This window comes from Callorhinchus milii, unplaced genomic scaffold, assembly GCF_018977255.1.
Source record: "Callorhinchus milii isolate IMCB2004 unplaced genomic scaffold, IMCB_Cmil_1.0 Scaffold2, whole genome shotgun sequence".
Taxonomy (NCBI): Eukaryota; Metazoa; Chordata; class Chondrichthyes; order Chimaeriformes; family Callorhinchidae; genus Callorhinchus; species Callorhinchus milii.
In genome coordinates this window covers 48,215,198-48,503,555 of record NW_024704743.1, presented here as the reverse complement: position 1 = coordinate 48,503,555, position 288,358 = coordinate 48,215,198, and the positions used below count along the sequence as shown (strand labels likewise).

The 288,358-nt window shown below is 38.3% G+C and overlaps 1 protein-coding gene across 1 annotated transcript; it reads right to left on the bottom strand.

Moving 5' to 3' along the window:
* Nucleotides 1-77,440: 77,440 nt before the first annotated feature.
* Nucleotides 77,441-222,348, bottom strand: skap2 (src kinase associated phosphoprotein 2). Its single transcript, XM_007900498.2, has 13 exons — nucleotides 222,197-222,348; nucleotides 208,436-208,541; nucleotides 206,387-206,412; nucleotides 201,957-202,055; nucleotides 140,969-141,046; nucleotides 139,078-139,161; nucleotides 137,602-137,726; nucleotides 134,186-134,249; nucleotides 131,611-131,751; nucleotides 110,793-110,879; nucleotides 103,829-103,941; nucleotides 79,353-79,455; nucleotides 77,441-79,079 (listed from the first exon to the last, which is right to left on the bottom strand). Exons 1-12 carry the CDS (start codon nucleotides 222,234-222,236, stop codon nucleotides 79,363-79,365), a joined length of 1,056 nt encoding a protein of 351 aa, XP_007898689.1. The 5' UTR covers nucleotides 222,237-222,348; the 3' UTR covers nucleotides 77,441-79,079; nucleotides 79,353-79,362.
* Nucleotides 222,349-288,358: the final 66,010 nt, after the last annotated feature.

The window sequence follows — 288,358 nt, the reverse complement described above, 5'->3', positions numbered from 1 at the left end:
GATGTGTTATTTGGGAAGGGGCTAATTGCCTGTCTGCCTTGTACAATTTTCCATTCCAACTGTGGGAACCTCATAAGAACTGATTGAAGCAACCCTTAAGTACATGTAGAACATAAGTAGTCGAGCTTCAATACTGAGATACGGAGATAGATTAAAAGTGCTCATTCATCTCAGTGGTGTTTATGTTTGTGGGATGTCACTTGATTTAGATTAGCTGCTGCACTTACCTATTTAAGTCCCTGCACTTCAAAGCAAGTTCAAAATATGAGACCTTTGACCAAACAACTTAACTGACTCTCAAACAATATACCTTATTAATCCACTAGCAACCTTGGCATTTGTAGCTCTGTAGTCCTTCCTTATTCATAAATTGACTTCAGGCACATTTGTAACAGATGCTCGTGGTGAGAGGGCCAAGACACATGATACAAATGTGGGAGAATTTCAAAACTACAATGAACAGAACATTGCCTATTAAGTGCAATGAAGAAGTAATCCCAGATATTTCTCAAATACATTCTCAGTGCCTTTGGTATTATTACTTGAATGCACATAATGGAAACTGAGTAGAAATGGATTAATAAAGATTTTTTTGTTGAGTGGCCAAAAATATTAGAAACCAGGCAAAGTGATTAATGTAGCCTGCTGAACAATGACTATCTTATTTCTTCAGCATTCTGGTGTATAACCCCATCATGAGGGAATTCTTTGCCAGCAAACAGAGTGTAAATTATGTTATTAAGTACAAATGTATTGTGATTTATAATAATAATAATGGTATATAAAGCAATGTACTGACATGATTAACACAGCCAGGAAATTGAGCCATAAAAACTGGATAAAAACTGTTTGTGATATATAAATATTCCAGTCTATATACAGTAACAAGAAGGATTTATCAGGAAAGATGCTGAAGGAAATGTTATATAGATTTGTTTGCTAGGGTGCATCAGTTGCGATTTTTGTGTCCAAATTGTCTTTTACTCTCAATATCATTTTTGAATTAAAACTATTTCAAATAAACATGCAAAAAATATTGCTGTCTGCTTCCCCCTTCCTTCATTCAACTGCAGATGTGATCTACTGGTCAAGCGAATATCCATTCTCTCCTATAATAATAACCCAGGAAGGTTCTGCATAACCCTGGGTTATGCATCACCCAACTCTACCTTTCCTCCTCTACTCTCAACTCCACGACCACCGATGTCCTGACAGCCTGCCTGTCCGACATCGAGTCCTGGACGAGAGACAACTTTCTTCAGCTCAACGTGCGAAAAACCGAGGCCCTCCTGATTGGCTCACGTCAGCGCCTCCGCACCTCAGGCGCTGACACCATCAGCATCCAAGGCTGCACTCTCCACCTCTCAAAGCCAGTCAGGAACCTCGGCGTTTTGTTCGACCCTGAGCTGTCCTTTCTCCCTCACATCCGCACCACAACTGGCACCGCCTTCCATCACCTTCGGAACATCGCCAGACTACGGCATTACCTCACCCCTCACGCTGCTGAAACCCTGGTCCATGCCTTTGTCACCTCAAGGCTGGACTATGGGAACTCTCTCCTCGCCGGCCTTCCCGCCACCTCCCTCCACAAGCTGCAGGTCATTCAGAACTCTGCAGCTCGTGTACTGTCCCGCACCAGGCTTCGGGACCACATCACTCCCACCCTCGCTCGCCTCCACCAGCTCCCCATCCCCCAGAGGATTGATTTCAAGATCCTCATCCTCACCTACAAGGCCATTCACGGCCTTGCTCCCTCCTACCTCTCCGACCTACTATCCCCCTACCTACCTGCCCGTACCCTCCGTTCCTCCGGCTCCGGTCTGCTCCACGTCCCCCGCCCCAACCGCCCTACCATCGGTGGTCGGGCCTTCAGCCTCTCAGCCCCCAGGCTCTGGAACTCCATCCCCCAGTGCCTTCGCCGCCTCCTCCCTTTCCTTCTTCAAGGCCGGTCTCAAAACCTTTCTCTTTGACCGTGCCTTCAGCTCCCTTCTCGACTCTCTTCCCCCTCCTCGCTCCCTCCCTTCCCTCCCCTCACCCTGACCATTTCCCCCCTCCTTGCTCCCTCCCTTCCCTCCCCTCACCCTGACCATTTCCCCCTCCTTGCTCCCTCCCTTCCCTCCCCTCACCCTGACCATTTCCCCCCTGCTCGGGTCATGACCCAACTGTGCAGCGCCTTGGGACGTCCTCCTGACGTGAAAGGCGCTTTATAAATGGAATCTTGTTGTTGTTGTTGTTGCATGGACATGAAAGCGAAGCAATGACTTTAAAGACTCTATGTGCTCAAAGACAGTTGGGGAGCTGGTTGACAAGGTGTGACCAGAGTTAAGGCCACATAACTGGGCCAGCATTGTATTGTTCAGTCGCCCATTGTTTTCACAGGAAAGTTAGGAATTAGTGTATTTTGTCTCTACTATCCCCTTTTGTTGCAAGAACAACAAATTAAATTTATGTAGTGTCTTTCACGTCAGGATGATGTCCCAAGGTGCTGGACAGTGAAGGGTTTGTGCACTATTGCCTCTTGCAGAATCCATCGATATTAGCTTTTAAGGACAACAACAGTCACTAAAATCTGGGATTTACTTATTTTTCTCTCATTTTAAGTCTTTGCCATTCATTTCAAGCTTGATGTATTTCAAATGTTGCAACACAGTAACTTCACATTATGAAGTAGTTTAGTTTCTAAATGGCATTGAAAGCACCTAGTGTAAAATTAATTATGCAGATTTACTTTAGCACTTTTACCCCTCGGCGATTTGAAAATTTCACACATTTGCTTACTGCAATGAAAATATTTTCTGGAAAGTTGGTTAAATGTGAAATGAGCAGAGGATAAAAGAGAGTCAAATGGCTTGCCACTAAATGAGACCTACAGATTAAAATTCTCCTTTTTTATGGCTATATTGAGATGTCTGAGAGTAGAAGTTTTACAATTTGCAATATTTGCAAAAGGATTTATAAACACAGTGCAGCCCCATTACAACATGCTTCCCTGTAACGCAAATTCACTTGAGACATGATTCCACTTTGGACCCCATTAAATGTGCATGTGTGAAGCTAACATGTTTCCTGTGCTGGCTGGTGAAACGTTTTTCACAGTTTTTCTATGAAATGTAGTTACTCTGTATTTTTAGGTGAGCGTAGTATCTATTTATTTTAATCTGGGGAACTCTTGGCCAGGACACCAAGAGAAACTCCCTTCTCTTTTTGAATAGTGCCATGGGATCTTTAATGTTTACCCGTAGAGGCAGATTGGATCTCGGTGTAACATCACAGTAATTCCACCAGCACTGAACTGGAGTGCCATCCTATATATGTGAGTTCAAAGTTCCAAAGTGGGACTTGAATGTACAATCCCTGACTGAGAAGTCAGAGTGTCACCAGCTGAGTCAGGCTGACAACTTTATGCTAACTACTCCCTTCTGTGAAAAGAGGACGGGAGGAGGTGGATATTATTCTTATATTTGTACATAGGAGAGGGTCAGTCCGCGAGAAGTCAAGAAATATTCAGTGCAGTTGAGCTCATGCTTTTAAATGATTTAGGTCACCTTGCGTCCTGTGGCATTTAGTGAGTATGGGGCCATTTGCTTGGTGTACTTTACAGTCAGCTGCAGTCAGGGCAGGGCTCCCGAACAAAAGCTGTGAAGGGTTTAAAAGACCATTAGCATATAAATATAAGAATAACGATCCAAGAATTACTACAATATTACAACAGCTGTAAATGTAAAAAAGTTATCACTGGATTATATCAATAAAAGTAAATGTTCTGTGTTCACAGGACTAATTCCTTTCAATATTAAGGCTTGTAAATTTAAAAAGTTGTCAGATTGCTGTAAAAAGCTGCAGAATGAAATAAATCTCTGTCTCTATCCCAGCAGCATGCCCTCAACTCGTCCTCTGAGAACTACCCTTGCTGCAGCAGTTGCCATTTTAGACCTTTTCTTTCTTTGAGAACTTTTACAGGCAGTAACAAGAGTGCGGCATGAGCCTCACAAACCACTGTAAACTTAGCCACACATCACTGCAATGCCCAGCAGTTGGACTGCATTATCAGAGTGATTTAGGTACGTAGGTGAGAGTGCCGATGCTGAATATAACTTAAGCTAGTGATATATTATAGTGAGGAGTAAGTGAGTTTAGTAATAATAAATTTTTAAAAATCCTTGCATTTGATGTTGTACTTTTTATGTCAGGAGGACATCTCAAAATGCTTTACAGGATTTATTGTATTTTGTAATAACTATGTATAACAACAAAAGCTTGAATTTATATAGTGGCCCTCACATAGGGTAGAGTCTCAAAGCACTTAAATTGTAGTTGAATGCGGTGGACATACAGCAATATCCCACAGACAGCCATGAAATAAACAACTAATGTGATTTGGGAGATTGTTGGCTAGGAGAAACTCCATTTTGTTCTCAAATAGTTCCATGAGGTCTGCAACATTTGCCTGAATATGCAGACTGGTCCTTGGTTTACAAAGGATGTAATGTACTGTAGTGTCAGTCTTGACCAGTGGCAGCCAATCTTTTTGGTTGGCCAACAAAATAAATTTTCTTGTTCGAATACTTCTTGATTTATGCTGAACTAAAAATTGAAAATACACTAGGGTGCCATAGTTTGGCTGGCACTAGCCTAGACGAGGTGAATTCATATCCTTCTGACTCAGAGGCGAGAGTCCTCCCAACCAGGTTCTTACTGTGCAGTGAGAGAGCTGAAATCTACCAGTGAAATAAGAGATTTGCTTTCCTAAGCAGTAATATGAGAGTTATTATGACATTTGTCCTAAAATGTATTAATTTGGATTATCGTAATTAAGAAATACTATCTAGTTTTAGTTGTGGGCTATTATGCATCATGAATCAGATTGATTGCAAAAGACAAGGTTGAATTTGTGAACTGTATATAGAGTAGTATGTGCTAATCACTGGAGAGAAGAATTCTTTATTCAAGGATATCTTGGCTGGATCCTAAATCTCTTGCAGTGATGGGATCCAATGTGAAGAGACCAAATTATTATTTGCAGGTCTGAGGTCACTGAAGACTGATCTTGAATCGCTTTCAAATATTTTTAATAAATAGTAAATTGTTACTTACATGCGTGACTTCCAATCTAGAACAAAGATAGATTTGGAGTAACAATGTGCTTAGTGACTGTGTATATGTACACTTTACCACTATCTTTGTTACAAGAGATAAGAAACTAAGAATTCTTCTCAGTATAATCTCCGATAGGCAGTAAATAATTACAGACTAAGGGGTAGAAATTTCACCTAGGTCTACATTTACTCTATTTATGTAGTGTGTGGAATTTGGCAAATGTTGAAATCAGTCTTAACTTTGAAGTCAGTTTTCTGTAGTTCTTAGAAGGACTTACAGAAAACTGGCCAATAATAATAATAATAATCCTTGCATTTGATATAACACTTGCACATCAAAAGGATACCTCAAAGTGTTTTACAGGATTTGCTGTAAAGTGTATTTTGTAGGCAGAATACGACAACCAATTTGCACAAGGCAATGTCCTACAAACAACCATGAGTACATGACCAATTTTATTTAGAGATTTTTTGGCCTGGGCACTGGAAGAACTTTAGTTAGATGGGATCTTTAAAGTCCACCTGAATAGGCAGACTGCTCCTCTGTTTAATATCTCATACAAATGTCAATGCCTCCAACAATACAGCACACCCTCAGCACTGCATTTAAGTGCTTGATTATCTGACTTTAAAGTCCCGATATTGGGTTTGAACCCATAGCCCTCTGACTCAGAGATGAGTGAGTTACCAGTTATGCTGGACTGACATCAAAAATAAGGTTGCATTTAAGAATTTGCCAAACTTCTGATATTCTGAAATGCTACATAAATGGAGTAAATGTAGACCCAAGTGGAATTTCTATCTCCATATGTTCTGTCAAAATGTTGCATCCATATTTCAATGACCTAATTGAATGCAACATAATTTTTGAATATTTTAGCAATATCCCTACAGTATATTGGAATAGAGAAAACATCCAGGGAAAGAATGCTATCGTTTTGAAAAAAAATTATAAGAAGGTCACCAAGCAACCGTCTAAGTTTAGCATCACAAGTGGCATTCTGTGTACAAACGGAAACACGATGATAATCTTGTTCTTCAACCGGGTGCAGAAATTCTACTGCAGACCTCATTAGATTAAATAACCCAAACAGTAATATAAAAGAACTGGAAGCTATATTCTAGGCAGGTATTTCATTACAGGCTTAGCAAATTAAAACACAAATAGGATTAGAAAAGAATAATGTAACAATCTTCCACCACATTCCCTCGAGCATTTAGCCATAAATTGGGTTTGCATTTAGTTGTGTCTATAGCATGTGAATACAGGTAAAGAGCTGCAGTCTGCAGATAAGACACTCTGGGCTAGTGACCAACATTAACAAAGCTGAGCAGTTATTTTTGAGTGATCTCCTAGTTTAACACTGTGATTTGTTAATTATATCTTATGCATTACAGCATTTGGGCAAAGCACCTACAGGGAACAATATAACAAATAATTTATCAAAAGGTATAAAATTATTTGATTGGAAACATTTTTATTTTGTGAATTTTTAAATGAGTTCATTTTTAATTTTAATAATAGAAATCATTTTTTTTTAAGAATTGGAAATATGTCACAATGTGTCTCTAGAGCTATAAAGCTATTTATTAGGGTTGCATGATTGAAATATTCAATAGCATATCCTGCATTGACAAAGAATTATTTTTGTTAAAAAAACAAATCTATCGGATCCTATGGGAAAAATCTAATTACCTAGGATTAGTGTCTTATAAAATACAATATGTCTCCACACAACAATTGAACAATCCTGAAGGCTTTGTTATAACAGATGTAAAATCCTGCTCATTTTGCTTTGATGAAAATTGATTTTTTTTATAAATTAAATTTCTGATGATTAAATTAATTAGGTTCTTGTCTTGCTTTTAATGCGGTATGGGGAATAGTGAATGGGAGGGAGATTGCTGCACAGAAAATATGGTTCACAGCCCATTGCACACAGTCACAATATGTAGATTAGAATTGGGAGATTACTTACTTCTTTGTCACTGGGTATTATTGTCAGAAGGTTTGGAAGTTAGAAATTCCTGCCTGGAAACAAACCTCCTGAGAAGCATTATCTAAGATGGGGCAGATGACGACACTGATCTTTCCAACAGCACTGTCTTTTGAAGAGAGCGGTCGGTAGAATTCCTCTGTAGAAGATGCTATACACAGACTCTCCCATTCCAGAACTTGTAAAATGATAGTGCTATTGAAAAACATCACAGCATTTATTTCCCATGTTAGATAATGCTGTCAATGTTGGTAACAACCTTATCCAAGGCTTTGCGTGTTCTAGGTTACTACAAGTCACTCAGCAACAAACCCTCCTTGGCAGAATGACCTCCATTAACTCTTTCAACCCTTAATATCAGATCAGCCTTTGTGCTTCTCAAGGGTAATAGCTAAGTTGCATGGGAAGCAATTCAGTGCATTACGTGTATTTTTGTCTGTATTTATGAAAGCTCTCATTACTGTAGTTTTGAAGCTATATGTTTTTTAAATTTAAATATATCTGGTGAAATTTCTGCTTCGCCAAAATGAGGGATATGAGTGTTTGGTAATAAAACATATTTGCATCCTTTTGCTTTTGCAAGGGAGTCTAATTTGAATTCTTTCTTAATGGGGCTCCTTAATAAGGAATCCCATTAAAATTCCCATTGACTTGTAGTGTCTCTGCTCCCAAAACAGATTATGTGGAGCGGAGTTACACGCTTGCACGTTACAGTGCTGCAAGGAGGCCACATTGTCATGACTCAGATTCCATATTAAGAAATTCTGCCTCAATCCTTCCGCTTGCCCCGTCCTTGCCTGTCTTCAGATCACACCTCAAGACCTTCCTCTTCAACTGTGCCTACAGTCACCTCCCCACTCATCCTGACTTGGCATCAAGAACTCCGAGACGTTACCCTGCGTGAAGGATACATTATAAATACAAGTTGTTGTTGTGTAACTATAAAAGTGAGTGACTATTTCCCCTTGTGGGTCCATCATTTATGAGAGGACAAAATATGTCTGAGTTGGCTCCAAGGCAACGGAATTTGGGAATTGAGATAATCCTCTGTAATGGTCTCAGTAACCCGATTTCTAAGACACATAGGTCTGAAGTACTCCAGGCTCTCAAAACACTTCATAAATAGAATGCATCTGTTATTCTTTTTTCTTGTCAATGTTTTGAAAGAACAGGGTGATGCAGGGCTGTTGTTATTAACTATCACCGACAAAGCCATCTCAGACCATTAAATTCATCTCCCTTAACTCCTCCATTCCTCTGCCCAAAACCCAACACATCTCCATCTGCCCCTGGAAAAAAATCTCCCCCCACACCCTCTCCGCTGCCCTCAACTCCTACCACCTTGGGTTTCCTCCCGCAACCACCGATCGAGAGGCATGGTCAATTTTTTTTACCCGGGAAGCAGCATATCTGAAGCACTGGCTTGTTGTAAGCAATCAGTTGGAAGCCGGGCTCTTTGTCTGTAGATACACAGCACCATACAAGTATGATCTGAAATTTGCCAGACAATTGCGATCAACCATTCATTAATATTACAGGATCACCAGCTAATATTACAGGAGTGATCACTGTGGATCGGCAGCTAATACTACTTGCAGTCGAGCATGTATGCTAGGTCAAAAGCTACTTCACTAAAATGCATGAGACTTATGTTCCAGACAGTAGGAGAGCTGCTTTAAAAGGGAACTAGAAAAGAATAGCCAAATGAAACATGGTTCAATTTATTATGCTATTTGGGACATGCATTATTTATTTCCTTGCAGAAGCTGGATTTCATCACTGCTGCACTGGCCGAAATCACAGCTTCCATCAGTCACTGATGTGCTCTGGATTTGGAGTAGAATTTTGTACAGTTGGACCTGCATCATAATTCCTTTCACATTAATTTCGACATGAAATTACTCAAAATATCACATCATGTTATGTGAATAGGTGGGGTTTTAAGATACAGGAGTTGGATCTGGGGAAGTTTCTCTGGGTCTAAAATTCAGTCTTAATTTGGAAGTCATATTTTTAAAAAATTTAAATAAACAAACTGACTTCAAAATTAGACTGAATTTAAGAATTGTCCAAAGTTCACATGCTCTATAATGTTATTAAAGTAATCCAAGCTAGATCCAGATGCAGTTTCTACTCCCCTTCCACCCTTCCCCCCCCACCGGATTTGCAAATATTTAATCCCGATGGTAACAAAATATGCGTCATGCTGAAACCATGCCGACTGACAGAAGTCCATTCCTCTTCAATCTCCTTCCAGGAGCAGTGGAGTGAAGTTCCTGCAGGTGGGTGTAATACATATCATGTTACTGACAGGACTTGACATATCCAGATTGCGTCTCTTGCATATTGGAGGCCAATATGTGATAACTTTTCAAATAACATCCTTCAATAGCCACCTATACCCCGATCTATTTTAAGTAACATCGATTGATCCTTCCAGAGAAAGAAAGTGCGCATTCCATTCCATCTATCTATCTCGGGGATTTCCATGTGTAGATGGGATGCACAGAATTCTTAGTTTAGTTTGGATACTCTTAAGCAATGTGAGACTGCACCTAGAGTATTGTGTGCAGGTTTAGTCTTCTTATTTAAGAAAGAATGTACTCGCCTTGTAGGGAGTATGACGTAGATTCACTCGGTTGGTACCAGGGATGAGGGGGATGAGATGAGGATAGGTTGACCAATTTAGGCCTATATTCTTTAGAATACAGAAGAATGAGAGGTGATCTTATAGAAACCTAAAAGATTATTAAGGGGCATGACAGAATAGATAGTGGGAGACTTTTTACCCTGTTTGGAGAAACTATAACCAGGGGTCACAGTCTTAAAATTAGGGGTAAGCCCTTTCACACTGAGTTGAGGAAAACTTCTTCACTCAGAGGCGAGTGAATTTATGGAATTCTCTACCCCAAAGGGCTGTAGATGCTCATTCCTTGAACATATTCAAGACTGAGATTGATAAATTTCTTGTAGATAAAGGGATTAAGGGATATGGGGATAAGGCGGGCAGGTGGAGTTAGAATAGATCAGCCATGATCTTATTGAATGGCGGGGCAGGCTTGAGGGGCCGAATGGCATACTCCTGCTCCTAATTCATATGTTCTTATGATTGGTTTCCTTCTGCACATGACCAAAAGATGAAATATTTTGTTGTTCAAAGGTTACAAAAAAGATGCATTTTGTATATCATATACCACACCTGTTTGCCAATATTTAGTTGACTAATTACATTTGGAATAAGTTCCATTTCCAAGCACAATCAACACTCTCTCTGTGAATGCTGTGACCACAATTCCTCCTCCGACTGTGTCAAAAACTATCGTTAGTTTAGGACCAAAACACTAACAAACCAGGACTGACAGTTCTTGTCTGCTGCAAGAAGCTTGGAACTGGAGAGCCCGTTGACTTGAGAGACTGTGATGTTGTGATTGTTTGGAGTGAATATCACATTGGCAGGCTACCTTCACTGTAACAAAGTTACACCCTTGAAATGAAGAAATGTTCATTGACTTTTTACATTGTGATGGATTATGGCAGTTTGATTTGTGTCATAGTTTGGTGTTAGATTTCAGATTAAAGCTGCCATCCAAATGTCTCTTTCTGTAAATCAGCACCATGACATCAATCAATGTTTAGTTGCTTGTGGCTGCAATTTGAAATGATCTCTTTAGAACACAAAGGATCCGCAAGAAAAAAGATGCAGTGTTTCATTTTGCCCTTTGCACTGTTCATGAATCACTCCATCGTCATAGGTCTAAAGTAGGAACCAGTGAAGTGTAAACAACATTACTGCCACTGTAGCTATGGCTTAATGTCTTTCTCGCCTTCAAACTCATAGACCTTAATGATAGCAGTGGTTAAAGTTGCAGGATTTGTTTTGGTTTGGCAAAAAGCAATATTTCAGAAATATCAAAAATCAAATGTATACAATATCTTCTAAATATTCCTCAGCCTTCTCATAAAATGCCACAGAGACATTTCAGAAGAAAGTACTTGACTGGTATGAAGCAATTTTTCACTTTGTCATGAATAAGGTATTGTCACAAATTCTACTATAAATATTGCCGCTTTGCTTCTCCGGGGTAAAAGGAATATAAAAAAAGTGGGAAAATATTTGAGAGGGATGAGAGGGAAAGAAATGATATGTATTTATTTAATTTCACTTGTGTACGGCGTGAAACATGATAGATAGTAGCAGATGTGTACCGGGTGAACCTCAGTGGTGTTGAACATACCGGGCCTGGACATGGCTGTGCATTAAAGTAAGGCAAACAAAGATAAATCTATATAAAATACTGCTGAAACACACTGGCCAGAACAACAAGCAGTCCTTTGAATTACTGCTTTGAAAGAAATTAAAGTGCATACGGGATTGTAAAAGGTGCAGGTTCCTGATGCACTAAATACAGAAGAAAATTATAGCATTCAATACAAGGATGGGAAGAATGCAGTTTTATTTCTAATTATTTGAGGGGCTGCAAATATATTTCTAATTCAAGAGCGTTCTTGTGAATATTGAAACACACAATAACTTGTGGATTGCAAGACCCTACCTTACCAGCTTTTTACTCTCTTTTACTTGAGAGGAAGGGGTAAAAAACTGCATCAAAGTAGCCCATCGTGCGAATGATTTTAGTGTAGTGATGAGTGATTTCTATTTTATTTTCTCAAAGACTGCAAGTACAGTGATGCCATTCTTTCTGCCCTAAAATGAACCAGAAAGTTAAATGATAAGTGACTAACACAGTGTGAAATGATTGAAAACTGAGAAGAATTTTGCTACGACAGCATCAATCGCTGCCAGCAGTGGAACTGAAAGCCGGCTCCCAGCAGTTCCCTGCCTCAGTTTTCCATGTCTTGTGAGCTGAAGGACAGCTATAGAAAGCTCCCACAGAGTGAGTGCAATATTGAAATTCAGCCAGCGCTCCTAACACTGTCAGAGCTTCTGTCTCAGCCATTGGTGAATATCATTCACACATTCCCTTTTGAAAGTCCCAGAACAATCTTCTGGATACTGGTTTTCACATTAATAATCTGGACATTAATATTGATACTTGTATCAGCCTGGCCCATTTAGAAGCAGTCTCACCTTTGAATCAGAGGTTGTGGGTCAAGCTCTACATCAGAACTTGGAAACAGATATAAACAATGCTATCACTCCAGTGTAGAGCTGGAGTGTGCTATATTATTGGAGGTGTCGTCCTTTGGATAAGATGTTAAACCAGATCCTGTCCGAGACTCTACTCCGCATGAAGGGCAATATATAAATGCAAATTGTTAGGGTTGTTGTCCAGATGGATGTTAAAGATTCCATTCCACTACTTAAAAGGAGGAAAGAGTTTATCCCTGTGTCCTCAGCAAGAATTCTCCAAATAAAATTGCTTATTCGCTTCATGTTGTTTCTGGGACATTGCTGTGTGCAAATTAGCTGCCGTTTTTGCACGCAAATACATACCATCACACCACTTTGCAGTATATTCTGTAAAGCACTTTGAGATGTCTCAACAACATGATAAGGCTTTAATTGAAATACAAGGATTATCATTATATTCACATTGATAATCTTCTGGGCACTGGCATTCATATTAGCAAGCGTAGAAAAGACAGACAGCTAGAATGTAAGTATGAGCTAAAACCATGGGAGACACTTAGTAAATAATGACTTTGCAATGTGAGATCAATGGCCTCAAGTTCAAAATGTTTATGTGAGATGGACAAACACTTGTCAGTTGGCCAGACCTCTCAGAGTCAGATTTATTCTTCAGAATAGCAAACACCATTTATCTTGTCCGTGTCTGAAGAGAGATAGCACGCAGCTGCAATAATTCAAACAACCCAGCACAACACAGGCTGTCATACTCTTCAGCAGTTGAAATATAATAGTAGCAATTTTTTTTTTACCATTTTGCATCTGGACAGTGGCTTATGGTACACCTAATTATAATAAATATTACTTATGCACTCCTGCATAACAGTACTTAATGGGTCTGTGGGTATAGATTGGCTTCTTCATGTTATCCTGCTGATGGTTTTGCTGCCGCCCATCAGAATTCCACTTCTTCCCTCTCCTCCCACCCCGCCCCACCCCCATATCAAGGGAATTTTCCTGCAGACCTGTTGAAAGAGGACCCACAATCAAGGCATTTTTGTTACAGAAATTTATGGTGACTGGAAATAGATGGGGAATTTCATAATGCGATTCTCCTGTGACTGCTGAGTGAGAAGAGACTACAACTTTCCCTGTGCTGCATTGAAACCCAGCATTATCCTAATGAATGGCTTTCATGACTTCTTTAAGGTCTGCTAGTTCTGTGCTATGTCCAAAGGGAAGTCTGCCAGATTTAATGACTGATCCCCTTGAATTCTACAGCTTGAGGCGGTGGGGTAGTTAAGTTTTGGACAGAGCACATACTGTGATATAAATGATCACTTAGCCAAGAATGCCCACCACTTTGTTATGAAGTTGTAAAAATGTTTACACGTAATGGCATTAAGGGATTTGTTTTAATTCTAAGCTACTTCGCTTTATTTCCTTCATGGAAACATTTTTCATTTTGTTCCTTCTTGAAATCACATTTTTAAATAACCGAACTCAAATGATTGATGCAGAAACAGAAACAGAATTTAGTTCACGTCAGATGGAAAGCATTACAAAAGTTACAGAGAGACCTTACGGAGCAAAAGAAAAGTAGCAAAAGAAAAGTAGAAAAGATGTGCTGCTCATCAAGTGCACAGGGCTGAAATTCAGAATCTCAGAGGAAGAAAGAATTCCAAAGAGATGCAAAGATGACATTTGGCTGTGTTGCTGTGTGGCATGTGTCAGAATACAAATTCTCTGCTATTTGGCTTACTTATGTTAATAACCAATTTGTGCTTCAATTAAAATTATGCATGCAGTGCTCACCATCTGCATGCAAAAGCACAACCCTCCAGTAAAATAGAAATAAAATAACATTACACAATGTGACATTTAGTCTTATTTACAAATATGTTTGGGCAGAGAACTACAATCAATGAAGGAATACAATTATATTTTTTGTGAAACCATAAATGTCAGCACAACACATTTTATGGGCTGCAAACCAATTTGTTGTTCACTCATTGAACAAAGTGTCTGAAAAGTCTTAAAGTACTAAAATTGAGATCATGCATTTTTATCCAATACTAAAAATTTGTCACAATTTATTTCTGTTAGTTTTTTTGAGTCTCAAAGAATTATGAAAAATAAATGTCACCTCTTTGACACAATAATAGTGGGAAAATGCAATTATGTGATATAATTGTGACTGGTGATAATTCTAGTCTCCCCATAGATTGCAGAACCGTCAGAAAGTTAGCACTGAGACCTACACATCCAAAGTCAGAATCAACAGTTCTGCACACCTAAGTTCAGTATCCAGCGGTTAAGTGTCACCCTGTCTAAATTGGTAGCACTCTCACGTCTGCACATCTGGGACTTGGATCTCATAGTTTAGGCTGATACTTGAATGCAATAATCTAAGTGAGTAATAATAATACTATATAATAGTATATAATAATCCTTGCATTCGATATAGTGCCTTATCACATCTTTGAGACATCTCAAAGCCCTTTACAGAATATACTGTAAAATGAATTGACTGTATATTTTGTGGGCGAAACACGGCAGCCAATTGCACACAGCAGGTATCCCACAAACAGTCGTGGATTGAGTGACCAAATTATTTTTAATTATTTTGAAGGATTTATTACCCCTGAAAAAGTGATTTGCCAATCGACTAACAACCGGGTTCTTAATTACTGCGAAATAAAGAGGTGTGTGGAGTAAAGAAACTTGCCCAATATTTCGCTCTGCCAGGAATCTAACCCAGGTACTCTCACTTGCGAGGTGAGTGCTCTAACCACTAAGCTACAGGACTCCTGTTTGGCAAGCTACAGGAGTATCAGTTGGACAAGATCATCCTGAGGAAGAGGAGCTATAGTGTTGACTGTGATTCCACAAATATTACAGCATTGCATTCTGTACAGAGACATGTACAGAACTTTAGTTCCCCTTTTTTGTTTGTAGTGCTTTATTGTCAGAATTACCGTCCATAGAATGAGATGTTAAGCTAAGGTTGGGTCCACCTGTTCAGATGGATGTTAAAGATCTCATGGCTTTATTCAAAAAGATAAGGGATTTTTCCCTTTGTTCTGGTCAGCAATCATGGACCCATGTTAAAAAAAAGTTACTCAGTTCATGGCTGTTAGTGGGAGATTACTGTGCACAAATTTGCTGCTATGTTTGCTTACAAAGACAGATCACTACACATCACAGAAAACTGTGAATATTTATGTTTAAGCAGCGAGTTCTGGTCTGGAAGGAGTTACTGAGCCTCACCGAGCTGAATTAACATGAGTCATTAACCTGGCATCCTTCTCAAAATCATTTTAACTGTGTTTGTTAATTAAACTTTCTCACATGGCTGAGCTTTTAGAACACTGGGGTAAAAATGTAATCTTTCATAACTGTATCGGTAGCACATTGAATCAGTTGTGAAACTTTGCATTTTTGCTCCCTAGTGGTCTTTTCATTTCCAATGGCTTCCCCTTCTCTATTGAAAGTGCTGCCTGTTGTTGGGGTATGTTCCACAGTCACCCTCTGGTACCTTGATCAAGTGATCATTCTTCATGTGTGAGCACAAACTGTAAGTGTCAGCAGGCTCTGCGATTGTGTGCCAACACGGCCGAAAGCCTGGTCATGCAAACACTCAGCTTCCCTAATGGTGACAGTCCCAGGCAAGGATATTTAAAACAGTCAATGGAGAGGAACAGCATTTTAATAAGATGTAATAATGAATTTTATTTCTTTGCCACAATTTCATATTTTAAAAAGTGTCACCCCAGCTTTTAATTGCCATCATCATAACTCATTATTCCCATCATTCAGGTCCCACCTCAAGACGTACAACAGTGCTTTCAGTTATCCTTTTCCTCTCTACCCCCTTTGGCTCCCACCCCGGCTTTAGGACATCTTCCCAACATGAAAGGCAAAGTATAAATGTAAATTGCATTGTATAATATCCTATCACCAAATAAAAAGCAAAAACAGGCTACATAACACCAAAACCAGTGCTAAGCTCCTCTGGATGGTGTTTGCATGTAATGGGCAATTTGAGCTAATGCACTGTAGTTCAATACTTTCTTAAGAGAATTAATGAAAACAGTGCCAAGAGAGATATACTAAGACAAACTCAAACTGAAGGCAATGATCATATGGTTAAAAGAACAAGGGTATTCTAATTCAAATAGATTTTCATCTAAGGATCCCAGTTTGTACACTGATCTTCTCTTGATTTTTACAATAGTTATATTTCCTGACACAGCAATTGTTTTTCATGATATTTCAAGTTATCCCTCAGGGAAACTCTAAGAAATTGGGAGGGGGTTGTGAAATCAATAGCAAAATCTTAATTAAAATTACAAAAGAAGAGAATAATGTGTAAGAGCCATAAACATCCATTACAACAGCCTAGAATATATTTTAGTGAGCATCCTATTTTCAACTTTGTAAATGCTAATCAGTTAATTGCTCATTTAAAAGATTGGATTGAGACTTCATTGTTCAGTATCTATTAAAGACCAGCTATTGTGGAAAACCAATTATAGACTTAACAGGAGTGTATTATATATTGGTAAATCAGTTGGGGAGTGTTATCTGTAGAGAGCAGGATATCAGCCCTATGTAACACATTTGGAAATGAATGAATATTCTAGGGTTTTGTGTGAGTTCTTTAGTCATGAGGAATTACTTACGTAGAACCTATATATGTGAAAAAAACAAAGGGAATCAATGGAGTCTGTGTTAGGGAAGATTTTGGGTGCTCTGTAAAAGGAGTGAACTTGATGGGCTCAGTGATCTTTTCTAGTTCCATGCTTTCTTATACCTTCTTATTCACTAGTTTTAGCTCTGGGTTTGTTGTTAGTGAAAGGGGGAATGGACCGCAATACAAAACTCTCACCATCAAATTATGCAGCGTTTAAAAGGCAATTGAATAAACATTTGGAAGAGGAAGAATATAAAAGAGTACCCAAGGAATGAGCAAGGAATGAGATTATGAGTGAGTTCAAGTGCTCTGAGACGCTACCCTGCGTGGAGGGTGCTATATGAGTACAAGTTGTTCTGTTGTTGTTATAACAGATACCTTCAATGGATTAGCTAGCTAGGGTTATTCTAGGCTGTTTAATGGACGTCGTTTATGGCTCTTGCACATTGGGATCAATGGATCAAATGACCTCTTCCTATGTTGTTATTTCTGTGATTGAATACTGTAATAGGGGATTTGACAAAGAGTAATCTTGTGATTTATTTAATTGAATGAAATGAATTGCGCTGTTTTTATATATATATTAGTAGAAACTGCAACACAACTGAGGAGATCTGGTGACATCAACAGGTATGAGAGTGCTTTATGCATTAATTAATATTCTGGATAAAGGCCAGAACATGAGCTCAGGCTGGTCTTCAGAGTAAAACGATTGGACAATATGCCTCTATGAATTTTCCCATTTCAATTTATATTTTGTGTTACAACCCTTTATTAAATTAATAGATGTAAGGCACCATCATGTCTATAGATGATTTGCCATACAATTTGGTCACATAATAGGAAAGGGGAGCTTTATGAGAACCTATCATTTGTTACCTTAACCAAACTTGGCATGTCCGTTACCCCAAGCCCTGCAGGCTCCACTATCTCCCAGCTGAACAATTTCAAAGTCCTCAACCTCACCTATAAATCACTTAACATCTTAGCACCTCCCTATCTCTCTGGTCTTTTCCTATACTACTGGTTGCCCCCTCTCAATCTCCTACCACTTCACTGTTCTGTTCATTGCCTTTCCTTGGCCAGCTTGTGAGTGTCCTATCTGCACATCATTTGTGGCGGAGCTTTCAGATTTTATGCCCCTAACCTCTGGAAACCTCTAAACCATCCCACCACCATCTCCATCTGTCTTCAAAATCTGTCCCGCTCTTATTTTATTACATTACTTTATTCTATGTATTTATCTGATTCCCTTTTAAATTCAGCTTCGACACCCATTCACGTTCTAATGACCCTGTCTAATAAAATCCTTCAAACTTCTTTTATTGGTTATAATCGTCAATTTATGTCCTCTTTTTACTGACTCACTGATCAGTGGAAATAATCTATTACCTACCCTATCAAAATCATTCACAATTTTGCAAAGCTACATTAGATAGCGTCTTATTCTTCTCAGTCACAACCATAAAAACAACTTTTCAAGATTTGCTGCATAACTATAATTTCTCATTCCTGCTTTTATATTGGTGAATCTCTTCTCTACCCTATCCATAGCTGTGATGCGTTTTCTATAATGGAGTGCAATACTCCAATTGTGGTTTAATCAATTCAACATTACTTCCATGCCTCTCTCTATAAATCCTGGAACTCGATTTTCTTTTTTTGGCTTTGTCCACTGTATTCCCATCTGTTGGCTCATACTTTAAACTAAGGTCCCGTCTGTCTGTGCAGATGGTCATTAAAGAACACAGATACTATTGAAGATGAAAAGGGAGTTTTTCCTGGTGTCCTTGCCACTGAGTCCTTGCCTCCAGAGAAATTGGCCTTTCACCTCATGGCTGTTTGTGGGATCCTTCTGCGTGTTTTTAGGCTGCTGTTTTTCCCAATACGTATACATATACCAAACTAGATAGTAATACTTTTGAAGGGCTTTGCAATATCTTCATGTTATAGGCTCAATGTTAAAAACAAAGGAACTATAGAACCATAGAAATGTATAGCACAGAAGGACTTTCGATTTATCAAGTCTGTGCTTTAAAAAAATCTAACCATTTAGTCTTAATTACCTGCCTTTTCCCCAATACTCCTTCAAATTACTACTTTTTGGATATCTATTTCCATCTTGAATGCTAATACACTGCCTCGACCACTATTTGGGGATATCACTGTTTACACCTTTTAATTCCAAATAACAACCACAACCTCCTCCCCCTCTGGTTCCTATTCTTCTAACCAACTTTCTATTCATGCTGCCACCTTTTCATTGAAACCATGCACCTCAATGTTTTGAAAAACCTCCTGTGCATCTTATCCCATTCTCCCTCTTTAAACAGATCTGTAACATCAGCAACCCCCAGCCTTTCTGCCCATTTATCTGTCGTAGCTTCTTTCTCATATCTTTGAAATTTGATTTCCAGTCAGGTAGCTTTGTTCTCGAATCTTTGCCCCACCTTTTCATTTTTTACATTAAATCTAATAATGTTGTCACTTCTTAAAGTTCTCTGTATTTGCTTCTGGGTCTCTTTGCTACTTCATTCTGTTGAGAATGTACCATTTAGGGTATATTTCCTTCCTCTCAAAATATATTTGAGTTTCTTTACATTGTCTCTTATCTACATACTCTGCCACGAGTTAATGTCCTCCTAATCGCAAAAATCTTCTTCATTCTTCTTCCCAATTAGTATCATCAGCCTGTACAATCTCCATGCACCAGATTACAATAAAATATACTATTATATTCATTTTCATTAATTTGGATTGTCTTGTAAAATATTATACTAATATTCATTCACTAGACTGTGCAGTAAAATGCACTATTACACTAATCTTACTTCATTTGAATTGTGTAATAAAAACGCACTAATACAATTTTTTATTGAATTGGATTGCACAATAAAATGTGCTCTTATACTGATCTTCATTCATTTTAAATGGTATAGTGATATGTGCCATTACACTAATCTGCATTGACTGGATTTTATGGTAAAATGCAGTGTTAGATAGATAAATAAACTTATTGCCACTGCTTGTTAAGAAGTTATTAAAGTTACAAAATAAGACTATATTTTGACTTGACATTTATTTTAATCCCTATTTTTTGACATCCTTCTCTCATTTTATCTTTTGTGTCACAGATATTCCCTTGTTGGAAGAGAGAACTCTGCTTAAAAGTTTCCTTCCATTCCACTTTGTAACTTATTACCAATAGGCTGATATGAATAAATCTATTTCCTTTCCTCTGATATTTCCTCTCTTCCTATGGATGCAGGAGTGGAGAGGTGGCTTGAGTCTCTGCCTGGGACTTACTCCAGATTACCCTGGAGTCCTGTAGCCACTATTTAGAAATCCCAAATCATTTGCACGCCCAATTTAAGAATATAGATGACTTAATTGAATACCAGATATACAAATGATTTGGTTTAACGAATAAATTTCCTTATTACCATTTATATAAAAAAAATTATTTGAGTCTGGATAAACACATAGCCCAATTCACTACATAAGAACATAAGCATTTGTTAGGCGAAAGAAGACCCAGGTCCATCCAGTTCGCCTTCCACCATCCTGGCAGTTGCATGACATGTCATCTACCAGACTATATACTATATCCTGGGATATTATTTCCTAATAGAAATCCATCTAATTTGTTCTTGAATGAGAACTGGCTTCTACAATACAGTGCGAATGTCGACAGCATCCTTTCCTTCTTCGTCCTTCCCTCGCCTCGCTCACAAGGACGTGAAAGGCACTATACAAATGTCATTTGTTGTTGTTGATAGTGGTGGTGGTGATTGGTTATTTGTGAGTATGCAGATGTCTGATTGGTTATGGAGAGGTTTCTGGTTCCCATGCAGTTGGAGGCGACAAAGCTTGAGCTCTGGGAGGTGAGTCTCCTCTTGTGTTTAGTCTGTCCCCTTCACTCTCTGGCACCTCCCTAACTCTCCAACCTCCTCACTCCACCACCCGGTAGTACCTCCGCTTGACTGGCTCTGGCCTCCTGCTTGTCCCTCATGCCCCCTGCTCCACCATTGGAGGAAACGCATTTAGTCACTACGTCCTGAAACTCTGGAACACTCTCCCTCAATCCCTCCACCTTGCCCCCTCTCTCCCCTTTCTCAAGTCTCACCTGAAAACCTTCTTTTTCGACTGTGCTTACCTCCCCCCTACCCCGACTCTGAGTCAGGCTCTGCCACTGTTGTTGTTGTAGTCTGGTTATATGAAGAATTAAGTTAATTGAATAATTTTTGCTGTCAAAATGAGTATTCAATTAACATAATTTCACTGTAAAGAGGGAGAAGATCTGCATTAGCATGAAAGGGGTTGGAATTCTGGTTGCTGAAATTATCATGTCATTGATATACTCCAGTGGTAGGATCTTGGACCCGAAATGTTGACTCACTTTCCTTCCTCCATAGATGCTGCCTGACCTGCTGAATGTTCCCAGGGACTTCTGTTTTTGTTTTTGGATACAAAGTAGTTTCTCTAATAATGTGGATAATGTTGGTAGTTTTTACTGATGACATACCATTTCAGCTGCTTGGGGTGGCCCAATGCAAGTTTAATTCCAGTTTAACTTTAACACCACAGTAAAGGATTCACATCTGACAACTGAAAATGTCAACTTAGGCAATGACTGGGGATGAGGCAATTTAACTTTGACAATACTGCCAATCGACTATCAACTGGGTTCCTACTTGCTGCTAGGTAAACAGAAGCGTGTGGAGTAAGGAAAAGTTGCTTAAGGTTTCGTCCTGCCTCTATAAATCACTGCACTCTATAAATGTGTTTTTTTTCCAATGAAAACATTTTGTTATTAAAAAAAGACTTTTTTTTCTAAATGGAACAATTTCTGAGGAGTCTATGCTATTTGTAATTATTTTTATTTCTGTATGGCTGGTTTTATGATACAATTAAGAGAATAGCTGGTGCTAAATCTTCCTCTTTGTGTTGAGTCCTGATAGTGACCTGTCATGAAAACGCCAACAATACTGTAAATATAAACTAATGTAAAGTGGAGTCCTGTAGCTCAGTAGTTTGAGCACTCGTCTCGCAAGTAGTGACTTAGGTTTGATTACCGGCAGGGCGAAACGTTGGGCAAGTTTACTCCTTACTCTGTTTACCTAGCAATAAGTAGGGACCCAGTCGTTAGTCGATTGGCGGATCGCTTTTCCGGGGATAATAATTTCTTTAAAAAAATGTGGTCACTCAATCCACGATTGTTTGTAGGACACTGCTGTGCTGCTGCATTTTGCCCTCAAAATATACAGTCTATTCACATTACAGTACATTTTGTGAAGCGCTTTGAGACATTTCAAAGAAGCGATAAGGCTCTATATCAAAGGCAAGGATTATTATTATATTCATATTGATCAGAACAAAAAAAACATAAAATCACACCCAAAATATTTTGAATTCATTTCAGTTCAGGTATAGAGCACTACATTTGATGAAATTATTTAAACTCTAGTGTACAAAAAAGACACAATTATTTGACAGTTTGTTTTGTTTATGCATTATATAATTACTGACAAAATAAATCAAGTTATAGTTTATTTAAAAAAAAGTGAAGCTCATTTGGAAAACCATGAATTTTTTCTAAGAATATGATTTAATATCCAGTTATTGTGTCAGTCATTTCTTCCTCTTTGTCTTTCGGGCTTCGTGAAGGATGAGCCCACAATCTCTGCATACTCTGCATTCCCTGTGGCTGGGCTGCTCAGTGATGTCTTTCCCATCTATTAGTAAGCCTAGCTCAACATGTACTTTCTCATTTGAAACATTGCAAGAAGTTAAACTGCAAAGCACATGTGAGATTCCTTCACGTTCAACCCCTTCAATCACTGGCACAGCTCCTGTCTTCAGACTGGAGGGAGGCTACAAAACAAAATCTTGCTGAATATGCCAGCTCCTTTAGAAGCTAATCTAGTTCACTCTGTTCCTATTGACTCTCGCAATGGAATCTCAACTCTTTTTGAGACAAGCCTCTACAATTCCCTTTCTTTCCACTTCTCTCTCTCTTGAGTCTTTCTCTGTATCTCTCCCTGAGTCTCTCTGACATTCTGTTCCTATCTGACTCCCTCTATTATTTTCTCTATCTCTCTGTATATGTTTATCTCTTTCTCTAATTTAACCCTACACTGGACAAAAGTATAAGAACTTATGTTTGTGCATCTAGCAAAAAGGTCCATTGTGCATATAGGTGATAGCTTACTGAGAACACAGCTGCACAGCACGAGTAATGAATGTCCCCTGTATTCTTTTGCGAACATGCACAAATTTAATTCATGAGAGTGGAGCCACCACTCATTTAATCTTTGCTATTGGTGGTTGAGTTTTCCAATTCTATGCCCCTAACGTCTGGAACTCCCCCATCAACCCTTATCTTTGATTCCTCTCTATCTCCAAGTCCCACCTTAAAACTACCCCTTTGATTGTGCATATGGTCATCTCCCCTCCCAGCATTTAGTATTTGCCTCCACATTGCAAAGCAATCAGATGTTATTGCATGTGAAGTGTGCTACTTAACTGCAAGTTATTATTAATTGTTATTGTTGTAGTCTGGACTGCAAGATTAGGCCAGTGTTGATTTTGGAAAAGTGACCAAAGTCTGATTCTCCCATGTAGAAAACTGAATATATAGATTAAAAAGTGCTTGTTGGGAAAACAGCAATGTACATGATGCTTTGTGCCATCAAAAATACCTCAGGTATATACTCCATCAGGGAATAATAATAATCCTTACGTATTGATATAGCACCTTATCATGTATCATGTCTTCGAGATGTCTCAAAGTGCTCCACAGAATATACTGTAAAGTGAATTGACTGTATATTCAGTGGACGATATTTTGTGGGAATGTCATGGATAGTATCATGAGAACTGGACTCTGATGAGGTGTTGTGTTGGAGCTGAGTTTTCATAGGTTGGTGTGACATCTGGGGTTCATTGCAATTCCCTCACACAAAGAAAATCAGCCTCAACAACAAGGTGCTTCAGTGCTCAAAGAACACTGAGAAAGAGAATGTTTGGTTCCCCTGCTTTTCAAAGGCAGTTTTTATATTGTTTTAAAAACAAGGTACAGAAGGGAATTATGAAATGTCTTTTAGATTCATTGGTGGTCAAATTCCAAGGAATATTTCTCACATTGATTGGACTGGAGGCACAGTCACTGACACAGTTTGCAATAGTGAAATCTGAGAAGTGTGCTCCACAGTGCTGGACTCTGGTTTGTGAATTGTGGTATTGGCAGTTGAAGATGAATAATAATAATACTTGCATTTGATATAATGTCTTTCACATTGGAAGCATAATTCAAAGCAGTTTACAGGGGATTATTCTAAAGTGTAGTGACTGTTATTTTGTAGGAAAATAAACTCTCGTGGTTGAACACTCCTCCACTGATTTAGAATGGTGTGAGGGAAGAATGTTTTTTCTATTCCAGCATTAAGCCTACACCATGACAGCAGCAAATAGTGATACAGCATGGAAACAGGCCATTCAGCTCAACTAATAACATCCCAAAATAGCATTTGTAAAGCCACATTGGTTCCTCAAATGCACAGAATAAGGAAATTATAGCATGCTCAGAATCTCAAATGAGGTTGGAACAGCAAGCAGTTGTGTCATGGGAAACCTGAGATAATAATTGAGTCACACAAAATTTAAATGGGTCCTGGCCAATCTCAGAACAAGCAGAAGGTTACAATCCAGAGGAGGCAATTCAGCTTATCTTGTCTGTGATCAATACCTTCATCGTAAACTGGCTGGCCGTTATTCTGGCCTGTTGATAACGTAATATTTTCCAATAAGCACTTCCGCTAGACGGGCATTGATAAAAGTGATTTACAGCGTCGCTACAGAGCATGCATCGGTGGCAATCTCATTGCTGCTCAATAATTATTATTTCAGATACTTGTTCCTGTGCAGCCAAAGCAGTCACTGTAATGTGACTGAGGCTGGCAGGCTGCATGTATGTGGGTGGCTGTCTTTTCTCCAGCTGTGACCAGCTGAATTATAACACCTGTCCCACTTGATGTATTATGATATGCCCAAACCCAAGATGCATGTTGCTACAATTGGTAAATTAATGTCTGCGATCGGAGGCAATTAATAATGATTAGGAGCAAACCGGCAGGGTTAAATCTTTGCATTTAACAAATCGCTTCAGCACTTTTGCTGCACTTGCTATTTGGCCAAGCTGGCTTCATGGAAGCCTGTGAGTTTGGTAACATTTTGGTCTGAGGATCACCAACCTGCGACCCCACCCAACTTCCACTGGTCACCTTTAGATATTTTTGAGCTTCACAAACATTTCAGGCAAAGTTCAACATTATTCATGTAGTCAAATCACCATTAGCAATGTACACTCTGGCTCTTGCCAACCTGCACCTAAACTTCCATACATAAGTGGAACTCTCAGTAGTTTGGCTTGAATACTGTTAAGCAAGGTGTTGAGTTTTTTCATGTGTCAAGACATCCAGCAGACCCCAAACATCCAGCAAATCCTCTCCTTTACTGAAGGTACTGACTGAGGATACCTTATGATTCCACTAAGATAGATAACATCCGTCCGGCTGCCTGCTCCTCTTCACCCCCCACTCCCCCATGTTATGCCTCCTTCAACATCCTCTCCTCCTACCACAGCACCCACCCTACAATCCTTTGCTCCCATCTCTTCCTACCTTTCCCCCACCATCACCTAGCTGAAGCCCACCACCTGCTGCCTTGACCCCCTCCCTACCCAGCATCTGATTACTCAACTCCCCCTCCTCTGCCCACTGCTGACTGACAGTCAACCAGTCCTTCTCCTCAAGCTCTGCCCTAATCCCCCTCCAAACTGCTGTTGTCACTCCGTTCCTTAAAAAACTTACCCTCAATCCCTCCAACCTCACAAACTTCAGACCCATCTCAAACCTGCCCTTCCTGGACAAAGTTTTGGAATGCGTCATTGCAAATCAAATGCTCACACCTCTCCCTGTACTCCCTACTCGAACCCCTCCAGTCCAGTGTTTGCCCTGCCCATAGCACAGAGACAGCGGTCATCAGAGTAACAAATTATATCCTCTTTCTCTGTGACCAGGGCTCCCTCTGCCTCCTCGTTCTCCTGGACCATTCCTTCCTCCACCACCACCTCTCCTCCCTCATCCACCTTAGTAAGACTGCACTCATATGGTTCAAGTCTCACTTAACAAACTGCCAACATCTTGGAAAAGATTTTTCCTTCCGCCCCCGCCTGGTCATCTGCAGGGTACCCCAATCCATCCTTGGCCTCCTTCTTTTCCTCATCTACATGCTCCTCCTTGACGATATCCACAGACACGGGGTCAACTTCCACATGTATGCGAATGACACACAAATCTACTTGTCCTCCTCCAGCTGCGACTCCCAGTCCGCTGATGACCTGTCAGCTTGTTTGACAGACATCAAGGCCTGGAATGAGCACAAATTTCCTACAGCTGAACATCGGCAAGACAGAAGTCATATTTTTTGTCACTATGTCATAAGGCCTCCTACAGTTAATTTGCATGTCATCTCCTCAAAAAGTCTGTGAGGTTGATCAGACAGATTTACCGTTTCTGATCTTGTGTTGGCTGTCTGACATTTGTTAAAATATTTATATAATCTTATCTTTCATTCTCCTTCTGATCTTTCTGAAAATGACTTGCCATTTATTGAGTTGATGGGCCCATTAATGGGTCTGTGGTTGCCAGGTTTGGTCCTGTCACCTGTCTCGAATACAAAAACAATACAATACAAAATTACATTTGTAAAGTGCCTCTTACATCGGGAGGACGTCCCAAGGCGCTGAACAGTCAGGGGTTAGGATCCGAGCCGGGTGGGGATCAGGGAGGGTGGAGGGCAGAGAGAATTGGATGGTGGACAAAGGCATGGTCGAAGAGGAAGGCCTTGAGGCATGCCTTGAAGGAGGCAAGGGAGGGACCGAAGCAAAGGGTGTAGGATGGAGTTCCAGAAGGTGGCTTGCAGGCCTGACCGCCTGAGGCAATGAGGCAGTGGCGGAGTCAGGCAATGTTGAGGAAGTGGGGGAAGGCAGAATGGGTCACAGCACAGACTTGGGGGAGAAAGGACATTTGAGGGTTGAACAAGATGCCTAGGTTCCTGACTGGCTTGGTGAGGTGGAGTGTACATCCGTGGATGCTGAACAACAACATTTACTTGTTTCCAGGTTGTTGGAATTTCACTGGTGGTGATTGACTCCCTCATAATATTGATCAGTGCCCTGTCTCACTAAATACCCTGGAGTACATTTCATCAAACCTGGAGGTCTTGTTGGCTTTCTGCCCCTTGAGCCTATCTAATGTCTCAGCCTCAAAAATATATTTGCTGGATGTTAGATGCTGGATTTTTTATGTCTTCCCTGATTAGAAGCCTCCAAGAAGTAGTTGTTTAATATTTCGCTATTCACACTTCATTATATTTTTTAATCCCCTTAGGGTTTTATTTCTTTCTCTAACTACCCATTTACTATTGTACCAAAAGATTTTTCAGCTTTATGTTTTACATTTGCACTGATGTCCTTTCGAGTACTCCCCTAATCTTTGTTTTTAACTCTTTCAATATAGTTTTTCATTCATCCCAATGTTCATTATCTCCTTTCTCCATGCAAGTTTTTTTTAAAAATCTGCCTTTTTTTCATAATCTCCATCTTTATTTTCCTGTTCTATTTTTGAATCTTTGTATTTCATTTGATCCTGCTGCACATGGCTATGTTCTTGGCTTGCATGTTCTGTATAATGTTTACAAGGATGTCCATTTATTCTAATTTATGCTCGATTAATGCCTCCCAGTAAATGTCACATAGCCCTCATACCTTGAAGTTTACCTATCTACAACAACAACTTGCATTTATAAAGCGCCCTTCACACTGGGCAGTGTCCCAGAGCGCTTAACAATGGTGGAGCCCGATGCCAAGCCCGGGGGAGGGGGAAGGTGACCATAGGCACAGTTGAAGAGGAAGGTCTTCAGGTGCCACCTGAAAATGGGGAAAGAGGGTACAAGGCGAAAGGATTGAGGGAGTCCCATAGCTTCAGGGCGTAGTGGCTGAAGGATGGCTGCTGATGGTGGAGCGGAGGATACGAGGGACAAGGAAGAGGCCGGAGCCAGTAGAGTGAAGGCATGTAGTGCTGTGAGGAGAGAGGATGTTGGAGGGGGGGGCGGGGGTGCCGAGGCGTGGAGGGATTTAAACTAGAGAGAGGATCTTGAAGTCGATCTGTTCTGTGACAGGGAGCCAGTGGCGTTTGGCAAGGACTGGGGTAATCGGAGTGTGGAGTTAAATGCAGATGAGAATGTGGGCAGCGGAGTTTTGGATGAGCTGAATTTTGTGTATACGTGCAGCACAATCTAAAGCCATGTGCCAGAGTTGGTTGCATGCTTGTGCCATTTCCAAAGTCAAATTGAATGTTATTGAACCATGATCACTGTGATCCAGTGAGTTAAGTACTTCTACTTCTTAAATAGTATTTTAAATTGGATGTTTTGGGCATAATTATACCCTGCTTGAATTAATTATATTATAAGTATACTTATGGTAAAAGGATACAAAAATCAAAATGGAGTTAGGAGATCCAAGTGATAAAATTACACCAGCTGCTGTCCCTATTAACAAAACATTTTAGTATGCAGAATTTGGCATATTTCTGAAATACAGCCTTAATTTTAAAGTTTCTTTAAGAACTACAGTAAATTGGCAATAAACTTAAGACTGAATTTGCCAAATTCTGGATGATATGCTATGCTATGTTAATGAAGTAAATGTAGATCCTGGTGGAATTTTGCTACTAATATAGAAACAAATCCTCTTAAAATGAAATTTCCATGATATTTTTAATGTTTTATTATTCAGGGGTTTCACTCTATAAGCATGCCATTTAGTTTGTCTTTATTATTATTAAAAACTAAATCAAAATTTATCTAGCATTATTATTAAAACCCACTAAAATAGATTGCATTTAAATAACTTATCAGAATCTGCATCTTAATTGGATTAACGTGCAAATTCACATCTGCGTTGTTTCAGCAGTATTGCAGTTGTGAAATTGAAATTGCCAAGTACTAATAGACTTTGTTGTTTGTTTTATGCAAGTCAAAAGACCCTGGAGCATTATGGGATTTGGTTTTCCCGTGGTATTCAAGATGTTGCTATGGAGAAAGTAATGCATTGCCCCATTGAGAATGCTTTGTGCAACTCAATGATGAGAAAGTACAATTGGTCTAAGCGAAAATACTGCCAGCTGCTGTCCCTCCTTCTCGCTCTCTTTCACTCAGCTCACACATTAGCTCACACATTCTCTCTCCATCTCTTTCCATGCATCGCAGGTAGTAAAGGAATGCATAGCTGGGAGGAGATTTATTGACATGGTGCTGTGAAGGGAATTCTAGTACTGTAATGTTGCTTATGTGCAGTGCAATATGTGTCTGATTATAGCTGTTTTATTTGATTGAAGCCTTTCTTTGCTGTATGCTTGTATTGATAACCTGCTTCTGTCTTAATAAACTGTGATTTCCTTAAAAATAAGTCGCATTTCAGTTCATTGCGGAAATACAGCTCATCGGACAATACCTGAAGGCATCTTAATAATGTTACGATACCCTATTGGACTGAGCTACAGAGAATATACATGTGTTTGAGGGGGAAAGTGTATGAACTGAACACATCAGTAAGAAGAGTGGTTAAAATATAAAATCATTTGGAATAGAAATATAATCATCTCTAAGCTGTGATCAAATAGCAGTCCGAGATTTCAGGTAGATATGTGGGAAGAAATTACAAGACAAAACAATAATGCAATTGATATCTATATAGTGCCTTTCACAGAACACCTCAAAGAACTTAATATTCCACCTGGGTCTAGATTTGCTCCTTTTTTGTAGCATTTCAGAACATCCAAAATTTGGCAAATTTTTAATTTTGAAATTCAGTTTTAATTTTGAAATTACAAAATCTTGTAAGCTCTTTTCGAAGAAACACACACAACCAACCTGAAAGGTAAAACTCAGTTCATTAATTTACCATATTCTTGATGCTTGAAATGCTAAGCAAATAAAGCAATTCCAAATTCAAGAGGAATTTTTCCCAAGTAGTAGCTCACAATTGAGAAGAAGCAGCCTCTTTCCAACACTCAACCTGCACATTTGTCCTTCAGTCAAGCAGCCTGTCCTTAGTTACAACCTGGAGTACTCCCTCTAGTCTATTATTGTTTAATTATTGGACAAAAGCCTGGGAAATTGAACGCTGACAAAAGGAAGCCACACCTGTCTCTCCTGCAGTTTGTGGTGTGATTACTGTAAAGATTTACGATCCCACATGCTCATCCTCCATGTTAATTGCTAGTGTCAAGCACTAGAAAACTGCTCTGCTGTATATTATTAAAATACCTGAATCAGTCAAACTACCAACTGTGGACTAAATTAACAAAGCAAAACAGCATGGCTTTCAGAAGGGGTTGAAATATTTTGTTGCATATTTGGTTGTAATTCCACGACCAAATGGGTATCCCAGGTTAAGCTGCAGTGTACAAGGTAAAAGCCTTCCATTAGCTTTTTCTTAAATTCAGTTGTTGTTTTGCATATCTCCTTGCTCTTTTTAGGATCCCCTCCCATGCTGTGCACTGTTTGTTAGCTAAGGGAGTTGGAGAGACAACCCGTTCCTGGGTCTCTGCCAGTGCTACTCTAAAACAGTTTAAAAGTTGGATTAAATGACCCAGGATCATTTCCTTCCAATGTTCTGTATCTCCATCTGGGTAATTGCCTTATCTCCAGTTGCCATTTAGACCCTCTAGTGGTTATTCTCTGCTTCTCAGTAAATTTACTGACCTTGGTATAGCACACTTATATTTTGGATTTTCCCATTGCAAGCACACATCTCCAAGCTTACATTTATCAGAATGTGGAATATAACTATATATACTTGAAGACACAAGATTGATGCTTGAGGAGATGCAATTTGTATAGTATAACTCTTCTCAAATCTATGAATAACTGTATACCTCAGCTGTTTTACCACAGTTCTAATGCTTTAAATCTCTTGTTTATAATAAAAAGCCTTAGTGCTTGCTCCTGTCTTAATTTAATAAGTGGTGAATGGTAAATGGCATGATCGGTTGACTAAATATCAGTAATGTCTCCCGTATTTTCGATACTCCTGAATAATCTATACTTTATTCTCTATTCTTGTAAAATCCATTTTGGTATGCCTGTTGTTGTAGTTTGTTGTGTCCTTTAGTTACTTTCTGGAATAAACTCGAGAATAACATCTTTTTACAATAAATATTAAAAATATGAATTTGAAAATCACACAGATATGAAGATTACACATTTGAGTGTCTGAAAACTTGCAGTACAGCAAATGGTTTTGCAAGAAATGTGATCAAAATAAATGATACACCCAGCAATTATAAACACAAAGAAAGTTTCACAGCAAATAGTATCTCATCGCAGAAGAACTTAACCACCATGCAAATATATATCATGTTTATTGGTTAATTTACTTCAAGAAATATGTTAATTTAAAACATAACCCATTCTGGTACATATCAAATTATAAATTATCATTTTCACAAACATCAGCTGAGGTACAATGTCTTTTCAAAGTCTTTTCAAAGCAGTGAAGAACATTGACTGCTCAGAGGGTTAGTGGCAAAACACCCAACTGTAAATAGACAGCACAGTTGATCTTGTAAATGAAAAATTTTAAAACAATAAAAAGGAATCATTATTTTAATTCAGCAAAGGCTTGTGACAGTTGATATCAGTTCTTTCAAGCCACACTTCTCAAACATGCATTTACATTTAAAAAGACATTAAAAACTGCACTGTATCTCAGTGGATCCATTAGTGATAAAATAGCCTACAGAGGTTTGAACAGCCATGGAAAATGTGCGTTGATAATAGGATGCCTGCTGCTACATGCCTTTATGCAAACTTTACATTTATCACAGCAAAAATGTGTCTGTCTGGAGGGTGAGCAGTCAGCACATAAAATGACACAAAACGCACAAGGAGGGAAGAAAAATGTCTAGAACATTCAAATGCTGCAAATGTTTTCCAGGAATAATTTTTCTTCCAATTCACGATAATTGTTTTAACTCTTCATGGACTGTTTTGCATTATTTCAGATATTACGTGCAAAAAGGAAAAACAATTTATAAAATAACACAGACCTGAGCGGGGAGGGGGGAGCAAACAGCAGAAGAATCAGGTGATTCAGTTGGTGTCATAAATCACTCATGCTGCACTCTCACGATATATGAAGTTAGCTGAACCGTGAGATTGCCACACTGACGTGTAAACTCCCGCAGCACTTTTATTTTCTGTTATTTTATATAATACATACCAAGGTTCATAAAGTTTTACTATACTAAATAAATCTAATTAAAAAAAAGATTTTTAACTTGCTGTTGCTGTTCAACAGCAGAATGGAGCAACAGCCAGAGTTTGCTTACCTGGAGCAAGAGTGAATTGCGATGGGAATGGATTGCCAGCCCTTTATTATGATGTCTTTGCTACAGAAATACTAGGTCATTTAAGGCTGAAGTAATAAGGGTGACAGATGTAAACTTGCAGGTTGGAAAAAAATTTGACAGCGGTTTAGGGGATCCTGTATGCTTTATAAGAAATACAATTGGTACTCCAAACTAGCCTATACTAGTGCAGTATAAAAATGATATTTCTAATTATATATTTTCCTCTCTAAGAGAAGAAAATAAAATTGTGAATACGTAATGTATACATTCATTTGAGTTTCATATGGACTCTAATTGTGCTTTCAATAAATAAATGAAAAAATACTTCTTATATTTACTATTGCCCCTTTCACATAGGGAAGACACCTCAAAGGGTTTCACAGGATATACTACAAACTGTAGTGTCTGTATTTTGTAGGCAAATGTAACAGTCGATTTGCACACAACAATGTTCTGCAAACTCAGGGATTGTTGGCCATGACACTGGGAAAAACTCTTCTCTTTTTGAGTAGTGCTAAGAGATCTTTAACGGTTACCTGAACAGGCTGATGGGATCTCCGTTTTAATGTCTCACCCAAAGGATAGCACCTCCAACGATACAGCACTCCCCCAGTGCTACATACAATTGACAACCTAGACTGTACATATATATTTACAGACTTGACCTGTAAAATCAATTAAGTGTTTTCACTGAAAGACAACCCCAACAAAATCAGGCCAGTTATGTGCAACTGCAACCTCTGCAGTGGATTTATATGTATTTGATTTGCATACACATATTTCTCTGCATAGTATATTTATAAAACACACTTCTGAATATATCTGGGTGGATTTAATTTAAAAAATGAATCTGAGATATTGAATCAGGATTAAGACAATATAAATTATGCTTTGAATGGAATTCGAAAGATTTAATGTGAGGAAAGGTCTGATATGTCCTGTTTATAGAGCAATTCAGTCATGGAAGCTGTCAGAATCACTTGGGTCAGAATCACAATATCACATTGTTGTGTATAGGAAACACAATGACAACAGGAAATGCATGGCCGGGCTGGAGACGAAACAAACCATTTTTTGTTCGTATTTTTCCAGAATAACACTTTTTTAAAAAATACTGAAAAATCTCAGAAGGAAATCTAGCATCCAAAATGTTTTAAAAATAAAAAAAATAAAGAAACTGATTTGATAAACACAGTGATGCTTTTTTTCCCACTAGCTGTGTTGTTTATTGGAGTTGTTTGTGCAGTAATTTCTAGCTGGGGAAATTATTCAAAATGTCACTGAAATAAATTAAAATGTTCCTTTTTTCATATGGCTGATTCCAGTGCATTAAAATAAATGCTGCAAGCTCATTTAATTAGAATAGTTAGAACTGTCTCTCCTCCACTTCAGTGGTTCTGCAAATCACACTTTAATTTGTCAAAATCACCCTGTTGTATTCAGTTCATTCCTCATTAGTGAAAAGTCAGCAGAATTTGAATAAATGTTTGTGGCACCGAATGAGCAAACAGACCAAAGTACATTTTAAAGAGACGGTATTGCATTTCAGGGTCCTGCGTTATCATTTATTATCTCCTGACATGTGGTGCATTCAAAGGTGAGGAAGACAGCAGTTCTGTGTCTGTAACTTATTTTTTGGAGGACGGGCGGTTGGCTGAACAGAAATGTCTTCAGCAGATTTTTGCGTGCCTTGATCTATTAAAAAAATATTATCAGTAACGCATAGAGAATTAAAGATCATTTCCCAATCAATCTATTCATCATCTTGTATGTGCCACCTTTTGTACTTAACTAAAGCATATTTATATGTTGTTTGCACAATGTGAAGAGAAGCTGTTCCATTGTGCTTTACTTCACTCTAATTTGTTGTTTACATTCCACAACGTTATAGCACAGTACAAGCTTCCTTTATTTATCACTGGCAGGTATTAATAGTAAATAATAATGGATATTATCACTGACAAGGGGAAACCACAGCACACCTCTGAGCAGCAGGCTGCAGAGAGCCATCATCTAGGTCAGTCTTCCAGTCTCAGAAATGCTGTTAGGATTTGCAGGAATTTAAAGAGGGGATAAAAAAAATAAAGAAAAGACTTTATGGGAAATAAGTGGTCACGTTGTCAAATGGTACCTAATCTTAAATCCAAACACATCTCTATTTTCTACCCTCAAGAAAGCTGGATAACTTAGGTTAAGCAGAGATCAGACATGAGTTTCAAACTATATTAACTGCTAAATGCCTTAAGTATAAAATATTAGATTGCATGTGAGATTATCAAACCCATATTCTTATCTGATCAAAGGAATACAGATCAGAAAAGTGACGAGGCCCCAAACAATAAACTTTTTCTCTCTTTATCAGTTGCTGCTGAAGCTGCGGTGGCTTTTCAGCATTTGTGTGTTCATTTCAAAGCAATGGCGCTGTCCTTGCACAACAAATCCCCTCAAGGACAGCAGTTCCATTATATTTCTCCATTTTGCCACTTCACTGTTTTCCCTGGAAATTGTCTTCATAATGGAGCCCTGGGATATTTCCCCAAACCAATTCTAAAGAAATAGATGTCATATGGCATCAATTGCAAAATTGCATGAAAAATCTGATGACCATAAGTTAATGGCTGTCATCTTTTTCTCTCCTGCTGCCCATTACAAGATGAGGGGCAATGCCCTAGGCAGACTACATGATAAAGATAATAATAATATCCCTTGCATCCAATATAGTACCCTATCACATCACTGAAATGATTCGAAACCTTCACAGGATTTTATATAAGTAATAATTCTTGCATTTGATATAGCCCCTTATCACACCTTTGAGACGTTTCAAAGCGCTTCACAGAATATACTGTAAAGTGAATTGACTATATATTTTATGGGCAAAATGCAGCAGCCAATTGCGCACTGCAGTGTTCCAGAAACAGTCGTGGATTGAGTGACCAAATAATTATTTTTTAAAGGATTATTAAACCCAGAAATGCAATCCGCCAATCCACTAGCAACTGGGCATGTCTTGTACTGTGTGACTCAAAACAGTATTTATGAAATCCTTTGCACAGAACCTTCCAATAACAACATACATTGTTTTATAGAGCTCCAATGGCAAAGTCTTAAAGATTACAGGAATTGAAAATGGTTCCATTAGTTTTATTTTGATCTAAAGTTCAGAGTTAGCTTTTTGATTAAATATCATGGAAAATTTAGTACTGAAGAAGGTCAATCAGTCATCAAGTCTGTGTTTTGAATATAAATCAACAGAGCTGATTTCAGCCAGTTAAAGAAAATCTTGTATTTCCCAATAGTTATAGGTTTAAATTCAAAGTTAGACAATGACAAGGGATTCTCAAATCCAACTAAAAACCTACTGTGAGAATAGAGGAGTATGTGACAGAGGTTTGCCTTTGCACACTCACAATGGGAGTGGTTTCTCTTTAATACTGGGCCCTGTGGAGTGAAGAGTTCACATTTTTCTGGCATGCTATTTGTTTTTGCTTGTTGGATCTTGAGCTCTCCTGACATGTGCAGAGTGGTGAGGCTTGCTTTTATTGATGGAGCCGTGCGAATCATAGCTCATGGTGCCAGCCTCACATACTGCAAATAATTGTACTCGTGTGTTTGCAAGACAAATGATGACATGTTGTGAAAGCAACAGCGAGTCAGACTCCTTTGGATGCACTGGGAGAGCTTCATGATAGTTTTCAAACCCTCTCCTGATATGGAAATGTCAGAAAGAACATCTGTTCGCTGAAACTCAGTCTTTCTCATTGTTTGGAAATGCACATTTGCTGGGAGACCACAAAAGGAGCATTGATGATGCAGTAGCAGGCACACTTTGACTTTCTCCTTAACAGCCGTTACATCACAGGAGAGCCTCCCTACTGCATGAGGTGACCATTTCCAGCCTCTAGATTATCATTAACCTTGAAGAACTGCAATTATTGAGCTGGCAATAGGCGTGTGGGACGTCCTCCCGACGTGAAAGGCGCTCTATAAATGGAATCTTGTTGTTGTTGTTGTGTGATAGAGACTTATGCAATGTTATGTAACAAACTGAGACATGGTCAACCATTTCCTTCATTGCATTTCCTCCAAAGATCTATAATATATCCAAATAAGATTTTAACTGAAATGGTGCACCTGCTATTTCTTTGAGTGAAAAGTAACCATTTCAAAAATATCTATGCATCTATTTGGCATAGAAGCCTAATCTCGAATTAGTTCCACAGGCCATCAAGGTTCATACATTTATCGACCTTCAGAAAATCTGTGTACAGTGTCTGACACAAGAAGAGAGCTGAATTAAAATACAGGGTTGAAATGATATTATCACTGAAACAACCTAAGATTATCACAGTATCTCTGCTAATGTTAATCCAAGATCTTGCTAGGCCATTGCTAGGCTCATCAGTTCCTCCACACCAAATTCACAAGCGACTCCTCTAGTTAACTTATAGCTCTGTTGCAATCTTCTTTAAGTTTTAGCCATTACTCTTAACATTGTGCTTCTAAACTTTTATATTTTATTCAACCTAAACCTCAAGTATATTATCTGATATGCTACGTACAGGTATGGAATCTATATCCTGCATTCTCATTACACTGAAATCCAAGACTCATCACATAATTTCCTACAATATTACTCATTGTTAGTATTTCAAAGCTATGGAATTCCTTACTTTTGATTTCTAATATCGATAACCTTTGCATTTAATACATTGAATTTCATGACAGGAGGACTTCTCAAAGCATTTCACAGGATTTACTGTAAAATGTTGCATTTGTGTAGTTTGCAGGAGAATCCAGCAGACAATGTATGCACAACAATGTTCCACAAACAGCAATGAGGTGAATGACTAATTTTGACCTGAGGGATTATTGGTCAGGACAGCGGAAGAAACTCCTGACTCTTTTTCAATAGTTCCATGGGACCATTAACTACACCAGAACAAACAGACAATTTACAGACATTTAAAACCAAAGCATTTGATTTGATCATTACTTATTGATTCATCTCAATTCCTGCTTTTTGTGACCTTGGTGGGGTGCTGCAGTTTGAGCTTTAACCCTTCACCTATGTTCTCAACAAAGAGGGTGAAATACTGAGATTATGCAGGCAGATTCTATCTGTCAAATACAAGTGTGTAAAAGAAAACAATCCACTTTATATAATGCCTTATCACTTATTCGGACCTCTCAAAGTGCTTCACAGGATATTGTGATTGTGTATATGATTGTGTGTATTTTGTGGGCAAAATGATAATGTTTTGAAATTTCAAAGTAACATTTCTGTGGTCTTGTTATTGCAGTAGACTGCAAAAACGACAATTTGCACTTATTAATAGCACCATTCAGGTTAGCAAAATATCTCAAAGCATTTCACAGAGCCTGAGAAGTGTGGTAGATGGAAGGTGTAGTAGGGAAGAAGCCAAAAGCCCAGTCAAAAAAATAGGTTTTCAGGTAAATTTTCAAAGCAGAGAGGGATTTAGGGAGAGGGTTTCAGAGAGTGGAGACTGCAGCTGAATATTTCTAATTTACCGTCAGCCCCATTAAACGGTGATAAGAGATACAAACTAATTATACATATTGGAACTCCCATTAGCCTGGAGTTAGAGAAGAGGCATATTATTATTTTATTTAAAAAAAAACAGCCTCAGGAGCAAATGAAAATTGTGTTTTAATATTTCAAAAAATTTAAAGAGTTTATTCAGCTTTTTGAAAAATACCAACAAAGGAGACAGAATTAAACAAAAAGAGTGTTAGTCACAAATAATGTTTTATGGTTTGCATTTTGAAAGTACCGTTTTGATTATTCTTTAAACATTCAAATAAATCTGCACCATTTATAAATTCTGTTCTATAGGCAAGAATGCATGTCTCCATTGATTATATGTTTGATGCCATTTGGCAGTATAATATTGATCTGCTCTAGTGTAACGCACTCACAACTGAATTTAATCACTGATATAAACAGGATTAAAGGTAACCACTGAACTTTAAATTAGCAACTAGAAACCACAGACTTGATTTCCCACCACAAAATATACAGTCAATTCACTTTACAGTATATTCTGTGAAGCGCTTTGAGACGTCTCAAAGATGTGATAAGGCACTATATCAAATGCAGCAATAACAAGATTACATTTGTATAGCGCCTTTCACGTCGAGAGGACATCCCAAGGCGTTTATTTTATTTTAAAAAAACAAACAGCCTCAGGAGCAAATGAAAAATGCAAGGATTATTATTAAACACAATTACAGCCTAAAACATGTCTTTAGATATTCAGCAAACAGTTTTTTCTTTTACTGGATTAAAAAAAACGGAAAATTCATACTGAAAAAAGCATGAAATGGTATAAAGTCATGCCCTTGATCTATTTTCTTAATTGAGGCATTTTTAAATGAGCTTGTGAAATGATATAGATGCAATCTGCTTCCATTCCCCTCAGAAACCTCAAACCTTGATGCCAAATAAAAACGTGCGTTGCTTAACTCCATTTGAAATTGACTAATGGTCAAACAAATATCCAGATCCCTACATCACTAATTTCATAGCTGAGTAGCTGTTATTAAAATGTTGCTCTTAGTTTCTGAAGGAACTTAACATTCTCAGCACATTTGATTAACGTAAGCTCCGCTAAGTAAACAAGGACATCAATTTAATTTGTATTCTTGACATGTTTATAACAGAATAATTCTGTACAAAAAAATATTCCTGCATCAAGTGAAGCTTATTTCAGAAAGTTATAGCTTGACTTTACAATAGGAGTTATAATAATCCTTACATTTCATACAGGCCTTATTGCATTATTCAGCCATGTTAAAGTGCTTCACTGGATTTTACTGTGAAATGCAGGGTATTTTGTAGGTAAACAGGCAGCACGTTTGCACAAAACAATGTCCCACAAGCAGCTATGGTGCAAATAACTAATTTTACCTGGGGAATTGTTGGCCAGGACACCAGGAGAAACTCCCTTCTGTTCTCAAATTGTGCCATTGCAATGTTTAGCATCCATCTGAACAGACAGATGGAGCCTTGGGTTAATGTCTCATCCAACAGATTCCTCATTGGACCTCTGACAAAGTGGTGCTCACCCAACATTGTTTTGGAGTGTCAGCCTGGACCATGAATTCAAGGTCCCAACAAGTCAGCCTCAACCCACAAGCTCCTGATTTAGAGGTGAAAGTACTGACACCTAGTTACAACTGTTGCTGGGAAACAAAGAACCAAACTTTTTTAATCAGTGAAGTAGCAAAGCACAATAATTGAAACCATGTGGAAAGCAGGGCCACAGTGGATGAATAAAGTGAGATCAGTTGTTAATTACAGCATAACTGGGTTTAAAATGCTCGTTGGGCTAATTGCCCATGAGGTGCCATTAGCTAAAAAAGGAGCCAATGAAAAAGAGCTACACAATCACCTGAAATCCTTTTAGTGTTTAATTACATAATTTAGAGCGTCTGAACATGGTTCATCCACTGACTAATAGTACTCCCCCTCTTGCATTTTCAACCTGAATATAAACTTGGCTGTTAGATTGAGAGCAATAATAGACTTCTCAAGCAGGGAAGTGCTCTGTTTACCTCAGCTGAGAGAATTTAGGCACAGTTTAGCAGGAGCTAAAGCTTGGGTGCTGCTCATTTTTATGAGGAGATAAGTGCAACAAGCAAATTACAAGGTACTGTCCATGCAGAACCAGTGTTCTACTTCCTGTGGTGCTGCCACCTGCTAAAGAAGACTGCTCAGTTAGATGAAGAAAACAGCCTTTTGCAGCTGCTTGCTGGCCATAACTTCCTTATGTTGTAGCTACCTGTTGATAGACTGGGAGGTTGTGGGAGGAACTCTTTCTCCATTTGAAGTCGATGCCAATGTAGCGTGAATGATCCCTGAAGGGGTTTATTAAATGATTTGAAGCTGCTGGTCTCCAAAGTGTGTCAGTCACTGGAGGCTGGGAGGCTTCATGTTGTGAAAGCTGCTGGTGGTTGGGTTGCTATGGAAATATAAGATCATGATTCTGTGGTATTTTTGTCCAGAGAGAGCCCCAAAGATGAAGTGTGTATGTATCCAAAAGCCCATGTCTTTAGATGTATTGGCTAATCTCATTTCTTTGCTTCCTGAGTGTATCCAACAGTGATCTTTTATGTGGACTAGAGGCACTTATATTAAGATTTAGCAAGAGTATGCTTGCCTGCTGGAATACAACCTCTTAGTGGTTTCTCTTAGTGATTTCAGTATGATCTTGTCCTTTTCATGGTGCAGCAAGTTTTTCTTTTAACTGGTGAGCTTGTTTACATGGAGTCAAATAGGAGCATTTTACTTATTTTCAACCAATGCCACTGTGAATTTACACATTATCTGCTAACTGTAATGAATAACTTCAAGTGGGGAGCTTCAATGGAATATACAACATGGAGACCACGGCAGATGTATATCAGAGTTATGGAAGTGGATGGTGAACAAAACTGCAATTCAGTGCTACTAAATTATCGAAGCCAGCTGAACTGCTCATTAAAGAGTTTGATGCCTGATGTATCCCAACGTCTAAGCTTTAAGACAATTTTGAATAAATTGAAAAAGTGAGGGAGGAAGCAGCAGCTTTGAAATTAGACTGAATTTTAAAAAAGATCACAATTCTGCATGATTTTAAGTTGNTTTTTTTAAGGCTCAACCCAGAAGCATTTGGCCCTCGGAATCTGCTTCCAGCAATAAATGCTGCTCCTTTGGTTTTGTTGTGCAGCACAAGACGTCTGTTGTGCATCACAGACACCAGGCTCCCAAGGTCTAATTTAATGACTTATTGCTACAGATTGTTCATCCTCTGTGTAAGGCTCTGGAGGTTTTACAAATAAGACAATCAGTCATCTCAGGATTATAAAAACACAAAGGTGAATGGAAGCCTTGGTTCAATTCTAGTTTTAATACTGAAGAATAAGTAAGAAATTTGAGCACTATAAAATAATGAACAGTTTGTACCTGAGCAACAGTAATATAGGGAATTGGGGAAACAAATTAAAACAGTAATGGCTTTTACAACCATGCTCATTTTTACATCTTAATACATAGTAGTAATAAATCTGAGCACACTGTACTTGCATGAGCTATTACAACTTAATCATCTTTATCAGCTCTATGAATACCAGAACTGCCTTTATTTGTTGAATAAAATCGAAGAGTGTGATTCCCCCAGCTTGAATTCACGCTAGAATAAGAATGCCTGAACAAGTTCTGTATTAGAATGGCAAAGATGGTTACGTTCAATTAAACAGAATTTTTCAGATGACCACAGAACCCCTGTGAAGCCACATTTATTCAGCGCTGTCCTTTAGTGCAGAATGAAAGTGAAGTGGTTCCATGTAAACTCGACTAAAGTCTGACCTCCAGGTTAATTCCACCATCAAATCATATTGTACATTTGGACCTGGTCCATAGCCTGCCGCTGAAATCAATTACTGCAGAGATGGAGCTGCATTACCCCAAGTAAAGAGAACCTACATCCTCTGGTGTCACCCATGAATTGCTGTGAGTCACTGCATCTTTGCTCTTTTCAGGGTCACAGCACGAGGTCAGGTAAGACTATGGCTGTGACACTGGCCTGCACTGTCTACTGAATAGGTTGCTGCACACTATAGGAAAATGAACTGGCAGACATGAACAATTGCTGAATATTTCATCTTTTCCATTGCAAGAGCAGCTGAATTGAGATGTAGTGCACGCGTTGTGAATCTTAGCACATGGCAGAGCCATTTTCAGGAAAACAAAATCTAGCTTGTTTGGCAAAATCAGATGTGTAAAATACTTTTAGGTGAGAAAATGGAATTGTATCATATGAAGTCACTTAAGGGAATATTCTCCACTTTCAGTTAATTTACCATCCTTTGTAGTGTGATCTTATCATGGGGGCAAAATCCTATATAAAAAAATTATATAGTCAGTCTCTGCCACTGCCACTATGCTCTGAGATGCTACCCTGTGTGAAGGGCGATATATAAATGCAAGTTGTTGTTGTTTATTTCTATTGCCAACACACAGTAATGGCAGTGAGTCAGAAATGAGGGCACAACTTTTAAGATCATCACAGAAAGAATAAAGGGCACATTAGAAACATAACACAGATTGTGTCTGGAATGTGGAATTCTCTGCTACAAACTATAGTTGAAGCAGAATTCACTGATTCTTTGAAAAGGAAATGAGAGAGTTGCTTGAAGAGAAGGAATATTGAAGGATATGGGTAGAAAGCAGGACAGTGGGTTTAGATTAGGGATTGTGTTTAAAAACCAGCACAGATTAAATGGGCCAAATGGTTTTCTGTGTTGCGTTTTTATTTTTGCAATAGATTGAATCAAAGTCGGTAGATTTACCAGTGAAGAATAAGTGTTGTAGTTAATGCTCCGTACACTGCATTCGTTGCCCAGAGCTATAATACTGTGTTTGCTTTTGGTGACTGAACAAGTCAACCAAAGCAGCAGTTACAAGGTGAGGGTGAAAAGTATAAAGTTGATTCAGTAAACGAAAAAGGGAAAAGCACTGTACACGAATAGTCAAAACATGAACTATATTTAAAGAGCCTTCACAGAAAGAAACCAAATTGAAATAATATTCAACGCGTATCAATGATGAATGGAAAACACAATGTGGATAAATGGAGGGAAAATAAAATGAGCAAGTAGAGGATAAAGGTTAAAATAAAGTGAGATAGGAGAGAGCTCCAGATATGTGGTGATGCAAAGAGATGGTCTGTGATTTGGCTGGACCATTTCCATAGGGCTCCCACAGGCCGGGCTCTTTGTTCTTGGTGAGCTCTGTTATTATGGAACTGGCAGCAGAACTCTGGCCTGAAGTGAACAGCAGTGAATAAGAGGCCTGTGAAGTGACTCCACTTTGCCAGTGTAAACACATTTAAACAGAACTGTGTAGATGACTTTGCTCTGGTTTCAATACGAAGGTTCACAGGCTTTTGAGACGAATCCGTTAAACCTTTTCTCACTGAAAGCATGATCTGGTCAGAACCATTTACTGTAGTCAACCTGTCAAAGGAAAGGGCCTGCTTCACTCTTTATGATTTATTTTAATGGATGCTAAAACCTTGGCTTATGTTCCAGCTGTCTGCAGTAAACCAGATTTCCCTTCAAAAACAAACAACATTTAAGTCAGCCATGTTAGTCTGGGATAAATGCACTGACGTTGATGAATTGTGTGCATCTTACTCTCTGCTCAGTCATCCCAAAATTTTAAAGCATCTGGTACCGCTTTCCTGGGCTCTAACATTGACTTGGTGACAGGAAGGCCAAACCCAAATCTGTGCATGGTTTTGAAATAGATATTTGCACTTAAAGTTGGGTCTAACTTTTTAACTTTTGACCTCTAGTTGTGTGGGATTTGGGCAGCCTTGGTTGAACTTTGAGACCATTTGCTGCTGCTTATTCTATTCTTTTGACCTTTTTATTCCTTTTTAATTTCATCCTGTTTTTGCTATGTCTAATGATTTTTGTCATGGGATCTAAATAACAATACTTTAACAGGGTTCCCTCGTCAGATATTTGTTTCATTCAAGTGGGAATTTTGTCTGGTAACTGACTATCTCCTTGGGGGAGGTGGGGCGGAGGTAAACTGGCTCCAAGGTGACATGCCTGGCAATGAAATGTCAGAATTGAGCCAACCCTCTGTGGCCGTCTTGGTAGACCAGTTCCCGAGTAAAGCGGGTCCGCAGTATTCAGGGCAATGCTGATAACAGCACAGCCAGCCTGGCACATTGGCAGGACTTGGAAGGGCAGAGCAGTGACCGGGGACAGGGAATCCTCCCTCTCAGGTCCTGTTCACCCTGCAAGCCAAAGCCATAACATGTAGGGTGTTCCCAGCTGGAAAAGCAGCGGGAAAGCTTGACAGACAGCGATATTAATGGCAAGCTATGTGGTTTTAGCTGATACGACTCCAGGAGTACCCCAATTCACACTCTGGGGTCACCACGCCTTGGCTCTTGCCCACCTACTCCTAATACATTTTAGAATTAGGTAAGCAGGATGGGTCCCTCCAGGGAAAGAGTTTGGACACTTTTAAGCATGGTCATGGGTCTCCGCAGGTGTCAGACACCCAGCTGAGAAACAAAATTGTCTGATAACTGAAAGCTCACGTCTGTGGGGGACTCTGCTCTGAAGTGATCTACCTCTGGAGTGGAGGTCCTATGGATTGATGGAAATTCTAATGGGATTCCTTAATCCATTTAAAAATGCCACAATTTAAAGCAATTAAACATGGAAATTGATTTACAATATAATTAATTGTTCACAAACACGCTGGGAGAGTTGAAATAGTTTGGAGAGCTAGGCAGTTTGGATGAATATTTTCTCCACTGTTTTATTATTTTAGATCTTTTTTAATTCCATTTTATTTCCTATTTGTTTCATCTGATTTAAAATCTATTTGTTCTTGCTTTTCTCTTTAGGTTACTGTAGACCACAATGACATTTACTCATGGAGATGTGAATAACCTGCTGCTGGGTACCTTTTAATGACAGTTACTTGGAAACAGATCAACATGTGGCACAATCTTATTTTCTTTTCTCTCTGTGGAAAAAAATCATTCCTCCATTTAGACTGAACATTGATGTTTATGCATGAGACATTGTAGGCACATTTGCCCACAATACAGTCACACCACTTTACAGTATATCCTGTGAAGCGCTTTGAGATGTCCTTCTGACGTGAAAGACACTAAAGTGAATGTAATAATTATTATTACTGCATTAAAAAATAAACCTCTGATTAAATTGGTCATTAATTTAATTGCTGTTTGTGGGAAAATGTTTTGTGCAAATTGGCTGCTGTGTTTGCCTACAAAGTAGTCACTACACTTCACAGAAAATCATATGAAGCACTTTGATCTTTTAATATTTATAATAATATCTTTGATCTTTCTCCCGGTGTGAAGGATGCTATATCAAATGCAATGTTTATTTAGGATTTTACATTCCATAGGTAGTATTGAGGCATAACTATTGCTGTTCTTCCCTTGCATCTCTTTGTATTTTCTTCCTAAAATGTTGCTGCTGATTTTGTTTTTAACTCATTTTGTTTATTCTTTAATTCTCCAGTTTCATAATTAAATTTGAGTAAGAAGATCATCTTATGTGAAATATTTACATTGGAATTGTTTCCCCAGTTACATTTAATACATCACTGAGCTTCCTGTAAATATGCACAGTGGGAACAGCACATGGTTTCTGATGTGGCAGATGCCATTTGTGGGAAAGAATTTGGAATCTCCAATTCACTTACCATGTAACTGAATGAAATAGTCTTCCTGTTATAATGAAATTACTACCACTTACAGTGAAAATCCGAGCACTGATGTTGCATCAGGCCATAACGTACCAGTGGAACATGTTTTACAAATTGATGAAAAAGAAAAGAAAACACAATTCTGTTTCTAGGTCCAGTCAATCTCAGGGGCACAATCTTTGCAGTGAAGCTCAAGGTCACTTTGAGGTCAGGCTCACAGACTGTTGAAGCACAGTATGTTTGCCTGTACAGAAGACTATTTTTTCCGAGAGGGAGCTTTTTAATGAATATCTGCAGCTCCTGCAGCAGCAGTGAATTTTTTAAAAAAAAAAGTAATGTGGTCAAAAATGTAACATCTCCAAACAGATATGTGGGGAGAAATTTCACCTAAGTCCAGAATTAAACAAACTATTGATTCAGTCTTAACGTTGATGCTGTTTTCCAGCAATTAAAAGAACTTACAAAAAAATCAGCTTCAAAATTAAGATGGTATTTAAGAATTTACCAACTTTTGGATGATCTGAATTGCTAAGCAAATAGAGAAAATCTAGACCCAGCTGGAATATCTACCCCTGATTTCATTATTATCCCATCAAATCTGTTCTAAAACATTGCATTCTTCACCCAGCGTTTCTATTTACAGTAGTAAGGCTCAGGTGCATGCCGCTGAATGCACCTGGCGCACATCCACTTAACACTCCATCGGCAGACCTGGCAGGACTTATCAAATTTTACTGTTCCGCCCTCACCTCCTCTAAATCGTCCTTCTACTCCAAGATAATCTTGGAGGCCGTCCTCCCGATGTGAAAGGCGCTATACAAATGTAATCTTGTTGTCGTTGGAGGCCAAGGACAACCCCAGGCTCCTCTTCTCCATCACCCACCCTCTCGTGACTCACCCATCCTCACCTCCAATGCCACCTGCGAGGAGATACTGCACTTCTTCGAAACCAAAGTCCAGGGGATCCACTCAGCTGCCTCTGCCCTTCTGACCACTACTCCTTCCCCAGACACACCTTTTCTCTGTTCTGACGAAGGGTCGTGGACCCGAAACGTTGACTCCCTTTCCTTTCTCCATAGATGCTGCCTGACCTGCTGAGTTTTCCCAGCTCTCTCTATTTTTGTTTCAGATTCAAGCACCTGCAGTATTTTGTGTTTTGTACACCTTTCCTCTCGCTGGTCTGTCTATTTTGTTGCAATCTGTCCCCACCTTTGTTCTGCAGAATTAGTACCTCTATTCCCCTGCTTTGTTGCAATGCCCCCCTTTATTTTGCATCATTAACATCTATTTAACCCATTATCCCCTGCTCTCTACCCGATTTTCTCCTTTCTCTTCCTTGTCCTGCCTCCCCCTTTTCTGTTAGTCCTTAAAAGCCTCTCCCTCCCAACATGCCCCAGTTCTGTCGAAGGGTCGTGGACCTGAAATGTTGACTCACTTTCCTTTTTCCATAGATGCTGCCTGACCTGCTGAGTGTTCCTAGAGACTTCTGTTTTTGTTTTCAGATTTCCAGCATCTGCAGTATTTTGCGTTTTGTTCATAACAACCAGGCTCAACTACACAAGCTCCCTGCTTGTCAGCCTCCCCAACATTTCTCTACATAGGCTGCAGTTCATCCAGAACTCTGCAGCCCATGTCCTCTCCCACACCAGGCTCCATGACCCTATCACCCCCATCTTTGCCCAACTCCATTGGCTTCCCATCACACAGAGGATACAGTTCAAGATCCTGGTCCTTCCTTATCTTCAAGTCCTCCATGGCCTTGCTGCCCCCTACCTCTGCCTCTCCTAACCTGCTACCAACTTGCCTGCTCCAACTGCTAATCGGGCGCCAGCCTGCTTCACTTCCCCCACCTCTCCCGCCCCACCATTGGCAGCGGACCTTCTGCCACTCTGCCCCCACCCTCTGGAACTCCATCCTGCAGTCCCTCCGCCTCACCCACTCCCTTGCCTCCTTAGAGACCCATCTCACGACCCTCCTCTTCGACCGTGCCTTCGGTCACCCTTCTTTCCCTCCTCTGCCCTCCACCCTCCCCGATCCTGACCCAAAGCTCGAGTCTGAAACATTGATTGTCCATTGACGTGTCTTCCCGACATGAAAGGCGCTTTACAAATGTAATTGTGTTGTAGTTGTTGGTGTAGTACTGAGGACAGGCAGTTAACAGCCTGACTAGCCAACATTTCAAATCACTGGCTTTGGTAGAATTTACTTCCATGAGACAATGTAACAAGGGTTCATAACAGTCCACAAGTACATTGAAGGCACTTCATATTGCTTCATATGCTTTCACATTGGAGGTAATCTGTGTTTGTCAGAGTACAATAATAGATTAATATCTTAAAAGATCATATTTGGGTGGAAAAACAAGTTTGGTTGTTTGGTAAACTGATGCTCCAGCAAACCCCATTAATAGGATGTCACCTTGGATACCTCTGAGTCGGGAAGTCATGTGTTCAAACCTCATGTATTGATCTTATAGTGCAGGTTAACTCCACTGGGAGAGTGCTGTATTGTCTGTCAAAGGTAATATGTTGTCTTTCAGATAAGATGGCAAAATTAGGTCCAGTCTGTCATTTCAGATGGATGTTAAAGATCACATCAAATTATTCAAAATCAGGAGGGGTTTTCCCTGGTGTTCTGGAAAAAAGTTCTCCAGATTGATCATTTATCTCGCAGCCGTTCGTGGGACCTTGTTGCATGGTACACTGCTGTGCGCAATTGGCTGCCGAGTTTCGCCTATAAATATACAGTCAATTCACTTTACAGTGTATTCTGTGAAGCGCTTTGAGACTCGAAGATGTGAAAAGCACTGTATTAAATGCAAGGATTATTATGCAAAATGGCCAATACATTTGCTGCAAAAATAGTCACTTACATTTGACGATAATTAATCAAGTGTGAGATGTTGCTGCATTATTAGGTGCCATGAAAATTTAAATTTCTTCATGGTGTTGGGGTGCTTCTTTCCTAGACCTATTTAAGACTTAAAAAACTGACACCAGCTGACAGGAAAATGATGGAGTGCCAAGCAATCCTGGTTCAACATGGCACCCACCTCTTTAGAACATAATTCAAAAAAAGCCAGAGAGTTGGTAGTTTCTGGAAATAGATTCTTTGGAGTGTTGGAAGAAAATATAATTGAGTCTTAATTTTGCTGTTTTTTTGCTAGTATCCTTCCTGTCCTGAAATCCCAGCCAACACTGAGTGTTTCAGTTGTCCCATTGGTCCAATTGTTTAATTGCCTGAATGATCGACATTCCAGACCCAGGAAGCAACTGATCTCTATTCTCCAGAATAAGTCCAGCTGAAGACCAAGATGCTGTGTACATCACAAGAGANTTTTTTTCCAGCCAGCAGATGGCATTGGTGGATCTCATGGTGGGCTCCAGCAGGCTTCCTTCTCATGCACCTCACGTCATTTTCACACCAATGGAATGTGGGGAGCACTATATGGAGAGGACTATAGAGATTTAAAGACAGCTGTGCTGGCAGGCATGGCCCAACAGGCATGATATATCTTTTCCATTTCCTGTTGCATGTGTGTGAGGGGCTGTTATCTGAATATGTGCCATTTCAGAGCACTTTGACTTCCTCCTGTCATCAATTTGCTGCCATAAACTCCTTTCTATTCTTTGTCACCAGATTGCCTCCTTCCTACCTGATGTTTGTTTGATCTGATTAATAAAACTGCAAAGGCTAAAACCACTTGCATGCAAACACCTAAGTGAAGATAAAGCAGTTCAAATTTCGAATGGCTGAATCACTTTATTGCCAGCACATCAATGAGGACCTGGTATTCTTTTGCCTGTAGCACTAGTGATTACAGGGCCATAGACACATAAAGTGAATCATCTTGCACAACACAATTCCTGAGGGGTTTTTTTTTACTCCTCAGGGGGCTATGCACCTAATGACAAGCCAGTATGAGATTTTTGGAGACATGACCAAAATGTGAGTTTCTTGTTGTGCTTGCAGGGTGGCTTAGTCACTGAATGCACTAATGCAACACAGTCAAATGATATTTCACCGCAGGATAGATTAGAATATGCATCGTCTCCTAGCTCGCAGCTTAATTGAGCACAGTGGAATCAGCTGGTGCTCTTGTCAGTTGAAGAATAATGTGATTTGTCAAAACAAAATGCATTAAACTTTCCACATAGTTTAAAAAAACGTAATTAAACCCTAGAACGTTCAAGTTTTTGAACCTGTGCATTCCTCAAATGTGTTCCTACTGCATCACCATAACTTCATGCTCTGGGAAGATGTTTCTCATATTTATATTTGATTTTACTTCATTGATTGTAGAATCATCAAAGGCTATCAAAGCCAAGTCTCTAACAACAATTGAAAGGAAATTAACTAAATACTTGGAAAGACTATTTGTTCCGAAGTCTCTTCTATTTGGTGTCCGCATTGCTCAGTTAGTAGTAATTCCACCTCTGAGTTAGAAGGTTGTGGGTTCAAGCCCCACATCAGAACATTGAACTCAGTCTAGGCTGATATTCCAACACAAAATTGGGAGCACTGCATTGTTGGAAGTCCCGACTTCAGACAAAATATTAAACTGAGGTCTTGTCTGCTGGTACGGATCCACGTTAAAGATCCTGTGACATTACTTTAAGTTTTTTTCCTCTTGGTACCCTGACCAACAATCTCCCAGATATAATTGAGCATTTCATGACTGTTTCTGGGACATTGCTGTGCACAAATTTAATATATAGTGTAACCTGTGCAGCACTTTGAGACGTCCTCCCAATGTGGAAGGCACTATAATCAAATGCAAGGATTGTTATGAACAATTACAATTGTACACTTGTGTAGAGTCTTTCACCATCCAGACTGGCTTTTAAAACGTGCAATTATTAGGGCTTCAGTATATGTCAGATTTTTGCCGGTTTATTTATCTGGATGAATTGAAGTTTTTTTTGCAGTCCATTGCTGATGGTATAATTGGGAGGCCATATGGAAGAGTTGCTGAGCCTGATCTTGTGACAGAGACAAGGAGAAGGAATAACGTGATTGTTGAAGCATTTCCTGGATAAATGATTGCATCTCTGCTTATCTGAACTCAGACTACTCACACCATTAGCTTCACTAAGTCCTCGGTGTCAGTTACTTGTTAGTTATTATTGTTATTATTATACAGTAATTATTAAACAGTGACTTTTACCCTCCCCCAAGAAACAATTTACAAACATACAAAAAAAAGGTATTAAAGTAGATCATAATTAATTTTAGCTGAATATATTTTTGGTCGGGTGCCTCATAACCTGCATTAGAGTGCACTTGGAATAAAACGGCTTGAGATTTGGGTCTTATTTTATCACCAAAACTCTCTGTTGAGCTGGATAGCACAATTGGGTGCAGATTGGTTTTGCTGACTGTTATTCCAGGAAGCATTTCATGAATGTTTTAAGGATGAAATACTCACAGTTTGTAAGGGTTTGGCAGTATAATTATTGAGCAATAGCAGAAATTGGTGAAATATTTACCCAAACTCAAGTTTTGCTGCATGTTTGATTGTTCTATACTAAACTTTTTGATGGGTGCATTGGTACCTGTTGCAATCTATTTATCCATTCCCTGGTGAGTAATGACACAAAAACGTTATTTTCCTGTGGTCTTGCTACTCTGCTCATTCCCTCTCAGTTTTGCTCCCCACCCTCTCCATCCAGCATCAGTGGACAAGCTTTCAACCACTTTGTCCTTGCTTTGGAACTCTCAATTCTCTCCCACTCATTCTTCCCTCTGCTTCAAAAACCCTTGTAAAAATATACTTTAACTGCATCTTCAGTCATCTCCCTCTAATCTGCTATCTCCCACCCTTGTTGTGTTTCTAATCTGTCTCTGTGAAGTGCTTTGAAATGCTTTCCTGCATCAAAGGCACTACGCAAGTGTTCTTGTTTTTTTTCTCTGGCTACTGTCAGAATACATGAGCTAAATAGGGTTCAAGTTCTTAAATGTTATATCATTTATTACATATTGTTTAAAACTCCATCCCATTGGAAGGGTAAATTTGGCAATAGAAATTTTGCTAATGCCTCAGTTTTATTGTGGGCAAATGCAACAATGGAGTAAGAAAAGTTTCTTGCAAAACTTGACTGCTCATTAGGGATTCTTTTCTGCGTCAAACAAGCCTCTTTGTTCTTTTTCATACTACAAAATAAACAAGGTGGTTATAATATGCAATTTTCTGTCTCAAACTGGGTTTTTCAGGAACCCGATTGTTAGTCAATTGGCGTATCACTTACTGGGGGATAATAATCCCTTTAAAAATAAATAAAAATGATTTGGTCACTCATTCCATGACTGTTTGTGGGACACTGCTGCGCATAATTGGCTGCCGCATTTTGCCCACAAAATACACAGTCACTGCATTTTACAGTATATTCTGTGAAATGCTTTGAGATGTCTTGAAGATGTAATAAGGTGCTATATCAAATGCAAGAATTATTATCATTAAAGCAAGTCCATAACTCTATTTAAAAAGTGACTACATGATACTTGAACAAACAGAATACCAAAGGATATCTGGAGTGATCAGGATAGTAGGATTAGATTAGGTTATTATTCACAAGGATAAAAACGCAAGTACAAACCTGATAGGCTGAAAGGCCTATTTCTGTACTATAATAATCTTTCATTAATAGGGATGCATCTGTGGTAGTACACATGTAGCCCTTGTGAATGCTGAATAAATCCCATTGTATTTACCACTGAACATAACACATTTGCTTACCACATGGAAGAAATTTACTCACCTTCTGACATCTTGAGACGGATACAAATTTCCTGGAATGTGGCCATTATAATGGAGTCAATCTATGTTAAAAATGACATATCAAGTGCAGGACTCTGAAATGTTGAGCCCTTAGAGAAATGGTAACCGTATCAAAAAATTGTACAGGGAAAAAATGCGACACAAACTACAGTTGATAAACAGAACAAGAAAAAAGATGTTCAACAGAGACAATGGGTTACACCAGAGCATCCAGAGAATGACCATAGGATAAAGAAATTTCAGTAAAAAGCAAACCACTTCATGCAATGCATAAATGTTCTGGTCCATTTGCAAATGTGTGCATAAATGCATCACTGTTATTTCTGTACTTTTATGTTTTCGCTTTTTTTTATGTTATTCATTTGGGAACCATGATCTGCAAAACTGATCTCACTAGCGTGTCTCTGAGCTCTTAGCTTACTGCCGAGAGGAGGAGGTGGATTGACTTTCCCTGCTGAGAAAAACATCCATGTTAATAGATAAGCTGCTTTTCTCCACACCTCAACAGCATGTGATTTACAAAACTCTGCTCTTCCCGGCTTTGACTGTGAATTGAAATTTGGCAGAGTCGTACATCAAGGGAAGACTCCAAGATAAAGGGTCTCAGGATAAAGGGACTCAGGGATAAAGTTAACCTGGTAATTAAGTCATTGTAACTACGTATAAGAAAATATATATAAGTCGGGGGAAAGAAAAGAGGAGGTAGAGGTAGCTGGACTCCCAGTGTTATTATTGGGGAGTAAGCCCAATACAAATGTTATACTGCAAGATGATACATGAGCAATCACCCAAGATCTTCCTAACACTTACAGCAAGGAGTTGAGGTTACTGCTGGGTGAACTGTGATCGTATTGCAGCTCTGCCTCACAGGGCTAAGATTATTGTGGCTGATAGCATCTGAGTTACAAAAGCAAAACCTTGCACTTCGATAACATTGGGCCTTTCACAGAGAACGGACACAGTCTGTGACGCCATTAACTACAATAGAGATAAGGGAGAAGTGAGTTAGGATGTCCTAGTCTTGTCTCACAATGAAAGTAAGAAACGCACACAACTGTCTGCGTGTAAAGGGCACTTTGCATGATTTAAGAGCTGGGTCATTCTAATGTGCCACTCTTTCATCTTCTTTAAAAGAGACAAAGTTCAACATTATTATAAAATGACAGCAGCACTGAACTAAGAAATTTGAAAATGTTCGAGACTGGATTGGGCTAATCTTTGTTGTAGTTACTTTACATCCTCTATTTTGAATCTGCAATGTCCCTAACTTCCTTTGTTAAAGTGTGAGGCATAATTGGAATACTCAACATTGTGTGGAAAAACAATGAAAAAGTACAATTTAGTTTTTTCCCTGTTTTATGTAGTTTTACAGTTATCATCATCTATTGAATTTTATACACGTGAACATATCCAGGCTACCGAAACATATCACAGTTTGTGCAGCAGAACTTCACAACTATTTTAATTCAGATTATATTCGATTCGTGGAGTCCTGTAGCTCAGTGGTTAGAGCACTCGCTTTGCAAGCGAGAGACCTGAGTTCAATTCCAGGCAGGGTGAAACCTTGGGCAAGTTTCCTTACTCCACACGCCTAATAATAATCCCTCCAAAACCAAAAACAATAATAAAAATTGGTCATTTTCAATCTACGACTGTTTGTGGGACATTGCTGTGCGCAATTGGCTGCCGCGTTCGCCCACAAATATACAGTCAATTCACTTTACAGTGTGTTCTGTGAAGCGCTTTGGGACATCCTCCCAACGTGAAAAGTGCTATATCAAATGCAAGGATTATTATTTATTATTATATCAGGGATATCTGAAAAATATATCAATCCATAATACATTTCTTTAAAAAAGGAGTGTTTCAACCCGAGTTGCACAGTGAGGTGAAGTCTTAAAGCACCATTCCAGTGCCCTGCAGAACAATGTGTGGACTGAGCAAATCTTATTAAATTGTATTTTAAAAAAACATTATTTGGGACCAATAATCAATTGCTTGTGTCCCATTCAGACTGTGTAATGAGATGGTTTCTGCATCATTGAATCTTCTGTTTTGTTATAACTAATTTACTTGACTTTCTCTGAACAAAGGGACGGTGAAATGACGGAACAGATGCAGATTAACTCAGGAATCCAGATTTAACTCTGCTCCTGGGGCTGACCTTCAGTAAATCCCCTTGTACACTGCTGTAGCTATTGGAGTATAGCAGTGACAAGGTCCACTAGGAAAAATAGAATTTGCATTGTATAGCGTCTATAAATGTTTTTTTTAAAAATTCACAATTGTGATTGTGAATTGCACATTCTGTAGGAAAGCTCTGGCAGCTGTTTTGTACACAGCAAATCCTCACAATAATCCATGAGTTGCCTGACTAATTTACCTGGAGGATTGTTGGCTAGAACATCCTTCACTTTTTTTAAAAGGGTCGTGTCAATCTGAACAGACAAAGAGGATCTTGGTTTAACCTCACATCAGAACAATTCAACAAATTTATATTTCCTGTTCCAAAAGTACTCTTGCACTAACTACTCAGGAGTCCAGATTTATATCTGCTCCCAGCCCTGACCTTCATTAAATCCCCTTGTTCACTGCTATAGCAATTGGTCATTGTCTTGACTGGGAGCTCAAATCCCGATGTGTGGATTGAACCCACAACCTTCTGATTCAGAGATGAGAGTACTACCAACTGAGCCGGAATGACGCCTAGTAATGTGATTACAAGAAGGAAAGAGGATTTATATTTCTTGTTCCAAAAGTGCTCCCTCTGGGGCTGAGGGGAACTCTGTGTATACATAACTAAGTGCAAGGACACAGAGCTCCACTAAACAGTCAAACACTGCCTAACTTTGTATTGTGATGTTATGAAACGGGCAAGACGGCGACTGACTCTTTCCTAATGATCAAAATCTTTAAGGCTGCTCATTGTGCCACTGAAGAACCTCAAGTGCTATCTTTAAAGTGTAAGAGTTTGAAATCGGCTGTAATAAAACCTGATTTGTACTGCACCCGTCCGCATTGATTCCATTACAATCCTTGGAATCTAATCAGTGACCCTAAAACTGGATTTATACTGCGCTTGTAACATTGATTTTATTGCAGAAACCACACTGAGTCGATTCCTACTCTGCAGTGTAAATGGAGCAGAATTCTCCCTCCAACTTGGATTCAGCTATTTCCAGGATGGGCTGTACAGTGTTTCTCTGCAACATTCTTAGCAACCAACAAAAAGAACCACACAGACAGCACAAACAATCTTACTAACTGCACCATTTCACCACTCCCCAACAGGGGCTCACCTTGCTTGAGTTAAGTCAAACCACACAAGTGCAGACATTAGCATATAACAGATTACCCTGCCCCTATCTTCCACACTGACAGCTTTATGAAAATTACCTTTTTTTTGGTCTAAAAGAGCCTAACATCCCCAAGTGATGTGCAAAATCTATTCTAAACTAGCATGAGCGATCTTCATAAGTTATGAAATTATTTGGTCACTTTAATAAAAAGAATCTTCAGGCATCATACCATTTTACATGATTTATTGGCGGAAAAGATGCTTATGGAACAGGCAGGCAAATGTTAAACACTTTTCTGTAAGTTTACTGTATTTTTACAGGATATTTTACAGCATTTTGTTACTACATTTTACAAGAAATTAGACATTAAAGAATGTAGTGAAAGGCATTGAGATTAAGCGATCTGCCAACATGTAATAAACTGGTGAAACAAGTTCAATGATCTGAATGACCTCTCCCATTTCTGTTCTCCAATGTACCTAAGACGATAAAACAGCTCACAGAAAGCATCAGAATCACACCGATCTTTAATGTGGGTCACTCATCCAAGTGGGAACTTATTTGTAAAGACTGATTTGTTTTGCCAGCCACGTTTTCAAATGAGAAATTTGCATCTAAATGAATCAATCCCATTCTCACTTACACTATATGTAGCACCAGATCTCTTTCAGCAACATTGTAAATAGAAATGAAACCTAGTTTTATTTAAAAGCGGTTAGGATCTATGGCAACAGAATTATTAACATATTACCAAATACTTCTCTTTTGACCGTGCCTTCAGCTCCCCTCTCGACTCTACCCCTTCCTTGCTTCCTCCCTTCCCTCCCCTCACCCTGACCATTTCCCCCCTGCTCGGGTCCTGACCCAACTGTACAGCGCCTTGGGACGTCCTCCCGACGTGAAAGGCGCTCTATAAATGGAATCTTGTTGCAGTTGTTGTTCTATGTTAATATACATACCATATATTATACACATACATACAATGTATATATATTATATACACACACATTTATAACTGGAGTTAAAATAAAAGCTATTACATATAAGTAGGTCACCGAATTTAAGATACTGCAGCAATGATCGCAGAGCAGAAAAAACAATCCAGCAACATAAATCTACGTCTGATAATCCTTATTTGCATTCAGGATACAGCACACCCCATTTGTGGGAGTAGACAAGATATTTACTGCTGGACAATATTAATATGTGCTGAATGATTCTCCATAGAGTAGTTTAAGGAAAACATAACTTTCATTATTTGTCATATGAAAAAATAAAGTTATGCGCAATGTGTTTATGCGATCAGCTCAGTTTGTTTGTGATATTCCAAAATGGTTCAAGTGAACAACTGCACTGCTTCATCTTCTGGGAAACAAAGTGCTCACCTGCTGCCAAATTCCCCCATGTTTTAGCCCTAAAGTTGCCCAATTTCAACGATTACCTGCACACACACACATACACACAATGGTCCAGCATTCACCTAAAGCTTTTTCCACTCTTCATGGTGTGCTGCACAAACTGAACGTTAAAAAGGATGTCAACGAGATCAGAAAAGCACCATCTGTGTTGCTTTCTTTTCCCTCTGTACTCTGAATATTAACTTGCTAAATTTATACTGCATTAAGGAATTTGACACACAATAAAAATGTGTGGCGATGTGTTTGCCAATAGGTTTGGAATTCGACCGAGGTGAATCGCCAGAAGGCTGGCCTGTCTATTTAACATGAGCAGCTGGCAGTGTTCTTAGTGGGGCATAGATTTTAGCAAGCAAGGTGAAATATGTAGCCTAACTGTAACATTTGTATTTTTTATGGTAAGTTAGCATCCCTCTTGTCTTGTTAAAATGACAGATTGAATTGGAAAACCATTAATATCTCGGGTTTCAGCAGGATGCTTGAAAGAAAACAGGACATTTCTTTTATACTCAGCAGAGAAACAAACGCAGGCGTAGAAGCAGCCTTCAACACGACATTTTCTCCTGAGCCAAAGCCTGGGAGGCAATAATTCAAGTTAATTTTTAATGAGGGCTGAAAGGATTCACAAGTAAGCTGCCCCCATCCGTCTGTTTGTGTATTACTGTGCCTGTAATGGTGCTGCACATTAAAGGCAGAATTAGCTTGAAAATTACCTCAGTTTAGATCATTCAAAATAAAAGTCTCTTCCTTAAGATGGGTTGTGGCTGTTAGGCTGCTCCAGCGGCTGTTGCGGTTATTTTAAAAACTAAAATGAAAACAGATTTTCACTTCTATTTTTGTTATTGCTGCAGTGGGTGATGTGGTGGCACAGTGATGTCAGTGAGGATGAGGGTTTGATGCTTGTGTATTTGCTGTGAGGGTGACAGGCAGGCGGTTCGGTACGTTCATGGTGCCTGGAATTGAACTGAAAGTGCAAAGTGCTGAGAGTGTGAATTGCAGTGAGAAATCCAATCTTGATCTCCAGGATATGTCTCAAGTCCCCGATGCTGCTAGTCTTGGGATCCCAGGCCTTTTACTCAATGGGGCAGAATCCACGGGTAGCAAGGTGAGGGCAGCAACATCCAATCTCTGGATGTGCACATGTTTCTCTGCATGTATATGCTTCAATTTTCCCTGACCTCTGAGCAGGACTGTTGGGCAGCTCATCTCATTTTCCCTGGCCACGAATAAATGTCGGTCAGTCCATTTGACGATGGCAGTGCTAAATATAAATTTAACATAAGAAATTGAGAGGTAATAAATGAAACGCTGTCGCAAGAAGCTGTGCCAGCATCAGGAAGAGAAAGATGGTTTAATGTTTTATCTGCCTGGCTGCGTGAAGGGTTGTATGTGAAATGATAACTTTCTGTTTCACACGCTTATTGACATAATGCACATTCGCAGCCTTTCTGCTTTTATTTCACATTTCCAGCATCCCCAGTGTTTTGGGTTTATCTCCACATGAAAAGGTGTGTCTGTGTAACAATGGGAACCATTGCCACAGGGTAATTGAGTTAGATATTAGGAAACAGAATGAGAAAAGGCCAGTTTGCCCACAAAACCTGCTCCTCTCAAACAAGTACTCCAAACCTATTTTATCACAGGCATCATTCCACCACTTCTGTCTTCTGTGCTAAAGCATTATGTAGTATGGATACTCCTTGAACTCTAAAAGTAATCAAGCACATTTTCTAGACTGAACACTGGTCTTATTCCTTCTATAGATATCTTTTAATCTCTAGTCTGCTTGAAGCTTTTTAATATTAAATCTAGTTCTGCTTTCCAGATCTAAAACAAAACATCTGCTAACACCTCATCATTTTAAAGATTGGATTGTGTCCCCCTTAATCTTCTTTGTTCCAATGATGGGCTGGCTCATCTCCCATTTCTAGCACTTTACTTTGCAGCACAGAAGAATATTTACTTGTTAAATCAAATAGAGCTTGCGTTATATTTTGATGGATAGGACACAAGCAACAGTGTGTTAACTTCACTATAACATAGGCACCAGCCAGGATTGCTGATAACAAGAGACTACAGTTAAAACACTCCCTAGTAGATGTCATGCTTGGTTTATAATATGGTAATCACAAAGATTATTTTATTCCATTTTCAGACATTGAGTGCTAGAATACTTTGACCAATTGATGTATGTAGCCACCAATAAGGGTAATGGAATAAGGCATTAATGTATGTTACACAATTACTGTTAGTATACTACATACTATCACATGGAAATTAAAATACATCAAGGGAATCCGATATAATGCATTAATCCACAAGATTTATAGAAAGACTTGAAGACAAGCTGTCAAACTTGGAACTAGTCACAATGGCATCGAGAGAGAATTATGCAATTCTCACTAGCACATTTATTCAATAGTTGGCAGCACTAAGCAAGTGGTAAACATTATTCCTTATAACCAATATAGACATTTTTATTCCTTATAATTCTGATAAATCTATAGTAGAGTCTTGGAGGGATGGCAGACTTCTGTGCTGTTTGGATCAAGTGCTACAGGGCGCTACCCTGTGTGAAGGAGCTACATAAATGCAAGATGTTGTTATCATAGGTATCAGTGCTATCTGAGAATGTAACAAATATGGAGTTTAGTGGGCAATAATAGACACTGTATCTATAATTCTGTCTCCAGAGTGAAATTTGAATTTACAATATATTATGTACATTCTTCAGTTTTATTTGCCCCTCATTAAAACCAGAGACGAGCAAACAAGTGTTTTTATTTCTCAGAACAGCTGAATAAAATCAAATTGCTTATCAGTTATGTTCAGCTGGAGAACAATCAACTTATTCGGATAACGATCAGGACTACCACAATAAACACACAAACTTTTCCTTTCCTTTTCCATCCGTCCTTTTTCAGATCCACCTGTTCAATATCAAGCCTGAGCTCCTCTATCCCAGTTCTCAATCTTCATATGACACTTTATCCCACTTTGTTATTTAGCTGGAGCAGAATCAGTTTCTCCCTTCTCTAATCCCACCCCTGCAGATCCAGATGATATGGGGAAATTACATGCAAGGATTATTATTATCGCTGCATCTCACCGGAAACACTACCAAATCACCAACTATCCCTCCTAATGTGAAAAGTGCTACAGGCGCTGTAATTTGTTGTTGTTGTTATTGTTGCCTTGCATGAAACAATATCACTTTATTTTTAATTACACAAAAGGAGAATTGATTTAATTTTATCAAAGTCACCAATCTGGGTGGTTCTATAAACAAAAATTACATTCTGATAGCTGTGAATTTTAAAAAATAATTTTGACACAACCAATGTTTTTTGCACTCCCATAACCTTTAAAGGCAAGGTTACTAATTTAGATTAGATGCAAAAAAACACAGGGTTGAAAATGTTTTGAAATATAAAATAGTGCTTTCTGTAAAGTTTTAGCTGCAAAATTGTGTGAAATCATAGATGAAACGAAGCATGGAAGAAAATATAATTTTCTAAAGAAAAATATACAATTATTTAAGCCTGAATTTAAAATAACTGACCAGATGGCTTTGATTGGAATTCAGACACGGCAGCTGTTAACTATGCTGAGAGGTTTATTACATTGGGGTCTATTATACGCCACATATATACCACGTGGAAACGCCTGTGTACAGAGGGCATTACAGGTGCTCCATTATGTAATTAACAATCAATGAAAAGGATTGGCTGTTAATTACATAATTAAGGGCCCCTGTAATTCCTTGTGTACATGTGCATTTACACAAGGTGCGTAATGCACATAATAGCCCCAGTGTAAGGGTGAATTTACTTTTAAAGGATTTGTGGTGATAAAATTGTTGTGTGCAAATTGCCACATTCGCCTACAAAATACAGTTACTACACTTTACTCTTCATCTTGTGAAGTGTTTTGAGATGTGCTCCCAGCATTAAAGGTACTGCATCAAATGTAAGGGTTATTATTTTCATTACATCGAAGAGTGATGATAATAATAATCCTTGCATTAGTCCATCACAGTTACTGCACATAAGTCATTCGAATGATAAGTCATTCGCAGTTACTGTGCCTACTAATTTATTTGCTAACTTATTTATTAAATTATTAATTTCGCCCACAAAATATACAGTCAATTCAACACTTTACAGTATATTCTATGAAGCGCTTTGAGACGTCTCAAAGACGTGACAAGGCGCTATATCAAATACAAGGATTATTATTTATGTTTTACAAATATTTTATCAACCTGTCATACTTTTATTATACCACAAAACATTTGGGGTAAGTTTTGTATTCATTGAGGCGAGAAATGTCAGTGCTGGTATTGAATGTTTAATTTTAGGAGCTTAGAGTGAGATCCAGTACTCCCAGATCATGTAGCTGCAAAGCGAAGCATCCTCTACTCTTTTCATAGAATCACAGAATTATACAGCACAGAAGGAGGCCATTCTGCCCATGGTGTCCGTGTCAGTTCTTTGAAAAGAGCTACCCAAATCAATCCCATTCCCCCGCTCCCCCCCCTTAGCCCTGCAAACTTGTCCTCCCCAAATAATTATCTACTTCTCTCTGAAAAGTTGTTATCGAATCAGCTTCCACCATCCTTTCAGGCAATGCATTCCAGATCCAAACAACTCACTGTGTGAACAAATATCTCCACATCTCCACTCTGTTTCTTTTAACAACTATTTTAAATCGGTGCCCTCGGGTTACCCACCCACCCGCCAGTGGAAATAGTTTCTCCTTGTTCACTCTATCGAATCCGCTCATAATTTTGAAAACTTCTATTAAGTCTCTCTCTTAACCTTCTCTGCTCCAAGGAGAATAATCCTAGCTTCCCTAGCCTCTCCTGATAACTGAAGTCCCTTATTCCTGGAACCATCCTGGTGAATCATCTTTGCACCCTCTCCAATGCCTTGGCATCCTTCCTAAAGTGTGGTGCCCAGAACTGAATAGAGTACTCTCGCTGAGGCCTAACCAGTGTTTTATAAAGGTCATCATAACTTCCTGACTCTTGTATTCTATGCCCCTATTTATAAAGCCTAGTATCCCGTATGCTTTTTTAACGGCTTCATCTACCTGTCCTGCCACCTTCAAAGATTTACTTATATGAAGCCCCAGGTCTCTCTGTGCCTTCACCCCTTTTAAGATTCTACCATTTAGCTTATATTGCCTTTCCTCATTCTTCCTCCCAAAATGCTTACACTTTGTATTTCTCCACATTAAACTTCATCTGCCACGTGTCTGCCCATTTTACCAGTCTGTCTATTTCCCCTTGCAGTCTGTTACTATCCTCCTCACTGTTTAATACTTTTCCTAGCTTAGTTTCATCTGCAAACTTGAAAATTGTACGCTGTATACCCAAGTCCAGGTCATTTATATAGATCAAAAACAGCAGTGATCCCAATACTGATCCTTGGGGGATACCATTGCACACTTCTCTCCAGTCAATAAAACAACCGTTCACCACCACTCTCTGCTTTCTGTCTTCCAGCCAGTTCTGTTTCCATGCTGCCACTATCCCTTTAATACCGTGGGTTCTATTTTGCTTACAATTCTCTTATGTGGCACTTTATCAAACGTCTTTTGAAAATCCATAAAAAATACATCAACTGCACTACCTTCATCCATCCTCTCTGTTACTTCATCAAAATACTCTTATCGGGTTTGTTAGACATGATTCGCATTTAACAAATCCATGTTGTCTGTCCTTTATTAACCCATATTTTTCTAAGTGAAAATTTATTTTGTCCTGGATTATAGTCTCTAGAAGTTTCCCATTACTGACGTTAGGCTGACTGGCCTGTAGTTCCTGGGTTTATCCTTCTGTCCCTTTTTGTACAGGGGAGTAACATTTGCAACCTTCCAGTCCTCTGGCACCACCCCGGTATCCAAGGAGGATTGAAAGATTGTGGCCAGAGCCTCCATTATTTCCATCCTTACTTCCCCCAGTAACCTAGGATGCATCCCTTCCAGATCGGGTGACTTGACTACCTTGAGCACCGTCAACCTTTTTAGTACCTCCTCTCGGTTTATTCTTATCTTATCCAATTTCTCTACTCTTTTCTCTGATACTGTGACATTGGCTGCATCCTCTTCTTTTGGGAAGACAGATGCAAAGTACTCATTCAATTTGTCAGCCTATTGGCTCAGGTCATAGCTGATCTGTACCTCAACTCCAATTAAGTGCTCTGAGACACTGCCCCATGTGAGGAGTGCTATATAATTGCAAGTTGTTGTTGTCTTGACAATCTGATATTGTACTATAATGCAAAGATCATGTTTTTATTATTATAACTTCTGGCCTCTCTGAGTAAGATTGGAAATTTAGTGTCTATTAATGTCTATTTAAGGGCTTTCTGTTTTGCGGATATATTTGTTCTGAACTGGATTGAAGCTTCCCTAACCTTTGCCCCTTTATTAAAACAGACAAACCAATACAGTGACCAAGCACAATGATAACCCGAGCTGGAAGGTTAATGATCCTAAAACTGAGCTTTTCTTTTCCATAATCAAATAAAATTAAATAAATACAAGCTGTAATTTAATATACAGCAAACTCCCTTTATGAAGCTGATAAAACAAAAATGAGGTCAATTTAGCAGCACATTCAATATTTATCATGTCAAACACGCTTGAGGCAGCCACTTCCCTCCCCTGCTATTTGCCATTCTTGAAGCTAGACTCATGGCTTTCAACTGCTGGCTTTTACAAGTTTAACCTCTTCCCAACATATCCTGTTGTTTTGATTTGGTGCTACATACTCCAGTTGGTTCTGCAGACATAGGCACAAGTTGTGTTGAAGAATCACAGCTGAAATATTTGTTGCTTTCCTTGCTTGTGGATTTCAGTACTTTCCATTCTGAATTTCAGAATTCCAGCATCAGTGGTATCCTATTTTGTTTTGAATCTAAAAGCTGATGTATATTTGGATTTTAATTTTTACTCTGAAACATACTATAGATTTTACAACTCATCACTTTCTGGCATACTTGAAATGATTGAAGTGCATCACAGTAGAATTATAGTTGTAGATATCCGTCCACTTAGCCAAGAACCTATGAAAGTGTTTGCAAAAAATAAAGTTAACACATCCCCAGCATTTGCTGTAGTGGCTGGTATCTTTATGTCACATCCAAGAATGTGATAATCTGCTTAATTTATCCATTTATAATCACTTTTCATATGCTGAGAGGTTCTGATTTTATACTTTTCTTTTCAGCATTGATTGGGTAGTGTTGTATAGTTGACAGGTGGAGAAGAAAACCTAAGAACACACTGTGTCGTGTATCTAACCAGTCAAATGAAGCTGCATCTAGCGCTGCTAAAATCATCTGTCTTCTATCACTATAGCACACAAGAAATACCTTTCATTAAAGTGCTTCCTTGTGCCCACCACTCCCATCTTGCTCTTATTCGCTGAATGATGGGCAAACTCTATTGCAGTTTTCTACCAATGATGGTGTGTAATTGTTTGCTGAGTCTGCTGGGTGATGCACAGGAATAATGTGGGATGACTGTGTGTCTTTGTGGGGAAGGGCCTTGCTGCCCAGTCCCCACCCCCATCATTATTCAGCAGAAACTAGAAGCTCTTACATGAAGATTTGACATGATGAACCCATCTCCCACCACCTCATTGGGTCACATACCAAACAGCAGGAGAATAGACTACCATCATGTTGAAGTGTTTCAGAAAGATAGCTATATTGTGCCCTCATTTATTCATCATTTAAGGAGAATAAATCAACCAAACAAGAATATGTATCCATCGCCATATGTTAAATGACTGATTAATAGGAATTTTAGTAACTAAGTTACAATAACGCTGAATATAACATTTATTTCTCATCTTAAAATATAATTGCTCTCGACAGAGTAAAACATATAATTGCTCTTGACTTTAGTACTTATAGAATATTCCAATATTCTATAAGTATTAAAGTCTTTTTTTTGAACCTCTAAAATTTTGTATACATTACATGCTTCCTAGTAACACTTGGTTTGAGTAATAGCAACAGCATTAATTATACTTCATTTGCCGTCTTTAACAGTATTGACCAAATTTAAGAACAAATGAGAACTGCTTATCAAGCTTGAAGAAAATAATCCATCAGTGGCACAATTTAAATTCTATGCAGTTCACTTATTAATCAAAGTAGCACTTACTATCCTATCTCCATTTCCCATTAACAGTCATTAAGCATCAGTGCTGATTGAAGCAATTTCTTTCTGGCTCACAACCTCATTTCTCCCGGAACCTTCTCCATTGGAAAACAATATTAGAAAGAGAATGTCTGCAAAGCTAGCAAAGTGGGTGGCACTTCTTCTTACCATGACCTTGACATCTTGCACAAAGAACCCAAAAGGTGCCCTAAAACCTTCACAAACCATATACTTTACAACAGTGCTCTCTTTGAGCCTCTAACTATGGGACATTGTGTTCATTTTAGCTTAACCAGCCAGAAACACCACTATATACTCTAGCATTTCCTCATTTAGGACACTTTGAAGTCAAAACAAACACTCTGCAGGTACGGAGATGTATGAACCAATAGTTTGTCAAATTTTGGGGACGATTGGCAGAGCAGTGGAGAAAAAGCAGACACCATGAAACCCCATACTATGGGTTGCTGTCGGTGTTGTGTGTTCACATGAATGATGTGTAGTGCAACGCTGCGTAAAATGTTGCTAATGAGTGAAACAACAGCCAATGTAATTACTGTCCAGGTTTGTCCAAACACTAGGTCAGCCAGCTAATTTACACTCCAACATTCGCTGAACAAACTCAGCCTCAGACAAACAACTACACTATATGTGGGCAATGTCACGTTGCATTACTGGGTCAGTAAATCCAGCTATTCTCAATGAAAAGGAACTTACTGTTGACAGAATTGTTTTTTTTAAAAACACAAATCATTACCTGCATCTAGATTATCTAAAAGGTCGAGTCAAACAAGTTGGTCCAAAAGTTCAAGTTGTTGAATGATTGACCTCTTTTCCTACTTCGCGGCCAAACACAAGGGTGGTTCAGATATAATGGTTTGGACAATAGGGTTGGATGTTTGCTTATGTGAAAGGTAACATGAAAAACTGCAAAGGCTGGAAATGTTAAATAAAAACAGAAAAGGCTGGAAATGCACAGCAGTGGATATATCAGGGGTCTGAAAGAGAAAGCCAAAAGTGAGTTTCAGGTTAACGTCTGCAGAACTACTGAAAGGTCATAACTCGACCATTAACTTGTCTCTCTTTTTTAGATGTTGATTTACCTGCTCTGCATTTTCAGCATTCCAGGGTTCAGAGAGCATTGAAAAACGAGAGTAAAATCTGAGCAGCTCATAATTTAATGGTAACAGATCGTTCTTATCACTTGTAATATTTATAAGCTAATTTTTGGTGTGTTTGTGTGTATGTGGGGTGGTGGTGGGGTGGCTGTGGGGGTGGTTAATCTGGTGGTGCTTTTCAGTGCAGGCGTTAGATGTCAATGGTCACAAGAGAGAACAAGTTCCGAGAGACATAATTGCTTCAGGTTTGTTCAGACACAATCTGCATTTCAGGGCAGGATGACCCCATGTCTTGTACGTAGATCAGGATAAAATCAGATGTGCATTTTATTTTTTTTACATTTTTAATCAGTGAAGGAAGGTTTGAAATTGTTCATGTGAACCAAGCTGAACCTCACCTATGAATTATACATACCCTGTAGTTACAATCCTGTAACAATAATCTTACACAAACTACAAACGCACAGACTTTTCATGATGTTACAAACACAGCTTGGGGTATGCTGTCTCCAGCTCTGGTTACTCTCCCATTTAAAGACGTTACCTTGGAAATGCTTACAAAGTGTTTCATTAATCTGACAAGCGTGCAGTGCATTAAAAGTGAGCACCCGCCCCCAAAAATAAACGTGTGTGACGACTGCTTCCCAGAATAGAGCCCACTGTTTAACACGTATTAAAGGTATTAACACGTATTCTAATTTTACCTGTTAACTATTAGCACAGCTGATCGTCAACACTTTCTGTCAAAGCATTGAACACTGAGGGCCATTTTATCTTGATTCTGATATTCAATGATTTTCCTATAGTAAACATATTGATAATAATTAGCGCATAGTAGCCTTCTATTTACAAGCCTCCATTCATGTTTTTTGTGTGGAAGTACTTAAAGGGCACTTAACCTGTTTAAAGTGACTGTGATGCCAGCGTTGATTTCAACACTCCTCGGCCTGAACATTCATAGGATTGGGCAGAGATGTGGGGCAACGAGATTTTAATACAACTGATTTGTAACCATAATGAGATATCTACCAATTCTGTATATTGTTTCAGAAATTCTAATGTCTCTGGTGGCCTGAAAGCACTAACACTGGAGTTCTCAGTCTTGACTGATATTCAAACTCAGCTATGTTGAGTAAGTGAATTTATGCTTTCTGCTAGGTACCGTGTACTGCTAAAATACATTTTCACGGGAGAGGAAAAGGGAGAGAGTTGAAGACAAAGGGAAAAATTGATAGGGAAGCCAGTCGCACCCAACATAGCACTGTTGTTGGGAATACAGGTCTGCAGCTCTGGATTCAAGATAATACTGTGCTGTAAAGTAAGATGCATGGGGATTGGAAGGAAGCAGAAATGGGAATATAAAATAGTATGAAACAATAAAAAAGAAAATTAGATTGCTATTTTAAAAAATCCATCAATAACTGCAAGAACATTGAGATTCTCAGAGCAATACCAGATTGATTTTTGTTTGAGGTGTTAATAGATGGAATTTCTAACAAGAGAAACAAACAAGGTTTTGATTTAGGATGAGCTTCAATGAGGTTCAGAATCTATATTGATCCAAATGAACTCAATTTGTATCCGAACAGATATTTCCCAAATTTACTGCTGTGGGTATTTCTTTATGTTCCAATGTTGCACACAGGGCACGAGACAAACAGGAATATTTTTTCAAAAATAATTTGGGAAGTACTTACTAAATAATGGACCATTTCCATTATGTGGCCAGCAGATGCCCACAGTGTCTCTCCTGGTAATCCTGGTCTTCAGACAATTAAGATTGTGTAGAATTCAACTTTAATTTTAAAATCGGTTAGAACGATAGAAAGCCGAATTCCAAATTGAAACTGAATTTAAAAAAATTCAAAACTTCTGCATGATCATAACTTTTATGATATTGGTCTTAAGGTTAAGAATATGAGACATTGCAGGCCTCAGATGCCAAGAGGAATAGCAGGTAACCTCCTAAAGCTACTATGGCCCATGTATCACTCAATTATGCTGCATGACCACTCTCTCCATAGTTTTTAGTACAAAGTAGAGCAGTTTAAAAATATCCAGCATCCTCATTAAAGAAAGTTGCAAATATAATCTCAATTAGAATGTGGATTTCCGAGATCTGGAAATCAAGAGCTTTGAAATCTAAGCTTGTTTCAGATTTCAAACGCAACGAAATGCAAATACAAGGAATTCAAATTGAAAGGTTAAATTCTGCACATTGTGTGTGGACTAATCGCCTTCTATACAATAAAAACATGCAATTTAAATGTATTTGTAATCTATTCAAACCACAGCAAAATCATCTGAAGCCCAAACAGAAAGTAAATTTGTCTTCCATCATTTTAATTTTACCTGTATTCACAGGTCATGGGGTTTAGCTGACAGATGGCACTGGCCACTTTCTTACATTAAGAATTAACGGAGCTTTATATATTACAGGCAGAGATTTGGTAAAAGCCTTTCAACCATCAATATCTGGCTCTCTTGACAATCTTCTCCAGCCTACTAATTTGGTTGTAACGGTGAACTCAGTAATTGCATGTTTTAGGCTATAACCATAAAAGCATCAGAGTTCCTTCTGTTCCTTGACAGGGAAGTGTCAGAAAGATGTAAGCGTGGGGACTAGGGGGGAGGGGTCACATGAAACACTGAATGCACTTAAGCGGTTCAGATTGCAATATTACCCTGTTCCCCATTAAACTCAGTGGACTAGCCCAATGTAACAGCAGCAACACACAACCCAGAGCAATGACGTTTGTCCAAACTGTAAAACTGTTCTGCAATTGCAGAAGGCAGTGGAGGTCAGTGACACTATTTGCACAACGCCAAGATTTCAGTGCTCCAGAAGTGAAGGCATGGCACTGATGATCGATCATCAGCTAATGTAGATAAAAACTGTCCGTCCATATTAGTATTTCATTAAAATCATGTGGAGTGGTATAAAATATTACATGCAGAGAAGAACTGTTCATTGTACTATTGCAACACTGAAATGTATGACTTGACATCAGCATCCTGCTCCTTCTAATAGTGACTGGATACAAATCACTGAGTCGACTTTTTTCGAAAAAAAAGTATAGATCAATACACTTTAATTCCGAAGGGAATGAACAGGGGTAGGATTGGCTTTGCTGAACATTCGCATATTTCTGCATCAGAAGGCAGTTGAAAACTAATTATCGTCAATCAAATCCAAGGCAGTCTTTTATGCTGATGAGCTAAGCGTAGTGTATGTGTGGCTGTTCTGAAGCCAACAGTGCAAGGTTTAAAGGTAATACCCAAGCATTTTGCAGATAAGATGTGGAGATTGTCACTCACTTACAATAACTAACATTAGACTTCTGGGTGACAGCATCTATTACACCAAGCAAAACAACCAACTCACTGATTTTAAAAAAAACTAGTCATTTCCATTATATCCCAGTTACAGGCCAATTAGCAATGCCATGCATCTCATTGTGGAGGTCATCTCATGTTTGCTGGCTGTATTCCACACTTTGACACCTTGGGTTAAGAGATCAAATGCATCCCAGCATTGCCACAAGGGCATCACATTATTTATGTTTCTGGAAAATGATTTATTCGCAGCGTTAAGCACCTTTAGAGCTAGCAACCACTACTTGAACCCTCAGTCCAATGAACAGGTCAATAAGCAGGATAGCGGTCTTTTCTTTCTACAGGTGGAGCCACACAACAGTAAACCGTGCATGATTCTGCCAGCGTTGTTCAGTTTGTTAATCTCCGCCCCACCCACCCCACTCTCTTCTCTTCCCCATTTAGTCAGTGCTCAGTATTTCACTGTCACTCTGTTTCTAATTGGTTGGAACAGATTCAGTGCATTGATTTTTTTTATCAGGAGAGAAAAAGGAGCTTGAATTTATTTTCTTTGAAGCATAAATAAAAGATCCTTTTAAATAGTATTTCATAATGCCCAATTAATGTTGCTGTGGACAACAGTTTACTGTGACGTTTATTATTCAAATGATGATTAGCTTTGGGGAATGGAAAAATCACAATTGCCAGATTTGGAATATATTATGAAATAGTACGAAAGGAATCCTAAAGTTACAAAATTATACTGTAATCAAAACATTATTCCTTTGGCAAATTGAGAAAAATATTCAAGAATTTTGCAGATGCACATTTACACAGACACCTAATTAGCTTGAATTATCTAAGCATACAGAGGTTAATATAAAGCTTCCATTTAATGTGGCTTCTGCTGTTTTATCCACACACTTATGGATTATTTTTGCTTTCCAGATATAATCTGAATCACAATTCTAATTTAGTTGAAATAGGCTTACATTGCAAGATTTTTTGTTCTCTGATTGCAAGTAAGAAAACATTTTTTGAAAGGTTAAATGTGGGGGGAAAAAGTACAACCATAACACATAGAAGTCTGGATCCAGATGTAAGATTACAATGGAATAATGGAATATCTTTGGTAAAGACGTACATAATAGGAGTAAAGGACTTAATCAATATTTAAGGCATAAACATACATTAAATTATCCATTTTCCCACAAAATATTTTCTCAAAAGTAGTGTGCTATTTTATAAATCAGTGTTGTGATCAAATAATGCTTATAAACATGGATGGCTGCACACCAAAGAAAATTCCACAATTCTCAATTTACAATAATTGGAAATCTAAACATTGATGCAGAAAGCTCACCTGCTATTTCAATAGTTTAATTATTATTAGAGCTTACAGACTCAGAATTTCCAACTATAAAAACTTCGGATTCCAATTTGGGAGTTGGAGCAGCCATGTGTACAGAGGAAAAACAGGTGCCTTTAAATATGCAGTTAACAAGCAATAAAAGATTATTGGTGTTTCTGCATGTTACATTGGTTAATAACATAATAAAATGCATTGGTAACACCCTCTTGTCTCTATTTGTTTGTGCTTCACAGTAATATCCTATGAAGCACTTTGAGACGCCTCAATGATGTGTTAAGGTGCTATATCAAAAGCAAGGACTATTATTATTATGAGGTGTTAACACATGGTTAGCCCAACTTGCAAATTTGATGTCCCTCCCCTGCTAAAATCATATCTGAGGGCAGGCTGGTGGCACAGGGGATTATGAATTAAGACTGCACCATGATACACAGTGAAGATGGTTGGGGGTGGGGAGAGAGAAGGCTCTGAATGCCTTTCCCCACAATGAGCAAAGAAGAGGAAAATCAACACATCAACCCGGGTGCCTCTTAATGGGCTATTTGGGGGCATCACAGACAAACCCAGTTGTGTTTAGGATGGCTTGTTTGAGACCCATTTTCCCAGACAGGAACCCTGGTTGACCTTTCCTTTTCCTAGCTCAGGGGTACTGAGGCCCATTCCAATATCCCCAATTGTCATCACTCCACCCTATGAGGTCAGGAAAGTTAATCATATACTTAAACCTTGCAATATTTCTGGTCTGTGTGGCTCAGCACACTGGGTGGTGCATTTAACCATTTTAACAGCCATGAGCAACTGTAGCTGGAGAAATAAAGTAAAACTGAGAATTTTTAAAGACATATTTGAGCATTTGCAAGTGATGCATACCGCTTTCATTTTTAAAAAAAAAAATTCAGCCCAGGATTAAAACAAAATAAATTATGTATAAAAATCACTTTAAGGAATGGTGGGAGTAGCTGTTGATTAAATGAACCATAGTTATGAACATGCAGCATTCAAGTCTGATGTCGACAGATGTTGCTCCTACATCAATAAAAGAGGTGAGTTCATATCAATTCAGCAACCACCTCAAAAATGTCATTAGATTTGCAATAGATGACTTTTTGCTGCTAAAACCACAGCTACTCGTCGCTTCAGTGATCTGTAGATGTCCACTGGGGTAAAACAACAAAATTGTAGCTGATAACACCACTTTTTCTTGTTACATAAACAAGGAACTAGAAAGGACTATTTGCCTGACTCCTTCCAGACCATGTATTTGATTTCCTGGAGGAAAATGCTGCTAAATTTCTCCATGACCTCCAAAGCCAGTCTAATCATCGTGCTTTTCAAACATTTAGATGTGATAAGGCACAATTATCAGATGCAAGTATTATTATTCTAAACAAAACTCCACAGTCCTGATGTATTACTTATAAATTAAATTAGGCACATGGGAAAATCGATTGGATTGATTTTATCAGTTGACTGCATTTTTTAAAATTGCACTTAATATGTAATTAAATAAACAGTCTAATCCACTAACTGCTTATATCCTACAATTTGTGTGTTTGTGGTCTCGTTTGCTGCTTTCAAATGTATTGTATCCACTCTAAAGTTTGTTGTGATTGCACCTACGGATTTGAAAGCTGCCATTAAAAATAATGATCGCTACTTAAAAGTATACTTAATGCTAAAAGCCCAAACAAAATATACCTATGTACATTTATACAAAAACGCCATTTAGATCATTTCCCCCCCCAGGAAACCAGATTAAATTTGCAACATCACCAAAGTAGTTTGCTTAGCCTATTTCTGTTTTGTACCACCATAGTACCAACTTACACGTTACTCCTGTGTCATGCATCATCCAGAGTTTGCATTTAAAAATCGGAAAGTAGACTGATTCTCTTCTTTGTCCTCCTGTGAAACTGCTCAATGTAATGATTGCACCTACGGCTGAAATAAAACTTAGAAAGCTGACTATTCTAGTTATAAAGATGGACATGTGTAAAAGATTTATTTCTTGACTGCAAGTACTGATGAATCTTTTAGCAAAACTAATGTCTTGAGGAAATCTTTTCTCCTTCTCCAAGCTGCCAAATGCAGCCTATTTATAGGTCCCTTAGTGCTCCAGGGTTTGGCATAAAAAAGTAATACATCTAGATGCCACGATGAAAATTGTGGGATGGACTCTCCCATCCAAGACCTTTTAGTAGATGGCACGAGATTGCCTCACTCTGTTTACCTCCCCAAAAGACAAGGGACAGATGTTTAACATCACACCATTAATCCCCAGCCCAGGAAGATGTGACAGCAAAAAAACCCAACAGAATGAGCCCTTTGCCTCCACTCAATGTATGTGTTGCAATTTACTGCTGTTATACAGAACAGGGTCAAGCCATTATAAACTTGGCAATTGCCTGTACAGCTGGAAAACAATGTGCATGATAAGCTGAAATCCAATACCTCATAGCACTAATTAAACAGATTCCCACCAGGAAAAGCATAAATTACCACATTAAAAGTTTTTTTTTGCATCCTCATGCAAATTTTTACAGTTGTGCTCGGTAGCTTCTTCTTTCTCTCATTTCCACAAAATACTCCTGTTTGCACCACCCAACCCTTCATTTTCCTATGCTTTATTAGCAGCATCATTTGCTTTAAAGCTTCATCTAAGTATGAATTCTTTCCACGTAAGGAGAATCTTCTCCAGCCTTCTCAGACACAGTCCACTGCTCCCTGCAGGAGGACTGAAGTATCATTAACTACCACAGACACTCCAGGCAGAAGTTGAGGCTCCAGTGTCTAAAACTCTTCCTGTCTCCTATCAAAATTCATATCCTGTCACAGTTCTAGGAGCAGAAAGGCTTCTCATTATGGCATCATTCCCTCTTGGAAGAAACACTGATTGCTGCACTGGTGGCTTCTGAAGGCAAGGATGTAATTTAGCAAAATAATGTACCATGCTGATTAATTTAATGTAGCCCATGACTAATTATGGTAATTCATTACATCTACAATTAGGCTAAGTAATTTATTGCACTGCAGTCTCATAAAGCACAGGATTTATATCGAGTTTTGAATGTCACCCAAAGGACATTTCCGTACCTTGTCTTTACTGAAGCGGAATCAGCCTGCCAGCTGAGACGAGCAAAACCCATTCCAACTGCACTATGTTTATACTGTGAGCAGAATGTAGGTATGATGAGATTTTTGCTGTTAATATCTTGCTTTATTCAATTGCACCTCTGTGATTACTTGGTGTACAGTTTCCATTTTTCCCTGCAAACGCACATGAATTCCAGTTAATGTAAGCATCTGAGACCCGAACCACTGAAGTGCAATACAATTCTGGATCATTTCTAAAAATTTCCTCCTTGCCTTTGGAGATGAAAAAAAAGTGCTACTGTAATAAATTACATCGGATGCCAATAGTGCCCAATAGATCTCAAGTAGTCTTGCCCCCACCTCCCCCTTCCCACTATCCTACATTTATTGTGACGAATATTCCTGAAAGTTAAAAAAATTGCAAACAGGGGCTGTTTTGAAATACAGCTCCTGATGTACCCTGCAGCAGGGTTAATTCCTGCAATGGTGCACTTCTGAGACCAATTTGTTCAGCTGATCACCATCCTTTTGACATCCCTGCAAATGTTACCCTTCTTTTTCAATCAAATACACAGCAGGGTGTGCCATCTGTCTGGCAAAGACTTCGCTCCTGCTCCCAACACCATTTTGCACTGATAATTTCATTGCAATAGCAAAGGTTGGCATTTCCTTGAAATCTGTTGTTAATACTGCTCTTCAGCTGCAAATACACCCTCTCCTTCTCAAGCTTATCCTCCTCACCTCATGTACTGCTGTTTGGAGAAGCCCCCTGAAGAACGAACAGATGATCAGCACCGCGAGTCACAACCACAGGGATCCAACGTATTACTTTGTGTGCTGCAGACTACAGATGAACATTTGACTCAATTCTTGGAAACAACCTCTCTTTGTTTAGGAGAATTCTAATCTATATACAGTACAGAATTTTCAAATCTGCAGCAATTTCGTCTGTATTAATAGTAATGAAATAATAACTACATGTTAGTATTCATGACACTGTCATTCAAATTATCCCCAGAACATTTATTGGCATTGTACTTCTCTGTAGACACTATTGTCAGATTCATTAAAGAAAGATATATTGTGGTATAGAAACCATTGCAGTTCTTTACTACATCACATCCTATTCAATTGGTTCTTAATATATTGTTCCATTACCAGGCCCATAAAAAGGGAAAAAGAAACCCAGGAAAAATACCTATTACCTATCATGTTTGACCCGCTCTGAATTTCAGATTTAAAATAAAGCTATTTTAATCTGAAAAATCCAAAATTCAATAAATCTAATGAAATTCTGGATTGCTCTAGATGCTTCCTTAATAAGATGACACAATGATCATTGAGACACAAAATATTTCTATATTATAGATTTGCCATATTATAGATTTACAAATTAGAACAGTCCTATAGTAAATAAAGTGTGACAGTTTTGCTATTTTATTTTATTCTCCCATTACAATTTAACATTTTCTAAAATCTTCCAAATGAAATACATTAAGAGACTGACTGACAATGTCTCGATAGCAAAATATAAGATAACTACTGCACCAATATTAAGGTAAGTTACCTTAGAATGCACAGCTTCCTTTGGAGCAAAGTGGTGATAACCTTTATCAAACTGATCAGAGATCTTCTTCAATTATAGTTTTATAAAAATTGAAAAATCAAAACTAGGATGATTGTGGAAAACAACATTTTATTTTTGGGGGAGCCGATATCTCTTATATATTCTACAAGTTTTTATTTGTGTATAACAGCTTCCCTTGCATTTTTGCTTTGCAAATATTTTAATTCATTCTGCGAATGCATAATTGGGTTCAGTTTATCTGATTTGATAGAGCTTTCTTGCCATAATCCTCATGACATATCAGCAGGCGTAACTCAAAAATTAAATTGAAATCTTTTTAAAATCAAAAAAATTCTTACCATAATATAACTTTCTGATAGAAAATAAATAAATAGATCAAGATGGAAGCAATTTATCTAGAACAAATAGGAAATTAAATTACTTTGACAAAAATGTCTAAACTCAAGAGTGCATACCAGTCTAATAAATATGATCACATCAAATTGTGCTGAGAATTAAGCGTACTGCTGATTTATCTTTACTGAGCCATTCAGAAATTGGTGGAATAAGATTCAGAATTGGAAAAGAAAACAGAACCTTCTGCCACATGTAGAGTCAATGTTTAACTTTCTTGGTGCATCACATCTTTATTACATAATGTACATTTCCATTAAACAGAAAATGACTGAACCATTCTAGTTTCATAACTAAATGCTGCTTATAAAATTATACCCAGTGCTAGTTAGTAATTGTTTGTAGCATGTACTTTATGGAGAGGCATTAAAATCACAAAATAATAAATGATGTGCGATTTGTATAAACAAGACTCATTCCCTGAAAATTGTAACTGTTGGCAGTGATGAATTAAGAGGAAAAATACAATTAAAATGTCTTAATAAGCCTGGCACTGTTTTATTCTTTGTTAACCCCTTCAATAACACCAGAAACCTAGACTTCTCTTTGAACACAATTGTCTCCAGGAAACCATAATTCTTGATTTCTCTTTGATCTTCTAAGCTTTATTATCTGTTACATTTTTCATATGTGTGATACTCTGCATGATAAATATATTTAACATTGTATTATACAGATAATTCTAAAGTCAATTAACCAAGGGAATTAAATAAAACTAGGAATTTTAAAAAAACTTGTGAAATAGTGAAATGACTGTTTAATATATAAACATTACAAACTTTTTTTTAGGTGTTAGTAACAATGTGCATCTTCTGTAGAATGATTAATTTTACTGGATCTGGTTCTATCAATACCTAATATTACTGCTTCTGTAATTGCTTTGAACAGGATATTCCTCACAAGTTATAGCAAGAACACTCAAACAGATGTGCAGAACTGCATTATGTGTGGCATTAATTATCATCCATAGAAAACAAGTGCAATCAGTCAGTTGTAAAACATAGAGGTACTTCAATACAAGTATTTTATTTGGGAATCATGTTAAACAAAGCAGATTTTAAAACAAACATTTGCTAATTCTGAGTTTAACAATATTCAACAGCAAAAGTTAAAAGCAATTGCCAACTTACACAAGTATGGTCAAAGCAAAACTTTATGATAGCAAAATATTTTGAATAGAATTACAATTTGGCATTATTGTATTTGTAAAGAATACAAGCATACAAATAAAACCTTTGCAAGAAAATAGTTCATCCTCTTTAAATTTTGAGATTAACAGGCCATATGGTATTGTAATCATTTACTTCACCTTGTTGTGTTCAATTACTACAATCAACATACCAGTTTCCAAATTAATCATAACACAGTAATTTCATTAGTTACACAGCAGGCATTTAAATTATTAGCATAACAACAGTTTGCACACAATTAAACTTTATTTGAACCTTAAAATCTGCAGACTGGAACATTAGAACAAGATTCAATAAAGTAGAACAGACAAGACAGAAAACAGTGCTTACAGTTACTTCTAGACAGACTGGGAAGGGGAAAATACACAGTAGTCACACCTTACATTTTAAAGTTTTTAAAAAAAATACAATTAATTAAGTTATAATGACAAGTCTTAGAAACCAGTGCAAACATATTAGCTACATATTTAGCAAAGATGTCATTATACCAAACCAGTGTGAAATCCCTGGGAGCTATAGTTCATAATGCTGCATAAGCAGAGAAAAATAAAAATAATGTATCAGTGAAATGATGAAAGATAATTACAATAACGAGGAAATAATTTAATTAAACACTTAACTGCTTCTCGATTTCACATCTGTGGCAAGAGGATAGATTATATTGTTAATAAGATGATGTTATCTTTGTTATAAAATAAATTGCGGAGCTGAAGCACCATAGTGGTGGATGAGAACTCCCTCTCCTGGCCAAGGATAGTCATGCCTTGCCCTGCCTTTAATCCATTTTTTAATTTTTTTTCTCTTGTACACACAAGCCCTCATTATAGGTGGGTGGGTTCTAGTGTGTGTGACAGTGGGGGGGAGGGGGGTTGGTAGAAAAAAAGAAGAAAACAGTTATGAAGCAATAGAAAACTACTGCCATCTAGTGTTTTCTTACAGTATACTGTAGTAAATCTACAGTATACTGTAAAAATTTGGCCGAATCCTTTCTCTGGAAAACAAATTGGATCGATATGAAATAAATAAGCCACAGACCATATTCTAATAATAATTTATTCGTCTATGACGTTCATAAACATTTTTGCGAAGTAAATGTTTTTTTCCAAATGGGAACATGAATCGCTACACAAAATTACAGGATTAGATAAAATATGCTATAATACCGGATTTATTTCTCACACACCTGATTACTTTGTGTAATTTTGATAAACATTCCAAAACATTAAATTATTTTGTGGCATGTTTTTACTCTAATTTCAACTGTACAGCGCCTTGGGACGTCCTCCCGACGTGAAAGGCGCTCAATAAATGGAATCTTGTTGTTGTTGTTGTGTAATATGTGAGTCAAGTACAGTATAATACCATTCTCCTTTTGTACTCTTGTGGGAATGTTTTGCTAATGGGAAATAAACAATGTACCATGAGATCTAAAGAGTAATTCCACAAGTTACTGAAAATTAGAAAAAAAAGCAAGCAATCAGCATCTACACCAGTGTTCATTTTATGTAACATGTTTCTCCTTTATGTTGTACATTTTTAGTATCCCAAAGGAATATACTAGTCTGAATGTATTGCTGCAAGAGTGGAAAGAAGAGTTAGTTTCTTGTAAAAGTAGGTCAATCTGATGCAATCTGTGTGGTACAGATAGAGTATTTCTTCATGAAGATATTTTTCAGAAATATTTGACAGGTGAAATATCCTCATTTAGCCACACTGAGTAAAAGAAGTGCATTAAATCAATAAAATGCAGAAACAGACCCCATATCAGTTCTTTTTCTCATTCAGTAAATTATTCCTTGGGAAATATTTTGACAGTTCACAACATGAAGATTCAGAAGTCTGCCTCCAAAACATATAACCCTCCCCAGAAACAATACATCTTAGAACTACAGGATGAATCCCTGACAAGAATGTTTGCTATATAAATGATACTGGAATAAAGTACTTATGGTCTATTATACTCAGATTCAATTAAAATGTACTTACCCAGGCCTTCTCAAATGTCGTACATCTCCATTAGGTACACTTTAGGCACCAAGCCAATAGTTCCCTTCATTTCTCCTACCCACCACCCCAATGAATTATATTCCTAAAATATGAACAAAAATATACACATCAGTATAACAGTATTTAAAATAAGTTTAGCAATGACAGCCCTGTTTAAACTACAATAAAGTTAAACTGCTCAACCCCAAAATAAACTTTTGACGTTGAAAGTTTGACCATTTTAATTACTACATCTAAACACTGCAGGGATCCATTACATAAAACTTGAAGAGTATTAAAATGCACTAATAAGCACAATGTAAAATTTGACAGCACTTAGTTTCATTCACCTGTATGTTTAAAATCTATCAGACACAAAAATGTAACGAAAACATTTCTAATGTTACAGCGATTATCATTTTGAGGTTTTCAATAGTAGAAAGTTGCAATGAAATTAAAATAAATACAATTTAATGAGAACAGAATAAAACCACCATTGTTCAGTATTCAAAGGCATTGTCAAATTCTGCTTCATGATAAAGCAAATACCAGCAGAGGTTTAAAATTGACAGAATTCTGCCGCAACAGACAAGAGCAGCACAAGAGTGCAGTCAGTGGAGAGTTCATTCAATCTGAGCAACAAAGCAAAACTCCTGGCCAGCATACAAGACAGAAATAATTGAAATGCTTTATGAAAATTCAACATGCATCATAACATCAGGGATTGGATTACAATTTAATGTAAAATTTGTTGAAAACCCATCGCTCACAGTGATTGACTGTTTTTTTACAAAAACAATTCATTAGCACGAGAAGAGGTAACAAATCCTGGAAATCACCACAATGTGAAGGCATTTTATCTCTATGTGCATTTCAGGCATCACATGACCAATACAAAAAATCTGCATTACATTTATGGCACAAATCTTTTAATATATCAAAGGTGAAATTAAAAAAAAGGATTCTGAGACTCTGAATGATAATATTTAACCATTTAAATTTTCTTTGATAGCTTGAAATAAAATGTTTTGCAATAAAGCAGATTATTTTGTTACAGCTGAACTGTAACCTTATTTTGAAATATGATACTGCAGTGTGGTGCTATTTAGCCATTCTAAACAAATTTGAAATAAGTGACAAAATTAGGTACAAGTCTTACTTGTATTCTTGTGCAAAATTCACTTAAACAGAACTTCTGGTGATAAAGGTACTGACATGATGCACAATTAGGTCCATCTGGTTTCCTGAACATCACACAATATTCTCAATACCAATATGGTTGAACTAGTAATCAAAAGCAGACTTCACAATTCAAAACTACCCAGTTTCAACTCATCAGAACTGTTTTATTTCATGGTTAATTGATAAAATGTTTAATTTTTTACACTACAAAAAAATGCACAGTAAATTACCATACAGCAACTACTACATCAGTGGTCTTAATGTAGTACGGGCTAAGGGAATGGGAGCAAATAATAAGCAGAAGTTCACATATTCACACCTTTGGAACTGAAAGTAGGCACAAAACCAAAAGGAGAGCATTTTGTGTATTAACAAAAATGACTCAAAAATGTCACTTTCAGCAAATCCTGCTTAACATCCCTCTAACATAAGATATTGAAATTTAAATAAGCACTTTACAGACCAAAATGTTGTGGAATTGCTGTTCAACAGAGGAGATTGCTCTGGCTGTTTGTATTATATGCAAATTAATTTCTATATCTGGCAAAATTACACATGTGTAATTTAACCCTAACACTGAAAATATTCATCAAATAAAGATATTCATGACAAAGAGTATTTTCAAGATAGCTTAAATTTCAGAAGCTGAAAATGATTTATAAGTCATGACATGGCATTAAAAGTTATTGATCCTGGAATTCTCAAGTGTTGACTTTATTTATTTAATTTACTAAATTAAAACTAACATTGATTTGTGTTAATTTCAATGTGAATTAATTTCAAAATGTGTTTCACCTTATCAATGTGGCAATTTGGAAATGATCAACATTTACTCTTTAGAATCTTTACCCTTCCTGAAAACACAAAAAACAGCAATATACAACACAATATACAACACAAAATGAGCAATAAGAAAAATCTGAAATCCCTGCCGTTTTCTATTCAAAGAGGTTGCAGATTTCAGAGGGTTACATTTTGCCAGTGAAAGAATAGGGGTATGGAGGTAAACATAAAATTCCAAAGGTTCTTGTTCTCCAGCATCTCGTAGGCTAATTACTGTGTTCTGACAGCCCTAAAGCAGGATATTCAGGCAGAATGAAGCATTGCAAATTATCCCATTCAACCTTCTGCTTTATCATTACCATTCAAGGCATGAGCCCTAAGAGCAAAATAAATCCCAATTAAGCCAATTAAAATCTGCATTTAAAATTTTTAAAATGCACAAGTGTACAAATATATTCTACTATGCATAATGTTACACAGTCTGTGATTGTAGTTCTGTACCGATTTGGCATTAGCACATCTTAAAAAGACAAAACCACAGTCTGTGTCTTTTTAGTTAAATTGAACTTTTTCAGAAAAGATATATGTAGTTTCTATAAATATCAGTGTAAATATTGAAAACAAAATACCTAAGAATCAATCTAGGCAGAAGTTAGCTGACTTATGTCGTGTTCATTTAACTTTATAATGTTGCAAACAAAATAAGAGGCAATGCTGATAAAAATTAAATAAGTATTTAAAGCCCCAAAATATTACACAAGGAATGCTACTTAAAAATAAATCCTTGTTTATTTTGAACCCATAAGTCTTTATGATGGAACACTGATTTTTATCCCAAAAATGAAATTGTATAATATTAATATGCTTCTAATGGTTAATATGCTCAGAAGCATAATTTTCTCATTCAGACTTCCCATCTCATGATCAGTGCTCACAGCAGAATACATTTCTGAAAGAAATGTTGATCAAATCACTTCCAAATATGTAGATCTAAGATTATTATAACATGTACACATTAAAATTTGTCAAACTGACAAAAAGCTAAAATGTTTTGCTCCATTCCTCTGTCCCCATTCTCCTACAGCCCAAATAAACATTAGAACAGAGGAAAGCCTTTTCTGGAGACTTACTTGTGGAAGAGGAATATTGCAGTTAATTAGAGACAAATCTACAGGTTCTTGGGGATGTTGGTTATTGGTTCCACTTGCGAGAATTTAAAAACAGATTGTGATGGAGGGTGTGGAACAAGTCAAGTCATTATGTTTCCTACACCTATGTAAACCAAAAAATATTTTACTGGTCTCTGTATAATGTTCTGTCAAAAGTGCATAGCCTGGGTCTAGTCTCCAGACAGCATGCAGCAACTCAGGTATGTGTGAGTAAGCCATCTGGTATCCCTCAATGCATAAAACCCTTCATGTCAGAATATAGCACAAACACACATACATGCATATATGATTGCACATGGAAGGGAAAAGATTTAATTAACCACGTTCAGAAAATAAAGAACCCATTAATAACCAGAAACAACTTCAGTTATTTTATAAGATATATCAGTTTATAGCATATTAAAATGGTTTTCTATTAATCATTTAATATATAAAATGGAATTGTACAATTACCTTGGTTACTACTGGCAAAGAGTCTTGTTGTTAACATCTGACAAGGCTTAGGTAATTACTGCTACAAAGCTGTTTTCACTCATGTAGTAATTTCAGACAGCCAAGGCTGCAGTGCGATTCCAGTATAAAAGCACAAGCAACATAATCTAGAGAAATAAAATAACTGCATGTTGAACTAGCTGCAGGGCAGAAGATGTACTGCTTCCAGAGGAATTCACCTTTCTTACAAAAATAATTGCAAAACAAAATGATGGCAAACAGAGTGGCTGTCTGTCTTTTTTAAAAAAGCACACGCACCACATGGTGGTTTTGACACATTCTGTTATTAAGTAGGTTATATATTGTGACTTTTATAATCCATTATCGTTGATAAACAGTGGACTAAAATATCTTAATTGAGATTCATAGTTAGATTCATATTTAAATTACAGATTTCATTCTTTGGTACACTAAACAATATCTAGGTATCATATTTTAGACAAATGTCAATGCAAACATGAAGTTTTATCATGCATGATGATAACTATGATAATAAAGTGGTTTCCATAGCCAGTGGCACTGCATCTGTATTTTACTGATGCCCTGAAACTTATCTGGGACCACAAGTACAAAACTGAAATCCATTGTTTATGGCTAAAAAACACTTGAACATCAATACAAAATATCTTAAAATCTCACTCCAGTCTACAGACCATGGCTGATGTGGAACTAAATTGTGAATTCACTCTTTATTATTTAATACTGTAAATGTACAGTTCATTGAATAAGTAAAGCTCAATGACTCTATTTGAGGAAAAAAAAGTTTAATAGTCTGGTGGTGTTAAAAGTTGGAATGACAATCTGTTTGTGCAATACAGTTTCATGTTAACAGAGTGCAAATCAATCCAGCATCACCAAGGTTTTACAGCCTGCCCCTTGACCGACAACAGGCATGAAAATACGGGTAAGATTTTGACATACAAGTCCTCTTTCTGTTAAGCATTGTCTGAAAAGATAATTTCTTTCAAAGCAACAATTCCCCAAAACAATTACAGATTAAATACTGACAAACTGAAATGAAGTTTCTTAGTGACATTTTTATAATTTTTATTATTCAAAGAGAAGATATTGCAATTTGAAGCCATTTGACTAATACCTATAATATCCTAGAGGTGATATTTGAAAGTAGATCATATCCCATCACAATGAACAGGTACTTCTACGTGATACTATAAACTTTAAGGCCCCTTGAGTATTATTGGTGTGGAGTATAACCAATTGTGGAATGCCATCTTTCACAATCAGTAACTTAATCAACCATAGAAGTGAAATCATGGGTGTCCTGTGAAATAGAAAGGTTCGGTTTATTGGTTTTTTTTGGTTGGGGGTGGGGTAGTGAGGAGGAGGCCATTTTGGGGAAAAGGGAACAAAGAGAATTTTGAAATAAAGAATAGATATTGCTTCTATAATTAAAGGGCTGAGAAAAGTTAGCACTGCTATTGTAGTTTTTCCACAATGATATTATAAAATAAAAGTTATTCTATTTTGTAGAGTGCGACCAGTTAACCAGTACCCCACGTTGCTAAGATGGCACATGATGGCTAAGATGGCTAAGTGTATACTGGTCCCACAATAGATCTATCAGACAATTTGGAGGGGCAATTTAATTACAGTATATGAATAACTGACATGCTGAAATAAATCCGTCATCTGATAGCAGTCCAATCATAGGTCAGTAACTTGATTTTAGTTATCGGTATAAACGATAATTACATTCAAGAACTATACTTACATAAAAACAAATTCACGTTTGACAAACATTTATTTCCCTCTACCTGTTACCTAATACATTATATTAGTTCAGTGAATAATTTTAACCATATGGGACATTGACATTCATAGGGAAATGTCTAAAACCTTTGGATGAAAAACGATTACAAACAAATTTAAACTGAAAGAGGTTGAAGTACCAAATGGATATTCTGACATACCTGACATATTCCAGAGGCTCAAAAAATCTTCATACAAACAAAATAAAATTAATTGTTCACTTCTATCTTAACATCTTTGATTTCACACTAATATCTTTAAAACTTTAATTTTGTGGATATATGAGACTTGAGAAATACTAGGGACATTGTCTCTGCAAAACATTTTTCCTTTAAAAGATTTACTATTTGCCCCATTAACTTAATGATTTAGCTGTTTTTGTAGAAATAAATTAATACAAAGCCTTCAACCTGCTCCAGATGGTAGAAATGTAAACAGATTTAAGGGAACAAATAGAACACATTGAAAAATACACACAAATGTAAGTATGCAGTTCTGACAATCAAAATGGGAAGTCTGAACAGACTTCACATTCAAAGATTGAAGCATCAACAATAATAACTTGCATTTTTATAGCCCCTTCATATGAGGTAGTGTCTTAGAGCATGAGGGCGAAAATGAATCCCAGACAATATTCATAATTCATTCTAGTTCAAGAATACATTCTGAAACAATTTGATATGAGAGGATTTCTGTAGCAAAACTAAAAGGCGCAAGAAGCAGAAATGTTGCATAACCTAATGAGGGTGGACCAACATTTTGGCTGCTGTGGGCTGGATTCCCTATTTGAGAAAGTCTGCTGGTGTATTAGCAATATTTTGTGTTTTCCTTTCAGAAACATAACATAATTTATGGAGTCCTGTAGCTTAGTGGTTAGAGCACTTGCCTCGCACGTGAGAGGATCTGGGTTTGATTCCCAGCAGGGCGAAACGTTGGACAAGTTTCCTTATTCCACATGCCTCTGTTCACCTAGCAGTAAGTAGGAACCCGATTGTTAGTCAGTTGGCAGATTGCTTTTCCGGGGACAATAATCCTTTCAAAAAATAAAATAATAACAATAATAAATAATAATGATAATTTGGTCACTTAATCCATGACTGTTTGTGGGACACTGCCTTGCAGAATTATTTCCAGTCTCCGCACTGCGTCCTCCCAACCACCAACTCCTGCCTCTGCCCTGCGAGGAAGTTCACCAGGGAGGGAGAGAAGGAGCAGAAGTTGGAATGGTGGAAATGGTCTCGGGCTGGATAAAATCACCAGCTGGGCTGAATGTGGCCCACAGTCTGCTAGTTGAACCACGCTTACCTCATGCGTCCAATGTTACCTTAGTGTAGTTATTTTTTTTAAAAAAACTCCATTTAATTTAACCTAGGAGATTTTCCTCTAAATTGTATCTTTTTTTCACAAGCTAAGAGACTGTCTGCATGTCAAATTTTAACTTTTAATTCTCAAATACTTTTGAAAGCTGCAGTGACTTTTTGCTAAATACAGCAGAGATTATTTCACAGCTGATTTTCTGCTATAATTGGGACTGGTCTCATTGTAGATAAAGAGTAGATAGACATGGGCTAAATACAAATGCGCTACAGCATTAATTAAAAGGTTCCATCAGTAGTGATACTGTCATTGTGGTACTTCACTCTCTCTACCAGTACTTGTTCTTTGCCCCTCTCTACTCTGCCTTTCTCTCCTCTCTCCCTTTATCTGAGTCTCTCTATCGCTGAGTTTCCCTACCTTTCTTTATTTTCTATCTCCTTCTGAGCCAACCCTGCAGGGTATAAAATACTGTACATTAATTTTACGCTGTTGGGGAAAACTGTGTTGTGCGCATTTGAGTGGTTGCTTAGATGTTTAAACACACACATACGAGCACAATTTCACAATTGTTTATAACCCTATGCTTACATTTTGGAATCCAATGGACAACTGACAAGTGCGGCTCAGTGGGGGAGGTGTTTTACTGCACTTTTCCCTAAACTATGTTTCAATAGAGGCTACATTTAAAAAAAAATTAAAATACAAAATTTTCTTTCTTAAACAAATGAAACTGTTTACTGTACGTAAGCTTTAAGCACACTCTACCTTTAATGGTATATTGTGACATAATCCAACTTTAAAGTCTCTTACAGAAGTACATTCAAAAATCTAAAATGTGGGTAAACCCCAGTGAGATCACTGTAAGCACCAGTGGAGAGGATTCTCAACCTGTTGCTCCAGACGTTGCCATTTTGACTTCCCACATTCCAGCTATGCTAAACAAAAGTAGACTTCTACATCACCTTCCAGGTTGCCTCCAACATGATTTTCATGTATCACACATATGTAGCACAGGTAGCGACATTGGCAGTGACTTAATTATTTGGAGATTGGCCCTTTTTAATGCAGGGAGCTGGCCTGTGAATGGGAAGCTGTGTGTGCATGTACAGTGAATGCAGAAGTGCTGATCTACAATCTCACCTCCTTAAGGCTGGATGGGATTTTACGGACTCCCAGCTAGCATCTTATAGCAGGGTTCCATTGCTTTGGTACAGTTTTTATTGGAAGAAGCTAATCAATGCCATATCAAATGCAAGGATTATCATTATTAATAAACACTCCTCAATGCCATGCAGCCAAATATCTCTAATAATAGTTTTAATTCACAAGATCAGATTGAACGAAGAAGGCCATTCCTCAAGAAATCCCACCCTACATCCTCCCATTACAACATTGAGCTATGCTTTTTTTTAATAAGTCCATTGTCCTGGCTTCAACCACCCTTCCTCGAACCTGTTCCAGTAATTTAGAATCATAGAATTATGCAGCACAGAAGGAGGCCATTCGGCCCATTGTGTCTGTGCCGGCGCTTTGAAAAGAGCTATCCAATTCAATCCTACTCCCCCGCTCTCTCCCCATAGCCCTGCAAACTTGTCCTCCCCATATAAATATTTATTACCCTAAAAGCACACTCTTTTAAAGAAAAAATGTCCTGGTATTTGTCCTGAAACATGCCAAAATACCTTTGAAAGTGGGCACTTTTAGCTTGGGGCACATTCATTAAAACTTGGATGCATCATTAAATCCCAAAGTAATTTTGATATCTTCCTTCAAGTTTACTCACCTGCCTTAAAGGTAGTGACTCAGATTGTTGCAGCACCAGCAGTCTTCCTCCATCCAACTATTAATAATAATAATCCTTGAATTTTATATAACACTATATCACGTTGTTGTAACATTTCAAAGTGCTTCACAGATATACTGTAAAATGTTTTTGAATCTATATTTTGACGGCGAAATGTCCCCACAGCCATGGAATGAACAACCAATTTTATTTGCGTGATTGTTGGCCAGGACACTGGGAGAAACTCCCTTCTCTTTTTGAATAATATCATGGGATATTTAACGTCCACCTCAACAGGTAGATGGGACCTTGGTTTAACGTCTCATCTGAAGGACGGCATCTACAACAATGCAACACACCCTCAGAATTGCATTGTAGTGTCATCTTAGACTATGTGGTTCCATGTCCCGATGTGGGGCTTGAATCTACAACCTTCTGACTCTAGAAGCGAGAGAGCTACCACTGAGCCAGGCTGACATACAGTAACTATTCTGAATGAGTGCAAAAACAGATAGGTATTGCTGGCTGCTACACAGTGAGGATAGGCATATCATAGCCCAATCCATTCTGTCCTAATCTGACATCCACAGAATTTTCAAAATGTGTCACTCAACAGCAATCAGAAAGCGGAACTCTAGAGCTATTTGCAATCACTCCCTCAGGAAGGGGAGAGGAGAGCAAGAGGTAATGGGTGATAGGCACAGTCTACTAGCCTATGTTCAGAGAATACAAAAATGAGTTGCAGAAAGCCAAGAAATTAGAAGTCCCTGAAGTATATCCCATAGCTTTTCCAACTAGGTTCACTCTAACTATCAGGGCAATGGTTTGCATATTCTATTTTAAGTTAAAATGCACAGCAGTCACAAATAGTGACCAGATTGTAAGGCCTATAAACCAACAAAGTTGTGAGTAAGGCAAGCAGGTTGATGCTACAAGAGGGAAAAGAAAAATGTTACAGTATGACATTGCACTTAAGAATAAACTATTTTGTAGTATCTTAAGTAAATAAGACCCTGACAGTCAATAAACCAATGTCAACAAACAAAGATGTTGATAAATTTCCAGCAAAATCTTGTACAGGTATCACATTGGTTGAGGAATATTCAACAACAACAACAAAAAATACTTATATAGTGCCTTTCATGTTGGGAGGACCTCCCAAGGTGCTGAATATCCCATTTTACACCCAAGCTGGGGGTTGGGATCAGGAGGGCTGGAGGGCAGGGGTAGGAGGCTGATCGAAGGCACAGTCGAAGAGACGGGCCCTGAACGAGACAAGGGAGGGGCGAGGCAAAGGGACTTTGGGATGGAGGTCCAAAGGGTGGGGGCAGAGATCATACAATCATAGAATTGTACAGCACAAAAAGAGGCCATTTGGCCCATCAAGTTTGTGCTGGCTCTTTGAATAGAGCAATTAATGTCAAACCCACTCCCCAGCCCTTTCCCCATAACCCTGCAAACCCGTGCTCCTCAAATATCCATCCACCGCGTTTTTAAAAGTAGTTATTGAATCGGCCTCGACCACCCTTTCACGGAGCTTGGTTCGGGAGAGGACACGACCTACAGAGTTCTTCATAATCTGTAGTTTGTGGAGGGAAGAGTTGGTAAGAACGACAAGCAGGGAGTTGGCATAATCGATCCTGAATGTGATGGATGTGATAAATGCACGGATGAGGGTCTTGGTGGCCTGAGGAGAGAGGCAGTGGCGGAGCTGGGTGATGTTGTAGTGATGAATATTCATCATATTTTTCTAATTCACTCAAGATAAGTCAAGTATTCCTTAACTCTTAAAACACTAATCTTAAAGTACATTTTTAATTTTAATACTAAAACTAATTAATCCAAACTTATTTCAGTCAAAATTTTTAAATTACTGTAAATACTGTACTGGATAACAATTCTGGATCTACTTGAAACACAAATAACTATTTCTACTGTTAAGCCATTTTACCAATTTCCTCTATATCAAAGAAATGTTCACACATTAAGCAAAGTTGCTCAATAGAATTTTCTAGGTGGACAAACGGTCTTAACATTGGACAATTAATTTACTGAAGCAGCGTGAACTATGTTAACCTGTGGCATGACATTTCATGGTGTATGGGTTTACGTGCTCAACTCTGAGGAAATTGCATAATAATTTTATAATCTGTGGTGATTGTGATACTTAGCAGTCAACTCCAGACTTCTACCAAAAGTAATTTATGATTTGTGAAACACTGGGCTAAATATTTGGGCAGCCTTTTATCATTGCCCAGAGATAAAGTAATAACCAAAGTCTATTGGGTACATACATGTAAGGATGGAAACCTACAATGTAAGGTATTGAAGAATTATGAAACTAGCTAAATTCATCTTTCTAAAACAACATTAAATAAGATTTAAGTCAAGTAAAAATGGGTTATAAGTAGTGCCAAATTGCAAATAGCATTTTAAAAAAAGGTCAATAAAGTCACCACTCATAGACACAAGGTTAATTTCTATGCACAGGAACCCACTCGAGTATAGTAAATATATTTCAGTTTTGTCTTGTAGGTCAAGAGAACAGCGGCTCAATTACATTTTCTTCTCATTTAAATTACTACAAATGTGTGCCTATTACTACACAGTTATCACTCTCACACTGCTATTAACTCTTATCTTACTACTTTCATTCTTCAAAGTATAGTACTTTCCTGGCATCAAAATCAAGTATCTATGAGACATAATATATAGATATTACTCTATATTATTGGTGTAAATATCTTTATTACAGCAAGGAAACATCAATCAGTTGGTAAGACAGTTTTCTTCAGTACAATACTCAGCTCACCAATATGTCTGTAGGTAAAAACATTTATATTACAGTACATTAAAAGTGACTGATTCAGTGCTTTTAAAAGTGATTTATTGTTTGCACAGAAAGATTGTGCCTGGGATAACCATTTCACTAGCCTACAGTACTCAAATACATTTTTCATCATAGAATATGTTGATAACTACCCCCAACTACTTCACCAAAGAACGGCAGCTTATCAATACAAGCATGTCAATACAAGGGAGATCATCTATAACATTGTCTTATTAATGATATTTGCGGAACTACTTGGAACATTTAAACATCTTATTCCTGAACATGGTTTAACCGTGGTTCTTTAGTCATTACATAGTTAACAGCAATCCGATTTATTGGCAAGAAGGACCATAGGTTAAAATGCAAAAATGCACAGACACATAAAAGCAATGAGTACATAAATCAGAGGCTTTCGAGTAAAAGAGGCATTTGATAATTGTAGCAAATGGAAAACAAGAAAGAATAAAAGGGTATGAGTTGTAAATCTAAAAAATAACCACCACAACAGGAGCCTGGTTTTGTTGATAGCAACGTCAGCAAAATACTTTCTGTGGTTACAAAAAGTAAAATTATGACAGATTTCAAATATGTGCCTGTACAAAACAATTTGTTCTTAAAAAAATTAAAACATCTCTATTCAGTCTGCTTGTCCACCTGTTAATGAATACTTTGAAATTGGAGATGATAGATTGATTAAGATTAACTCATTTGTATATCATGTAGGTGAGAAAAGTTCAGAAAATGTAAACCACAGTGACCTATTTGGTGGAAATAAAATGTGTTAACTCTTAAGCACTATTGTCCATCATAGTGGTAAAATACACAAATATTTGAAAATATTTATTATTTAATGAATCTTCGTAATATGTACAGAATTTAAAATACAAAAACAAAAGCCAAACCAATTATATAGAAACAAAGCATGAATTAAATACAAATGTTGCTACCTATAGAAGAGTATAGAAATATTTCAAACTCTAAGCAATATTTTACACAATAGGTTCTGTCGGGGTACGGAGAATGGGGAAAGAGGGAAAATGTTGCCTATGACAGGAAGGCCAGGGTTGAAGAGTGAATATGTGGATATGGCTGAATGTTCTGGAGTTTGATAATGTATGGGGTTCCACAAAGATCTTTTCTCCAGGAAACAGATTGGGATGAAAGAATGGACTAAATGTTTTTCTGGTTCAATGCTTCATAGTATTAAAATATTGGAAAGTGTGTTCTCTGGAGTCCAACTAAAACAAAGTATTGTTCCTGGATACGTGGCAATTAGTTCAGAGGAATGGGACTAAACTTTTTTGTCCTCTTAAAAATTCATTATCATTAGTGACCTAAACATTCTGAGAAGTCATGCAGCAGAACTTGTAATTGTGCAAAAATATCTAGATAGTGTACTTAGAATCTTTAGCTACAAAGTAAATGATTACTTATCATCTTAAGACTATCAGACCCATATACGAAGGAATATAAATTGCGGAACAATTTGTTGACATTCTAAAGCAAATGGAATTATTTGAGGAAGATGCTATTAAAATGATAAGAGGAATCTACAGACAGACTAATCTGTGATCAGTGAGATTTGCTGTGTTTTTAAAAATCTATTTCTGTGTACCTGCTTTTTTATTTCATTGTTTTTCCTCATAAAAATATATTGTTGGCTATAGTCTGCCAGGCCCAATCATGCCTAAGGGGAGAGGCAAAATAATTTTTTGAGAAAAATGTATGAAAAGAATCTGCTGCAGAAGCATAAATTCCAAGCTGGACAATCACAAAGAGAAGTGGAATTTTCTTTTTGTCATAGTGTAAATTTATATGAATGGTTTTTCAATCAGTAAGATCTAAAACAGACTGAAATTTTGAAGATGAATAATCATATAAAGTTCCTCAGACTGTAGATATCATTTTCTAAGTGTTATAATTACCGGGAAAATGGAGGAGTCAGTCTTTGATTCTTTTATATTCAGTATGAAGCAAACATTATCTTCATTACAATTACTGTATCTACATTAGACTATTCAGAATAATCTTACCTTCACATACAACTTAAAATAATTATTTTGTTTCACAGATAGCCTGTGTCTTACAAAACTGAAATGCTTAATGGTTAGAAAATTAAAAGGAAAGAGCAAGAAAAATACACACAAACTGAGAGGCACTTCCCTTTTCAACCACACGATGGTGTACTTGGATGCACAAAAGGTTTGATCTTGTACCAGTTTACTTGAATGCTGTGCAGGTGCAACGTGCTATATTTTTTGCTGGTGCTCATAGGGACCAACAAAGAAAATGACACCAGACAGAAAGCAAGATCAATACTGCCATAGACTTTTATATAAATCCAAGTTGTTGTTGTTGTTATTTTATCTATTAAACAAAGCTTTAGCAAACAGAGCTAAACAATAATTTCCCACATAAACTAAGACCCTTACTGTAAAATGCTTAAGTATTGTATTGTTTGGTTACCATACAACTGATCCTACAGGCATTTCATAAGTCATCTTGTATATGGTGTAGTGGAGCAGAAATTAATTTAGAAATGACATACATGAAATGCCAACATAGAATTGCAGTGCTGTTCAGCTCACTCTTGCTTCTGCTGATAAAGCTGCACTGTTTGCAGTGGCATCTTTGTACTAGTGTAAATCAAGTTAATTTTCTAATGCAAACAGCCAAAATTAGACTGTTGATACAAGCACTGAAAGCTTAGAACCACAATTCTGAATTGGTTCGATACCAGTGTATTCTTACTGTAAAGTCCATGGATCAGCAGCTGTACAAAAACCTCTGAATGATCAGTATCCTTGATGTTTGTGTCATGATCATAAATAATCAATCTTTTTGCACATATAGAAGTGAACTAGGCTTAGGATTTATCTTCCCAGCTAACCCTGCTGTGTAGTACAGTGTACATGGAGTGACTGAGACCTAGAGCTATTTAAAATGAAGCATCTGCAATTTCCAGTCTGGAGCCTATACAAAAATATTCAAATATAAATTAAAAAATCGAAGTTCACTACGTTTGAGTTTGTGATACAAATTCATGAAGTACAGTACTGTATTCTTGAGAAGGCTCTCATTCACACACATTGTCATCCTTTTTGCTGGCATTTACAACGTCTGCATTCTGTTACTCAGAGACAGGAGGCAATATCTGGATTTTGTAAAAGAGTGGCCCTATAACATAATTTTGTGAATGGGATTTTCCTATGGGCTATGTCAGAAATTTCAATGCAAACTCGACGCTATTTATGACGAAAACAACAGAATAGAGCCAGAAACTAGTCATTCTTCAACAGAACCTTGACCCAGCAGCTGCTAAAGCCATGAGCCACCGTTTCTCATCTATACACAAGTATTTACGATCTGTTCTCTGAAAACAGACAAAATTCATTGGCAGCTACTAAATTTAAACCAAGTGAGATCTGTTTTCAGTACCTTTTGGTTTGATACTTGAAAGACAGTGTTCAAAAAGTGATTGGTAACTTCAATAATTAGCTGCAAAAATACTCAATTTAATTAGTAACCAAAAGTACTTTGGGAAAATGATCTAAATAAGATATGACATTTCAATAGATATTGAATTATTCAAATCTGATTTTACTTTTGAAAATTACAGTTCATTACATGATATGAATGTTTTATACGTGAAAGGTGCTATATAAATGTAAATTTGTATTGTATTGTTGTGCTGTATTATATACAATATTGTGTTTTTATTAGGAAGTTTTGATTGAAGATCGATTTACCCCCTAAATTAAATTGGCAATTATTTGATTTATGGTACGATTGTAACATTTGAGGTGACATGTTTAAAGTTTCTTTATTGAGACAGAGGCGTTCAAAATTATAAAAAGGTAGAAAATGGTAAGGTGGACAGGCGGTTTCCACTTTTTGCTGAGTCCAAAATGAGGGGGAAAAGATACAACACGTTGCATTGATGTAGTGCCCTTCACGCTGGGTAACATTTCGGAGCACTTAATGGTGGCGGAGCCTGATGCCGAGCCGCGGGAAGAGGTGACAGTAAGGACGATGGAAGAATTGAGCAAATCGATGGCATTCAAGATTCAATGTAGCGAAATGCAAAGTGCTTCACATGGGAACAACATCCAGGAAGGGACTATTATTTAAATGGAAAGAAAATAATCTGTACAGAAAATGAAAAGGACCTGGGGGTTCTAATTGACAATGAGTTGAAGCTATCGCAAAAGTGCTCGATAGTAGTCAGTAAGGCAAACCAGATGCTGGGTTGTTTTAAAAGGGCAATATTGAGCAGAAAAAGTGTGGTGATTCTACCACTTTATAAATCACTGGTGTGACCATACTTGGAATACTGTGTGCAGTTCTGGTCACCGCTATATAAAAGGTATATTGCAGCGATTCACAGGATATAGAGGAGGGCAACCAAAATGAAGGAGGGGATGGTGGAACCGCACTACGAGGAGCGATTAGGTAAACTGGGCATATTCAAACTGGAGAAGGGAAGGTTGAGGGGCGATATGATTTCGGACTTTAAGATTCTAAAGGGACTGTATGATGTAGACCATGATAAGCTGTTTGATCTTGTACTGAATAGTAGAACCCGAGGACACAGTCTGCAATTGAAGGGGGGTAATTCAGAAACACTGCTTCAGTGAGTGAGTAGTAAACAATGGAACAGCATCCCTAGGGAAATTGTGGAAGTATAAAATGTGGATTCTTTCAAGAACAAATTAGATTTCTGTTAGAAAATAATATCTCAGGATATAAGATATAGTTTGGGACACGACATGTTAAGCGACTGCCAGGATTGTGGAAGGCGAACTAGATAGACCAAGGTCTTCTTTCGCCGAGCAAATTCTTATGTTCTTACGTTTTTATGAAAAGAGGAAGGTTTCTAGGCGTGATCTGTAAAAGGGGAAGGAGTGGGCAAGGCAGAGTGAATGAGGGAGAAACTTCCAAAGATTCAGCATAGTGACTAAAAGCTAGCCAGAAATAGATCTGAAAGGGAGGTCAATAATAATCTTTATGATTCATATGTAATTTTCGTACCACCATCAACCCAGGCTCCACTAGCTCCCTATTACAGAACAGACTGATTTCAAGATCCTCACACTCGTGTATAAATCATTTCATGCCTGGCACCTCCTTATCTCTCTGACCTGCTTACACCCACTCCACCACCGGTTGCCTTCGCTGAGCTGATTCCAGCCTCCTGCATGTTCCCTCCGCTCCACCAATGGCGGTACGTGCTTTTAGCCATTAGGCCTCAAACTTGCTGCCTCAAACCCTTCATCGTGGGGTAGAAACCGGAGGGCAAAAGATGACCAAAAGCGCAGTCAATGAGAAAAATCCTGAGACGGACCTTGAAAGAGGTGAGGCAGGAAGAGAGTTGAAGGGACTCCAGGTTGGAGTTCCAGAGAGTGAGGGTAGATGGACTGAAAGCCTGACTGCTGATGGTGGGGCAGGGGGGGCATGTAGTAGGCCAGTGCCTGGTGAGCATATTCATTGCCAAACCCATAGAATAAAGAGAATTTGCTCCTGGCACCGACTGCTGGCAGTAGAGAGAAAATTTTCAGCCTCCCTGGTCAACCAGTTTTCTTAGTTTTCAGGTAAGCCAAAACAAAAATGTCTATGCAGTGAGCCTATACTCACTTGTCAGATTTCACCCTCCTCCGTCAACAAAAGTTGAGTCAAAATATATAAATCAAGCAATCACAACCTATTCTGCAAGGGCTTCATATTAGAAAAATTGCTAATGTTCTGGGGAATTAGATAAGGAGGGTGCGCCCCTCCAGGGAGAGTGCGGGCATTCTATACCAACACAGGGAAAATTCCATATATAAATGGCATACATATATGGAACTCTCACTCTGATTTGGATACCCTTAAACATGGTGATGGCTTTCTGGATGTGGTCAAACACCTGGCTGACCAAACAAACGTAGCAGGCAAGTTCTCCAGCCCATATAAAAGAAGCTATTACATACATCTCCGTGTTCTTGGCAGAGGTCCACAAAAGCAACTGTTCCCCACCTTCTTAAATATAAGCTCCAACCTGAAGCTAGCCAAGAATATAAACAGACTCAAAGGACCCCCTGATCCTGGCTAGCATCTGGGTTAAAACCGGCTTCACAGTTCAACGATTTGAAAATACTTGGATATTGCTTCATGACTCTGGTGGAAAGGTTGCAGTAAATAAACTTCACCTTTGAAGAACAGCTGCAGATTACCAGTACATTACTGTGCGAGTCTGATGGCATCACTAAAATGATGAAAAAGCTGTAAAGCTACTATTAAAGCTGCTACAGTGGAGTCCTGTAGCTCAGTGGTTAGAGCACTCGTCTCGCAAGCGAGAGACTTGGGTTCTATTCCCGGCAGGGCGAAATGTTGGGCAAGTTTCGTTACTCCACACGCCTCTGCTTGCCCAGCAGTAAGTAGGAACCTGGTTGTTAGTCGATTGACGGATTGCTTTTTTGGGATAATAATCCCTAAAAAACAATGATAATTTGGTCACTCAATCCACGACTGTTTGTGGGACAATTTGCTATGCGCAATTGGCTGCCGCGTTTGCCCACAAATAATTCACTTTATGGTATAGTCTGTGAAGCACTTTGAGATGTCTAGAAGATGTGAAAAGCCCTATATCAAATGTAAGGATTATTATTATCACTTTTTTAAAAATGTTTGTAGTCATTTTTTGGAACAAGCTTGTATCTGTGTATTTGGATAACAACTTGGCTACACTTCGTTACTAATATATCCATGTTGTGTACTTTGGTAGTAAAGCCATAATTTACTCTACTTTTATTGAGCCAATAATATAACAATGTAACAAGTTGAATGTCCATCTAACAAAGAGATTTTATTATATATGTATCATTTGATATTATTTTGATAACATTTATATACAGTGGAGCCCTATTATAACCCCATGTTTGGGATCCATAAAATCACAACCCATGCTATAGTGAGGTATGATAGTGGGTTGTCTGCAATAGCCTGACATGCTTCCTCTATGCCGGCCAGTTTCTGTGCTTTAAGAAAAATAACCAACTTCTAGGTCAGCCGGTGATCACCAATGTCAAATCCTGCTTACTGCGCATATGCAAAGCAGGAAGTGATGTTGTCGATGGCTGGATGACCCAGAAGTTGGCAATTTATTTTAGGCAAAAAGTGGCCTGCTTCTGAGTCATTAAGTTAATGCCAATGTCATTCCTACTTAAGCAAGGATGTGATTGTCTGCGCTTGCTGAAAGATACTGGGGTAGATATACACTTAACCAGAATATCAGAGAGCAACTAAACAAGTAAAAATAAAACAAATAGATTTTTAACTCTTAATGTTTAAAGTATTTCTTTACACAACTAGAGATCTTTTAATGAATGACTGGAACAGATTACCAGGAAGTGTTTGAGAACACTCAATTCAGAAAGTTTGAGGCTGTTATGAGAGGACAACATGATGGGTATTTTAGAAGAATGAGACCAAATTGGGTAAAGCTAGTGGGTCTGAGTTGATTACATTAGGTAAAGCTGCTAGCAAATGGGATGGCCTTTTCACAAGGTTCCTCACAGAAAGAAGCACCAGTACCAACTATAGAGATACTTGCACTAATTTATGAATAAATGCAGAAACGTGATGTTACATGTTGCCTTGTTTAGTGGTTGTGTGACCAAGAAATTGTAAAATCCTACCTCAAAATAATAATTCTCAAAATAAAATAATAACCGGCAGCCAATTGCACACAGCAATGTCCAACAAACAGTCGTGATTGAGTGACCAATTTATTTATTTATTTTTGAAGAAATTATTACTCCCAGAAAAACGATACGCCACTTGACTAACAACTGGATTCCTACTTACTGCTAGATAAACAGAGCCATGTGGAGCAAGGAAACTTCCCCAACATTTCGTCCTGCCGGGAATTGAACCCAGGTTTCTCGCTTGTGAGGCGAGTGCTCTAACAACTGAGCTACAGGACTCTACAGAAATAGACAAGTATATGAAAGTGCATTGGGATTGGAAGAATAATTTGCTCTGACCACTGGTGGTCTCGATGGGCCGAATGGCTTCCTTCTCCATTGTAAATTTCTATGATTTTATGTGAACTGAAATATGATAAAGCACATGAAAAAATCAAGGTAAAATATTTTAATAGTCACATTTTCATGAGAAGTCTCGGAAAAAATCGAATCTCGGCAAAAAATATCATGAACATAACTATTCAACTTTATGTACAGCAAGCATTGGTAGTTGAACCAATAATCATATTTGTGAACAATTGCTGTTCTGATAAATATTTGCATTGATCTGATGCAGTCTCCATGTAGAATCCATCTCCATGTTAAAAGTGTTGTACATTTTAACTCTGAGATAAGAAATAGATGATTTTATCTGGGAAACATCACAAAAAATAATCTGCAAAAGATGGTATGGGATTCAATGAGTTTTGCAATGGGTGTAGTATTACTGCAACTGATATATGGTCAATGCCAGATTCTCTTTACTGGAGTGACATCCTAGACTATGCCTCAATTCTGAAGTGCAGTTTGAACCGACAATTTTCTAACCCAGAGGCAAGAAATTTGCCAACTGTGCCAAAATTGAGAAGCATGGAACAAAGTAAACATTCATGAGGCCATAAGGTGCTTTTAAAAAAGTCGTTTAGCTCATTATTGGTCCTGACTGTTTCAGACTGTACTTTTACATGAACATGTTCTTGGGTTCCTGTAACTACTTCAAAGGAGCACAATTACAGAATGTTCTCTTCATGTGAGCATCAAGGGCAATGTGCTTGTGTTAGAACAATATCCGAGGTTGCGATTCATGGTATAAGTTCCAAGTTAAGTGGTGCAAGCGATTTGCTTTACTCTGGTCTGCTCACTCCCTCTCCAATACAAAAAGGAGGTGAGTAACACACTTCCTGCAGCATCACTGGGAATTGAAAATCTCGTAATACACAGAATTTTAAATAGAGACAGGTAACAAGCTGGTGTGGTCATATTATATAGTTAACAACCAAGGTCAACATCTGTAATTCAAATGTTACTCAGTTCATCTTCATCCTCTATGGAAACAATTTCTGCTTTCAAACAATTGCCCGCATGTTAGAAACATTAATCCATAATCTGACAACAGTTCAAGGGCCAAAGAATTCTGCACAATTTCAGTCAACGTTTGAAACAAAAAAAAATTTAAATGTAGGGACTATTTACTAACTTGTGCCAACTTCTGACAATGCATCACTGGGTGCAATGTACAGATAATTCTAGAGCAGCCAGATCTAGTAAAATAATGCAACCATGAAGTTGGAAACGAGGGTCCACAAGCTCTTTGAGTTCCTGGTTACTTATTCCAGATGTCCACTAGGTGAATGATTTCCAATATCCTGTTACTGATGGTCAATAATTTACACAGAAATGTTCACTATTTTACTTCTATAAACTTCAGTGAAATATTGGTTATTTTCATCTCGCATCACAAAGCTAAAATACATTTTAGTCAGAAATATGAAGTGGAAGTTTTATTACTACAGTATGAATATTCTAATTTATTTTATGCAAGTCATAGCATGCATTGAAATAATGAAAGAATAACCATAAAATACCATACCAAATTTTGGGGGTAATTTCTCACTGACTAGAAACCTTTCAAGGCAAGTGTGTAAGTTTCACCCAACTAATATAAGGTAATGTGAGTGCTTGCAACAGCATTAGCACCGATGGAGCATTAACAGTGATTTTACAATTGCATAGTTGTATTCAATCTGCTTCACAAATGGCCAATTTCTATTCTCAGCCATGGAATACAATATACAAATGGGAAGGAGGTTAAAATAATGAGCATAGTGGTGAATGGTACCAATTATTGTTGGAGAAAATTATGTTTAGCCCAGATGTTAAGCTTTATTGTGAGAAGACCCATGATCATGTCAGCAAAATAATTTCCAAATACAGTTTATGATTTGTGATTTTTAGGCCTTGGGTTGTCTTAATAATTAATTGTGTTTGTAGAATACAAAACTAAACAGAAGGGTAAAATAAATTGATTTAAGCAATTCTACGAATAGCAAATAATAGATGGAACACTTTTAAAGTGATACAATATTTTGAGGGCACTACATATCACCACAAGTATACAGAGGAATCTCTACTGTACCAAATCAACATTTTCACATTAGCCAACCCAAGTGATATTCCCAATTTATGGCGAATATTGTGCTGTGATCCCATCTTGCTTTGAGCTGACATTGTCAAAATTAATTGTCTGTAGGACCTTTAATCAGCAGAGAGGAGATTAAATAAATAATCCTTGTATTTGAAATAGTGCCTTTCACATCAGGAGGACATCTCAAAATGCTTCACAGAATATACTGTACAGTGTTGCCACTCGTTATGCTGTAGGCAAATGTGGATTCAAACCCGAATCACAAAAAGGTAATGCATTTAATTTGCAGTTAAAATGCACTATTGCAAACACAGGGCTCAATAAAGTAGTTATTTTCAACTGTTTTTTGCAATGTTTTAGTCAGATTTATCAAAAAGAGGCTGTCCACAATAGGGTTATAAGAGAATTGAGAAAATCAGATCTTAAATGTAATATTTGTAACATGATTCTTGCCAGTAACCAGACGTGCAACACACTGATCAATCTAATTCTGGAGTGGGGCTGCTGTAACGTACTTCTAGTTACCAGGAGAAGTCACCATGTGTAAGTCCCATTAAAATACAGTACATTTTAGGCATCCAAGATTTCATAGTACATTTTCTATGTGGGTTCCTTTAGTCCTGATTCTTAACTGTAGTTCGTGTTATAGTTATGTTTTAAATAGTAAAATAATTAATCCTCCTCAAAGGTAATGCCCTGTTGGTGAAAGCACAGTTGATCCAAAATTTGTCAACTTGCACCCTTATCCACATTAAGCTTCACATGCCCAACATTCTTGATAGACTCCAGTGTCTTCCAGTTTTCACATATCCACAATCCTCACTTTCACATATAAATCTCTGCATGTCTTCCCTATCTTTGTGACCTTCTTCTGCTTTGCTCTCCTGCTTGCTCTGCTCGGCAAAGTCGAGTCTGCTGTTCGTTCCTCGCTCCCTCCAAATCAGCATCAGTAGCCGACTGAACCTTCTGCCATTATGTCTTTTCAAATTGGAGCTCCCGCCCTAAGCCTAGCACTCTGTCTCCTCATACCTGAAACTTACTCCTTAGACTCCTCCGCTTTGCCCCTTTCTATCAATCTTTAAAAGCTTCCTAAAAATCTCTCTTTTATTGAATGTATGCTTTGGAACTCTACCCTACGTGATAAGCGCTACTTAAATAAAATACAAATTTACATTTATATAGCCTTTCATGTCAGGAGGATGTTCCAAAGTACTTGCAAGTTGTTCAGTGTTGTATTACTGTTAAGAGTGATCGTTCACTTCTGTCTCCTTAACAACATTTAAAATCTGAGTGCTGGTTAGCTATGCAGAACTCTTCTCCATCCCAGTTTTAACAATTCTGATGAAGTATAAATTCACTTCCTGCTCTGAATCATTCGATTGCTGGAAGTGTAAAAAGGAGTACACAACTCAAGGTCAAAGTTAGACAGCACATCTTCCATGTGTGACAGCAGCAAGAGAACTGGAGGGAAATAAGTAAATTCAGTAATAACTAACAACCTCAAGCAAATGCTTAGAGTCACTGACAAGATTACACTGGACTGCTCAAAAGAAAAAAAGCTTACCTCATGAGATTTGTTGCAACTGTTTAGGCATTGCACACAAGGAGAAAAAAGAATGACAACATATTTCACTTAAGAGAAAGACCTAGATAATTCATCCTTGTAAAGATAGGAAAATACATGTCTGACAGTGAGTTATGTCTCTAATTCAATGAAGCAGTTCTCATGAGGTCATAATCCGTAAAAGTAATTTATAAACATCAGTGGAAACTGTACTAAGATTGAAGTATTTCCTCAACAAAAGAAACCTGGAAATATTTGTGGTTACTTTAAATATGCAGGGACCCAGTACCACATAGATACAACAGCAATGAATTAACCTTGATTATTTCAGCATTCTGTAAACAATATACTGTATTTTGTTGAAAAGCTGGAAAGTGAATGCCAAGTAAAACAATTAATCCTATTAGTTTAAAAAAAGATATCATGCATCATATAAAGGAAGTTATTACACATTCTGCATATATACAACATTCATTTTAAATGGGATGGATGGAATTTTTTTTCTGATTGATTTTAGTCATATAATAGATAACTTCCACTTTTTTTGGGGTACAAAACTTGGATAACCTCTGGGTTGTCAGGTTACCACTTCCTGTGCGTTGTGCATGCATGCTATATTCAGGAAGCAACATTAATGTCACTTCCTGGATGTTATGCATACGTGTTATGTGCGGGATGCACTGGTTAGCTGCAGTGTGGAGAAAGTGACATCAGTGATGACCTAACAACCCAGAAGTTGACCATTTGCATCATATATAAATAAAAATTATAATTTATGTGTGTCAGGTTACGGGACATTCCAAAAAATAAGCCTAATTACAAGCTAAATTAACTGTAATAAATGACATGTTAGGAACAGTAAGACATTTCAACACCACTATCATTTAAATGATGAGAGTTTCTCTGTGTACTGTACCAGTTCTGCCATTGAGTGACATGAAATATTTTTTGTAGCTTTGACCAGGAAGCAATGGATGTCCTCTAAGACCGGAGTTTAATACTATATTCAGGGTAATGGTTTTCAATTGAACTGCTTTATTCGCTTTTCAAGGGAGATGAAAGGAGACGTGCAGATTGAACACTGAATCACCCCACACAATTGAAAAACATTACTAGTCAGTGAAAATAATTTGCATGAATTTCAAATAATGTTTGGGCATGCAGCCATCCCTCAAACCCTTTCAAGTGTAAGGAACCTGAGGTTAACCGCAGCTTGGAAAGATCCCAACCATTCACTTGCTGCGCAAAACCTAATGTTTAGTTAGTTTCTAAGCAGCAGCAGACCTGCTCAAAAATCATACTAATTGTTCAATCATGTGAATCCCCTAAGAAATTTACAAATGCAAGACGTTCTCAAAAGTGTATTTCAAGTGTATTGATATAAATTATTGAAAATAAAATTCATTGTGGTTAAGAACTAAAAACAACTCTTACCTTGCTAACCACATAGATAGCGTCACCACGTTTAAAAGAAAGTTCATCTGCTTGATCCCCTGAGCAATCCCACAATCCTTGGTAGTAATTTGCATGGTCAGTTGCTTTCTCTCCTTTGAAGATAAACAAAATTCAAACAAAACAATCTTACTTTTGCTTCAGGAAATATTTTTCTTGAATTCCTAAATAGTATGTGGAAAGTGAAAATAGGTAGAAGGTAGTCAGAAAGCCAGAAGAAAGAGTTTTTTATCAATGCATATATGTACTGGCTGTTGGGTATGACATTCAGTGTTTAGTAGGTTAGGTGATCATATTCTTCAGGTAGCTGATAATAAAAGTGGTAACTGCATTGTTTTCTCATGTCCCTCTTATTAAGGAAAGTTCAGTTTAAATTTTTTGATATACATTTCATTGTATAATAATAAATTAATAAAGCTATAATAAGTCTCGCAGGCTTTAGTAGTTTCAGTTGCAGTACACTAAACAATTTTGTGTTACTTTCATTAAGATGGTGGAAGAGAGTTTACAATAAGCGGCTTAGGAGTGCATAGAGGGTGGCAAATAAATTATTTTAACAGCTCAGTGCCCTGGCAATACACAAATAAATACAAAGAATTAGAAACTTATGTTTCTAGTGATGCTACTTCAGTGCCAGCAAGGTGGTGCTACAGTATTTTAGTTTTGTGGAGAATTTCTTTGAGGAGGTACAGGGTAATAAATGGTGGCAACAAGATACAAGGCAGTAATTAGATCAATGGTTTTGATGACATCACGTGGCACAAGAATGAAACTGGAGCTCTTTCGAGCCGAGTGTCATTGACCTCTGGCTAGTTTCACACTGGGCAATATCTTTGCCACTTCAATCTTTACCAATTGAAGGAACCAATATGTTTACTTTTGCTCCTACTTTGATTTTAATTTTGAAATCCTGAGACTTTAGAACTCACTTGTTCTTTTGCTAAACGCTTTGATAAAAATGATTAAAACTTCAGTAGTTTTATTTATTGCTAAAATAACTCTACTCTTGCATGATTGGCAATACTATTTCAATTTAATATTCTTTCCCTGTTTAAGAATTACTGTGGCTTGAACTATGTAATTTGGTACTTCAGTAGTAAAACATTAGTAGCACTATTCGCTGCTCTGTTACATAAAAATATATTTTATATGAACGTAAGACTGGTTAAAGTTCAGTTAGGAAGTACTACAATGAAAGACTTCAGACATTAACTGTAATGTTCATTCATTTTGAATTCACTTACACAGAAGGCTTGTGGTTTGTAACCCGACATTCAGGCAATTAGCTGATTGATGACTTGTTTAGCAAAAGCATTCTTTGTCTTTTATAGCTGGACTAACCCAGCCTCAAAGGGCTCCATTTTCTTTTTTACTTGCATGGCTTTCATCCAAGCATTTGTGAGTGGCGTACCAATTTCAAGCCTTATTAAACATGGCGTTTTTGTTTTTGAATCTTAATGTTACAATGACCAAGTTCTAGGGCAACATCCCATGTCAGTGGGGTTATGATGATGCACTTCATTAAAACTTCATCCTAATAGGTTTAATAATGGCAATGCTATCATAGACCAAAGCTTTCTGGGGGTATAGGTTCTGCTCTCGCAGAGTGAAACAAATTCCCTGTAATGCTACTGAGCAAGCACTAATTACAAGGTTATGTCAGATCAACTTTGGCAGCTTGGTTCACAATCTGACATTTGATACCCAAGACAGTAGGTCAAGTTTGTTACTCAAACACAACATATGTCACAGCTATACATCTTTAGCATGTTGAGTCATTTCTGCATGTCTCAAAAATGAGAGGATCAGTTAACATTATCATGTGACCTCAGGATGGCTTTTTTTTGCTACTAAACAAAGGAATTGGGTGCCATGAAATTGAGGTCATCTGTAAGTTTGTTTTAAAAAGGACACAGGCATTAAAATTCACTGTTTGGAAATGGTGCTGTCATGTTGAACTTATAATAATAATTATAATAATCCTTGCATTAAATATGTGCCTTTCACATCGGGAGGAATCTCAAAGTTCTTCACAGGATTTACTCTAAAGTGTAGTGACTATTTTGTAGGCATACACTTAAAATACACACTTGCCTTTTTCAAAAATAACAACTGTTTTTGAAATAGATTGTTCCAGAATGAGTAAAAATTCCTAAATGCTTTCCCGCAGAATTTCTTGCAATAATAATACTTGTATTTGATATAGAGATGTGGCTTATCATATCGTTGAGATGTCTTAGAGGACTCCACAGGATTTTACTGTGGAGAGAACAGTAGATGAAGATGAACACGGTAGCCAATTTGCGCATAGCAGTGCCCAACAAAGAGTCATGAAGTTAGTGAAGCAAGTGACGCAATTTCATTTGCGGATTGTTGGCCAGGACATTAGGAGAAATTTCCTTTTCTTTTCGAAGAATGCCATGGTATCTTTCACATCCACCGGAATCTCTACCTGGACATCCTAACTGAATACAGGTTATCTTAAATTGCATTTACACAATAGCTGTAAACCTAAATTTGGTTTAAATTTAATCAATCATATCCAAAAAAGTGAAGTAAAATGTGGACTAATATATTCCAACAAGTCTAATCAGAGTAAAAACTCCCATTTCCCTGTGCCACTTTGAAAATAAAATACATCAACCAAATGGGAATTAGGTTGGTTAAATGGTCTCAGATATATCCAAGTACTACTTCAGCCCTGAAGGGTTTGCCACTGTAATTTGACACAGCACAAATGCTTCAGGTATCAAATTCTGTTCAGAACAGATCTCTGGTCAATCTGATAAAGTATATACTAGAGATTAATGAATGTACAGTGTCTCCACTGATGCAAATTTAATCAGAATACTTGAAATATTCAGCTTAGTAAAACTGATACACATATTCTTCAATGGTCCAGCGCCTTGGGACGTCCTCCCGACGTGAAAGGCGCTATAAAAATGTTATCTTGTTGTTTTGCTTTATTTCTAATCTGAAAAAATCCATGAAGAATATTTCCCTTATAACAAGATTAAAATGGACTGGTATATAAAAGTTAGTATATTATATATACACTAACTGTAAAATGACTAAAGTTGTACTGATAAATAAAAGATAGTTTTTGATTGTTTGTTACCATTAAAACTAACTTTTTAATTTTTGGAGTAAAATTTCTCTCCTCAAGATACTAATTCCCTGTTATGTTCGCCAGGTGCTGATCCTTCACACCTCAGTCTTCTGGCTATTCATTATATGAAGTAAGGCAGTTAAGTCTTAGCAGGTCCTTCTGTAATCACAGCAGAGTCCAATCCTGTTCTCCTTGGTGTCCACACACATCCAGTAAGGAATCATTAGAATAGAGATAGAACGAGAGACCGAGTTTCAAAAAAATAACAAAGGCAATGGGAAAACTTATATTTGAGATTGGAGAGGACAGAATTATATGCAATAAATGCACCACTGAGACATGGCTGGGGTTCCCTGACATGGATGTTCTGAATCTCAACCATGCTAATAGGGAGTTAAAGGACATATACTATGCCATTGAGGGAAGGGAAAGCCAGGGGGATTCTGGAGGTCGCTTGCAAAGATATGTGACAGCCTGTACTTAGGGGTTAGAGCACTCGCCTTGCAAGTGAGAGACCTGGGTTCGATTCCTGGCAGGGTGAAACGTTGGGCAAGCTTCCTTACACCACACGCCTCTGTTTACCTAGCAGTAAGTAGGAACCTGGTTGTTAATCGATTGTCAATCTCTTTTCCGGGGGTAATAATTCCTTAAAAAATATAATAATCATAAATTGGTCATTCAATCCACGACTGTTTGTGGAATACCACTGTGTCCAATTGGCTGCCCACAAAATAGACAGTCAATTTACTTTACAGTATATTCTGTGAAGCGCTTTGAGATGTCTCGAAGACATGATAAGGTGCTATATCAAATGCAAGGATTAATATTATATGGTGCATTATAAACAGAGTGAATTTCACATCGAGAGGACATCTTAAAGCATTTCACACAACTGACCTGAGAGCCTGAACCATGGGGGAGGGAGAAGAAGATAGCAGAGTCAAAGAAAGAAGTCTTAAGACAAGTTTGAAAGGGAGAAGCAAGGAAGAGGAACTCCAGAATGGTTTCAGAGAGGGGATATAATGGCTGAAAGCTCACCTAGCAATCACAAAAGGAGGACTATTTAAACCCTCTTTCCATCTCCGATTTAATTTGTAAGTTTGAAAAGAACATTCATCGAAACTGGTTCAGTAGTTTATCATCAAAACGACTGTTACGATTCTAAAATTTGTTTTCTCTTTTAAAATAAATAACCTTTGCTCCTCTATCAAAATATAGCTAATTTTCAGAACGGCAGTAAGTTTGTGGTGATGCAGACAACATTGAAAATAGCACTTTTTTAACATCTATCATGCATCTTATTTCACTGATCTCTAACCAAAGCTTCAGTATTTTATATAAACAAAAGCTTCTTCTCCAGAGAGCAGAGTAAGGTTGAAAATATCTAGCATTCTTCACTAAGGTTAGAAGTTCATTTAAGAGAATCATAGCAAGAAAGAAATACCCTCGTTAACATTTATTCTCTACTTGGCAACCAAATTTCTTGTGTTACAAAGTTAAGTGTCTGTTTGAGGGCAAAGGTCATGAGGGAACAGCAGCAACACTACGTTTGCTTGTACAGAATATCATGTCAACATTTTGAGAGTTTTAGGGGAGAACAGGTAATCGTGGAATGCATGTACCGTACAGAAAAATATAGATGGACAATCTTTTGACTAAAAGTACTAACATCCAACATTAGGATGCTAAATAAGAGTATCACAGAGTTTCTGCTTATCCTCATTGCTGTCATTAGATGACCCAATGACCACTTCCTTTATGAAAAGCTCATGTGCAAGACAAAATCTAACAGCAACCTGCTTGAAACTTCCTCTGTGGGCTTTCCTGAAACTAGGCTTCTGTTTCCTCTCCATATGCTGTAATAGGAAAAGATCTGAAAAGCAACTTCCTGAGCACATGCTCCCTGTCCACCCATTCTTTGTTTGACAGCACTAAGGGAATGATGTATTTGGTGTACATGATGAGGAAGGTGACCCAGACTGCATTTCCTCACAGGACACATTAAAGATACAATAGCAAAGCCTGCTCTACTTGACACTTGGCTGAAGGGAGGTGTAAAGTCCTGATAAGAAGCAGATCTGCCCCACTTTGTGTCTCAGAATTGTCTTATCGAATTCAATGTCCTTGAGTTGGTGATGCATCATGTTTTCAAACCTACAGGCAATGAAACAAAACTGTGCAAGGTCACAGTTCTGTAGTTTGACTGAGCATGTGTAGTCACTCCAGTTGATCTGATAATTAGTGCACAGGCGTTGGTGCCAAAAATGCAGCAGATAAGAATATATTCTGTTCAACGTAGGCATGTCCTGTTATGATTTTTATCCTGCTGTCACTGGCATTTCTAGCTACTAGTCTTCATTTGCTTTCTACGCTAATCATACACAATGAAGATATGCATGGCCAACATTTAAACAGGCTGCAGATCAATTAGCAGTCTTAAGTTTATCGGATTTTTATCAAAGCAGACAGAGCAGTAGGTCGATCATCAAAGCCTGTGTCAAGCTGACCTTTTCAGAGACATCTGCATTGCCTATTCCCTCGGTAACTTTTGGTCCCTTGTCAGGCTCTGAATGGCAGAAGTCTGTTTCACCAAACCACAAAGTATACACAGATGTCTATATTACAACCTTAAGGGTGTGACAGCAACTCTGTATTACATCTACAAACTGTCCTTCAGTGCTGACACTTCCCCAATGATGATCTGCTAATTTATTCACTTAAATCTCTTTTGTACAGGAATAAAAGCTAATTGAGTCATTACAAACTAATTCAGGAAGAACTAAATTGGTTTATTTTATAAATCCTTCTCAAGTGACCACCACATACATTAATCAATACTTATGGGCTTTGTTGCTGCCACACAAGTACATAAAACTGGACAAAAACCAGACTGGTCCCCTGTCTTACCACAGGGGTCTTGTGGAAAATAATGAAAAGAGGAGGGTTGCTTTAAAATGAAGTCTTACTCAACAGAGACTTAACTGCACTATGATTTTTTGTAAAAAGCAAAATAAACTGATTTCCAGTTGAGTTACAACCAAATAGAACAACTGCTTAAAAACACTAGACCCCTAATAAAACTTTTACTGTCCACTAACTTTGGTAAACAGGATATGCACAGCTTAATTATGAAAAATACCTGAACCAAAATGTTTACACTGTTACATCTCCAACCCATAGGTTAGTAATAAAACCTTTTTAAATTCATGAAAGTAAAGTGTTTGAAACATTTAAGCCATTGAAAAAATGCCTTCGATTTTGTCAAGGTTATCTTATCAAAGGACTCCTCTATCGCGAAGGGAATGGATCAAACCACAGCTTTGTATTTTCTATTCAACAACAGACATCATATGGAACAGATCACGTGAAGAGGAAAACAAATAATTTGGGTAACGCAATTTAAAAAAAAAAGAAAGATAGGTATTAAAATTGTTTAAATATGCGATAAATTCAGAATATTCTTGTGTTGAGTCAGTCTTCAATCTGCTGTTGTAGTAAAATGGGATTTAGTATCCTTCCCAGTTCTAAAGGCCAACAATCCCTGCACTCCAAATTAATTAAAAAGTTCAGTACCAGTAAGTGGTAAATTATGTTGAAATACTGTATGGGGATCAGGAAGGATACAGATTAATCCACCAACATAAGTGACAAGAAACAGACACACCCCATGGGGAGCAACTTGGCTGACTTCACCATGCCCATTCCACTGATGAAATGGAGTTTTGAAATGTAAACATTTTGAAATTAATTTGAAATATCCAACTAGAACACACCTGGGAACAAGTATCAGAATTATCCCCTTTTTTAATGTATACAAAACATAATGAATAATCGTACCCATCAAACTGCCACTGTTATGTTGGCTCATCTTTTCAACTTCAATAGATGATGATGCTATAGGAACTGAGGAATTCTCTTCTTCTTCTAGAAAACATTGAAAAAAAACCCATTAGTATCATTGTATAGGGTTAGAAAATGTAAGTTATCACAAAATATTCTAATATAATCCTCTAAACAACAACAAAATGCTCATGCAGGAATTCTGCACAATAAATATTTTCTGTATGGGGGAGGTAGTGACACACATTGTATGAAATTCAGCATGGTGCATTCTCCAGATGAATTATAAAAATGATGCACTATTTATGAGAAATTAAATCAACAGCCCATTATTCACTGCCCCAGTGTAATCATAACCTACCATTTGCAAGGTATACTATAGATGACTATTGTTGGAACAGGTGCAAATATTAACTATAAGTTCTAAATATTAAAGACCATTGTATCTGATCAAAGCTCTTTCCAATGTTATCTTTCACAGCTAACTATTGAGGTGAATCAAGTTTTATTTGCAACAATAAAATACAAACCTAGAATATAAGGAACAAGAGACTGCCATTTAGCCCATCAAGCCTGCTCCACCAAAAGCTATTCCACGAAACACATACAACAAGCTGCCCTAATCTCTCCCCAACATAACCCACTCCCTACCGTAACTGTAGTTTAGCTTCCCCAGCATCCCTTATCTAGTTTATGTTGTACAGATTGTTGCAAACCTATAGAAATAATCCAACTGAAATTTTTGAATATCTACTAATAAATCAATAATTCAAATCAGCTTTATTTTATTATCCCTCAGGTAAATGCCCATGAAATAATATACAGTACTTCATGCAAAAATGTAGGTAGCAGAAACCATTTTTCTCTTCCAAGCATTTAACCATTAAACGGGGATCTCCAAATGCTGCAAACTATAAAGGGGTCACAAATAGCTTTTATTTAACCTTTTGTGTACAATTTCCTGAATCATTAAGTGATCCACTGGTGTTTATGTTTATGTACAGGACAGATGCATGCGAACCAAATTAGGAACCCATTTTCATAACACTTACAACAACCCCACAAGGCCACCTGTGAACTATTTATGGAAATGGTCTTTGTGATTGGGAGGTATTTTCAAATAATTAGGCTAAGGGTCATACGTAAAGAGTTTTTTTTAATTTTCTGAATTAAAGGCAGTTTATTTCAAAAAGAGTGAAGATCAAACTGCTTTTAAACCCCTTGTACTACAGTTGCATGCTTTACAACACTTCCTTTATTACAATAAATTGCAGTTTAAAAAAAAAGGCACAAAGCTTTTGGAATTTACATGCATTAGTCTTTGATTAACTGGTATGTTACGTGTGTTCTACTTACTTTCTAAATGTAATGCTTGTACTTCTTTGGTAGCAATAGAATTGCATGTATTTTGTATCCATGGTTAAAACATCTGGGACAAGAGGACACACACACTTTGAAGAGGAAAAGTGAGCAGAGTTCAGGTTTAATTATTTTATACACAGTGGTGACTGTATATGGAATAGACTATGCAAGGAGGCAATAAAGGCTGAGTGTGTCAACAAATTTGAGGGGGAATTAGACAGTAATTTGACTAAGAATTAATTTAAGTGGTAAGATAGATATTCTTCTTTTATAGCTTGATCAATTTCAACACAATTTCAGGTGGATGTCAATTATGAACTAATTAATATAAACTAATATAAACTAAGTCTGGCAGCATTTTAGGGTGGAATCGGGAACATGCTGAAGTTCACTAAGTATAGGAGAATCTGGTCCAATCTTGGACATTTTTTGGTAAATAAGAATCAGGTTCCTGCGTCCAGGATTATTGGGGTGAATTGCAAGTACTTAGTTACATTATATCATAAAATATTTTTAAATTAATGATTGCATTATATATTCAAGTAGATTAGACTGCTATCTATCTCATTTAGATGTTGGAGACACTGTAATGGCCTTTTTAAAAAAAAGAAAAATGCAACCATAATACAGAGATTCTCTTGTGTTGAAAACATTGTAGGCATTGGTTAGGACTGACAGTATGATTTATAAAAACAGTACAATGAATACATATTGTCATCAGCACACACCTCTTTTGACCATTTTATATGATAACATCAATCAATTATGTCTTAGTCTGGCTGACTGACAGGCTGTCATCTTTGTGATTAATTAAGTTCAGTTGGGAGATGACGCTGACATTTGATAAGTTGTTCTGAGCATTTTAACCACAGTAAACAAAAACAACTCAGCTATGCTGCAAAAACCTTCAAACCACACAGATGGTTGTAAACATTTATTATGTGGTTTCCATAGCAATGATAAATCAGACTGGTTCTGGCAAATAAACAGCTTGTATTTACACACTATTCAGCTACTATCAAACCATTCAAACATTGGTTTATCATTCTAATCACATACCTTAGAAGTCGCAAAAATGTGACTCATCTTTGATCAACAATACATATGAACTCCACTACTTTACACATATTAAAACATTCATTTCAACTTGAATAATTAGTTAGTGCACACAAATTGATGTTTTCTGACCTTAAAAAACTGACAAATAATCATATTTAGAAATAACATGTATTTAGAAATAGTGCCTTATCACACTGAAATGACTCAAAACCCTTCTCAGGTAATTATTGGCAAGTGTAGTGACTATGGCAGCCATTTTGCACACAGGAAAACACAACAACTATTAGATGAATGATCAACTTTAGGTGGAGGATTGTTGGCCAGGACACTGGGAGAAACCCATTTGTCTTTTCAAATAGTGACACGGGATCTTTAAAGCACCTGAAGATTAGGCAAATGGAACCCTGGTGTAAAATCTCTTGTGAGGGACAGCACATCTGCCAACACTGCACTGAAGTATCAACCTACATTATGTGCCCAAGTCCCAATGTGAAGCTTGAACCCACAACGTCCTGATGTTTAGACAAGAGTGCTCCTAAATGAGCAAAGCTGACACATAGGACATGAATACATTAAATGCTTTAAGTAATGCAGATGTTATGAAAAACAAAGTAACTTTAGATAGTGAACTGAAAAGATAATAGGATTTCTATAATGAATGCAGAATTCTCACATATTTAGTGTAGTTAATTCAACCCCTGACTGCACCATTGATGTTTTGCAGTACCTCCAGTAAGAAACTGTTACTATTATTTTATCAACAGATCCAACATGTTTATTTATATATGTAATCTACAATCCTCAAAACAACTTGCACTTAAATATATATAATAAACACCTCAAAGGAATGTTATTCTCAATTAAACAGTGACAAAATAGGAGAAAAAGTCTTTGTCAGGATAGCAGATCTTGAACACTTCAAGCATCACTTCAAAGTGGCAACAGCATTTACATAGTAGCAGGTCTGCTTCTCTCTTCCTTCAATACAGTGAGATACTTCAATACCTGTCCTAGGGAAACCAGTTGGTAAGGAAAAAAACATTTAAGAAGTTTTACTTGACAATATCCAAATATGAACAATTTTGTGCTGTGGGCTTGATACAAATGAGAAGTGGAATTGAATTGAGAATGCTTGACTGGAAACGAAAGTCAAGGTCAATACCTTCTGTTCAAAGTACTTAACAACAACATATATTTAGATAGCACCCTATACATAAGATAACATAGGATTCAAAAAGAGTTTCTCCCCATATTCTGGCCAACAATCCCCCAGATAAAATTGGTCATTTAATTAATGGCTGTTTCAGTGCTCCAGGACACTACCCCACACGATGGGCACTATATCAATGTAAATTGTTTTCTGTGTGCAAAAAGAACATTTATGTTTGCCTACAAAACAATACATAATCACTACACTTTACAATAAATCCTGAAGCACACTGAGATGTCCTCCCAATGCGAAAAGCACCAATGCAGAGATTATTATCATCCTTACATTTAGCACATTTCTGTCATCCACTTCTCCAGCTGCTTGACGACCACATTACTATACAATGCATTGCCATTGTGGATCCTACTGCCTACTGAGGACTGGCAGCTTTTAGATGGAACTCAAGGAAAGTAACGCTCCTTCATTTACTATATCAACATTCATTACATTTTTACTAATTTTATTCTGTAAAGTGTCAAGAATACAGCAGAGAGTTCAACATTCACACTAACTGGACCTGGTGTAAATATTAAAACAGTGCGGGTAATGGCCATCCCACACCGATTTCTGATTCTCATGTAAAATATAACAATAACTTGTATTTATATAGCGCCCCATACGCAGGGTAGCGTCCCAAAGCGCTTGATAATGGTGGAGCACAACAAGGAGTTGGAGGGGAGGAGGAAGTGACCATAGGCACAGTCAAAGAGGAAGATCTTCAGGTGCGATCTGAAGATGGGGAACGAAGGGGCAAGGTGGAGGGATAGAGCAAGAATTAATGTAGTCTAATGTACTGTCACCATCTTTTACTCAACCAGAAACATTGCGAAACATGCAGTATTCTATAATTCACAAAACAAGGTGCACTGAACAACAAATACCTGTACAGGACAGAAGTATAATCAAGAATTGACTAATATGTGGATAGACAGGAACACTGTTCCCAACACCATAATAACTTCCAACATTTATTTGATGTTGACATGTTGATAGTTGAAGGTAAGAAGTCACTGCTCCCAATTGCTTCATATGCAGGCTTTTCTTTTGTAATGCTTGCACTGGTTTCTTATGGGAAATTTTGTTCTCCAGCATTTCTTTTTCTGGCATGCTAATCCTCATCATATCAATGGTAAGCTATGTGATTTTAGCTGGTAGACTCCAGCAGTAACCCAATGTACACTCTGGGATCCCCAAGCCTTGGCTCTTGCGCCTAATACTTTCTGGAATTAGGTAACCAGGATGCGTCCCTCCAGGGGGAGAGTGTGCATTCCATTCCATCAATCTATCTCTGGGATTTCCATGTGTAGGAAATGTGTAAATGTTTAAATGTGTACTATTTCTCAGTTTGGTTTGGATACTCTTAAGCATGGTGATGAAGGTTTCCGCATGTGTTGGACAACCGGCTGATCCAAAAAAACCTATTCCTCATAGGTTGAGGAGTACCTTCACTGTGAACTGGATATGGAAAATGTCCCTAATGCTCTCTACTCATTTCCTGATTATAATAATGAACAGACATCAGGTGCATATTTATGCTTTTTGAAGCTCTACGTTACCAACGACAATAAGCTGAAGTTTGTGTGTACCAGCAGCATTCGAACATGCAAGCATGGTCAGGTACTGGTTTTATAGGCAATATAGGTACATTTGCCTCGTGGTTACCATAGTACGGGTTGACAGACATTTCCAAAATATATTAGTTTAATTTTCATTAAACATATGTAAAGTCATATTTTCTTCAGAAAACATCCAGGTTCTCTTTAGGTTCTCTTTAGATTCCTGGCAGGGTGAAACCTTGGGTAAGTTTCCTTGCTCCACATGTCTGATAATAATCCCTCAAAAAAAACCAATAATAAATTGGTCACTCAATCCACGACTGTTTGTGGGACACTGCTGTGTGCAATTGGCTGCCTTGTTTCTCCACAAATATATAGTCAATTCACTTTACAGTCTATTCTGTGAAGCGCTTTGAGACGTTTAGAAGACGTGATAAAGCGCTATATCAAATGCAAGGATTATTATTATTACTACTATTATTTAGTTGATTTGATAACCAACAAATATTCTCATTGTTTCTCCCCTCGCAATACCATTGATCTGGTGCCATTGTGTTTTTTGAAGCATCGTAGTCATTCTAACTATAAATTTCCATTATGTGCCTTCTCCATTATTACAAATAAGATGGAACTCCTGTAGCACTAAATTACAGAAACAATTAATGAATGACATTATCCATTTGAAGGAACCCGGATCTGATATTACCATCATATAGGATGGCCCCACATCACTGTCCAATTCTTCATTAAATTTTCACAGTTTTTTTTTGCTTTCTTAATGTTGTAGATAGGTCGGGGACTGATACTGAAGTCTGAAGCAAGTTTTCTTGCTGGCTCACAATTTCCAGACTTTGTATTATGATGAGCTTTTCATCAATTGTAAGCACAATCCTTTTCCTATTGTAAGTTTATTTTCATTTCCATAGCTAGTAATATACTGTAATACTAAACAGCAATAAACTGTTTTACTGAACTTACAATGACCTTCTACAGTGTTGTGTTTTACTGCGATCAATTACGTTGAAGCTTAATTAGAATGCACAAGCGTGAACAATCTAAACATTGGTAGCAATGTGCTTACATGAAAAAGTCGCCAGTGAAATGTACTTGGATTACTGTTAATTCTTTCCACGTGAAACACGTGTAATGTGTTTCGAAAGGTTAATTTATGTGAAAAGCATCATAGAAATTTAGGTTGTTGCTGTCAGCTTTACCTTTAATATCATTACAAATAATCAAAGACAGGGTGGTACAACTGTTTTGAGTGGCGAGGGCTGGATTCCACATTTGAGAAACGTCCCCGAGCCGCACAAACAATATTTTTGTTTTTCCTTTCCAGAAACATAAAAGAATCAATCAGAAATCCTATGTTTTAAATTATGTGACTGTATTACTTAATAATGATCATCTCAAATGTATATATATATATGCATCATTTTTTAATGTATTAAAGTCAAAATACAAAATATTAACTCAGCATATGGAGACCCCTACAGAGAACGCTCAACAATACCAAAACAGATAAATCCATTATTGCAAAATTATCTCTTAACTCCTTCAACACAGTATCTTGCCCATAAAAAAGGCACTGAGGTTTTCCATTACTTTCAAAAACAAGCAATCCACTTACCACTTACCACATACACACAGGAATCCTCTATTTCCATATCTACCTTGTGTTTCCTACTGAGACTCATAGTTCTGTAGTTTTAGAATTGCAAAATACTCCTGCTGCTGCGTCTCACCAGATTGCACGAGGCAGCGTGGAACGTGACGGGTAGGGGCGGGGATAGATACAACAACAACAACAACTTGGATTTATATAGTGCCCTCCATGCCGGACCTATCTCAGAGCGCTTCGCAGTAATGGATCCTAGGGCTGAGCTAGGGGGAGGGGGAGGAAGGTGACCAAAAAAAAGGTTTTCAGCAGAGACCGGAAAATTGGAAGAAGCGAAGGGAGTGAGGAAGGGAGTTCCAGAGCCTCAGGGCGTAGTGGATGAAGGCACGGGCACCGAGGGTGGAGCAGAGGACTCGGGGGACAAGGAGGAGGCCAGATCCAGAGGAACGAAGGCAACGGCTACTGTTGTGAGGAGAGAGGAGGTCAGTGAGGTGGAAAAATAGAGTTGGGTGTCGTCCTCATACATGTGAAAGTGTTCCCCATATCTGCGGATGATATCCCCAAGACGGGATGTCCTTCCCGCTCTGCTCCTTTCCTCGTTGCCTCATGGAGCACGACCAGAGAGGCGCAGGTGGGAGGGAAAATGGTGAAGTCCAAAATGGTTTGCGGGCCGGATAAAATCATCCACGTCTCGCGGGCCGCTTGTTAGATCACGCTGATCTAAGATATGTACTCATTGAGGTAGCAGTACTAGGGTCAGATTCAGCATATTCAATACTGAGATTTTGTTTTGAAACATTAAATAATACTCTAGTACTCAACCAGGCCGCAGTCAATATAAAATACTGTATGCATCTAATTTTTCCTCCGGACGTGAAAGGCGCTTTATAAATATAATTTTGTTGTTGTAGAAAAAATGGGTATTAAGAAATGTAATTCTTTCAGTTGTTCATAGAAGGATGTAAAATATATTTCAGGTGAAAGAATGAAAGACCTATAATGTTGCGTAGTGTAGCTGGTTTGGGATAGCAATCATCAGGACGTTATTGTTCGGTTACTGTTTTGGAATGTGCGTAATTATAATCGAGGCAGTTGAATGTGGTTGAAAATTAACTAAGAGATGAATCCAGTGAATTAAGATCTGGATAGAATGTCACCATGAAGGGAAGGAAAATTAAGTCATGGACAATCTAGCAAGAATGAGGGCTGGATACGTTATAGGGCCCACTTAAACTGTTCTCATTCATAAGAACATGTCTCAATGTAGAACAGGATGTTATTTAAACAGGATTTTCTATAGTATACTGTGCGAGCATTTTTTTGTGCAATTATAATTATAAACAACTTTTATAAATCAGTCCATTCACACATCAAAACTAAAATATAAACAGAGGTACATTTTTTCCTCATTTAAATTATTTATGTATTTAGTGTTTAGTGTTAATTTAATGTCAAGGTCTACTTTAAGGGACTGTTCGCCAAAGAAATGTAAAAGATTAGACACAAAGAAGATCATCAAACACAAAACTAAAATTCTACGATGGTATTCAAGGTCAGAAAAGGGCCACATTAAATCATGTTTTCTAGATTTGCCATCCATAGGAAAGTTTGAGACGTTGATGAAATTAAGTTATAAGACGTTTTGGTGTCAGTGCTGAGCTGTGGTAATTACCAAGAAGTTTGCTAGGAGTCCTGATTCTTGCTACTCCTGTAGCCCTTCCTGCTACTGACCTCAAACCTGAGCGTGTCAGATGTCTAATGACCATAAGTGGGGTGGGGCGGGGATGGTTTATAAAGGAAGGTAAGTGGAGTCTCTTTGTGTCTGAGCTGGTACGCAGGTGATTTGCCTGGCAATTCAATATTGGAATTGAGTCAGTCCTCTGTGACCGACTCGGTAGTTTGGTTCTTGAACTAGATTGGTCTACAGTGTTGGTCACACACCAGCCAGCTTTGCTCGTATAACTTGGTTGGCCAACCAGCCTTTGAGGGTTTCAGATCGTTTCCACTCTACTGTTAACTCTGCAAGCCTAATCACATAGTGTGGTCCTAGCTAGACAAACAGTGTCAAGCTTGCCGAAAAGTGGCATGAGTTGCCATTGTTTAAGGCTCATCTGCTTTGAGATGGAGCTATGGATTGTGATAACAATTGATAATTGGCACATTTCAAGATAAGGGAGAATACAGCACACAGAATAACCATCCAGGTCTCCCGTCATTCCAATGAAAATTGCATTAGGGTTGAACATGTCACATAATATTCCTCATGTATTTCTCATATGTTGAATTTATATTTCCTGAGGCTGTTTTGATTTAATAGGCATACCTGACAGATAGGCAAATCTGGCTTAACTAATCATTTTGATAGCTGAAGGTAGCTATCAGAGTTGGGAGGAGATGGAAAAATTAGCCACTGAGCAGCTTTGCAGGGAAGTGCACCTCAGGTAAAAATCCTGATCTGGTTTGGATACTCAAGACAAATAAGCTTTCTGAAATACAGGCTCACAAATAAAGAATAGCCAATTGTGGCAATACCCATGGAACTACAGTATATCCCACTATGAGTCACTGCCTCATGAAATATAGCTTGCAATCTGTTTACAACAACAAATTACATTTGTGTAGCACCCTTCATGTCGGAAAGATGTCCCAGGCAGTTGGACAGTCAGCTGGGATTTGGGGTAGGGAGGGGTGGAGGGCAGGTGGGTGAGGGTTGGAGGGTGGCCGAAGGCACAATCGTAGCGGAAGGTCTTAAGACGGGACTTGAAGAAGGCAAGAGAGGGGGTGAGACTGAGTGATTGCAGGGTAGAGTTCCAGAGTGTAGGGCAGAGATGCTGAATGCCTGACCACCAATGGTGGGGCGGAAAGTGCAGGGCATCTGAAGAAGCCCAGTGTCCGCCGAGTGGAGGGAGCAGACAGGCTGATATGGGGTTAGGTGATCGGAGAGGTAGGGCGGAGTAAGATGGTGCAGGGCTTTGAAGGTGAGAACGAGGGTTTTATACTCGATTCTCTGAAGGATGGAGAGCCAGGCAAGAATGGGCAAGAACGGGGGGGTATTGGTTCGCGGAGCCTGATGCGGGAGAGGACATGAGCTGCATAGTTTTTAATAATTTGCAGCTTGTAGAGGGAAGAGTTGAAAAGTCTAGTGAACAGGCAGTTGGTGTAGTCAAGCCGGGATGTAATGAAAGTGTGGATCAGTGTCTCAGGGGCCTGTGGTGAGAGGCAGTGGTGGAGGCGGGCAATGTTGCGGAGGTGGGGAAAGGTTGAATGGGTCATGGCACGAATGTGTGTTTGAAGGATAGCTGGCGGTCAAAAAGGACACCGAGGTTTCAGATTGGTGAGGTGAAGAGTGCAGTGTCATGAATGAATGGTGATAGTGTCAGCAGGTGAGATGAGGAGGCGCTGCCGGGAGCCAAGCAGGAAGGCCTTTGTCTTGCCAACATTGAACTGGAGGCATTTGGCTCTCGTGCAGGACTTGATGTCAGACAGAAAGTTTACCAGGATGTCAACGGTTTATAATTAGAAATAGATTTAACAATTTTCAACATAAAGGCAGTGTACATTCACTTTTTCAACAAAAAGCACATCCGATTTCTTTTCTCTATAACAAATAAGTGAAATTTCATTTTAACAGGTGCAAGTACCTCTTCAATTCATCAACATTACAAATAGTTCCCACTCATTTTAATAAGTATAATATGATTGCTCATAGAAACTGCAGTGTGCCAAGCAAGCATTCCAATGTGGTCACATCAGTGCAAACATCTTAATTAGATAATCATAATTCACACATTGAACATTGATAGCCCTCAAATTATGACAAATGACTTGTCACAATATACATTTATTGCTTTGCATCAGGTCAAAGACAACTTGTTCAAATATCTCTAGTAATAAAATAATGATCACATTATTAAAATTTATGACTGGGTTCTGGAATTCACAACACTGCAGCCATTGCAGCAATAACCAAAAGAGAAACCAGTTGTTTCAGTACAACTGTGTCTTAAAGAGGAAACACAATGCAGTTCTTGGCTCCATTCCACCTCGATGGTCTGGCATCCAGATGCTTCTCCACAACCCACAACTGCTCTAAGAATACTTAAACAACTGACATTCTGCACAGTCTGCCTTGATGATGTGGTGACAAAGAGCTCAGCGTTAGCAGGAACCCTGTGGGTAGCTTTTAAAAGATTGAATGACAGACTTTCTTTGCGGACTGTAGCAGATGTCACCAAACCACGTGGAAAACAAAGAAATGTGTATGTTAAGATGAATTGCGACGGCATTAATGATTTCTTGAACATAGCAGAGGTTATTCATGGAACACGCAGGAGTAATTTTCATGGCACAAACATAGAATGCAATTGAAAAGTTAAGGGGACAACCAAAAGTGATGAAGTGCAGCTCAAGTTATTTGTGCACATCATCAAAACCTTTTTTTATTGCTTTCACCTCCATCTTATAATGGTACACCTACAATACCTAATTTTTAAGTCTATTTTGGTGCAAACAGCAACCATGTCTACCTATCTAGGAAATGCTTTTAGATGAATCGAGGTACTATGAAGTGCAATATAGTTACTCTTTCTGTCCAATGAGGAACGACATGATGAACAACAAACTAAATGAATGGCCTTGCGCAATTCTGTCATCATACTAAATTTGTATCTGATTAGATTATACCTTAGAATGCAATGGAAGTTCTCTTTACATAACAGAAGAGCTTACAACAGAAATAGTTTGGTATTAGTTCTTGCAGCTGGGGAATCCATCAAGTGTATATTGCACAGTTCACTCGGCTTGTCTACAAGTTGGGGAAAGTCCAGGCAAGGGGGGGAGGTGGGTGGAATCGGGTGAGAAATCATGTTACTAGTTTGTATGGGTGGGCTGAACACTCAGTCAACCAGCAACAGAATGTGTTGTTCTCTATCTTTGTAGGCAGTACTAAAGATGTACATAGTATATTGTGTTGTCATTGAAGTCATAGCTGCCACCAGCATAATGCTTTTAAGGAAGCAAAGGACATTCATCCCATCTTAATGGAACTTTTCAGAAAGAAGACCAGAGACCTAACTTGAGGCAACAGCACTACTACTAATAATAATCCTTGCTTTTGATATAGCGCCTTATCACGTCTTTGAGACGTCTCAAAGCGCTTCACAAAATATACTGTAAAGTGAATTGACTGTATGTTTCGTGGTCGAAAGGCGGAAGCCAATTGTGCACAGCAGTGTCCCACAAACAGTCGTGGATTGAGTGTCCAAATTATTATTTTTTTAAGGGATTTATTACCCCCAGAAAAGCGATCCGCCAATCGACTAACAATTGGGTTCCTATTTACTGCTAGGTAAACAGAGGCATGTGGAGTAAGGAAAAGGAAGCCGGATAAATTGGACAAAACGCCCAGCCCCGATTCATCTGTATTTTCACCAATATACCAGTTAATTCAGACAAAAGTTTGTTAATCCAGACAAAACCCTCGCTGGTCTCCGATGCAACAACTCACTCTATGTCTTGAGCCGCTCCATTCAGTCAGGAGCGGTCCTGGGATGGAGATGGGAGGAATCTAATTGAGATTGATTTGACAGTGGACTCCAGCCATTCACAAGTGGCTCTGGGCTGTCAATGAGTGAGGAGGTGGAAGAACGGTGAAGAAACAAGGGAGTAGACAAATAGCAGTTGATTGACATATGGAACCGCTTGTGAATGTGTGGAAAGCCCATCAATCACAAGCCTCTCCAAGCTGTCAATCACCTCGGAGCCACTGCTAATTGGCCCCCTTACTGTTCAATGGGAACAGTAATGGGAGGGAGGAGGTGCTGCCGTCGCTCCTCTCTGGGTGGGAAGAGATAGGAGAAGTTCAGTTAAGCCGGACAAATGTGACCGGCTTAAGCAGCTTCCACTGTATTTGAAAAGAGAAAGGAGTTCTCTCGGGTCCAATTCCCACAGCTGGACAAAGCGGTTGTTATATTAACCTACAAAATACAGTCACTACACTTTATAGTAAATCCTGTGAAGTGGTTTGAGAAGTCTTTCTGACTATATAAATTGCAATGATTAATATTGTAATGCAATATACTTTACTGATAAATTAAGTAGGCTATGTGCTGAAAACTCTTACTATGTCAAAGCAGGAAGTATCCTGTTTAACGCTCTATTTATGCTGATGCATGAATGCCAGACTAATTCTGAAACTGATCACAACCTAAACTCAAATGCACCATAATCCACCTGAATTGAGACCATTAGTGTAAACCAGATCCACCTCAGGGCCTAATTTCATGCCTGACAGATTTGGATACAAATAGTTTAACCTTGGAATAGACTGCGAATCAGCCTTGTTCTAATGAATGAATTTCCCTCCCCCCGTTATGCCCACCACATCCTTTTCCCTATCATAGTTGTCATATGTTGCCCTCTCTCATGTGTACTCCTGGTGTAATTTAGTTAATAGCAGCATGGTGGTACAACACACTACAGTGTTTATGCATGACCCAGAGTAGTATGAAATTGGTTTGAATCTGCACTCCACTAAGCTTCCAATTTCAATTGCACTGAGATAGGAACGTTTCTGTAGGTCTGAAATATTGTCTTAAAATTTAAGATTATGCAAAATAGTGTTAAATTCAGTCTTAATTTGGAAGTCAGTTTTCTATATTCTACAAAATTAATTGTGGAAAATCAGCTTCAAATTAAAACTGAATTTAAGAGTATTCCAAAAATCTACACAATCTTATATAAGACAATGATTTTAAAGGTTAAGGCCACAGAAATTTTGGATTTCTGGTAGTTCCCCATTCCTTATTTTAAGTTAGTTATATTTATGTATTAATTGCAGTTTTAAAACCAGAAACTAATGGAAAATTTAATGGAACTTTGTAGCTCAATCAATTTTTCCATGTATTAACAGAAAAAAAATGGTGACATATTAAATGAGGCTAATGTTGACTTCACTATGCACTTGCAGCATAAACTCTTTTTGAAGAGTTACAGTTCAACAGAAATGAATGAGAAATTAATCTATTGAACTGTTGCAACCAAGAGGCAGGACCATTGCAACATTACAGACTGTGCAAATACAGGAGAAACCTGTAGCACATCTGGTTACTAACCAGCAATGTCATGATGCTCTCATGCAGAAAGTCAGCTGAGAACTCTTACTTGATGTCCTACACTGCTCATGCTATTCACTTGATTCACTGGACCCTTCTCTACTCCCTAACTACCGCCTCATCTCCAACCTCCCCTTCCTCTCCAAGGTCCTGGAACGAGTTGTTGCTTCTCAGATTCGCTCCTTCTTCTCTCGCCACTCCCTTCTTGAACCCCTCCAATCGGGCTTCCGTGCCGCCCACAGCACAGAAACAAAGTGTCAAAGTGACAAATGACATTCTGTCCATCTGCGACCAGGGGTCCCTCTGCCTCCTTGACATCTCTGCTGCTTTCGACACCGTCGACCACTCTATCCTCTCACCTCAACCGCCACGGCGCTGTTCTTGATTGGTTCAGATCGTACCTCTCACTCCGGCCTGCTTCACGCCTCCCGTCTTGCTCACCCCACTATTGGTGGGCGGTCCTTCCGCCACTCTGCACACACCCTCTGGAACTCCATCCACAGTCCCTCCATCTTGCCCCCTCCCTCGCCACCTTCAAGACCCTCCTCTTTGATTGTGCTTTCAACCTCCGTGCTTCCCCCCTGCCCTCCACCCTCCCACCCCGACCCCCAATTCGGGTCCGTAACTCTGTCTGTCCAGCACCTTGGGACGTCCTCCCGACTTGAAAGGAGCGATACAAATGTAATTTTGTTATTATGGTTGTTGATGCACAGCTTAACTTCCTCGGAATATTCTCAAGACATACAACATAGTTTAGGTTGTGTATTGTTGCACTGTGCCAAAAGCTTCTATTGTCGTGATGCCCAACACAAGGATTATTACCATATTACTAGTGCTATTCTTGCGCTAATGAGATTTTGATGTCACAAAATACTAATAATGTCCATTATCTACTTGCTTTATAAGTGGAGCAGCACTATTTATAACACGATTCCCCTATATTTGCAGGGTTGAAGAGTAAATTGTAGCTGTGTTAAAGGTTAGCTATGCACTGCTGTAAATAGACATAACCTACCGGGGATTTTGTAATTTGGACCCCATGCTCCAGGTTAACATGAAGATTGGCTGTTTAGCAAGATATCCGAGGTCTAATTTAACTCGCACCTCTGGGAAGGAGGAGGAATAAAATTTGCAATAATAAATGTAAATGTTTCTCCTGCAATACTATTGTTTTCTTTGAAATGCAGTTTCAACACCTTTTCCAATTTCCAAACTGCATTGGGGAAACCTGATACTTTCAAACTTGGATAAACTCAATCAGGCCCAAATTTATATAATAATAATAATAATAATAATCCTTGCATTTGATATAGCGCTTTTCACGTCGGGAGGACGTCCCAAAGCGCTTCACAGAACACACTGTAAAGTGAATTGACTGTATATTTGTGGGCGAATGTGGCAGCCAATTGCGCACAGCAATGTCCCACAAACAGTCGTAGATTGAAAATGACCAATTTAATTATTGTTTTTGGTTTTTTGGAGGGATTATTATTAGGCGTGTGGAGTAAGGAAACTTGCCCAAGGTTTCGCCCTGCCTGGAATTGAACTCAGGTCTCTCACTTGCAAAGCGAGTGCTCTAACCACTGAGCTACAGGACTCCATATATTGTATCCTCATAAGAAACTCCCAACATGATAACCACAGAGTCCTCTTAATATCTCACTAGAAACAACAAAGTTTCCAACCCACTATTTTACATTGAAAAATAACTGAACTGTTCTACTATTCAAAGTTTATTTCAAGGTAGAAAAGTGTGATCCAGGTGCACTGCAGGGAGGTTTGGAATATGGGTCTGTTATTTCCAGCACATTACATATGTACTTTATTGCTTAAAATGCAGAACATTGTGTCCAGAATATGAATTGCCCAGATGTACTGAAAGTAGCCCTATCCCCAGACACTGTTCTCACTGCCAACTTCCTGAAACTGGGTCATGCATTCATCTTCCAGCGTACGGCTTTCTACTGGAGGTTAGTGGGATTGTGACTTTCCTAAACCTCATGTGTAAAACCATAATCTCACTAAGATGCAGTTGAAAGCAGAGATCCACAAGGTGGAAGATGAATGTGTGACCTGGCTTCAGGGCACAGTCATTCTGAACAGTGTGTCTCCCTCACAAATGTTTGTGTAATTTGTATTCAGTATTCATGGAAGCTCAGTTTAGATTGCAAGTTAGACATTCATGTCACATTAAGTATTGCTTACACTCATGTTTTGGCAAGTTCTACCCAAATTAATGAGTGTACCTTTTAGTTTTCCAAATGAATTAAATCCCAAGGTAAAAATGTAGTTTCGGCATAAACCACCATTTGGAGTTTGTATGCATTCTCCATGTTCTCACAGAACACCAGATCAAAGATCAAAACCAATAATTACAATTTTTTTCTTTTCTTGTACTTTGGGGTGTCATAGATTGAAGTGCAATGCTGCTTTCGACTACAGAATGGGTTATCCTGGAGAGCACCAATACCATTTTGTGTCAAGGATTAATTTATTAAAACCAGGAAATGGCGCAGTTCCACTAATCTCCCCAACCCCCAACAGCCCCCACCCTTTTGCACGTCTCTTTAATGCAGCAAATATTTTGGAAATGACAAAGGCTGCTGTTTTGACTTTGCACTGATATCAAGGCCACTGCTCCAATTCTATTCTGAAGCCAAATTGTCATAGACTAGAACACTGACCTTTTCACTTGGATTCAAGTAGCAAGAATCAGCATACAGGAGTGGAAAGGTTATTACTGTTCAATTGTAGCTGGTAAATATACCAAAGTGGAATGCCTGATAGTGTACCTGAATCACAAAAACTGTATTTTCCCTCATTTAAACATTCCGATTTTTTCTCTTCCAGACCTGCTCGGCAAGTAACCGATAGTTTAACTCAGGCATTTGTAAGAATAATACTTTTATGATTAGAAAAGGACATTTCTGGTCAGATTTTCCACAGTGTTTCATAGAATGACACAGAATGTAGAAATGTGCTTTATCTCATTATTCTCAATGTGTGCAAATACTGTATATGCATCATGACTTGCTAGGTTATCCCAATAATTTGTGATAAAATTTCCTCACATCATTTGCTAATCTTAATCGTAAGTTTCCACTGGAATGTTTACTTACCTATATCCATTTATATAACAGTCTCCAACTATTGTAAATGTAATAAAAAGACATTTAAATATTTTCAGGACAATATTCAGCACAAAATTTGTATTAGTGGTGAGATTCATGCTAGCTTAGAGGCTAATACGGTTAACAATAATAAGAGCTGAGCATGAAAACATCCTAGTTTTTTTCTGCCCAGAGCTATCAAACTGAACTTCAAGTGTTTAATTGTTCTTTACATAGTTCAAATGGTTACTGAATATGAATGTCGCTTATAATGAGGAATTTTACATTGTGACAAAATTGGATCTATAGTAATTGAAAATCTTTAATGAATTTCTCCTGATTTATTTTAGCTTACTGTGTATATTTGAAAACAATTTAATTATTCCTAAAATGCAGTTCATTTAAATGAACTGCTTAATTTTCAAACTGTTGCATAAGATTTAAGGTAGAATTACACTTATTTTCATATTGTGCATAATTTAGGGCAGCCTTTCTTCATTAAAGATGCATGGATGGTTTAAATCCCCTATAAAATAGTAAATATTTTGAGCAAAGCTAACCGAGGGAGGGATATTTTTTAGAAAAACACACAAAAGTCTTTAATCTTAGAAATTTGGAACATGTAGTTTAGGAAAGAGCAGGAGATTTGGAATGGTTGAATTTAGGAAGGAATTGGAAGGGAGGGGTTGAAAGGGGAGACAAAGGAAACTGTTTCTAGGGGTCATAAAGATAAGATAGCTAGCAGCAGATCTAAAAGAAAATTTAGGAAAACATATTTATGAAAAAGTGGTGAAAACAAGCAACTCACTGCCAGAAACTAGTGGAAGCAAAAAAAACAGCAACATATTTAAAGGTGCATGACGCAGAAGAAAATAGAGAGGTATAGTTGAGGGGAATAGGAGGGATGGAGACCTATGTGGTGTATAAACTCCAGCGTAGACTGTTTGGGCTGAATGGTCTGTTTCCATCCTGTATCATTCTAAGTAATTTTAAGTAAGTAGTTTTGATTTAAGTATTTTGCTCTCAATGTAATATTCTTTTTTAATTTAACTTTGCATCTGATTTGACACCAAAAAAATCTCCCCTAATTTTTAAATAATTTGGGTGATATCTTTCTTGTTGATACATATCTGATTTCCATCACTAGGATCATGATGTTCTGGTCAATTACAAGCAATTCATTTTCTTCTCAGTTTTTATGAAGATTTGGCTCGGAAGAGAAATATCTGAAGACTGCAGAATTGGATAATGAGAACAATTCTTACATTGCAGCACCTCCTCCCCCCAATTGCCATTATCATTGGACGGGAAGGGGACAAATTAGCAGCCACTCACAAGTGTCTCAGCTGTCAATCAATCACGATATCCCACCCTTGTTCTACTCTGTTCCTCTGCCCCCCTCACTGATTGACAGCTCAACTCCAGCTGCTCTGAATGGCTGGAGTCCGCTGTCAATCGCATGTAGACTCCTCCCATCTATATCCAGGAACCCCCCCCGTGGTTGAATAGACACAAAGAAGGCGCGAATGAGTACATTCAGCGATGACCAGGGTGGCATTTTGCCCAGAGTTATCGAATCTTAAGCCGAATCAACCAGGATATTTAAAACAGGTAATAATACAAATGAATCAGGGGCGGGTGATTTGTTCTATTTACCTGAAGTTTGGGGTTAATCGGCGTCCGGCAAAAGAGGATTCTACTGGATTTATTTAAAAGGTTTGACCCATTTTTCCTATTCTCTGAAAGGGAATTCGATAGAGAAACTAGAAAAACTATCAGATTGTTAAAGTAGATATAAGAGAGTTCGATGACTGAAGGAAAATTGTCAGAAATTAAGGCAGGAATCATTAACCAACATTCTCCACACCCTTGCCCCCATCACCTCCCGCACCCCCCTCCTACTCACACAAGCTCCCTGGTAATCCAGCCACCTTCGCTTTCTTAAATTGTAGATTGTGCCGCTGAACACATCTGGCTTAAATCCAACGGTCCACTGCAAGATTTGGCTGGACCACACTGAAATCTAATGCTCTGCTCACACCTCAGCAAAATCGTCCTTCTTTTACAGTATCAACCTGGAGGTCAAGGACAATCCAAGGCTTCTTTTCTCCACCACCAATCACCTCCTTCGCCCATCTTCCCATGCTCAACAACATCCTCTCTTCCAATTCGAAATGTGAGGAAATAACAAATTTAAGAGGATCCACTCTGCTGCCTCTGCCCCTACCACCCCACCCTTTTCTTTTCTCTTTTATATGTTCCCTTTCAGTGATGTCATTTGCAAACATGAGGTCAACTTCCACATGTTTGCGGATGAACCCAAATCTACTTCTCCTCCTCTAGCGCAGGACTGCTTGCCTCCACCTCTGCCCTTTCACACACTTCCGACCATACCACGTATCGAACACAACTAAAATCCCTATCAATGTATGGATCGCCTCCCGCCTCGATTTTTCCAATGTCCTCCTCGTCAGCCTCCCCAGCTCCACCATTCATAAAATCCAACTGATTCACAATTCTGTGTTTCCATCAGTACCAGGCGCCACACCTCCATCACCCAAATCTTTGCCAGGTTCCATTGGCTCCCTATTGCAGAATGGCAAGGTCCTCACGCTTGCATACAAATCATTTCATGCCCTGGCACATCCCTACTACTCCAACTTGCTTACAACAAGAAATTACATGTATAGCTCACTTCACGTCGGAAAGACCCCATTCCTCTACCTGTTCGCTTTGCTCAGCCTCCGTTACAGCCTTCTGCATGCCCCTTATTCCCTCCACCTTTCAGGAACTCTTCCCCAGGATTCTGGAACCCTCTGCCTCAATCCCTCCACCTTGTTCCCTCGCCCGTCCTCAGATCGCACCTGAAGACCTTCCTCTTCGACTTTAAGGTCATCTCTCCTCTCTCAATGGCTCAGCGTAAACTCTGCCACTGTTAAGCGCACCGAGACCTATCCTCCATGAAGGGTGTATATAAATGCAAGTTGCTGTTATGTTACTTAAGAAAAGATTCATTACCGAATCGATGGTTATTTCTCAGGTTTCAAAATTACTTTTTTTATATAAAAAATAAATAGGATTTTGCTATACAATATTCAGTGATGTGAGCTAAAACTGAGATATATTATGTACAATTATATGAAATACATATTGAATCTATTTTCCATCTATGTGCCTGCAAAACCCTAAAACAATAACTGCAGTTTGTCCCCTACTGATCATATCACCAAGCTAGATGAATCAATCCAAGTGTACCTTTTTATTGTAGACCAGAAATCATTGCAAAAGTGACTACCCACTTTCTCAGGAGCAGAAAAAACATGGGGGTTGTAGGGAGAATTATAATAAGAATAATGAATGAAGCAAGAAAACCTGCAATATACTCTTAACAAACAGATGTGTGCTCTTCAGAAGAAAGTACACTGGATTAAATGACCAGTCATAAAAAAACAGATAATTCTTTAAGCAACAAAACACAAAATTCTAAAAAGTTTAAATTTAAACAGAAAACCAGGACAAAACATTTAACTAAAATAAATAAGATACTCTAACCCCAAATAAATATTCCTTATACTGTTTTGCTTTCAGATCAGCGTGCTGTAAATTTAAGTTCTTTCAGTTATGGGTTAATTAGCTCTTGGAATTGCCATTACCTTCTGCAATACTGATATGTGCTTCTTGTAAACATAAAATGTGATAAATAATGCACACAAATCGTATATTTTCACATTTGTTAAACTACATATAATTTTATTTACATCAATATCAACGGATTTAAAAAGACCAACCTGGAAGCTCTTCATAAATATCATCGTCTATTGGTTCTTGGTTGGTTTGGAACGTTTTAACATTTGTGTCCACACTTGTATCTACATCATCATACGTTTCTTCATCATCATCATCTACTGGGATCATACCAGATTCTCTGTCTATTTATAAAAACAAAGCAGAATGTCAAACATACTTGATATGATATTTTAAGCAAAAAAGTTAAAAATATAAATCAATTCAGCTCAGTGCTTAGCATATTCTAATTTTGGGATAAGGGTAGTAGTGGCAGAAGTCCATGAAGAAATATGTTTGGTGCTCCTGTTTGAATATTTCATGCTATGGTAGAAATCAACAAATTTGATGAGAAAACAACAACTTGTAGAAGGAAACATAGGGAAGAAACAGAAACATTTTCTTCAGAACTTTCCTTAGGATATTCTTCACTACAAAACAATAATGCAGAGACCCAAGCATTGAGCTTCAATGGTATCTTGTCTCTTTTTGTAACCCCGATGTGCAAATGAATTAATTGGCTGAGGTTTATATATTTGATAGAATGTTGTTCAATTTACTTTACTTTGGTCAGAAGTGTAGAACAACAATTTTTTGTTTTGCCAACAAAATATACAGTCAGTTCACTTTACGGGACATTCTGTGAAGCGCTTTGAGATGTATTGAAGACTTGATAAGGCGCTATATCAAATGCAAGGATGATTATTAGATAACAACACATTAGATTTGTATAGCGCCTTTCACATCGGGAGACCGTCCCAAGGTGCTGGGCAGTTAGGGATTTGGAATTCAAAGTACTAGCTTCTAAACATGGAAGCATGTGTGGCAGCTGCAGTGAATGGGGCCACAGAGCAATCGTGTTATAACTGAATAAACGTTGATGATGTGTGCTTGTAATGTGGATATTCCCATTAGAAATATATTCCGTATTGTCAGTCTTTACAGCAAGAGGAAATTCATTCATCCTGTAAATTTCAAACAATCAAACAAAGTGATAGTAAAGTAAAAATAATCCTTGTTTGATAATAGCATCATTCATGTCAAGAAGACATGCTTCACAGGATTTACTTTAAGGTGGAAGGACTGTATTTTTGTGAAGGTATTTTATGTCTTCTTTAAAATTATTTTTGTTACACTCAATAACATGATCAGATGTTGTTTGATTTTTCGTTAATGCCACTAATTTTAAAATTGTTAGTAAACTGGCCCATTCCAAGATGGGTATTAGGGAAGAGGGTATCTGTGGAAATGAAGGAGGGTCTTTATGACAAGGTAAAGTATACTTTGCGAATGAATATCTGTCTCTGCGTGTCTTTCTATCCCTCATTTCTTGTCTCAGTTCCTCTCTTGGCCTATCCCACCTCCCCTCCTTGCTCTCACTGTGTTTTTGTATCCATCTTTCTATCTGCCTCTCTCGTCAGTCTTTTCGTGTCTTTGTCTAACCCGCTTTGCTGCAAATTGTCTCAAACATTTGTTTTTTCCCCAACAAATCTCTTCACTCAAACTCTTATCATTATTATACTGAGTCAGTCACGCTCCGAATATCCCCAATATATTTCTTGTGTGTGATACTCACTGTATCTTGCCTTCTAGCTCTCTCTACTTCCCACTATCACTCAATTTGTCATCTGCTCCTCTTTTTTCTCTCTCCTTTCCCTCATATTTGTTCCCTCTCTCTCCCTTCCCCAGTGCCCTACTTCCCTTCCAATCTCCTTCACTTTCTTCTTCTCCCCTCTTTCTTCCCTTTTACACATACACACATGAACTTCCTCTCATTCTTCTCCCTCGCTCTGTTCTCTCACGCTTCATCTTCTTCATGGTATCCACTTGGCACCTTCCACAGGCATGACATCCAATTTGTGCTGAAAACTACTTTCTGCACACATTCAGAAGCAAGAGTCTGTGAGTTGGGGAGCAAAAGGTCCTTATGGTGCAGTTGCTTTTGTCATTTTTCATCATTGGCAAACATCAAGGGTAAAGAGAGCCATGAGGGGTCTCAACTGAAGTGGTAAGAAAGGTCACTAAACAGCAGGACCAGGCCTAGGATTTGTGTTTCCTTGGGGCTTTGAAGACTAATTTAGTTCATGCAAATTTAGTTTTCAGTCTGTTACTGCAGATCGTTAAGCCTTGGAATGGTTTAAAATCTGGAAGCAAGATACTGTACATTTCTTGTATCAATCATTACAGTGGAAATGCGTGACGGCTGACTTTTAGACTTAGCCAAAGCAAAGGGTTGGCCAGGCGGGTGTTTGATTGACAAGAGTTCTTTGAGGGTTCTCCAGAAAATTCTGGGCTAGAATTCTATTGGGTCTAAACCCTTACAAAATAGGTTCTGGTATTGTAATTGCCATCCAAAGAGGGAGAAATCTGAAAAATGGATGTGGCCTCCACTGAAATTATATATAAAGATGCTAAAATATATTTCTTTTTGAAAGCAGTTCCAAAATGGCCATATTCAGCCAGATTAACCCTCCATTAGAAAATCTTTCCATTTAACATTTAGAATAGCAAACTGGAGTTGCTAACTTCACCACGTGAAACGCTTAAATATTCAGCTTTCACATCTAATTTAACATTTACCTTTCAATACAAATTGAAGCTGTTCAACCCATTCTTCAGCTTCTTGTGGAGTAGCTGCAGCAAACTGAAAAGTTAATAATAAAAAAATGAACAGTAGTAGAGATCTGAAATACCTGTTGTCTCGGAAATTTGTGTTTCACATCTTCAGCTGTTCTTTTCCGTGCAAGGATGGTATGTATGGTTAATTTAGACAAATTTACGTAATTGAAGCAATGGATGACAGAGTTGAAATTCTGAACAGCAGCTGGCAACTGTGTGAAATCTGCTGCTCTTCATCAATGTCAAGTATGAAACTGATGAACAAAATTTACCCTTGGCAATTAAGAAACATTGGTGATTTCCTTTAAACTGTTTTTACAACCCTCCAAAAACGTCATTGTCACAATCAGCCACTCAACATGACAACTTAATGAACTGGCTTTCAACAGAGATCTTAAATGTAAGAACTTATTACTCTAACAGTCTATATCATTACTGACTGATTGAAATATTCCATTAAATTTCTTGTCTACATTGGTTGTCACTTACTTGCAATGTAAAGGATTTGGTACTGTTCTGTTAAACATGCCACAAATAATTAGCGAAAAGTGTGTTGGTCTATCGGCCATAATGATTCTATACTTTGGTACGCAACTGTTCAAAATATTTCTCTTCAGGAAACTGTTTGATAAGAATACAATGAATATTAAACGTGACATTTCCCAAAGTCCCACTGCTTACTACCAGTTGAATACAATGGATCCCAGGGTTATTTGAAACTTGACCACCTTTCCTAGCAGAAGCACGTTACTTGACACCACTGATTCAGGTTTGTGGAAGCTAGCACTCACACAGAAGCCTAATACAGTATTTGGCAACTCAATAAACAAATTCAAATTGAGGATTGTGAAAATATCACAACTTGTTAAATACTAGTATAAATACTTAAACTGAATTCTATTTGAATAACAGAAAACAGCGACATTTTCCCTTGCAAAATGTGGGCAACCGTGAACAGTAATAATAATAATAATCCTTGCATTTGATATAGCGCTTTTCACGTCGGGAGGACGTCCCAAAGCGCTTCACAGAACACACTGTAAAGTGAATTGACTGTATATTTGTGGGCGAACGCGGCAGCCAATTGCGCACAGCAATGTCCCACAAACAGTCGTAGATTGAATATGACCAATTTAATATTGTTTTTGGTTTTTGGAGGGATTATTATCAGGCATGTGGAGTAAGGAAACTTGCCCAAGGTTTCGCCCTCTGCCTGGAATTGAACTCAGGTCTGTCACTTGCAGAGCGAGTGCTCTAACCACTGAGCTACAGGACTCCATTAAAATCAACCCCCAAATTACAAGAGATTGTACTGTTAGTTTTGTATAGTTGCCTCTCCTCTCATGTAAGGACATAGATTGGGAGAACTCTCATAAAATATCATGGAACAACTATTAAACAGCAACTTGTGATACATTTATAGTTCTAAAGATGTGCAGTATTCCAGTAATTTATCACAAAGGTCATTCTTTATATGAGTTAATGTCAATGCGCATGTCACAATTTCTGGTGATAGAACAACAGAAATTTATTACACAGTAGGAGGCTATTCAGCCCATTTTATTGCATCAGTTTTTACTCTTCCAAGAAGCCATCCTTCCTAATGCTTCCACGTTCCCTGTAATACTCATCCTATGCATATGCTTGTCCAATTATTTTTAAATACAAAACACAGCTGGCAGATCAATCCATACTCTGACAACACTCTGGAAGAAGTTCTTCTGAGCCTCTCCTTTTACTCCCTTAGATACTCATAGTTTCATGCCCTCTTATCCTCATATCACGTACCAGTGAAAGGAATTTTGCATGATTAATTCTCTCAAATGCTTTACAATCTTAAACACCACTGTCACATCACCTCTAAACTTTCTCTGCTTCAATCCTCACATCTCTAACCTTTCCGCAGAGCTATATCTTTGTGAAGCTGTGCTATTGTAATATATTTTCTATCATGTGCCACTGACAACTGAGCACAATATTACAGATTTGGCCTAACCAAACTAATATATCATCAGATCTTTCTTTTATATTCAATGACTCAATGATTCAATGTATACTATTGGCCTACCGCCATTCTGCCCCCACCCTCTGGAACTCCATCCCGCAGTCCCTCCCCCTCGCCTCCTCCCTCGCCACCTTCAAGACCCATCTCAAGATACTCCAGTTCGACCGTGCTTCAAACCTGACAGAATTCTGTCACTCAGAATATAGGTCCGCTCAATATCCCTTCTCCCAAAATGCACCTAATCACATTTTTTTATTTTGAACATTTTTCTACAAATTTCCCAGTTACATTTTGTGTTCGTATGCCTCTTTCTTGCTCTTTATATTTTGTTTAATTTCCTTATTTATTCACTGTGTCCCTACTATCCTGACTACTTTTTTTTTACTTTTGGTATGTATTTTACCGATTCCACCTTAAAAATAACCCATTGGCAATCTGCTGTCATAACTGACTTTTCTACTCAGTTTATCTGTGCCAACTCATATCATTCTCATACCAGGAACCCTGCTTGTTCTTCTCCCACTCCCCCGCACCACCACCACTCACTTCGCTATAAAAAAGCAAACGTTCTGTCTTGTATGAGATTGCCTAATTGAATACTAACTAATGAATCAGGGCATTGTCTGCCTCAGTAACACATTATCCATACATTTATACAATGAGGCATATCAGAAGAGCACTAAACATAATTTTTTTTATTAATGTGAAGTATTTTAATATTTCAATCACACTTTTGAAATTAATTTTGCTATAAAAATCAGATGAACAAAAAGGAAGCAAGACATAGATGAAGCAAAATCGAGTCTGAACTCATATTGTTGAAGACGTAATGGATTTGCTTCATGTTGACAACAACAACAAAATTACATTTATAGAACGCCTTTCACGTCGGGAGGACGTCCCAAGGCGCTGAACAGTCAGGTGTCAGGACCCGAGCCTGGGGAGGGGTGGTGTAGGGGTGAGGGAAGGCAGAGAGGTGGGAGGGCGACCGAAAGCACGATCGAAGAGAAGGGTCTTGAAACCGGCTTTGAAGGAGGCAAGGGAGGAAGCGAGGGGAAGGGACCGTGGGATGGAGTTCCAGAGTGTGGGGGCAGAGAGGCTGAAAGCCCATCCACTGATGGTAGGGCGGGTTGGGCGGGAGACATGGAGCAGGCCGGAGCCCACTGAACAGAGGGAGCGGGCAGGTTGGTAGGGAATCGAGGGAGCGAGCAAAGTTCCTTAGAACAATTCCCAATAAGATGTAGGGCTTTATGTAAACTTGAATTAACCTGAATTTGGTAATGTGTGTCTCATTTGACAGCTACAACTAGTGATGAAGGAAGTGGTTCATATTTTGCTGACCAAGACAAAAAGTGCACATGTAAAGTCAAACCTGATAAAGTCGTTTCTCAGGCGCACAGAGTTCAAAACAGCAATCTTTCTTTCCATCTTTCCGGAGGCTGTTTATCAGCTGCACTATGTATCCGTCTATGGCAAATTCACCTTTCTGCTGTTTATCTGTAGAGGTAGAGGCATATTTATCTGTTTTAATATATCAAATCAATTGGAAGGGAAAACAACAATAGAAAATGAAAGACCAGATTCAAACTTCCAATTAGCACTTTTATTGCATTTTAAAGAAATATAGATTTGCACAGGAGTGAATGTTACATGTCTTGCACATCCCAGTTTCTAAAGTAATCTAATCCACATATGAAAAAATGATTGGCTCGATGGGTCTCTGGCCAAAAGATTAAAATATCTTGCACAGTACTGCCTCAAGAGTCAATGTCATCCCTTTAATAGATCTACCTGATAGACAATTTCAAGGCTTATATCACCGAAAAAGCAGACACTACCGTTGTAACACTTTTTTTTAACCAGATCAAGCCTTCCACAACCCTTCAACCAGCATAACGTAAAGGCCTATGATAAAAGAAAGGCATATGGTACCACCACTGTCAGACCAGGAGATGGGTTTCGAAACAAATGTCTAACATACACAGTAATAAGGAGTTGTGAAATAGTGTTTATAATCCCAACGAATAACACTAACATAATTCATTTGTGATGTAAGCCCATTTGTGGATTATAAAGAGATATCCAAAGTTATTTCGTTGTTTTTATGATACTTTTTGATATTAAGAAATAAAACTTGAACACTAACACTACAGTAAGGGTTTTTTCTGCAAAATGTGATTCATCTCAACACCACAAAAACAATGAAGACCAGATGTAATGGGGGTTCAACAGGTTTTGGTGTCAGCCTGGCCCAATTGGTATTCTCAGCTTTGAATTAGAAAGTTGTGGGTTCAAGTCCCAAGTCAGGACTTTAAAACTCGTCATCTAGGCTGACACTCAATGCAGTGCTGGGGAGGTGCCATTCTTTGAATTAAATGTTAAAACCGAGATCCTGTTTGCCAGTTTAGGTGGACATTAAATCCCCCAAACAAAAAAATGTTCATTCACATCCCAAATGTTATTGGGACATTGCAGTGCGCAAATTGGCTGTCATTTGCTTATAAAATACAGTTGCTACACTTTACAGTAAATCTTGTGAAGTGCTTTAACACATCTCAATATGAAAAGTGCTATATCAGGAACACCGATTATTATTAATATAAGGGAGAAGAAAATAGAGATATAATGAGATGAGATTCACTTTTAAAGAATTGATGTTCAAGCCCCTTCAGTCGCTCCGCGACGATACCCGTGTAAATACCGTGGCTCTAAATAAATGCAAGTTGTTGTTGCACTAACTTTGTTTGATGAATTTCACTGCTCTGAGGAGTTGAGATTTTGAAAAGCAACAAACAGCATAGTAATTAGCGCAACTTATTTATATTTTGCAGTGGAGCAAAACAGTTACCTTTTTCAGTTCCATAGTAATAGAAAACATTATTGCTAAGTGCACACCAACGTTTCTGCCATTCAGATCCAAAGAAGCTGTGATCTGCAATAAAAACAGGGTATAATTTATACCACACAAAAAAAAACTACCTGGATAAAGTCCTAAAATATGTATAGTTCAGAAATATTTTTACATTGAAATGCAATGTAATTGAAGAAAAATCATCATAAAAATGCAACCAGGTAGGAGAAACACTATGTACAATCTTATTCCCAATTGATAGTGAAGCAAATTCAATATAAATTTATAGGTACATTGCATACAAATAATGAATTAATGTAAAAGTGCGAACATAAAAAAGCATGAAAAGAGCAAAGACCATTCAGTCAATTAGGCTCACCCCACGCAGAGCTACTCAAATCGACTGATTACACACCTCACCTTATCATTTTATATCCTGGAGGGAAGAGATATTTTATAGATACTCAGTGAACAACAACAACAACAAAATGACATTTATAGAGCGTCTTTCACATCGGAAGGACATCCCAAGGCGCTGAACATCCAAAGACATTCAGAACTCTAAAGAGAAATCAAACCAATGCAGGATATTCATCCATTAACACATTTCCCAAAATAGGTACTTAATCTGTTCTCTTTCTTTGATGCTATTAATCAAGACTTTCCAAAAAGAGCATGTTTAGCTCTGGGAACCTCTGCATTATAATGTGCTCTAAGCTCCAGAATCATCCTATTGCACCCAGCTAATATTTGAATGAACTAACGAAGATCAAATTTATACATAATACTCCAAACATCACCAAACCAGTGATCTATATGAGATTAATTTATTTTCCTTAAACAACTTCAAGATGCAATGTAGGTATTTGTTTAGCTTTAGTGACAAGAGCTTCTGGACACAGTTTGCCAATAACACCCAAACATCTTTTTCTTTTTGCTAGTAAAGGACATATGGTGAATATATTTACTGGGGTAAAGTTTACAATGTTTTAAGTCCGTCATTGTATTAATGTGTGTCTAGCACTGTTAACTTACACTGGAATAATTCGCTACTATGTGGCAATGTTTCTTACCCAAAAAATGAATGCTCCCTAAAGATCTGGAATGCTGCCTATTTTTAATTCCTGAAGCAAAGGTGAATGCAATTGTAAACTATAGCCTGTAGAATAGATTTTATTGGTTATTATATATTTTCCAGTTTGTTTTAGCAAGAAGGGACACAATCTTTCCTCTCATCGCCAAACATGAACAATAGGTGGAGAGATCCCTTTAAGAGACAATAACAATCAATTAACAACTAACGTAGACTACTACAGGAAATATAAACGGCCCCAGGGAAAGGAGCACTCGCTGTGATTATTGGCGTAGGTTTGAATAAATCCAGTAATACATCAGCACATTGAATACTTATTACATAATACACCAGAAGGTTAGACCAATGTTTCTTGCTACAATATCCATTACCTTGGCCCTAATTAATTCAGATATTCCTCATGCCCACACTGACTCTTAGTATTTATATAAAATCTGCTATTGTATATGTCAAAAGATACACCATAAAATAGTGTTCAAGGAAGTGGCAAGTAAAATTAAAATAATAAACACCACAACATGAAGTTAAATATTCTGCTGACCAGACAACGCAAATGTAATTTTAGTTTGAATTGCAAAATAGCAGATACCCAGTCCTCACTTCACACTATCCTCTTCATCTCCAACTCTACAACCAAAGTTCTTCTATTAAAATATCCGCACTACAGTAAAGATATGCAGTACTTTGGGCTTGTATAATGATCTACAATAAATACAAGTTGCGCATATCTTGATGGTTTTGTTGCACCAATACTTTGCGAGAAATGCTGTTCAAGACAATATATTCTGTTCTTACCTTTCCGCCGCTTTTCCAAATATCCAGTTTTCAGGACCTGGGGTAGTTCCTGTGCAGGTATTGGAGGGGCTCGCTGAACTAAACAAGAAAAAATGCACATTGTAAGAAAACTGCTGTACCCTTCATACATGCATTGTGTTTTTACCATTATACATCTGCTACCTGCGTGAAGTTTTTACACCAATCGTATTGCTCACCTCCTAACTCATAAAGGCGGTCTCCCACCCTTCATTACTCCCGAGCTTATCCTTGAATCACGGGAAATGACGTCTTTATCTGTCGACGCATGGATACTTGCCGGCCGGCTATATTGAATCGCGGGAAACATAGTCTTCATATCTCGATGAATGCACATAGGAACCTCATTTTCTGCAATTGAATGAGATTCCAACGTATGCCGGTAAGTGGCATGCGATGACGGGTGAAGCACTGAATGTAGTCTCAGCTAGTCACTACATGTGCACTTCCTGGCTGCAGTGCCAAACTACCGCAAGTACATTTACCGGCTGGATTAAATTAAGCATGTACAGTATAGATTATTGATTAAATCGGATTTTCTACAACTTCTACATTTTGCCTGCAACTCGGACTTTGCATAATTCATATTAAATATTATGGTCCCAACTGATACGACTTATGTGAGTACAGGTATTAGCCAATCCATGGAAACAAGAACTTGCTTGAAGAATCAGATTTGAAATGGAACAGCGGATAGGTCATCTCTGCTTTCTCTAAATTGTCCTTTTATTACACTTTTTTCTCTCAATTGTATTTTCCCCTTCAATTTAGTGCTTAGGGCACCTGTTCTTCAGTATATTTTGCACGTTTCCTATATAGTTTAGTAATGTCTCTGGACTAGTCACTTTGAATCTTAGATTAGGCTCACTGGAACACTATATAAATCATAAAAATACAGAAGATAATCAAAATGGACTAACAATACGGACAGATATAACATTATCCAGAAAGCCAGTGAAAATTGACGCTTACTATATCAATTATACTGTTAACATTTTAACATTGCAACAGTCATGCAGAACATTTACTGAATCTTGTTACAGTATTAATTTATTTTATGAAATGTGACATTGTACATCTAATAAAACTTCAAAATTAAGAAATTTTTGATACTGTCATAGCAGATTCTGGACTTCAGCACTTCAAACACAATCTAGTGAATTCTGCTTGGATACAGAAGTAAAGTGAAGGTGATTTAAGATATCACTATTAAACATTCCATTCTGACAGAGCTATACTAAAATGTTCAAAACTATTAGAACTTTTAGAAATAAATAAGCAATTGCTCTTCAATTTTCATATCAGATGTTGTTTAAATTGATTTGAAATGCTATTTGTTATTTCACTGTAAACGACTGATGTTATTGCTTTATTGACTAAGTACAGATGATATGACAAATCCACTTAAATATGTCAGACACACTGAATCATGAGGTAAAACATTACTTATTTTATAGTATTTGGTTAGTGATCACCTTTCAGATGTACTTTGCAGATTTACCAGCTGCAAAAAATGATCTTTAATGAAAATACAAGTCTATTTTCAATATTATTTAAGTACACTCAATTTCTGAATATGAAAGATTCTTCAAATTATCTGCTGTGCTGCTGATAAACTGAATTCAGACTACGTGGTGACTGTTGTAGACACAGTTTGAACAAGGATACATTTTAAAAAATGAACAGAATTTGATTATTGTTCAGTTAGTTGGATCAATCAATGTTTAATGACTTCTTTAAATAAAATGAAATAGTCATTAAAAATAGCATTTATTTAAAAAAAGTCTATTAGAAACTATTAGAACTACTTCCACCAGAAAGATAATCACGTAAAACAACAGATTAAAATGTCCTTGTTTTATTAATGAAAAATGAAAATTTAGTATTTTGGTTGTCTCTAACAAAAGTAAAAACAAAAAAAGCCTAAAATAAGTTCATTTATATTATACAGAACTGTAGCAGCAGCATCAGCTGTGATTGAGATGTGAAATCATGCTGTTGAGGTGGCCCAAAGCCATAAGAACATGAGGACAAAGCAGGCAAGAAGCAAACACCCAATGGGTCTGCAGGTCTCACTGCAGATTGGCATCAGTTCTGTTGTTCTGTTTGTCTCAAGCAAAGCTATTAGAAATATTTCTCAAACAATTAGTTTCCCACAGAAGCGAATAGATTCAGATACAAACCGGATAAAATTATCCAGCATAATGTCTCACATATTTAAAGTAACAGAATTTCAATCTAGAATTGCCACTTGGCCAATTTTTGGCCGACATTCACAATGTCTGTTGAGATAAAGAAGGCCCTTCGACTCATTTGATCTCCTTCTAGAATACCCAACTTACCATCCTCCATCACAGCATCAAGCTGTTGCTTAAATAAGTCCAGCATTCTGTCCTCAACCACCCTCTTGGCCCATTCCAGTCATTAATTACCTCCTGGGTAAAGAAATAATTCCTGCTATCCGTCCCGAAACAACCCCTTGTTACCCTGAACCTATGCCTCTTGTTATCTTGCTTGGGTGGGGGAGGGGGGGCAGGTAAGCGGGGCCTCCTTGGAGCTGAACTGGCTCCAGATGATATTCTTGGCAATGGATTGTCGGAAAGCCAGCCCTCTGTGGCGGTTTTAGTAGTCCACTTCCTGAGCCAGTGGGTCCGGAGCCTTCCAAAGGCACTGCTGACGACAGCACAGCCAACCTGGCTCATTGACAGAACTTGAAGGGCAGACCAATCACTGGGGACAGGCAATCATCTTTTTTTTCATAGAATGTTATGGCACAGAAGGAGGCCATTTGGCCCATCGAGTCTGTGCCGGCTCTTTGACAGAGCAAGTCACTTTCACTAACCCCAATCACCAGCTTTCTCCCCATAACCCTTCAAACCCGTCTTCCCCAGATACCTATCCAGTTCTCTCTTGAAAGCTGTTATCGAATCGGACTTCACTACCCTTTCAGGCAGATCATTCCAAATTCGAACAACTCGCTGAGTGAAAACATTTCTTCTAACCTTCCCTTTGCTTCTTTTGGTAAATATCTTGAGACTGTGACCACGGGTCACAGACACACCTACCAGCGGAAACAGCTTTTCCTTATCTAGCCTGTCGAAACCTTTCATGATCTTGAAGACCTCTATCAGGTCCCCGCGTAACCTTCTCTGCTCTAATGGGAAAAGTCCTAACTTCTCCAGCCTGTCCTCATAACTAAGGTTCACCATTCCTGGTATCATTCTCGTGAATCTCCTCTGCACCCTTTCCAGTGCCTTAATGTCCTTCCTGAAGTAAGGTGCCCAGAACTGGACGCAGTACTCCAGCTGAGGCCTAACCAGTATTTTGTATAGATTAACAATAACCTCCCTACTCTTATACTCTATGCCCCTACTAATAAAGCTCAGTACACCAAATGCCTTTTTTTACTGCCTTATCTACTTGCTCCGCTACTTTTACTGATTCGCTTACTTGAACACCCAGATCTCTCTGTACGTTCACCGCCCCTTAAGATTGAGCTACCAAGTCTATATTGCCTCCTATCATTTTTCCTACCTAAGTGTATCATCTCACACTTATCCACATTGAAATCCATCTGCCACATGTCAGCCCATTCCACCATGCTGTGTATGACTGCTTGCAGTTGGTTACAGTCCTCCTCACTATTTACTACCCTACCTAACTTTGTATCATCTGCAAACTTGGAAATAGTGCTCTCTATGCCCAAGTCCAGATCATTAATATATATTAGAAAGAGCAGTGGTCCCAATACCGATCCCTGGGGGACACCGCTGCACACCTCCTTCCATTTCGAGAAACACCCATTAACCACCACCCTCTGCTTTCTGTCACTCAGCCAGTTCTTAATCCAAACTGCCACTGTCCCCTTAATACCGTGGGCCTCTAATTTTTGGATTAATCTCTTATGCGGTACTGTGTCAAAAGCCTTTTTGAAATCCATGTAAATAACATCCACCGCATTTCCCTCATCAACCCTCGCAGTCACCTCTTCAAAAAATTCTATTAGATTTGTTAGGCAAGATTTGCCTTTAACAAATCCATGTTGGCTGTCTCTAATTACCTCATGTTCCTCTAAGTAGAGATTTATTCTTTCCCGAATTATGGTCTCCAGTAGTTTTCCTATTACCGAAGTTAGATTGGCCTGTAATTTCCGGGTTTGTCTTTCTACCCCTTTTTGTAGAGGGGGGTAACATTAGCCACTCTCCAGTCTCTTGGCACCACGCCTGTGTCCAATGAAGATTGAAATATATTGGCCAAAGCCTCCGCTATTTGAACCCGTATCTCCCACAGCAACCGTGGGTGAAATCCATCTGGTGCTGGTGACTTATCAATTTTGAGCCCAGTCAATCTTTTCAGAACTTCATCTCTGTCTATAGTAATCTGATCTATTTCCTCTACCCTCTCATCCAATACTGAGGGATTTGGGGCATCCATTTCCGTTGTGGAGACAGATGCAAAGTACTTGTTCAGTACATCAGCTATGCCCTCTGCCTCCACAACAAGATTGCCGTCACTCTCTTTGATTGGCCCCACCCTACCTTTAACTAACCTTTTTTCCTTTATGTGCTTGTAAAATATTTTAGGATTCCCCTTTATGTTACCCGCTAACCTCTTCTCATGCAATCTTTTAGCCTGTCTTATCACTCTTTTAAGATCACTCACTCAGCAACTGTTAACCCTGCAAGCCAAAGCCCTAATGGGTTGGGTGGTTTGGATAATCTTAAGCATGGTGAGGGTTTTCTGCATATGTCAGACAACTGCTGACCAAAAATATTTTGGGGGGGTTACTTTCTCATTCCCAGTTTAAGAATATTGCAGAAAGCTTCCCGATGCTTGTACGGCTAGGACCACCCTATCTGTTAAGAGACTTTGACTTACTTACAGGGTTAATGGAAGCTGAGTGAGAAGAATCCACACCCTCATCTGCCTCTCCAAATCCTACCATGTTATAAATCACTGGTGTGATCGCACTTGGAATACTGTGTGTAGTTCTGGTCACTGCTACATAAAAAGGATATTGCAGAAATTGAGAGGATACAGAGGAAGGCAACCCAAATGATTGAGGGGATGGAGGGAATGGACTATGAGGAGCGATTAGGTAAACTAGGCATCTTCACACTGGAGAAAGTTGAAGGGTGATACGATTATGGGCTTTAAGATTCTGAAGGGACTAGATAATGAAGACCATGATAAGCTGTTTTATCTTGTACTGAACAGTAGAATCAGAGGACACGGCTTGCGATTGAAGGGGAGTAAATTCAGAACAAATCTGTGGGAACACCATTTCAATGAGTGTGTAGTAAACTTTTGGAACAGGTTCCCTCTGGAGACGGTGGAAGCAGAAAATGCTGCTTGTTTCAAGAACAAATTAGATAGATTTCTGCTAGAAAATAATATCTCAGGATACAGTGTATAATTTGGGACACAACATGTCAAGCAACTGCCAGGATGTTGAAAGGCGAACTAGATGGACCTTGACCTTCTTTCGCCAAGCAAATTCTTATGTTCTTATGTTCTAAAACAGAATGAAGACTTTTGTTCCCCTTGTAAGTAGTTAGGTCTTAACAGCAAATCATTAATATGAATGCTGAACACTTCAGACCATAGAGTTCAGGGTCCAGCAGTCAGGTTACATAAATACTGCACATGTTCTATCATCTTTGTGTTAAGTAGCAGGGAAGTAATCAATATTTGCAAGCGTTGCCAAATCCCCAATAAAACCAGTTGTTCAATGAAAGAAGTGTTTGCTCAATCTGCACAGTTAATCCCTCTTCATCTAACTGAGCCCCTTATTTATTCCAACCTGTTGTAAACCTTGCTAGAGAAGATTAGCTCATCTCCCCAAACTAAACATGCTCTGACAATTTAAACACCACAGAATTGTCAGGGGATCCTTTTCAAATATCAGCTTTTTCTTGCGAGTCAGTGCTACACACTCTGGAAATCAAGTCTCATGGTCATCTGACTAATAACCTTATATCCCTGCATAGATAAATAATAAAATTAGGTCAATCCTTCTTTGCTACTTGCATTGCAAATAGTAATTTTTGTTTTAGAATATAAATCCCACCCCCCACCATAAAAAAAGTAAATTTTAATTGAATATCCAAGGTTTCTACTTTGCACCTATTTACACATTCACCAATTCTTCATTAGAGTATACCAGTTTTCTGCAATCTCCAATATGAAACATTTCATCCACATTGAGATATGATCAGCCTACGTTTTCAATATTCCTATTGGGCGTAGGTTTGTTTATAACCTTCAGAAGAAATCTTTTAGAAAGGAACTGCAAAGATCATATTATCACACTATGGCTGAGAGAGCCACGACAAAAGCAACTGAGATAGAAAGTTAAAGACACAGAGAGAGAAACAGTCAAAGGAGTTAGATAAAGTGTCAGAAAGAGAGAGAGGACTAACCGGCAGTGTGGTATTGTATACATTATAGTGTAAGAATATTTGGTTAGCGCTACAGCCAATTTGTATTTTGTAAATCCATTTATCTGCAGTTTCTTATCCACAATGGGGTTGTCTCAATTAGTGATAATCGATTCTATTATGTTTATAAATGTGCATTCCCATTTGTGGTCTTGCATTACATCAGTGTAGAATAACTGCAATTAGTTCCAATTCTGCCTCTCTGAAACTTTAAAGAAAAAGTTTCAAAAATAATTCAGCTGTCCATTGTACTTTCATTATTTGAAGAGTTGATTGTACCATCAGCTCTTTTCATTAAAAATCTCAGTCAAGAAGCTGGTAATGCACAAATTTGAGTGTGTTCTATGTTCTATCATCAGCAGCAACGCAAAAAAAAGCTATCTATTCTCATCGTGTTACAAATGTAGTCAAGTAGTTCCAGAAAGAATCAGGGCACAATAATAATAATCCTTGCATTTGATATAGCGCCTTATTATATCTTCGAGATATCTCAAAGCACTTCACAAAACATACTGTAAACTGAATGTACTGTATATTTTGTGGGCAAAACATTTCTCCTTAATGGAAAATAGTCAAAACTAGAGGTATTAACTCGAACCTAAGTGTCTGATCAATTTGAGCTATATTGATGATCAGGTGGTAAAGTTCATGCCCAATTTGAAACTGAGCAACACATAATAAAGTCCAATGTTTATAATTTCCAAACCATACCAAGTTAGTTCATCACAAATTGGGTAACCATAAGGACATGATAGAGTCCCTGGGCTGAAGATTCATCCAGGTATCCTGTGTTTGATCGCTTATCCAGTAACTGCTACTGGAAAGTGTACGTGTGCGAGTATCAGGTGAAGAAGACAGGATCAGGTTTAACTGTGATCCACCCTGTGGCAAATAACCTGATAATCTCACTGTCAGGATCACATATGAAGAATAGCCTTTTGCCAATATCTGTGAGCAAGATTGGAGTGCAGCAGTACCAAAGTATTTCCTGAGGTTTTTAAAATAACCTGTCATCTCTCTGAATGATGAAGCATTGACTTGCATGTGGAGTACAAAATTATTTTCCTAAAAAGGTCAGCATTAATTATTTCTATATCAATGAAACACAGCTTAGATGCAGAATAAAGTTCCCTCTGCTTAAACAATGTCTCTTACACTAGACCTTAGATCTTTAGTTAATTATATTTTTCTGAGAGGAGAATTTCATCAGTCTTTCCTGGAAACAAACTCAATTATGAAATTTGTGAATTGCTGACCCCAAGCACCAAATTGTATTCTTACATCAACAGCGCGTCACAAAACAATCAATGACGATTCTATAGTGGAACTATACAACCAGAAGATGCACCTGTACACAATTTATCTTTATGGGGGGAGGGAAGAGAAGAGATTAATAAATAATTTCTAAATACAACAAAACTCACATAAGTCATATCGATTGCCACCACAACGAATATAACTTACGCCAATTTCGAGTTGCAGGCAAACAATATAAATTGTTAAGCCAATTTAATCAATAATCTGCACTGCACATGCGTAATTCAATAGAGCCGGTAAGTGTCGAGTCGGTAGTTTGTCACTGCAGCCAGTAAGTGTGCATACGGTGAGAGCTCAAGACTACATTTTCCACAATTCAATGCGGTTCCACCCATCCCTGCATGCGCTCTCACTGGCAAGCAATGGAATCTCAGGCAATTAAGTTCTTCTGCGCATGCATCAACAGATCAAGCCTATGTTTCCCGTGATTCAATGCAGCCGGCCGTTATGTGCACACGCATCAATGGGTTAAGACATAATTTTCCATGATTCAAAGCAATCAGTAAGTATGAGCGTTAGGGGAGCAGCATTATGAGTTAGGAATGATTAATAATAGTGCAAAGAAATCTAAGTGTTTTTTATAGGAAACTGAACAGGACTCAGGTGAATGTAAGATTTAGGCAATTATAAGATTTATTTACAGCATATATTTATCTATGAGAAAGTTTTTCTAATAGTTTTACAGATTTATCACAAAAAGTCTAGGTGCTGTTAACAACAACGAATTACATTTGAATAGCGCCTTTGATGTCAGGAGGAAGTCCCAAGGTGCTGAACTTAAAGCAATCAACTTAAACCAACACTCTACGTGCAATGTTCTTTCACATTGAGTTGGACGCTGTGGTTTAAGCAAAAAGCATTAATATATTTAAAAGGAAACTTGATGCATATATGAGGGAGAAAGGAATAGAAATATAGGATTGGCTGCTGCGTTTCGACCACACAATATACAGTTAATTCACTTTACAGTATATTCTGTGAAGTGCTTTGAGATGTTTAGAAGCCGTGATAAGGTGTTGAATCAAATGCAAGGACTATTATTATATTATATTCTGTGAAGCGCTTTGAGACGTCTCGAAGATGTGATAAAGAGTTATATCAAATGCAAGGATTATTGTTATTATAAGAGAAGGGAAGAGGAGGCCTGGAGGCTTGTATGGAGTATAAATAACCATTACGCACTAGTTGATCCGAATGGTTTGTTTCCATGCCATAACACTCTATGTAATGTTCTGTATTTCTGGGATTTGAGAGTTGCAAATGTTCCATAATAAATATTGTCAAGCACTAAGGCAAAATGTTGTGCCCCTAAAATCACCCTGGTTGAGATCAAGTAACTCAAAATAGACCAGGGATCGAATCTGAGCCTTGTGATAAATGACTCAATACATCACCACTTAACCTCTTTAAATTAAACAGAATTATAATACAAAGCAACCCACAAGCAAAGTACATCAGCTTGTCTGAAAACTAAGTGTGGGGAATACTTAATGTAGATGGATAGATGGAGTTGTTCAGATTACATCATGAGATATAGTGACCAAAATTCTTGGCAGTGAGTTCCATCATTCTGAGGTTGGATGCAGTATCATCTGGGAGAAAAAAAAACAGAAAACAAGCCAAGAGAAGATTGCATTTTCAAGTGAGTGGGGCTGGTAGGGAAAATAAATGTAGCCAGGATTCACAATTCAAGGAAAAGATAGTACTGGTTAGGTAGCACCAAAACTACGCTAATTACAAGTGACAGCAGTGGCCTGTCTAATTGAGAAGACAACATGACCAAGTGCCCTGAGAGACTTGATCGACAGATGCTAAAATAAGGGAAAAAAACATGTTTACAGTTTACATTACTAGGGAGTATCAATTATTTTGTTTGTGTTTTTTGTAGTAATGATAGAAAAAAGGAACTAGATATTAATTTCTCAAGTGATGTAGATGTCCAGTATTCAATAAAATGAAAGCAACAAACAGAAGTCGCTGGGAACACTCAACAGGTCAGGCAGCATCTATGGAAAAAGAGAAGTGAGTCAACGTTCGTCCGTTCTGACAAAGGGTTGTGGACCCGAAACGCTGACTCATTTTCCTTTCTCCATAGATGCTGCCTGACCTGCTAAGTGTTACCAGCGACTTCTGTTTTTGTTTTCATATTTCCAGCATCTGCAATATTTTGCGTTTTGTTCAATAAAATGAAGTTTGCAATTCAAAGTTTCCAGTGCTTATTTTGTAAGCAACCATTTTTGATGAAGTGATTCTTTATACAATGCAGAAAGTTCAGGCCAATTAGATTCTATTAACTGAGAAGTGATTTTTAATTACAATTCTCTGAGCACAAGCTTCAGCAGCAAGAGTAGAAAGTCAATGGCTTGTTTGTTGCAGATTGTATATGCTCACACATGCTCTGAGTCAATAGTTGCAAGGAAGAGAAAGAGAAAATTACTTATGTGCACTTCATAAAGAGCTATCCAAGACAAGCAGCATTTATTTTCTCCAAGAATCCTAGAGAGTACAGTGGTATAGGATGCGAGCATATAAATACAGTATAAAGCAGAATTGGTGTGGAGTAGAACTAATCCCTTGGAATATACAATCGCAGGAGTGAAAAAGTAACAGGCCCCATTTTCTAAGTTCCCAGCAGAGATGGATTCAACTTGCAGGAACCTTTGCTCTTCCATGACAGTACATAACCCTGGAAATCTGTAAAATTGAGGGGGCCCATTTAACATTTAATTAGAAATATTTTAAAACATTAATTGTGAAGAAATAAGTGTATAGCATCATAGAATATTGCAGCAGAGAAAGAGGCCATTCAGCCTCTCATACCTGTGACGGCTCTTTGGAAGAGCTGCCCAATCAGTCCCACTTCCCTGCTCTTTCCCCATACTTCTGGAATTTTTTCCTTTTCAAGAACCTATCCAATTTCCTTTTGAAAGGTATTACTGAATCTGTTTCTACCACCCTTTCAGGCAGTACATTCCAGACTGTAACAACTCTCCATATAAAAAAAATTCTTATTTCCCTTTGACTCTTTTGCCAATTACCTTGAATCTATGTCCCCTGGTTACCGACTCACCTGCCAGTGGAAATGGTTTCTCCCTATCTACTCTATCAAAACCGCTAGTAATTTTGAACATCTCTATTAAATCTCCCCTTAACCTTCTTTGCTCTAAGGAGAACAATCCCAGCTTCCCTAGTCTCTCTATATAATTAAATCATCCCTGATACTATTCTGGTGAGTCTCCTTAAAACACAAATATTTAAAATACAAATATTCACTTATTGCTTGAAGTAGGACTCTGAATACATAGATACTGCTACATTGTCTCTGTGATTAAAGAAGGGAAGTATTCCAAAAGTATCCTATTCTCAAAACCCCAAAAGGCAGGAGGTCACAAAGGAGCAATTCCAAAAGCTCAAATCACTGGCAAACAACTCATGTAATCTTCAAGACATCAGTTTAGAGATGGTTGTTCACACACTATTAACAAAGAAAATTTTGACTCAAGAACCAACTTCCAAATAGACTTGATCAATATGAATGTATTTTTCTTCCCCCTTCTTGCAACAGTAGTAATTGAAATGATTTTTGCACAGTCAATCCAGTTTCTATTTTGTACAAGTCTACAGTAAAAAATATTAATTGGAAAACAATAACAACAAATTTACATGTATATAGCGCACATCACATCAGGAGGACATTCCAAAACAGTTGACAGCCCTGGCTGGGCACCTGGGATGGGGCAATTGATGAGCATTAGTTATAGTCACTGCAAGTATAGTCAGCATACCAAATGTATCTGTAACTCAAGTACTTTTCTGAGGTTAGATTACAGTAGATCTACATTGAATCTGTGCCATTTGTGGTCCAAACAGTACAATTTACTTTTATATAGCGCTCTTTGCATTGGGATTCTGGCCCAAAGCGATTGACAATTCTGGCTGGGCATCTGAGCTGGGGTAATTGATGAGCTGCAAGGATGGCTGTCATACCAAATGTACCTGTTGCTCTGTGTACCTAGACGCTGAGCGTGGGAGATAAGGTGTGGGTGTGGAGGGAAAAGTTGGCAGAAAGCACGGTCAAAGATGTAAGTTTTGAGCCATAAAAGGGTCTTCTCCTTGACCAAGGGGAGGGAGGAAGCAAGTTGATGGGATCTGGGAATGGAGTTCCAGAGACCAGTTGCCAAGTGGTCTGGGAGTCTGATACAATTAGTGCAAAAATACGAAGAAAATGTTTCATTTCCCAGCGAGATTGTCCCTTTTCTTGATCACAAAATTCATCATCAGCAATATGGAGTCATGTATACCCCTGGGGATCTTTATAACGAGATACCCTCCCCATTCAAAAAAATATATGCAGTCTTTTATATTGTTAAGGCAAGCTTGTATATGCTGCATCTAGTTTCCACAGGAAACTACTAGCTCTACTCTTTTGGACCTTTTGCTAGCTAATCCCCATTGAAGAATATCACTTCACCCTATTGTTTATATGCAGCCTTGTCGGCATCAAATCCAGGAAACAAGTTATCACTGTGAAGGATGTAGCTGTGCTCTGAAAAGCAATCTGCCAATCGACTAACAACTGGGTTCCTAATTACTGCGAAGTGAACAGAGGTGTGTGGAGTAAGGAAACGTGCCTAACGTTTCACCCTGTCCTGGAATTGAACCCAGGTCCTCTCGTTTGTGAGGCACGTGTTCTAACCAATACTCTACAGGATTCCACTGCTAATGCCATAACATATGGTACTTCTAAATACACCATAAAACTAGAGAACGGATACTAAACGGTATCCACTCTAATTTCACACTACTGATATTTCAAAATTGGTTGTTTAACTTTCAAATCTTAAGGATTGCTATCATTGTACTTACCCAAAGATATTCTTCACAATAAACCACAAGTGTAAATACTTGCTATTTTTAGTCCAGTTATTTATTGAAAAAATACTGTCCTTTTTTTAATATAGCCAAAGTACAATTTTCATTTTTGACCGCCTTTCACATCAGGAGGATATTTGAAGTATAATTCAAAGAGCTTGAAATATAATGTGTGGCTCAGTTTCCCACTTCCTAAGAGAAATCAAATTTATTTACAATTTTTAAAAAATATTAATTTAATAAAGCACATAGAATTAAGGCACATTATTGCATTTGTAGAAAAATAGGTGAAATTCAGTAAAAGGATAACTTAGTAGAAAAATAGTTATCATGTGATGTAAGTGGGATCTCCTTGGAGCTAGCGATGAGAACTCCATTCCCAAACTGCAAGAATAGAGTCTAACCTCTATGGTCATCTCAGTTGTCCAGTTGCTGACCTACACAGGTCCACAGTACTTCATGGTATTGCTGATGCAGATCAGCCAGTCTAACCTATCGACAGGACTTGGAGGGGATGATCTGTCACTGGGCCAAAGAATCATCCCACTCAGCTTCTGCAAGCCAAGGCCCTAAGTCAGGGTTTCCCAAACTAGGGTTAAAGTCTCCATGATATAGGCATCTTAAAATGAGGACTCCACACAATAAATCCGTAAAACAATAACTTGCATTTGTATTGCGTTACACATTGAGAGGACATAGAAATTGAGCACCTTACTTTAACTGCAAAGAATATTTGAAAATAGTTAAAGAAAATAAATAAAAAATAATGCCTACAGTGGAAAGCCTATGCATCTCTGCACAGATATCACACATACTCTGGGTACTGCAGGCCTGAAGAGTAAGAATGACTTCACTCCTCTCACCTGCCATTTGCACCATGTGACCCAATTGGTTAGATTTGTGCAACTAACAGTGGCTACACAGAACGCGTGTGTTGTGATTGGTCCACAGAAAGGAAGTGCTGTGATTGGGCCACAGAAAGAAAGTACTGTGATTGGTCCATGAGGAGCTAGTGCTGTGATTCGTCCATAGGGAGCAAGTGCTATGAATAGTCCACAAGGAGTAAGGGCTTGAGCTGCTGTCCACGGTTTGCACCAGTTGCAGCCTTGAGTACCCCCACCGGCACCTCAAGCCCCCTCCCGCCAGGGTCCCAGGCCTCACCAACTGGCGCCTAACACTTTCCAGAATGATATTGGGAAATTTACATATGTGGGTGGCATATATATGTGGAACTGTTTGGTTTGGATACTCTAAAGCATGGTGGTGGGTTTCCACATGTGTCAGACACCTAGCTGACCAAATAACAAGTTAGCAATCCATGGGCTTTCCTATACAAAATTTCAGAGATGTACAGGTTTTCCTCTACAGTGCTTCAGTACTATTTTCAACTGGTCCAAACAGTATTTTGTAATTTATACACACGTTATTTCATGGCAGGTTTTACTTTCTGATAGATTCAACTTAAGTAAAGTACTGCAGTGCGCACTACACAATTGTACTAATTATAAAACCCAATCCCCAATGTTTGAGGAGTTTCGCACTGCTAAACTGGAGCAAAGTGACCATCTGTGTGAAGTTATTCTACCATCAGGTCTGATCATTGCTTAGGAAATGCTTTTCTAAAGGGGGAAATCTGGTTCAGACATATCTTGCTTATTGTAACTACTTTGTGTGGCCCTTAGTGAGAAATAAGTAGGACAATGTTGACAATTACCTTCAATACCAGAGAGACCTGGTTGCATTCCAGATTTAAAAGTACAGCAAGTGTTTTGCATACCAGATTTAAAACAAATTGTAATGTTCTATTTTTTCCAACCTTTATTCTCACTGACCTTTTAGAATGCATACAGCAGCATCTTACTTTAACATTGTGCACATAGTGGATACAGCGTAGACCATAACCTCCAATAGTATTTTCATAAAAAATAACTTCTATGTTTGCCGACAAATATACAGTCACTGCTCTTCACAGTAAAATCCTGTGAAGCACTATGAAATGTCTCCATGACATGATATGGCAAGCATTAGTACTAAAGCTTGATACAGCATTAAGAGCTGCTCTATGTTCCCCAAGTCAACTAATTTCTTACTTTAAAGTTTAATTCAAAGAAGAACATTTCATTGAAAACTATTTTAATTTCGAAAATGAGCGTCTGGATTAGGTAACAGCATTCTTGCTTCAGGGAATCCAGGTTGTGGGCTGAAGCCTCACACCAGGACTTGAACTCGTAAATACTGAAAGGAGTGCTGTACTGTCAGAAATGCCAAACCTTTTAACACTATAAAGCTCCCAAATATTTCAAGAATGATATGCTGCCCTGCATATCAGAGGAGGCTCTGCTTGGGACCCCTGTTGGCACACTTGGCACAGGTAGATATATTTTCTGAAATGATGGTGACTGTTATTCTGAACTTTCCTCGGAAAGGGTTTCTATTCCTTAGTAGTTTCAAGTGAACCTGGTTCGAAAGCATGGAGGTGGATATGAGATAGGATTTGATTGTGATACCTTCCACAAATAGCCTGCTTTCATTCACTATCATAAATGGAATCTTGTTATATCATGGTCCACCCATGAAAAAAAGCCAGTTTGGTCATTCTTTTGAGAGGTAACTAGGGAGCATGAGAGAAACTGAGAAAACCATAAGGCTGTAAACCCTGATGGCATTCTCTCTGCATACTGCTGGTAGAACATAAAAATATTTAGAATATTGGTATCGATATTTTATTTTTAACTAAAGATTATTCCCAAATAATTATATTTCTTACTGTCCATATAAAAATTGTAGGTTTGAAAACTTGGATTTAACAATATGAACCATTGAATACAAATGATTAAGAATATATTTGTATTAAATGGTTCAGGACAGATCTGAAAACAAACCTGACCTGGCAAGATGAATTCTGTGCAACATTGTGAAAATCCAATGTTCCACTTTGCATTTGTAAACAAATGTTACTTATAAATGTTCACGCCTTCAGGTCATATGCCCCTAACCTCTGGAAATCTCTTCATCTACCACTTTGCCTTACTTCCTCTCTTTTCTGTTTCTTCACTAACTCCCTGCTTGTCGGCCTTCCGAACTCTTCCTTCCACAAACTGCAGATCATCCACAACTCTGCACCTTGTGTCCTCTCCCTCACTAGGCTCCGTGATCCTCTCACCACCCCCACCCTGCTCCATTGGCTCCCCATCCCCCAGAAGATAGCATTGAAAATCCTTCTCCTCTCCTTTAAAATCCTCCACGGCCTTGCTCCTCCCTACCTCTGTGACCTGCTAACTCCACATCGACCTATCTTCAAAGATATCCAGCCTGCTACATGTGCCTCGTCTGACCTGCCCCACCATCAGAGGTCGGGCCTTCAGCCTTTCTGCCCCCATCCTTCGGAACTCCATCCCATAGTCCCTTCACCTCACTACCTTCCTTGCCTCCTTCAAGGCCCATCTCAAGACCCTCTCTTCGGTCACCCTCATACTCTCCCTGCCCTCCACCACTCCTGATCCCAATTCAGGTGCAAATCACTGTCCAGCACTTTGGGACATCCTCAAGACATGAAAGACGCTATACAAATGTTATTTATTGTTATTATTGTTTAAGTCCAACGCACACTCTGGGGACCTCAAGCCTTCGTTCTTGTCAACCTATGCCTAATATTCTCCAGAATTAGGTAAACGGGATGCATCTCTCCAGTGTGTATTCCATTCTAGACACAGGGAAATTTCCATACATAAGTGTCAGTCTAGTTTAGATAATCTACGCATGATGATAAGTTTCTGCATGTATCAGACATTTGGCTGATTTTTTTTTGATATTTAGTAATTGAAATAAAATATCAATTGAAATCTTCATCATATATTAAAAAATAACTCAGGGGAATACAAATGATGAAAAATATTCATATTGCTCCTATGTCTACTTCAACAACAACAACAAAATTACATTTGTATAGCGTCTTCCACATCGGGAGGACGTCTCAAGTCGCTGGACAATCAGTGTTTCGGACTTTAGTTCAGACAAAGTAAAGTATTTTACTTCTTTCATAAAATAGCAAGTTTAAAATACATGCACTAACATGCACAAAAGAATTTGTGATGATCAAAAGTCTTCAGAATTTTTAACTGGCTTGACGGGAACGGCTTCAGATGGTATTTCTTAAGTGTGAACAAAGATTGACATTAAAGATAAAGAATTTTTGTAGTTCAAACATTGAAGATTTTTTTTAGATGGGGAAAGCAGGCCATTCAGATTATAGATTTGATGGATGCTGATGCAGTTAGTCAGGATGCACTAGATGTTTTATGTACTGTGAAGGCAATGCTTCATGTTTATGCCCAATCTTTATTGCTAGAAGCAATCAGTTATCACTTCCAGCAGTGAAACAAATATGATCTCAAAATCTACATTTAATACTCTGGAACAGCAACTCGGTATACCACGTGCAATGCTTTGCTAACAGGTATTGTACACTAGCTGTGTTTTTAAAAAATATTTTCAGAGATACAAATGCAACAATTTTTATCTCTGTCAAATTTCCCCCTCCCCTCAGGTATTTTGACTAATATTTATGCTCAAATCTCAACACTGAGTGTTACCAGATTATTCGACTGTGGGGGTGCATCACAACCAAGCTCTTTCAAAACCTTCATCTGATGTTCACACATACACATTCCAGCAGGTCTCTGGATAGTGATCAGGACTGGGATCACTAGCCTTTAGGAATCCCACCATTACACAGAAGCCTGAAGCCAAATGTAGCAAGCCAACTGCTGAGATCAGAGAATTCAGCACAAACCCAAGAACCTCCTATCTGTATGGCTGAGTTCTGCATCAGCCAATGCTTTTAACATCCTTAAGCTATTTTGCTTACTTAAGAACACAATATAAACTGGCCACTCGAAACCATCTTTTACCTGAGTTAATTCGTATTCACTGTAAATCCGCAGCACAGTTCAAATTGAAGCAGTGTGTATTTTTATTCCGTTGTATGAATAAGTAACTTATTCAAACAACGGAATAAAAATGCACACTGTTTCTTTCCAGAGGTGAGGTCCAAGGTTGCAAAATCAATTTAAATTAAAATGTCTATGAAATTGCTTACAAAGTTAAAGTGGACACAAATGTCAGATCGGTAATTATATAATTCTCAGTACATAAAACCGATTGGAGGCAATGCCTAATACAGAAAAAGCATGTTTCTGGTGTGAATAATAAAACGCGAACCAATTTTAAATATTTTTTAAATATTAGGTTGTTTTGGAAACTTTTTTAAAAAAGAAAAACAACTAAAGTACAGGATAGTTTTTAAAAGTTAAAAATAAAAAAATTCCACCTTGAGTTGGTAAATTCTTCACATGCTTGAGGCACTGTTTGCCAGAGGCTCTATAAATTAGCTTTTTTTAATAATATATTCTTGCTTTAAACTAAAATGCAAAGACCAAACTTAACAACAACATGCATTTATATAGTGCCCTTCACATGAGGGTAGTGTCTCAGAGTGCTTAAACTCCAATGTCAAATTAGAATTAAGTTTCCCACGTCCTGAAACCAGTGACTTTGCTTTAAACTTTACCCCATACTAGTAAAAATGTTCAACTCTAATTCCTGTTGGTCTCATTGTCTGATAGCTGGAGCTCACATCCTGGTTCAGGGAACAGAAATACATGAAACGTAAACCAAATGCAGTGTAGGTCACTAAATCAGAAACTGATCTCCCAGAAAGTACAAGGAAAGGAGAAGAAAACAAACCCACACTTGATTTAAATGTATTCTTTTAAGAAAGGAACAGTTTATTTGCTCAAGTTTTTACAGATCAATTCTTATTATGAAGATTGGAAGTAAAATCTGCCATTTAATGGATTGTATCTGAAAGTTTAAATGCCAACATTTTGTAATTTGAATACAAAAATGTCACTCTTCATTGCATGACCTGGATTTAAACCAATTTTGCTTTGCAGACATGAAGTAACAAACATTACTGGATCATCAAATCATCAAACTCTCACTGGTCTTACTGCAGCAAAATTTTATGTGGCTCCAATGATGACCGTTCCCACTTGAGTAGTGCTTTTATATTTCAGAAGCACTATGCCTCAAGCTCTCAGTGGTGTGGCTGCCGTGCTGTTTCTAATGGCTGGAGAAGCCCCGTACAGACCAGGAAGCAAAAAAAACATGCTCGCCTCCGTCTTCACCTTCAGCACTCACCCTGTTGATTTGCCCCTGGGAGCTTAAAATCAACTTCTATTGTCAACCTGTTTCTCAGTTGAATTCCTTCTGTCCCCTTCCCCCAACCACCACCTGCAATAAACTCTGTGTGAAAGACAAAATCATATATATACATGGCCGAAATGGAAGTTTTATCATATCTTTTAAATATTATAAAGGAAACTCGAATGTTTCACAATATTAACATCCCGACTACAGTGCTTCATATTTCTTGTGGACTGTCAAGTTCCAAATGAATGTAAACAAGTAACTGAGGGCTTTCTATAAATTTTATAAAGAAAAACGCTCACAATATCGCAATGAAACACCGAATAACTTAACTACAGGTTACACGGTACAATACAATACTTCATTAAACCCACATAAGTGAAGGAATAAGGTGCTTCATAATTTTCTAACCCTTGCAATAAACATGTATGTTGCAAATTATGAACAGACTGCTCTAACAGGAACCCCATGCTGTGCACCAGCTGCTACACTGAGCACTTCACCTTCATTGATTATAGTCACTGTACAATACACAACCATTTCAAATTATCTGATTACTATGGCCCACTAGTCATACACAAAATTTATCCTGAAGGATTGAACCATTTTGCAGAAAACCATTTCAACATATACAATGCTGTTCAATTAATGGCGTCAAGATTTCAGTACAGTCAGATTGAGTGATTCAGCCATTATAACTGTATTCTGCTGTTCATCCACATGGTAGCAGTGCAAGTCTAAACAAGCAACTCCTGTGGGAATGACAATACACAAATGCATGCATAAACCAGCTGTTTCATCTCATACATATGCAAATATTCCAGCACCACACAATAATAGCTACTGTATGTCATAAACGCACTGGGTGTAAAGACTAAGTGGACTACAACTGATGCATTTGTGCAAGGGATTAATGAATAGATAAGAAACTCTTTTTAATATACCGGAATGCTATGAGTTCATAAAAAGCTCCTTTTTGATAATCCTTCCAATTATTAGGTATTAATGACAATACTAATACAACACTAAGTCAGTTTTCACAATTTATCTGTATCCTCCTACAAACTGAATACTGCCCAAAAATGATTTTAGTTATAAAACAAAGTATAGTACCTGTACAATTTGTATCATAACCACTTGTTCAAATAGATGTTTTAATATATTGAATGTCCTATGAATTCTACAGATGTTAAATGGGATACTTCAAACTTTACAAGTTAAAACAATCTTTAAAGAAAACACAAGCTTCAGAGGCAAAGATATTTCTTTCATTATACAATTTATTCTACTGTATCCCAGAGGACTTTATAGTCACTTGTTTAGGCCATCTGGGTGACATGCCTTTTTTCTTGCTACATATTGTGGATATCTGATATAACTGCAGCTCAGATTCTGTGGAGGGTACCCATAAAACATTATTCTTACTTATGTAGATGTCATGGTGAATGGGCTTTAGACAGGAACACAGTGCTCAATTACATCATTTTTCCATCATTCTTAGCTGAAAATTATGTCATGGCAATGCAGTTAGCTGTGCATCTCTTAACTGAGAGATAAAACAGCTGGGAAGCATTCACAGTAATTAATGTAGTTACAGCTAGAAGGATTTTTAAGCTATGTTCGCAGTAGGCAGCATGCACCACATAGGATCTTTAAGGGATTATGTTGTGGACAGGTATTCTACAAGATCAGGAAATAACATATTAAATTGATTTTTCACATCAGTCTTCACAAATGAAGACTTTAGTCAAATTTCTGATCCAGTCAAGCTTGGGAATCAAACAAGATCAGATGCCATTAAAGCAGATATTCTGAAGAAACTCAGCCCTAAGATTTATGATAAAGCACCTGAATCATATGGGATATTCCCTAGGATATTCAAGGAAATCAGCGGAGAAATAGGTAGTGCTCTTACTATGCTCAGGGAGTGCATAAATTTAGGAGCTGTACTTCAGAACTAGAGGATAGCAAATATTATTCTGATACTCAAAAACTGTGAGAGACATAAATCTGGGAATTATTAGTCTTATTTTAAACTAACACCCAAAGTAAGGAAATTGCTGGAAGAAATTATACATAACACTATTACAGCTCAGCCAAAGAATACATAAGCATTAAGATTAGTCAGTATGGATTTACAATAGGTATGCCTCACTGATCAGTTGGAATGCTTTGAGGAGGTAACAGACCAGGATAACTATACAATGGATAACATTTACTTGGACTTTCAGAAACCATTTGATATAAAGATAAGAAAGTATTTCAAAGAATGTCAAGGTTCATAGATTTAATAGTAAATTAGTAAAACAAATTTCAAATTGGTTTAGCAACAGGAAGTAGCTGGCACAACTAGCCTAAAATGGTGGTACCTTAGCCACCATTCTTGTCATCACTTTTAAAGCCCTCCACTGCCGTGCTCCTCCCAACTACCACCATACCAACCTGTTTGTTCCCTCCACCCGGTATGTCCCCACCCTGCTGGCTCTACCATTGACAGTTGGGCCTTCAGCTTTTCTGCCCCCGCACTCTAGGGCTTAATCTTGGAACCCCTCCACCTCGCTCCCTACCCTGCCTCCTTCAAGGTCCATCTCAAGACCTTACTCTATGACCGTGCCTTCAGCCACCCTCGCACCCACACTACCCTCCACCCCTCTTGATTCCAACCCCTAGCTTGGGTGCAACCCTCGACTGTCCAGAGCCTTCCAATATCCTTCTGACGTGAAAGGTGCTATATAAATGTAATTTGATGTTGTTAATGTTAGCCACAAGGGCCAATTACTCTAATCCCAATTTCCTACTCTTTCTCTATTGTTTTACATTCTTCCTCTACAAATAATTTCTCATTTTTCTATTAAGATAGTGTTTATAGGTTTAGCTCCTTAACAGCTACTTGTACCAAAGCAATCCAAATTCTAATAGTTCTCTGCATGAAAAGTTTTTCCTTAAACTGCTAACTGCTCTGAGATGCTGCCCTGCATGAAGGGCATCTATAAATGCAAGTTTTTCTTAGTTCATTCTAAACTTTGAGTGACAAATTTAATTGAGTTTATGCCCCATTTTACTAATTTACCAAGAATAATATTACTATCCTCTCAAAACTTTTCGAAGGTAAAAAGTTGGGTTGCAAACAGATGGACAAGCAACACTTAAGAAATAATTTTGAGGTGGGTCTTGAAGGTGGCGAGGGAGGGGGCGAGGGGGAGGGATTGCAGGATGGAGTTCTAGAGGATGAGTGCAGAGTGGCAGAAGGCCCTCCTGCCGAGGCGGGGGACGGGAAGCAGGCCAGAGCCCGCTGAGCGGAGGGAGCGAACAGGATGGTAAGGGATTAGGAGGTCGGAGAGGTAGGGTGGAGCAAAACGATAGAGGGCTTTGAAGGTGAGGACCAGGATCTTGAACTGTATTCTCTGTGTGATGGGAAGCCAGTGGAGTTGGGCAAGGATGGGGGTGATAGGGTCATGGAGCCTAGTGCAGGAGGGGACACGGGCTGCAGAGTTCTTGATGATCTGCAGCCTGTGGAGGGAGGAGTTGGGGAGGCCGACAAGCAGTGAGTTTGCATAGTCGAGCCTTGAAGTAATGAAGGCGTGCATGAGGGTTTTGGCAGCCTGCGGTATGAGACAGTGTCGGAGCCAGGCGACGTTGCGGGGGAAAATTCACATAGATATTTCCTTCCAGTTAACACTGTTTTTTCCAACCAGCTCCATTCCACAGTGGAAGGGATTATGAGTCCTACAACTGTACTTCTTCAGTTTACTTAGAACTGCCAATCATTCAAGAACTACAAATCACAACTGGCCTTTCATTATGAGTTGTAATAAAATAACCTCCATGCTCATGAAGTAATGAAACTAGATTTGATGCGAGAACCTCTGTGTAATGCAAAGAATATACTCATTTTAAAATATCTAATGTAACTATGAAATTTTAATGTACCTTTTAAGTCTTCAGTACTTTCAATATGAAACATTTTAATATTTATTTTAATGGAATTAGTCAGTTCTGCTTACAGTACAACTCTAACGGTTCTTAATTTTCATTTTTCATATCGAGTCTGTACAAAGGACCTGGCTGAAAAACTATAAAGCATACATCCATTTTCAAATGTTTATTGTAATGCTTTAATGACTCCATTGATGCCCAGCACTTCTATTTCTCTGATTAGAAATATTACCTACTGCTACTGTGTGGAACTTAAATTACTATTTTACAGATTCTGCTTTCTAAAGCTTAGAATGTAATTCCAGCAGCTGTTTCCTTTTTAAGTCCTAAAGTAACAAAGACAAGTCTATAAAACTAGTCAGAGCCTGAGGTGACACAGTTTCAAACAAAATAGGGAAGAGACCACTTGGAAACGGGACCCTCAATAGTGCCCCAGAAAATTTGCATAATACTGTAATCTAATTGACCTTTTCCTGTCTATCACTAGAGTTTAGTATTAACCAAATCAGCGATCAAGAATAATCAGCAGTTGCTCGAGACGAATTGGCAATTTAAATCTTTTTTGATGATTTTAACATCCATTCAATACTTTCACCAAAATATATTATGTCAGTTACTTGAAAATATTACTCATGTGAGGATATTTCTCGCGTAGCATAGGCTGACACTCCAATATTACGTAGATTTTCTGGGGAGCTGGGGAAGGAAGGTATTGTATTGTTGGAGGTGCCATCCTTCAGACATGAGACTGGGATCCCATCTGGTTATTCAAGTGAATGTTAAACATTCCATGGCACCAGTCGAAAGAGAAGGCAGTTTCTCTTGGTCTCCGAGCCAACAATCTCCTAAATAAAATGTTTTGTGGGACAGTGCTGAGTGCAAATGGGCTTCTAAGTTCCTCACAAATACAGTCATTACACTTTACAGTATATCCCGTGAATTGCTTTGAGGCACTGTATCACAGGTTCTCAAACTAAGCAGCACATGCGCCAGGGGAGGCAACAGTTGCATACATCCCAACAGTGCAGGTTTTGCAAGACTGGTCCCACTTCCCAGCCAAGTTGCTCCCCCAATAACTAAACCCCGCAACAATGTGTCCCGCTGCAACCAAACCCCAAATACTCCGCCCACCGATAAGGTAGAACTGATGGATATTATACTGACATAATCTTTAATCGTTTGTCGTTATGATTATGTTATTTCCACGATTGGTTGTGAGACATTGCTGTGTGCAATTGGATGCCGCGTTTCGCTCACAAAATTTATAGTCAATTCACTTTACAGTATATTCTGTGAAGCACTTTGAGACGTCTCGAAGATGCGATAAGGTGCTATATCAAATGCAAGGATTATTATTATGATTTCCTAAAATGTTTGTGCAGTTTTATTTTAGCTACTGCAATTTGTACTCTTTTTTGAACAGAACTGTGAGATAACAGGAAAGGTGCTTTATGAAATAAAATTAGGACTTTTGACACTCATACTGTTATAACTATATTGATCCCTTTTAATTTATTACTCGCATTTTTTCAAAGTAGAGGTTTTTCAGTTCTTTGTGTTATCTTAGTGAACTATGGGGAGCAATAGATTTTTTCCTTAGTTTAGGGTGGCTCACTGTAACAAAGTTTGAGAAGCCCTGGTCTATACAGACTAACGAGGGAAAAAAAACATATGGTGCTGACCCATAGCCAGAAAACAGTGTTTGTCCTTAGCAATATAGACCAAGCAATAAACTGGCATTTACAAATCCAACATAAATTTCTTTACTGCTTCAATATAGATATGTGAAGCAAGAAGATGAAGTCAGAATTACAGCTGTACATTAGTACACCAGAAGGCTTGAGTTTTGAAAGGAGGATGGGATGCAAGTTTCAATCGAATTCCTGAAAAAGTTTTTTGGGGGTCAGCTGGGTGTCTGACATGTGGAAACCCATCACCATGCTTAAGAGTTTCCATCCCACCCACACACGGAAATCCTGAGATAGATTGTTGGAATGGAATGTGCACTCTCTTCCTGGAAGGATGCACCCTGCTTACCTAATTCCAGAAAGTATTAGGCACAGGTTGGCATGAGTAAGAGTTTGGGGACACCAAAGTGTACGTTGGGGTACTGCTAGAGTCGAACCAGCTAAAAACCAATAAGCTTGCCATTGATATCGCTGCCTGGCAAGCTTTCCCAATGCTTATCCAGCAAAGACTTCCCTATCCGTTAGGGCTTTGGCTTGCAGGTCGAACAGGAGCAACATTAGATTAAATTAGTCATTTATAAGACTCGTGGTGACTCTTTTTTTATTTTTTGCAATGAATCATTTATGAAACCATAACTATCATAAACAAACCTTTAAAGAACCTGCTATAAGTTTACACACTTTATATAGTTTCTACCTCCATCTTTAGTTTTATAAATGTCTCTTTTTCCTTCTATTGGGGCATGGTTCCATGAGTACCAGTACAATGAGTGCCTGATCAGTTGCCATTTCCATTGCATTATTGGAAAAAAGAGGAGTTTCTCCCAGTGTCCTGGCCAACAATCCCCCAGATAAAATTGGGCATTCATTTTGCGGCTCTTTGTAGGACATTGCTGTGCCCAAATTAGCTCCTACATCACCATATAAAATAGTCACAATAGTTTACAGTAAATCCCGTACTTTGAGACGTCCTCCTCACATAAAAGGTACTATATCAAATGCAAGAATTAATATTATAGTACAATATTTAATCCAAGATTTTAATTAAATTCAGTAGCAAAGACAATGGATTGTTGCACATTACTTTTGGTCAGATAATTGTTCTGAAACATAGGTATTGTGTCTATATGTATTTGTATTAGGCTGACAAATTCTGTGTGTTTACCAAGTTATTATTAAAGCAATTATATGCTGTTTTGTTTGCACCAGTACGTACGTACTCAGCAGTCTCAAAGGGGAGTTAAAACTAGCCAAAGCAACACAAAGGTAGATTTTATCATTGTGTAGCAAGTGTCAGACCTCAAATAACACACTAAAATATGGTCAGTAAAATACATCAGCGCAAATGGAAACAGCAGTAATGACTTGCCCTGCCATATCCAAAACCATGTAGAAAGACCAAACACAAATGCTACCCAAATAGTGTTACTGTACAATATAAAAATGCCATAACCAGGAAGAACTACTCTCAGTAGAAAGAGGTTATTATAGTATGCCTATGCAATACATTTTTTCAAATTGAATAAATTTCAAAACATATCAATTTTCAGGTCATTTTCCAGAACTTTACTGAACATTGCTTCTTGTCACAATATGTAGAAAGCATTACATTTTTGCTAATACATACACATATGCTTGAACTCAATTCCAAACATGATTATAATCACAAATGTTATAGTACATTCTTCAACCAATATGGAATACAAACCTTAAATCTAACAGTACTAAAAAGCATCCATTGCTGCTACAATGACAGCAAACCTTTTGTGGACAATGAGTATAAGTGGCCCTAACATCTATTTCAAATTTTCAAATCAAATATATATTTCAATAAGACATCACCCATATGCCTTGATTGCTTTTAGTTTAATAGAACAGTTATATGAAACATTCAATCATATATCTTTAGAGTTCTGTGTTTTAAAACAGTATTTCACAATAAAATGTAATCTGAATCAGTATTTTACCAGTTTTTATTAATCCAGTATATTGGATTTTAGGATTTTTAAATATGTCAATATTGTAATTCAGTGATAGATTAAATAAGCGTATTATAGATTAGTGCAAGCTTCTTTTCATTATATTAACAAATAAAGAGATAAAATGATTTATTAGCAGGTTTTCTTCCACATGGTATTGTACTATATGCAAAAGTAATTTCCTCTTAAAACTACAACACCTTACTGTACTCCTCAATATGTCCCTAGAGGCTACAGAATACTGTAATTTTTCACATATACTGGAAACTGTCCGGTTCAATGGGTGCACTATCGCCTCTGAGTCAGAAGGTTATGGATTCAAGCCCTACTTTGGACTTTTAACTCAGTCAGGCTGAAATTCCACTACTATGCTGGGGGAATATTGCATTGTTGGAGGTGTCGTCTTTTAGATGAGACATTAAACCAAGTTTCCTTCCACCTGTTCAGATGGACGTTAAAGATCCCATAGCACTATTCAAAAAGAGAAAGAAGTCTTTCCCGGTGTTCTGACCAACAATCCCCAATTAAAATTGATCATTCATATCTTGGCTGTTTGTGGGGACACTGCTATGTGCAAGTTGGTTACCAAATTTGCCTACATAGTACAGAAACAACACTTTACAGTGAATTCTGTGACGTGATATGAGAAGTGATATGAGACGTGAAAGGCACTGTATCAAATGTAATATACTTTCTAGCACTGGGATTCCCTATCATTGCCATACTTGTTTTGCAATTGTTATTGTTTTGTTCTGAAACCTGCACGAATACAAACACAGATCCCAGCATCGACTATATAAGCTTACAGATGACATCATCACACGTACACATGTGTCTTCTTTCGCCTAGCAAATTCTTATGTTCTTATTATATAAGTTGGGACACGGCATTTCAGGCGAACTAGATGGACCTTGGTCATCTTTTGCCTAGCAAATGCTTATCTTCTTATGTCTGTGTTGGGACCCACATGAACTGAAACCCATGACTGCAAATCACGATGTGAAATGTAGAAGTAATAAGAGTGGTGCCTGATTACCAGTATGTCCACTTTTCTGACACTCTTGCAGATTTTGCAATGGAAAGTAAACAAAACAAGATCAGTCAACACATATAGCAAAGTGACAGCATAAATACAGCATATTTGATTATGTCCTAATGTTTACGTCTGAGGACACATATTTGGATGACTATCAAATCCTGCCATCCGAATATGCTACTAACAGCAACAACCAAATACCGTGAAAAAAACATTTTATTTTCCCAGACCTTATGGATCTCTTAAATATAATAATACTTCCATTTAGTACATTGACAAATCTCAAAAGGCCTCACAGAAGGAGTTGCTCTTATAAAATAAATATAGTGATTGTTAAGTAGACAAATACAACTAATTTAAAGTGTTGTTGTAACATGCACCTAGAGTCCAAGATCGTGAACACCCATTCATATATCAAGGGCTTGGGATTTGGAATCCGCTTTAATTGCCATGCAGAGAATTAAGCAGCTGCTACTCATCTCATCCAACTTGTGGAACCATCCCTCAAAGGGTAGTACTGAGTGTCTGAGCTGTGAGCATGAAAATGGTGGTAACACTATCACATATTTTACAACAAAATGGAATCGAGTCAATCCTCTATAGCAGTCTTGGTAGACAGTTCCTGAGCTAGTTTGCAGTATTCCAGGGCACTGCTCACGAATAGACCAACCAGCCTGGTTTGTCCTTAAGACATGGAAGGGCATGGATTCTTCCCACTCACCTATTGTTAACCCTGCAAAACAAAGCCGTAACGGGTAGGGTGGTTCTAGCTGGATAAGCAGCAAGAAGCTTGTCACACAATGCTTTCAATGGCGAGCTATGCTGGCTTAGCTGATTAACTCCAGGAGTACCCCCAACACACTCTCTGGTGTCCTTAAGCTTTAGCTCTTGCCTCACTGTGCCTAATATCTCCAGAATTAGGCAAACGGGATGTGCCCTGCTGGGTATAATAATAATAATAATCCTTGCATTTGATATAGCGCTTTTCACGTCGGGAGGATGTCCCATAGCGCTTCACAGAACACACTGTAAAATGAGTTGACTGTATATTTGTGGGCGAACGCGGCAGCCAATTGCGCACAGCAATGTCCCACAATCAGTTGTAGATTGAAAATCACCAATTTATTATTGTTTTTGGTTTTGGAGGGATTATTATTAGGCTCTGTGTGGAGTAAGGAAACTTGCCCAAGGTTTCGCCCTCTGCCTGGAATTGAACTCAGGTCTCTCGCTTGCAAAGCGAGTGCTCTAACCACTGAGCTACAGGACTCCATATTAGAGCACACATTCTATTCCAAACACTGGAATTTTCACGTGTAGGTTGCATGCCTGGAACTCAGTTTGATTTGCATGGTGTTGGGTTTCTGCATGTATCAGACACTTGGCTGATCAAACAAAACAGAAAGGAGAGAATCAAAATGTATTTTTTCTTTAGTAAAATCAGAGGAAGAAGAAATATTGGCAAAGATATCAAGAGAAACTCTTTGGATGACACCCAACTCTATCTCTCTGCCTCCATCCTCAACTCCAGGACTACTGGCATCCTGACCGACTGCTTGTCCGACATCAAGTCCTGGACAAGGGACAACTATCTCCAGCTTAACATCAGCAAGACCGAGGCCCTCCTGATTGGCTCGTGCCAGCGCCTCCGCACCTCAGGCGCTGGCAGCATCAGCCTCCACGGCTGCACACTCAACCTCACTAAGCCAGTCAGGAACCTGGGAGTCTTGTTTGACCCTGAACTGTCTTTGCTCCCCCACATTCCTATCACCACCTCCGCAACATTCCCACACTCTGCCACTGCCTCACCCCTCAGGCTACCGAAACCTTCACCCACGTATTCGTCACATCAAGGCTCGATTACGGCAACGCCCTCCTCATCGGCCTTCCCAACTCTTCCCTTCACAAGCTGCAGATCATCCAAAACTCTGCAGCTCGTGTATTCTCGCGCACCAGGCTCCGTGACCCCATCAATCCAACCCTCGCCCGACTCCACTGGTTCTCCATCCCCCAGAGGATGGAGTTCAAGATCCTCGTCCTAACTTTCAAGGCCATCCATGGCCTTGCCCCCTCCTACCTCTCTGACCTGCTGACTCCCTACCGACCTGCCCGTTCCCTCCATTCAGCTGGCTCCAGTCTGCTCCATGTCTCCCGCCCAACCTGCCCTAATAATAATAATCCTTGCATTTGATGTAGTGTTTTTCACGTCTTCTAGACGTCTCAAAGTGCTTCACAGAAGAGACTGTAAAGTGAATTGACTGTATATTTGTGGGCGAAATGCGGCAGCCAAATGCGCACAGCAAATGCCCTACCATCGGTGGCTGGGCTTTCAGCCTCCCTACCCCCACACTCTGGAACTCCATCCCCCGGTCCCTTCGCCTTGTTTCCTCCCTTGCCTCCTTCAAGACTGGTCTCAAGAGCCTTCTCTTCAATTGTGGCTTTGGTCGCCCTCCCACCTCTCTGCCTTCCCTCACCCCTACACCACCCCTTCCCCATGCTTGGGTCCCGACACCTGACTGTTCAGTGCTTTGGGATGTCCTCCTGACATGAAAGGCGCTCTATAAATGTAATTTTGTTGTTGTTGGTCTTCAAAGTCTGTGAGAGGATACTGAAGCAAATTACACACTAAGTTTTTTTCCATTGTCTTCTTTCATACATTCAGGCTTTCAAAAGTTTCCTGTCAGCAACTTTGAATGGCCTGCTTACTATTTATTGCAGCTCAAGAAGCTTGGTTAGGGCTCGAGATACATCTTGGGCTGCATTTTTTCACAATTAGATGATTCTGGCAGCATCTTAGTGCGAGCTTAGTAGAATCCATAAAAATACACTGCAAGGCAACCTGACAATATACATTGTATATTCATGCTGTAAATTCCATTCTTTAGCCTAGTTGACAGCTCAGTCATTGGCAGGAATTTAGGGTTAACAATGAGGTCAAAAGTGTGAGCACCCAAACCAGAAATTGACCTTTGTTGTAAAACCTAAATACCTTCATAATAAACGGCTCTGATTAATGCATCTCAAAATTGCTGCAGAATAATTGCTTTTAGGAACAAAGGTAGGCAATTTTTCCTCTGTATGAAGTCTATTCCTTTTCCCGCCTTTGTTTTATTCTGTATTCCTTATTATAATTGTTGAATGCTTCAATTGACTCTATATGTATGGCTTTCTGATGCATTCTGCAATATACTTGGAAATTATATAATTTTTTTCCTCCTTCAATTTTCACCCTCACCTCCTTCACTCATAAAGCTATCCTTTCACTCTGGTATGCTTCTTTGGGTACGAGTTACTCTCCTATATCTTGGCCATCATTCATGTATAAGCCTTGTCAGTGAGTTTTCGCAGGCTGTTCAATAATAAAGGGATTACAGGTGAACTTGATTCTGTTCTCACCCAACATCCCCACCCACCTACCAACACACACGCGTTTCCAATAAGCATATCTGGAACGGCAAAATATCATGCAGGTCCCCCAGTACTTTCGAACAACTGTACACATGTGATGCATGAAGTTATGTTTTGGAGGAAGATAAGATTTTGTTGAAACCTGACACATTGGCCTGTGAGTCAGTTATCAAGCCTTGTGGTTGTTTTAAATACAAACCTGACTTACAGCTTTCTGACACAGGGGTTAATTAATCTCTGCATCAGTTTTGTACCATGCAAGGCACTTCATCCATTGGTAATAAAGAATTCTGACGATCAATCAATGAAGTACAATAGAAATAGAAGTAAATCGGCTGAATATTTATTTAAAACTAGCAACTATCTTACCTTCGGTGGGTGGGGATGGTGGGGGGATGAGAACAATTTTATTATCCTTGAATTGAAAAAGTAGGGCCTCCAAAGCAGTTGGCTAGCAGTCAGGGACTTACTGCCAAATTTCCTCTGGCTCAACACTTAGTTGTAGCCTGGCAATGAAAGATCGGAATCAAGTCATTCCTCTGTGGTGGTCTTGACAGTCCGGTTCCTGCCAGGTAACACTGCTGATGGCAGTTCAGCCTAGTCAGTCAGATTAGTTATTTCTTCCCATGCAGCACTTGTTACAAGCCAAAACTTTAACAGGCAGTCCATGATCAAAACACATTGCCTGCCTCTGCCTCTATCTGACACTGAATGCTCATCCATGTTTTTGTCATCTCCTATCTTAATTTCTCAAATTTCTCAACTGCTCTCCCCAGTTCCACCATCCATAAAGGCCAGCTACAACAACAACATTACATTTATAGAGTGCCTTTCACGTCGGGAGGATGTCCCAAAAGCGCTGTACAGTCAGATGTCGGGGACCGAGCATGGGGGAGCGGTGGTGTAGGGGTGAGGGAAGGCAGAGAGGTGGGAGGGAGACCAAAGGCACACTAGAAGAGAAGGATCTTGAGACCGGCCTTAAAGGATGCAAGGGAGGAAGTGAGGCGAAGGGACCATGGGATGGAGTTCCAGAGTGTGGGGGCAGAGAGGCTGAAAGCCCGGCCACCAATGGTAGGGTGGGTCGGATGGGAGACATGGAGCAGACCAGAGCCTGATGAATGGAGGGAGGAGGCAGGTTGGTAGGGAGTCAGCAGGTCAGAGAGGTAGGAGGGGGCCAGGCCATGGATGGCTTTAAAGGTGAGGATGAGGATCTTGAACTCGATCCTCTGGGGGATGGGGAGCCAGTGGAGTCGGGCGAGGGTGGGAGTGATGGGGTCACGGAGTCTGGTGCTTGAGAGTACCCGAGCTGCAGAGTTTTGGATGATCTGCAGCTTGTGAAAGGAAGAGTTGGGAAGCCGATGAGGAGGGCGTTTCCGTAATCGAGACTTGATGTGACGAATGCACGGGTGAGGGTTTCGGCAGCCTGAGGGGTGAGGCAGTGGCGGAGTCTGGCAATGTTGCGGAGGTGGTGGTAGGCAGTGCCCGGTCATGGCGCGGATGTGGGGGAGAAAGGACAGTTCAGAGTCAAACAAGATACCCAGGTTTCTGACTGGCTTAGTGAGATTGAGTGTTCAGCCATGGAGGCTGATGCTATCAGCGCCTGAGGTGCGGAGGCGCTGGAGCGAGCCAATCAGGAGGGCCTCGGTCGTGCTGATGTTGATTTGGAGAAAGTTGGCCCTCATCCAGGACTTGATGTTGGACAGGACCTCAGTAATCCTGAGTTCAGGATGGAGGCAGAGAGGTAGAGTTGGGTGTCATCCGCACACATGTGGAAATTTACCGCATGTCTGCGGATGACGTCACCAAGGGGGAGCATGTAAAGGGTGAAGAGGAGGGGACTAAGGACAGAGCCCTGAGGAACACCGCACGAGATAGTGCGGGGGCTAATACAAAACTCTGCCGCCTCTGTTATCACCCGTACAAAACTCCACACTGCCATCACTTCAATCCTCATCAAGCTCCACGTCTCAGAATAGATTGATTTCAAGGTCTTCACCCTCACGCATGAAATCCTTCCTGCCCTAACATTTCCTGACTGCTTGGATCTGTTCATACTCCACTCCTCTGCCCACCCCCTACACTCAACTAAGACAGACATGCCACAAGTCTCCTGTGCCCTCTGCATCATCATCATTATAAGGTGGTCCAGGTGGGGAAGCAGTGGAACCTTGTTCGGATTGTCAAACTGCTCAGGTAACTCCAGCAGTACTCCAATGCACTTGTTGGGTTTGCATCCCAAAGCTCAACGCTTGCCAACCTGTGCTTCACCAATTGCCAACCTCTGCCTAAACTTGCTGGGATTAGGTAAAACAGGGTGTGGCCCTCTGGCAAGAGAGTCAAATGGAAACCATACATATGTAGAAGTCTTAGCAATTTGTTTTGGAGCCTGTGAAGGATTCTGATGGTGTGTTCAAAAAAAAGATTGTTCTATCTGCCAGTAATATAGAAAACATAGTGCTCAGAGCACCATTATACTGGTAATAAAATTCAGCCACGGATTTCCTTTCACAAAATTTTGCCTGTGATTTCTGAAAAAGAATGCTATTGAACATGTTATATGAACCTAAGTGGGTAAATGACAGGTTATACTACAAAGCAAGAAAAGTATAATAATAATGATCCTTGCATTTGATATAGTGACTTATCACATCTTCGAAATATCTCAAAGTGTTTTGCAGAATATACTGTAAATTGGATTGATTGTGTATTTTGTGGGCGAAACAATCATAGTAATAGGCTTTGCACGCTCATCACCCCTGTCCTTGCTAAGCTCCAATGCCTTCCAGTCTCCCTGCAGACAAATTTCAAGGTCTTCATCTAATAAACAGCTCCATCTTCCTCCTCCTCTCTCTGACCTTCTCCTATTCCACTTCTCTGCTTGCCCTCCCCACTCAGCTAACTGAGGCTTGCTGTCCATTCCCTGCCCTCCTCACACCACCATTGGAGCTTTCCGATTCTATATCACTAACCACTGGAACTTCCTTCCGCTACCCCTCCACCTCTCTATTTGTACTTTGCTTTGACCACACCTTTAGGCACTTCTTCCCCTATCTTGGTGTCCAACCCCATCAGTGTAAAGCTTTCCAAGATGTTGGAAGTGAAGTGAAGGGTGCTGTACAAATTTATAACAAATACATTAAATCACATAAATTATAAATCACATACAAGACATTTATAACAACTTGCTCCTAATGAAAACAACAAACTGAATAAGGAGAACCTGCAAACACAGCAAACTGGTTCTTACAATTTCAAATAGTCCAAAAACCTCTCTTTCAAATACTCCAAGAGTTCATTCTTTCAACAGTTGAATGGGTAAATATAGATTTTACAGTGTGGTATTCAACAATACAGACAAAGGGAGTCCCAGTTTTAATTCCAGGCTTATTCAGAGTGAGCTGGGCTCAGCAGTGGAACTGTTACAAATAGGATCAATGTCCTGAGCTAAAGCAAATTGGCAGGTGTATTTCTGACTGCTAGCCAGCAGTGCCTTCTGGAAGTACGCATGTAGCCACTGACATTCACTGTCCAGGCTCACACAGATACAGATAAGCACTTGAGCAAAGCAACATTGGCTACTGTTATTTGGGGACCATTTCTCCATTTTACTACAGAAACAAATAGCCAATCGGAAATCTTGCTCTTTACAGTTCTTTCATATTTTGCATATCTAGTAAAATAATCAACATTTTGTTTTGTTACTATCATTTGAGGCTATAAGAAGATCCCATATGAATTAAAGTCACAGTAAAGCATTTGAGAATATGGAAATGCTTACTTTCTTTCACTATGAAGCCCTTAAAAAGATTGTAATAAAATATGCAAACAAAAAATTTGCATCTAATGTTGAAACATCTCAAAGTGCTGCAAAGAAGTTGTTGGCAACTATAGTGACCAGTTTATGCAAATTGAGTTGTTTTATTTGATTCACTAGTTGATGTTTTAGTAAATGACGTCTCACATTTGGTTTAATTATCCAACACTTAATAAAAAATATTGGAAATGCCAGTTTCATGGGCACATAGTGCAAAAAATATATCTTACCTATTAAATTTCAAAATAGATACTTCAGTCCAAAAATAAAAAATGTAATTTATGACAAACTGTCATTGCCAATCTCTATGATAAAGGTGACAGCATTTTACTTTGTTAAAGATGTAGAAATGTATCACTACATACTCCACAATACTCAGTTATTGCTGAGTTTTGTTTACAACTCATTCTCTCAGCAAAATAACAACCCTCGACTTTATCAGCAGCAAGATATCAAGCTTACACCATCTGTCAACTGACTCAGATTCAGCAAAAGTGATCCTATAGTTTTAGTTGTAATTGCGTTTAATGCTGCACTAATTATTTCAATAGGGAATAATTTCTTACAGTCAAACTGGACTCATTTTATAAACTGGAAGCTCTTCGGCTTTAAATTGGCAGGTCTCATCCTTCATTTCTCCTAAGCGCCATGCCAAAGGGGAATAAGTATATGGTCGCTTTGTGACCAAATGTCATGTGCTGGGTAGAAACATTGATCCTGGCTATTAATCACTCTGCAAGCCCTCCCAGTAATCAAAGGGCACAGCTGCAATGATATATGACCAATGTCAGCAGAGAAAGCCCTTTACAAGGCTGCATGCCTACCAGCTGATGGCCAGTATGTTCCACAGCACACACAATAGCAAGCCCAAAGTGCCCAGGCTAATTAATCATCACCTCTAACTGTTCTTACAATCATTAAACACCTTTATTGGCTGAATCATCTGTGGATGTTCACCTCCTAATTACTCAGGTCTGAAAGCCAAGGACTCTCACCTGTACACAAACTATTTCCTTATACCTGCTGCAAACCCAGCATGCTCCCTATACTTTCCACAGGAAGGATGCTGACCCAGCAATGAACCCACAGCTGGGAGAAAATTGGATACTCAGTGACTGATCTTGGTGTCTATTCATATCATCTGATCAAGACAGGATTAATAATCTAAAATCCTGGCTAAAATTCAATAACGTCAATATACATTAAAGACTAAAGACTTGCAATACGTCTATCTCCTTTCAAGATGCATTGTTCCCAGATAATGGAAATTGCACTTCCCAGAAATTATTGCAACTCACAAGAAGATGCTAATACTGCTCTGATCTAATGCAGAAATACAGTACTGTATACCAACAGAGTGTGTCTAATTAAAGCAGACTTGACAAACATGCATATGACTAGCTCCAGCAGTAGTAGCCATCAATATTTGAAATATCCTGAAAGAAATACACATCACAACTCTGTATATTATAATTTTGTTCTGTCAGTCAGCACACAATGAATTTATTAAATTTAATAGAACTATTGTGCAGTATATATTAACACCATACTGCATATGCTACAGATACAACAATTTGCATTTATACATTCCCCTCATATAACATATTTAAAATTTTATATTCATATATATCACCCTTCGCTTAATATCTTGGAGTGTCAGGGTTGGATGCTGAGCAAGAAAGTAGAGAAAGGGGAAGGGTCTATTGGTACGGTAGAAGAGGTCAATTTTCGGGTGAGATTTAAAGATAAAGATGGGGCGAGACGGAGAGATTGAGGGAGGAAGTACCAGAGACTAGGGGCATAGTAACTGAAGTTACAGCCACTGTGATCGGAGAATGCGCTAGTTTAGCGAATGGGGCAGGAAGAGGAGTCGGGTATAAGCAGGTCAAAGAAGCACGGAGGTTCTATGGCATGAAACGATTTGTATGTGAGAGTGAGGATTTTGAAATTGATTCTTTCGGAGCCATGGAGCCAGTGGAGCCTGATGGGGTGAGCGTATGGAGTTCGGTGCTGGTGAGACATGAACGGCAGAGTTTTGTATCAGATGGAACTTGTGGATGGTGCAATTGTGGGGAGACCAATGGCGAAGCATATTTATACACACTGCACCAATGGTATAAGTGCAGAATAAAACTGCTAAATTTGTTTAATAATCTATTGACAATTTGGCATTGGTAGTGAGTCTTCTCTGTACCAGTATACTAGTACTGCACACAGCTCTGGTAGTTGTGACATAAGGGAGCTTTCCAAAACGTCAGGCAGTGCAGAGGACAGAAACAAAGATGTTAGAGGAATCAGCTATGAGCAACGCAAACACTGAAAATGCCACCAGCAGTTAAAAGGTGATCAGTTTTGCCGGATTTCAGACAGATCGAAAAAGCAGTACAAGAGCAGCTGCTCAGGGCATTCTCAGAAAAGTAGTCAATGCTAATTATCACATAAGTTCAATAAAGAAACATCACAATGTCATCTGCAAGGTAGAAAGGCAAAAACTGTACGACATGGCGGAAAATAGCAGAACACACGTTTCAAACTTGTGGTTTGCAACTGAAATTGCATTTTTAAAAAAACGATTCCCAAAGTTTGGCACAGCCCATTGCAGACATTTTGCTTTTCAGCCTTTTTCAGCCACAAAGTGACCCTAAAGCAAAACTAGAGGCAAGATTGTAACTTCCAGTCTGTGAATGCTGCATTTTGAAACCCAATATTTTAAATAAATTATTACTAGTGACCTATGCAAGGTTAGAATAACTTATTTTGACTTACAGTCAAACATCCTTGAGTTACAGGCTTAGTTTTGTTGATACTAGTCTTACATTTTAACTGTAAATATTCAGTAAATGATCAATATTTACCTAAAACATTTTCCATCTTTGCTGATTGACACTTCTTTAATGTGTGCATATTCAGTTTCCTCTCTATTATGCATCAACTCACATTCATCTAGATCAAAATTAATCTGCTACTCCTATCATCTGATTAACAACCTGCATTTATATAGAGCTGTTTACATAGAATAACACTGGAGAGCTTTATAGTGACAAGAGTTATGGGGAGGTGATAATAGGCACATTAGAAGAAATTTTAAGGCAATACTGTAGTTCAAGACAGATATAGAGAGAACAAGACAGAAGGGGTAGAGGGAAGGAGTTCCAGAAGTTGGGTGTGTAGAATCTAAAAGCTTAGCAGATAGGTAAGGGATGTGCAGCAAGCCCAAGTTAGCCAAGGGGAGGAGATGTGGAGATGATTTGGATAGGAGGAGATTGGAGAGATAGGGGAAGTGCAGGGGCGCAAAGACATTTATAAGTGAGGATTTTTCAATCGATCCACTGAGAGACAGGGAGACAATGGAGTCTGGTGAGGACTCAGGTGATGGATATATGGAGTTTATTGTGGATAGGATGTGGAAAGTGGAGTTTTAGATAAGGTAGACCTTATGGATGGTGGAGCTTTGGAGACCAGCAAAGAATGATTTGGAAAGTCCAGGCAGTAGCTAAAGGTGTAGAACCTTTAATTATCTGAAATATTAAACTTATTGGGGACACGCAGGATCCTAACATACTAGTTTACCAAAATTGGTTGCATGGTTCCCTGAACCTATCTCCATACAATCAAACCCAAACATTATACAGCAATAATAATAATCTTGCATTTGATATAGCGCCTTATCACATCTTTCACAGAATGGTAACTGTAAAGTGAACTGACTGTATATTTTTGTGGGCAAAACGTGGCAACCAATTGCGCACAGCAGTTCCCACAAACGGTTGTGGATTGATGTGACCAATTTATTATTTTTTTGAAGGAATTATTACCCCTGGAAAAGGGATCCACCAATCAACTAACTACCGGGTTCCTACTTACTGCTAGGTAAACAGAGGCATGTGGAGTAAGGAAACTTGCCTAAGGTTTTGTCCTACGGGAAGCAAACCCAGGTCTCTCGCTTGTGAGCCGAGTGCTCTAACCACTGATATTAAGTAGTTAATATACAGTGGTATATTAAGTAATTAAATCTGCACAATATTGTGAGTAAATAGAAGAGCCTAAACATACATGAAAAGATTTCATAATTGTTGATGATGCTGGTAGATAGTTCACCATCACTGTACAAAAAAAACTTTTTCAATTGCTCAAGCATTCTGGCATCTAATTTATGGCTTCTATCCAGTAACAATAAATTGCTTAACCAATAAAATATATTACTGTACTTCAATTTTTATTGGCCATGTAACGATTGCTATAGAACACAACAAACCACAACTGAACTTAGATTAAATACATCTCATATTATTGGACCAGACTTTTTCTTCTTTTTCTTGACCCCAAAAGAGTTTTATGAAAACAGTTTCATGTTTGGATCCTATGAAAACATGTGAATATAGTTTTTATATAAGTTTGTCATTCAAAATTTATCAATTGTGATGGATAATTTATATCCAAGAAATCAGGAGCCATCTTGTAATAGAAATTATATGAGAAATAGGAGGGAAGAAATTCATGTGGAAATACCCAGCAATGCTCTGATTTGCCAAGTAAATTGAGCCTACCCAGCAGAAATGCAATAAATATCAGATATACAAAAGAAAGATTTTAGACGTATTAGGCTCTCAAATCACAACTGTATCAATCTTACATTATATACTTTGGATATGAATTACTTGTCTCCGGGACAGGTAGCAATAAATTTGTACTTGTCCTAGGATGATTTTGCCCCTCCTCGACAGCCAGATGGATTGCTGTTTGGATGCCTGACCATGCATTCAATTTACTACTTAGAAAAGTACACTTACAAAAACGAAAGCTACATTTACACAACATAGCTTTCATTAATTTCCTTGTGTTCAAATTTCACAGCAAAAGGCTTGTGTCTTACACCACACAATAAAGAAGATGAATTAAGCCATTACTGATACCTTCAGAATTTTGTGCTTTATCACTATGGTTTAGAGAAATGTTTCTGTCACATAGTTTTTAAAGTCTATTCAGCTGAAAACCTTCAACTTCTTGACAGACTACTTGTACCTTTCCTTCCTTCTTCATCCTGCTCATTCCCTTCTTTCCAATATGATAGATTGTGACTCACGTATATACAATGATCAGATCTGGGGAAAGACTTGAGTGAGCAGAGTTTTGATCCGACTTTTGGTCAGATGATAGCTTAAGTGTGAAATTATTTTAATACATAACTTGACTGCAATGCTTACATCCAAATAATAAACATCAGTTTAAACCCCTTAAGATAAACAAAAACAAACGTTTTGATTTTATATCAAGTAGCATACGGCTTTATTTAAAAATAATCAAGGAAACTTGATACAATTAATTGGCTGTATTCCTTGGATTGATATTTTTGTCTAAAGTAATGTTTTACACCTCTTTGGCCTGGATGTATCCATTATAAATGATTTGAGTTTGCTAAAATGTCTCAGAGCAAAACAGAACATATAAAACTAGCAATTAAATTTATGCTAAGCAGTTTGCACCAGTTATCGACTAGAGGATTGTTAAACATGGTGAGCTAAGATTGCAATGTGAGTGTTAGCACTTTGAGACAGAACTGTTAATGCCATGAGTGGAACTTTGGGGCATTTTACATTAGAATACATTAGAATATACAGCAGAGAAACAGGCCATTCAGCCCAACTGGTCTATGCCGGTGTTTATTATCCACATGAGCCTCTTCCTGCTCTTCCTCAACTAAGCCTTCAAGCATAACCTTCTATTTCTTTCTCACTTATGTACCTATCAAGCTTTCCCTTAAATACATCTATGCTATTTGCCTCAACAACTCCTTGTGATAGCATGTTCCACATTCCCACTACTCTCTGTGTGAAGAAATTTCTTCTAACTTCCCTATTTGATCTATTTGTGACTATTATATATTGATGGCCCCTATTTTTGGTCTCCCCCACAAGTGGAAACATCTTCCCTATGTCTACCCTATCAAAACCTTTCATCATTTTGAAGACCTCTATTAGGTCACCCCTTACCCTCCTCTTTTCAAGAGAAAAGAGTCCAAGCATGTTCAGCCTTTCCTGATAGGTATAACCTCTCAGTTCTGGGATCATTCTTGTGAATCTCCTCTGCACCCTCTCCGGTGCCTCTACATCCCTTCTATAATGTGGGGACCAGAACTGCACACAAGTGTGGTCTAACCAAGGTTCTATAGAAGTTTACCATAACTTGCCTGTTTTTCATTTCTATCCCTCTAGAAATGAACCCTAATGCCTGGTTTGCTTTTTTATGGCCTTATTAACCGGCGTTGCTATGTTTAGTGAATTGTGTATGTTTATGTTTTTATTTTCCAGTATGTATGTGACATTTTTCAGGATGTATTTTGTATCCTATTAGAGGACCGAAGTCCAATCACAAACACCCATTAATTCAGCAAATGCACATTTACACTGCACAGTTTATACTTCAAAGGAATATTTCATTCAATTTGGATAAAGATAATTTGAACTTCGACAGCGACTTGTATTTATATGGTACGATTTACGTGAGTAGTGTCTTGGAGTGTTTAGAAAAACTTGTTCATGAACTTTGCCTCAACTGAATAAGGATGTTTGTATTTCAGCAAATAAGTCATGCACACTTGATTATCCAACTTCAAACGTTTTCAGGTATAGTCCAAAACAGGTCTTAAGTTGTCACAAAATTGTGCAGCACTTAGATGTTGAGATTAAAAAGTTCATTGTTTGGCAGTCAACTGAAACCATTGCTGTCACCCAGTCAGTGCTGATGTGGCCGCAAAAGTTGCATGTTCCATTTACTAACTGCATTGACGTCAGCAATTTTCACAAGCATTAGAGATGAGGAAATTTACATCCTCTAGCAATATCCAGTAGGTAATGTGAACTCTAACACAGAAACAAGGTTGTAGTTTAAAAACTAACATACATGTCTTTTGAAATGGGAGACAGATGAAGCACAATCGTATTTTCTGTATATTTTCTATTTTCAACACACCACATCATAATGCATGTGAAAAAGTAAGATTTCTGTAGCAGAATTAAATGATCTATAAAGAAAACTAGAATATAATACAATTAAAAGTCCACTTGCTCTGAAGAATGTTTGTATGTAATGCCACTTTTTCAATACAGGATTGTAATTTACAACAGCTTCAAATTCAAGAGCAGGATCGTAAAGCAAATACAGCAACACTGCCTTCGGAGGCACTGATACCCACAAGGTACCCAGTCACTCCACTTTACAGTACACACCAAAAAGCACTTTGTGACGTCCTCCCGGACTTAAAGGTGCTGTACCAAGTGTAAGAATTATTATTATTATTATAACCATCCAAAGAGATGTTTTTCACCAGTACGTCAAGATACAACAAGGTCAGCATAGACAAGGAATACTCACCTCCAGCATCATCAGCCACCACTCTTTTGGCTAATAACAGGCCCCACCTGTAGAAGAAGCCAGTGATGCACATTCCCTATCATTAGCATGTACAGACTTTCCACAGACGAGAAAACACATTAGGCAGTGGGCAGAAATGCAGGACTTTCCAAAAACTGGGAGTTTAATCAATTATTTGTTTTGGCCACTCTAGAAACCATTCTACAATAAGCAAATTCTTTCTATCCAAATGCCCACTCTTGGTTACATTGAGAGAGTGTAAAAAAAATCCAATAAGGAGTTTTTTTTCAAAAGAGGCCTATGTAGCCTCTTTCCTCAATGTATAAGACTTCACTTGTAAAATGAATGTTCAACTCTGATCAAAATAGGCATAGGAATAATTGGAGCAAATAAAATAAATGTAAAATCCAAATTTAGTGGTTCAATCCAAAAAGCACTACTTCTTGTACTGGATACTTATATAATGCATCTAGACCTTCTCCCAGACAAAAAATGCTAAATAAAAGGCAATCCAGTCATTAAAAATCAGCTAACATGCCACATCCTTTTTTCTCTTTATCCTATTCAGTCCCCTCCAAAGAGCTCTAGACAGAATGAGAACGGCTGTAAAACAATAAACATCCCTTTTCCTGCCAGATTTCTGGCGAGAGCTATAAAAGCCCAGACTACCTACTTTTCTCCTGAAACTCTGTTCAGTCACACCCTCCTTTACTGCCCACGTTGTAAATACTTTCCTATTCAATCAAAAAGTTTAATGGCTGCATGCTGTCATTTTAAAAATGCAACTGGAAATGATATAAGCTACTTATATGGTATATGGATCAAAGAAATATGAAGCATTTTACCTAATCAACTATACACAAATATTAAATGTTGCTTCATTTGATTCATACATTCTTGTTTGGAATTCAAAATAACTCTGATGAAACCTAGAACTTTTTTTGTCTATCAGTTAACAATAAAGTGCTATTGTGCTTTTACAATGGAAAACCTTTGGTGGCAATATAAATCCGTGTGTTGTTCAAATGCAGTTGCTAAGTGAACATGTCTCCTTTATAATCAAAATGGCCACACTCAGCAGCTCTGCTGGGTTAAAGGCAAGAAGCAAATTCCACCAGCCACAAACTTAGAAACAATCTTGAATTATTTGTTGCTGACCGCTAGCTGAACCCTATCCTGATGAGCACTGTCACCATTAGCTTTTCTGTGTGCATTCAATCAACCAATTGCAATACCAGTATGGTTCCGTTCAAGCCACGAGGAATGGATTCAGGAGCATAATGAAGCAGAATTTCTGTACAATAACATGCAAATGTTGATTATTTTTTCATTCATTTATTCTATGTGTTTTTTTTAAAAAAGGACCTTCCGCTGTGCTGTCGTACTCTCAATATGAAGCACTGTTGGAGCCCATAAACTGCGATAAAAAGGCAAAGCAGTTGATGTTGTAATAAAAATGTTAACTGCAACTGTATAGTTGCATGTTCCTCACCTCATTGTACCTTTCCCTCCCAACTGATTAATGTGTCTGGGGGTTCTAGGAACAACACTGGGGCCTGTAAAATTTATCATTTGATAGACATTTGCCGCTTTATTTTCCATAGCAGTATGTATATGCTTTTCTATAATGTAAAGGATTATACAAACTACAATCAGTGCTGCTGCACATTATGAAGCCTTATTTTCCAACATTCCTCTTTTTCACAACAGGACAGTTTAAACCAGATTTTTAGTGCAGTTTAAAAAGTCTCAAAATTTGATAAATCGTTTTTGCCCTTCAATTTTAAAACTTCTGCTTATGCCTGCCTGCAATTCTCCATAGAACGTGCCCTAGACCTCAGCTGAGTTGTTGGCAACAAGCAGAGAGGGGAGACATAGAGCAAATAAATTAGAGAATGATCCCAGCCTTTTTTGATGGGCTTTGTAGATAGTTACAGAGTACTGCAAGAGGTCTGGATTGTTTGCCAACCTGTCCTCAATTACAAATAGTATTTGTGCTTGGGGGAGTATATGTGCTTGGGGGATAAGAAAGGAAGGAATAAGAAAGGCAACTGCCATCATTGATAAGTACTTCCTCAGAGCTCCTCCCAGGCATTGGATAATTGTTTTGCGTGGTAGTGGTGGGGGGGTGGAAGAATTTTTTTGTACAGGCTCTTCCATGGAGAAACTATTTCAAACAGCTTCAAGAAGTAAATGTGCCGGTATGTTGTCACATAAGGATATTTCTTTCAGTTTACTGACTATGAAGAAACATCCCTTTGTCCTTGTACAGATCAATTATGGATGAGTCTCCTAGTTTTAATTTCAAGCCTCTGCTGAGTTTACCAGCAAACAGTTTCTGATTCTGCCAGGTAGATGTGAAGAATTCCCTCAGGCATAAAAAGGCACACCAGCATGTAGAAAGATTTCTTCCGATCAGCACTTGGTGGTAGCATGTTCAAAACTTTTTGGGCTGGGTTCTAATTTCCATGATAATGTTTTATAAATAGTAAAAAAAACAATACATAAGATTTGTTACCATATCAACCTACATCAGAATATTCCATGATGATGAAATGCCTCACAAGCATTTGTTTTTACCTCAAGGTCTCAAAAATATTTGCAGCCTTAGTGTATATGAAATATGCTATCCTGCACCATAAAAATAAGGGAGACCTAAAATTCAAAGTTAATATAGTTTTAATGAGAAATGTAAGTTTTAAATAAATATTTTGATTGTTTATAATGTCTGACTCAAAACACTGAAGTAGTTTTAAACGTTCTGTACGGTTTATCACGTCCTCCCGACGTGAAGGGCGCTCTATAAATGGAATCTTGTTGTTGTTGTTGTATCTTGTAAAACTAATATAAGCAAATATGAGTGTTACATCGGCTACTGCAAACCAGGGGCAAGCAAACCTGCCATTCGCATACTTGTTTTGCTTTATTTAGGTTAATGGGTGGTTTGTCTTACCTAGTTCATTCTTTTTTCTTGATCAATATATACAGTGTACTAGAAGATGGCTCATTTGCAGAGTTCTGAGACATGGAACACCACACAGAGCAACAGGAAAACCACAAGCACAGGAGACGTTGGAGAAAAGGGACACAATCCTATGAAGCATTTTCCTCCTTCTGCCCTATGTTGCCCAAAAAAAACAATATTTTTCCCACAAGGATCCATGCCCTCTGTCCAAGTGATTTTAGTTTGGCAGAGAACTGCTGTCCTCTCAAAGACAGCAGATGTTTCTGTTTGACTGCTAGAATGGTTTGAAGCTACTCATAAATCAGCTAACACAGGATACTCAAGAGATGGCAGCAACCGAGCATGTGCTGGTTGTGGAGAATCAAGCCTGGATTCTGCAGAACTAGCAGCTGGTCAGTCTCAACCACGAAAGGTGCAGATAAATCAATAAATGGTGAAACAAGCAATCTCACATGCATTGGAGAAATACATCAAAGAACAGAACAGCCTCACTCCAGATTTATCAAAAAGCCACTCCTTTATTGCATGCAGATGAAAGCTTCACTCCCATTATCTCCAGCTAAAATCTCAGGCTACCTAACCCCCTTTTCAAACTAAGTGGAAGGTAATGTTGTAGCTGCCTGGGTTGACACCAAAAACTTTTCATCTGGCACAAGTGAAAGGCAGCTGAGGGAACATCTGTGAAAGTATCGCTTAAGTTTTAACCATTGTACTTAAATGCTGACTTTGATTTTATGCATATTTGCGTACATGTTTTATGCAAATGAACATCCTTTCATATGTACATGCAACAAAAAAATTAACTTTTTTAAACACAAATTCAATCTTTTTTTTAAAAAGTGCTAATTTTCCTTCTGTCCATTTATACGCATTGGACTTCAGGCAGAAGTGGAAGCAGGGCTACAAAATCAGTAAAAAAAAATTCTGGTAATGTGCATGTATGACGTTGGTATGCATATATGTGAAAGATTTCCAGGGATACAATTTGCAACCTTTAGTAATAATAATAAATAATCCTTGCATTTGATATAGGGCCTTATCACATCGTTGAGAGTCTCAAAGCGCTTCACAAGATATACTCTGAAGTGGGTTGACTGTATATTTTGTGGGTGAAACGAGTCAGGCAAGTGCGCACAGCAGTGTCCCACAAACAGTTGTGGATTGAGTAACCAAATTATTATTACTTTAAGGGATTATTACTCCCGGGAAAGTGATCAGCCAATCGACTAACAACATAAAGGATCCAATTTTAAGATGGCATTAACAGGAAGTCAGGTAGTAGGTTTGTGGGCACGTGAATAAACATCAGACGTGCACCGTCCAAATTAATTTTTGATAGTTGTAGCAAACATTTTTACTTTTATGCAGTGCAAAGAACAAGATGAATGAATAATAACACTTGCATTTGATAAAACACGATCACACTGAAGTGTCTCAAAGAATTTCATAGAGTTTTTCTGTAAAGTGTAGTGACTATTTATAGGTGAATGTGGCAGACAATTGGCACACAGCAATGTCCCACAGACAGCAATGATGTCCAATTATCTGCACTGTTTGCTTGCATGTTATGGGAATGGTCACAAGTATGCAGTTAATTGGCTCTTTACTGTATTGAGATCACTGGCACCAAAGAAACAGTTCTGTATGAAAAATGGGCATGAGTTGGAAAGAAAACGGTAAGAAAATGTTTTGCGTAAACATTTGGTATATGGTAAATTCACCAGATCAGAAGTCCGCCAGAACAGATCAGTAACGTGGAAATGAATGGCTCCGGTTACTAGATATACACATAAGGGGGGAAGAGACCAGAAGGATACATGTGGGAGTAAAGAGACTGTGGGAGGATGGAGACTCATGTGGAGTATAAATGCTTGGCCTCTGCTGCAAATTCTATGAAAATCTGTGAAATTTCCAAACCAGGCTATTTATCTAAAACTGAGGGTGGGGTTTGCACCAGTCTAGCCAGAGGTAACTCCAGGGAAAAAGCTGCAAAGAATAAGAAAGTTACAACAGGGTCTGCAGCCTTTCATCCCATTAAACTTATGTTCAGCGCTTTGGGACGTCCTCCCAACATGAAAGGCGCTCTATAAATGTAATTTTGTTGTTGTTGTTGGTACAACCTCTTCCTCTGGAGCTTACTACTCTAAACCCCTCTTTGTTGCTCTTTCCCTGTATTCTTTTGCATTTTTCCTCTTCAAATGTCTATAATAATTCCTTTTTAAATTTAGCATCAATAAACTGTCTGAATGCAAAGTATTCTATTTTCTGATAATTCACCCGTTCCACATGAAAGTCGATCTATAAATGTAAAATTGTTACTTTGGTGTTGCCATGTAAATATTGGTTATCGCATTTTCCTACAAAATACATAATCACTACACTTTACAGCAAATCCCGTGAACCACTTTGAGATTGACGAGAAAGCCACTAGAGCAAATACAAAGATTATTATTATAACCAGTTTTATCTGGGGGATTCTTAGCAAGGACACCAGGAGAAATTCTCTTCTCCTTTCGTATAGTCAGAGGAATCTTTTCCATGGGATCAGAATTTTTCCACACAAATTTGTCATACCCTCTAATTAGCAAACAAAAATTGTTCCCTCCATGATGATTTTCAAATTATTAATTCAGATAGCAGCACCAAACTGAACAATGAAGCTGGGATAGAGGGAGCTACAGTATTGATCAGAGGGAGATTTAACTCCAAGGGTGTTCTGCACTGTGGAGGGTCAGTATTAACAAGTTGATTTCCACTGGATGTTTGGTAGAACAATTAGGTCGGTAGCTGAAAAAGCCCATCCAGTTATTGAAATATGGAAAATTTGCATTAGGTGTGGAAAGACTCTGTGTAAAGTTCTTGTGTAGCAGCTTCTCAATTGAGGGATGCAATTTTAAACCCATGGCTTGAAATTGCTTGTGGTGAGGACCTCTGGGGGTTATAATCCTCACATTGGTGTTGCACCTTTCACGTCGGGAAGATGTCCCAAGGAGCTTCACAGGATATTCTGTAAAGTGCATTGACAGTTGTGCTTTGTGGGCAGGCTGCTGTTGTAATTACAAATTACAGATGTGATTTGTTATTGTTGTATCAAAGAATGGAGAATTGGGAAAAGCCCAGTGTACTTTGAGTTCAAAATATGCTTTCCTCTGGACCAGTGGTGGCCAATCTTTTTGGTCTGCCAACCAAATAATTTTTTCCTTCTTGAATATTTCTTGATTTATGGCCACACCATGAATATCATTACTCAGTAGCTACTGGAAACAAAATATTGACGTAACAGACTTACCTAGATTAGTGACAAATATTTGGTGGGACACTTCCTGACCAAAAATGGGCTGACCACCACTGCTCTAGACTGTGCCAGTGACACGAGAATAACTTTGAGCTCCCAGATAAAGGTTTTGAGAAAGGCATTTATTCGTTGGAGCCAAATTCTTCACAACTCAAACCTAAGACCATTCTTGCCCACTACTGTACTTATTCTTATATCTACAATTATTCTGCCTTTAGAAAGTTAAGAGTTGCGACAGGCAGATCCTTGGCAAGCTTCCTTGAAGAGGGATTGATATAATTGCACAAGGTAATATGAACATGTACAACACAAGGGAAGGGGTTTCATTAGCAAAAGTAGAGAAAAATATTTGGGTATAACTAATCATCGTTCACTCAAACCTTCCAGTCAATGCGTTCGGCTATCAAAAAAGCTAATATGAGGCACTCTCAGTGGGTAAAGATACTGCACAGTGTACACCCGACTAGGCATTAAGACATATAGAAAGTCAAAGGTTCAAAATGCAGGCTATACAGTAACCCTCATCCTCAGATGGGAAAATTTGATAAAATCTGGCCAGGATTAGATTTCGAGTTTATAGGGATGGGAACACACAACTACTACGTGGGATATGATAGTTTCTTTCCTACTGAGGTGAATATTGTCTGTAATGGACAGTTGACCAGGATGCATTAATTAAAATACCTTTTGGCATCAAACAATCAGAGTGGAGCAAGAGCCCTTAATACTTCAAAATGCACATGGTTTGAGAAAGGAACAGACTTGGGAAGGGGAGAAACCTTTCTTCTTCCATACTTTCTTAGATTCTTAACTAAAGAAACTAACAAAATCCAATAATGTGTTCCAGAAAGCTGACTTATTTGACTTCCATTTAAAAAAGATAACTACTAAGATGCTGTTGAAAAATAAAAAATACAATCAATTAATCTGGTCATGGCGTAATGTGCTAATTTGACACATATTTGACACATTTACCACTAAAATGGATTTCACGTTTTTGAAAAAAATACAAGAACTCTAGGAGGCAAAATATTTTCAATGAATTGTTGGAAAATAAATTACAAAAAATATGCAGCTACAAATGAGCATATTTATAAAGGCTTCAAAAAGCCTCTCCTACAGTTTTGAGAATGACCTTTAACAGGTTCAATTTTCCTTGTGTTGCAATACAAAAGAGAAAACTAAAAGGCAAAAATACATTTTACTACATATCAGATATATTTGATTTTAAAAAATACTGCTTACTCTTTAAACACCTCAAATTATACGTTTTCAAAATTAAATTATTTTCAGTAAATATTTTGGGCACTAGTCATTGTCTGCTTCTGTACTCTTATCGGTTGAAACTTAATCAGATCTAAGTTGGCTTTTGGCTGTGAAATTAAAAAGAACCATACAGCACATGTCATTTTCTATTGTTTAGTTATTTTCACTCATCCATCACAAGGCCAGTTTATCATTCTGCAAGCTGACAGCAATACTAAATTTCAGCTCTTGAACAGTAGGAATATCTCAGTACAAAGGTCAGAGAGTAAATCAGGCACAGTCATGGACTGATGCCCACCTTTCCAAAAGTAATAACTTTTAAACTACAGTTAACATCATATAGCTAAATTTTTCTTTCATCCAGAATACTGCTGTCAAATGGATATCTTTTCCATCTTCCTGATTCTAATTTCCAAATGAGTATAAGAAAAGTGACATTGGAATATAAAATCCTATGCACAACTTGCATGTTACAAAGATCTTTATGATCTGCTTGTCAGCATTATGATTTGTATATCTGCACAAGTGATTTTTTGTACCTATGGTACAGAAGTGATGAGTGCTGTACAACCTTTGCACCAGCGCAAACTACAAAAAGTCATTTTTGCATATAAAAAATATCTTGCACAAACGTAAACATGTTTATGTCATGACTTACAATTAAATTTTGCAGCTCAGAAAAATCTGGTTAAAGCACAATTTATGCAACAGATTTTATAGTGTATGGGAAATTATGAGAAGTTAGAACTAACTATCAATAATCTAATGCCACTGTACTCCTGGTGGTGGAGGGGTTTCCAAATCGAGCCAGTAGAGAAGACACTCAATTCTGATATTTTCTTATACCACCAAACCAAAATCCCTAAATTACATTTGTACAGCGCCTTTCACGTCGGGAGGACGTCCCAAGGCGCTGAACAATCAGTGTTTCGGATCCGAGCTGGGGGTTGGGATTGAGGAGGGTGGAGGGCCGTGGGGAAAGGAAGGTGATCGAAAGCACGGTCAAAGAGGATGGCCTTGAGATGGGTCTTGAAGGAGGCAAGGGAGTGGGTGAGGTTGAGGGACTGCGGGATGGAGTTCCAGAGGGTGGGGGCAAAATGGCAGAGGGCTCGCCACCCAATGGTGGGGCGGGCGAGTTGGGGACGTGAAGCAGGCCGGAGCCCGCTGAGCGGAGGGAGCGGGCAGAATAGTAGGGGGTTAGGAGGTCACATAGGTAGTAAGGAGAAAGACCATGGAGAACTTTCAAGGTGAGAACCAGGATCTTGAACTGTAACCTCTGCGTGATGGGAGTCGGGCAAGGATGGGGGTGATAGGGTCATGGAGAGGACGCAGGCTGCAGAGTTCTGGATGATCTGCAGCCTATGGAGGCAGGAGGTTGTGAGGCCAAAAAGCAAGGAGTTTGCATAGTCAAGCCTCGATTTTATGAATGTGTGTATGAGGGTTTTGGTGGCCTACGATGTGAGACAGTGGCGGAGCCGGGCGACGTTGCAGAGGTGGGAGAAGGCAGAGCGAGTCATGGCGCAGATGTGGGATAGAAAGGATAGTTGAAGGTCAAACAAGATTTCAAGGTTCCGGACCGGCTTAGTAAGGTGGAGTGTGCATTCACGAATGGTGACGCTGTCAGCGCCTGAGGTGAGGCGGCGCTGACGGGAGCCAATCAGGAGAGCCTCGGTCTTGTTGACATTGAACTGTAGAAAGTTATCTCTCATCCAGGACTTGATGTCTGACAGACATTCTGTCGGGACAGCAGTGGTCCTGGAGTCAAGGGCGGAGGCAGAGAGATAGAGTTGGGTGTCATCCGCATACATGTGGAAGTTGACCCCATGTCTGTGGATGATGTCACCAAGAGGGAGCAAATAGATATTGAAGAGGAGGGGATCAAGGACAGAGACCTGAGGATTGCCACACGAGACGGTGCGGAGGATAGAGGAGAAACCGTTTGTGGAGATGAAGTGGAGGCGGTGTGAGAGGTACGATCTGGACCATTCAAGGACAGAACACTGATATTACACTTGTACACTTAATTACACTTGCAGCAATTCACCACCAAACATGTAGTATAAATGTGTTAGTGATGGTTTTAAATATCAACTCGAAAGAAAGCACAACTCAAGCCGTTACCTGCATCTTGACCACTTAGTTTAAATATTCAGTTCCATTTCCAATACGTCTGACAATAAATCAACCCATGCCCACCTGGAAAGCATCCAGGCTTGGGCTGAAACCTGACAGATACATTTGTGCCACAAAAGAGCCAAGTGATAATTATCTACAACAAAGGAGAAAGCAGTCACTTCTACAACAAAAACACTAAGAACTTGAATTTATATAGCACCCTTCACGGGGGTAGTGTCTCAGAGCGCTTATTTCAATGGCATAACCATCGCCAAGATCCCCACAATCAACAACCTGGAACGAAAAACTGACAAGAAACTTAACTGGGCCAGTCGTATAAACACTGTGGCGGCACAAGCAGTTTAGCGGCCAATTACTTTCTAAACGGCGTCTCACCTCCTAACTTCTCAAAGCTGCTCTACCATCTTCAGGGCTAAAGTCAGAAATGTGAATAGAATACTCACTGCTCACTTGTATGGATAAAGCTAAACCAAAACCTGAGAAGCTCCAGGAGAATGCAGTTCACTTTGTTTGGCACCCTGGCCACTCAAGTCAATATTCATTCTCTCTCTCACATTGTGGCTGCAGTATGTACTTCTAAAGAATGCACTGCAGCAACTCACCAATCCTGCTTCGCCATCACTTACCAGCCCTTACCAGTGCTATCAAGGGAATACTACCACTTCAAAGTTCCTCTCCAAGTCACTCACCATCCAGCCTAGGACATACATCACCGTTCCTTCGTCATCAATGGGACAAAATCCTAGAACTCTGTATCCAACACCATCATGGGTGCACCATCATCAAGAGGACTGCACCTATTTTCTCAAGGCAACCAGGGATGGATAAAAAGTAAATACTGACCCTATCAGTAGCCCCCAGGTCCCATTACTCTGATATAGGTTTGTTTTATGAGTACCTTTAATTAATTCTATGATACATGACAATTATTAATTCTTCAGAATGAATTGTAGTTTTATCAAAAATCAATAGCTGGCTACTAAAAAATTCTACAGTTGGTGTACTATTATTAAGTATTATTATTATTATTATTAAGAAATTGTATAGTTGGTGTACATAAACTGCAATCTTGAATATCATTGACAACACAGAAACAGCTATTACCAAAACCGCAAACAACCCAACCTTGAAAAAAACTCTTAGATACTTAAAAAGTGAAATGTACTGCTAAACCACCAATATCAGGAAATTTCATTCAATGAAATTTATAATGGGGGTTCAGGTAAGGAAGATAAACAGTCATGTTCTACTGTCAATATAAGACATCAACTGGACTTCAATAAGATTAAACTCTTGTAATCACTCCCAGATACCCATTATTTTCTATTTATTATTACAGAAAGAACAGACAATAATAAGTCAGAGTATTGATCATTCTTACAACAATATTGTTTATCATGATAATTATGCACATTGTCAATAATTTTGTCCACACACAAATTCTGCCCATCAGTACTGACATCAATGAAAGTCTGCAATCGGATTTTAAGTGTAGGGAAATGCTTCCTGAAAGCAACAAACACCTAAATGACAGTGAATTCAGTGGTTTGTTTTTAAGACATTGCTTTTCAAAGAAAAAGAATAGCAGAATTGTACAGTATCAACATTTATTGATAACCAATGATCCTCCGGTGAAGAATGTGCTTAGTTATCTTGTTCTGTGCAAGCTACACAATGATCCATTAATCAGCTCAAAATTATGAAGTCCACGTTATAAGGTTTATCTTTCACGAAAAGCCTATTCATAAGGATGATTAGTGTTTACTTGTTAAACAACAATGATTGTCTGCGGCATGAATTAGGTTAAAATAAAGATATTCAACTTGCAATCAGAATCATGAACTGAAACTATTTATATTTTAGCAAAATTACAAATAAACTGACAAACAAAACAAAAACAACAAATTGCATTTATATAGTGCCTTTAACATTGGAACAAATTTATATAGTCCCAAGGAGCTGGAAAGATGAAAGAAAACAAAAAAAATGCACACATCAATAAGTTTAAAAACAATCGAATTCTGACTCAAAGTCAATTTGTCTCTGTTCTTTAGTATAATAGAAGAGCACACCTATTTTGCATTTGGTATTAGCTACTAGACATGGTTATAGAATCTCCATTCGTTTTCCTGACAAAGCTGTGGCAATTCCAAGCAGTAATTGAAATTCCATTAATCTGACGTACTCAGATCCAATACAGAAAAATCAAAACCTCATCCAGCGCTTTATCTGCTCACAATAACCTACCAGTGAACTCTGCCTGTTAGCATGGAGCAAGTTATGATTTCACTATCAATCAGGTTCGCAGCCAGCCAAAAGGCAGATTGGTAATGGTAGGCCTGGCATTTATTTTTTAGGCTTTGTCAGTTTCTGTAGGGGAGCATGGGCCTGGGGAGTCCATGCATTACCCTCCTTTGCTGTGATTTAATTGCTGCCAGCAATCAAGAAGAAGCACCACTGAAGTGTGTGTGAATTACATTAGAAGATATAACGGATGTTTCTTTCCTACAGTACCTAATAAACCATAAAGAAACCCAAACACATATGGCTTGAGGGAATAACTAGAAAATTAGGTGGTCATTTGGGAATTGAGTGAACTTTTGAACTAGAGAGACTCAGACAGAGATTGAAAGAGAAAAGCAGACACAGAAATAAAAAGGACTAAATGGGTGTAAGTTTTTTGACCTTCACAGTACCTAGAAAATTACATCAATATTATGAAAAATCATCCAATGTATTTGAAATTTATAATTTATCAAATCAGTGATATTTTCTCTGAATGCTAACTAATATTAAGGGGCAAAGGGACAGACATTATAATTTGATTTGTATAAAGCTCTTTGTGTGACCTGAACCTAATTGAGCTATTAATATACACTTGGAATATACCTGAAGGGAGGAACTAGGTGGCGCCCTTTACAAAGAGAGTAATTCTCGATGTACAAATACTATTCACATCTAGCCCACGGAGAGATGAAAAAAATCACTATTCTCTTATTAATAGAATACGTAGGGGAGTACCTACACCACACATATGACACAATATTTGTAAGGCAGCGGTACTATATTAATTTTCCTTGTCAGGGATGACAACACATTGAATTGGGGCATTCTGCTTCAAGATGGGTTGCCTCTTTAGTAGTTATAACCCTGTTAAGAGAACGACTGATAATCTAAGTGGCATACTTGGTCCACAGTAAAAGAACATCCACGATCAACCGTTTGATTGTACCTTTAAATTGCAGAGATTTGAACAGATGTCCTGATGCTGAAGAGTGGTGTTCTGTGCTTGAGATGGAGACTCTTCATTGCCAGGAAATGGGAATGCATTATATTTGTCGCCTACCAGCATTATAGTTGACCCAGACATGTTCAAACCCAGCCACAAAACATAAAGTTACAAAAACATGTTTCTATGGCAACCAGACAGTCAGAAACTGAACAGAAATAAGACTATTTTTAACAGGTGGGACCTTTAATTGTATCAATAATTTGACAATAAGAGAGCATAATGATAACTGCAAATAATAAGTTAAATGTTGCTGCCTTGTTGTAGTTAGCTAAGTGATAAGTATTATTAAACATCTTACCTATACTGTATATAAACAGTGTAAGCCGGTTTGTATACCCAGATTAGTAAAATAAAACTGTGGTGCAATGATTTGGAGCACAGCCAACACAAACTCAAAAGCAGTAAATGCAGTAATCTGCTTCAATATACATATATTCTCTATTTNAAAAAAACACTTTTTTGGGTTTAACACGGGAAACTAAAATGGCTGACTTCCAGGTTATTAGGTTGTCACCTACTTCATTTCCGAAGTGATGTTGACTTGAAATAAACTGGAAATCATCTATTTTAATATGAAGGGCCAGTGACCACATGGCATGCAAGCAGGCTGGCAGTATTAATGCAAAATGAACAGGTTCCAAGTGCAATCATGTTATAATTGCATCGTATGTATAAGTACCTGTTTCAGGGATCCCTATTAAGAGCACCATGTTTTGTGGAACTGGGCATACAGATTTGGAAATTCCTCTCAGCTTTTTTAACATGGAATTCTTTTAGATTTTTCTTTTCTTTCAAGGAAAAAAACAAGTTAGATCACAACAGTGGTGAAAGAAAAAGTTAAATTAATGAAGAAAAATATTTTATTTCCTTAATTTAAAGAAAACAAATAAAAATAACCTTAAAACTGAGGTGGCTCCAAAGTGACATATTTGGCAATGGAATAGTGTAATCACATCAGTCCTCTGTTGCTGTCTCAGGAGTCCAACACCTGAGTCAGTCAGGTCTGCCTACTCCAAGGCACTTATGATCATGGACCACCAAGCTCACTTGTCAGTAGGACTCGGAAGAACAGATCAGAGACTGAGTGACGGTATTCCTTCCACTCGGCTCCTGTAAACCCTGCAAACTAAAGCTCTCATGGATAGGATGGTCCTAACTGAGCAAGTAGTGGTAACATGCCAGGATTCACACTGGTAAACTGCATGGTTTAACTGTTTAAACTCCAGCTGTGGAGTTAGCTAGTTAAGTCCAGCAGTTTTGGCCTTTATCTCAAGGAGGCTGGAATACAAACTTGAGGCAATGATGATTCAGTTGTACAGAGTCTTGGTCAGACCCCTTCTGGAGTACTGTGTTCAATTTTGGGCACTACTCCTCAGTAAAGATATATTGGCGCTGAAGGGGTACAGCCCAGATTCACCAGAATGATACTACGGCTTAAAGGGTTAAATTATGATCGCAAGTTTCATAAACTTGGCTTGTATTTCTGAGTTTAGACGATTGAAGGGTAATCTAATTGAGGAGTTTTAAAATGATAAAGGTTTTGATTCGGTAGATACAGAGAAACTACGTCCTCTGAGAGGGTCAATCTTATTGGGGCATAATCTTAAAATTAAGAGCTAGGCCATTTAGGAGTGAAATCAGGAGGCAGTTTTTCATCCAAAGGGTAGTGGAAATCTGGAACTCTCCCCTCCACCCCAAAAAAAGGCTGTGGATGCTGGATCAATTGAAATTTTCAAGACTGAGGTCAATAGATTTTTGTTAGGTAAGGGTATCAAGGGCTATGGAGTAAAAGCAGGTAAATGGAGTTGAGGTACAGTCAGCCATGATCTAGTAGAATGTCGGAACAGGCTTGAGGGGCTGACTGGCCTACACCTGTTCTGATGTTCCTGTGTAAGCAGTACCCCCAATGTACTCTGTGATCCACAAGTCTTGGCTCTTGCCAACCTGTGACTAACTCTCCGGGATTAGGTAAGAAAGATGCATGCACCTTATATGGTGCAGACCACATATATGTGAAAGATGGTTTGTAGATTCTTAAGAATTCAGCCACCACACATGTGGTGGATACAAAATTCTGCCACATTTCCTTACAACAAAATTTACATACTTGATATTATTATAATGCACTTCAAGATATTTTGAAATATAAAGTGATATGCACATTCTTTTTTTCCATTGTTTTTTTCTATTAAAACAGTAAACTATCAATGATAATCAATAGTTTAATGTTGGCAGTGCTGACAAAAAAAAGGTCAGTCAAGAAACATTTTTAATATGTGGTTCTTGCTTTTTGAGAAGGCATTAACATTTGATATTTCAGTTTAAAGGCAATATAAAATTGAACTCAACTATTCTCAGTTTACCTGAATTTAAACTGTTGAAATCAATTTACATCACCAATTACATCAATGACCTCGTTCATTAGTAGAATTATTGTAATTACGTGGGTAATTCAAGATCTTTCATACAAAAACGTCATTAGATAATCATTGACTGATGGAGTGAAAATGGAAAAATATTGGCTGCACAAAGGCATAACTGATCTGACAAAACCAACTTTAAAAGCATATTTTATCATTAATCAATTATGTTACTCATCTCCCTTTACAGTCATATCCTAGTGACTTTTTTTTAATAAATTGCTCAGGTGGTAGCCTAACTCAGTTGGTTGCATTCTCACCTCTGAATCAGAAGATTACGAGTTCAAGCCACACTTTGAGGCAATGAGCTCATACATTAGGCTAACACTCGAAAAGAGAAATCGATTTTTTCCTTGGGTCCTGGCCAGTTCTGGTCAAGGTGACAAATTACATTCTGTCCATCTGTGACCAGGGTTCTCATCCTCCTTAACCTCTCTGCTGCCTTTGACGCTGTGGACCACTCTATCCTTGTCCTCTCACCTCAAGCTTTAAGGTTCTGTCCTTGAATGGTTCAGATCCTATCTCTCAAACCGGCTCCACTTTGTCTCCATAAACGGCTTCTCCTCTAGCGCCCGCATCGTCTCAAGTGGTGTTCCTCAGGGCTCTGTCCTCGGTCCTCTCCTCTTCAACCTGTACATGCTCCCTCTTGGTGACATCATCCGCAGACATGAGGTCAACTTCCAACATGTATGTGGAATGACACCCAACTCTATTTCTCTGCCTCCAACCTCGACTCCAGGACCACTGATTTCCTGACAGACTGTCTGTCAGACATCAAGTCCTGGATGAGAGTAAACTTTCTACAGTTGAACATCAGCAAGACCAAGGCTTTCCTGATTGGCTCACACCAGCGCCAGGCTCCAAGACCCCATCACACCCACCCTTTCCCGGTTCTACTGGCTCCCCATCCCTCAGAGGATCGAGTTCAAAAATTCTTGTCCTCAACTTCAAGGTCATCCATGGCCTTGCCCCGTCCTACCTCTCCAACCTGCTAACCCCTTATCAACTTGTCCGCTCCCTCTGCTCAGCATGTTCCCTGCCCGGTCCGCCCCACCATCGGCGGTCAGGCCTTCAGCCTCTCTGCCCCACCCTCTGGAACTCCATCCAACATTCCCTTTGCCTCACTCCCTCCCTTGCCTCCTTCAAGTTATACCTCAAGACCCTCCTCTTCGACCATGACTTTGGCCGCCCTCCTACCCTCTCTGCTCTCCACCTTCCCTGATCCCAACCCCTTCCCCCCGTTCAGGTCCTAATCCCTGACTGTTCAGCACCTTGGGACATCCTCCTGACATGAAAGGCGCTTTACAAATGTAATTTTGTATTGTGTTACAACTTTCAGCGTTTTAAGTTTTATGCATAACATAATTTTACAAAGTAACATTAAGCAGAAACTAGGCACTGATAGATCAGTTTGAAATTATGCTGAGCACTCATGTTGTCTGGGTGTCGTTCAAGTACTAATTACAAAATTGTGGTAATATACTAATGCACTTCAGAGGAGAAGGCAAAATTGCAGCAACCAAACCACGTGAGTGCTTCAGAATGATACATTTAAATGATTTACCCACTTCTGTACCAAAATGAATTAGGCAAAAAACAGGTGGCATAACATTGGGCCATTGTACTTCTGACATTATTGAATTGCTCAAAACATCACACTTTAAGAGGTAGGAGTTTGTAGATCCAGTTTCAATGGATGCAACTTTAAACCATTAGCAATCTATATTTTGTTGTTGAAAAGTTCACTGGATCAACCAAAATGCATCTGTACTAATATGTATGCCATTTCTTAATGAAGTATGTAATCCTGATAAATGTATAAACTTGGAAACTATTACAGGACTTTTTTTAATTGAACATTCAAGACCACCCTTGGTTGTACTCAATTATGGATTAATATGTTTTATTTATAATTTAAATGTAATTGCTACAGTTTCTGGACGCTGTACCCATTTAATTTGCAGTACAAAGTGACAAGTAACTTTCAAAATACATATAGAATTTCTAGGCTGTAACTTTAGTTCAAAGTTCATTTTTAAAATAAATTCCAGTCAAGATTGCATTTTGGCTAAGATTGAGTAAATAATGCAATGTAAAGATGAAAGCGTAAACTGTGCTAAGCTTCTACAAGGAGACAGTAATCTAGGTGAGTTTCTGCTAAAAGTAAACATTGTTTAATAAGAGTAGATACCCTTAGTCAGCAGTAGGTATGGACAGATAGATACAGTATTTCATTATACAATGCTGATTGGGAAGTACAAATTCTTCTCCAAATCCATTTCAGGAAAGTAAACAGATTTTGAAATATACTTCCCTCAAATCAATTTTACTGGAAACTTCTCTTGTTGTGCACAACATTCGTACATTTAAAAATATTTTATGCAGAAGTTCTGTGGAACTTCTTTATTAAAAGAGTTAATGAATATTTCCTGGTTTTATTTATTTAAAAGCAACAACAAATCAAGAACCAATTTTTTGTGGAAAATAACCTACTGCTGGACAACTCCAGCACTGCAGTAGCAAATGAATCAATGCGGTCTTAACATCGTTTTTTTTTTACTTTCTATCAATCACTTGTCCCCAATTCATATTCTAATTATTCAGGATACACTGAACATATGTTAAAGGGGTTTTAATAGCAGTTTGGGTTAGTTTTATTCCATTTTCCAGTTTACTTAATCTGCGACATTTGCAATGAATGTGTTTAGCACCAATACAAAGGAAATGTAATTTGTTTGTGTGTAAATCTTCGACAAAACTTGGATTGTAACTCAGCCAACTCATAAAACATTATTATATAAGAAATCTGAATTGTGTGACATTGAAAACAACCCTGCAATTCAGAAACATCTGTTATTTCAACGGTAAAGCATTCTTGGACCCCTTTCACCTACAGAGTCACCATCCTCCAGAATAAACAGGTTTATTCTAGAGGATGGTGACTCTGTAGGTTTAACCAGAATAAATATGGTTAAAGATTAAAGAAAGTGATTCTTGATCAAGACCTAATTCTAAAGTGATGTCAATCATCCTGAACATATTTTATTAATGGAAAATAGAATAGTTTTTAAAATGAGTTGCAAGTTACAGTATATGTATTCAGTAGCAGTGTAGAATCTGTTTGTCTCATATACAAAAGTACAACTTTTCTAATAGTATCACCATGACTGCTATATTCACAGTGCTTTCAAACAGTGAGAACAACCTTATACCAAGATATTGCATATTGCATCAAAACTGGTATATCAACTACGTACATGGTATTAGACATACATGGTACATATAAATGTACACACTAGTATGAATAAAAGTACCATCTGAGCACAATATCTTGCTGCACACCTTTTTAAAAAAAAATCTTGCTTGTACACACAATGAATACCACTAGAGAGAGCTCTTCAATTCCTCATAACGCTTTCAAAAATTCATTTCAGCTTCTCACTTGAAGTCTATCTGCTTATCTCATCTTCTGGAGGATCAAATTTCATTGTTTCAATAACACTGGCTAAGATAAACAATATCACATACCATCAGGGGAAGCTTCATCCTGGTTATCGAAACGTTCAGATGTCATTGAAATGGTATCTGCCAAAGGTTCTTCATAGTTGTCTGAATCATCTGATGCCTCTAGCAAATAATTAAACATTTAAATACAGTTAACATTCTGTGTTTATATGCTCAGGAGAATTATTAAATTTTAACAAAGTTTAATTGAGTAGAATGCAATAATATTCATTTGTATAAAAGATTTCCTTAGAGCCAGCTAAATAAGGAGTCAAGAGCAATGCACACACATTTCCTTTGAAGTGTTAGTAAGCAGCAGATAGTGATCCAAAAAGCTATTAAATGATATCTCAATCATTTAAAGGTAAAGACAAGCAGAAAGAAACAGAATGCACATTTATTAAAAGTTTATCAATGACCGTAGAAATATCAGGTATTTACTTCAAAGTTATTTTTTCACTTGTCAGTTCTGTAAAGACAAGGCATCTAAAATTTTTGTAAAATAAATGCATTCTGAAACAGAACAGATTACTTCAAAACCTTGTGGAGAAGCTTGATAAAGCGTTCATTTGAAATGTATAAGTAAGTTGTGAAATAGATTCTGAGGTAGCTTTCAAATAAAATCTCACTTTCAATTATTTCCTAACCACAATTCAGGAATTAATAAAAGATGAAATAAGAACAGGCCTCTCAACAATCAAGCCCACTTCTTTAGAAACCACTCAAAACTTACCCTGTTATGCATTTTACTCAAACTCCTAAATCTCAAAGAGAAACTTCCATAAGATTCTTCCTCATTGTCAAAAGTAACAAGAAAGTGTTCCATCCCCATGGCCTCTATACAACATTGCTTCCCTCTGCTGAACCCCACCCCACATCATCAAACTAGGGCTCATCAGCATAAAAATTACACCAAATCCCTTGTGATATTGAGAAGTTGGTTTCCCAAAGTCTGTGAATATCCCTATAAGCTCCAATATGATCCCAATAAGATATTAATCCAGCTAGATTTTGAAAGTTGAATTGCTTTTAATAATACAGTGGAAGTCGCTTTAGCTGGACGCCAGGTAAATTGGACAGAATGTCTGGGCCCAGTTCATTTATATTCTGATCAGTTTTAAACATGTCGGTTAATTTGTACAACAATCTGGTTAATACGGACAAAATGTCGCACTGTTTGCTGTGAGGCCACAGAGGAACGGGGAAGAAACAAGGGAGGAAATGGGAGGGTCAAATCACAATTGATTGACAGCTGGAGTCATTTGTGAATGGGTGGCTCCAAGGCTGTCAATCATCTCAGAGCCGCCGGTAACAGACAAGCGAATATCACTGGAGAAGATTGTAAAAGTGGGTGAGGAGAAGATTGTGAAGGAATTTGAAGATGTGGACAAGAATACTGAAGTCAGTCCACCTTGCTACAAAGTTTGTTTACATCACAGTATGCTGGGAGCACAAATTTTCTTGTCTGGGCATCAAAAAAGTGAGTTTTTTATTTGTGCGCAGAAGGTAGTCATGTGATCAGCAATCCGCATATCCAATCTTGAGAAAGATATCAAAAAGGATGAAGTTGCCTATGTAGTTTCTTATGAAGAATTAAAAAGATAATTCAAAATATGGAATATACAGTATATAGAAAGTAAGCATAATTCCTGTGTCATTCATGTTCACATGCCTGCAAAGCAGGCAAGTGCATTTTAGGATTTATCTTTTGGCAGGTACTTGGAATTTATGATTTCAGAGCAATAGCGCTTATAGAAAACTGATTATCCAATTGTTACATTTATAGTAAGACTTAATTTGCTATTTAAAACAGATGTAACCTTAAACAAAACTAGATTGCTTATTGGCAAGCATTGCTTTCTATTCGTTTTATTACAAATAGCAACTGAAATAGCATAAAGTGGATATCAGATTGCAGCAGGCAAACAAATCAAAGAGGCTGACTCATTTTTTAATACAGAAACCACCCAACAAAAGCAATCACATTAACCGTCTTGACAGACAACTTTAAAAAATCCTGATGATGTAAACACACAATATTCTATGTTAAAGATGCATTTTGAAGAGTCAGGAGTGGACATTGAGTTACATTAAACTGTTTTATGTTGGTGCAGTAAAATATGTCATCACTTTGTACCACGTGGAGCTGTTAAACCCTTGGCTCACTACTCCAGCCAAATATCTGTCAAAGCAGCCCATGTCAGCATTGCAGTTGCAATGCTTACAGCTAATAAAACTATTAATCAATCCAGTTTTATAGTGTAACATTTTTTCCAGAAACAATGGTTATGTAATGTGTTATAATAATGGTTTGACTTTATTAATCATAAATTACATGGGTTAGCTAGCTGCCACCTGCTCACTATATTTGTTGAAATGTGCTAGATTTTACAGAAATATTTTATTGAATTACTTTCTTCACCATGTAACTGTAAAAGCTATAAATGCATATGTCCAAATGAAGCCTATTACAGCTTGTATCACTTTACTTTGAACACTTGTCTAATGTTACCAATTACGGTATTATTTTAAAGTCGACAAATTTGAGAATCAATCAATTTTACAAAATATCAGGTTCAGAAATTTTCTTTTTTAAAATAATCAAATTAATTTTAACCTCGAGTCACGACTATTCTTTAATTTGTACAATGTATGACATCCAAAGTATTTGAGGGATTACCACACTAGTAGTGGAGCCAAATGTAAATCAGCCCTTAATGAAAGCAATTTGTTTCTTAAACAGACAAATGAACAAAGGATAAAATTAGTTGATAGTTGCGTCAAGACAAAAGTGAAGAGGTTGCTAATGTTTGAGTTTAAGTTTCAAGTATGATTTAAAAATGCTCCAATTATGTGTATTTTTGCATTCAGTCTTATTGAATGCAGCAAATACAACTATATTTAAGGTATCACTTAATCAATCTGGTTGGCTGGACTTCAGAATTACTACACTCTGCCATTACCCTTCTCAAGACCAAGAGCCACAGATATTAGTTACTCAGGGTAAATCTGTTCACAGCTGGTAGGTAACAAACCTCTCTCCCTAAGTTTCACACAAGCTCTTGTTGACCTCAAGCTTTGACCCTCCTACCAACGGCCACAGCCTACCAGGTCATGACCTCTTCAAGTGGTATCTTGGGAGAAAAGTCAACTCAGCTGTAACAGGTCAACAGAACCTATTGTACTATTTTGGTAGGTACAATCAATTTCCTGCCTTCAATTTGGAGGATTTTGTTTTAAAGGAAATATATACTAACTTCATCTTTAAAAAATGAATATTTTCCATTACTGTAATTCATACCAGAAATTACTCTTTAAACTTCTCACTAAAAGAACAGAGTGAGGCAAATATCATTACTTGTAAGGAGATAAACAAGAAAATTGTGCTGAGCACCTGAAGTTACCACGTAAATTTCAGTCTGATAAAATCTATTTGAAAATACAGATTGAAAACGCGTTCATTGTACTGATATAAACAGTGCAATTCTCAAATCATAGCTAAATACTGCTCATGAAACTCTTAATTCAGAAAAATATTATTACTAAAAAATTCATGGTACAATTTCTATTGTCTCTATATATACAGAAAGCTCTACACACTCTGAATCTTCACAAATAGAGAATTAGTCATGTGTCCAAGACCTCCTCTTTCTGTTTTGCATAAAGCTATGCTATTTATAAAAGCAAGGCAGTCATTGTAAAAGGCTTCTACAATTGGTTGCAACTACCATCGTCAGAAACCACCTCTTGATTTGAATACTTAGAATTTGCATTGGCTGAGATTTGACCAGCAGAGGGAGCCATCTCCCATCTTAGCCGGTTTTGATACTGGTGCCAAGTTTATAAAAGAAACAGAACTAATGAGCCAAAACTACTGATAACTCCGCTTTCATACACCATTTCAGAATCTTTCATTACGAATACAAATCTTTTAAGGGAGCTATTATTAAATCTGGGAAAATGTTGTACATTTAATGATCTATAACTAGATTATATAAACTTTTGTGTTACAGGAGGATTTCCCCTCCCCCACTACCACCATTTTTTATCCCTTGGGCCGAACATTACATACAGTAAGTAGGTGGATGACGGGCTTCTACCAATACCAAATTGAACCTAGACTGAGGAGTTGCAGAAGAGTAGTTTGGGATATTCTTCATTTGGGTTTCTTTCCTTCCTTTCATAAAAGCACCACCATTCCTTTAGTTACCACAGCTACATAAGATAAGATCCAACCTAGATTTTGTTACTTGGTCCTTCAACATTGTTGTGATTTCATAATTCTAAATTTGGGATGAATTATTCAGCATCTTCCCAATGAAACGGTGTGATTTGAGATTTGTAAAATTAGTTTAACAAATGTCTTAATTAAATGATAAGTATATATTGAGCAAATTATTCACAACTTCTGCAATAAAATATGAATCAGCAAAATTTATAATAACTCGACTTACCTTTCTCCTGAAATTCTTGAGGATAACTGGAAAAGAAAGTTCAAATTATTCCATTTGCAAATGCAATCAAATAATGTGTCAATTTGCATAAGTACTCTGTTTGTCTAACAAATGTGGTTTGCCGTAATGTCTGTCTTAAGCCAAAATACAAACTATTAATACTAAATTCCCCACTGAGCGTTCTGTCAGTAGAACAAGTGCTTCAAAGAAAAATGTAAAATTAATCAAAGGCTAATGGAAGCCTAGGTTTTATGATTAGGGGTATAGACAATAAAACCAGAGATGTTATTCACCTGCATAAATCGTTAGGTGCACTTCAGTTAGAGAATTGTGTCCAGTTTCGGCCACCCAGCTTTAGAAAGGATTTCAGGCCACAGAGAGGGTACAGAGGAGATTTACAGGGATAATCTATGAACAGAAACTATAGGAACTGGGCCTATTTTCATTGGAACAGAGAAGATTCAAATGAGGTCTGATAGAAGTCATTAAAATTATGAGGGGTTTTGAGGGGTCTATAGTGAGAAATTATTTCCACTGGTTGATGATTTGGTGAATAGAAGGGATTATTGGGAAGCGAAAACTTGCACTTTTATTTCTAAATAAAGGTTCAAGACCCAAGAGTCGGTTCATCTGATGATTTTATTAAGACAGCGTACATAAGTCATACAGCGTAAGGTACACACTTACCCACATGGCACCCATTGGGAGGCGAGGAGTTAAACCACACCTGCATGTTCCTGACCCCCAAGTACACACGCACATGTGCCCTCTCTACTTTTATAGCTTTTCTTAAAACACGCCCGTTTGTGCTGTTTCTTTCTCTGCAACTATCACTCTGCAACTAATAACCCTAACCTTTATCCTACCTCTTCCTTACAATCTCTAATTATCTAAAACTAATTTCATTCAGTCATGCAGTTAGTTATGTCTACTATCAGTTCTTAAATCCTATGTCAGCAAAACTCTAAGTCTGCACTTGCACTAAGCTGTTCAGCTTATGATATACAGTGAAAGCCGCTTAAACCGGATTTGACACCTTCCATCTCCATTTCCATTCCCTCCCTCGTTTTTTTCCCGTTCCTCCGCCCCCCTCACTGATTGACTGCCCGGAGCAGCTCGTAAATGGATCGAGTCTGAATGAAGCTACTCGAGACTGAATCGCACAAAAGGCACAAGTCAGTTGATGCAGAAGCGACCATCAGCGTGGCATTTTGTCCAGATAAACTGATTTTTTTGTCCAAAATTAACCGGCATATTTATAACAGGTAAAAATACAAATGAATCAGGGCCAAGCATCTTCTCCGATTTACCCGCCATCCGAGGTAAACCAGCATCTGGTTTAAGTGACTTCCGTTGTATGTGTGTATATGTATGTATATATATCTATATAATAAATATCTATATGAATTGTGCAATATCCTCTCCAATTGAAGATAATTAGCAAAGGAGGAAGATTGGAAGATTTTTTTTAAAACACAAGGATCATTGGCATGTGGAATGCTCTGCCAGGTGTGGTGGTCAAAGCAGAATCCAGATTAGATACAGTACAGTACAGTAGATAGATATCTAAAAGGGGTAATTTGCAGAGCAATGGGGAAAAGGCTGATAAATAGGACTGAATAAATTACTCTTTCAAAGCACCTGCATAGACATGATGTGCCAAATGGCCTTCTTTGGGTTGTAAAATTCTACAGCTCTCTGATAAATTTTAGTTTACAATTTATGAATCTGTACAATTCTGAAAAAAATATTGATCCATGTTTATATCAGGCAAATATATACACAGAGCATGCAACCTTTTTCTCTCATTTGATCATCATAAATAAATTGCTTGACAAGTTCCAAATCTAGAAATATATATATGTGTACAGATCCTTAGCAGTCAAACCAAAACGATTTTGAAATGAGATTTAGAATCAGATTTTGCACTGTATTTGATTTTAATTGTGAACCTGATGTTCAGATTTCTTGTTCAAAATACTATTTCACTTCACTGTTTTAACCAAGTAATAAAAAGCAAATACTTTTGATCTTCAAAAACTTTCTTACCTTGCTTTGACATCCTTTAGCTTTTTCAAAAGTGCATCTTTCTTCTCTTTTGCCTTCTTGGACAGGTTCTCTCCCTTTAATACCTCAAGTGCAAATGTTTCAAGATCTACAAAGGAAGCAGGAAAGTTAATAGCAAGTTTCAACTGTGAAAAAAATAAGAGAATTAAATTGTGAAAACAGATCTGAGTTTGTGACAATTCATAATGTCTGATTTGCTAAGAAATTTCCATGGGAAAGTCAGCTTTCAGATTCTCACAGAAGCAAAAAGAAGTTGACACACTGAACATCTTCAGAGTACTTCCATTTACACTGAATTAGAGTATTGTATATCCAGGTTAGACAGTAAAGCAAACGACACAATCGCTCAAAGAAGCTCAAAAGTTTTTTGGCAAAATCGGTTTGGTTTTGTTGGACATACTAAACTCAACTACAAGTTGAATGCATCAAGATGAGCTTTTCATTGCTGAACTGGAGTACATCACTGTGACGAGTCAGGATTATTGTGACCCATCAATCAGGCAAATGGTTGTTTTTGTTCTTTCGATCAAAGCAATGTAATTAGTCTGCCTAGCCAGATAGGTTACTCAGTTTCGCATCCTACTTTGAAAATGAATAGTAAATTAGCATTGAATACCTGGAGACTGATGCACTTGGAGATGTACTATACATGCTAATTTCATTAATGTGCACAATCTATTGACCAAGTCTGACACAGAACTTTTAATTCTAATATAGAAAACTTGCAAAATGAAAGAGATCCTTTGTGCAATTAACATTACATATTTTTATAATACAATCTTTGTTTAGAGGAGGGGATTAAAATTCTGTTACTATTTCTTAAACATAATTTCTCATTCTCTGTGCTGGTGTGTTCCTGAACTATTGGACAATTTGCAGCCCCATTGTTAGACCAATGGGAATTTCACACCAAAAAGTGAAAAGTTGTAAAGAGCAGGAAAAAAGTATTCTGTGTGCTTTAAAAGCACTTCTCAAGCTAAAGTTAGTAGATATTTGAAAGAACAATTTTAAAAGGCACATTGCAAATTAAAGATTTGATTCTATAAAATATGGTGATTGCATTGTACTTTAAACAATACAAGTCTCGAAGACGTGATAAGGCGCAAGGATTATCATTATTTATTATTATCTCATATCTTCCTTTAGACTTTAAGTGCATTTATTAAGGGTTGGTGAAAACAAGTTCAAAATTGCAAGGAATAAGAATTATGTACACGAGAACTGTTAAACTGTTATAAATGTTGGAAATCCCGCAAATAAAATATAAATGTGATTAAAGATTAATGTAAAAGATAATATCTTAAAGCTTCAATCAATGGGATATCACAACTGCTGTATGCAAACAAAAAACAATTTTCATAAATGTGAGTTTATGAAGTGCATAATTAGTATATTCACTGATTAACACAATGATTGCACCCACCACATTTAAAAATGAAAATAGATGTTTAACAGTAAAGTGGGGGGAATAGTTGTTCTAAGTGTAAGTACAGTACTAGGCTAAGTAAAATACTGTAATTTGTTACATTAACTGTTCTGACAGAGAAGTTTCAATTTCTCACAGTGGCACTAAAGGAAAGTTTGCAGCAGACGAAGTAGATGCTATTCCAACTACTTATTTCCACTCCTTGCTCCTGCATTCCACCTGCATTCCAGTTATACGGAAAAATTAAAAAGGCAACTAAACTTGTACTGTAGCTAAAACACTGCAGTGTGTAATATCTGACTTTAAATCCTAGACTTGACAGAATCTACAATTACATTTACAAAGGAAGGAGTTAGAAGCAGCAGTAATTTGGCAGTCTGAGATGAGTCATCCAGAGAAGAAAAAAGTAACTGGGACAGCCTCTTCCTACATTGCTCAAAGAACAAAGAGTGTTTAATGGCATCAATGGATAATTCACAGCATCGGTCATCCTTCACTCCCAATCAAGGCAACGTAAGTGCGTTTCTTTTTGGGGGGAAGGGTCTCAATAAATCAGCTGTTGTACACTTAAACTTTCTGCAAAGTGTATCCTCTCACTTTTACTCCCTTCACAATTTGGTCCACTCATTTATTTAAATACAAAGTTGGCTGGTACAGTACATAATCTGTTTTGTGGTTAGCACAATAAAGACCATAGCTGAATCTCAAGAGGTATAAAGATTTTAAAAGATCACATTGCAGCATATGGTCTGTATTGTTAATGATTCCATTGTTGTTTTTTGTTGTTAGTAATTCTTTATCCTGAATATTTGTCACAACTGGAGCAATCAGGTGGAAGCAACTTTGTTTTACCAACAATAATCTCGTAACACGAGATGGCAGTGTCAAAGGTCATTCTCTGCCGACTAATTATGGTATAATCTATTCATTTCATGCTTTTAAAAGAGGCTGTTGAATGAAATCTCTAGGAATTTAAGTTCTATTTCAAATGGAAATTGTAGCAATCATAATGCTTAGCTAAAAATGTATAAAAGTGAAACCTGAATTAGATTTAAGAAGGGATTATAGCCTGTGCCAAACTTGTGTTACTGTCCTATTTCAAACTACCTGTATAACTAAATAATGGTTTAGTTGCAATGCCTCAGCGAACCCAGTTTATCAGGATTTCCAGATGAATTCACAGTAAATATATATTACACACTTAAAATCAAACACAAAACTCATCCCAATAAAGTATATTTTTTCCTTCACTCACAAGGCTTGCAAAGGGTCTTTCATATTATTCCACCAACCTCATCTGCGAAATACCTGAAAGTGGCAATTAGTAGATGTCCTGTGTAATAATAAAGGAAACAGTCCAAAAATTATAAATCCTACAATTGGTAATTTGGACAAAGCATCTTTCAATGTATGAACTAGAGTGACATAGACAGCACTACTTTCTTCAAATTGAGTAACACCATGAAATCTATTTTGATTGAAGGTGCTGTTTAGTGAATTGGAGCACCAAAGTACTACACTATAAACTAGTAAAAGTGGGTTTGTGCTCATAATCTTACACATTCAATTCTCACACATTTTCTTATTCATGTCACCCATCACCATGCTTGTGAGTTTCAAACCAGACAGCTACGCAAGTAGAAGCCACCAATACATTGAAATTACCCAGCGTCTGGAATGCGCACTCTCTTCCTGGAAGACACACCCTCCTTACCTAGTTCCGGAAAGCCAAAGGGTTGGGGTACTGCTGGAGTTTGAACAGCTAAAACTGCATAGCTTGCCTTTGAAAAACAGTCTGGCAAGGTTCCTGTCTGTCTCGGACCATCCTGCCCTTTAGGGCATTGACTTGCAAGTTAACAGATGTCAAGTGGGAAGAACTCCAAGATTCCATAGCCAGGCATGTGACCTTGGAGCCCGCCGAGCCCCACGGAGACCCAGTTACCTCCCACAAAGAGGATAGGCGCATGTTCTTATGCGGAGGTGCTAAGTGAATATCGAGTCAGAAGCAGAAAAAAAATCTGAACAAGAACCAGCATTCATAAAAACCTCTAAAAGATTGTACTGAATGGCGCCAACTGCCTTTGGATTTCGATCTGATTTTGATCAAGTTTTCACCTTGCTCAGGTAATGTACTGCAAATAACTTTGAATCATTATAAATCACTGGCATTTGTATTCAATATTATAAATTGAATACAAATGCCAGGAGACTACATTGATCCACTTTTATATCAAGTCTGTATTGGCAACAACTCCATTTGGATTGCCCCCAATCACAGAAAAAGAACTGGGACTTACTATCACCAAATTAAAAGAAGATAGCTCCCTTCAAATTGAGGCATGAAATTATAAATCTGTATTTATATTGGAATAATCCAGTTCTCCAAGGACAAAATGGAAAATTGGGATGAGGGCTTATAAGTATGATGGGTCTACACTTCCACTACCGTTCACTCCTGATAGCTCGACCCTGGTTTAACTCATCATGACCACATATAAGTCATTATGCTGTCAATGTCCCAGCTGCATTTATTTATGTATTTATATATATACGTAAATTCCCTCTCCGGATAACGTGTCACTGAGCTCCTTTCCTTTGGAGTGGCGAGTTATAGTGAGTTTATTGTATATATTACACACCGGTTTTCAGCATTAGTGCAGAGGAAGTGTAAACTGGAGTTTAGTTTTTACCACAGTTTAACATTCACCAAGATCTATCATACCCATTAAAGCAACAGAAAAAGCTCTTATAAAAATCACTCAGGCTATGTATTCATATGGCCTGTTCAGATTGGTTATATGAATGTTCATATTTCAATACAAATTTAGAAAAAAAGACAAATTAAAGATCAAAATTCTTAATTCCCAAAAATAAATCTGATTGAAGTTTTGTTTCAGAAAAATTCGCTCATCCTTGAATTATTTCATCTCAAGGCTCACAACTCAGTAATAGATTTGAATTGATTATTTTATTTGACGCTTACTTTAAAACTCCATCCCGGAGACCCTTCGCCTCCCCCTGCCCTTGCCTTCTTCAATGTCCAACTCAAGAACTTCCTCTTTGATTGTGCCTTCGGTCACTCTCCCAACCCCACCCCTCTTGCCCCTCACCCATCTGGATTTCAACCCCCAGCTCGGGTGCAAATCCTTGAATGTCCAATCCCTTGGGACATCTTCCCAATGTGAAAGGTGCTATGTAAATGTAATTTGTTGTTAATATTTAACTTTTTTTAAAAATTAACAATTTCCATGCATATAAATAATACTATCAATTGGTGAAGAACACAGGATTTCATTATAGAATACTGTGATAGAAGACACTGGTATTTGAGAATGATTTATTGTTCAGTCAATAGACTAATATACACTGTCAACTTATTAAATACTTTAAAAACATTATTTGAATAATAATCTTCAATGCTACTAATCAGATATCTTGGAAGTCAAAACTGTAGTAATATCCATAATTATCCAAGTGCTCAATCTGTATTCTGAGCTCACAAGAATTTCTCTCTTCTGAAGTAAATTATCTAATTTATGCCCTGGGTAGATTTGTGAGAGGTCCCAACATCTTAATATAATAATAATAATCCTTGCATTTGATATAGTGCCTTATCACATCTTTCAGAAGTCCCAAAGCGCTTCACAGAATATACTGTAAAGTGAATCGACTATATTTTGCAGGTGAAACATGGCAGCCAATTGCGCACAGCAGTGTCCCACAAACAGTCATGGATTGAAGTGACCAATTTTATTTATTTATTTTGAAGAAATTCTTACCCCCAGAAAAGTGATTCGACAATCGACTAACAACCACGTTCCTACTTACTGCTAGGTAAACAGAGGCATGTGGAGTAAGGAAACTTGCTCAACGTTTCACCCTGCCGGGAATCTAACCCAGGTCCTCTCACTTGCAAGGTGAGTGGCTCTAACCACTAAGCTACAAGACTCCTATACTTAACTTCTACACTTTAATTTATTTCTCCTACTTAAGCTTTCATGCCTCCCCAGGTAAACTCTTTTGTGTTCTTTCAGTTAACCTACCATTAGCTGAAAGTATAGCGAGAAATCTGCTCCCAGGCTTTTGCTGTTCTGTCATTTTATTGAAGAATAGCTCATCTTGAGATGCTTTCCAGGTTGAATAACCCACTGACTCTCACTCACTGACTAGGCTCTCATGAAAAAAAGTCACATGGTCAAGGTACCAAAAGGCTCTTGGGTGACTATGGAACCACATCAACAAATGTCAGCACTTTTAGGCGAAATGAAATAGTAAGTAAATTACATAGCAGCAAAATGATTCTTCCCTATGACACATTAGAAACAATGATACACACAAGGCAAAACAGAAGGCTATAGGATCAACTAGTGGGCACATAAGCAGTGCCAGTCTCTTATCATTAAATTCAGTTTACCAACCAAATCAACATTAGCAGTATGAGATAGCAAAGAGATAAGATAATATAGAGATACTTTATGTTAGTTAATGATTCTCACTACAAAATGAGAATATTCAGCAACCCATGTGGATACAATGTTTTTGGCAACACAGCAAGGAATAAGCAGCAACATTTAATCAAGACATATGCATACATTTTACAGGCAGCTTTTCTTCCTCTTCATTTCAAAACAAACATGTTTTAGTTTGTAGCATTGTTACTTTTGTGCTCCCGACCGAAATACCAGAATTCTCATTGACTGAATACTTTAAAAAGAAAACCCTTAAAAATTATAATATTCAATAAGAAATGAAAAGCAATATTCAGCTGTATTGTAATGTGTGAGAGGAATGTGACTCAATGACTCGGCTACAACTACTCAACCAATCAAGTTGTGGTCCTAAAGGAGCCTATTGATGCCACAAGACCACAAGAGAATCAGATGAAGGTGGCCCTTTGACCTCACCCTTCTAAAAGCCCAATCATACCATCTTCCTATTTTAGCACCAAGCATTGCTCTGAGACGCCGACCGGTGTGGCGGGCGCTATATAAATCCAAGTTGTTGTTGTTGTTGCTTAAATGAGTCTAGAGTTCTGGCCTCAAGCACTTTTGTTGGTATTCAATTTGAGTAATAAATTGGTGCCTGTCCTGATATTGCTTTTCACAACCATGAACACATCCCCCTTATCCCGCTACCTTGGTGTATTTGAATATTTCTCTGGATTTACTTCCTGATTACCATTTTGCATCTTGCATACCTTCCACTAACCCCATTGTACTTTTGTTCAGTTCTCTCGGATTGGGGGGGGGGTAAGATTTATGAATTTTTGTGCTATCTAGGGTACATTTTTTAGAAATAGTACCCAAGTATAAATTAATCTTGCAATCTAAATTCACACATTGTTGACTCTTAGAAGGAAGAAACAAGAATGAAGTAATTTTAGGTCCAAATACTAATAGCATTTAGAAATGTGAAGTAAATACCACACATCAAGCAGTTGAAGGGCTAATTATTTATGAAGCTGCTGCTGGAGCTGTTCACACTCTTCAGCTGGGTGTGATCACACATTACATCTAAATGTGCTTTTCCTGAGACTTCAGTGCACCATTTCAGAAATAAAAGACATTTACATTAGTGAAGATAAAAAAAAACATGTCTGGAATAAATACTGTAGATAAAAAAAACTTGCTTATTTTGATAAATGGATAACTAAAATGACATGAGGATGACCCAGTGACACCACACATTGGTAAATCAATGTGATAAATGAAGGAGTGCCAGTTCCAGGTTTGTCTCTGCAAAAGTTCATTTGCTGATACCACTTCAGACTTTCTGCAGAACTTAAGTTTTTTAGAGGGAGAGAGAAAAACAAAATGATGGGCAGGTCTTAAGTGCCTGCTATCAATCAGCAGTATTGGCAGAAGGCCTAGAGAAAAACATAGATAGTATGAATAGTAAGCAGTTTTCATCATAATTTGAGAAGCTAAATGTTTAGACTACAGATTGTAATTAGTTGGTCCATTAGTTTACCCTCCTCCTCACCATTTTCGCATAGTGCAGTGTCCTTCTGCTCTACTGCGGGCACACTTCAGATGAGAGCTGAACTAATTTTTGCTGGGAAAAAACACTGAGGGGGGAATGATCTAGGTCATTAATATTATGAGAGGCATAGTTGTAAGCAGGCTATTTGATGCAAGACTGAGAGCAGAACTGGAGGGCATTAGTTTTAAATTAAAAAGATTCCCTCCTCTTTCTCCCCCACCCTCACAGCAGTGAATGTGTAGAGCAGACTCAAGAAAGCATTTGATGTTGAGTCTGTTAATTCATTTCTTTACAAATAGAGTTTTGAGAATTGTGGTCTGCCTCGGGATAAGAAGGTTGTGAGTTCAAGCACCATATCTGGACTTTGAGCTCATATTCTAGGCTGACAATCAGTGCAGTGTTGGGGGCTTCTGCATTGTCGAAGGTGCTATCCTTTGGATAAAATGTTAAACCAAGATCCCGTCTGCCTGGTCAGGTGGATACTAAAGATAATAATAATTCTTGTTTTTATATAGTGCCTTATCATGTATTTGAGGCGTCTCAGAACGCTTCACAGCATACAACTGTAAAGTGAATTGACTGTATATTTTGTGGGTGAAACTCGGCAGCCAATTGCACACAGTGGATTGAGTAACCAATTGTTTTTAAGGAATTATGAAAAGTGATCCGCCAATCGAATAACAACCAGGTTCCTACTTACTGCTAGATAAACAGAGGCTTGTAGAGTAAGGAAACTTGCCCAACATTTCACGCTGCCAGAAATCAAACCCAGGTCTCTCACTTGAGAGATGAATACTCAAACCACTGAGCTATAGGACTCCAATGCATTATCAAAAAGAGAAGGGAGCTTCTTCCAATAACCTGGCCAACAATCCTCCAGATAAAATTGTTGATTCACTTAATGGCTGTCTGTGGAACATGGTTGTCTGTGCAAATTAGCTGTTTCATTAGGCTACAAGAACACTTTACAGTAAAAAAAATCGTGTGAAGCTCATAAAAAGCCTGTGAAATGACTGATTCTTTGAATTGCGAAGCAGGTGGAGAACTGCTGCTTAAACCCTGCCCTACGGTCCCCTATCCCCCAGCTCGGATACAAATCCCTGACTGTCCAGCACCTTGGGATGGCCTCCCGACGTGAAAGGCGCTATAATAATGTAATTTTGTATTGTATTTTGTATAAGTGCACTGAGATGCTACCCAGCATGGAGTGCGCTATATAAGTGCAAGTTGTTGTTGTTGTATTGTATCGTTGAGACAAGTAATTCACTCTCTTGACTAGAGGTTCTGATATCAAGCTCAACACCTGCCATTGCATAATACCATCCTCAATACATTGATCTAAATTTTCAAATATTTTAACATTAAAATAAAATTAAAATTCTTTAGTGCAAGCCTAAAGAAGTTAAAATTAGAAGTTAAAATTGGAAGTTAACTGAAGTTTTTTTTAAAAAAAACTAGCAAAACAAGAGCTTTTTGGTGCATCTGATATATCCTATTTAAAGATCTTTACAGTAAAGCTTGAATCTGTTTTTTACAAAAAAAAGTTAAAATTACTTTGCTGGGCATCACCCAGCATGAGCAACATTCACAAGTTTACTACCGTATGTTTGGCAGAAACACCCTCTAAAAATATAGACGCAAAATCTTTTAAATAATTTGTATTTTCCCTACACTCCATATGATCTGAGTTTACAGGAAATTATCCACAGCTGTCCCAGTGAATCTACACATATTGCACCAAAGTGGTTTCTCTTCAATATAACAACAGCTCTCCTCACTGCAAAGCTTTGAAATCTTGAGTTTATCACAGTTGTCATAAAGATAAACTCTCTGTATGCCACTTTATTTATTCTGACACACTATTCTTCAGCAACTACTGAGATGTACTCAGATCAGCAGCCCTATCCCGCTTGCTCACAAAACGCATATAGGACTAATCTGTTCATTTAAAGCCTGAAACCTTTGTTAAACAACTGGTTGAAAACCATACCTCTTGACAACTGGATAAACAATTAGTTTTGATAGTTTAATTCAGAATTGTATTGTTAGTATTTTGGGAGTAATATTACAATAATAGCTATTCCTGTTGCCTGAGCAGCTATCACTAACGTTAATGATATAGTGGCAGAACTAAACACTTACAAACATACGGTTACAATCCAGTTCTGTCACATATAAAACAGTGAATGTAATCCAATTTATTCTGTTAATAGTAATTAATTACTTGGTCCAACTCTAGTGGTCATGCAAGGACAGCAGTAGTTTAAAAAAAACACTATTATCTTCTCAGAGCAGCCAGGGACAGGCAACAAACACTGGCCTACCATATTTAAACCATATCAAATACAGTTTTGTTTACAAAACAACACTGTTTATTTAAAAAGTTTACAGGAGTAACTTTAAATTCACCAGTTGCCTCTAACTCAACAGTATGAATAGATTTAAATATTTTAAATTAAAATAAAGCCAGAATAATAAAGGAATAAGCAAAATTGTTTTTAAAATGTTGACTTTTATTTAAAATTATGGCCCAATGGGTAAGGACATCATCTACAGTAGCATTTCACCAGAAGATTGCAGATTCAAATCTTGAACAGTGCTATGTTAGCTTTATCTCAGCCAGGCTGTAGTAGGGCAATAAATTAATGCTTGCATTTGATACAGCGCCTTACCACATTGTTGATAAGCTTCAAAGGATATACAGTAAAATGGATTAATTGTGTATTTTGTGGGAGAAATGCAGCAGTCAACTGTGCACAGCAATCAGTTGTGCCAGCAATGTTCCACAAACAGCCATGGAATGAGTGACCAATTTTATTTGGAGAATTGTTGGTCAGGATACCGGGAGAGGGAAACTCCCTTCTTTTTGAAATAGTGACATGGGATCTTTAACATTCACCTGAACAGGCAAATGGGACCTTGGTTTATTGTCTCATCCAAAGGACGGCATCTCCGACAATATAACATTCCTCCGGCACTGCATTGGGGTATCAGCTGAAAACTATCAGCTTAAAACTAAAAATTTACAATTAAAATTCCTGACGTGGGGCTTAAACCCACAATCTTCTGAATCAGGAGGTGAGAGTGCTACTACTGCGTCAGCTGACACACTCGCGCCGCGGTAGCCTAGACATTGAAATTGAAACTAAAATTGGTATCAGTTTCTCTGATTACAGGGAAGCAGAGGGAGAAAGGGGAACAGACTGGGTTCCAGCTCCTGATCATTAAATGATGCCCGATGTGTTCACGTCAAGTAAGTATTCGATCAGGTTGTATTGCCCTTCAGAGGAAAATAGCCTGCTGACACTTATAGTCAGGATTTGGATATGCAGAATGACAACTTGGGCAGAGTACTACCGATACCGGTGGCACTGCACCCCAGGAGCAGGAAAAAAGCAAATGTGATCAAGGGAGGGGGAGAAAACCAAAAAGTCTCCAACAATAATTTACACCCATAAAGCATCTTTCACATTGGGAGAATATCTCATTGCCTTATAAAGTGGAGTCCTGTAGCTCAGTGGTTAGAGCACTCGCTTTGCAAGTGAGAGACCTGAGTTCAATTCCAGGCAGAGGGCGAAACCTTGGGCAAGTTTCCTTACTCCACACAGAGCCTAATAATAATCCCTCCAAAACCCAAAACAATAATTAAATTGGTCATTTTCAATCTACGACTGTTTGTGGGACATTGCTGTGTGCAATTGGCTGCCGCGTTCGCCCACAAATATACAGTCAATTCACTTTACAGTGTATTCTGTGAAGCGCTTTGGGACGTCCTCCCGACATGAAAAGCGCTATATCAAATGCAAGGATTATTATTATTATTATTATTATTATAACTAGGGATGTTCAGGGAACCATGGAGGAGTGTCTGAGATGATGAAGAAGGAGTGGTCAACAGTGTCAGGCAGCAGAGATGGAGGAGGACAAGCAGCCCTGATGACTGACGGAGAGAATTTTGTTTGTGACTTTCACCAGAACTATCTCAATTTGGTCGTACCATCTTTAAACCATATCAAATACAGTTTTGTTTACAAAACAACACTGTTTATTTAAAAAGTTTACAGGAGTAACTTTAAATTCACCAGTTGCCTCTAACTCAACAGTATGAATAGATTTAAATATTTTAAATTAAAATAAAGCCAGAATAATAAAGGAATAAGCAAAATTGTTTTTAAAATGTTGACTTTTATTTAAAATTATGGCCCAATGGGTAAGGACATCATCTACAGTAGCATTTCACCAGAAGATTGCAGATTCAAATCTTGAACAGTGCTATGTTAGCTTTATCTCAGCCAGGCTGTAGTAGGGCAATAAATTAATGCTTGCATTTGATACAGCGCCTTACCACATTGTTGATAAGCTTCAAAGGATATACAGTAAAATGGATTAATTGTGTATTTTGTGGGAGAAATGCAGCAGTCAACTGCGCACAGCAATCAGTTGTGCCAGCAATGTTCCACAAACAGCCATGGAATGAGTGACCAATTTTATTTGGAGAATTGTTGGTCAGGATACCGGGAGAGGGAAACTCCCTTCTTTTTGAAATAGTGACATGGGATCTTTAACATTCACCTGAACAGGCAAATGGGACCTTGGTTTATTGTCTCATCCAAAGGACGGCATCTCCGACAATATAACATTCCTCCGGCACTGCATTGGGGTATCAGCTGAAAACTATCAGCTTAAAACTAAAAATTTACAATTAAAATTCCTGACGTGGGGCTTAAACCCACAATCTTCTGAATCAGGAGGTGAGAGTGCTACTACTGCGTCAGCTGACACACTCGCGCCGCGGTAGCCTAGACATTGAAATTGAAACTAAAATTGGTATCAGTTTCTCTGATTACAGGGAAGCAGAGGGAGAAAGGGGAACAGACTGGGTTCCAGCTCCTGATCATTAAATGATGCCCGATGTGTTCACGTCAAGTAAGTATTCGATCAGGTTGTATTGCCCTTCAGAGGAAAATAGCCTGCTGACACTTATAGTCAGGACTTGGATATGCAGAATGACAACTTGGGCAGAGTACTACCGATACCGGTGGCACTGCACCCCAGGAGCAGGAAAAAAGCAAATGTGATCAAGGGAGGGGGAGAAAACCAAAAAGTCTCCAACAATAATTTACACCCATAAAGCATCTTTCACATTGGGAGAATATCTCATTGCCTTATAAAGTGGAGTCCTGTAGCTCAGTGGTTAGAGCACTCGCTTTGCAAGCGAGAGACCTGAGTTCAATTCCAGGCAGAGGGCGAAACCTTGGGCAAGTTTCCTTACTCCACACAGAGCCTAATAATAATCCCTCCAAAACCCAAAACAATAATTAAATTGGTCATTTTCAATCTACGACTGTTTGTGGGACATTGCTGTGTGCAATTGGCTGCCGCGTTCGCCCACAAATATACAGTCAATTCACTTTACAGTGTATTCTGTGAAGCGCTTTGGGACGTCCTCCCGACATGAAAAGCGCTATATCAAATGCAAGGAATATTATTATTATTATTATTATAACTAGGGATGTTCAGGGAACCATGGAGGAGTGTCTGAGATGATAAAGAAGGAGTGGTCAACAGTGTCAGGCAGCAGAGATGGAGGAGGACAAGCAGCCCTGATGACTGACGGAGAGAATTTTGTTTGTGACTTTCACCAGAACTGTCTCAATTTGGTCGTACCATCACTCCCCGAAGAGATGCAAAGATAATAAACAGGGCTTTGAGCTCAGGCTAAACTTTGTGGCAGTTCCATCGCCCTCCCACTCAGTGCAAGGCATCCAGCTGTGCAACACCAGCCTTCACGCCCCATCGGACGGCAGGCAAAGTTGCGCCCGGAGAGCAAGAAACCCTGCTTGCTACGCTGCTGGTCGTGTGTGTCCAGGGATGTGACTCCGGCTCTGTCAGCCAGTGCAAGTCCGGACGTAGCGGATGGTTTGCACGCAGCAAAACCCCCACAAACAGCCATGGCGTAAGTGACCAATTTTATTTGGGGGGATTGTTGGCCAGAACACTGCGAGAAACACCCTTCCCTTTCCAAGTAGCGCCGCGGGATCTTTAACATCCACCTGAACAGAGAAGACAGGACCTCGGCTTAACGTCTCGTCCAGGATGCCTGAAGCGAGAGGGTGAGGGGAGTGCAAGGAAAAGCCCCTTTTATTTAGAGAAGGCAGAGAGAGAGAGAGGGAGAGAGAGATGGGGCTGGTGCTCTCTCTGTCTAACTTCCTCTTTCTGTTCGCACTGACTGACAGACAAACCAACCACAGCGAAAGTTTCGTATTTGAACAAACACACACACACACACACACAGAGAGAGACGACCAGCGTGTGAAGTGGGATCTGGCCTTTACCTGTGATCAGGCTCCTCACGTCCCCGGGGAGACTCTCCATCTTCAACCCCCCGCCCCCGGGCTCGAGCGTCCCTCACACACACACACAACACACACACCATCCGCCAACCGCCACCCGCCGCGCGTGCGCCTGCGCCGCCCGTGCGGAAGTCAGCGCCGACTCGCGGCGGACGCTCACTGCGGCTGCGCGGTGTCGGACGCGTGCGGCGAGGGAGAGGGAACAGCGGTTGGTTGCCGGCCCTGCCCTCGCACGCTTCTGATTGGATCGCTACTCTCGCTGCTTTCCCCGATTGGTCAGTTCGCGATGGGGTTGCATTCTGGGCGCTGATTGGACGCTTCGATCCACCCCCCCCCCCCGCTCCCTCACCTGTACGTTTCTTATTGGTTGGATTCTGGCTGCCCCAGATTCTGATTGGCTACAACCTGTCTTTGTGGAGCTTCACCTGGTCCTCATCCCCTCCCATCCATGATGAGGTTTCTCTTTGCAATTTTTTCATTGTAATTGCTAAATACCTGGCCACGGAGTGGGAGGATGGAGGGAAGACAAATAATTTGCTGCTAAAAGCATAGAAAAACAAGGGCCGAGGAAAGGCCATTCAGCCCATCAATCCCATTCCATCCATAGTATTCCATCCCAGAGTCCCTCTGACTCGCTCCCCTCGTTCACCTCATTCAAGGTCTGCCTTAAGACCTACCTATTTGACGACACTTTTGGTCATCTTTCCCTTCCCCAACCCCTTGGCTCCCACACCCAGCTGGGTGTCAAGCCAGTAATATTATAATAATATAATAATGATAATAGTAATAATCTTTGCATTTGATATAGCGCTTTTCATGTCTTCTCGACATCTCATAGCGCTACACAGAATATGCTGTAAAGTGAATTGACCGTGTATTTGTGGGTGAAACGCGGCAGCCAATTGGGCACAGCAGTGTCCCACAAACAGTCGTGGATTGAAAATGACCAATTTATTATTGTTTTGTTTTGGAGGGATTATTATTAGGCGTGTGGAATAAGGAAACTTGTCCAAGGTTTCGCCCTGCCTGGAATTGAACCCAGGTGTCTCGCTTGCAAATCGAGTGCTGCTCTAACCACTGAGCTACAGGACTCCATTGAGCGCCTTGGGACATTATCACGAGTGTGAAAGGAGCTATATAAATGTAAATTTGTTTTGTATCCCAAAACCTACCTTAACCCATCATGGATCTCAACCATAATAATAATAAAAATAATCCTTGCATTTGATATAGTGCTTTTTACATCTTCTAGACGTCCCAAAGCGGTTGACAGAATATACTGTAAAGTGAATTGACTGTATATTTGTGGGCGAACGCGTCAGCCAATTGCGCACAGCAGTGTCCCACAAACAGTCATGGATTGAAAATGACCAATTTATTATTGTTTTGTTTTGGAGGGATTATTATTAGGCGTGTGGAGTAAGGAAACTTGCCCAAGGTTTCGCCCTGCCTGGAATTGAACCTAGGTGTCTCGCTTGCAAGGCGAGTGCTCTAACCACTGAGCTACAGGACTCCTTGCATTTGATATAGCGCCTTATCATGTCTTTGAGATGTCTTAAAGCGCTTCACAGAATATACTGTAAAGTGAATTGATTGTATATTTTGTGGATGAAATGTGACAGCCAATTATGCACAGCAGTGTCCCACAAACAGTTGTGGATTGAGTGACCAAATTATTATTTTTTGACCCAGAAAAACGATCCACCAATCGACTAACAGCTGGCTTCCTACTTACTGCTTGGTAAACAGAGACGTGTGGAGTAAGGAAACTTGCCCAACATTTCGTCCTGCCCAGGAATTGAACCTAGGCAATTGAACTTGCAAGGCAAGTGCTCTAACCACTAAGCTACAGGACTCCACAAACCATATAGTTTCCAAGGCAAAAGTTATGCATTTATACTTTGGTTGAAAATCAAGCAAAAGAACATTTTCCAGAACATTTTTCATAGCTGCACCTTCTGACCACCTTCTCTATATTGTGTCCCATGACATGTTTGCTTAATCTCAGTCTGTACCTTATGCAGAGAAAATAAAAAAGTGAACATTGACATATTTTTGGAGCCACATAGGGAGCTTGGGTAATGGTGAAAGAGAGAGTTCTGTAAAATAGAATCACTCTAAAATGTCGTATCTATTTGGTAAATCAAGGTGGAATTCTCTCTAAATCTGCCTTAAACCCAGTCTCAGAAGAACACTAGTGTGATATTTTTATTTTTCACATCAGCCACCTTTTTTTTTATTTTTGTGCTGAATTGTATAACGAGGCCATGCCAATAGGAACTGACCAACCATTTCACTAAGAACCATACACTTATAAGAGAGAGAGAAGAATTTTTTATCCCATCAGTCTGAGCTGAAAACAGGCTAAAATATAATTCTCTATCAGAAAACACCAATCCAAAAAGATTTTGTAAATTGTCTAGAACTCTGTAACTTTTAAGTTTATTTGCTGATCACCAAAGCGAGAAATTAAAGGAGAAGAGCAAAGGTCGCTGGTTATAATAAACCATATGGTTCTGAAGTTTAGTCTCTTCTATAAACAAAGGAATAATTCTCTAAACAGTTAAGTTTCAATCATAGCTTTGGGTCAGTAAACTGTGTTTTCATCCTGAACTGCAAAGGATCATGTCAAAATGTAAATATACAATGATACAACTATTGTTTCAATGCCATATTCACACTACCAATCTTTATTACTAACTGCCTTTACTGTTTTTCAACTTTTTATTTGAAATTCATAAAAATCAAATGTTGTAAACTGTTGCAACAGAAACTCTTGTGACTATTAACATAACAGCGCTTGAGCAGAATTTTCAGAACAGGCTATTTAAAGAATTGAATGAATTCCAATGAAATGACAAAAGTACTTTTTTTTAAAAAAAGCAATAGGATGTGGGTAACCAGAGCTTTACATATGTAAAGCGAATGCAAAGAACACTGGCTGCTAAAGATTTACAAGTAAAAGCTCCAATGGCATCCTTAGCAAATTAGATTATTCATTGCATTGACATGTTTCAGCAACACTTGTTGACTTAAACATATCTGTGTTTGTACAGACATCACAGATGACCCGCTGCACTTTTAGTATAAATATAAATCCACACCCATCAAATAAAACTAGGTGGTGTCAAGTAAATATGTTAAGAATAGCATCTGACAGTTACCTTACACATTCATTGGCAGTACACAAAGGCTTCATTAAAATACAACCCACGCATTTGGCCTAAAGAAAACAGTAAATGAAAACCAATTACAGTATTTCAATGTTTCACATACCTGGACAATCCACAGAATTGACAATTTAATTTGACTAATTTTACAATATCTTTCAATAAAGGCACAATATTAAAATACAGCTTATGTGCTAAGCAACTGCTATTATGCAGTATGTATTAACAAAACTGTACAGTTGAGGACTGGAATGAGTGTTGCATTTTCTTTGTAGCTTTTTAATTAAAGGAATTTGCTGTGGATAAAATAAATAAACATGTAATAATGGACCAATCAACTGGGAATAAGCTTATTAGGCCAAATGCCTTTTTTATTTCTGAAATAAATTGCAGATTGAAGGAGAATTTGCAAATATATGAACATATATGAATTTTATGAAGGATAGGAATTATGAAAGGAGTGATGCCTCAATTGCAATTTGATTACCCCAGTGTTCACCACAGGTAATTACTAAGGCACACAGCCATATATTTGTAACTGAAGAGAGTTTACAATCTTTTTTTTAGCAGAGAGCATTATATAACAATCTACACTTCCAAAAGCTATTGACTTGTTCCCAGCTTTGCAAATAACATTGTATAATTAGAAATTAAATGAATGTTATTATATAGGCAAATGCAGCTGCTAATTTGTGCCAACAATGTCCCATAATCAACAGGATGACAAGCCAATTCATTTGAATTTAGGGGTAAAAAAAATAGATAAGGAGGGAATATAAACCTGGATAACTAGAAAAAAAAACTTCTTCCAAAAAGCAGCAAAGAGGGCCTAGTGTTCTTAGATAATAAGGCAATAAATAACTAAATGCAGAGTGAATGAAAACAACTTGAAAAAATAATACCAAAAATACCAATCAGTTTGAGAAATCTGTGAGGTGAATAGCCTTTAATATAAAGCACATCTTGTGTCTTGGCTGGTTGTACACCTTCAGATGGTCCGATTAATTTTGATTGAGTTACCACTTGAGGATCAGGTCAATGATTTAAAAGTAATTTTCGCCCATAACAATTTCCATCAGGAATATAAATGAAAAATAATATTTTCTTCTCCCCAATCAAATAGCCTGTAAATCTATGATATTCCTAAGAATAAAAGGTGTTTTATAATCTTAACAATCTGTTCACTTGTTAAAGCCCAAACTATAGTTTTATGTGTGCATGTGTGTGTTTGGAAAAGATGAGAGTGTTTCCACTCTCATTCATTATATCCAAATTTGATCTGCAAGACATATTTTTCCATGCTGTCTCTTGAGATAGGATTAAACTAATACCAAAAATACAATTATCAAAATGCCCTGTCTGTTCTTATATTGTTTCTCTATTGCTTTTCAAACTCGTGATTTGTAATTAATAGTGGAAACTGTTTCCCAAAAGAAAATATCAGCCTAAGATGCTGGAACATTAAATTTAAAAAGTAATTTCAAGCAAAATATATCTTGACTCAGGTCTTCCCCCACTACTGAAGTGATACTTACTCATAGAAATATTGACAAATGGTATTACAAAGCATGATCACTTGCTAACCAGACCCATTGTTTTCAATCATTCACATACCACTGGTTAAAATCCAAATATCTTCAGGAAAAGCAGCTATTTGAAGAATTAGAAAAATTATGCAACTGCATATCAAATGTATATATTTCTATCGAATGGATAGCTCCTTCTGGTGCTTTATTTTATCAGTGTCCCGTTGAATCATATTGATTAAAAATATTGCAGATATTAGTTAATTTATTTGGAAATGTACAATGGGGAATAAATAATAACATGAAAGGTTTACCTTGTTGTAGACATTAAGAGGGTATGGGGAAAGTTCACCTCAGCAAACTCTTCTGAAAGGTGACACCTCCAACAATACAGCATACCCCCAGCACTGCATTGAAATGTCAGTCATAATGTGGGGCTTAAACCCACAGCTAGTGAGGGTGTTAACAATTGAGTCACACTGACACCTATTTGCTGGACTGTAACTTTGCAGACATTGATAATGTGAGTTTATGATGGGATTTCTGATTACAAACTCATATCATCACGTTCTGTAAGCTTGTCGATACCATGACTAAAAAGAGAATGGTCTCTTTGAGAAGGTATTGCAGCTGACTGGCAGATTGGCTCTTTCACAGACCATGCAGCAAATGTCATTTGTAGGGTGTAAAACTTAGTAATTTATTGGCTGTCTGCAGTATTGATTATTGGTAAAAGAATCACTTATGTAAACATTGTTCAGCAACGCTTTATGTTAAAGAGTCTTTATCACCATCAGTATCCTTTTATAAAGCTCAGCCAATTGTAAAAAATAACATTCAATATCTTCTTGCTTATTTTTGCTGCCTTTATTTTGCAGCAAAAATAAAACAAAAAATGTTAAAGCTCTTAATAGAAAATTGCTGTCAAATGTAGTGACTATCTATTTGAAGGTAACTGAGACAGCCACATTTGCAAGAAACAAGGTCTATTTGAAATAATTACTGACCCTAACAGTATGAGTGAGTAAAATTAATACTGTACTTATTATCACAGTGGTGTCTTTGACAGCAGCCTAGCCTGCAGTGGTATATTAGGCGAAGGCTTTACTTCCAAATGTTTTCCTCCAACTCTGGAGGCAGTGAGCATAACCTTTCCTTCCATTGCCTTTGCTGGAGTCAGTCATCACTTCTATCTTCATAGCCAGACAGGGTCAGTTACTGTTCTCATTTTGTTGTCTGAATGGACCTCCCTCTCCTCCTCCCACCTTTTCCTTGACAACAGCAAAAAAAGTTGTAATTCAAGACTTTAGAAACCAGTGTATTCTGTCCTGCAGTGTAAATAGGGCACATTCTACAGTTTTGATTTGTTGAATGTATTGTACCTCTGGGGATAGTTAAGGAACAGTAGACAAATTGTGATTAAATTAGATTCTTTTAAAATCTGTCTTTAATTAGGAGTTTGGGACTGAACATCCCCACCCCTCACCCATCTTTAGAAAAATGGTTTCTCATTCATTGGTGAGCAATTTAGCAGCAATTCTTTTGAGAAGAAATTAGTGAAAACAGTTTTTTTGTTGCTGGAATGCCTGATTATAATCCCTCAGGAAAATAAAAACAATAATTGGTCACTTCATACCACGACTGTTTGTGGGACACTGCTGTGTGCAATTGGCTGCTGCATTTCGCCCACAAATGTACAGTCAATTCACTTTACAGTCTATTCTGTGAAGCTAGATGTCTAGAAGATGTGAAAAGCGCTATATCAAATGCAAGGATTATTATTATTATATGTGCAACTCTCAGTCTGACTTGCATAGTCTTAAGCATGGTAATGGATATGCCATGTGTCAGACACCCTGCTGACCAAAACAAAATGTCCTAGTACTGTTGATGAGGTACACTGACTGGTCTGTCCATGGTACTATAGAAATTATACATAATTAGTGTCATACAGTTTTAAGCGCTTTATTAGCTGGCCTTGTTTTTCCATTTGATTGCCTTGCATCTGTAAGTGGAACATTCCTCATAGGAGTGTTCCAGAGGTTGTGGACTATTAACACCTATTTTGATTCAGTTATTGTGAGCTAATATGGTTGCTTCACAGTCATAGTTCAGTACAGAACATTCGGTTCCACTCATTTTGTGATTTGAAAATATTTGTGAAATTTTGTCTCATTGATTTTTCTACTGATATTTTGAGCCTCTTGCTCATTAAAGCACACACAGCCGTCTTCAGTATAAATTTAAATGATCACAAATTTGTTCTGACACATCATCACTTAAGCAGGCCTATGGGAGTTAAATAATCATTACTTTCCAAGTGTTAATGCTAGGTTTGCATATACACTGTGCCCCAAAGTGTCATTTTTCTATGTGTGTACCTTTGGGTTTTTGCCGAACATGATAGCGTTGTACACCTTACTCATAATATATAGTCATTTTAACTCCCTCATTAGGAAGTCAGGTTTCCATCTCTTTTGGGTGATGCATTGGGGTGGTATTGTAACAAGCCTGCCACTTCTGCTGTTACTTGCACTTCTGGTACCAATTGGGAGTGTTCTATAGTTATAGAACTAGGAAGCATAATAACTCAGTGAATATCATCAAGTGTCAATGGCACAGTAATGAGAGATAAATAAGCAGAACAGTACAGTATCTAATTGTTTCCTTCACTATGCTGACGGATGATGAACGTTGAGAGTAGCTCTTTATTGAGATAAGTAACAATGAGGTAAGTAACAATGAAAAGAATCCTGTTCCACAGAATTTACTACATTAAGTGTAGCAATGACAACAGCATGCATTTCTCACACAAAATATACAGTCAATTCACTTTACAGTCTATTCTGTGAAGCACTCTGAGACATCTCAAAGAGTTGATAAGGTGCAATATCAAAAACAAGGATTATTATTATTATTATCTTATCAGTATGAAGTACTGATAAGTTCCATATACTTATTCAGCTATAATTATGGAGTCCTGTAGCTCGCCTCACCTCACAGGGCAAAACGTTGGGCAAGTTTCCTCATTCCACACCCTTCTGTTTACCTAGCAGTGAGAAGAAACTTGGTTGTCAAATGATTGGTGGATTGTTTTTCCAGGGGTAATAATTCCGTCCAAAGAAAAATTATAAATTGGTCACTCAATCCACGACTGTTTGTGGGACACTGTCGTCCGCAAATTGACTGCCATGTTTTACCCACAAAATATACAGGCAATTCACTTTACAGTATATTCTGTGAAGGGCTTTGAGACATCTCGAAGATGATATAAGGTACTATATCAAATGCAAAAAGTATTATTATTATTTTAATCATGCTACCAGTTCAGGTTTTTGTTGAAAAAGTCCAAGATGGCCATATCACTAAGCTTTGGGAATTGAGCCAAATGGGCTTTATCAAGTATTCTCCTCAGATCCATTCCTATGGTTATATAGTTCAAACAAGCTCAATTCGAGTTACCTTCCCACCAAAAAATATTTTTTTTAGACATCATGTTTATTTTGTTGACATTAAAAGGATGAAGATCCGACCAGAATTTTAAACCTTCTGGTCCCAAGTATGGTGTTAAACTATCTGGGATATTCAAAGAGTAAATGTAATTAATATGAAGTGCTATAATAATAATCCTTGCATTTGATATCATGCTTACAATATTGAAATTCTCAAGCTCTCAAATACTATCAATTATAATGACTGTCTATTTGAAGGAGAACGAGACAGCGAATTTGAACACACGATCCCACAATCAACCATAAAGTAAATGATCAACTTATATGGAATGAGCTGGTGAGGACACCAGAATAAATTCCATTCTCTCAGCTTTGTGAGACCATGTGTAATTGAACTGGTGTGAAGACAACTTTTAGAACCAGTTAAAAAGCATCCAGATAGTCAAGACCAGTCACTGTGGACGGAGACTCCTCCCATTCAGTTACTGTTAACCGTGCAAGCCAAAGCTCTGACTTGTATAGCGGTCCTAGCTAGCAAGCAGCAGGAAAACTCACCAGATAGAGCTTTCAGTGACAAGCTATGTGGTTTTAGTTGGTTAGAATCCGGCTCTGGAGTCCCCAAGCCTTGGCTCTTGCCAACCTACACTTCATACGTTCCGGAATTAGGTAAGCAGGATGCGTCACTCCAGGGAGTGAGTGCGTATTCCATTCCAACAATTTTTCTTTGGAATTTTCATGTGCAGGTGGGATGCATGGAAGTCTCAGTTTGGCTTGGATACTCTTAAGCCTGGTGATAGGTATCCGGATGTGTCAGACCCAGCTGACCAAAAAAAGGCAGTCAACAGAACCATATTTAAACTCCGAAAATGACCTTACTGTCCTAACAACTCATTTCCTAAACAATCCAATACAATCAGCATAGATCAGGACACAAATTGCACATATTTGATCTGCTCTCTGATTACTAGATTAGTACCACTTAGGTTCTATCCAGTGAAGTCATGCTAATGCGGGCGCAGGTCCATACAGTGAATTACAACAACAACAACAATAGCAACAAAATTGCATTTATAAAGCGCTTTTCACCTCGGGAGGACGTCCCAAGGTGCTGGACAGACAGAGTTATGGACCCGAGCTGAAGGTTGGGGGTCGGGGAAGGTGGAGGGCAGTGGGGGAAGCAGGGAGATTGAAAGCACAGTCAAAGAGGAGGGTCTTGAGATGGGTCTTGAAGGTAGCAAGGGAGGGGAGAAATTTGGATCATTAATGATCATGTGGTTTACAAAATTTCAAAAGTTTAAAAATACTGTTTGATTTAATTTTGGGGATTGAAAAACCCTCTAATATTGGCTCAGTTTGTGATTTTAAACAGCTTGTATATGCACCAAGAACATATTAAAATGACTTTGTAATATAAACATGAATTTACTGTCCAAAATATTCTGATTATCTGACATTTCCTATTAAATTTAGAATAATGACAATTGGATAAAGTGTCAGAAAATCTTATATTTCTAAAATAACTTAAAGATATAGAAAATTAAGGTTATTCACTTTTGTTGTCTGTGCAAATGGCGTTTTCAACACTGGGTTTTAAAAAATATTTATACTTCAAAGTAATATACATGAGCTGTTTGATATAAATATGAATATTTTACAATTTGTAGTGAAAACGAAGATCATTTTATTTAGTAACAATATTCAACATGTTATTTTCCCTTTCTCCAGAGTAGACAGAGAGCTGCTTAAATTCATAATCAGCAATAAAAATGAACGACACAGTCTTTCCCATTAGAGTTTTGCTTGCCAATTTTACTACTTACTGGGAAACAATCCAATTAATGAATGTAATTTACCATTTCTGTCATGATGGTAGCTAAGTCAGTCTAATCCTCACAAAATAATGGCACAATTTTTTTTTCTGATTATACAGAAGTTAATTTATAAACTATTTACTCTTCTCCATGTCTCTAAAAAATTATTTGTTCAGGGTCCTAAAGGTTATTATTTTAGTTCCATGAGGTTGTGTAAGAAAGCAATGGAAATTATCCTTGGAATAAAAACAATTAATATAGACTCGGGGAATCAAGCAAGCTCAATGTTATTTTTTTGCAATGAATCTAATACCTAAAGCTGATTTCTCCACACGAAAATTGCCAGATTAATTTTAAATCTGTCATCTTAATTTGTCAGTTCCAAATGTGCTATCTTTTTTCAAACATATCTGGGTCAGTAGGTTTCATAGAGTGATACAGCATGAAAACAGGCCATTCAGCCCAATTAGTTCATGCCGAGCCCCCAAAACCCCTTGCTTCCCTCTCCTATTCCCCTCTATTGCCTTCTCCCTAATGTATACATCAACATTTTCACTTAAATATATTGATGCCATTTGGTCTTTTTTTGGTCAGCCGGGTGTCTGACATCATCGTGTTTAAGACTATCCAAACTAGACAGAGTTCCATGCATGAGACCTATAATGACAATTCCTGCGTTTGGAATGGAATGTGCACTCTTTCCCCAGAGGAACACAGCCTGTGTATCTAATTCTGGAAAGTGTGAGGCACAGGTTGACAAGAGCCAAGGTTTGGGCACCCTACAGTGTGCATTGGGGTATTGCTAGAGTTTAAAGAGCTAAAAACTGGTTATTTATTTCAAGCACGGTTCCCATAGTGAGTTCCACATTCTCACCACCCTCTGTGTAAAGAAGTTCCTCCTAAACTCCTGATTAGATGAATGCCTCGTCAATTTTGTACTTGCCTACTTATACTATTTTTGTACTCAATTCCTTTGTAAATAAAGCCAAGGACACTATTTGAACCTTTTATGGCTTTGTCTACCCATGCTACTACTTTGAGAGTCCTGTAAATCTGGATTCTCAGATCCCTTTGTTCCTCTACCCCTCTGAGGTGTTCTGTACATCCAGTGTATTTAAGTTCCCTGGTCCAGGGCAGAAAAACAGTACAGGTATACACACATCTTTTGTATCGCCTACACATATATGGGTGAAAAATGTGACATGTAATATCATCATATCTCATGTCAGATTTTTCACTCATTGTCATCCCTTATGAAGTTATACTGAGGTCCTGACTACCTGTTCTGATGGCCTTTAAAGATCCCATGACACCAGTTAAAAGGAGATTAACCCCTCCAAGTGGTCTCATACCTCATGCCAAATCTGGCAGTGATACTGTTTTGATTGTAGATATAATGTAGCTCTTATGTTGCAGTGAACTGAAACCACTTCTCAGCTATGTAAAATGTGCAGTATGTGGTCTATTAATCACACTTAGATCAGCCATTATTCCTGCCAATAGACTGAAGCCAATGTGATTCACATCACTGTCAACTGTTCCTACAATGGCTCAGTTGATAAACATATTGTTGTAGTGTTGAACTGTGCCATACAGACAAGAATAAGCTATGGGAAATAAAAACAACTATTCTGTGCAGTTGGTGAGTAAAATTGGTCTCAGTACCTTTGACAAGGAAAGGATATATTTAGATAATGTTCTCACATTTGATCACTGCATGTGTGGGATTTAGAAAATAAATCCAGAACAATATTTTCAGCTGCAACAAGCGAGCAGAACAGGAATGTGCAGTTTCAGAGTGGCAAGGTGGAGTTTCAGAACAGATACCAGGTATTTCTTATTTCTTTACCCAGAGAGTAATTAACAATTATAAAAAATTAGCAGGAAGAATGGTTGAGACAAGGACACTGGACTCATTTAAGAAACAATTTTCATGGTGTAATGGGAGAATGGTAGGGTAGGTATTCAAGAAGGATGAGATCCAAAGGACCTTTTTCATGAAAACCTCTCATGATCTGTGAGCCTTATTTATGAGTGTCATTTATCAACAACAACAAATTTACATTTATATAGTAGCTTTCACATCAGTAAGATTTTCCAAGGTGCTGGACAATCCAGTGTTTGACCCAAGCTGGGGTTGGGAGCCGAGGGTGGGTAGGTATAAATTGAGTCATGAGAAACCTTGGAAGTGACAATTCCTTTCTGGATAAACACTATTTAAATAAATTTTCCCATTTGATTTTGCATTCATTGGTTTAAACATAATAAAACCTCACGTGCTAGAATTTTGTCCATATTCTGGATGTCTTCAGTCCTGAGGACGCAGAATAAATGAAGTTCTATTCTGGATGTTAGAGCACAAGATACAACACATGATTGAATTCAGCATCAAATGATGCTTAGTTAGTGGTTAAAATATGTACAATATAACTACTGGAAATGTTAATTATTGACAGTGGACACCAAAAGGTTAAAAAAGATCATCTTAATTCTTTCCAAAAAAGAACAAAAGGTTGAAGCGATATTTAAAGAGCTAGTCAATGCTGCACTTTAATTTATTGCATTATTCCTCAGGTTGCATATATTGTTTTACTAATTGGGAGATATACCAAATGCCCAAGAGTGGCATAACCTTCAGAGCATGGTGTACTGATTGATTAGCTCTATGAAGCCTGCACAAGAATGCATTATAAGGATCGACCACTACGCACTGTCCACCGAGCACTTTGACCAGTAGAGCAGAAAGCAGTAGTGCTATTTTTTTTTGCCACGTAGACTATTTTAAACAAAATCTTCCTGACTAAAGGTTTAAATTTTATCTTAATATTTTTGTTCCCAAATCATAATTGCACTGCATTGTATGAATAATGACACCCAAAGGGTGTTTCTTGAATTAGTGAATTTTGCTAATCTTGTTTATAACACACATCAGTACAAAAGTACTAATTTCCTTCAGATGCCATATTCGATCCACGTAAATAAATATAATTCAGATGACTTCCTGGAAATGATCCAATGCTTGAGCATCTGTAAGCCCAGGGAAAATAGGAGTCACATTCATTCAAGAGGGAAAAAATAAGAAAGAAATGAAAAGCTATAAAGATTTATTTATCCCTGTAACGATAATCCATAATAAATTAGTACATAATGGGGATTCCCTTTTTTCCCATCTCCAGAGTTTCAGACCTGGCAGCATATGGTTTTATGGCCACCAGCAATTCTTCAAGGGTGAGCCTGGAAAGTAAGTGTCAGCAGGCTATTTATCTGTGGAAAGGGTAATGGCCAAGCTTGTGTTATCATGTCTTACCCTGATGTCCACAAGTACACATTTTCCAGCAAAGGTCACTGGTATTTTTTAGTATCACCTTAAGAGTCACTGAAATCAGTGAGATCCCTATGTAGGTCATTCGTCTTGTGAACAGGCAAAGAAAGTCAGATTCAGGAGCAAGGAGATGTTAGTTCAATCCAGAAGGATGGCTTCCATTTTGTTCCATTCTGGTCAGTTATGACGAAGGGTCGTGGACCCGAAATGTTGACTCACTTTCCTTTCTCCATAGATGCTGCCTGACCTGCTAACTATTGCTAAACTGGATTGCCTATCAGTTCTTTGCTTTTTTCAGTGCTTGTCGAGTCACATTCAATAGCTGGATCATTCTGAAAGGTTTCACTAATTGCTACCAGTGTGATGAAAGAACGTGCTCATTTCCTTGCGATTACAGATACATGGCTTTATTTCTCCAGCACACATTTTGTACTTTCCTATGGAATCAAAGATCATGCTATTTGTACCAAAATAATAATAATAATAATAATTCTTGCATTTGATATAGTGCCTTATAATGTGGTTGAGATGTCTCAAAGCGCTTCATAGAATATATTGTAAAGTGGATTTATCGTGTATATTGTGGGTGAAACCCGGCAGACAATTGCACACAGCAGTGCTCCAAAAACATAAGAACATAAGAAATGCTAGACAAGAAAAGACCAAAGTCCATCTAGTTCGCCTTCCACCTAAGACAATTGTGGACTTTTTTTGAGGGATTATTACCCATGGAGAGCGATCTGTCAATCAACTAACAACCGAGTTCCTACTTACTGCTAGGTAAACAGAGGAGTGTGGATTAAGGACACTTGCCCAAGGTTTCGCCCTGCCCGGGAATCAAACTTGCGAGGTAAGTGCCCTAATCACTACCCTACAGGACTCCTTAAAGTGAATGTTAACTAAATATAAAAACGTCTTCTGCTGCCCATCTACCTGACTCAGAGAGTTACGGCTTCAATTACATATCAGAGTATAGTCTTCACTTTTGTTGGAGGAAGTCACTGCATTTGCTCTCTTCTATTTTTACACATATAGGGCTGCAACAGCTATAATTTGGCAATTTGTGACCATTGAGCAGTATTCACTGGGTTGGGGTGGAAAGTGCAGAAATTAAGATGATATCTCCAAGCCCATTTTTTTACACTATTTTAAGCAATAGAGTGTGTATCCTACATGTTACATAAAGTTAAACTGTATTATTTGATTCCTGAGAACACAGGATTATGTTTATCATTAGAGGTTTTAAACCTTTGGTTTGCAAAATTAGTATTAATAACAAATTTGATAGCACATTCAATTAAGAAACATCACATTTTTATTTCTTTATTACCGTGGATTTTTCTTCCTATTTTAAGTTTCTTCTCATTTTCTAAATTGCTGAAATACATTCAAACATTCAAAACATGAGAATATCTCACCAGGAAACATTACTCATAGTACTAAACTATAAGATCAAAAAGGGATTTAAATGCAAAAGGCCTACAATATATATTATATGTAATACATTACAAATGTCCCTTCAAAGTTTTATCTGTTGAAGTCCTTTATGCGGTTGGTAGTTGTTGTTATGTTAATGAATATAATAATAATTCTATATAATAATCCTTGCATTCGATATAGTGCCTTACCGTGTCATTGAGAAGTCTCAAAGTGCTTAATAGAATATACTGTAAAGTGAATTTACTGTATATTGTGTGGGCGAAAGGATGAATATGAATATTGATTGATGTCAGTTGTTCAATGTTTCATATGTGTAATATTGTGTGATACAGGATGTAAAGCCTATTACAAAATGCATGTACTGATGTGAACTAAGAAATGTGTGGAGACAAATTCCACTTGGGTCTAGATTTCTTCTTTTTTCTTACCATTTCAGAGTGTGCAGAATTTGGCAACTTCTTAAATACAGCCTTAGTTTTGAAGCTTCTTTTGTAAGTCTTTTAAGAACTCCAGAAATAAATGTTGAATTGAACAACTTTCCAGATTCTGGTTGCTCTAAAATGCTGCATTAACAGGGTAAATCTAGATCAAGGTAGAATTTCTCCCAAGTACACCATGATATATAAACTATATATTTGATTGACTTGATAGAATTTCATATAACAACAGCAATCATTAGCATTTATGTGTTGACTTTCACATAGACTAACATCTCAGAATGCTTTACAGCAAGGTGGTCCAACTGTAAAATATTGCTTATGTAGCCCACAGACGTGTCTCAAACCTGTTTGAGGGCCGGATGTCAGGTTTGAGAAACAATATAAGCTATATTATTGTGTTTCCCTTCCAGAAATAATAATAATAACAATAATCCTTGCATTTGATATAGCGCTTTTCACGTTGGGAGGACGTCCCAAAGCGCTTCACAGAACACACTGTAAAGTGAATTGACTGTATATTTGTGGGCGAACGCGGCAGCCAATTGCGCACAGCAATGTCCCACAAACGGTCGTAGATTGAAAATGACCAATTTGTTATTGTTTTTTGGGGTTTTGGAGGGATTATTATTAGGTGTGTGGAGTAAGGAAACTTGCCCAAGGTTTCGCCCTGCCTGGAATTGAACTCAGGTCTCTTGCTTGCAAAGCGAGTGCTCTAACCACTGAGCTACAGGACTCCACAAATATAACATAACATAACATTTACATCTCTCTTTCTCCCCACCCCTCCTCTCTTGCCGCTGGAAGACATTCAGTGCATGTAGTGTTACAAAATGCACTGCATTGAAGGTAAATAACACTGGGAGAATATTTCTGTTGTATTTCTGTAGCCAGAAATGGCTTATTGTGCACAATTGCACAATTGGCTGCCGCATTTCACCCACAAAACACACAATCACTCCACTTTACAGTCTATCCTGTGAAGCGTTTTAAGACTTCCCAATGACATGATAAGGCACTATATCAAATGCAAGAATTATTACTAATACCTTAGCCTTAAGTCTATTATTTTAATAATAATAATTCTTACATTTAATATAGCACTTGTCACATTGCGAGATGTTTCAAAGTCTAACTACTGTAAAGTGAAGTGACTGTGTATTTTGTGAGTAAATGTGGCAGCCAATTTGCAATATGCCACAAACAGCATGAATTTCATTTGGGGGATTGTTGGCCTGGACACTGGAAGAAACTCTTGTTTCAATATTTAAGATCAAGCAAAATTTTGGAAAATTCTTTATTGCAGGTCTCTGTTTGAAAGTTGCTTTTCCACCACTCTTAACCTGGCTTCCATTTAAAATTGGTTTTAAGAATTTTCCAAAATTCTACAAACCTTACATTTTACACAATGTTCCTAAATGCCTATATGGTTTACTTGAGATACTTTTACAATGCTGTCAGAACTGTCAAGTCTTGAACATACTGACTCTCACACTTTATTCAATCTCGTAGACATTTTGTTTGAATTTGTTACTGGCAGAGCTTGGTGCTTCTTTACTCAATATCTATTCCCTTGAAAAACAATTACAATGAACAACAGATAAAGCAACGTGCAGCAGAGAAATAACAATGTCAACATCCTGGTAAAATAGAACTTATTAATTGCTTGTCCCATTGTGCCTTTATATTCTACGATGAAACAACATGTTCATTTTCTGGTGAAGAATCAGTGGACTGTAAATAAAAATACAAGTTTCACTCAGCTTGACTTAGCTTCACTCAGTCAATAGCAATGTTGATCAGAAAGAAGACAGTGGGTTAAGCCCAAAGATAGACTTATATTAAATAATAATAATCCTTGAAATCATAGGCTACATTGGCATTCTAGTGCAATACTCTGGAAGCATTGTATTGTTTGAGATTTGGATGACATATTAAACTGTGATCCTGTATCTGTTATTTGGGTGAAAGTTAAAGATCTCCATGATACTATTCTAAAAGAGGAGTTTTTCCATATCTCCAGATAAACTGGTCATTAATCTTATGGCTGTTGCCAGACCTTACTGTGTGCAAAATAGCTGCTGTCTTTGCCAACAAAAAAATACTACATTTTGACCGAAATTACTGTAGCTTTTTGAGATGTATCAATGTGATAGGGTGATGTAAAAATGCAAGTCCTTTTTTCTTACTTTGAAAATCACTGTGTATTGCACTTTAGAGTTACTGCTGTGGTAAATTTCAGATGGTGGGATTAGTGGATGAGGTCAGCGAGCGGCTGCACATCTGAGCAATGTATTCACCTGACATGAAAGCAGACCACAAAATGAGGCAGCCATGTAGCAGGAGCAATGGAGAAATCAGTAGTGTCAACAGAAGAAACCAATAAAAAATAGTGAAATACAGGGATAGATTTTGTTGCTGTGTGACAAATCACACCAGTACTCACGTCAAAACTGAGGGCAGTTGGCAACATTGTGACATTAGAAATCTATTTTATCTACTGATTTGACAGTGTTGCGTTGCCATGTTAAGTAAATGTAAACTTGAATCTGTTTCTGATTTGATTTCATTTCCTCACTGCAGGAATCATGTGCAATTTATATGGAAGAAATTAAATTGAATTTCTGTTGCAGAAAGCTTTGGGGGTTGTTTCCGTTGCTTGATCATGAGACCTTAAAAAACTTAAAACAATACAAGGTAACATCAGAATCAGTGGGCTGTAAGAATAATTATATAATATATATCTATATCACTGTGAATGTTAGTGTAGGCACAGCTTTACCAACTTTCAGATGGGGAGGATTGGTAGAGTGGGGCTGAGAGACAGTATGCTGTGCACAATTATAAAACATTCCCTTGGTAGCTGTACGTGTCTCAGCTTCAACCCTGTTGCCTTGGAGGAGTATCAAGTGGAGGTCAGAGACTTTCCTCACAGGGAAGGAGAGAAATCAAAGGGTCATCCCACGGGCACTGTCTGATTCTTGGTCGCTGTCGGGTTAGTGAGATCCAGGCACTGGTCGTTGATCAAACTGACCTGATTTACCCTCCCAATCGAGCATTTTTTAAAACACATCCTAATTTCCTGCCGAATTTTTTTTGTGTTGCATTTTGATCATGTATCCTCTTAGTTAGTTAGGCCTGAGCTGGAATCCTGTTTCCACTCTGAAGTTGTAGATCCTCAGAAGAATAAAAATAAACTGATCAGAGTCATGTCAGCTATTTTTCACATCCAGGCTCAAAATCCAAAGCAAACCACCATCTAAATTACATCTTGCTAACTGCTGGAAAGAATTATTCATGAACATTCTTACAAATGTAGTGACTTTGTATTTTGCAGACAAGCATGGCAACCAAATTGCACACAGCAATGTCCCACAACAGACATGAAGTGAGTGACCAATTTATTCTGGAGGATTGTTGGCTAGGGCACTGGGAAAAACTGCTTTCTCTTACAAATGGTGCCATTGGATCTTTAACGGCCACTTGAACAGGCAGATGGGACCTCAGTTTCATGTCTCATCCATAGCATGGCACCTCAAACAAGATATTAGCTGATGCTCTGATGTGTGTGCTCACCTTTAATATCAGGAACACGAGGGCAGCATAGATGTGTTCAGTCCTGCCTTGGACATAACTGGAGCTCAACAACGGTAAAAATATCACCTGGAATGTTTCATCACCATAAACTTTCTTCAGATTGGGAAATTATCTGGGTTAAAATCCAGCATTGTATGAAGGATACATCTCTGAAGAATGAAGAAATCCTTCTAAGTTAGATCGGAACATAGGAATATGCATGAATGGGGGGAAAAAAATATTGTGGTCCATCTGTCGGGAAACTAAAATAAAATAAGAGATTTTTAAAAATATAGATCTTTTAAAAATACATTTTGCGCAAACGTCCCTTCAGATCCTTAAGTTGATTTATTCATTGAATAGCTACAGAACTCTCTTAAATTCGCTGATACAAATTTTCTTGTTCAACAAGGTTAAGGGAAACTTCCATCTTATGAAATAATGGGACTACATATTGGTTTGCAGATGTTTGGGAAATCTTTTTATAGCAGCAATCTGAATAGAAAAGTACATACAGACAGGAAACCAGTGGGTGACCTCACAAGGGAAGTACATTTGTGCATACCGGGAAAATGGGTACTACTGTAATATTTTAAACAAATCTGATGAAATAATCATAATCCAGTTACATTGTAACCATTTTCTGATTTTATAAATCTATGTGTCATAAGGAAAGGCCATGCTGGATGATTATTGTACTAAAAACAAATACTAAAAGAATTGTTAGGCCTGAAAACCTCAGCCTCTGAGTGTACAACTGGGAGTTATTTAAAGTCTATAGTAACCAGGATATTGAACAGCTGACTGTTTGGTGGAGGGAATGATCTTCAGAGAGCATATATCAGAGGATAATCGATCTAAGTACTGCATCAACAGCCAATGCAAATATTTTTGATTATGGAAAGTCTGTTTTATAATAACTTTATAAGGTAGTGAAGCCTGGTTCATACTGGGTGAAGTCGCCCTTATGCTGTGCTCGTGCGAATTGCACTGCTCTTGAAAGCACCTCATCCTGGTGGTGTGAGGGGCGGGATTCCAATTTTCTGCCTTTTTCTACTTTCATTTATGCTGCATACTAGGTGGCAAATTGCTGACAAAATGACACACTTACTGGCAATTGTAGCATTAGAAACAATTCTCAAGTAATTTAAAATATATATATTTTATTTCTGCTTTCCCCATATTACATTAAATCATTTTAGAAAATGATAGCATTGGACATTAGTTGTTCTTTCTTAAAATAGTCAAACTAAAAAGAAGTTATTACTATATTTCAATATATGAGAGATGTATCCCCTTTTCCTGAGCTTTCCCTCAATATATTCCTGCAATAACCTAGCAGAAATTTGGAAGCCGGCATGAACATTTGTGCAGTGCATCTGGACAGTTGAGCAGCAGCATTGTTAAATGTTTTTATTGAATTGAAAACCTGAACTGAAACCGATGTGAGTGACTCTGGACTGCATTACGACATTATGAAAATGGAAGTAATTGCATCCTTGCCATACATAATAACAATGTATGCTTGGGTTTAAAAGTAAATTTGACACAATTTGCCGAGGCCAAATACCAGCAATCAAGGATGAGCATGATTAGAACATTTACAACTCAAATGTCTGCAATGTGGCCTTATTCATCTAAGTAGATAAAGCTGTGCATAAAAATATGAATTTAGGATGGATGGAAATTAAATATCTCAAAGTGAAAGTTTAATGAACTATCTAAGGCATTACTTTATTTGGATGATACAACTTTCGGGAAACATAGGCTTTTCAAATCTGCGTTACAATCTTTAAAAGTGTCAGTACATTTTCATGTTTCAAGTTTGGCTTTGTCATTTGTCTTTTAAAAGTTATTCAAGCTTGATTGCAGCAATCTGATTATAGACAGCCCCATTTCTTACTCTGCCCTAGGACATGGTGATCACTGGTTGATTGATTTTGAACATGTAAAATTGAACTGGAATTGAGATGTGCACTATATCATTGGAATGAAAATATTACAGCTTTTACAATATTCTTCCAAACAAAATTACACCTTTCCTGAAAACTAAGAAATCATTAAGGATTCTGATAGGAAGACCTGTAGAAGTGAGAAAAGAAAAGACAGTATTTAACACACAATTTCAAGATCATCGCCCACAAAATACACAGGCATTCCACCACAGTATATCCTGTGAAGCACCTTGAGATGTCTCAACAATGTGATAGGGCACTATATCAAATGCAAGGATTATTATCATTATTCATTAGATAACCTGCCAATTTTGTAGGTATTATTCAAAACAGCCCAAGGGCTATTATATCCCTGTCATTCACATAACTAGCTGTGACTTATTTCATCTTGATACCATTGTTTCACTTATATTTTACAGACATATTGAAATCTAGAATTAATTATAAAGTTAAAAGTTTTCTTATGCTATGTTCCATCTCCAGTTATTACTCTTTCCACATTCACTTCAAATGTGGAGAATTTTTTCAATGAAATATGAATGAATATTGCGTTCTACATTACTGGTGAGTTGCAAAATGGTATAGCTGAATATGTGAAAGAAAGAAATTGATTCAGTCACTTTTTAAGTGCCATTTTCTTGATCTACACTAACAGTTATTTGACTCGTTCTTCGCCTCAGGCCATCTGGAAGCAAGAAAAAATATTGTACTTGACAGGGTTTTACTGTTCAGGCTAGAATTGTCGGCTATCCTGTACACAAAGTATTTTTCATATAATTAGCTGTAAGGGACTGTTATATTCATTCTGTCATTTTTCAAGTGTGCAATCCATTTAATTGAAATGTGTAAGGTCATATAATAAGGGTCACTTTTCTTCACACTGCTTCATTAATCAGTTCAGTGATCCTTGGCAGGTTTTGACCATTTCAGTCAGAGTTTTGTTTCCTGCTCTGTTGGCTAACTGGATGAACTACTGTAGTTTAGCTGTTAGTACAACTTGCATGGAAGGAGGTACAGAACAAGTCTCTAAGATGAACTACAGCACTGGGTATGTAGTGATCTAATAACAAATGCTGCTACATGGACAGCTTATTTCTGAGGTGTGTAACTTATCAGCCTTGGGCCCATTTGTAGTTTGAGCAGTATCTTTGAAGGACGATCCCACGAGAGATCATTAGTACTGCATCGCAGGCCTCTTTAATTTGTACATGTGCATCAGGATTCTGGCTAAATGTCTTACACGTAATGGAAATCATTACTTGATGCTCCTCACAGTGGCCTTTTACAACCATTCATTTAGCTGATACTTGGTATTTCCTGTGAGAAGGTGATCTTTGCAAAGTTTGGTAGGAGTTCTTTCATATATTGAAAGTCTGCATTTAATTTCTTTGTCTGGAGTTCTAAGGCCCAAAATTTCTCAAATGTCTTAGCCTTAAGTCTATTGTTTTGAAATACAGAATTTTGGAATTTCGTAAATACAGAGTAAGGTTTAGAGAAACTGGAGCTCTTCAGTCTTGAAAGGAGGTGTCTCGGGGGTCCTTATACAGGTACATAACGTTTTAAATGGGATTAAAAAATAAGCCCAGAACAATACTTTAGGATATACCAAGATAATAAAACAGGGGACCATAGGTTTAAAGTTCCAAAGGGTCATTTCAGTACAGACATCAGGACGTTTTTCTTTACCCAAAGGATAATTAATGTCCGGAACAGGTTGTCAGGAGGGGTTAGTGGCTAGGATACTAGACTCATTTAACAAAAAGCTTGATGCTGTGATGGGAAGATGGTAGGATGAGGATACTGAAGGATAGGATCAAACAGACCAAAAGACCTTTTTAACCGAATCTTTCCTACAATCTTGTGAGTCCTGCCACCCTCCAATGAACCATTTGAGAATGGAAACTCACTCATTGAAGACAAGTGCAGGTGTGACTCTATGTTCACTCCACGCAAATCACATGAGGATAGGATGGGTCAGGTCGGGGAGAAACCTTAGACAAGTTTCCTTACTCCACACAGATGCTTCTGTTTACCTAGCAGTAAGCAGGAACCCAGTTGTCGGTCGATTGGAGGAACCTTTCTAGGGGTAATAATCCTTCCCCCCAAAAAAATACTAATAATTTGTTCCCTCAATCCACACTGCTGTGCGTGATCAGCTGCCGTGTTTCGCCCACGAAATACACAGCCACTCCACTTTGCAGTATATCGTGTGAAGCGCTTTGAGATGTCTCAATGATGTGATAAGGCGCTATATCAAATGCAAGGATTATTACAATGCACTGCATTAATTGGACCACCTTCAAAGGGACATTAGAAGGGACATTTTCTGAAGCACCCTGGCTCAAAATTAACCGTCTTGAATTGCAGACCATTCTAACATTATGATCATTTGTAATAGGAGTGCATTAACCGGTGTTCTCTGTGGCATTCAGGTTGTGTTGTACACAATGAACATATAATATATATGCTTAATTTGCACCCACGGTGTGAGAGGTCATAACAGTTTTATACACAATAATATGATTGGATTCTGGATTAGCTGAATTTGTGCCAGTTGTGAAGTCAGCCAAAAGACCCACACATTTATAATGTTTTATTGCACAAGATTAGACTCCATTTATTATACTTATACTGACCAATGATGGCAGTGCTGGAGAACAGGAAGAATGCATTGTCTCCCGCTCCTTTACATGAGTTGCTATTGTTTTTAATGATAGTGGATGAATGGACAGAAGTTCCCTTGATGTCAAGATAACTGAATATCTCGCCTAGATTGCTGCCTTCAAAAAATAAATAATATAAAACAAGTATCTAAAATGTATACGTCCTGTAGCTCAGTGGTTAGAGCACTCACCTTGCAAGTGAGACACCTGAGTTCAAACTGTTCCTTGTTTCCTAATTGACCCCTGGTCCATGCCTTTGTCACCTCTCGGCTGGACTATTCTAACGCCCTCCTCGCCGGCCTCCCCTCCACTACCATCCACAAAATCCAGATTATTCGAAACTCTACCGCCCGCATTCTCACCCGCACCAAACTCCGCTCTCCGATTACCCCAGTTACTTGCCAGACTGCACTGGCTGTCTGTCCCAGAGAGGATCTACTTCAAGATCCTCACCTTTGTCTTCAAATCTTTGCATTCCTCTGCACCCCCTATCTCTCTGACTTCTCTCCTCACAACAGTGCCCGTTGCCTTCGTTCCTCCCATTCTGGCCTCCTCTTTGTCCCCGAGTCCTCCGCTCCAACCTCGGCAGCTGTGCCTTCACTATGCCGTGAGGCTCTGGAACTCCCTTCCTCACTCCCTTCACCTCACTCCCTCTCTTCCTATTTTTAGGTCTCTGCTGAAGACCTTTCTTTTCGACCGTGCTTTTGGTCACCTTCCTCCCCTTCCCCCTGGCTTGGCCCCGGGATCCGTTACCGTGAAGCGCTCTGAGATGCGTCCAGCGTGGAGGGTGCAATATAAATCCAAGTTGTTGTTGAAGTTGTTGATGACTCTTGATCCCAGCAGTATAGGAGTCCTATAGCTCAGTGGTTAGAGCACTCGCTTTCCAAGTGAGATACCTGAGTTCAATTCCAGGCAGGGCGAAACCTTGGGCAAGTTTCCTTACTCTACACTTCTAATAATAATCCCTCCAAAACCAAAAACTATAATAAATTGGTCATTTTCAATCTACGACTGCTTGTGGGACATTGCTGTGCGCAATTGGCTGCCGCGTTGGCCCACAAATATACAGTCAATTCACTTTACAGTATATTCTGTGAAGCTCTTTGGGACGTCCTCCCGACGTGAAAAGCGCTATATCAAATGCAAGGATTATTATTATTATTATTACATTTGCTCAATCTCTTGTCAGTAATAGGATCTAATTTGTGATATTGTTTTATTTCATTCTTCCTTCGTAAGAACACTGCTCCAGAGGTAGATTACATTGGAGGCATGTTGTGGCATACACACTTCACAGTAGAATGAATTGACTGTATATTTATGGGCGAAACGCGGCAGCCAATTTCGCACAGCAGTGTACCACAAACAATCGTGGATTGAAGTGACCAATTTATTTTTTTTCTTGAGGGATTATTATTAGGCGTGTGGAATAAGGAAATTTACCCAAGGTTTCGCCCTGCTGGGAATCGAACCCAGGTCTCTCGCTTGAGAGGTGAGTGCTCTAACCACTGCGCTACAGGACTCCACGATTATTAAGGAATCCCATGAAGATATATTGTTAATTATAGTAAATGTTATTGCACTATTAGTTACTTCTGATTTCATCAACACTTTAATTGGTAATCATCTTTCATACAAGCCATAACAACAACCTTTATATGGAACCTTTCACTTCGGGAGGACGTCTCGACGTGCTACACAGAGCTGACTGCCAGCTTGCAGGAAGAATATACACTACATAAAACAATATAACATATCCAGGCACAGGTATACGTATGCAAAGCTAGCTTAGATATAAAGTAAGGTAGGCCAGGTGCAGTCACTTTGTAATGAATGTTATTACAATAATGCTGACCTTTAAAATTAAATACTCAATTATGGCAAATGGCTACAATAACAGGAGGTAAAAACAGTGGTGAGAATTTGCTTCAGAACTCGCTTGAGGACAAAATCATCCAAACGTCAGTTCAAATATTAGGATACAAATGTGATGTGTGATATGACAGTTATCATACCAACTGAAATTGTGATCCAAACCGTTGATAATTATTAACTGGCCATGAAGTAAGAATGAGAGAAAGCTGCACATAAGGATGAGTGATGGGTATGTTCTTTTGGAGATTCCACTTCCAAGAACTTTCAACCTTTGCCACAATCTGAATCAAAGAATTGTGACTCATTTAACACTTGACCGACTTCCACATCTTGCTCGCATATAGTTTAGCTGGTGACAGCTTGTCTCATTATTAAACACAGGATAGTAGGATAGAACGTAGCAAAAGCTGATTTTTTGGGAAAAACTATTGTTCCTCTCCTACATCTGTTGCTGTTGCTTTAATATATTAGTATATAGATTTGGGTAAAGCCCAGTCTTAATTTGACTGAAGAAACAATATTCTACTGACATAGGCTTTTGATAATCAAACCAAACATTTATTAATACAGCCTGATTAAATAACATAAAGCTAGGGATAAATAACAGGAGAGAACAATCTGATAAAAGACTTAAACACATATTTTTAAAGAATTATATGGATAGTTCCAAAAGGTGTTCCTTTGAATGCGCCGTTGTTGAAATTGTTACATGACTGGGCTTGTTAGTAACACAGGAGAAAACTTATGTTCCAAACAAGAGTGACTGCTTAAATTGGGTAATTATAAGTGAAAAAATGCTTCTTAAATCAACCTCCTTTGATCTCCGTCATGAGGAAACTCTGTGGCTTGGGGCGACAGCAGCTGCTGTAAGGCGTAACCTGGAGTTTGAGTTTGGGAACACACGTTCCTACATTGTGCACCTGGGATCCGCCTAGATTGGCCTGCAGAGGCAAGTAGCTGCTGCTTAAACTCTGCACATCCAATTGGTAGAACTATCGCTCCATGAGAAGGGATGTGTGTCCAAGCTGCAGACAGGATTATGGTGGCAATGCACTCGTGCATTTTGTGCTGAGATGTGTTACCCACTTGGAAGATCGTAGAGAGTTCCTGGTGCCTACCATTCACCGAGTGAGGGCTCAAACCCACGTTTGTCGCATGTTGAATGACCAACTAGTGACTATCCTCCTTGGGAGGGAGGTAAGCGGGGTCACCTTGGAGCTGAACTGATTTGTTCCAAGGTGACATGTTTGGCAATGGAATATCAAATTAAGCCAGTGCTCTGTGGCAATATTAATAAGCCAGGTGGATCCACGGTACTCCATGTGGTACTGTGGACAGCGCAGCCAACCAGGCTCATCGGTAGGACCTGGAAGGGCAGACCAGTCACTGGGGCAGGGAATCATCCCACTCAGCTGCTAACCCTGCAAGCCAAAGCTCTGATGGGTAGGATGGTCCTACCCTGGATAAGGAGTGGGTAAGCTTGCCAGACAACAATACCAATGGCAAGCTATGTGGTTTTAGCTGGTTCGTCTCCAGCAGTACATTCTGGGATCCCCAAGCCTTGGCTCTTGCCAACCTGTGCTTAATACTTTAAATACTTTGTCCTTCCAGGGAGAGAGTGCGCAGTCTATTCCAACAATCTATCTCTGGAACTTCCATGTGCAGATAGGATGCATGGAATTCTCTTACTCTTTGTAAATATCTCCCAACGGATATATTGAACTTGATAAAACCTGAGACCCCAAATTTCTGTTGGTCTTGAAAGAATTGTGGAAAACCAGTCTCTAATTGAAACTGAATAAAACAACTTTCCATAATTTTGCACAATCTTAAATTTAAGCTAATGGTCCTAATACCAGGATCAGGAGGCATTTCAAGTTTCAGGGATGTATTGCTGACACCACTCTTTGTTAAGACCACTTGAGTGATACTATCATATTTCTGAAGTTAACTCATAATATTATTAAAATAATGAGACCATTTTAAGTAGAAAATAATGACATTTCTTGTGATGTTGTTTAGCAACCAGAATTAAGCTTTAAAAGGCAAAGTTCAATCAAACCAATAAAGTTCAGCTGGCCGCAGTGTAGAGTTCACCAGTTTGTTCATCCTTAGTGGTTTCTCCTCTATTATGCAGCACAGCATTAACCTGAAATGATAATCAATAATCAATATTCATACATATTTTACTTGCACCCAAGGGGTATTCAAAGTCATGTAATGTGATTACATACATATATTTCACAGAAACGTACTCAACACTGTTTAGAAGACGACTTTCAGTTTGTAACTGCATCCACAATGAAGGATTTTTGGATCCCCAATTTAAAGAATTTATGTAGCTAATGACAATATAACAGCCCAGACTCATGGCTCTCTACAAGATGTAAACTGTCTCAAGCATGCAATGTTAGATATTTCATTTAAGCAAAGAGTAATTGTATGCATACCATATGCCTTTCAAAAAGTGAGATTCTAGCCTATTTTAGTATTTGTACAAAAGTTCTAAGTAATTCAGTTATTATGGCACTAAGTACCATCTACCACATTGTGCTGGAGTTAATCTCAAAACTGTGAAGAGAGCTGAATAAAGGCTATTGTTGTTTGAGCAACAGGTTAACCTGATGGCAAAGTTCCATATCTGTCAGAGACAAACTTACTCCAAAGTGACTCTGCAGTGACAATGATCTGGGGCTCTCTAAAATCCACTTCCCACAGTCAACCTTCCATTTCCAAGCAGCTCCAATCACTGATGTAGTGATATGTCCTTGTCATGCATTCTGATTGCAGTATTGGGTCAGTGTAGATCTTCAATGCGGGTAAAGCAATGTAAACTACGTGGAATCAAAAAAAACACGTCATTTTCTTATACCTTGCAGTTAGATGAAATCAGATTTTACAATATTGTTATTCTCAATTGCCTGACAATTCTTTCATTCAACAGAAGTCTGGGACTTGGTGCTAGCTGAGAGAGAGAAAAGTAGCCATCACTCATGTTTCATTGGATAACAGAGCCAAGAAATCCTGGGGACCATGGGCATGAGCACATCATAATCAGACCCTGCTGCAGCATTTTTTAAAAGATCAGGAATTCTGAAGTCCTTAGCACCTCTTGTTTTCTGCCACTATTTGTGGTTGTTTGACCTTTTACTCAGTGGATAATCCACAAAAAAGCCTAATTACTCCACCAGCTTTGAGCAGCCTATTGGTGTGCGAATAATCAATGAGGCTGATTTAGGCATTGCACAATCAGACACTTACACTGTTTGAAACACAATTTTCCATTGACCTGTCACAGCTGTGAGACAGAAACAAGCCTCAAATCTGCTGCTGTAATCAAAAGTTGACCAGTTGACCTTATTTAAGTAAGGTCAATTAATGAAGCCTTGACTTGAACAATGTAATTGTTGTAGCATAAGGAAGAGGGGGCTTGTCAGGTTATCGTATTTATCCATACGTGCCTTTGTTAAAATAAATAACTATTACAGCTTCTATTCCCATTCTGCTAACCCAGGTTAAAATATTTAGTGATCTTAAGTAGTGGGTATCAGATAATTTGCTACCTTATCATTTAATGGCAGGAAATAGTAACAAAGAAACTGAAAGGTGTTCCAACAAAAATCACACATATAAGAACACCCTGTTGCACAAGTTGTAAATTGTAGAAACACTTGTAAAATGCTCTTTAATTAAAAAGTGGCATCTTTGTAGACAAATATTTGATGAAACTTGTTGCATGTTGCTCATTAACTTCCAATCTAGGCAGGGCGAAACCTTGGGCAAGTTTCCTTACTCCACACGCCTAATAATAATCCCTCCAAAAAACCAAAAACAATAATTAAATTGGTCATTTTCAATCTACGACTGTTTTTGGGACATTGCTGTGCGCAATTGGCTGCCGCGTTCGCCCACAAATATACAGTCAATTCACTTTACAGTGTGTTCTGTGAAGCGCTTTGGGACGTCCTCCCGACGTGAAAAGCGCTATATCAAATGCAAGGATTATTATTATTATATAATGCCACAAATCTACTATTATAAATCAAATGCCATCAATCACATGATTATCTCACTTACATGTGTGTCATTTTGATACAATGTTGCAGTATTTTTGTGCTTCACCAACTTGTAAAACACATAAAACAATTTATCATGAAACACTTGCTTACAAACAATTTTCAAACAGTTACAATTTCTGCCAATAAGGAAGGATGCTATTTTATAAAATAAAAAGTTAACTTTGGGATCTGTCATACACCCATCACTAGAAACGTTTATAAAGACATAAACATGAGATTATTACTTTTAGCGATTGTCTTCTGATTAACCCCAGAATTTATTGTAAAATGGTAGGATATCAGTCAGTGACACATGCCTAGTTCTCTGGTATAACATTTAGAGCCATTGACTATTTTTCTAAATTATTCACTCATTACTGTACATAACTACAAGAACAACCACAACAGATTGCATTTATATAGTGCCCTTAACATAGGGTGATGGGGTTGGAAGTCGAGCAAGGGAGGAGGGGGAGAGGGGAGGTGATTATAGGGGAGGTTGAATTGGTACATTATTTGGAGGGATTGAAAGACAGACAGAGAGGTGAGCTGGAGATTTACAGGTGACACAATTCTAAACCAATATCTTAATTTCTGGAACTACATGTTTAAATAGCCATAACAACAACAACTTGCATTTATATAGCACCCTTTATACAGGTAGCGTCTCGGAGTGCTTAACAGTGGCATGGCTTGACACCGAGCCTGAAAGACAAGTATTCAGATGTGATTTGAAGATGGGGAAAGAGAGAAAAAAACAGGAATTGAGGCAGTGAGTTCAGAGATTCAGGGATAAGGATTGATTCTACAAATTATTATTTTAAACTCACTTTAAAGCTACTTGTTATTGATTATAATATAAACAACTGAAAACACTTTTTTTAAAAAACAGTAAAGAACTGATTTTTCACACTAATTTGGTCCAGACCCATTGGGGATAAGGAGAAGCAAGCAGCTGCTGCTTAAACTCCATAGCTCCAATTGGTGGAACCATTGCTCAATGGGAAGGAATGTGTGCCTGAGCTGTGGACAGGAAGACAGTGGCAATGCTCTCATACATTTTATGCTGAGATATGTTGCTCCCTGGGAAGCTCACAGGTTGTTCATTGTACCAACCATCCACCTAGTGATGCTCAAACCTGCGCTTGTTGGATGTCGAACGACCAACTAGTGACTATCTTCCCTAGGATGGGAGCTAAGCGGGGTCTCCTTGGAGCTGAACTGGCTCCAACATGACATGCCTGGCAATGGAATGTCGGAATCGAGCCACCCTCTGGAGCAGTCTTGTTCTCGAGCCTGATGGATCTGCAGTATTCTGGGGCTCTGCAGATAACAGCACAGCCAGCCTGGCTCATCAGCAGGACCAGGAAGGGTAATCCAGGCAGGGGAGTCATCCCATTCAGCTCCTGTTAACTTTGCAAGCCAAATCCTGAATGGGTAAGGTAGTCCTAGCTGAACAAGCAGCAGGAAAGTTTGCTGGCAAGCAGTGCAGTTTTAGCTGGTGAGATTCCAGCAATACCCCAATGCACACTCTGGGGTCCCCAAGTCTTGGCTCTTGCCAAATACTTTTCAGAATTAGGTAAGCACGACGCGATCCTCCAGGGAGAGAGTGCGCATTCCATTCCAACAATCTATCTCTGGGATTTCCATGTGTAGGTGAGATGCATGGGATTCTCAGCTTGGTTTAGATACTCTTAAGCATGGTGAAGGTGATTGGTCTCCCTGTGTGTCAGATGCCCCAAAAATCATACAAAATTTAAATTTGCTAGTGCTAGCTAAAAAAAACCTTCCATCAAGAATTATACTGTACTGTCACTATGGTCACATTTTCCATTTTTCTCTCTCTCTGGGCCTCTCTCTGTCACTCTTTCTTTCCTTCCTTCCATCCTTTCATTATTTCCTTTCTTTTTTTGGACACTAAAAATCTATTTCTCTTTTTCTCTATTCTCTCTCTGACTTTCTCTTTTTCTATTTGTTTTGGTCTGACTCTCTCCCCTCTGTATCCCTTCATTGTAGATTGCTGAATAAACACTTTCCTTTTCATTGCTAGTGCGGATAACTGCGGATAAATAACATTCCCAGCACATTGTGTATAATGTGCACTTTTGTGCCAGTATTGCAACCTCCAGTTGACTTTCACACTAGAAACAGTTGCACAAACATTAGCGTTTGGTTTCGTTGACATATGGATACTTGGTGATCAATTGCATATGTTTCTCACACTTCACTATTGACATGATCAATGTGGAAAAAGTGATGCGGAAGAGGTGAAACAGTAATAATGATCTTGTGATAGAGTAGCTGCAGTTATATAGCATTATGTGTGACTGTTATTTTGGTAATATGAGTTTCCTTTTTTGACAGCAAGGAAATAATACCATATGGTTCACATTTAGAAATTATGTTCTCTATATTATGTATATATTTTATCCTGTATATACAGTATCTATAAATTCTGTATTTTACAACATTAGTTTTTTAAATGATTATGGTGAAAGGTTTCAACATGAGAGAATGGAACACTACTAACTTTTGGCATGTCTTGTTAATATGAATCACTTTTATTTCAAGCAGGATAAAGCAAATGTAGAATAAATTTATTCCACTCTGCCCTAACCCATAGGTTCAAAATTTCACTTGGCCTCAGCCTGTCAGACCATTTATCTTAAAATACAAGATTTCATTGAACTGTGGAAGTTTTTCAATTCAATCTTAATTTGCAAACTCTTTAAGAATTGCAGAAAACCATTAGGTCTGAATTATGAATTTTCCACACTTTTGCATGATTTTTAATTTTAAGACAAAATATTTTAACGGGCTAAGACCTGGTGGAATTTCAGGCCTTATATGTGCATAACTTCTTAAATTATTTCTTACTGTATGAGTGTGAATTAATTAAAATCAAATGTTTTCCCTTCCTCTAAGAACACAATTGTACAGCTACTGTTACGAATTGTAGTTATTAACCTCACATTCTTATTTCACTTGCGAGCAGTGGAAAATATAGACTTTTATGACCGTATGAATCATTTCAGGAAAAGGGGAAGCCAATGTTTGACTTGAGGAGAAAATATTTTATGTTGAAATATTCTCTTAACATTAATCACACATAATGTAAACTGGACACACAGTGGGAGCATCTCAAGCATTAATCCTTTTGTGTGCAGATAAGCATGAAGTGAACTGAAACTGCTGCCAACCTAGNAAAAATTACCAGAGAGCAGAATAGAAACATGAAACTGAATGAAACAATATCAAACAGCAAAGAATAATTTCATGGCAATCACATAAGCTTGAGGCAGGGCTATAAACAATCATCTGAAACCATTGATTAGTTACTCCTGTGTGTCCTTATTTTTAGGTAGATGTTAAAGATCCATTTTTTTTGAACTACTGTATTTGAAAAGAGAAGGGAGTTTCTCTCCAACAAACAATCCTCTAGATTTATTGGCTTTTCACCTTATGGCTGCTTGTAGCAAACCTGACAAATAATTGCCAGGTTTGTTTACAAATGTACTTGATAGTAATTACTTGACTTACTTTAAGATGTTTCAAAGTGATGACACAATAGAAATGCAGGTTTTTTGTTTAAATTTTATTCAGATTTGCAGCAACGTGATAAAGAGCTATGCCAAATGCAAAGATTATTATGTTATTATTGTTATATGTTTTCATATGCAACATTTGTTCTTTCTCATTGGAAGAAAAAAGACAAGACCAACAATTTTAATATTAGTGGAAGTTGTGCCGTGTTTAATTGGCAAATTGCCTGAAGATTGAGTAACACATATGGTCAGCTAACCATATCTGACCAAACCCTAGTTTGATTAAAATGATACAGAATAATTGAAGAGTAACCCCCTATGACTTATTCAACACAAAATAGATTGGGTAACATTCAGTTCACAAATAGATTTAAAACACAGCAGTTTCAAATAGGATTTCTAAATGCGGACTCACAGTTGCAAATAAGTGATTCCTTCAGATAACATGTTGATCTGACATGATCTGCTATCAGAACAAATTTCCTGTGGGAGACTGTGGTGTGCTTTCTTCTACTTACTGGAATGAATATCCATTTGCAATTCAGGGATCTTAGTTACATATCCCATTTGAAATCGCTGAGTTTTTGTCCTCCAATATCAAGTTACAGGGTCATTGTGATTGACAAAACCTTCAATTTGGTTTGCAAACTAAGAACAGCCACACATTATTGTTAGCACATGCAAAAAAATGGAATAACACATGGTGGTGTGATTTATATTAAATTTGTGTTTGAATTCAGAAACATGTTCATAAAAATAGTGCTGTTTTGTTAACCTCAGTTCCTTAATAATGAATAAAACCCTGAAAATACAGCAGTGTACTGTATTTAATATACTATTTGTACCACACATAATTTAGATATTATTTTCCAATTTTCATTTAAATGTGTTAGTTGATGGCCAATGTTTTCTTGTATTAAAATAACTTCTTGAACGAAGTTGCTCAGATAAACTGCCCTGGATCCTTGTTGAGTGAAATGGCAAGTGGTAGCCTCTCTGGCAAAGGCTGCTGGTTTATCTGTCAACAGTCAATCAATGACACTTGAACCTGGGATGGTTGAGCTATGACATCACCTTGGTCAAAAGTGTGAAAAAAGCAAACCACTGAAATAAATGGAGGGTGAAATTCTAACACTCTGGTCTTGCACTAGCTGATCTGACATTATCTTGCTGCATTTTTCAACAGGTCTGTGAATGAATGCCCAATATTTTTGGGGGTGAGAATAGTGCTCTTCTTGTACAGATTTTGTGCAATTGTTTGTTACAAAATGGTCTTTTTCACTGACTCTTCAGAAATCCTACCCAAGCTTTAATAGAATTATTTCACTGCTTTTCCATGCACCGGTATACAAAAGGCATGCTTAGATCATAAACAAGATTAAAACAAATGTGTTGCTTGAGTTACACTACTTTACATATGAATGAACAGTCACAGTTAAAAGACCAGGGGGCAAAGCAAATGGAAATGTACTGCGCTGCAACATTTCTAGATATTGTTTAATTAGTAAACATCACTCTAATATCAGCAAAAAATAGCAACAGTAAATTTGTAACCCCAGTGATAATTTGTTATTCAATATAATCCTCAGAATTGGCTCAAGAGAATGTTTTAAATCCCTGGGATCAAAAAGCTCAAGAAGCTATTGTTTGCATTTTATGTAATTTCTGCAGTTTGTTCAGTGGAAAATAGCCTAGGGACCAGTCCTGATCCTTGTTAACAATTCCAAAAACAATTTCTATCCCAGTGGTCTCTAGGAGATCTATCTAGCTACTTGGGATAATAGAACATAAAATGCCTTTAACATATCACTAGAATTCTGAGCTGGCAATGTAGGAGTCAGACATAATACCACAATGTCATGCCAGTATAACTTTCTAAAATATTGCAAGATAACAATAATAAAATAATTGTTTCATTTGATATAGCGCTTTTCACGTCTTCTAGACGTCTCAAAGCGCTTCACAGAATATACTGTAAAGTGAATTGACTGTATCTATTTGTGGGCGAAACGCGCATAATAAAATAATAAGATATTCACTTAAGGTACCAACTTAAGTACCCCATTCTTTAATATTCCTTTATACTATTTGTTTGGAAGATGTATTTCTCTGATATAATAATAATATATTATAATGAGCTGATACCTTTATTAAACTGATTACAAAAGTATAACAGAGTATCCTTGATAAGTTTGAAAGTACAACAGTAGTAAATCAAGAGAATCCTATTTAACTCCTTGAATAGTTCTTTTGAACGAAGCTACCTTGAATAGTGTATTTAGCTTAAATGGTAGCTTTTACTTGAGCGGGTGAGGTACTGCTGCCCAGTCCTACATTTTCTGATGTCTGCGCAGCAGCATAAATATTGTCAAACAATGTGTAGGCAGTCATTATTTCTGGAAACAATAGGACTGAGATATTTTTTAGATCATTTTTTGGAGTCACAATTTTTGAAATTAAGTTCAAGTTTAAAGTTTTATGAAAATCAAAGTGTTTTTCCTGCCGAAACTCGTGGTTCAACTGCGACATGTTCTACAATCATTTTACAATTAATTTATATGTGACTATGACAAACCACTGGAAGAAGCAAGCAATATGTCTTCCTAGCCAGTAGAGTAATAATAAAGCCTTGAATATCAACAGAAAAATAACTACGAAAGAACAAACAGATTTCCCAAATTAATTTTGGGAATTAATTAGGCAGTTTGGGACATATGTGCATGCGACCGCCAGGAAGGTGGAAGATAAACTAAATGGACCTTGGTCNTTTTTTGTCGAGCATTTCTTATGTTCTTATGTAATTTATTAGCAGGTACTCCAAACTGCTTCCAATATTTTGTGATAGATTTTGATATTTTAAGAACAAACTGAGCTGGTATTAAATAATGGTAGAGTTGTTCAATTAAAGCAAAGGTATTGGCAATCAACAACAGCAACAACAACTTGCATTTATATAGCGCCCTCCAAGCCAGGAGGCGTCTCAGAGCACTTAACAATGGCGTACCCTGAGGCCGAGCCAGGGGGAGGGGGAAGGTGACCGTAGGTGCGGTCAAAGAGGAATTCAATCAACAAAGGGGTATCATTTTCTGTTTGTGAAGTGATTATTATCACATTGAAAATAATCAATGAACAAAATTAATGGCTGTTGTTTAGAACTTAGTAACAGATGGGGCTGAGCACTACTTCAACTTCCAGAGAATGGTTTCTCCCTCCAGGTCATTCAATACTGGATTCCCTCCCGTGGTTTATCTTTAAAAAAATGAGAACTTGATTTTGTTTAATTTCCAGTGAGTAGAACAGTTTTTTTAAACTTACTTTAGCTTTTTAAATGTTCTAGTTATAGATTTATTTTGAGACTAATATCTGGAGAAGGCGTGAGGAAGCTCTCCTTGGCCTCAATGAAATATTGCTCAGAATTTTAACAGTTTCATAAATTTAGACAAGAAGGAATTTCACAACAATTAATTGTGCTATAAAATGCACCAAAATATAACATCCATGTCTGGGCCAAATATATTATGAAGGAAGGGAAGGTAAACTGTGGCTTGCTCTCATTTGAACTATACCGACTAATGAAGGCATGAATCAATGTATCAGATGAAAATTTCAGGAAGGAAGTAATATAACACAACCTTTCTATACCTTTTAATAGATAAGATCTCCTGCTGTCAGAAAACAGAGGCTATGAATTTAAAAAATTAATACGGTCCACAGCTTGCTGATGTCTTAATGTATTTCACTGTATACAACTACTTTCCAAAATTTCAGCCAAGTCTATTTATATTTGATTAGCAGTATCTATAATGCATGGACCCAAGTCACCAAGCACACATTTGCCCAAAGCTGCAATGAGTAGCTTTCTCTTCTCTCCTCCCCAATTGGTGTGAGTGGTCAGTATTACCTTTCCAACCCTCTTCTATTAGTCATATGATAATGCGATCCTCAACAACCCTTTACTTATGTAGTGGGCAGGTATTATATTTCTGAAAAATATTCCATGCATTTGATGTAGCGTCTATAATGTCCAAGCATCACAAAATGCTTCATGGAGAATTGCTGTCAAGTGTAGTGACTGCCTATTTGTAAGCAAATGTGGAAGTTAGTACTGTGCAGAGCATGGTCCTACAAACAGCCATAATATAAATGGTCAATTTTACTGTGTAAATGGAATTTTTCCCAGGACACCAGGAGAAACTAACTAATATTTTTGAATACTGTAACTTCCACCTGGACAGCAAGATGGACCTTGTTTTATAGTTTTGTCTGAAGGATGGATAAACTAACAAGAATTGTTAAAAATTGTCTTTGGATGTAAAAGAATATTCACAGTAAGGTCCATTAATATTTTCTGACCCAATTTGGTCATGAAGCAATTCTAATGGCAATGATTAAATAATGATATTGTGAAGGATTTTTTGGATCAGCCATGTGTTTGACATAAGTGGAAGTCTATCACCATGTTTAAGAATATCCAAACCAGACAGAGAAGTCCACATATGTGTACCACCAACACATGGAAATTTTCCTATGTCTAGAATGGAACACACATTCTCTCCCTGGAGGAATGCATTCTGTTTCCTAATTTTGGAGTATATTAGGCACAGGTTGGTGAGAACCAAAGCTTGTGGACCCCAGACTATGTTGAAACTCAATAAAAAGTTAGTTAAAAATATAATTTTAGTTTTCAATATATATTCCAATATTTTAGCAGGGATTCACTCCTCTCCAGCAGAACCTCTGAGGTCTACACACTCTGGGGTCCGGAAGCCTTGGCTCTTGCCAACTTGTGCCTAATACTTTATGGAATTAGGTAAGCAGGATGTGCCCCTCCAGGGAGAGAGTGCGCATTCCATTCTAACAATCTATCTCTGAAATTTCATGTGTAGGTGAGATGCATGGAATTCGTGGTTTGGTTTGATATAATCTTAAGCATGGTGACGAGTTTACGCATGTATCAAACACTTGGCTGATCAAAAAAATATATAGCAGTCCTTGAACACTGCATAATGTAAAGCAGTGAAAACCATGGTTCCTGCTTAGTCTTGCAGCAATTACCTGTGTACATAGACACTCCATGCCAACGAGGGACCCAAAACACGTCTGTAATTCATCCCTGACCATCTGTCATTGTGTATCATATATACAGGCTCCTTTTTCTTTACCTTGCTTCATGAAAAATGACCAGTATTGTTTTGGGTTGAGCCGACTACTCAGGTGAGGACACAATTCGCGAACATAGAACAATAGATGTGTGATGCCAGAAGTGCAATGCCACAATAGACGTCCAATGTTGGAGGTGCAGAATTACAAGAAAAAAATCTGTACATTCTGATATCATTTTGGCATAGATTACAGGGGTATAATTGTCAGAAAATTTAAACTGTTAAAAAAATTGAGTATTTAATAACAATAGTACAATAAATTGTTAACTCAGTAGAGAGGACAATTATCCAAGTATTCTTGCTAGTCTCTAGAGCTGTAATAAATGAATAGTTTAATTTGCTATCAGTAAGTAATAAGGTAAATGTTATATTTTATAGTTTATCTAGATTTACTCTATTTATTTCAAAGTATTTCAAAGTATCCAGAATTTGTCAAATTCATAAACAGTACTAATTTTTAAATTGATTTTTTGCAAGTTTCTTTTAAAAACTACAGAAAACGACTTGAAAGTTAAGGCTGAATCCAGCAATTTGGTAAATTATGAACCTTCTGAAATGCTATGTAAATAAAGTAAATCTTGATGGAATTTCTCCCCTTACATATAATGTTCAAATATAATGTGAAAAGAATATGATAAATGAATCAGGAGCAAAGCTATGCAAAACTATCTGAATAATTTTATTACAATCAAATACTTTATTTGGACTATGGAAAATATATATTTACAGTACTGTGATCAATACAACATATATATAAAGATATCCAGGACACAATAGGTTACATTTTTTGGCTGTCAAATAAACTTCTAGGTTTGTAGTACAAATTAAACAAAACTATTTTCATAAGAGGTTCATAAATGGTATCAGTGTGGAAAATAATTTCCCAGTGTGGAAGACTTGTGGACTAATATGCCAGAGTTAATGATTGAACAGTTAGAGTTTGCTATATCGATGGTTTGGAAATATTTGAAATCAGGTCTGTTGGCAGCTTTATGTAGTGTCTGGAGTGGTTTTTAAAATGCAAGGCATTGTGTAAGATGTTTAGCTGATCCAAATGCCAGTCTATAGATCTGAAAGACTAAAGATCACATCACTGGGAGGCTGACAGCGGTGACACTTTGCAAAGTGCCAAATGATTTATGCCAATGTCCTGCTTGATGATACTATTATAGACAGTGCTGTCGTTAAAGAGTCCCAGCTGACTCCTGCCTGCATTTATGCTGCACAAATTATAGGCAAGACCAAAAGATCGAATCCTTCTTTCCCATAGATTTGCATGCTCAGGACAGCATAACTGAGGTCAGTAGTTATTGGCTGTCTGGGTGCTTTTGACAGTTAAAGTGGCATAGCCTTTTAAAACATTAAAACTTCTGGCTAAGAAAATTAGGAAGAGCAGAAAGTTTTCTGAATTTCAGTAGTTCTTCAACTGCAATTTAGAGGGTGCACATCAAAAACTGGTGTAAAATAAGCCACTGAGTGGCACCGGATACATAACTAGGAGCAGTGTATGCATGAGATACATATAAAAACTATGTGTCGCTCTATTTCAAGAACTAAGCTCCAATGTTTATTCTTTTTAATAGGAAGTTTTACCAGAAAATTAGTTTTAAGCGTTTGAAATAATTTTTACTTTCTTTTTCATTGATTTTGAGGAGGTTACTCAATGTGGATTTAGTGAGAGACTGTGCGTATTTTTGTTAAAACAATTATAACTGCCCAAAAAATAAATAACATTTAAAAGAAAGGTATACATAATTGGTAATGAAAATGTAACATTTTCCCTAGTAAAAATAGTTTCCATTTGAAGTAATAGCAACTAGAATATCACAGGTAATTATTCTGAGTGTAGTTATTGTTTCTGTATTTGTTGGCAGGCCTTTGACTTGCTGACCTTTTTTGAGGTGTTTCAAGCTTAAGATTTGAAATGCACCTTTTTATGAATCTTGGACAGATCATGCAATCTGATATTCTCAAACCTTAAAGTTGCAATTAATGGTTTAACCAACTAGTGTCCATCCTCCTTCCTAAGGAGAGGTAAGTAGAGGTAAGTGAGGTTGCTTTAGAGCTGAACTGATGTGCTTGGCAAGGGAATTTGGAATTGAGTCAATCCTGTGTGGCTGTCTCTGTAACTTGCTTCCTGAGCCTGATGGTTCCCCAGTACTCTAGAGCACTGCTGATGACAGACAAGCCAGCGTTGCTCATCGGCAGGACTTTCATGGTCAGACCAACAACAACAACTTGCACTTATATAGCGCCCTCCAAACACGGCAGTATCTCAGAGCGCATAACAGTGGCGGAGCCTGACTCCGAGCCGGGGGGAGGTGGGAGGTGGCCGTAAGCATGATCGAACAAGAAAGTTTTCAGGCGGGACTTGAAAGAGGGGAGAGAGAGGACAAGGTAGAGGGATTGAGGGAGAGTGTTCCAGAGTTTTGGGGCATAGTGGCTGAAAGCACGACCTCCAATGGTGGGTTATGGGGTGAAAGGGGCGAGCAGGAAGCCGGTACCAGTTGAGCGCAAGTACCGGGTGGTGGATTGGGGAGTGAGGAGGTTGGAGAGGTAGGGATTTGAACATGAGTGGGAGGATCTTGAAGTCGATCCATTCAGTGATGGAGAGCCAGTGTAACCTGTCCAGAAATGGTGAGATGTGGGTAAGGAGTTGGGTCCGGGTCAGTATGCGGGCAGCAGAGTTCTGAATGAACTGGATCTTGTGAATGGTGGAGTTGGGTAGACCGGCAACAAGTGCATTGGAGTAATCCAGGTGGGGGTGACAAACACATGCATGAGGGTTTGGGCTGCATTTGGGGTAAGGTACAGTTGGAGGCGGGTAATGTGGCGGAGGTGGAAGAAAGCGGTCCTGGTCAGGGTCCGGATGTGGAGGAGGAAGAACAGTTGGGGGTCGAACCAGATGCCTAGGTTGCGCACTGGTCGAGTGAGTCTGAGGGAAAGCCTAGGGAGGTTGCGGAGTTTAGATCCGCAAGAGTGAAGATGTTGACGGGAACCAAGGCGTATGGCTTCCATCTTGTCCATATTCAGCTGCAGACCAGTCACTAGGAACAGGGATTCTTGCCATTCAGTTCCTGCTAACCTTGCAAGCCAAAGCCTTAACAGATAGAGCAGTCCTAGCGAGACAAACACTGGGTTGCTTGCAACACAGTGCTCTCAATGGCAATCTATACGGGTAAAACTGGTTATACCCAATTCACACTCTGGGGTCCCCAAGCCTTCACTCTTGACAACCTTCACCTAACACCCTCTGGAATTAGCTAAGCAGATTGTGTCCCTCCAGGGAGAGAGGGTGCATTCCATTCCAGACATAAAACTTTCCATGTGTAGGTAGCATACATATGTGAAACTCTTAGTCTGATTTGGATACACTGCAGCTTGGTGATGGGTTTCTGCATGCTTAGATATCCAGCTGACTAAAAAAAACACCAATTAGTTGAAAAAATATGGTTTGAAAATATTGCTATTCAGACCTTATTCCTTGAAAAGTATATTTGGAGTGATGAAATACTTACTGAATTGCATAGCATTTAATTAATATTTCCAAGAGGTATAACATTATTTTATTGGAAAGGTTTGCAAAATATAAGGGTCTACTATGCTGCACTTTCTAGTGAGATTCTTTAATATGGAAACCAGATGTGCATCTCAGTGACTTATGGGAATTCTGCTCTGACACAGTTTACTTTTGGAGTGTAATTGCCTGGTTCAATGAGATTTGATACACATCCAGTTACAAGGAATTCCCAACCTGATTCCTTTATATTGGATTGCATTATTCAAGCACTATGAGTGATAAGACCTGGCTATTTTGGAGTTTTCACATTGCACCCTCAAGGAAAGTGTTGTGAAACACCACTCTGGTTTCCGAGAGTTATCCGGTATTGAAATTATTCATGCTTGCTGTTAGTGGTATCCACCAGTACTTTTCTGTCCACCTGTCCACAATGTGACATTTTGTCTTACTGGCCATTATAGACCTTACCAAGAAACTGGGAAAGGACCGCAGGTAGAAAATGTAAATTATCAGTCACAATTTACAAACAGTTATGCACATGGAAACTCAAGTATTGTGCAGTTATTTGACATGGCTGGTACTGTGGGATCTTCTCTTTACTGCAAACAAGGAAGAACAGAGAATTCCTTAGAATCAGACTCCAGCATCACCACAGAACCACTCCAGAGCAAGTTACCATATAAGGCAGAGGGGATACTAATTATTGTACAGTCAATTCAAAAAGCATTACAGTTTTTCTCATTTAATGTACGTGAATATAACATTTATTTCAATAAAGTTACACAAAATGTATTCTTGGATTTGGGAATAAATTTGCTGATTTTGTTTTCATTGTTACCAACTTTTCTACGCAGAAAGTCCAGAGTGAAGAAAATTAAAATAATTTTACTTGAACACCAATCATCATGTCTCCAGTACCATAGATTTATCAATAAATTCTCTCAGGAAATACATCAATACATTCTATCAGAAGATTTATCAAAATAGTCTCAGTTCTTTTTCTTAACACCATAAGTATTCAGGCAGCCTTTCTTTTATCAATAAATCTTTATCACATTATTTAGTGAGTAGTTTTCAGAATTTCTTGGTAACTTTGTGGGTAAGCTACCATATGCCAATGAATTGTAAAATTCACGAGCTACATAAAGTCAATATTCTTGCCAAAGAGCAATTTATTGAAACACTTCTTGTGAAGGTCAGTAACAGGTACTTTCTTCTTAAATATTTACACACCTTTCCTATCTTCATCAATGGCCTGATGAATGTCATCAAAACTGACATTGTCCCTTACTGATGATCCTATCATCTGAGGAGTTATTGGCTCCCCGTCTGAAAGACAAGGGGTGACTGAATCAATATAGAAAGGTAAAGTCCAAATTGGATACTAGGTAGATAAATGCTGTACTACCTTACAAGAAGAATTGATTGAAATATTTCGAGATAGATATATATTTAATAATTAGGGTTATTTAAGGAGGTGAAAAATGCAAATCTAGTAGAAATAATTATCACCATTGATAATTCCTCTCTCCCTACATTTAAATTTATGTTAAGCCAATGTTCTCCAAACCAGTACTGAAATGTTGGGATCTACGCAATAGAGTCAAATGCAGAGCTGGTTGACTCAATAACTGCAGTGAGAGGTTTTGTGAGAAACCCTTCAAACAAAACGGGGTGTGGGGGGCTGGCATTCTCCATGGCAGTCATTAACTGGAATAAATGTTGTAAAGTACTTTGAAATATTTGGTTTTATATGAAAGGAGCAACAGAACCTGTCATAATATAACCAACTTCCATCATTAATAATAATCCATTATCTCTCTGCCAGGCTGTTGACACCCTCATGCATAACTTCATCACTTGATCTACTTTCTGGATTCCCTAATTCCTCCCCAAAAAACTGCACACCATTCAGAACTCTGCAGCTCATGACCTTTTCCACATTAAGCTCCACAAGCCCATCATCCCCATTCTTGCTCAATTCCACTAAATTCAAGAATTCCGTCCTCACTTTCAAATCTCTCCACAACTGTGTTAAATGCTTTGAGATGTCCTCCCAATGTGAAAGGTGCTAGATAAATACAAGTTATTAATACGGAAAATAAAATGGCAAAATAGGGTTGAAGAATTGAATATGCCAGTCTGGGTCCTGTGTCTCTAATTCTTTTGCTGAGAAGATCAAGGTACTAACACTGAGGTGGAATGTTGTAGCCATCAATAACTCAATAACTGTAGTGTTAAGCTTTGTGTGAAACCATTTGAACAAAATAGAGTTGGGGGGAAGAGATTATTTCCCATGGTAGTATTCACCTGGAACACTTCCAAGAGCAGAATATCCCACATTATGATAATTATCACCAGTGATATCACATACTTCTACCCCAATGGTATTATCTGCATCTCATCATTATGATAATAATAACAATAGTAATTCTTGCATTTGGTATAGTGCCTTATCACGTCAGAAAAAAGTCTCAGTGCTACACAGGGTTTACTGTGAAATGGAGTGACTGTTTTTGAATGTGAACGTGGCAACCCACATGTGCACAGCAATGTCCCACAAACTACCATGAAATGAATGACCAATTTTATTTTGGAGTGAATTGCTGGCCAGGACATCGGGAGGAACTCCCTTCTCTTTTCGAATAGTGCCATAGGATCTTTGACATCAATCTGAACATGCAGATGGGACCTCATTTTAACATCTCATCGGAAGGACAACACCTCTGACAATGCAACATCCCCACCCCCACCCCCAGAGTTGGAGTGTCAGCTCAGACTATGTGACTTAAAGTCTCACCATGGGATTTGAACCCACAACCTTCTGACAGAGGCAAGAGTGCCACTACTGAGACATCAAGCTGCCACATCATTGACATGTCATTGACAAGCTACCACTGAGCCAAACTGACACGTCAATGACATGTCATTGCTACCAAACCAGAAGGAATCCCCAGCTGTGAAGAACCCCACCTCTTAGTGGCCTCAATACAGAAATTTATGTCCATGGTAGATCCTCAACTCTTCCACACTGAAAAGATATAGCTGGGTTGCTGAATGTCATGATCTAAACAGCAATAGAAGATTTGCTGACAAAAAATAAGGAGTACAGAACCTGCACCGTAACATTCTGTATCACAATTTTTAGAATCTGGTACCAGTCCTGAAACTGCACACTTTGCTTCTCTTTGTAACTTGCTTTCCAATCAGTTAGATCTAATTTCAGCTAATTGAGGAATCTCTTCAAATTCACTCAAGGAACCACTAAACTGAACTTCGACAAACATTTGCCGTTCCTACAGATGTCTTGGACTGTATCACGTTGTCATAGGATCTACCAAACCAGGAGTCCAACTTGCATAAGTAAGTCCATTAAGAAATACCGCAAATTAGACACCAATGTCACTCAATGGCGTTTTACTCCTGGTAAGGGCAGGTTAGGTGTTGATTCAAAAAACCCACAACACCCAGGCAAGCGAAATTCCAGATTTTAAGAAGTAGATTGTACAACAGTGATGGATAACATCACAATACATTCCTTATGGTCAGATAATATAGATTTCTTTCATTGTAATGATTTCCAGATACCCGCTATTCACATGGATATACACATCTGCAGTAAGAGAGAGGCTGCAGTAGCCTGAACTGGTGTGAAGAGAAGGAGATAGGGGAGGGGAAAGAAATCTGTAGGAGGATAGTGCCTTCTGCCCTTGGGCTGTACATTTAACTCCACATTCAATTCATCACTTAGGCTTTATGACATAATAGCAATGGCAAATAAAAGCTGGTCATGTATCAGTCATGCTGAACATGAACTTTTGCATAATTTATGTGCAAATTTTGGACTGAATGACTGAACCTCTTCAGTAATGACTTCAAAGGCATATTTAAAGAGGACCAAGCAACTTATTTAAAAATGCGCACATCAATTATAAAGGGTTAGGGAAATCAAAAGAAGATCTTTTCCAACATAATATAATACGTCATTGTCATGCTGTAGGATCCTGTGGCACATGACATGAAATAAGGCATGCCTTAAGGCTTTAGATTGACCAGGAAAGGATCTTTGCATGTAGATAAAGGACATGTAATGGAGCTCAGCAGCTCTGAAAAATAAATCATGAAGAAGTGGTGTCAGGCCATATAACTCATGAGCTCCACAGGAGAAAGTGACATTTGAGATGCAACTCACAATTGGTTTATTTGGTAAACTTCTGAGTCTGAGTCAAGCGTAGCTTTTAGATAAGATAGGCTTCAATTCACTTCTTTTTAGCCTTCATTTCCTATAGATAAAGTAATTGTGTTGGATGGACTTGGCATTTTAACTACTGAGGTGCTAATGGAGTATAGCATTTCATGGCACTTCAATGTGAAATTTGCTGGCTGAACCTGAGCCCTGTGTTTTGTAGATTATAGGCTTGTGGAAATTCAGATCACAGACTGCTGTAGAATGATTTTTAGAAAAATCCCTTTGAACTTTCTCCTCTCCACTTTGGAAGGCACTGACTCATGTTGCAGTACTCTGGTACCATGCCATTTTAGTTGGTCTTAGTTGGTAGCACTCTTGCCTTAGAAAGTGTGAGATCAAGCCTGACAGTGAGTCTTGAGCTCCTGGTTTAGGTTGACACCCCAGTGTGACACTGGCAGATTACTGCAATGCAATGCAATCCTTCAGATGACACTTTAATCCAAGGTCCCATCTGCCTGTTCTTCAGGTGGTCATTAAGTATCTCATGACAATATTCAAGAAGAGAATGGAGTTTCTCCCGATAACCTGGCCACCAATCCCCCAGATAATTGAAGATTCGCCTCATGAGAGCTTTGTTGAGTTTGCTATATGCAAATAACTGCTGTATTTGCCTACAAAACAGTCACTACACTTGACAGTAATTACTTAAATTTCCATGAGACATTTTGATGCAAAAAAGTGTTATAAAAATGGAAGCTTCTTCAAGTTTCTTCCTCCACATCCCACACATGATCTTAGAGATTGAGTCGCCATGAGTGGACGCATTACTATATCAAAAGGGTGATCTATCCTTGATGTTCCACCATGTGCCCTCTCTAGTATCATGAGACAGCAGGCAGCAGCAGGAATCATACTCAATTCATGGAATCAAAGAATATTATAGAATAGGAACAGGCGATTTACAATAATGTATTATAATCCTTGCATTTGATGTAGCGTCTTATCAAGTCATTGAGACATCTCAAAGCGCTTCACAGAATATACTGTAAAGTGAATTGGCTGTATATTTTGTGGGCAAAACACGGCACCCAATTGTGCACAGCAGTGTCCCACAAACAGTCGTGGATTGAGTGACCAATTTATTATTATTATTATTTTTATCTTTTTTTCAAGGAATTATTAACCCCGGAAAGGTGATCTGCCAATCAACTAACAACTGGGTTCCTACTTACTGCTAGGTAAGCAGAGGCATATGGAGTAAATAATAATAAATATAATAATAATAATCGTTGCATTTGATATAGTACTTTTCACATCTTCTAGACGTCTCAAAGTGCTTCACAGAATATGTTGCAAAGTGAATTGACTGTATATTTGTGGGCGAAATGCAGCAGCCAATTGCGCACAGCAGCGTCCCACAAACAGTTGTGGATTGGAAATGACCAATTTATTATTGTTTTGTTTTGGAGGGATTATTATTAGGCATGTAGAGTAAGGAAACTTGCCCAAGGTTTCGCCCTGCCTGGACTTGAACCCAGGTGTCTCGCTTGCAAGGCGAGTGCTCTAACCACTGAGCTACAAGACTCCACATTATCCCATTTGGCCCATATGCACTGATGTTTTTTCTCCCACGGATCAATCTAAACTAATCTCACTAACCTTGCTCCCCATACCCTTTAACATTCTTACTTTTCAAGATTCTACCTAATTTCCATTTAAAATAATTTGTGAATTCAACAAGTTTGTTCCAACCATCCTCTGTGCAAAGATGTTTTTCTCACATCCCTTTAATTATTTTTGTCATCATCTTAAAGTGCAGAAGTGTTACTGGCCCAGTATCTGAAACGATCGTAAGGGCCAGTCTGATCTTTCATGTCCCATTGGAACTCTTGGAGATTGTATATAAATCCTCATACCATAAAAATAAGTTGTTGCATTTGTATATGATGATTTACATTCATAGTTCTACTGAGCAGAGGAGCAAACCAGGTACAAGTGACAAAGGGGATCTCCAGCAAATTTTAAGAATTTAAAAAGTAATGAGAAAATTATGAGAAACAGTGATTTGTCAAAAGTCAAAGAACATTTGTCTACCATGGGACATCCTCTTGACATGAAAGTTGCTATACAAATGTAATTTTGTTGTTGTTGTTGTTGTAGGTTACCCTCAGTTTTTTTTAATGTCACCAATATTTTTGTCTCTGAACTCTTTTGCTGGATTGTTCCAAACAGATTTTGTTCCTTTGAATAAAACATGTTGTTTCTTTCTGGGGTGAAATTGTAATGTTTCATGACATGCCACATTCAGGGATTAACAAATCTGTTATTTTTGAAATTATTTACCCTAATATCTATTTAAAACTTCGCTTCATTATATTTACATTTCTTGACCTACTTTCTTGACTTAATCTGAAGTAATATTAACCCACTTAATATTGTGAAATACCTCAGTGGGGTTCCTCCCACAACCACTTTCTTTCCAGACTGAAAGATTAAGAATGTGGTTGACCTAACAAACAAGATTTTCAGTCTTGCATACAATGTAAACCAAAGTTGAGTGAACTGAAAACATTGATTTGGGCCAATTCCAAAACTACCTTGGATATAATCAGAAATGAATAAACAGTTGGAACGATATTAATGACCAACATATTTTAGTCTGGTGCATTGCCTAAACTGCCAGTTAAGTAATTTACAGTATCATAAATCTGCATAAGACAGGACCTCCACTATTTCATAGCAAAATAAGTAAGTAGATAAAAAAGGGAAAAGTGGCATTCGCCAATAGTGTCATTTCTATTTGCAAGCAATTGATACTAAATAGGTGAGACTCTACATTGTACCTCACTGATAGCTGATCCCCCCGATCAAGTCCTTGGTTGTGGATGCTAAAGATTCCATGCCACTTTCGAAAAAGAAGGGACCTTCTCTCAGTACCATGGTGAATCATGCTCCAGATTAATTGGTCACTCACCTATAGCTGTTCGTGGGACTTTGTCTGTACAAGTTGCTGCATTTCCTTACAGAAAACAGTCACACTGTTTGGAATTTCCTGGTGATTTGACTAATTCGGAAAAGGAAACCACAAAGAAATCTTTTCTCCAAACAAAACACATCAAGGAGCAGAAACTCTGTCCCATATCCAATATTTTTTGGGGTATTTTCAGCAGCATATTACGGTCAGTAGCGATAAGAGACAAGAGCAATAACTGGTACTCACCAATGGATTATTTGTATCTTTAAGAACAACTGACATACTCATTAGTTTGGGGGGTATTTTTGTAGCAATTTAGTACTATCCAGAATGTTTCAGATTTACCTAGTGCCAAGCTTCAGATGGAATAAAAATATAATGTTCGGATAGACATTAAAGATCCCATGGCACTATTCGAAAAGAGAAGGGAGCTTCATCCAGTATCCATACTATTTGTGGGACATTGCTGTGTGCAAATTGATTGCCTCATTTGCCTACCAAATACACAGTCACTACATTTCATAATAAAATTCTTCTCTTTAAGAAGTCTTGATGACGTGATGTATATCAAATATCAAAGATATATCAAATAAGAACATAAGGAATGCTAGACAAAAAAAGACCAAGGTCCATCTAGTTCGCCTTCCACCTTCCTGGGGGTCGCATGCATATATGCTATCTAAATAATACTACCTAAATAATGCAAGAATTATTTATATAAGTGCCAGGGTATCACTGTACACTCAAATACCAGTGATTCAGCTTTTCCATATCTGACTCAACATGAATCGAGATTAAATCCAAGCCCTAGCTGGAGATCGGAGCTTGCTCCAGAACAACTCTGCAGGATATAAGTTTGAAGTATGTATGGCACAGATAATTCCGGTTACCCAAATAGTGCCAAAAAAACCTGAATGAACTGCTTGTTATGTAAAGTATAAGACAAATAATTATTGTTGTAGCAGTTGGGTTTCTCATTAATTGTGGTCAACCTTGCGTGTTTTAGATTTGCCCTATTTATTATTGCACCAAACTGTTTAATGCTGAGTACAGCTTTTAAACTCTTTTTATGGGAAAAAGGATTTGAATTCATAGAGCCCACATAGGAAATGTTTCTGTGTTGTAGGATGCTTGAAATAATCCTGGTTCTTATCTGGCATTTTCATTTTCATGTTACTTGCTATTTTTTGTTGCAATGAATACTTTGAAGTAGAATTGACAAAAAAAGGAAGAATTTCATAAACACACTTTTATAAAAATGGTTAAAAATAAGTATGATCACAATGCAATTTTTTACTACAGTATCATTTATTTCTGCTATGTATAGTTTCTTTTTCTGTTCCTATTTATGTGGTGAATACTGATTACACTTGCCTGAACGGAACTTGGAAGAGTTACTGAGTTACTAATCTAGACAATGGAGTCATATGTCAACTTTTTAAAATATAGTAGCTATTTTTTTAATCCACTCATATTGAGAAATCCCATTAAAGATATAATCAAAATATTGTTTTTTTTAACAATCAGAGAAGCGGTGAATGATTGTTCTATTAAACAAAATAATGTTGAATTCATTGCTAAATAAGCCCAATTTTTTCTTCAATTGTGTTCTCTAAGGTAAGTAGGATGTGTCCCTCCCAACAATCTATCTCTGTAATTTCCATGTGTAGGTGCCATGAATGGAACTCTTAGTTTGGTTTGGATTCTCTGAAGCATGGTGATGGGTTTCCGCATGTGTCAGACACCCGGCTGGCCAATAACCATACGTGCATAAACTGACTGAACTCCAAACTGGACCCGCTCATTCCATTTGATATCTACGATCTAAGGCCTGGGCTAATTTAAATGAGCATGCAGGCTTCACTGTTGAATCCCACAAAAGTTACTGCAGAAACAGAGCCATCCCAATGCTAACCGGTCCCACTCAACTGCAGCCGGCTAGCCCTCCCGCTCAGTGGTTCTTACACGATTTATCAGGTGCACTGTTTCTGTGGTGGTGAACAAAGTTTGAGCTCAAAATAAAGAATAAACAAATAATGCTAACAAACTAGAGAGAGCAAGTATGAGTTACATTGATGTACCTTGTGTGCATCTTTATTTTTAGTTTAAACTTTGCTTCCTGTATGGAAGCAGTAGATAAGTTGTGCTGTGTAAACAACAGAGATGGCTGAAGAAAAGAGGTTTGTGTTTTGGTTTTACTTTTTAATTAAAGAAATGATAATGAAAGTATAAAACAGAGTGCTTCCTAACACATCTAGAAAAAGAATATACAATTGATCCATATTTGCATTAAAAGATGTTTTGAAACATAAATATACACATAAAACGTATTGTTTTAGAGAGAAGAGGTAAATTGGTCATTAACCCAAAATGCTTGAGCAATCTTGTCATGTGCATGCATTTTAATTCATCTTCCTCACATTTCTGAGATCAACAACTCCCTATTAATGTTCTTAAAACCATAAACATTCAGCATTTAAGCAACAATATTTCAAATAAATAGATAGATGAATAGAACAGTTAATGATGGTGAGATTTGTTTTAGTCATAGTGTTGTCAGAAGGTGTTAAAACCTCTCGGTAAAATTGCAATCCTGTTACGCTTTTCATTTTGAAATTTGGTTGCAGGCTTTTAAAGGATTAATCCAAATTCGCATCATAAATTTAGACTGAATAGGAAACAAGAGTGCCTGTGAGATCAAGGATGCAGCTGTAATTGACCGTGCCCTCAGCTCCCCTCTCGACTCTCTACCCCCTTCTCGCTCCCTCCCTTCCCTCTCCTCACCCTGACCATTTCCCCCCTGCTCGGGTCCTGACCCAACTGTACAGCGCCTTGGGACGTCCTCCCGACGTGAAAGGCGCTCTATAAATGGAATCTTCTTGTTGTTGTTGTTGTAATGTCTGAGGCCAGATACCCTGGAACAAGTTAAGAAAGCATAGAGAAGGGTGGGATTGTGTGGCTCCTGGGTATAGCTGGATGAAAGAGAATCAGGTGTCAGTTTTAATGGGATTACAATAGATTTACACCATTCTTAAAACTCTTTAGCAAGATCTCAGTCAATTACCAACAATTAGCTTGTAAGAAGTAAAAGCTCACTAAATTGCTGATCTCATGTTTGCATTTCCTCTTACACATACTCACACACTGTTGTCACAGAAACCTGGTGCCAATTATAAGAACTGGTATAACATATGGTGAATTTCACTTTCTAGCAATCTTCACTGCAATGTTACCCAGTCACTGAAAGGAAATGGCTGTCGACTCCAAAAATGGTGACTTTGTAGATTTGATTGTGAAGACAATGTGATGTATTCTGATCATGCGCAAGGGGAGGTAATCTTAAAATTATTGATAGACAGTTAAAAGCGAGGTGAGAAACATTTCTTCACACATAGGATTGTGAAAACTTGGAAAGCACTGCCCAGAAGACCATAGAGACAGAATCTTTTAAAAGGGAGACAGAACCTTTGGAAGTAAGCATATTAATGGATATGGGGGAAAAGGTGGGGAAATGGAATTAAAAGATCTGCTATGATCTAATCAATTGGTGAAGCAGGCTAGATCATGTGAATCCCCCCCTCCTGTTCCCTTCCCTCCCCTCACCCTGACTATTTCCCCCTTGCTCGGGTCCTGACCCAACTGTACAGCGCCTTGGGACGACCTCCCGACGTGAAAGGCGCTCAATAAATGGAATCTTGTTGTTGTTGTTGTTGCTCCCATTTCCTATCAATAGCGAATGTAGTCGTGGAGTCCTGTAGCTCAGTGGTTAGAGCACTTGCTTTGCAAGTGAGAGACCTGAGTTCAATTCCAGGCAGGGCGAAACCTTGGGCAAGTTTCCTTACTCCACACGCCTAATAATAATCCCTCCAAAACCAAAAACAATAATAAATTGGTCATTTTCAATCTACGACTATTTGTGGGACATTGCTGTGCGCAATTGGCTGCCGCGTTCGCCCACAAATATACAGTCAATTCACTTTACAGTGTGTTCTGTGAAGTGCTTTTGGACGTCCTCCCGACATGAAAAGCGCTATACCAAATGCAAGGATTATTATATTATTATTATGTAGTTTCTCCTGGGACCTGGCCAGCTATCCTCCAAATAAAATTATGCATTCACTTCATGGCTGTTTGTGGGACCTTGTAGTGTGCAAATTGGCTACAGTGGTCACCAACAAGGTACACAGTCACTATATATTCCAGTATATTCTGTGAGGTACTTTGAAATGTCCTCCCATTGTGAAAGGCGCTATATCAAATATAAAATTATTGTTATATTATTATTATAATCTTGGTTAATTCAAATACAGTCGCACTTGAGAACAACAGGGAGACTGAAGAGTTCAAATATGCAGGAGTGAAGACATTGACCTGAGCCAAGGAGTATGGCTTCCGTCTTGTCCATATTCAGCTGCAGGAATTTTATATTCATCCAGGCCCTGATGTCTGCCAGACAAGCTAATAAAACATCGGTGGACCTGGAGTTGGTACTAGACGAGATTTGTGTGTCATCTGCATGCATGTGGAAGTTTACCTCCTGTCTGCAGATGACATCGCCCAGAGGGAGCATATAGATAAGGAAAAGAAGTGGGCCAAGAATGGAGACCTGGGGTACCCCGCAGTTGACCAGGTGGGGGCTGGAGGAGAATCCATTTGGCGAGATGAAATGGAGGTGGTTGGTTAAGTAAGTCTCGAACCATGCGAGTGCAGTCCCAATAAGGTGGATGAGGGAGAAGAGGTGGAGGAGGATGGCGTGGTCGACTGTTTAGAACGCTGCAGAGAGATCAGGAGGACGAGGGGGCAGAGGGAGTAATATTATAATATTGTAACTAGATAACCTTTCCTTCCACCTCTCCCTCCCCCACATTCCAAACTATTTAGGATATTCAATCCAAAGGAACATTCATTTTCCTAAATAATACCACATTTCAGTCTACATTTAGAATGATCTCAACAAAATCTACAAGACCTTCATTTGTTTCTTGGCTCTAAGTTCTAGTGATTCCAGTAAAGAAGATGAGAACCCATGGGCAACAAGGAAAAACAGAAAGATCCCACCGAAAGCTGATTGTGGAATGTATTCTTCCCTGCCATTTACCAGAATCAACATACCTCCAGATAATAGCCAACTTTGTATGAATACTTTCAAAAGGAACTACTTTAATCAGGTAACAATATTAGCATAGATAAGGTCAAGACTGGAGAGAATGAAGGATACCATCAAAGAAAACATGCAACAGATAAAGCAGGGGATGCAAAAGGTCAGGAATGAGGAGCATCAAGTTAGGAATGAGGTGAGGCAAATTGGGCAAAAGTATTGAAGCCATGCAATACAGAAGGAACAAAGGTTGTGCCCAAATTGAGCGTTTATGGCAAATACCACTTTACAGCATCCAAATTCACTCACATTCTCCAATATATCTAATATATCCACTGTGCTGGTTGATCCTGACAATTGGAGTAAAAACAGAGATGCTGGGAAATTCATAGACAGTCAATTGGCTTTTGAAAGAGAGAGCTAGGTTATTATTTCAGGAGTGATCCTTCATGAAAACAGAATCGATGAGCTGGGGGAGCCACTCAGTAGAACAGAAGAGGCTACGTCAGGCAACAAGCCACAAGGGAGAAGCTAAATTATGTCCAGAAAAAAACTGATAATACAGCAAGAAGCAACTGAGAGCCATTAACAGGTTGTGAAGTAATGCTATTATAAAGTTTAGGAAAAGACACCAGTAAAAAAAGACACCAGTAAAAAAAAGTGTGAAAACCCAATACAATTTATTTAGTAAAAAAAAGAATGGTGAATCCAAGCTGATGGATGAGGTAGAAGATGGAGGAGGCAACTAAGGCTTGAAAAGCTAAAGGCCTGAGGGTTGAGTTATCTGAGGAATAGCTGGTGAGTATTTAAAAACATTTCTGATAATCCAGCAATCAGAAACTTTAAATTGTGTAACCAAACATAAAGATGAGAGAATTTGAAAGAAATATTATTTGGTTACAGAAAAAGAATGTATTTAATGCCGATTGGTCACTCAATCCACGACTGTTTACACTGCTGTGTGCAATTGGCTGCCGGGTTTCATCCACAAAATACGCAGTCAATTCACTTTACAGTACATTCTGTAAAGCGCTTTGAGACGTCTGAAAGATGTGATAAGGCACTATCTCAAATGCAAGGATTATTATTATTGAACAACTTTCACTACTTCAGAAGGTGCAGCTCTTGAAGTTTGTACAAAACACAAAATACTGCAAATGCTGGAAATCTGAAAACAGAAACAGAAGTCGCTGTGGAGGCGGGCTGTACGTGGCTGGGGGGCTACGAGGTTGGAGGTTGTGGGAGGAAGCTCCCCAGAGGAGACGAGGTAATTGACTGTCACAGTGATGATGGAAGTTTGTATTGAAGTTTGTGTTGTGTTCGGAAGGAGCAGTGCACAACAGAGAGAGAGAGGCAGAGTGAGAGCATGAGAGCTAGTTGAAGTGATGATCTGCAAAAGATTAGAATCAGATTCACAGACAGACCATTCTGTGGCTCTGTTTTCTCACTAGATCTGCAAAGTTAATTTGCCTGTTCAAAAATTAACACCCCCCACCCACCCATCACCACCACAGAATCAAGACAGATCCTTCATTATATTCGAGGCTGTTACCTCGAAGATGTGATAATAATAATGATAATGATAATAATAATAATAATAATAATTCTTGCATTTGGTAAAGTTCCTTGTCAGGTGGTTGGGACAGAGTGCTTCACAGGATTTTGTGTAAAGTGGATTGACTGTGTATTTTGTGGGCAGAACCAAGATACCCTATCTTTCCTCTCTCTTCCTCCATTCTCTCAACTTGGGACAAACTAGAAATTGTGGAGTCCTGTAACAAAGTGTTTAGCATGTTCACCTCCCAAGAGGACACGAGATTGATTCCTGGAAGAGGTGAAACCTAGCAGTAAGTAGGAACCCGATTTTCAGTCGATTGGCAGTTTGCTTTTCCAGGGTTAATAATCCCTTTAACTTTTTTTAAAAAAATAATAATTTGGGCACTCAATCCATAACTGTTTGTGGGACACTGCTGTGCACAATTGGCTGCTGTGTTTCGCCCAGAAAATACAGTCAATTCGCTTTTCAATATATTCTGAGAAGCGCTTTGAGATGTCTCGACAACGTGGTAAGGTGCTATATCAAATGCAAGGATTATTATTATTAAAAGCACACAAACATATTTTAAATAGGAAATCCCTATATTGCTGTAATAACAGTTTTTATTGCCCTTATTCAAAGATCTGAATAACTCACATATGGTGAGTTATGCAGATGATCCACTCATTTTTTTTAAATGTACACAGATTAACCTGATCTGTAGAGCAGTGAGTGTGTTGCTCAGCACACAATATATCGCAGTCTTCCAGCCTTGATAACAGGGCAAGTGCTGTAGAGAAGACTTGTATGAATGATCCACAAAGGTGTAATTGGTCCTGAATGAGGCTGTTACCATACCCTTCTCAGATTAGACTGTAGTGTTCTATTTATGTAGTGTTCAAAGTAATGTTATTTTGTCTGTGGTTTGCATTGTGGTTAAGAATAAGCCTGATTATAGTATTCAGAATGGTGACTGGTTACAGAGATAATATAAATGTGTACACAATGGCTCCATGTTGTATCAACGCCAACTATTTTTTTTGGCTACCCTCTCCATAGAATGGAGTATAGAGTGGAGTATGGAGTAGAATGGAAGTCACTAATGACATCTTGACCATCTGCGACCAGGGCTCCCTCTGCCTCCTCGTCTTCCTCGATCTATCGGCTGCATTCGATACGGTCGACCACGCTATCCTCCTCCACCGCTTGCCCTCCCACCTCAACCTTCAAGGCCCTGTCCTTGAGTGGTTTAGGTTGTACCTCTCCCACTGTCTTCATTTTGTTTCCACAAACGGCTTTTCCTCCAGCCCCCGCACTGTCTCGTGCGGTGTCCCTCAGGGCTCTGTCCTCGGTCTCCTCCTCTTCACTCTCTATATGCTCCCCCTTGGTGACATGATCCGCAGACATGGGGTTAACGTCTACATGTATGCGGATGACACCCAACTGTACCTTTCCTCCTTTACCCTCAACTCCACGACCACCGATGTCCTGACAGCCTGCCTGTCTGACATTGAGTCCTGGACGAGACACAACTTTCTTCAGCTCAACGTGCGCAAAACTGAGGCCCTCCTGATTGGCTCGCGTCAGCGCCTTCGCACCTCAGGCGCTGACAGCATCAGCATCCAAGGCTGCACTCTCAACCTCTCAAAGCCAGTCAGGAACCTCGGTGTTCTGTTCGACCCTGAGCTGTCCTTTCTTCCTCATATCCGCGCCACAACTGGCACCGCCTTCCATCACCTCCGGAATATCGCCAGACTACAGCACTACCTCACCCCTCACGCTGCTGAAACACTGGTCCATGCCTTTATCACCTCAAGGCTGGACTATGGGAACTCTCTCCTCAACGGCCTTCCGGGCACCTCCCTCCACAAGCTGCAGGTCATTCAGAACTCTGCAGCTCGTGTACTGTCCCGCACCAGGCTACGCGACCACATCACTCCCACCCTCGCTCGCCTCCACTTGCTCCCCATCTCCAAGAGAATCGAATTCAAGATCCTCATCCTCACCTACAAGGCCATTCACGGCCTTGCTCCCTCCTATCTCTCCGACCTACTATCGCCCTACTTACCTGCCCGTACCCTCCGTTCCTCTGGCTCCAGTCTGCTCCACATCCCCCGCCCTAACTGCCCTACAATCGGTGGCCGGGCTTTCAACATCTCAGCCCCGAGGCTCTGGAATTCCATCCCCAAGTGCCTTTGCCTTGCTTCCTCCCTTTCCTCCTTCAAGGCTGGTCTCAAGACCTTTCTCTTCGACCATGCCTTCAGCTCCCCTCTCGACTCTCTACCCCCTCCTCGCTCCCTCCCTTCCCTCCCCTCACCCTGACCATTTCCCCCCTGCTCGGGACCCAACCCAACTGTCCAGCGCCTTGGGATGTCCTCCTGACGTGAAAGGCGCTCTATAAATGAAATCTTGTTGTTGTTGTTGTTGTATAGCTACTATTTTATTGTTGGGTAAAAATTCTATCTGGATCTATATTTATTCTATTTATGTAGAGTTTCACAAATCCATAATTTGGCAAATTCCTAAATACAAACCATATTTTCTGTAAATTATTTGAGAAGTCAACAACTGAATTCAGCAAACTGCCAAATTCTGGTGTTCTGAATGCTACATAATGGAGTTAATGTCGACCCGGTAGATTTTTTGTGCAATGCTCAGGTGATATCCAAACCACTGTATGTTTTTTTCCCCCCAGGAGTGTCAGCCAAGTGCTGCAGTAAGCTCAAAATAAAGACTGATATTGGAGAATTTCTCCTGATGTAGCCTTTGTGAATCCTCTCAGACTCAACCAATTCCCGAAGGCATTTGTGGCTTTTTGATTGCGCAAAATAAAACCCTTGGGTGGAAGTTTCCAATGAAGTCATGTTGTGAGGTTAGGTTTTCAGATGTTAATGGTTCAGTTTGCTTCTGCAGTTAGCAGAGGGAAAACCTCACCAATACAGTGCTGCATTCCTGAGGGAGGCGAGCCCAGTTGTGGTCACTTGCGGGGTTTATGTCGCCTGAGGAGAACATTTTTTACATGGTTTGGCTGTGTGATAGAACAATTTAGATTACATTCCTCAGTTTTGTGCAGAAAAAAATACCACACAGTTTGTATTTGCAAACATATCATTTTAACATTGAAACGTCTTCAGTCAAAGAAGGAAGAGGGAATAAACCTATAATATTTCTTAATAAAAATAACCTTGTCAATTTGAATAATTTGTAGAATTGATAATTCTGAAAATATTTTCAGATAAATTGCTGCGGGTGATTTTGTATTATTCCTTTAAAATTTTGAACATTTAATTCAGAAATGTATATATTTCTGTATATATTTATAATATACAGAATACAGAATATACAGAATATTTCTGTATAGTCTGTAATATGTATACATTCCATGAAGTTGCTGTACTGTTTTTTACAGTGATTGTTGTAAAATAGATTCGTACATTTGGCTTTACAGTCTCAGTTGAGCATATGTTGTGGACAGACTTTTTAGGATTGACACAATTTTGTTGTGGTCCATGAGATTCAAAGGGGATAGGGCAGCATGAGGGTCCTTGTCTAAGTGGAGTGGTGTTTATTCAAGAGTTGGTCACTATTATTACTGGGCTTTGCTTTTTGAGGGGCATCTGTTGTTAATTTGTACCACTGTATATTTCCTGTTCTGTGCAGGTGATCTTGAACTGTGAATTCGCCTGTCATCTATTGTTTGACTCAATCTGGTGATCCAGGTATGATGCAACATGCCTTTTGGTCCAACTTGGTAAATTCAGTGATGCCCTTTTATTTAAATAGCATTGCACTGCATTGCATGTTCATAGAGCAACAAGGAAGATTCTCCCAGTGACTTCTTCTGCTAACTGGAAGTACATCAAACCAACATGATCTACTTCCTTCGAAGGGGGTGTTCCCACAGGTTGACAGGAATCCTAATGGGATTTCTTATTAATTTTTTATTTTGTCAGCCGGGTGTCTGAAACATGCGGAAACCCATCACCATGCTTAAGAGTATTCAAACCAAATTGCATTGCACGCATAGAATTCCCAGAGATAGATTGTGAGAATGGAATGTGCACTCTCTCCCTGGAGGGACACATCCTGCTTACCTAATTCCGGAAAGTATTCAGTGCAGATTGGCAAGGGCCAAGGCTTAGGGACCACTGTTGCCTCTAAGCTGCGTGAGTGAACGGCTGCACAGAAATCTGTTGAGTGCCGCACACAGCCTTTAAAAATTAGAGGGAACATAATTAGGGACCCCAGAGTGTGCGCTGGGGTACTGCTGGAGTCTAATCAGCTAAAACTGCTTAGCTTGCATTGATAGCACTGTTTGACAAGCTTTTCCACTGCTTGTCCAGCTAGGAACACCCGATCCATCAGGGCTTTGGGTTGCAGGGTTAGCAACAACAACAAGAACAAGATTACATTTGTATAGCGCCTTTCACGTCAGGAGGACGTCCCAAGGCGCTGGACAGTCAGAGTTACGGACCCGAGCTGGGGATTGGGGTGAGGGAGGGTGGAGAGCAGTGGAGGAAGCAGGGAGATGGAAAGCACGGTCGAAGAGGAAGGTCTTGAGATGGGTCTTAAAGGTGACAAGAGAGGGTTGAGGCAGAGGGACTGCGGGATGGAGTTCCAGAGGGTGGGGACAGAATGGCGGAAGGCCCGCCCGCCAATAATAATAATAATAATAATAATCCTTGCATTTGATATAGCGCTTTTCACGTCGGGAGGACATCCCAAAGCGCTTCACAGAACACACTGTAAAGTGAATTGACTTTTTGTGGGCGAACGCGGCAGCCAATTGTGCACAGCAATGTCCCACAAACAGTCATAGATTGAAAATGACCAATTTATTATTGTTTTTGGTTTTTGGAGGGATTATTATTAGGCTCTGTGGGGTGAGTAAGGCAGGGGACATGAAGCAGACCGGAGCCCGCTGAGCGGAGTGAGCGAACAGGATGGTAGGGGGTTAGGAGGTCGCAGAGGTAGGGGGGAGCAAGACTGTGGAGGCTTTTGAAGGTGAGAACCAGGATCTTGGTGACTCATCTGCCCTTCCAACTCCTGCCAATGAGCCAGGCTGGCTGTGCTGTCATCAGCAGTGCCCTGGAATACTTCGGACCCACATGGCTCAGGAAATGGACTCCCAAGTCTGCTATAGAGGGCTGGCTTGTTTCCTATATTATGTTCCCAGACATGTCACCTTGGAGCCAGTTCAGCTCTAAGGAGACCCCACTTACCTCCCTCCGCACTCCCTACGAACCCCAAGGAGGATAGTCACTATTCGGTTGTTTGACATGCGACAAGTGTGGGTTTGAGACCTCACGAGGTGGATGATAGATACTCCCTACGAGCTCCTGGTGGGCAACACAGCTCATAATGAAATGCATGACAGCATTGCCACCATCTTCCTATCTGCAGCTCGGGCACACTACTTCTTATGAAGGACACAATAATATTAATAATAAAAATAATTCTTGCATTTGAGATGTTTCAAAGCTGTTGACAGAATATACTGTAAAGTGTAGTGACTTTATAATTTGTGGGCGAAACACGGCAGCCAATTACAGACAGTAGTGACCCACAAACAGTCATGGATTGAGTGACCAGATTAATATTATTTTGAAGGGATTATTACCCCCGGAAAAGTGATCCCCAATCAACTAACAACCAGTTAAACAATACTTCTTATTTAGTATTGAGTACTGCCAATTAGATCTCAAACATTTGCACTGCTCTTTTTATAAATTCACTTGGCACTGAGTGCTATTTTGGGTGAGAAATTGTTTGATGAGGTCATTCAATGGATTTTATGTTTTTATGAATGTTTTGTCGACATTTCCATACAGGATATAATTGCTTCACTTTACAGTACAAGCTGTAATGCACTTTGAGATGTCCTTCAGGCATGAAATGCATGATATTAAATACAAGGATCAGTATTATTTTATTTATTATGTATTATCACTCACTGCTCTGGCAGTATTAGCCAATGGCTCCCAAATGCTCGCAACTTTCCAACAGCGGATACTGAATAGCAATCAGCAGGTAAAACGTTGAATGATTTTATTCCTGTCCCTACGTCAGGAACAATTTATTCTACTACAGTCTATTTTATCTCTATTTGCTTCAGTTGGTAAACCCATTGCCAAGTGTGAAACAGTCAAAGAGACCTGGAAGGTCCCACGTTTGACCCCGATCAAATAGTGAGCTAACTGATCTCATCCAGACCTCATTATTATAAGAACATAATAATTTGCTAGGCGAAAGAAGACCAAGGTCAATTTAATTTGTCTTCCACCATCCTGGCAGTCGCTTGACATATTTTGTCCCAAACTATACACTGTATCCCGAGATACTATTTTCTAGCAGAAATGTATCTAATTTGTTCCTGAAATAAGTAACGTTTTTGGCTTCCACCGTTTCCCGAGGGAGGCTATTCCATAAGTTTACTACTCCCTCACTGAAGTGGTGTTTCCGCAGATTTGTTCTGAATTTATCCCCCTTCAATCGCAGGCCGTGTCCTCTGGTTCTACTGTTCAGTACAGGATAAAACAGCTTATCGTGGACGACTTCTGCAACGGACAAGTTTTTCCATTTTCATTGAAGTTTAACTTTAAACAGAGCGGGTTAGGTTTTCTTACCTGCTTTTTATTAATTTCTATTGATTCCTATTTCTATTTCTCCACTTATTTTTATAATAAGCACCTCCTTCCCCTTCTGCTCCAAATTCACAATCACACCAATTTCTTCACTAAAGACTCACTCTGTTCCCACCTCGCTCCATTCACAGCACACACCATTGGGCTCTCTGCTCTATTAATGATGTTACAATTGGACTCTGTTCTCCTGATTTAGGGACACAAATAAAATAACTCTGGGTTCAACCTGCTGATCACTACTTAGCAACCACTTTTGGAAAATGTGGTGTCAGGTCAGGATAGGATTAACTTAGGTGGTATTCCCTGTCTCTATAGAATAACCTGCTGGAAGTCAATGTCTTTATTTAAGGAACAACATTAAAATGTAATGTTGAAATCCTCCCCAACTTCCTGACTTCTGAATAATGGTAATTTCCATACCCAATAAAATTTTCATTGAGGTTTATGAGCACAGAATATGGCTTCTCTAATTTCATATTGCTTAAACATTTTGACCCCAACAATTTTGACAGCTATATTTCTTCACTTAACTTAGAATGAAACAATGATTTGTGTTGGGAACTGAATCTAAGTGAAGAAATATAGCTCAGAAACCAAGCTCAGAAACACAACAAAGGTAGAAACCCAGTCATGAAGCATGCACTGTCCTGTCTTTTTTTAAAAACTACTTTCTCTTAAAACAAAATTACATTTGGGATTATATTTGTCGCATAAATGTTTGAGAATAAGACCATTGTTGGCTCTTATCCTATGCGTTCCTTTAATAAAAAGCCAAGTGGGAGATTGGATTTAGTCTCAAACTGCTGGGTTTGATTTCCTGGAAATGTTGTACTGATTTATTGTTACTCATTACCAGTTATTCAGAATTTCTTCAGCAGGAATGAAGAGTGACAGTATAATATGCATCTCTCCACAGAAGAAACCAGCTTTAACAGAGATGCAGTCTGTTATAAACTAGTTTACTGACCCCCATAATGAATCTAACTGTGGTGCTTGAAAATTACTTGTGGCCATAAATCACGGCAGAGACATGTGACGAACAAATTCACTGCTGCAAGGCTTTTGAGTAAAAATAGTTATGGTGAAACAAAATTTAAAAACATCTAATGAAAGGCAGAGTCTATGGATCAATTAATAATCTATCATGTTGATAAGCACAGTTAGGGCAATAACTCAAAATGTTTAATATAAATCGAAATGTTTGGAAGCAAATTTAGTACAAAGTGGAAATCTTTCGATAAATATATGTCCTTCAGATTGAAATGGGAGGAAATGAAGGGGGTTCTCAAAAGCTTTAAGCAGTTTTGTTACAATTTGAAAGGCTTTTAGGAACTTTTCTTATACAATACTAAGGTGTGCACACAATTCACTTAAAATAATTTCACTTCTCTTATGAACTGAAGCTGACATTTTTTGGCAACATGAGGCTTTTACCAGATTTAACAACAAGATAATTGATAATTAATATATTATATTGTTATGTATTCTTTAATTACACACAGTATCTATTTGAAAGGTGGAAGTATTATTTGCTAATTTAGTTTATTAAACTAATATACTATGAATGAAAGGGTTTACTTACAAGAAGAAACAAGAGAGTAACTGTTTTTACTAGAAAAGTTGAGATGAGACCTGTCAGAGATGTTCAAAATTAAGAGGGGTATTGATATGATAACGTTTCCACTGGTTGGTAACTAGTTTGGCATTAAGTTAAGATTAATGCCAAAAAAAGGAGATGTTAAGAGAATCTTTTTCAAAAGATATGGAATGCTCCACCCAAAATGATGGTATTACAACAAATGCTTCAAAAGGAAAAATCAAAAAGGGGAAGGTCAGGGGAGTGGGACTAAAGAAATAAAGCTCTACAAAATGAATTTTACAATAACAATAATAATCCTTGTATTTGAAATAGCGCCTTATCAAGTCTTTGAGAGGTCTCAAAGCACTTCACAGAATATACTGTAAAGTGAATTGACTGTATATTTTGTGGGCGAAATGTGGCAGCCAATTTCGTACAGCAGTGTCCCACAAACAGTCGTGGATTGAGTGACTAAATTATTATTTTTTTGAAGGGATTATTATCCCCAGAAAAGTGATCTGCCAATTGAGTAAAAACTGGGTTCCTCCTACTGCTAGGTAAGCAGACCTATGCATGTTGAGTAAGAAAACTTGCCTAAGGTTTCGCCCTACCCAGGAATCGCACTCAAGTCCTCTCACTTAGAACAAATTCTGTGAACCAGGTAAACTACAAAGTGTCTTAGAATAAATCTTACACAAGTCCAAAAAGTTGAATGACTGGACATAGATGAGGAATGATAGTCTTGTACAAAGTAATAAAAAAAATTCCCCACAATGAAATGCAATAATATAATAATAATATAATATATAATAACATAATATATAATAAGGGATTATTATTATAATAATATAATTGAGCTCTTCAGAACTCAGGAGCTATGGCATCACTAAAGTAAAGCTCCCAGTCAACTCAAGACTGAAGGAAAAATATTTTCCTAAATTGTATTATGCATGCCTCTTTGATCTTAGTCTCTTGTGTATATAATTTCAGTCAGTCCACAAGCCACGGTATTGGCTTCCAGTGGCTTCTTGTGATAAAAATCCATTGCTTTCAAAATGTTTTAATTTCATTCAGGATATGAGAATGCAGATAACTTGGTTCTCTGCTGATCTGTTTAATTGTGACAATGGTTCTGCCCTTGAACGGTGGTGTGGAAGATATTGAGATTGCAGGGTGACAGGAAAACTGATCATCTAATCCAAGGTGATCCAACCTTTTGGGTGCCACGTGCCGGATTCCCTATTTGAGAAATGTCCGGACTACATCCGGCCCAGCAGGTGATTTTATCCGGCCTGAGACCATTTCCAGCATTCGAACTCCCTCCCTGGTAAACATCCTCTCATGGCAGTGGCAGGAGCTGGTAGTTGGGAGGACGCAGCGTAGAGAGTGGAAATAATACCAGTCATTACAACAGTCTGTCAGGAGGCAAAACGCATCTGCTTATCCACTGCGTCCTTAACAACTGCCGGCTCCTGTCATTGCAGATAGTGACCCACGTGGCTGACTGGGAGAGAGAGGGATTGAGAGAGGGTGAAGAGAGGGAAAGAGAGGAGGAGGGGGTTGGGGGAGTAGGGGAGACAGAGAAGGGTGGTGGGAAGTTGGCAGAGAGGACTGTTTCTTGCATTTCTTTAACTAATTCATTGCTTACTTCCCTCTCCTCCCCCTTCTCAGACAGATATATTCAAAGAGTGTCAAACTGACAGACACCCTGCACAGGAAACGTGTCTCTGGGAGAGATGAGAAAGAGAAACAAGATGAAATGACAGCAATAACAAGCATGAATCTCTAAGACTTTGGGAAAGTTTATGTGATCTGATATATGTTCAAAGAATATCTGACAACCATGTTCAAAGTTCAATAGCCATCCTAAAATTAGACGGGAAAAACAGCACCACAATATCTCATCTGTATCTGAGGTTTCTTGTGTCCTTGTCGGTGGGGATGTGGCAATCAATCTCTGATTAAAAACAGGAACTCTCTTAGGCTTAGAGGTGTTGACACCTGGAAGTCGCTCTTACCACTGCCACTATTGGAAAAATCCAGACGTGAAAAGGTCCTATATCAATTGCAAGGATTATTATTATTAAGTGAATAACCAATTTGTTCTGGGGAATGTTGGCTAGGACATTGGGAGAAACTCCTTTCTCTTTTTGAATAGTACTGTATAATGGGATCTTTAACATCCGCCTGAATAGAGCTTGGTTTAGAGTCTCATCTGAAGGATGACAATACAATACATGCCCAGTACTGCATTGGAATGTCACTTTAGACCATGTGATTCCAAGTCCCGATGTGGGGCTTGAACCCAAAACCTTCTGACTCAGAGATAGAGTGCTACAAACTGATTGAACAAAATTGTATCTTTCGTATAGGGTAAAATATATGGTATCACCTTCATTATTCACTCTATAGTTCACTGTTTCTTCAAACAGCACTTGTTGAAACATGAAAATAACAACTTGCTCATTATTCATATTAATTTTCAAAAGAACATTAAACCATGTGAGGGCTCAGGGTGATATGGAGAATTCCAGGATACAGCTCTAAGATTTGATGAGAATATCACAGAACGACTAAACTAGAGTCTAACTAAAGAAAAAGCCTGAAAAGA

Excerpts from the sequence above, each read along its gene's own strand:
- skap2 (XM_007900498.2), bottom strand. The coding sequence starts at position 222,236 with ATGGAGAGTCTCCCCGGGGACGTGAGGAGCCTGATCACAG. Across the intron at positions 202,056-206,386 it reads TCAAGAATTTCAGGAGAAAG|AGGCATCAGATGATTCAGAC; the intron begins GTAAGTCGAGTT and ends ATTATTTGCTAG. Across the intron at positions 110,880-131,610 it reads TATTTATGAAGAGCTTCCAG|AAGAAGAAGAGAATTCCTCA; the intron begins GTTGGTCTTTTT and ends AATGTTTTCTAG.